This window comes from Nelumbo nucifera, chromosome 8, assembly GCF_055504915.1.
Source record: "Nelumbo nucifera cultivar China Antique chromosome 8, China Antique-T2T, whole genome shotgun sequence".
NCBI classification, from domain to species: Eukaryota; Viridiplantae; Streptophyta; class Magnoliopsida; order Proteales; family Nelumbonaceae; genus Nelumbo; species Nelumbo nucifera.
Genome location: NC_142656.1, coordinates 245,200 through 529,595, shown reverse-complemented (window position 1 = coordinate 529,595; position 284,396 = coordinate 245,200). Strand labels below are relative to the sequence as shown.

Sequence of the window (284,396 nt, the reverse complement as noted above, 5' to 3'; positions counted from 1 at the left end):
CCTTTTCCTTTTATTGCATTTCTCTTCCTCAGAGAAAAGAGAAAATATACTTGATACCCACAACGTTCACAACATATATAGCTCTTCTCTTCTGTGTTTAGTGATCACCATGCTAGCTAGCTGGCGAAGATTCAACACTTCAACACTCAAGTATATGCTATTGTTATGAACAATTTTAATTCCTAATAAGGGCAGCCTGCAGGTATATTGCATATGCTTCTTCATCTACCTAACTTCTGCCACATCTAGGCGACTAGCCATGACGTGGCCAATCTAGCACTGGTCATCAGATGGGGAACGTTCTTGCATGATTGACCGTGTTTGGTTCCTCAGCCCACTTAATTTAGCCCTTTTTATTTCTTTTTTAATTTACTCAAGAAAAGATAAAGTTTCGTTTAATAAGTGACCTATTAGCTAGAAAGGTGGTCCTGAGGAGGAGGTCGTCTCATTTTCTATTAATATGGTGATGATGGGTGCATCCTCATTGTAGCTTGTCCTAATGCCCTTTACTGTTTAGCGCTCTGAATCGTATTTAATTTGTTCAATTCGGATTGGATCGAAATAAAGTAATCGCAATTCTATCCTGTTATAATTGAATTAAATAGGAATCCACACCCCAATATATACCATCTACTATGTGTATGTGTCATTGAATTAAATATTTATGTTATGTACGTCTAAGTTAATTTGCTTTATTTGTTGTATATTTACAAAGAGTCAAGTTTCAAAGATCTTTTTCAAGTCATTTTGATACTACCAAAGCCATATTGAGTTAAATTTATTTACAACCCATAGCCATAATATTTAGAAAATTTTTATTAGTTTAATTTATGAATAGTGTACAAGAATAATTTGAATAAGCTGGATATATAAGATCAGATATGGATATGAATATTATGAATCAAACTTGATTTTAAGTATATCCTTTTTAAAATCGGATCCGTTAATTTGCAGCTCTTTAATTATATATTATTATTATTATTATTATTATTATTCAATTGAAGAGGTCATGTCATGCATAGTTGCCTAGTTGGATTGGGAAATGTTAACCAATTGAAAGATATATAAGCAAAAAAAGTTGTAATCAATGAACTTTTAATTTGTTACACAGTTTTCCCTCGCTACAGCTTGTTTTATTTTATTTGGCCAGTAGAAGAAAATGGAATAATTGGCTGATTAGAATATTGATTTTGATTTCTATTAATTGCTTAAATTATTTAAGAGAGAAGGTGACATGGTTATGTATAGTTGAAGTGAGGTTTTCCTCTTTGACTGAACTTTTATTTATTGGATTAATTGATAAGATGGATGCATTGAGCTTGAGGTGGCCTGTTGTAGGTTTTGTGATCATGTAATCTAATTAAGAGTAGTGAGATAAAAAAGAATCTAAACACGCACAGTGATGATCAGTACTGGACATGTACGGGCCAGGTCTATGTAGGTGCGTGTAAAACTCAATGCAATTTTTATGGTCTTTGAATGAAAGCAAGCTCAGGTGTCAATCTCAGCTCTCAGGAGGGAGGGAGGGGGAGCCCATCAACGTCCATGCCTTAATTGTTTCTTTTTTTTTTTTTTGTTTTAGTAGCTTAATTATTGTCCGGATTAATTACTAACCCAGCATAGACGTGCGTAATTCTTATTATCTCAGTCTTAATATTTAGTCACTTATTTGAATTACTTGGCTTTCCGATGGACGGATGACCCATCACCTCCCTACCAGACGCTACCCGCCTACCCGTCCCATTTGATGCTACATTTTTTTTTTTAATACAAAAAAGCTAGCTTGATCTAATAATAAATTAATTGCCGATGGATCGATGCTGACCTTCATCTCATATCAAATGTAATTTCATAGTCAATCAATACAAATTTGGGTGAGGACGACTGGACTGAAAGTGCTTCAACCATTACAAATGCAACACAGGTGTGGAGGATGGGACCTGAGTCTATCATTCTATATATCTTAGAGCTTCAGCTCACTACCAATGTTATATCACATGAAGCGGAGCTTGTGCATGTATGTTGCTGCTATACATATATATTCCCTAACTTTTATATATTTTGTTGCCAAGTCATTTTATTCTCCATTTCTCCATTTTCCTACGCGACTTCTCTACTTGGTTTGTTGTCAATTCATTTATAAATTCCAATCTTCTGATGACCCCCCTCTTCGTGTTTTTCATAGGCTGCTAGCTACTTCTCTACTTATTTACATTAAGATAGTATTTTTCTTAATTAATTGATTGATTGATTTCTATTAGAGCTAAAGCTAGTATTAATTGTTATTAGGAATATCATCAAATGAGTTTAATTGTAGCGTCCCAGTAGTTTATGGACTTTAAAGCTTATTATATTAATAATTAATAGTGAGTGCAGGGGTAGATGATATGGCTTTGGCAAAGCTAGCCATCCCATACTGCACCGTTTGTCCTATTAATTAACTTTTTTTTTTCCTTCTTTAATTATCCTAATATCGATATATAAACTGTCAGAGTTTTCCTGAATGGAGGAGGTGCAAGGCCCGTTTGAACATATATATATATATACTGTCAGAGTTGAGTTTTCCTGAATGGAGGTCGGCTTCAGTCAGTGCAAGGCCCGTTTCAATAGTCTTGCATCGGGAATATCTCTATACTTTTGTGTTTTATTTTATAAGAAGATATATAGGGGTCGATTTCAGTCAGTGCAAGTCCGTTTGAACAGCCTTACATCGGGAATATCTCTGTACTTTTGTGTTTTATTTTATAAAGAAATACTCCCAATGCAAAGGCTATGACGACGGTTCTAACGGGCTTTACACTGATTGAATCCAGTTTCTACTGGATACTGTGCTCCTGGCTACAAACGGAAAGAGAATGACCACTTCTTTTGCCATGATGATCTATTAAAGGGCTATAACAAAAATTATTATGTAGATTATTTTTTATTTATAATTTAGGGCAATGGATTTCTTTAACCATATATATACATTAATTGTTTTTGATTTCCTACATGGTGTTTGGAAGCATGTGCACTTTTTGGGACTGATTTTCAAGAAAAGACGTCCATACTTCCAAGACCCGTTTTTTACAAAAAAATGCTTCTACTACGTAGGCAGTGAGCAACACTATGCTGTTTGATAAGGTGATTTTCATCACCGTTTTTCGTGTATGTGCTGACAGGTAAGCACCACATAGGATATACATCAATCAACCGTTGGAGGAAACGGTTCAACAATTTGGCATTTCATGCATCGGTGGGGTCATGATTTTCGAGGCATGCCCGATTTTTGAATAATCAGCTGAACCAAACAATGAGATACATGGGCATTTGTTGAAACGCCTATGTGAATCCGACGTGGCACCGTTTTTTTGAAAAACGGCCACGATTCCAAACATCCCCCTAATTAACCTTCTACATGATGTTTAATTAAAAACGTTTTAGCTAGCTTCAGAACATGATTTTTTTTGGTATTTTTCTCACCACAAATCTTTGAGATACAGCTTTAGTAGCAATGGTCAATCATGATGTTTAATTAAAAACGTTTTAGCTAGCTTCAGAATATGATTTTTTTTGGTATTTTTCTCACCACAAATCTTTGAGATACAGCTTTAGTAGCAATGGTCAATCATGGATATGACAATGAGATTGGATCTGCTCCTCACATTGTGCCTCATACCGACCTCACAAGCACATCCCACCATACATTGGAAACATATCTAGGGAAAATGTTCCGATGCACAGTAAGATATGCCTGTCAGGTCGTTGTGAGGCGCCCTGTGTGTGGAGCAGATCCCAACTTTATGGGAATGAAACACCTGCATTATCATACGTGCTACATAAACGGTTTTTTTTCTTTTTTATTATTTTTATTTTGGTTTGAAGATAAAAATTGACTGAAAAATAATTATTGGTGTTACTTCTTCTCAAGTCACAATCACCTCTCACGACGGCTCATAAATTAACGAAGAGGTAGTCATTCTTTGAATTAAAAGCGTTTCTAATTTACTTAAACTACCAAACAAGACCTTTTTTAAACTCTAAAGGAGTTCTTAATTAAAGGGAATCTTTCATTGGATTACCAACAACTAGTCTCCAAATCATTCCTCTTTAGCCTTGATTTTTTCTTTTCCTTTTGCTTTCTAATTAATAACCTCTTAATTTATAATTAGCAAAACCAGCACCCGGCTCCTATTTCCCAACGTAACTTTGGAGTTGCGGTCGTACTTTCAAATACGTTTCATCCAACTCGGGAAGCATATCTTTTTCAAGTGTAAACTTTACCTTTTAGAGATCGACGTTAATGACGAAGACAGTTACAGTTAGCCAGTGATTGCAAATTAACTGATAATAATAATCTTATTAGTTGTAAAAGTGCATGTTGAAACTTGAAAGTGAGTCCGTCCTTGTTGAGAATTAAATCAGATAATAAAAATTTGTCTTAAAGGTTTAAGTGACGTTTGATTACATTTTTCAAATCTTTCAAGAATGAAAATGTTGCTTTTTAGATGCTATTTATATTTGTGGGTTGAATCTTAAAATTTCGATCTGAAATGCATTTTTAGATTTGAACTTGTAAGAGGCAGCCAATGACTTAATGTCTTCAGATGTTTTTTAGATCGCGTTAAAAGACAAAAAATGGCCATCATCGATTTTCCTCACCCTCTCCCTCTCTCCCCTTGTCCTCCGGCCACTACCGCTACAACTCTTAGTAACAATGTTTTCCTCTCCCTTTCTTCAAAATTACTAAATAGTATGTTTTAGGGTAAAATAGTAAAATTAAGAAATTTCAGATGTTAAAATTTTGATTCAATACAAACAAACTTTCTTTGTTCAGTGCCTCTAAAAAGTTGAAAAATATTTGTCTATTTTCAAATTTCAAATGCCATTAATATTATTTTAACTTTTCAGATACTTACGAGATGTAAGCATGCATTAATATTTCTCATACAATTAATTACAAACAACACCCAATGAGAAACTAATTAAGGGGACGACGATGCTACTTTGGAGGTTAGACAAGGTGGAGGGAATGAGGGATGTGAAAGCCAAGCTCGTCATCTTTCTATTTCGAAGGTCTGAAATCATTAATTAATACCAAGCACCAAAATTCTTACTTTGGTCGAAAAGAAAGGAAAAAGAAATAACTGATGAGGCGGATTTAGCCCTCCAGTGATATTGTGATACGTGGCATCTTAGAACAATTGGGTGATACCCATAACCACTTAGGCAATAATTTACCTTAGCCAAGATGATGGCGACCTGGCACAGGCGCCGACCTGGCGACCTCGATCACAATTCAGGTCGGCTAGAAGCACCTCATCCAGGGCCAACCTGCAGCACCTCGTCACTAGTCGAAGTGACCTCGACGCAAGGAGCGACCTCCCTCGAGGGCGTACTAGCCTAACTGAGGTCCAGGTGGCGACCTGCGAGACGTGCTCGTCGACAAATTCGGCATGCATATCCCAACACTCCCATGATCCTTGGAAGTTGGCCCACGTACTGAACGTTCTGGAGGATGGTCAACGTGCATGGCGGTTGCCTCCGGGAATCTCGGACCACTTAGACGACCTCTCGGAAATCTCGGATGCGGTGCGTGAAGCCCACGCTAAACAATGCCTATATAAAGGCACCAACCCCACTGACATAAGGGGGCAAGTAAGCATATTCTAGTTCTCATAGTTTATGCTTTTAGCTCGCACTCTACTATGGGAGTACTGACTTAAGCATCGGAGCGACCTCACAGGGTTAGCCACCCCGGGTCCTTTGACGTTGATTCCTTGCAGGTCTCTAAAGAACTACGAAGCTCAACAATCAATCCAGCTCGGCCCTCTGGTCAGCTCGGCACCTAGTCCACTCCTAGCTCGGCATCCAAGTCCTCACCCAGCAAAATTCTCCACCCCGGCCTCTAAGTCATCAGCCACTTGGAAGCAGACCGAATGACGAGGTACTTAGCCCAAAAATTGATTCATCAATTGGCACCGTCTGTGGGAAACACTACAAAAAGCTAAGTTCTCCTCTTCTTCCAGAAAACTAAGTTCTCACCTTTTAGAAACTAAAGCTCTCACTTTCTAGTTTCCATTTTTTATGAACTCAAAGATTAAGCAGGAAGTTGATGGCCAATAGACTAAGCAACTCTGCCGACTTTATTTCAACTCGGATAAAGCCTCATCAGTCCTCTTCGCGAGGTACCCTCTACAAAATGAGCTCTTCGTGGCTTCCGCAGGAGTTGGCGGCCAACGGACTGCATGGATGCCCTTGCTAGTCGAGCCTTCCAAGGCTCTTGTGCGAGCTGGTGACCTAAAGTTAGTAGTGCTGATCCTGTAGGTCGAGCTCCCAATAGCTTCTTGTAGGAGTGGGTGGCCGGCCTCACTAACGAGGTTGATGCAGCGTAGCCATAGCTCTAAGGTGCCGAGCTGATAAAAGACCTCGGCACCACATAAGATCCAGTCGCCTCTTCGGCATGGGTAAAATCAAGGGTAAGGAGAGTGGACTGCGAGTTACTCCCAGAGCCTAAGGGCTGGTGCCGAGCTGGTAAAAGACCTTGGCACCACATAAGAACCAGTCGCCTCTTCGGCATGGGCAAAATCAAGGGTAAGGAGAGTGGACTGCAAGTCACTCCCAGAGCCTAAGGGCTAAGGTGCCGAGCTGATAAAAGACCTCGGCACCACGTGAGACCAGTCGCTTCTTTTGCATGGGCAAAATATAAAGCAGTTCATATTCAAGCACGAGAAAACAAAGGAAAGACTAGTTCGCTCTCAGCACTATGATGGATGCAAACTTGATTTCTTCACAGCCGACCTCCACCTCGGTTGTAGGCTCCACATCAAACTCACTAGCTAGGGCCAGCTCGAAGGAACGCTGCATCGAAGTCTACCTAGGTGGAGCATCCTGATAAAGCAGTCACACAAAATCCCCTCTTAAGGACGACATGATGAGCTTCATTCTTGAGGTACTTAGTTGGATCACAGAACCTCTTGATGGTCACATCCCTAATAAGGTAGATGTCATCGGGGTATCTGCTCCACCTCTCCTTGAGCAGATGAATTCGTTCTCATGCCCCGAAAATAAAGATGGAGAGGTCCTACACAAGGCTGCAAACACTTGGACTCTTCCAACTTGAGAAGCAAATTGGATCGACGCTTACGAGCTCATCGAATTAGTCATTCCAGGCCAAAATGAGCAATCTACTCCTTTCACTGAGTTACTTTCAGCTCGGGAGTGGGGGGCAATTGATGAGGGCGGATTTGACCCTCCAGTGACATTGTGACACGTGGCATCTCAGAACAATTGGGTGACACCCAGAACCACTTTGGCAACAACTTACCTTAGCAAAAATGATGGCGACTTGGCACAGGCGCCGACCTGGCGACCTGGCACAGGCGCCGACCTGACGACCTGGCATAGGCGCCGAACTGGTGACCTGGCGACCTATTACAGGCGCCGACCTGGCAACCTCGACCACAATTTAGGTCGGCTAGAAGCACCTCGTCCAGGGCCAACCTGCAGCACCTCGTCACTAGCCGAAGTGACCTCGACGCAAGGAGCGACCTCCCTTGAGGGCGTGTTGGCCTGATTGAGGTCCAGGTGGCGACCTGCGAGACGTTCTTGCCGACAACTTCAGCATGCATATCCTAATACTCCCACGATCCTTGGAAGTTGGCCCACGTACTGAACGTTCCAGAGGGTGGTCAACGTGCATGGTAGTTTCCTCTGGGAATTTCGGACCACTTAGACGACCTCTTGGAAATCTCAGATGCGGTGCGTGAAGCCCACGCTAAACAATGCCTATATAAAGGCACCAACCCCAATGACATAAGGGGGCAAGTAAGCATATTCTAGCTTTCATACTTTATGATTTTTAGCTCGTAGTCTACTATGGGAGTACTGACTTAAGCATCGGAGTGACATCGCCGGTTTAACCACCCCGGGTCCTCTGACGTTGATTCCTTGCAGATCTCTAAAGAACTACGAAGCTCAACAATCAATCCAGCTCGCCACCAGTCGGCTTGGCCCCTAATATGCAGCTCGACCCTCTGGTCAGATCGATCCTCTAGTCAGCTCGGCCCTCTGGTCAGCTTGATCCTCTAGTCAGTTTGGCACCTAATATGCAGCTCGGCCCTCTGGTAAGCTCGGCACCTAATTTGCAGCTCGACGCTCGGGTCAGCTCAGCACCTAGTCCACTCCCAGCTCGGCATCCAGTAGACCTGTTCATGGGCCGGGTGGCCCAGCCCGACCCGACCCCCGGATGGGCTTGAACATGCTTATAGGCCCGCGGGCTTAAATTTGGGCCAAAAATCCCGGCCCACAATAAATTTGAGTCGGGCTCGAGTTTTGTCAAAATAGCCCGGCCCGAGTCCGGCCCGACCCGACCTAATATTAAACTTAAAATTAGTTATGTGATTATGTCCATTTGAATAATTTTTTTGATTTAAGAATGTAAAGTTGTGTTTTAAAATATAAAAGAAAGGGATAAATACCATCTTGTAGGCCCATTGTTCATTTAAATAGAAGAAAAAAAATACTATATGAATTTTTAATTCTAATTTGAATAGGGAAAATTGTTTTTTTTTTCAATTAGGTCGGGCTTCGGGCTCGGGCTCGGGTTTCGGGCTTTTTACCAGAGCCGGGCTCGGGCCCAAGTTATAGGGCCGTTGGTCGGGCTGGGCTCGGGCTCGGTCTCGGGCCTAGTATATTTTCATTAGTGACAAGTGAGCCCGGCTCGAGCCCGGCTCGGCCCGGCCCATGAACAGGTCTAGCATCCAGGTCCTCACCCAGTAAAATTCTCCTCTTTGACCTCTGAGTCATCGGCCACTTGGAAGTAGACCGAATGAGGAGCTACTTAGCCCAAAAATTGATTCATCAAAAACTGTAAAGATGGTTAGTTATAGTGTTGATCTCCTTCGTTATCCTTCTTATGTAAAGTTTAGTTAGGTATAGCTGAAGTCTTCTTCATCACTGTTTGTTTGGATAATTGATTTTATTTATGATTTTGCTTTCATTACAATTTGCCCCTTAATTGCCATGAAAACGGAGTGGGGTTTGGTAGGTTTGGTTCCTCAACAGAAAAGCCGCTATTAAGTTGCCGGCCCAACTTGTGGGCCTCGGTTTTACTTTTCAATACCAAGTGGAGATTTTCGAGCTTAAAGATATTCGAATGGTCGGGTCACTTGAAACTATGATATATACACCTTCTTCGTTTTGGTTTTGGTTTTGTCGTCTTTTAACCCAAATTAGTGAACTGAAGAGTTAATCGTCGGCCGACGACGAGGAGCGGTTGTTGGCAAGTTGATTCGGCATTGGAATGAGACAAGATAAGGCCATAAGGGGAGGAAGCGGACTTGGTCGGTAAAGTCTGCTGCTGCCTAAAACATTATTATTGCTTTGCCTTGGATGACTTGAATTTGTGGTTTAGTGGGAGTGGTTGAGAATTTGAGATCCCCACCATTTTCATTAATTTGTCCAACTATGCAATGAAAATCGGATTACCTGAACGCAGAACGCCTTAGCTGTCTCACAGGTTGTATAACCAATATTAATATATAATACCCTGTATAGGCCAGTGACAAAATACATGGGCCCATACTGAGAGGATGAATGGTTGTAAATTATATATATTTATGACTAGTGTAGAATGTTTATAATCAATCAATTTAGCGGAAGCTTGGACCGCATGGGAGGCTCACAACTTGGCAATGAATTTCCCAAATCATCCATTATCATTGAAGGCAATTCTTTGATCATGATTTCTTGTCTGAAACGATTCATCGACCCCCCCTGTAACCTTTGGAATATTATTGAAGAGTGTTAGGATTTGAAGAATCAAGCAAACGAAGACTTGGTTTACAATCATGTCTATTGGGAAGCTAATCAAGCAGCAGACTGGCTCGCCAATCAAGCCTTTTCGTTCCTACAGAGTACAGTAAATCTCAATTTTAATGATTTTCCTTAGAATCTAGCTTGTATTTACAAGTCTGATTTATGGGGACGTGCTACCCCCTATCTTGTGTAACCCCTCTTAGTTTCTATCCAAAAAAAATCCTATTCCCATGCAATTAATGCAAGTGTATGGCACTGTCTATACCTACATCCGCAAAAACTTATTTTTAACATGGCACTATGAGAGATTTTATCCGGATTTGCTGCATGCCATGCTGTGTGTAAAGGGTTATGTATCAATCATGAGTGAATGCATCATTATTTTATAATCTCTATATATTTGAGTGTGGATTCAGTGCGTATGGAATACTGGTGTGTTCATTCAACTTGGCAACGTTTTCAAACCGCTGTTGATCTGAATGATCGGATTGTTTGGCCCAAAAATCATTCAGACAATCGGTTTTGTTTTACCCAAAACCCAGAATCTGGTAAAAAACAGTGGAAAAAGTTAATAAACCGTTGATTCGGGCGGTCGAACTATCGACCTGCCGATCCATTCAATAGTTTTTAATCGTTTTTTTATTTTTTTTTAATTTTGCTGTCAAAACGGGCCATCTGTTTGAACTGGACGGTCAGACCATTGACCCAAAAGCCGGTGGCCAAAACAGTTCTGTTTCCAAATAATTTTTTAAAACATTGCAACTTAGTTACACAATTCTTTATATATAACATGGTGAGCAGAAGATTTGAAATGAATTCATGAGCAACTAGCTGGTGTTTAAAATCAAATTGGATTTCCTGCCCCACTTGATCTACTTTAAATTGCAACCACACATTACCATCTTGTATTGTGAGATGTACAGTAACAGTGCACCCTAGATAATGTGTAGTAGCGAAAGTGAATAGAAAATCTGGGTCATTTAAAATGGCTATATTGTGTTTCTGTTATGTTTACATTTGATGTCTAGCTAGGTACCATATTTTATGTTCTGATTTTACTTTTCATAAATCCTATTTGGTTGAACAAATAAACCAAGTACAGGCGTTGATTTGTATTACCATTTACCTAAAATTATTTGAATAGAATTGTTTGAAAAGTTTTTTAAAAAATTATTTCCCCCAAGAGAAGGCAATTCCCCCTGAGGGTGTCCTATGTGGCGCCTAATGGAAATCAATGGAATTTATGCGTTCAAAACAATAATAAATTAATATGCATAGTGTCATGTACCAAGACACCTCAATCTCCCAAAATCCCATACACAAAATTAAATACAAACATTGGAACTAGAAACATAGTGATGCCGAAGACCCACCAAGATAGGCATGAAGTGATAAAAAATGACCATTAATTGACATGGTCACTCGGCGGCCCTTTAAATGTAAGGCCCGGGATGAAATCCGCAATTCCGCATGACCACAGCCACTGGCTCTCCGTGGCCAATGGATTATGGGCCTTATAGGGCCGTAAATGGTTTGTATTATCTGAATTAGAATTCGGTCCCACTAAGGTTGGTCTGAATTCAATCCATTTATAATCGGTTTAAATATAATCATATTTAATTTGCTCTAAATATATATACTCAAACATATTGGAACTTTATATTGTATCTATAAGTTTGTTTAAATGTCGTGTTCTTATTAACTTGGCGTAAGTTCAAGTTTCAGACAAACAATTTTCAAGTCATTTTGTTCATGAAATGTAATAACAAAGTTACTTTCATTTTATTTTATTAATAATATATAATATTTGAATCATTTTTGTTTTAATTTATTTATACTATTCAATATCCCAATTATAATCTGAATTTGATTTGAATCCAATATAAATCCGATGGATAAGATTCTTTTTATATTCAAATACAAACAATTCAAATTTGAACCTAGTACAGCCCTAGGGCCTCACACCCCTCATCCCCTTGTAATATGTAGTATGTAATATCAAAATAAAATAAAGCACAATAGAAAGAAAGGCAGAGCTCAAGTGGTTTGCTTAGTGTGGAGACCAGTGACTATCTAGCATGAAAGAAACTTTACAGTGAAAGACCTCCTGCTCCTAGTCAAGATTAATGGTGGGTTGTAAATCGCCAAAATTATAGTAACTAGGGAGTGATCATTCTTGGCCTAGCTTGAAAACTCGACCTAGGCCTAGGATTTTGCGTGAAAGGCTCGACCTGGCTCGGGCCAATACCAAGCCTGCAAAATTTCAGGCCGGGCTTGCTACTCATAACACCTTTATATTCAATCATCAGTGGTGAGAAATTTCAGCTCCAAAACCTTCGCTGCTGTATATCTTCTGAAATTTGGTTTCCATAAGAAATGGGTGAATGGACCAACAGATCCTTATAAGTGGGACACCAACAGGAAGTTTTAATCCAACTAGAAGTTTGACAAATAAGTTTATTTGTGTTATGAGCGGAAGCATTGACAAATAAGTTTAATCCACTCTCTCCCCATTTATTTGTGTTATGAGCGGAAGCATTGACAAATAAGTTTGAGAATGAAGCTGTTAAACCCAAAAGTTAAATTGGATGTAGAGCCTTAAAAGGTGGTCCTTGCATACCAATCCTGCATTTTGCTAATGGTTGTTTTATTTTTGCAAAAGCCACTGTTTCAGCCTATTATCAAATGAAAGACATTCTCAACCAATTTGCTTTGGCTTCGGGGCAATGCCCAAATTTTGAAAAATCAGCCCTTAAATCCTTGGAAGGTTACAAAGCATCTTATTCAGATGCATGAGAATTCCCCTTGATATGAAACCGGACTCTTACCTTGGTGTGGCCATGATCTCGGGAAGGGTTACGAAGAGGCCTTTTAATAAATTAAACGAAAAATATCAGCAATAAACTTGCTGGATGGAAAATGGACACTCTCTCTCTCTCTCTCTAAGCGGGAGAATTACTTAACTCCACCATAAGCTCTATGCCCCAATTTGTAATGGATTTCATTTAAAATCCCTTCAGTGAATACTAATGAAATAAATAGATGTCAGAAATCTTTTATGGTCAAATAATAATGGAAGACAGCCTATTCATCTAATGAATTGGATCAATGTTTGCATGCCAAAAATTTGGGGTGGCTTGGTATAAAAAAATTTTGATGGGTTAATGAGGCAACTCTTGCTAAACTCGCATAAAAAATCATTACAAATAGCAACAATCTGTGCGTCAAAGTAGTTAAAAGTAAATACTTAGGTAAAGAGAAAAGAAAGGAATTTTGTGGGTCTGGAGGGAGATCCTTCAAGCCAGAGATCACCTTAAGAGAGATTTGGGATGGACGGTGGGAAATGGATGCTCAATAAATTTCCTAAAGGATGGATGGGCGGATGACCGTACATTAGAAGAAATGGTTAATGCTAACAGTCAAGTAAATGAAGAGCTTAGAGCGGGAGATTTTATCGACCATGATAGGGGGTTTAAAAAGAACTCTAAGTCTGCAATTTAGACCCTCCTCATGTTTGGAGTAAAATTAAAACTATTTTCATCCCATTCGGCTCAAAAGAAGACAATATTATCGAGAGATTAGACCCAAAAGGAAACTTTACCTTAAACTGCCTACAAAGAGGCCTGGATGATGGACAGAGGTCAGGTAGGGTCGGGTCATGTGGCTACCTTAATAAAATCTGGGAACTGAATATTCCCCCCTCCCCCAAAATTAAAACCTTTCTATATTTTCTTCTGACCACATTTTCAAGATCTGGGTTTGGCAGACATTTTGGAAAAAGAGGAACCCATAAAGAACTGGTGGCTAAGGATGGGTCAAACAATCCACTTTGACAGAGAGAAAACCAGTATAATTTTGTGGTTTGTGTAGAAGAATAGAAATAATAAAATTTCTAATAATAAAAGCAACGATCCTTTATGGATTCAACAGAGTTAGGCTCCTCTTGCCCTTCCTTAGTAAGTTGCAATGATAACCCTTAATGATCCTTTGAGGGAATGGTCATTCCCTCCCTTCCACTGGGGAATGAGGGTCGTTATAGCTAATTGTGATTCTAATTCCGATTCTAGTCCAAACTAAACAGATGAGGAGAATGAATCGTTTTGATTCTGATAATTGTGAACCAAATGGACCCTAAATTAATAATTAAGGGGGTTTATAAGTATCGTGTTACTTCAATCATTTTTTTAATAAAGCTCAAAAGCATTTTCATGATTCTAATTCCGATTCTAGTCCAAACTAAACAGATGAGGAGAATGAATCATTCTGATTCTGATGATTGTGAACCAAATGGACCCTAAATTAATAACTAAGGGGGTTTATAAGTATCATGTTACTTCAATCATTTTTTTAATAAAGCTCTTCAGAAACTGCTCACTTATAACCATAAGAAAAGATTTACTAAAGAGTCTTTAAAACAAGAGTGTCGGTAGAAATCAAAAAAAGAAATAACAAGTACAACCCCCACATTTTATCATCAATAGATAAATAAAACTTGAATAAACACAGCAAATGCAGTGAAAGTATGAAACAAAACAAATATACTTTCACCGAAGGCACTGCCACATGCAAATATACGTACACATTTACTAGTATAACAAATGGAGCCAAAATGGTCCATTCCAGACTCCTATTCCATGCCAGTTGCAGAGCATCAAGACCTCTCAAATGGAGCCCAAGTTAGTGTTTTATAGGATTTTTTTTCCCACAGTTTAGATATTGATGTTTCTCTAGTGGTAGAACTCGGCCCTCTCCTTGTTCTGTTTTTAGTGTTTGATTTGATCAATTTACAATAAAAAGATTGATAAGAAAAGATAACCATGTGAGATGAACAACGAGAGGTGGGACCTTTTAATATTCCTTTCAGAGGATGTCTCAATTCTTTATGAAGCGATTGGTGATAAAAGAAAATTAATAAGAAACAATATTTGCAGCCTTCCCAACGAAAAATGACCGGAACTTAATATATTCCATCTAGTTTTTGTTTTCTTTCATTTCCCAAGTCGTTCATTGTTCAAATAGGTTATGGCTTCAGAATTGCTGCATTCTGGGTTGAGGAAGACAACATTGAGCGTTGGTGAGGTCTCTAGCTTGACTTGTTTTGTTAATACGATGGACATGCATATCCAGAGATCAGTTTAAATAAAAGGGGAGATGAGATATTTGTCCTATATATTGTCAGAAACCATTAAGGGTAGTTAAATGAAGCAGTTTTTGCAAATCAATGGGTTCTCTAGTCTAGATAACTTGCTAAGGTCAGTCCCGCATGCAGTGTAAACAGAGTCTATGGGACAATCGATCAATTAAGGGGCAGACCAACAAGATCAATGGGGCCAATGGAAAGCTTTACATGTTGCCATTTCACTCACTCTAGCTCTCTGATGTGGTAAAGGTTAGCCTAGCTATGGCCTATGAGAATGAAACAGGAAGAGAGGACATAAAGCGCTATATGCTCATGCTGTATTACGATAACTGAATGAAGCGTGAAAAGCCCCTCTATCTGTACGACTGTACTGACTATCGAGTGAAATTTTTGTTCAATATTTTTGTTCAATATTGGAATTACCCTTTAAGTTTGAACATGACGGAGAGTGACTACGCTGGTTGTTTTTGAGATACCAAGTCGATCTTGATGATTGCATAGCCAGAGATGGATAGAGCCGTGATCTAATTAATTTACACCACTGCGCACTCTATAATTCATTTCTGTTTAGGGAGAAGAAGAATGCCCCTCTCTTCTGTTGCGCATACACAGAACGTTCATTGAAGAAGGAGAAGAATGCCCCTCTCTTTTATTGACCATAGCCAAAAGTACATCTCTTATAATGTTTCAATTTACATGTCTTAGTCTCTGTCTCCTTGCCTACACTTTGAGCTATATGAGATTGCAAATGTAAATTTTCAATTTATCTAATGACGCAAAAAGAATTTCATCCCCCGTTGTGTTTTGTTAGCTTTAGTTTCTAAAATTTCAAGCAGTCTGGAAGCCGGATTTCCTGTTCACCTCTTTCTCCTCTCCTCTCTACTAACCCACTTAAATTAGGCCACCTGTCCCTATCCATCTCTCAATACATTTAACCTGATTATTCTCAGGTCTGATTCGGGGTCTTTTTTGAAGGGAAGATCGGGTCCTTGTAAAGCTTCATCCCCTTTTTTTGCTGAATGCTCTGCAATTTGTGTATGCTGTATTTTTCTAAATGGTCTAGGCCTGACAAAAGTGATAATTGAAAATGATTCCAAGTTTGTTATTGATACTTTACCAGCTCGGTCTTATAATTGCTCTCCCACAGTATGGCATCTGTTGGATGATGTATAAGTTTCTCTATCTCCTTTCAGTGGGTTAAGAGAGAGGCAAACATGCCAGCTCACCTGTTAGCTTCTCAAGGCCGAACTGGACAAGTTGCAAACTACTGTAGCCTGCAAGAGGTTTTGAGGTTTAATCTTGCAGCAGGAAGTTCTCACCCCCCCCCCCCCCCCCCCGGAAATGTTGGATTAATTTCCTTGGTTGGTTTTCATTTTCTGGACTTAGTTTTGAAAAAATTCGGAAGTCAAAGGTGTCTTTTTCCATTGATACTTTATGATATTTATCCTTGCTCCCCAAAACTTTTTAAAAACAAATTCTTAATCCAAAAGAAAAATAAATGATAAAACAAAAAGACTTCTTAGGTAACATATAGATCCGGGACTCTTGCGAGTCTTATCTCCGTCCAATACTCCCTCTCAAGGTGGTGTATGAGGATTGCAAATGCCCAACTTGGGAAGGAAAGAGTCAAACTGTCTTTGTCCGAGAGCCTTGGTGAAAATGTCGGCAAGTTGTTCACCGGTTCGTACATAGGCAGGTGCAATAGTGCTGGATAGGAGCTCATTGCGAATGAAATGACAATCAACTTCAATATGTTTGGAGGGTTCGCGACAATGTGCAAAGCATCTTGATTGTCACAAAACGAGCGTATAGGTTGAGGATGAGATATACCCAAAGACGATAGCAGACCTTTTAGCAACTTCAACTCATAACTGGTAGTGGCCATTGACCGGTATTCAGCCTCGGCAGAGGAATAGGAGATAGTATGTTGTTTCTTAGTCTTCCAGGAGATGGGGGAATGTCCTAACATGACAAAATACCCAGTAAGAAAGCGACGAGTTAGATGACAACTTGCCCAGTCGGAATCACAATAGGCATACAATTGCAGATCACTATCAGAGTGCAAAAATATTCCTTGACCAGGACGTCCTTTCAGATAACGAACCACACGTAATGCCGCATCCCAATGATCAACACGAGGACACTGCATAAATTGGGCCAGGACATTGGTGCAATAACTGAGCTCCGACCGTGTAATGGTTAAATAAATCAACCAGCCCACAAGACGTCGATATCGTTCAGGGTCATCCAGGAGTGCTCCGTCAGCAAAGGCAAGTTTATGATTCTGAGTAATAGGAAAGGGAGCAGGTTTGGACCCCAATAAGCCAATTTCTGTAATAATATCAAGTGTATATTTTCTTTGGCAAAGAAATATCCTCGATAATCTGCGAGTCACTTCGATGCCCAAAAAATATTTAAGAACACCCAAGTCCTTCATGTGAAAACACCGGTTCATATACTGTTTAAATTTGTGTATGAAGTCTGGGTTATTCCCACCAACGATTAAGTCATCAACATAAACCAGGACGTGCAAGACAAGCCCATTCTTGCGATATGTAAATAAGGAATAATCGGAATAGGACTGTTCAAACCCAAAAGTTTTCAAGGCGGCACCTAACTTAGAAAACCAGTTCTGGGGGACTTGCCGCAAACCATACAAAGATTTTCGGAGTTTGCATACCTTTCCAGTCCCGGTGGCCGAAAAAACTGGAGGAGGTTTCATATAGACCTCCTCATGGAGGTCACCATGCAGAAAAGCATTGTGGACATCCATTTGATGCCATTCCCAATGTTGGGCCACAGCAACTGCTAAGAAGGTTTGAACTGTGACCATTTTAGCCATAGGGGCAAAGGTCTCATTGTAATCAAGACCTTCAACTTGAGTGTTGCCCAGGACTACCAACCGTGCTTTAAATCTTTCAATGAATCTATCAGAGTTGTACTTGATTTTGTAGACCCATTTACAACCGTTTGCCTTTTTTCCAGGTGGGAGGTCTTCCAAGGTCCATGTCCTATTGTCTTCCAAAGCCTATATCTCTTGGCGCATAGCATCGTGCCATCGAGCATCAGTCATTGCCTCAGAGAAACGAGTAGGTTCTCGGCCTGTAGTAACAACTGCCAAGAAATGTCTGTGTTTCATAAAAAAATTATCATATGTCACATAATGAGTTATGGGATCAGGAGTACCTGAGGACTGAGATGATGCGGGAGAAACAGCGGAGGGGTCTAAACGACGAGCAGAGTGTGTGACAAAGTCTTGTAAATACCTGGGGGGCCACTTTTCTCGATGTCTGCAGCCTAATAACTCCGTGGTGGGCTGAGAAGCAGCTGGAGTTTCATTATTTCTGCAAGCTGTATGGCTCCTTGTCTCATCAAGAGGACCTGCCTCCTCTTCATTACCCGTGTTTTGGTGTCCTTCTTCATTGATCGTGTCGCTCCCCCTGACTTCTATATGAGGTGACTCAGATACCATGTTAGGAGGAGTGGCCCAAGGTAACCCAACATTTTCTTTGGCTACGGGAGGACTGGTTAGTAAGGGTTGATGTTCCGGACTGGTAATGGCAAACTCGACCTCACTAAACACCACGTCTCACGAGACGAAGTAATCACCAGACTCAAGATCGTATAATTTCCATCCCTTTTTCCCAAAAGGATACCCAACAAAGACACATTTCCTACTCCTAGTGGCAAATTTGTCACTGTACCGAGTATACGAAAAACACAAGCAACCAAAAACTCTGAGATGTTTATAAGAAAGACTTTGTCCAAACAACATCTCGTAAGGTGTTTTACCACCAAGAAGGGTTGAAGGTGTCCGGTTAATCAAGTACTCTGCGATCAAAACACACTCACCCTAGAAATTGATCGGAAGATGTGCTTGAAACCTGAGTGCTCTGGCCACATTCAAGATATGACGATGCTTTCTCTCCACACGACCATTTTGTTGTGGTGTTCCAACACAGGAAGCCTGAAATAAAATCCCTTGCTCGTCAAAATATGATTCCAATGATTTAAACGCTGTTCCATTATCACTTCTCACCACCTTAACCTTCTTACTGAATTCTCGTTCAATCATTGCACATAAATTTTTGAGTGTTCGATCAACTTCACTTTTTTCAGCCAATAAATAAATCCAAACCGCTCGAGAATAATCATCAACAATTGTCAAAAAATATACAACACCGCAAGATGCAGGTACTCTATAAGCATCCCATAAGTCACAATGAATCAAAGCAAAACAATCGGTCACTTTATTGCCGCTTTGAATAAAAACATCTCTAGTTTGCTTTGCCTTCAAACAAACATCACAGGTTTTGTTCTTACTATTACTGGTATTAAGAAGCAAACTAACCGTTTGATAAGAAGGGTGTCCCAATCTTTGATGCCACAAATCGCATGATCCAATTCCATCTGTCTTGTAAGCACGAACCGGCGCCACAGCCTTGAAGACATAGACCCCATCAAGCTGTTCACCCGCACCAATCAGAGTCCTCGAGATGCGGTCTTGTATCACACACAACTTATTAGTAAACGTCACAATACAATCTGTGTCACGAAGTAACCGACCTACTGACAATAAATTACAATTGAGTTTTGGGACATATAATACGTGCAACAATTTAAAATTATTTCCAATTTCAACAGTGCCTTCTTTCACGGCCTCGGTGGCGCACCGTTGGGTAAGCTAACAGGATAAGGTGCAACATCATAGGTGTCGACGAGCACATTTAAATTTCTTGTCATGTGATGTGACGCCCCAAAGTCAACAATCCATTCAGTGGAGTAATTCTTACCAGAGAGTTTTTCATTAGTCCTGGTTTTGTAAAAATTAAGCATACTTACAAGAGTCTGCCATTGCTCGTCATTAAGCCCGTTCAGTCCGATTTTGTCTTCATTAGCCACAACTGCATTAGCAACCACCTCACGCCTTGCTGATGACTGAGCAGTATGAGCCTTTGCCGTACCTCGGCCACATCCGCCAGAGGGTCCAACAGACTTACTCGAGCTCTCACTGTTCCTGTCATTGTTGGCAGCCATGGTGAAAAAAAAAGACGGCCGTCGCCGTTACCCACTAGAAGCATGGGAGGGGTCTGATCAAGATTAACGGCTGTCCGATCGAGTTGGTGAAGTTGGAGATCCTCCGTTATAAAGTTTTCGAGCCTATTCTTCTGCTCGGTAGGCACTGGTTCTCCGGCGTCGATATGCGAATCCGAGTAAGAGGTGGTGGGCACAACTCGCAGATATATGCAATTCTACAGAGCATCGTCAAGGCATTGGTTGCGTACTACCAGAAGTACATAGACAAACAGTCGAAGAAGGAGATCAAAGACATTCTGGTGAGGTACGACCAAACACTGCTTGTTGCGGATCCTCGGCGTTGCGAGCCCAAGAAGTTCGGTGGGTGGGGTGCTCGTGCGAGGTTCCAGAAATCATACCGTTGAGGAAGCTAAAGTAATGGATCATGTAGTTGAACAGATGACCCCATATAAGAAGACACATCGAGTTGCTTTCATCAATACCATTCCAAAATCTCCTGCCGGGAAGATCTTGAGAAGGGAGTTGATTGATCGTGCTCTCTCCTTTGCATCAGCTATGTTATAATCTTATCTGGCAGTCTGCGGCTCCTCTATGCCACGGCTGCAGCGACGTCACCCGGTGATCGACGTAGTGGTGGAGCAGCAACACTTCCTTCTCCCATTTGACCTTTGTAGTTCCGACAGTTCCAACGGTTTCAACTTCTTGTTTCTTCCAATAGCAGCCAAAATCGCCGTAGGCAACGAAAAGCTTCTCTTCACTCTCGTGTCGTCAACGACAGGAAAAGGGAGACAGAGAGGAAGGAACCGAACAAAGCTCCTTGGTTAGTTCCAGACTACCAAGATAGAGAAAGAGAGAGCCAGGTTCGCTAGCGTCTTGGTTTTGATTGGCTCTGATACCATGAAAAAATTCAGAAGCCAAAGATGTCATTTCCCATTGATATCTTATGATATTTATATACAAAGGATGGATTTCCTTGCTCCCAAAACTTTCTAAAAACAAATTCCTAATCCAAAAGAAAAACACATGACAAAACAAAAAGACTTCTCCGTAACATACATATCCGGGACTTTGCGAGTCTTGTCTCCGTCCAATAAGTTTTCTGTTTCTTGATTCCTCTGTTTGTTTGTTTAGGCTTGTTTATTTGGCTTGCTTCCTGTAATGAAAGTTTCTTAAACAAAACCACTCCCTCTCCAAAGTGGCTTCTACCCGCAAGAAGGGGTGTTACAAAAAATATAGCAGTCCTGACATGTCGCATTGATCTTACCGTTTTCTTCATACTATTTATTTTCTTACTTCAATTTATTTGTAACAAACTACACAAAGGAGGGAATACAATTCCCTTTTTGGTCAAAAGAGAATGCAAATTCACGAAAAGGATATCCACAGACCAAAGCAACATCACGGCTAAATAGATCAGCAAAATATATTGGGATAAATCTGCCAGCTGACATTGTTCCACTGAAATAACTCAAAAGAGAGAAAAGTCAAAGACAAGTGGTTTGTTACGTTACGTATGGGCTTACCAAATGTTGCGGTGGAGAACGTGGTAGGGGCCCCACCTTTGACGTTCAACTCAATCGAGTCTCCGATGCCGGACACACTCTTCCTTCCCGTCACCGTAAACTAATCAAAGTTGTCTACTTCCCCCTTCTCCGTGTTCTCCTTCACTCCTTCATGTATTTACAATTCACAAATCTAGACTCGCTTTTTCTCCGCACTGCGCCCAGCCCCGATCTTCACCGCTTATTTTCCTTTCTTTTTTGGATGCACTGAGGGAACTAGGAATCAACCACCGCAACTGCAACCAAACCAAGTAGCTTCCGGTGAATCGGGGTGTTAAATTTGTCTAGAAGGGTCTGCATCTTAGACACGATGGCCAAGCTGTTACTCGTCAACTCCATCGAAATCCTCATCGCTGCCTTCATTTCTTCCAACACTGCCTTGCTGCTGCTGGAGTTCAACTCCTCCAAGCCGTCCAAACAGGTTTGTTCGTATGTGATGGCGGAGCTGAGCCACGTCCTGAGGTTGGTTATCTTCGAATCCGTCAACAATTTCTCCCTCTGCCCTACCTGCATCGAGGAGATGGACGAGTTGATTTGATCGACGGCTTCTTCGAATTGGATCTGGCAATCCTGCAGCGCCGCCACCAGAGCTGGATCGTTGTTTACCTTGGCGATTAGCTTCTGGGGCAGAGAAGAGAGATTAGAGAGCTCGTTGAAGGCCACTTGCAGAGACAGCTTGAAGATCTCTTCCGGGTCTGTGGTTTTCTGTTCGAGTTTAAGGGAAGAGATGCTGGATATGCAGGATTTGGGGTAAAGAGTGACGTTGCAGACGGTTTTGATGGAGTCTCCCACGGAAATCGTCGAAGGGATAGACATAGACTTGTCGCTATCGTTCTTCTCATCCTTATGTGTCGTTGAGCCGACCACAAAAGCGACGATGATGATAACAAGGATGAAAGCCGAGACGGCAATGATGATCAGACGCTTACGAGTCTCCCTGCGGAATTCACGCTCTTCCGGTTCGTCTATCTTGCCGTAGCCTTTGAAGGATTTTATAGTGTCCATCATATCCTGGTGTTCTTAGGAGGAGCCGCTTGCTTAATTTGAAACTAGCTCAGTAGTTCGTGTCTTGGATCCTTCTTTATTTTTCTTGGCACTGTATAATCGAGAACGAAGTTAAGACAAACGGAAAAAAGGAGAAGTATATGTGCGTAGAGGTGGGGAGTTGTTGTTAAATTGATTGCTTTCCCTCTTCTAATAAATCTGATGACCATCACCACTGCTATTTGTATATGTTTATTCATGAAAACCTATGCAAAGGCTTTCTAGGTCCACAAAGACCCCATAAAAGTAAAGTTGTCTCCCGGATTTTGACGTGGTCAAATAGCAGATTGTTTTGAAATGTCAAAATGCATAGTTGATTGAATAACTCGCAATCGAGTCGCTAGTGGTAATTTCATGATTTCACGCGGTCAATTGGCTGATCAGAACCGTTTATATGGAAGTATGTTGTAGAATCGGGACCCAATTGAAGATTCATGTTTCTTTCTTTAATTCTTAAGATCAATCAAGGTAGGAAGCCAGAAACTATAAAACGTCTATGCAAAGCCTACGGTTTTGAACGAACATTGCTGTGTACACTGGTCATTGATTATATAAATTTTTTGATAGGCAGAAAAAAAGGGGAGCGAAACCACCTTGTCATTGTGCTTTGTGATTCCAGATGACATGGTTTTCAAAATCGGACCGGACCGGACGGTCGGACCGGGAAAACTAGGAATGGATCACTTGATCGGTTTCGTTTTTCTTAAAATCTAGATTTTCCTTCAAAACCGTTAATTTTGGTCAGCAAATTATTGAATGGAGTGATTAATCGTTCAAACAATTTTGACTGTTTTTATTTATTTTTTATTTTTCTATCAAAATGGGCCAAGCGTTTGGTTCGAACAGTCGAATCGTTCGACCCGATAAACTAACCCCTGACCGGTTTAGTCACTGGGTCGGTTTTAAAAACCATGCCAGATCAATCCACCGACTTCGGCTTTCCCAGTTTGCCCCTTAACCGCTCCATTGATATTTACTTCAACAGTTCAACCCAACTAACAGGTTGTAGGTTCCATTTATCTGCAGTGCCAATTTCATTTGCATTGGTGTAAGTGCATAGTAGTGCAAATGGAATAAGCGTACATGCTGATTTACTTTTGCCTCGGATTTGACCTTGTTTTATATGTTTGTAAAAAGTAAAATAGAATGTGAAATGATGTGGTCCCCAATTTATATAAAAGAGAAATGAAACTGGAGGAAAGTTTTTTGGTGCGTCTTTTCATATAGTTTTTTGGTTATTTATAATCGTAGACGGTGCTATGGTCATTTTCCATTTGGTTTGTAATAGATTTAACGTCAAAGTTGGTGTGTTGAAAAGATGCGAGAAGTTTATTTTGGGCTGATTTTGGAAAGTTCCAAAATAAAGTTTTTTGCATTTTTTTCGCTTTATTCTCACATGGAAAGACATGAAAAGATGTACAAAAAAACGTGCATTAGCCAAAATTAGCTTTGAGCTGCTCAGATATTCATACAAAAGTTCAATATGCCTTTTAACTGTTAAAGCTACTAAAGATCTTTCTCAAAAAAACTTATCAAATGACCCTGTCGTAGAATTAATATGTTACTAGTGGATTCATGTGGTGAAGTGACGTTCCCTACTTGACTTAACTAATAAATTTTGGACGGGTATGTAAGTGAGTTGCCATTAGCTAAGTTTATCACATAACTCAAAGGAAGAAGAATGGGTAGGTTGGTGGGTCATAGAAAGTTTCCTGTGCCCTCACATTAAGATTTTACATCTGCGCCCCACAAGTGCCCCACAATACATCACGATTGTGTATTGGGAACAATTCGGAAATATGCTTCCAATACACGGTCGTAATGTGTTGTGGAATACTTGTGGGACGCCCTTTTTGAGATGCAGATGTGAATTCTTATATTAATGATATAAACATTGACCATATAGTGTTGATCTTTTCTAGGGATAGATTGAAGTTGAACTCGATTGTGAGCATTGGTAAGTTTGTGCCTTTTTTCTATCACCAGCTTCTTATAGGGTTAGTCATTGAGTACTCATGCGACACCCAAATATGTTAAGTAAGCTTGTAAAATAAAGCAACAACGTAGTAAAGGCAATATAGATATACATGAATTAAGTACAAGTATACAATTGACATGTCAAGGGGCTAGGTTTAACTTTAATTTATATCTTAATTAGTTCTCTCCTGATTACTTACATCCCCTAAAGAGTATGTTAAGTATTTGGGGATCTGACAAAATAATACATTAAAGTGTTTGAATCATACTCATAATTACAATTATGCCATTAGAATATATAAAAGATAGACAATGCCCCATCGCACCACCTAAGACACATGTGGTGATTAGACCTGTTCATGGGTTGGGCCGGGCTTTGACTTTTTATTAACAGAAAACTGTTAGGCCCGAGTCTGAGCCCGACCCGACCAACGGGCCTATAACTTGGGTCCGATTTCGAGCCCGAGCCCGAAGTCCGACCTAATAAAAGAAATTCAAAATTTTTCCTATTCAAATGGACATTTTTTATTTTAATTTAGATGTTTTTCCCCTATTTAAATGAACAATGAGCCTACAAGTGAATCAATAACCTTTTCAAATCAAAAAATTTATTTAAATAAACATCACATAGGGTTTTTACTTAGGTTTAACTATAGGTCGGGCCGGGCTATTTTGGCAAAGCCCGAACCCGGCTCGAATTTTATGTGGGCCGGGCTTTTTGGCCCGAGATTAAGCCCGCGGGCCAAAAAACTTGTTCAAGCCCGTATGGGGGTTGGGCCAGGCCGGGCCGGCCTGTCGGGCCACCCGGCCCATGAACAGGTCTAGTGGTGACACTTGAAGACACTCTAACGGCGTGGTTGATGAAACTCACTGTGACGGTCTCCCCCACTCATTTTGATATACACGTTTGAAGGTCTAGTTCGCGTGATCCTTTGTCTTGAAGTTGAAAGATAAGGTTTTTGATTGGTTATGTGTCAAGTTAAGGCTAATATACCTAGAAGTTTTAATTTGCTTATGTGTCAAGTTAAGGCTAGATTTCGGACAAAAGGAGATTTTGGCTTGTTGGGGTGTTGATTCCCATAAAATGTTCCGCAAGGTTGTCTCCTCGCAAGGCTACCCAAATTGGTATGGTTGTTATTGGAGATGGCCTAGGGTCTTGCTCGAGTCTCTACAATGCGATAATTGATGTTGGACTCCTATTATCGCTTGAACAACACGGATGGTGATTGCCTCTTCTAGATGGCTGCCCGATCCATATCCATGATGTGATAGTTGATGAGGTTTCTAGAGTGGGGATCTTCTTTGTTATTGACTCCGGGTGTGTCTTATTCCTTGTAAAAGACAAACTAGTCCAGCGGTACAATAGATAAGTCGATCTTCTCCTTCCTCGGCTTAACCTAGAGTTCCACCCCATAGGCCGTGCCTTTTATTGCCTTGAACTAGAGTTGGCAACTTTGAGTCACCCTAATTTCTTAGAGGTGGTCAAGTTAAGTCACCTTACCTGAGCAAGTGAAACGAAGTTATGTGTGACCTTATATATGTCTATTAGGACCTGAGTTGATTTCCTGCCAAGTGTGATATGCACAAACTTCAATCCCTTTTGGGCTTTCTTAGGCCATTTAAGTATGACCTCTTTCTTTAGCATGACGCCTTTAGTCTTTGTGTGGGTTTTAAGTCATCGCTCTTTTTCATCATTACTGAGTTTAGCAATAAGGGCATTGATTTTCTTCCTTGTGGGGTTGTCTTTTGTCTAATGTATTTCATTACAATGAAGCAAGGTGAAGGAGTTGTAGGTCTCTTACTATATATACTTGTAGTATTGGGAGTTATATGCTTCTTGTGGCTTCTTCCTTTCTTGGTGATTGTACTAGTTGGGGTAGGGCTACTTTGCTTGAGTGTAATTTGATTGTCAATCTTCGCCATTCAAATTAGTGGTATGTGAGCTGGTTGGCTTATAATCTTTCTCATCAGGCTTCCTTAGACTAATAAGTTGCTCATCCACGATCATGGCCATTGCAAGATCCTTTACTACTCACCATTATAGTTCAAACTCGACTCAGGGTGAAAACTATCCATAAAGTTGTATAGGAGATTCTTGTTAGACATGTCGGTGATCTCGAGCAGTAAGGATGAGAGTTCTTTGATGTAGTCGTGTAGTAAGTCCCTGTGTTTAAGTCTCTTCATCTTCCTTTGAACAAGATACTCAAAATTCTCAAGGTAAATTTTCATTTAATCTCATGTTTGAAATTAATCCAGATGTTGAAGATGCATGTGCTACACTCATGTCTTCGCAACACCTACCACCATAATATTGCATTATCAGTCAAATACATGGTGGTCTTACATATTTGTGTTTTATCATCATTAACATCAATGGTAGAAACATATTGTTCTAATTGCCACAAGTTGTCAAGCTCCTAGGCATCTCAAGCACTTGAGTACAATGTTGGTTGTTGTATCTTGATGTGTCTAGGCGTTGAAGCTGATGGGGTATAAGTAGAGTTTGCCTATTCCATTTTCACCTTGTCCAATTGAGCTTAAAATTTGTTCACCATGTCTTGAAGGTTGGTTTGGGAAGAGCTAACATCTAAATGTTGTAAGGTGTCATGGATCTTCCTAAGACCTCTATCTAGGTGACCTTCCAGTTCCACCACTACACTCAATAGTCTCTATGTTGAGATGGAGTTCTAGTTGAGTTTCACCAATGATTAGTTAGCTCTCAATATAAGACACACCTGTCCGTGGCAGTCGGTTTATCAACTGATTTATCTTGCTTTCTTTCATTAGTTCTTAGGCCATTCAGGGCTTATTCTTTAATTGTATCATCTTCCAATCCATCATTGGTCTCGTGAGCTTAGGATGAGAGTCCCAATTTTATTTCTTGTGAGATCCCCCTATTGCTTTTCTTTGTGTTACATTGGTTTAGGGACGACCGACAACGTCCAAAATGTGTTGATGAGCTCCTTTGATATCAATTGTCACAGGATTAGTCATTGAGGCCCAATGTGGCATTTGAGTGTATCGAGTAAGCCTATGAAATAAAGCAATAAAGATGCATGCTATATGAATTAATAAAAGACGCTTTGTATTTTTTGATGAATTAAGTGTAGGTACACAGTAAATGGTTGGGGGTTCTTAATTTTTACACGTTGGTTCCCTTTTGACTATCCACGTTGGTTCCAAAACACGTGGTGTCACACTTGATGGCATGGTTGATGAAGTCGACTACCAGTTAATATCTTATGCAAACAGAATTGACACCACTTCCCTCTAAGTGTTTATAGCCTGTACATCAATTTTTATATGAACTATGCAAATTATCGTTTTGAAGCTATGGTTGCAGTGCAATTTTATTTGTATTAGTACGAATGAATGAATGTGCAAATGAAAAAAAAAATACAAATTCTCATTTAATTTTGTTTGGGGGTTTACTTTATTCTGCTCCATATCTTAATTTACTTCATTTATACTGTAATCAAATAAAATAAACTAGAATTTGAAACAAAAAATAGGTCAGAATATACACTCAAATCATTTGCACTGCTATAGTTTTGCAGCAGTGCAAATTTATTTGCATTGCAACCAAATACAGCCTCGTGTAAGCACAAACAAGCCTATACTGCCGAACAAAAGCCCACAAACTACAACATACCTTATTTGATAGCTTAAGCGTTGGGCCAAAGCTGTCCTGCAATCGATCAAATGAGGCAAGCGTATTTAGAGTACGGTTGGCAAGCTGATTAAACAGAATTCCATCAATTGAATTATAGGTTCACTGTTCTTGTTTTTCTGTAATTCTGTAATCGATGGTATGGAAATCAACATAGCATAACATCGTAATTCATCTTTTGTAATACATTCCTCACTCAACTCGAGATTCGGATCGAGTGCCTTCAACCTTCACCCAATCTTTCCTTGACCACCTGTGATATATTGATCCGCGGCCTGAAGTGTATGTGTAGCTTGAGAAAACGAAATTCCTTTTTCCTTTTTTTTCCGCCAACAATTTCCTTTTGCCATCAAATTATCAGACATCACATAAATAACCGGCGACATACACGGATTATTAAGTAGTTAAGTTGAATTTCCATAAAGCCTAGATTCATATATATAACAATTTGGTTTAGCTAGATAAAACAAAACAAAAAGAAAAGTTAAACCCCATCATCGTAAGGAAATGAAGTTGACTCCAGCCACTCGTCTCCGGTAATGAACTCTGACACGGTGAAATTCCGGGCGTCGTTATAATTCATTATGTGGTAGCCTGGCCAGGTAACCCGACCGTCCGCGAGCGAGCCAGGCCCATTATTATCGTACTCTCCATAATACAATGTATCCAACCCCTGATTGCCGGACCACTCTTTCCACCCTCTGGCGTCAATGAGATTGTCAATATAAGATTCCATGTAGACCGTCCTCGAGTATATTCTCCATGGCCTCCCCAAGTAACTCTTGACAGAAGCAATATTGGAGTAGAGGTCGTCGGATGCAAGAACAGAACAGTTCTGTATGGAGATGCCGGTATCCTCTTCCGGGGTGTCTCTAGACTGAGCTGTGATCACATTGAACTGGTCCGGCATAGGCAGCTTTGCTATAATGTTACACTCTTGGAACACAACAGCGGCATTTCCAAAGATAAAATCCACTGTGCCGTATATGTCACATTCTCTGTAGAATTGTCGAAAGGAGTGTACGTACAAGGTGTCTTGGTACCCATCGATCGCACACCGATACACCGCACTCAAGTCGGCGTTCACTCTCAAGGCAACGGCTTGGTGTTTTTCCGGTCCGGCCGTGTTCTCGAATTTTATGTCACGCGCCAGAAACCCATCGCCGGAGACGGCTGAAATGAAGAATAAACAAGGGAAAGATTAAGACAGGATTGTATAAATTTCATTGGTAGTAGTGCATTGAAAAAAACAAAAAAAAAAAAGAGTAGTTGTGCAATACACCCATTAATTAACATGTACTGAGACAGAGCCAGAGAGTACTATTTCTGATTTTCCAGTTCCAAAAACTGGTCCAGTGACAGTGAGGACTTGCGTCATTGCATGGCACTCCCCCGAACCCGTCCAACCATAACTATTAAACCGATGGACCCACTCAGGATATATCACATGATCCATCAGATTTTCAACTTGTAATTCCATCATCACGCCTAGCTATGCCATCTCTCGGATCTCGGCGATAATCAAATAGCACCAAATTATATTACATGCAATGCAATTTATTTATTCTAGCTTTCACGTGTAGTCTCGCAATTGTACTCCACACCCATTTTAAAAAGTATAATTTTTGTGTTTTCATCACAATTATCAACCAAGATATTATTATTTTCATACTAGTCGTCTGAATGCAAATTAAAGGCCATGCAAGGGTCCGCAGGGTGGTGAATGGTGAAAACTGAAAAAGACAGAGTGTACTGACAGACTGATATGACGCTGGAAGACAAGAAACCGGCCAAGCACATGAGCATTGTTCAGAAGAAAGTTATCAAAATTTAGGAAAGTAAAGGCAAAAAAGAGAACCGACAAGAAAGACATGTTAACTCACCAACGGTTGCAGACCTGAAAGTAGTCCAGCCATCACCCACGCTTCTGTTACCGGTGATAATGGTGACGTCTGCTCCATCCCCCAACAACACAATGTTGGTCTTATAGCTTGGGATATCCAAGTTTTCCTGGTAAATCCCTGCCCTAATGTAGATAATCGTTCTATCGTAGCTGGTGTTTGGAGCGAAATTAACGGCGTCCGTGATGGTGGTGAAGTTTCCGCTCCCGTCTTTGGCCACCGTAAGCACGTCATTTGGATTATAGTCACCATCGAAGCTCTGTAATATCCGACGATCTTTCCTGGACACCCACGCCGGAAAACCCATGAGACGACGGTTAGAACCTTCCGTCACTTTTCTGAGCTCCTGCTTCGGCAACATTGAAAGTGAATTACTAATGTGTCTATAGACACTGGTTATGGACTGGACTATAACTGACTTGAGAGGACCCGTCGCAGAATCAAGGCCTTCCAAACAAGTGTTTTTGTTGGTGAGAGACGCACTGAGGAATGCTCTAGCGTCGGATAGTTTCCGGGCGTCACCAGAACGAATTCGGGACAAGGATCTCTGTAGAGAACTCATTGTAATTTGGTGCAATTCCTTGCAATCTTGGATGGCTCCTTTTTGCTTTTCGACGACCCCCAAGCTTCCAATATTCAGGAAGAGATCCAAGAGCTTGTCGGCTTCGAAGATTGCAGTTTGGAGGGATTGAAGAGCGTAACCAATTATGTTCGGTTTGATATTTATTGAAATAGATGGCTTCAGTGAATCGAAGCAGGCATCTGGGTATGGTGTGGATTTGCAAAAGGATCTTATAGAAGCCAAATGAGCATCTAAAGTAGTATCAGTAGCAGAAGAAAAAGAGGATGAATTAACAGCCCATGGTCGAACAATAAAGATTGTAGAGAGGAGTAGAAATGTTCTCAGAAGGGTGGAAGCCATGAAAATGGCTAGGAGCTTGGGAAGTTTTTGAGCGAATGGGGGAAGAAATGGCAAGTTGATGAATGTATTTAAAATGAGAACTTTCTTTGGGAGCATAAAATTGCATGGAATTGGTTAACCAACCAAAATAATAAGAACATAGATTACATGGTTTTCGATGATGGGCTTATTTAATCTTTTTAATTTCTGAGATGAAAACAGGTAAGATCCATGCTTCTGGACCGCTACCATTTCAGATATTTATGATTTTACTTTCAAAAGTTCTCCGCAAGAGCTAGAGAATTAGTGCTTAATTGCCTATTGACGTTAGCTAGGGTGGGTTAAAGCCCACATACACAGCGTTATGTTTGGTGAAAGTGAAACATCCATAGAGCCGAATTGGCTGTCGATAAGCTATTGAAGATCACTTCAGCCTCTTTGATCAGCTTATTTAGAGGGCTAGACTTTTGGTAAAGCTAAAAGCACGACTTCAAAGCCTTCGGTGTGTTGCTGTGGCCCTTGATGAAGTGATGTAGTGCTAGGGATAACAAAGGTCATGATTCACAGCAGATCGTAGCAAAAGTACTGAACGAGTCCAGCCGGATCTATTGAGCACAAGAGGCTGTGCACAGGATCTACCAGCCGCACATAGTGGGACATCTCTTGTCATTCACGGGGAGATGTTTCATTGTGTTTTTTGTCCTGTAGCCGGCATTTTGTGGTCGGCAGAACCGAGCTCAAAGTGAATTACTCCATCAGAGTGCTTGTCAAGATTATCTGATCTCTCTGCTATGCAGTTGTCCATGAAATATTTTATATACAGCTAAAGCTGTATCTTCAATTCACCCTTCCAGAGAGGCCCTTAAATCCTCAACGGAATCTGAGCACAAAGATTTTAATGGACCCTACGGCAAGTGGACAACGGAATGGCTTTTAACTATGCTTAGTCCATTTGGGAGGACTTAAGCAAAAAAAATCAATTTATTAGTTCAATGAAAATGTGCTAAAAAAACAGTTACTCTAGTGTAAGAGCTCTGGCTGAAACCGTGAAAGGGCCCTTGATGTACTGATGTATGTGGTCCACCTTGAATTGGATGAAGTAACATAAAGTGGGGTCAAGGAAAAGCAACGAAGGCTGTGACCCATCTTATAAAGCTAGAAGCGGCTGTGTAAAAGCCCTCCCAACCATTGATTCTGTCAATTCGGGTTCCTACCACAACCCTCTTTCTTCTCAGATATACTGATTTTATGACATGGATTCGAGATATTACAATTTTCTTCATATTATTGCAGCTATGCCATAATCTTGTAACAAATGAAACCAACGTCAGTGCAAATAATTGCTTTCGTAGATCCCCTGAATATATGTTGGGTTTTCAGGACAGGGGTTGTGAATAACCGCAACCAAAAGAATATGAAGACGAACAATAGTGAATATAAACAAAAAAAGAAAAAAAGAAAACTGAGAAATAAAAGAAACCCTAGAAAAGGGATTGTGTACACTCAGCTGCTCCACCGGTGGTTAAGCATTCGTCGGTCAGAGTACAAGTTGAAACCCCAGAAGAAAATGGAGGAAAATATAAGGAAGAACCAAATTGGAACCCTATAAAATCAATCTAGGAAGAGTGAAAGCTCATATTTGTGACAATGAACAAAAAAGCAAAATAAAAGGCATGATTTGAGACCCTGAATATACCCGGTGCAGCAGTTGGGCAGTGTGTCAAGTTACTTGATTCGTTCAAGAGGAAGAACTGAAATAAGATAGATTTAGGTTACGTAATTTTTTTTTTAAATTATTCATGGGTATTTTAAACTTTGGGCCAGATTTGAAAATGCATTTCAAATCATCCGTTTAGATATAAATTCAAATACATCTAACATCTGAAAAGCAAGTTTTTCATACATTAGACATCTGAAAATTACTATCAAACACCAGCTAAATGGTGATTATGCATACAAAGTTTTTTGTTTGGATAAGGTTAATTAAGCTACATTTTATTCATAAAGAAAGATGCAAGAATAGGACAAATTATAAGGCGGTGTGGTTATAATAATATTTTCAAATGCAGCATAATTGTATCCAACATGCCAATAAAAATAACATTACTTTTAACAAAACAAAAAGTAAAATAAAATAAAATGAATTAAAAAGAAACTGAACCCTATTGGAAATGATTTGCATGTTTGAACGTTTTGGGGTCAATTCTCAATTGTCTAACAATCACCTTAAGTAAGCTGCGTTTTAGGGGTAAATTCAATTTTACACCGACGGAAAAATGTGACCTGGTTTAGTGATCAATGGAAAATAGAATCAGGGTGTTTTGAAGATTTCCTCTCATACTGTTTGATTGTTACAATGTAAAAGTGAATGAGTTCAGACTCCTTTATTCTGAAACTCTCTTTACTGTCGAACCCAGTTATGTTGTCCAATCCATTAATGACCCAATTAGATAGAATTAAATGGGTTAAGTTCAACCCAAAGATAAAGAGAAAGGGAATAAGAAAAGATAAAGATGAAGCAGGTTAGTTGGATTACATGTTTTTTTGAAGTCTAGACTGCCGTTAAAGTTTGGAATCGGTTAATTTTCAAATTTGGGAAAAAATACGTGGTTGATTATTATTGGTAGGGACAGTTGATGTGAGCTCAAGTAAAAAAGCCAAAGCCAAATTCTTTTTAAATGTATTAAATATTAACTAGTGGAGACCCGTGCGATGCACGGTATTTATTAAGCGAAAGCTAAATAATATAAAGAGTCATTTACTAAAATATCTCTTATAGTTTCTTGAACTTGCTAAAATCTACCTGATGAGGGCGGATTTGGCCCTCCACTAACATTGTGACACCTAGCACCTCATGCCAACTAAGTGCAGCCTCTTGACAGGTAGACAGCTCAAGCTCACCACAGGTAGTTCACCACTAGGCAGTTTGCCATCATGCAGCCCTCACAGGCAGCTTGCCACTAGGCAGCTCGCCATTATGTAGCCTGACACCTCAGAACAACTAGGCGACACCCAGGACCACTTTGACAACAACTTACCTTTGCTAAGTTGATGGTGTCCCACTAGGCGCGACTTGGTGGCCTGACCCTGGCGCGACCTGACCTTGGCACTGACCTAGCGGCCTGACACAGGCGCCAACCTGAAAACCTTGAGGAACACACCTTTGTACCCCGCATTTTACGGGATTGTGACTTGTAATAGCTATATTATCTCACCCACTCCCTGAGTCAGGTGGAAGTGGGCAACCTTACCAGTTGGTGGCTTTTTCCCCACCTAACACGAAAGCAGGTCCCATCACAGCGGGAATCCAGGAACTGCTCCACCTAACCCACGATGACTCCAGTATATAAAGACCTCACCCCCTAGAGGCAAGGGGTGATAAGAGATGATGGGTAACCTCTGTTCTCTATCTCTCTCATTCTCTAATATCATTCTTAGCTCTCCACTAAGTGCTAACTTAGCCATCGGAGTGGCCTCGCCGGGTAAACGCCCCCGGGTTCTCAGATTTAGTTTTCGCAGGTCCCGTAGCTTACAAAGATGAGCAGATCACCTCCAAGCAGCTCATCAAGGTAGCTCACCACCAGGCAGCTCATCAAGGTAGCTCAACTCCAAGTAGCTCATCAAGGTAGCTCACCACCACGCAGCTCATCAAGGTAGCTCACCCCCAGGCAGCTCGCCACTCGGGAGCTCCACTTCAGCCTCTGAGTCACCGACCACATGGGAGCAGACGAGATGACGAGGTACTTAGCCAGAAAATTGATACATCACGAAAAAATGATATGTGACCGAAACCGGTTACACCACTACCCTATAGTTAGCATTTTACTAAAACACCACTTATAATTTGCAATGGATTTAATCAATCTTCCATTAAATAACAATGGAAAATGATAGTGTTGACTCTTGATCTTAATGTTCATTTAAATAAATTTAATCAAAAGAAAATAAAAATAAAAATACCACTTTTACCCTAGGCAACTACTCTATTGGTTATATTTGGTCAATTTTGTTTTCTGTACAAAAAGTGTTAAAGGTATTTTTGGAATAAAAAATCATGGGCCCAATGGCAAAACAAACACTCCTTAATGAAAGGTTGTTTAAGTAAATAAGTTGTAAAATATATGAGAATAAAAACTATAAGGTAGGTTTAAGTAAATATGTAAAACTATAACGTGTATTCTAGTAAATGACCCTAATAGAAACACATAAGAGTATACAATTGTTTTATATTTTCAACTTTTTAAATAATTAATAATTATTCATATTTTCTATACTACTTTTAATAATTTTTTTATAATACAAAAATAACAATAATTAATTTCAGTTAGGTTTATTCATCAAACTAATGAAATTGACCAACCTAATCAACTCGACCCGAGTTGGTCAGTTTTCTAATATTTTAGGTTGGCTTTGGTTCAAAATTTCCCAATTGGACTAAGTTGGATCAGTTTAACTTTAGCCATTTGTAAAGCAACCAAAATCGAACAACCTAACTATGGATATATATATTAATATTTTATATTTTAAATATAATTCTTAATATGGAAAAGTGCGAAATTTCCCATATATATTTCTTAGTCTAAAATGAGTTATATCATAAATCTAATTTTTAAATTTAAATTTTAATAATTGTACTATAATTTTTAAAATTAAATTAAATTTTTTATTTTAAATCTTTTGAACTGATTAACCAAACCAAACCAATACAACTTGAGTGGATTGGTTATTACAAATGGTCAGTCGGTTTCAATTGACCAACTCCCCAACCTTACCCGGTCATTTGGTTGGCCAAATAGCCTATGACCGAAACGAACCAACTCATGAACACTCATACTTTCAACTAAATTAATAGTCTCATCTTTGATAAATAACAATAATTTAATCTCCAATAATTATTGAAAATTTATAGCAAAAATACACAATTATTGGAATTATATTGATAAGGAAAAAATACACTAATTACAAAAAAAGAATAAATACTAAAAATATATTAACTTAGTCAATAAATAGTATAATCTCAAATAATAGTTTAATCTCTAATAAATATTAATCAATAAGTTATAACAAAAATACAATAAACATGGTTTTCAAAACCGGACAGGACTAGACGGTCGGGCCGGAAAAACCAGGAACCAATCACTTGACTTTAAAATATAATAAATATTTTAAAGTTGTTTTATAATTTTGTTAGAATATTTAAATAATTCTTAAATTTTTTTAATCTAAACTTTCTCTAGATAGATATAGATAAAAACTAGGGGAGAGGATAAATAGAAATTAGAGATAATTTAGGAGAGAAATTCTCTACTAAATTAGAGATAACTTGAACTAGAGATAATTTATAAGATAAACTAGCAGGGACCCGTGATGCACGGGAAAAATCTGAAAGATTTAATAATTTTATTTTCTATTTAATTTTGACGTATAAAAAATAATTATTATTAATTGTATATGAATAAATATTTTTTAATAAATTTAGTTTTATTAATAATTTGTAGTAATTTTAATAATTTTTATTCTTTTTATTATTATTAAAATAAATTTTGATTACTTTTAAAATAAATAAAAATAATTATAAAAGATAACATTTTTATTAATTCCACTAATAATTAATAATTATATAGGAATGACAATGGGGTGGATTCAGGGTAGGGCACCCCATCCCCACCCTATCCCTAGTGTCACGTAGGTTTAGGGCAAGGTAACCACTCCTTATGGTCGAGCGAGTTCAGGGACAAGGCACCCCACTCCTCATCAAGGATGGAGAGTCCTCGAATTTTCCTGCCCCGTCCCCAGTATTGGGCGGGTTCAAGTAGAGGTGTAAATGGGGTTGTGCTGGGTTGGCACAACACGACCCGCATGTGGCCCGCACAAAGTGCGAGTCGTGTCGTGCTGGCCCATGAGGCGTCTTGGGTCGTGCCTCCTTCCTCTAGGATAATTTGGGGGGTCGATTCAGCATGGCCCATGACTCAAGCCCACACGGGCACGTGCCATGTCGTGGGTCGGGCTGGTTGATGGGTCAGTCATTGGGCCAGGCCATGCCGCACACCAAGACAATCTCAAGGCAAGGCACCCACTCCCCGTCCAAGGTTTTTAGAATTGGACCGGATAGGGAACCGTTACGGGGTCAAACGGTCTGCTTGTCAAACGGATGACCCGCTCTAACAAAAAAAAAATTGAAAAACAAAAAAGGGCAAAAAATTGTTGTCCGGGTTGATAGTTCAACCGCTTAGGTCAGTAGTTCGCTAACCAAATAAACGGTTTTTGGACAAAAAGAGATTTTGAGGACAAAAAGAGAAATTGTTGTCCGGGTTGATAGTTCAACCACTTTACACTCTAAAGCATGCAATATATTCGCGCGGCTGCAATATATATATATATATATAGATAGATAGATAGATAAATAGATAGATAGATAGATAGATAGGTAGGAATTAGAGATAATTTTGGAGAAAGAAGGGGATAGTGGGGGAGGTAGATAGTTTAAGAGATATTTTAGGAGAAGAGATTATTTAGGCTATTGGGAAAGTGTATCTCATTGGTTGTCTTGAAAATGACATGGAATAAAAAAATAAAAAAAGGGGAATTTTTCTTGACCACTTTGTTTTAATATATATAGCCGCGCGAATATATTGCATGCTTTAGAGTGTAAAGTGGGTCGTGCCAGCGCAAAGTGTGGGCCGTCAGGCCCATGTCGGCCTGACATGGCCATCATGGGCCCGCGCCGTACGGTGGGCCTGGGCCAAGCCGGGCTGGGCCACAGGGCAGGCCTTGAGCCTGGGCCGAATCGGGCTAGATTGATTGTTTTGACTTTTTTTGTTTTTTTTGTTTTTGAAAATTTTGATTTCTTTTTTCTAAATAAAAGTGTAAAACTAAAATATTTAACTTTCTTGTGAACTTTTGGGAACTATTTGAAAAATTAAGAAATGAGATATGAGGAATCTAACACATAAATGAAAAAAAAAAACTTAACCAAATTAGAATGAAGGAATAACAAATACAATCATTGGATACTTGGATGGATGAAATATGATATTGGAATAAATTAATAAAATATAAAAAATACAATATAATAACAAATTGAAAATACAAAATTACATTGTTAAAAAAAATAGCAAATAAATTAAAACAAAATTTATAATAATTTAAAAAAAAATAAAAATTCAATACAACTAGTCAACTTCATGAATCATGACTTTCATCATCTGCTTCTGGTGAAAGATCCGATGTACTATCATGTCCTCCTTTGTCTTGTAATCTATCTTCTGCATCTAGACAATCCTTAAAGCAGATGCACATCTTTATACTTTCATCGTTCATGCAGCTTCTCTTGTCATTCAACACCCTAGTACCTGCACTAAAACAAGACTCTGATGGAAATGTAGACACTGGAGGGGTTAGTAGATCACATGCCACGACCGCGAGAACTAAATAATTTTTTTGAATGTTCACTCCACCAGGCTAAAATATCAAAATTATTTGATCTCTCGCCTAAACTAGAAAAATTTGCTTGTAAATAAAAATTAAGTCCAGTAAATGAACGTATTGTAGAAATAGCAGATTTCTGCCTTCTACTTGTTGAATAAAAAATTTTTTCTCTTCCACTACTAGGCTCAAGGTCAGAAATAGAAGATGTTGTACAAGTTGTAGGAATATTTCCTACTGCTTCAGATTCACAAAAATTGTACATTTCAAATAATAAATTAATAATTTCTTCCTTTTTATTTCCAATTTCAATTTTCTTATTTTCACAATATGTTTTAAGTAAAATATCTAAACAATCTTTCCTAATCCTAGGATCTAATATTGTAGCCAAACAATAAAGGGACAAATGTTCTCCCAATATTTTTTAAATTTATTTTCCATTATTTCAACAATACATTTAAATTGTGGATTATTTTATATTTTCCAAAACAATCACTAATAACCATTAATTGATAAGGTAAATTACAACTTGTTGGATAATAAAATACTTGATAATTCATTAGTTGCATCATAAAAGTGTTTTAAAAAATCTCTTATACAAACTGTCATTTCCCAATCTTCCTCAAATATAATATCATTAGGCATTTTTGCATTATAAAAATTAGTAAGAATTTTTTTATGAGAAATTCAACTTTCTAACATAGCATAGTTAGAATTCAATCTATGTTTTACATTTAATATAAAATGTTTATATTTTAAACCATAATTAAGTTATAAATATTTAAATTCTTCTTTTCTTGCCCCTAAACTTTTAATATATATAATACAATTTCTAATTTTAGAAATATGGGTAAAAATAATATTCAAAGCATCTTGAATACATAAATTTAAGATGTGACATGCACATCTGATATGAAATAATTTACCATTTAAACATGATTTTAATTGAGATTTTAAAATATTTATTGTAGAATCATTATTGCTGGCATTATCAAAACTAATAAAAAATAATTTATTTTCAATTCCATAAGAATGTAAGGTATTTAAAATGCTTGCAGAAATAGTTGGGCCATTACGTGGCCATTCAAGCCTAGTAAAACTTAAAATTCTTTTATTTAAAAGCCAATTTTCATCAATAAAATGACCAATAACACAAATATAACTTATGTTAAATTTAGATGTCCAAACATCATAAGTAATTGCAACTTCAGAATTAAAATTTGATAATAGATAAATTAAATTTTGTTTATTTGAATAAAAAAATTTAAAGCATTTGGTCTAATAGTATTCATAGAAACTTTTTTATATTGTGGATTTACAGAATTACACAACCATTTTTCAAGCTTAGTATTTTCAGCTAATAAAAATTGTTGTTTTGCATGTACAATGTATTTTGCTAATTCTTGTCTCATTTTTTCTTGTGAATATTTAAATGTACCAAAAACCCCCTCCCAATTTGTGTTTGTGTTGTTTCTCTCCCTTCTTTTTCTTCCTTCTCATGTGTGAGCTAATGTCTGTTCAAGTGGCCAGTACCACCTTGGTACAATAGGTAAAGTCTTTTCTACATTTTGGCAAACTATTATTTTTCCCTTACCCTCAATATCCTCTACTTTAAATATTTTCCAAACCGGGCTACTCAACTTAGAGGCCCTCTTTTTCTTTCCCCTAGTATCAATAGTAGGGGTTAAAGTTTCACTTCCATCAATATCAATAGAATTAGCGCTAACACTATCATGATGCGATTGAATATCATCAAGAGTGAACATGTTGGGGAATTGGTTTTGGGAAGATGGTGATTTTCTTTAAATTCTAAAAAAATAAAAATTAATTTAATTGGACTTACTCGGATTACCGGTTCAGAATCCCGACTTGATTTCAATAGTTAAAGTCTTTCAACGTCTAAGCCTCCCAAATTGCTTACTTGAGATATTTGAGCTAGTTGAGCAAGCCTTCTTGTTGAAACTTCAATAAAGTTGAGAATTGGAGAATGAAACAATTAGCCCATCAGAATTCACTCAGATGGTAGAGAATGTATGAGGGACAGAGAGAGATTGAATTAAGAGAATTGTTGAATTGATGTAATGAGAATGGTGGAGGATAGGGTTATTTATAGGAATTGAAAATAATTCAATTGCCCAAAATACCTTAAAAACTAGTTGTTTTTTAGTTGTTGGGAGGGGTAATTTGGTCATTGTAATATTATTTTATAACTTTACCCAAAAGCCCTCCAAAACTAGTTATATAGTTGTTGGGGGGCATTTGTGTCATTTTTCTCCCCTCTATAAACAAAATACATAAATACCCCCCTATATAGCTGTTAGGGGGTATTTACGTAAAAAAAAACCCCAAAAAGCTGAAACTAGTCGTTAGGGAGTCCCAACGGCTAGTTTCCGAACAGGCCAAGCGTGACCCGCTATGGGCCCTACGGGCCGTGCCGGCCCGTGGACTACGAACTCCCGACCCAACACGACACAGCCCGTAGGTTGTCGTGCCGTGTCGGGCCAGGCCGGTCCAAATTCGTGCCGGGCCGTGCCCCGATTTACACCTCTACCATGTTATTCAAAAAAATAGAATGCACGTATTTTAATAAAAAATAAGTTAAAACTTAGAATATGTTATAAATAATTTTATTTGCTGCACCAAAACCAAGTCAAGCATATGGCTTTATATATAATAGATAGATATTATTTAAATCCGGTGACCCTTGACAATAATGAAGTTTAAATGACCCGCACACTTGTTTTATACTTAGTGTTGGAAGTGCAAAAGAAACATGGAAAAGCCATCAGAGACCGGCGGAGAAGGGAAAGCCAGTGGATCCCAACCAATGATCGCCCAAGATAAAATTCTTAACTGTAAACTGCTGAGCCACCGTAGCACTCGTTATCACCTTGTACCCCTTCCACTTAACCCTCTTTGCTGTTGCTGCGCCAGCTCCCGTGTTCCGGTACTCTCCATAATACAAGGTGTTGAGTGCGAAATTCCCGTTCCAGGCGTGCCATCCTTCTGGATGGATGACATCGGTGATGAATGACTGCATGATGACGGTCCTGGAATATTCTTTCCACGGTCTTCCCAGATATGTGGGGAAACTACGCTTGACGGGTTTTAAATCCGAGGTTGCACCTATCCTGCACTTCTGGATAATGATTCCCGTATTCTGGTTTGGATCGTCCCGTCCCTGGGCCGTCACCATGTTCTTCTGTCCGCGGTTGGGTCGACGGGCATGAATATCACAGTTCTGAAAGATGGCCGCGGCATTGCCAAAGATGAAATCCACGGTGCCTACGATCAAGCTATCCACGTAGAATTGACGAAGAGAATGTACGTATAGTGTATCTTGGTAGGCTATTATGTTGCATCGGTAGAATGCTGATTTGTCAGACCCCACACGGAGTGCCACCGCTTGGTCCTTGGACGGTCCGGCCGTGTTTTGGAACGTTATATCCCGAGCCAAGAACCCTTCTCCCACCGCAGCTGCATTGATTTTGAATTTTTTATGCAACGCAAATTCAATACATCACTACTAATACATGTATCCAAATTACTAATACTGGGTACAGATATTTATTTATTAAAAAAAAGGAAAAGAAAATTATTCCCCTATTCACTTTTCATAAGATAATAATATCATAGCGCATGGTTAAAGCGGCCCTGATTTATTACAGCGGCCCCATCAAGCTGGCACCAAGGCGGGGTTTCAGGTGGTGGTGACCGGTGGAAGTGACAAGTCTGAATTGGACAAGTATTTAATTGGGTAATGCTTCAGACTTGCTTGATGAGTCCGAATCCCAGTATCAAATGAATTGGGCTTGAATCGGGTTCCAAAACCAATTAGACCCTTTGATTCTTAATATGAATTCAGATTTGGTTCCCAGATCCTCTTCACAAGCTTTTACAGCCGTGCATGAGCAACATCTCTCTATTTGTATATATTTTTTTTTATGGGGAGATATCTTCTACAAACAAATGTGAGGGCTGTCTTGTGAGTACCAAATCCGGATTTCACTTATCAAGGAATGTAAGAGAGTGCATCCAAGTAAATCCGAATTAGCTGAACTAGATGCTTGTATTGGAGACTATAACCAATAATAATGCCCAATATCAACCATCAAGTGTATACCCCACAATCACTCCAATCTGCATTCAAGGCCTGGAGCGTTATTATTGGTTAAACAGCTCCTAACACAGTCATCGATTGCAGTTAATTCGTACCTCATATAAGAGAATTGATTAGTTGAATTTGATAGCTATTTTACCTAAGTTGTGGGATCAATCATTTTGCTTCACACTAGTCATAGACCATGGGTCATATGTACGGTATAACTGGTATGGTGAGAAATGATTCATTCAGCCAATAAAACAGTCATCACATTAAACTAATCCTTTCTCATATATACCAAGGAGATATTCATTATCATCCTAGACAGGCAGCACACATATTTAGACTGAAATGGGTATCTGATTGGAGAGGGGATCTATTGCAAACAAAAAGCATGCAAACATAACGGGAATACAGTATTTAGTTATATATTAAGCTCAGTGTAGAAGGAATACAAATATAAATATGTACAACACAAATACATATAAAATAATATAAAATATTGTATTTTAACACATAACATGATGTGCAATTATATTGTGTGTTGTAATTTTAAACATACAAGCAGTATTAGGCACCATAAGACTATTGAAGTGGAGACTCCATGTTAAAAAAAAAAATGTCATATTAAACGTTTAAGCTTTTAGGTTGAACCTTCTTAGATATGCTATCAAAACTCCCATGCACAAGGTATGGGTAGGCTGTTAGGTTGTATGATTTCTTGATACCCCCAAAGCTCCCATGCACACCACTGATGTGTTAAAGTCGTTTGAAATTAAATCAGACCAACAACATGATTTGAATACGTTAAAAGGTGCCTACATGATAATTCAGTAGTGTTATGTCGGGTCTCAAGTAATTGATTCTCACCTCCACTTTAAATTGAACATAAAATATATATAAATAAAAAATGAAACAAAGCCCGTAAAGAATATAAAAGTAGAAAATAAGGATAAAATAAAGTGTTAATATAAGGAAGCAACTAGAAGGAGATGTCATCTGTAAAGCACAATTTTTGCTTGTTTTATGCAACAAAGAAGAAAAGAAGGCAAATAAACAACAAGATAAAATGGGAGTTCAGAGGTCCTTACTAGACTAATTTGTGGGCAGGGCTAGGTTGGGGTTGGGCCGGGCTTGTTTCTATATCAACATAAAACGTTTAGGCCCCAGCCAGAGTCTAGCCTAACATCAGGCCTAGGTCTTGAGCCCGAGTCTAGTGCTCATATAAAGCCCAAAGCCCAGGCATGAGACCAAAGCTTGGCTAAAAATTTGGGAAAAAATATATATTTTTTTCTTTTTTTACTTAATAAAAAACTGATTTATTTATATCAAAGGGCCCCAAAACCAAAAAATAATGAAATATCTCATAATAAATTCAAAAAAATGGAAGATAAACAAAGAAAAAATATATTATATATATTATATAAAATATACTTTTTGTTATATGCTATATTATCAAGTCGGATTCATCGATATATGTATATATATGTATAACAAAAATATAGTATATATATAATTAAGGTAGGATCGGGCTCTAGCCAGACCAAAAAAATGTCGGGCTGGTGTTTTGACTTGATTCCAAGCCTGTGAAACTAAATTCATGTAAAAAGATTTTTTTTTCTTTTTCTACTCAATGGAAAATTGATTATTCTATATTAGACCTTAAAACTCAAACATAATAAAAGATCATACTATAACTCGATAAAGAATAGAGAAATAAATAAATATATATATATATATATATATATATATATTATACAAAATATATTATTGAGTCCGTATCATGAATCATGATAGGGCCAGTATTTTTTGAGAAAGCCCAAACTAGGCATGGTATTCATGCCCAAACTAGGCATGGTGTTCATGCCCAAACCTGACTTAGAATGGACCGATCAAGATATGGGGAGATGTTCCCATTGCACGAACAAGATGTGCTTAGGTTGGGCCGTCCAAGTCGCAGCCCTGATCCCTTGGTTAGACGTGATTAAAGGTCATGGCAGAACGATTGTGAAGATGATATTGAGAAAAGACATGGGTCCCCATCTCTTTTGACAAATCAACCAACACTTTTTCCGTAGGTTCGTCCGTGATCAAAGGTACCAACTAGCTCAGTTGGTAAGATATCAAGCTGGTTTATAGAAAATATTTGAGAAGGAATAATTTCCCACTCCAGTCAGGGTTGGAGAGGTTACCAGTTTGGGGATGAGCTGCCCCATGTTGTGGAAGTGGGATTAGCTGAACGCCATGACTGTTCAGCGGGCTGTGGAATCAAATGATAAAGCCCCGCGTCAGTGCACTGACTGTGATAAAACCAAAAAATGTAACAGAATTAATAAGCATCCTTCTTCCTCTTTGTCTATCAAGTCATCAAGAAGAGGTTTCAGTTTCACCTCTACCTCTTCGTCCTTACTCTCCCGTCAATCACGATACCATTTACGCAGATCACGGATTCCATCAGAAGAGAATGGTGGCAATAAAATTTATTGTTTATAAAAAGAAGATAATTCGACTTTTATCTCAACTTGGTCGACAAAATTAACAACTCTACAGAGTGATGCTTGTGCGTATAAGGGTCAATCCACCTCAATTACCAGAAGCAAGCAACTGGTAATTTCCCCCCTTCCTCACCTCTATAAAAACACCACTATTCCATTATTGTTTAACTAGATCAGTCGTCCCTGTTGTTTACTATCGCTAGGTTTACTAGCTAACTAAATTAAGTAGAACCCTCTGTATGGATTATGGAGATATCTAGTCAGAAAGAAAAACTGAAAAGGAACATGCATGATAAGATTCACTAACCAACACTGGCAGAGCGGAAGGTGGTGCTCCCATCAACAACGCTGCGTCTCCCTGTGATAATTGTGTTTATCCTCCCGTCTCCCACCATCATTATATTCGTCTTCTTCTTTGGTACATTGACATTTTCTCTGTAAACTCCCGCCTTTATCCGTATTATATACCTCTTATGGCTCTTCTCCGGTGCCGCTGCCACCGCTTCCGACACTGTCGTATAATGCCCGCTCCCATCCGCCGCCACCGTCACATCCGGTACCAACATTGATGCTTGCAGAAGCTTTCTATCCCCCCACGACAACCACGCTGGAAACTCTTCGCTGCTCTCCTCCACTCGACGTTTCGCCTTGTACTGCTCCTGCGCCATGTCCGTGTCCGTCATGTTCTTGATCATGGCCAGTGCGTTACTGCACATGCGGTACACGTGTTCCTGACCCGCCAGTAGTTTTTTCCTCACATCCTTATCGGCGTTATCGTGCGAGAATCCGTCTATGCACGATTCCTGGTTCGTCATGGCCGCACTGACAAGAATCTTGAGGTCGTCTGCATGCTGGAATATCGACTTCTTGCTACTGGGGTAGTCTTTCAGGTCGTCGGCGGTCTTGTGGAGCTCATCCAGGGTCTCGTCCACCATTTCCAAACAATCGTGCAGTGCCGTCTTCTCTCGCTTCGTCAGATTCTTGCTACCGATGATCTTCTCTATGGTGAAGTAGTTGTGTTCGACAGCGGTGGTTGTGATGTTCAAGGACATCTCAATTATGTCCTTCTGGGTAGAAAGGTTGTCCATCGCACCGGGAACAGTGGCGATTGCGGAGTAGCATAGGTCTGGATATAGTGTGCTACGGCACGAGGATTTGAGGATGGCGTGAGCCAAGGAACCGTTGTCGCTACTGGAGTTCTTGTGCGTGGTCACCCTGGCGATGACGCCAATAACGGTAACAACTAGTAGGAAGGAAGCAAGCAGGACTAATAGGGGTCTCTTGTTTTTGCAAATGCACTTGTCGGAATCTGACGCTCGGGCGAAGAGATCATTAATGCCGAACATTCTTCCAGTAGATGTTTGTGTGGGGGGAGTGTCAGGAACAGGAAGTGCAAACTTGAAAGCTCGACTCGAGCGAAAGGCGGTCTCAGATTTATGGGTGCTCAATACACGTAGAGGGATATGAATATCACAGTTCTGAAAGATGGCTGCGGCGGCATTGCTATAGATGAAATTGGTAATTGGCTGTGCCTGTGGCTACAAGCAAGCAATCCACGTAGAATTGACGAAGAGAATGTACGTACAGTATATCTTGGTAAGGCCGTGGAGTGCCACCGCTTGGTCCTATGGACCCGTCGGTTCACGGGATACATATACCCTCCAGTTAAAATTCGCCACGTCGTTTAATCCCTCCAGTTTTCAAAAACTAACGGAACTCGTTTCCTTAACGGCGGTTCGCCGGTTCCCTTATTTTTGGCGCCAGTTCCTAAAACGTGTCTCTCGAACTCTCTTCCTTCGAATTGGGATTTGCACCTCACAGTCCTGTCCCACCGTGACGGGATCTGCTCCTCACAAATAAGCGCTTCACATGCACATTCACCGTGTATTGAGAACATCTCCCGTAAATAATAATTAATAAGAACAGAAGATGTTGCCAATGAATGATAGGATGAAGAGCTTGTGAGGCGCCAAGTGTGAAGATCAGATCCGGTCTCTGTCCCACCGTGTATTGGGAATGAAAAACAATACCAAGTGCAGGAGATGTTTTTGATGTGCGGTTGAGCATTTGGTTTGTTCAATTTTAAATCAAACCAATTAAATCCAATTGAAACCGAACTATGATAAAACCGAATAAATCAATTTTTTTAGGGGTTTTTATAGTTCAGTCCACCCCTAGGGTGGAACTAAGATTTCTAGGGGTGGACTGAATCCTGCGGATTGATGTTAAATTCACGGGTGGATGTGATTTATAGGGGGGGCAGATTTCTGAGGTGGATTGTAGTCCATTTATCCTATTTTTTTTCGATTATTTCGGTTGTTTCAATTGAAACCTAAATCAGAACATTGTACAAACATCATCAGACATGAAACAACATTCTTACTCAGATAATCCGATGGGTAAGAAAAAAATACAAATGGTAATCACCATTCACTGTGGAAATCAGTAATCATTGTTCAGTAATCTGGTGAATAAGAAAAAAAATCATGGGAAGAATGGAAGAATAAAAAGGGAAAAAAAGAAAAAACAAAGAAAAAAATTATCTTTGCAATCTGTATACTTGAATTGCAAATTTGCCGCTTGTCAGACTGTCACTTGCCGGTGTCGGACAAGAAAGGCCTTCTAGAACAGTGGAGGTACAACCGTGCAAAGTTTGCAAGTGTGCAACTAGGGGTGGCAATTTTTCACCCAACCCACTCAATTCGCCCATTTACTTGGTGGGTTGTGTGATCAACTCATCACCCAACCCACCCATTTAAATGGGTTGGGTTGTGGATAGCCATTGGGTTAACCGTTACAAACATAAATATTAATTCCTTTGCCTTTTTTTAGTTTTCTTCATGTGAATTAATGATTTATAATTAATGCATTAATTTTCTATAAATTATTGACTAAATTTAGTTTTGTCTTGAATCAACACACTTCACCCAACATAAATCCAAATCAAATTGACCCGAGTTCGGACCAGTTCAATGCGGTCTGACCCGATTTAGCAGATATCAATTTGGGTCAACCCGAATCCGAAATAGGCACCGAGCGGGATGGTTCGGTACCGCTTGCTCTGACCGATTTGGGTCGTCCGGTCCAACCAATATTCACACAGTCCGACCCGACCAGTACAAGTCGATCCAAATCGACCCGAATCCGAAATGGTTTCGAGCGGGATGGTTCATTGTCTACGTGCTTTTCCCGGTCTGGACCATTCGGCCGACTAATATCCACACAACCCAACCCGGACCCGGACCGACCCAATTTAATTACGTTGACCCGCTTCGAGTCAGTCGGTTTAGTCCCAAACTTGTGCACAAACCTAATATGGTCTGGTCCTAGTCAATCCACCATTGACTGAACCGGTTCGGTTCGGTCCGACCGGATTGATCCAGATCTAAACGGTTCAACCACCCTTGATGTGATTAGCTTGAAGATAATCCAATTAGATAGTTTAAGTTGGTCTAACCGGTTTGAACCTAAGTGGTTCAGTCAAACCTGAAATCCAAACATAGTAAAATGGCTTTGCCGCTTGTGTAAAAATAACATGCATGTAATGTAATTTGAACCTTCACCACTTGTACAAATAGTAACTACAATTACCACCAAGCTATGACCAACTTATTTGTTAAGAGAGAGTTAGTTTGTTTTCTTAGTCCATAAATATAAGATTAAAGGGTTTGGGCGGGTTGTATTGGGTTAAAGCGAGTTTGGGTTGAACCTAACCCATTTAGTTTTATATAACTGGGTCATTAATGGGTTAGCGGATTAGATTTCTTGTGTTGAAGTTCAACCCAAACCAAACCCAACCCAACCCGCTCAATTGCCACCACTACTTGCAACTAAGGTCGTTGGAGCAGATGAGCAGTGCTGTTAGTGAAGATTGTGAGGTTCACCGCTACATGTCCACAATTGAGATCGTTGACATCATTGCTTTCCCATCGTCGATGCATGGTGTTGGTGAAATGGATAGATGATTGGATTTTTGTCTTTAATGAATGAAGAATTGAAGAACGAAGAGGAGTAGAATTTTAGAAGTAGGACTCCGGATCTCTTGCTCACGATAACTCGACTCCGGATCTCTTATCCATGTCTACCCACAACATACTATTCTCGTGAATTGAGAACATCTCCCCTGCATAATACTATGTAGGAGGATGGGATGTTCTCTATGTGTGGCTGCAATGTTGTGTGGGTACCTTGCCGCCCTAAGATTTTTCCCTTTTGGATTTACTTTACTATCTTATATATTTAATTATTTATTACTTTACCCCGAATAATTCAGTTTATTCGGTTAACCAAACCTCTAATTGCTGTATCCGAAACCGAAAACCAAAATAAACACCGAAACCACCCCCAAAATAATCAAATAAAAAAACACGAAAACCGAAATTTCAGTTCAATTATTCGATTTCAACTGAACTATGCTCACCCCTAGTGAACAGGGTTATACCCTTCAATCAACTTGTAGCCAAAGTAATTGGCCACCGGCAGCAATCTTTGACCAACTAGTGGCCAGGGTTAGGGTTCCTCCTCTTTTACATCCCTGCAAAATAAGTTTTTTCTTTTTTTAAGATTGTAATCATTCTATAACCGATAAAACAGAGAGAGTATCAACCATTATTGGTGGTGGGATGATAGGATGGGCTCGGATTTGCTATTCTGTTTCTACATTTTTACCTATCAGACATTACAACTATGTATTGTGGATATCTCTCTTAACATTCATGGGGAGATGTTGAGGATGTTTGCAACCTACACTCATCATGTCGTTTATCGTAAACTTATCTTGCGGTACTCCCATTTAATGTGCATACATATTTGACACACGATTATCTCCAGGATGGAAAAACATAAGGCTCAGTTTGAAAGGAATACAAATATTATTTGCATTTGTACTCCTTCCAAACTGAGCCTATGAGTTTATGAGTTTCTTGTAGTTGTGTTTTCAATCAAAACTGTTCGAGGAATATTTAATTTTAGTAGGAATGCCTTGATATTAATTTCGTGGAACAAAGCCTTCTCTTCTGTGAAGTGAAAATTATTTACTTTCTTTTTTCTATCAATTTTGATTTTCTGAAAGTCTTATTTCGGTCCAAAAAGATTGACCCACTTCGCCTAATGAGGAAGATTTGCTTAATCTTGAATTCTTGATACCGACCTTCTCATAGAATCTTAATATTTTTGTGTTTTACTCCTCTAAATGCTCCCAGTCATGCCATCTACTTGATTGTCATTGATGGTATTTGAATAAAGGGTAAATTACAAAGACCCCCTTGTACTATGGGGTGAGTGACAAAGTCTCTGTATTTTTTTTTTTTGTGACAAAGACATCCTTGAATTTTAGTCGTTAGACAAAGATCCCTTGGTCGTTAAGTCAGATGACCAAAAGCGTTAAATTACCAAAATACTCCACTAAATTTTATGTATATTTTTTTTCTTGTCCTTTTTCTCTTAAAACCTATTTAATCTATTGTTTTCCTTCTTTTTGAGATTTACTTCAAGATACAACACGGATTGGACCCTTTCTGCAAATGTTTTATGATTTAATTTTTCGTCTTCGTCGCTTCGCACGTTTCAAACATGCACACATTTTAATAACATGTAGTGTGTAATTATGCTATGTGAACGGTTATGATGAATCAATTTTTTGTGTTAAGTACCTCGTCATTTGGTCTGCTTCCAAGTGGCCGATGAATCAGAGGCCGAAGTGAACTTTTGCTGGATGAGGCCCTAGATGCCGAGCTAACCAGGCCGAGCTAGGGGCAGATTAGGTGCCGAGTTAACTGGGCCGAACTGGGCAGGTTAGGTGCCGAACTGACTGGGCCAAGCTAGGCAGGTTAGGTGACGAGCTGACTGGGCCGAGTTAGGCAGGTTAGGTGACGAGCTGACCAGAGTGTTGAACTACCTATTAGGTGCCGAGCTGACCAGAGGGCCGAGCTACCTATTAGTTGCCGAGCTGCTTGGTGGCGAGCTGGATTGATTGTTGAGCTTCGTAGTTCCTTAGAGACCTACAAGGAATCAATGTCAGAGGACCCAGGGTGGCTAACCCGGCGAGGTCGCTCCGATGCTTAAGTCAGTACTCTCATAGTAGACTGTGAGCTAAAAATCACAAAGTATGAGAGCTAGAATATGCTTACTTGCCCCCCCAATGCCATTGGGGTTGGTGCCTTTATATAGGCATTGCTTGGCGTGGGTTTCACGCACCGCATATGAGATTTCCGCGAGGTCGTCTAAGTGGTCCGAGATTCCCTTAGGTAACCGCCATGCACGTTGACCACCCTCCGGATCGTTCGACACGTAGGCCAACTTCCATGGATCGTGGGAGTGTTAGGATATGTATGCCAAATTCGTCGGCGAGCACGTCTTGTAGGCCGCCAGGTCGGCGCCTGTGCCAGGCTGCCAGTTCGTGCCTGGGCCAGGCCTCCAGCTCGCACTTGGGCCAGGGGACACCATCAACTTGGCTAAGGCAAGTTGTTGCCTAAGTGGTTCCGGGTGTCGCCTAGTTGTTCCTAGGTGCCATGTGTCACAATATCATTGGAGGGCCAAATCCACCCTCATCGTTTTTCCCCCACTCCTGAGCTGAAAGTAACTCGACGAAGGGAGTAGATTGCTCCTTTTGCCCTGAAATGACTAATTCGATGAGCTCGTAAGCGTCGATTCAATTCCTTAGGCTCTGGGAGCAACTCGTAGTCCACTCTCCTTACCCTTGATTTTGCCCATGCCAAAGAGGCGACTGGGTCTTATGTGGAGCCGAAGTCTTTGCCAGTTCGGCACTTTAGCCCTTAGGCTGTGGGAGCGACTCGTAGTCCACTCTCCTTGATCTTTGATTTTGCCCATGCCGAAGAGGCAACTGGGTCTTATGTGGTGTCGAGGTCTTTTATCGGCTCGACACCTTAGAGTTACGGCTGTGCTGCATCAACCTCGTTAGTGACGTCAGTTACCCACTCCTACAAGAAGTTACTAGGAGTTCGACCTACGGGGGCAGCACTACTGACTTTAGGTCACCAGCTCGCACGAGAGCCTTGGAAGGCTCGACCGACAGGGGCGTCCATGCAGTCTGTTGGCTGCCTACCCCCGCGGAAGCCACGAAGAGCTCATCTTTGTAGAGGGTACCTCGCGAAGAGGACTGATGAGGCTTTATCCGAGTTGAAATAAAGTTGGTAAAGTTGCTTAGTCTGTTGGCCATCAACTTCCTGCATAGTCTTTGAGTTCATAAAAAATGAAAACTAGAAAGTGAGAGCTTTTAGTTTCTAAAAGATGAGAACTTAGCTTTTTGGAAGAAGAGGACTTAGCATTTCGGAGGATGAGAACTTAGCTTTTTATAGTGATTTCCACTGACGGTGCCAATTGATGAATCAATTTTTTGATCACATATCAATTTTTTGTGCTAAGTACCTCGTCATTTGGTCTGCTTCCAAGTGGCTGATGAATTAGAGGCCGAAGTGAACTTTTGTTGGATGAGGACCTGGATGCCGAGCTGACCAGGCTGAGCTGGGGGCAGATTAGGTGTCGAGTTAACTGGGCCGAGCTGGGCAGGTTAGGTGCTGAACTGACTGGGTCGAGCTAGGCAGGTTAAGTGACGAGCTGACTGGGCCGAGCTAGGCAAGTTAGGTGACGAGCTGACCAGAGTGTCGAGCTAACCAGAGGGCCGAGCTGCCTATTAGTTGCTGAGCTGACTAGAGGGCCGAGCTGCCTAGTGAAAAGCTAGATTGATTGTTGAGCTTCGTAGTTCTTTAGAGACCTACAAGGAATCAATGTCAGAGGACCCGGGGTGGCTAACCCGACGAGGTCGCTCCGATTCTTAAGTCAGTATTCTCATAGTAGACTGCGAGCTAAAAATCACAAAGTATGAGAGCTAGAATATGCTTACTTGTCCCCCCCCCCAATGCCATTGGGGTTGGTACCTTTATATAGGCATTGTTTGGCGTGGGCTTCACGCACCACATCCGAGATTTCTGCGAGGTCGTCTAAGTGGTCTGTGATTCCCGGAGGTAACCGCCATGCACGTTGACCACCCTCCGGATCGTTCGGCATGTAGGCCAACTTCCAAGGATCGTGAGAGTCTTAGGATATGCATGTCGAATTTGTCGACGAGCACATCTCGCAGGCCGCCAGTTCACGCCTGGGCCAGGCCGCCAGGTGGGACACCATCAACTTGGCTAAGGCAAGTTGTTGCCTAAGTGGTTCCAGGTGTCACCTAGTTGTTTCGAGGTGCCATGTGTCACAATATCATTGGAGAGCCATATCTGCCCTCATCAGGTTCAATGGAGAAGACAATGAGCAGTATAAAAAAGGGAGTTTGGACATTTAAAAAACATTAAACAGTCAGATGAATTTTTTTTTTGAAATTAGTTAACAGAACATTAATGGAATGGGGTTTTTAAGGTCTTTGTCGCAAAAAAAAAAAAGTACAGGGGGGACTTTATGACTAACCCCATAACACAAGGGGGCCTTTATAATTTACCCTTGAATAAAAGATATCATTAGAAATCACTGTTGCATACATCCGATCATCCCATTCCCACCTACAATTAAAATATAAAGAATTTGTTCTGCAGACATTCTATCATCCCACTACATACTCTCCGTTTCATCGGTTATGGAACATTAAAAACCAAAGAATAAAAACTTATTTTTTGTAGGGGATGTAAAGAAAAAGAAGAACCCCCAACCCCTGGCCACTAGTTGGTTGAGAATTGCCATCGGTGGCAGGTTGCTTTGGCTAAAAGTGGTTGAAGGGTATAACTTAATCTTGGGCGAAACACGAGAGGAAAACGAAAAGGAGAGAGAGAGAGAGAAAATTTGTTGAAAAATGAGGTCATTATAACTTTGAAGGAGAAGCTTTGAGGCGCGTCTGAAGACACTGTCTTTAGAATGTTATTTGCCTCCACTCAGTTTCAGTGAGTTTGTTGTTGTGTTACAGGCAAATTCGTTCCTAGGATACAACAGTGCCTTGGGCGAGAATCTACAACCAGCAAAGTTGAAGAATCTCCGGAGAAACCTTCTGTGAGACTGTAGCAGACCGGATTGAGAGAGAGAGAGAAAAAGTGAATTTCGAAAATGTGTGCTTTTGAAGTCTAATTCATGCTCCTTAAATAGTTTATGAAGAGGTATGAACAAAAATATAGGTGCTGGTTTAGAGAAGGCACCTTGAACAGTCACAATTTCAAACATTGTGACTGTTTAAAAAGTAGTTAATAGTTAATGACTGTTAACTTTAAATTGTGCCTCTTGATCACACCGATCGAATTGTGACCGTTGATCTCATCAACGGTGATCAACGGTCAGCATCGCACCAAAACCAAAGCCGCCCTTTGCGAGCCACGTGTGTGCGAGTAAAGTGCGCCTCTAAAGTGTCTCATTGCACCGCACACATGCGCGGGCGTTGCACAGTGTCAAACCCCTATACTCTCCTCTACTATTTCTAAGGAGTGTAAATCTGCTCCTATTAAAATACTGAAAACAAAGCTTATAATTTTTCAATGTGGGACAAGTTTAAAACTGGATTTTGTAAGAGAAAAACTAATTTTTCAATCAATTGTGCAGGTACAATTTCTCATGTAATTGACCAATCAAAACTATTGAATTTAATCTCTTATGAGATTAAAATCCAACAGAATTTGAGAAATAGACGTTTCAACCCCTCTTTTATAAAAAGTTGAAAACATTTCAAAACTTTAGGATTTTAAGGAAGTAGCGCCCTAAAACAAAGTAACTGCCGTTAAGAAAGCGAGTTCCGTTAAGTTTAACAACTGAACAGATTAAAGAACGTGTCGTGATTTATAGGAGGGTACATGTATCCCGTGAAAATCGAGGACCCTTCTCCCACCGCACCAGCAACGCAAATTCAAAATATAGAAGGCACCAATACTACGAGCAAGGTACAACTGAGCGCCATAGCTGTTCCACTGGCTGGAATTAATAATAAAGTTTAACGCCAGTAATAAAATACATGGATCCCGTACTTTTTACATCGGGCCCTTCTTTCCTAAATATTATTGGGATAGAACTTTATCATGGGTTCTACAGCTAGCGGAACAACTATCGTGTTCAGGTGGTAGTAACTGATGGATGTCACAAGTCTGAGCCCAGTATTTAATTGGATAATGCATCAAAATTGTTTGATGGGTCTGAAGCCCAGTATCACAAAACGAATTGGGCTTGGATCGAGTCCCAAAACGAATTTGACCCTTCTTTGTGATCTAATTCAGGTTTAATCCTCACACCCTTCTGTACATGTATTATTTTTTTATGAAGAGATATTTCTAATGCAAAACTGCAAGGGATCGTGAGGATAAAATCCAAATTGCCTTGATATAAGTTATAAATTCACTTACCAAGTTAATGCAACAAAAAGTAAGAAGTCTGGATTATCTGAATTTGATGCATTCGGATTAGTTGACCGCTTTGGCTGTTCAACTCGTGTTGGAGACTGTGTAACCAATAATAACGCCCAATATGAATCATCAATTGTATACCCCATAAGCACACCAATCTATATTCATGGGGCGTTCCTATTGGTTAAATAGCTTTTAACACAGTCATCCAGTGCAGTTAATTTGTATTTGTAATCCGTATAATTGATTTGTTGAATTTGATAACTGTTTTACTAGTTGTGTGATTAATCATCTTGCTTTAACACTAGTCATAAACCATGGGCCATATGTACTCTATAACAGGTATGACACAAAATGATTGGTCCAACCAGTAAAACAGTCACTGTATTGAATTAATCCCCTTTCAGACCAAGGAGATATTTATTATCATCTTCGACAGACAGCACAGATATGAGGAAAAATACAGCATCCAGTTGCACATTAAGCTCAGTTTGGAAATAATATAAATACAAATATCTAAAGTGCAAATATACAAAATACAAGTTTTGCACTCTACATATTTGTTTTTATACTCCTTTCAAACTAAGTCTTTGAGCACATATTTTCTTCAGTAGAGACTGAGACTTGAAACTTCACATCTCCACCATGTCCAGAAAATTAGGAAACATGAGAACATCCAAAATTCCAGATGATCATCTCTAATCCATGTATGACATCCCTATACTCCGACCCCAATTTCCATCTACCTAAGGAAACAAAAAAGACCCTACCATGTTTATCTTTCTAGTCTATAAATACATTAGAGAGATGCAAATGCCAAAAGACAAAATATTATTAATTAACAAAACCAAAAAACAGGAAATTCTATCTTGATCCCAAATCGGGTCAGTCGATAAGATAGATGATTACTAGTATGGTGGTTTGAGTATCAATGTTTGTACCTAATTCTAACATTAGTAAGGGAGAATATGTTGCTTTAGCACATAACATGATGTGCAATTATATTGTTTGTTGTAATCTTAAAGATACAAACATTATTTGGCACCATAAGACAATTGAAGTGGAGACCCCATGCTGGGAAAAAATTGTTATAATTAAAGTTCCCCTCCTATTTAAATACCACAGCAAACAGTCTAAGCTTTTAGGTTGAACCTTGTTAGATATTCTATCAAAGTCTATTTGATCAAGCCATTCTCACTGTCCCTACGTACGATCATTAATTAAGTTTTAGTGCAAGTTACAGGTGGGCGATGGGCCTGTTACGTTGTATGGTTTCTTGATACTCCCAGAACAGTTCGGATCTGATAGGCATAATATTATAAGTACGTTTAATAAGCACTTAAATTTTTTTTTTTTGAAATTTGACCTTCAAAATATCCTCACCCCACCATTTAAAAATATTAAAACCCAATTTTGACATTTGTCAAAATATTTATCAAATACTCATTTAACATGTTTATTTATGTTTTGTCTAATAGATCTGGTCCCCTCCCAGAGCTCCCATGCACTGATGTGGTAAAGTCAGTCTGTAATCAAATCAGACACAACATGATTTGGATCTATCAAAAGGTGCCTATGTGATAATTCCATAGGGTCTTAACTGAAAAGCAATGCTAGGGTTCTAAACGCCACCGAGGTCTAGTTGGTTATACCCTGAGGATTGACTCTGAGTCTATATCTCTTATCAACAAAATAAATTCCAAGATGATGAGATGTACAATGTAAAATCATATTGGAAGGTATTTTATTGTTAGGATATCCCAAGTCCTTTTTCTATGTTGGTTCCCAAGTTATTGATTCCCACCTCTACATTAAACATAACATAAAATATATGTAAATAAAAAATGAAACAAAGCCCGTAAAGAGTACAAAAGTGGAAATGTAAGGAAGCAACTAGGAGATGCTTAGCTGTAAAGCACAACTCTTGCTTGTTTTATGCAGCAAAGAAGAAAGGAAGGCAAAAAGATAACCAGATAAAATGGGATTTTGGAGGGGCTCCCCATATTAAAGAGAGTTTGTTATGGGGCTCCCACTAAATAGTGTTAAAATTAAGAGCGCATTAAGGGGTAAAATGTAGACAAAGTATGAGGGGATGGTGTATTCATCGAGACGGATATTAATGGAAAGACCTAATTGTAGTTATGGAAAATTTATTAGATAAGCTCTTCTAATTGCAATGAGAGAATAGCTCTGTAAAAGGAGTGCATGGGGTGGCCCTAGGGTTTCATGAAAGTCTTCTTTCTACTAAATTAAACCCTAATCACAAATAAAATTCTTAGCATATTCTTAGAGCCACCCCTACTCTGAGTTCACATCTGCACCCTACTAGGGGGCGCCCCACAGCACATCCTGACCTTGTATTGGGAATGTCTCCCAATGATAAGTATGGGAGATGATAAGACATCTTCAGGAGATGTTCCTAGTATAAGGTCGGAATGTGCTGTGGGGCTTGGTGGGGCACCCCCTTGTGGGGCGCAGATGTGAATTCCCTACTCTCCCTTTTCTTCTTTCTGTCTTGGATCAAACTCTAGGAAATCAATCTACATAGATGTATGTATTTTTTATTTACATCAAATGAGGGTTTTGTGCACCACCATGGACGTGATCTTGGTTTTAATCAAGATTCTTGACAATTTTAAAATTTTGCTGCTAAATAATTAAAGAATGTACTAGAATCTTTCAATTTCATCATCTAAAATTCATATATTTAGAACACCTATCATAATAGGAGTATTTTCAGCATCATTTTTGTACAAATGCATGAGAGAACAAATGAAAATAATACAAATTTTGGTTTAATTTTATTTCCTATTTTACTTTATTCTGCTTCATATTTTATTTTACTTCATTTATATTGCAATCGAACAAAATAAGGTATGTGCTGGCAAAAAAAGGGCTGGTGGAATCTGGTGTCTATATTGGGTTTTGTCCTCCTTGGCTTGAGGACCTTGTTAGGTGTGATTCCACCGAGCCCTTATATATCTTGTATCTAGCTGTTTAGTGCTTGCTCTTAATACATCTATCTTTATTTACCAAAAAAAAAAAAACAAAATAAGGTAGAATTTGAAATAGATTTACATTACAATCAAACACAGCCTAAGTCTTTCTACTATATCTTCTTAATTTGAAACTTGTTTTAGCCAAAGATTAAAATATTGGTATTGGATATTGTATCAGACAACTCAAATATGAATATGAATACACTTTGGAAACACTTGGACACAATTGGAAAATGCATACAAATCATATAAATACATTAGTAACGCTAAATCTAAAGCTGAAATAACTATTAATGAAGTATAAACACATGAAAACTACACACTTTAATGAGTTATTATGAAAAAAATTACAATCAACCATACCATGACTTTAGATCATGTATGTATCATACAATAATATTTCAAATAATCCATCAAACAATGACTATAATTTCAATTTAACAAAAAAATATATTATAAAAAACATTAAACATGATGAATTGATGATGATATAAAATAATATTGTACCTCTAAAATACAATATTTGTTGTCGAAGTATGTAGTGCTTATCCATTTAATAGTATATCTGGCACTAATACCACATGAAGTTATGTAAAGGCTAATAATTAGGATCGAAGTAGCAAATAACAATGTTATAGATATTTCTAACATAAGAGCAATGTTGACTCTAACTTATAAATGGAAATTATATTTTTTTAACTCATTCATGAGTTATTGATATCTATATTTAGGGGCATTATATTGTTTTGAATTTTATATGAAGATGCACCACTTCTATCATCATATCCCCTAGAAGGACCAAAACTGAAGAACCGATTATAGATTGATAAGAAGTGTCATGTTCATATAAATCATAATCATAATCATATGATTCATATCCCAAAATTGATGAAAACAAATTCATACTACCAAACACCATAATCATGAGATTGTTTTTCACCACTATGATTTTGTTATCTAGCTTAACAACTAAAATGATCTTGACTTTATATAGCGTGATAAAAAAACTACTCTTCCATAAATACAACCCTATCACCACCACCAGCATTTTGTCTTGCCGATGTATATTGAATATAAATTTCACTACAACCACCACCACCACCACTTTCCTCCTCCTCCTCCTCATCATCAATCGGTTGTATTTCTTCTATATCTCTTTCGTTCCTCGGTCCTATTAATGTCCACACCTAATTGTTCAACAATGAATGTATTGGGCCTAGGTGGATCACCTAGTTCATCTAACAACATTATATCATCATCAGCACTTACATCCATTCCACCAATGGATCATTTTCATCATATATTTCATCAATATTTACGGGATTAAATATCCCTTTCCATGTCTCCTGTCATTGATTAGATTTCTCACCTTCAACCTCATATTATAATGAACATAAACCAACCTTTCTAAATTCTAATTCTGGTATAATAGACAATTCTATTGCTTTGTATGTCTAAGGCCATAAGTACTTCAATTTTATTCACACCACTAGATGATACAATTTGTGGCAATACTTTCACCACAATGGATTATAAATGTGGAATGTTTTCTTTAAATAAGAAAAACTCTTCAGCTAAGATACAAAAAAAAAGAGAAAAAAAAATCATATATTAATATAATACATAACTTATAATCAAAATATTTATCCTAGAATTTACTTTCAATAGAGGGGTGACCACTATTAAATTTGTAAGAAAAAAAAGCCTAGGAGGGGAGACATAAAAGCCTCACCTCATAAAAATGTAATTACACGGAGATCCACCTCCACTATATAGTTACAATTGCAAAAGAAAAGAGAAAAAGTTGGATCTTGAAATAATCATCAAATCTGGAAGAAGGGAATGAATGCTTGAACTAAGGAGATGTTAGATCTCATAGGGCAGATCCTTGAAAGGGTTTATATTACATGTGGACATGAATCACTGGCTTTCTCGGAAAGTCAATCAGCCACCGTGATCCTTAAATAACTATCCAAGAGATTTTTATGGTGTCATAACTTCTATGGAAGGGCATAATTTCCGTGAATGCATGATCTCAGTTAGAATTTGGGAATCCATTTCAACTTTAATCTTCATTCCCATTGATCTTGCAATCTTGCTAACTCAAGGCCGTCCAAAAGAGCATTTGCTTCTGCCATCAGATTTGTGTTAGTTCCATGAAATTTATGAAAGGCTGATACAAATTTTTTTCTGCCATCTCGTATCACTCCTCCCCCTCCCTGGTTGTCCTTGGCTAAACTACGTACATTCATTTGAAAAATCCTGGTGGAACCGGTTGGACACCTACTATTTGGGATAATCTTTTTGTTAGATGATTAACCTAAATAGCCATATGAGATAGCACTTGGAGTTGCCATTGATCTGAATAAGATGTAACCTTGGTAAGCGGGGTAATTTTTTGCAACCATTTTTCTATTTTATAGATGATTTGTTGAGTGCATTTAAAAGAGCCCTCCATTTTTCTTCTACACTATTTCTTCCGATCCATAATTCCCATGAGATAAAACATGCCAAAGCTTGGACACAAAATCGCCCATCGACTTCGACTATTGGAGTTACCGCTTGTGAAACACGTACCCGAATGGGTTCATAGGGGAGGAAAGTTATCCCCAACAAGGAATTAAGGGTCTGTTTGATTCGAGGGAATAGGACCTTGGAATCAGAATTGGAATGGATTATTCCGTTTTCAGACATTTGGTCGACCGGAATGGGAATGAATAGGTGGAATGCCATTCTCCCATATGGCCATTCCCCACCCCCTCCCCCAGAATGTGATTCCCATTCCGTTATTAGTTTCCTTTTTTTCTTTTTGGATGTACAATTTAGAAGGAAGATGTTGTGGGTAGACCAGGGTTTCACCTTGGCAAGAACCTCCCCAAATCTACCACTCGTGCCTTCATCGAGAACCTTATAGTATTAGCACCCAAGGTGCTACCGCTAAGGGAGCTGCTTCGATATGCTATAGTAACACACCTCCTTCCTCGATCCAAGAAGGACAGCGCATCCCCCGGCAAGAAAAGTGGTGTCAAAGCAGGAGTGAATTTCAAGACTGGGATCAATCATTTTTGCCTTCACACCGGTGGAAAGGCGGTTATCAACGGGGTGTGAAAGAGTTTGGGGCTGACGGAATACAACTTGGAGCCAACAAGGAGGCCAAGAAGAGGTGACAGGGTGATGATGATCAACTTCAGGGGAGGTTTCAAGTGCAACAGCTGCCTTCTGGAGGTTGTTAGGGATTTGGAGGGTGATAACATGTGGAAGGATTTTATTGCTAATTACCCTCCAAAAACCCTAGTCAGTCCGTTCATGAGACGGAGGAGACGTTTGAAGAAGTGGTGGATAGCTACAAGCAAAATTTCTGAATTTGCTACAAAATTTTTTATGTATTTTTTTGAATTTGCTATAAAATTATTATAATTTCTGCAATTTTTACATTTTTTTAGTATTTTCATGCATTTTCTGCTTTTTTATTTTTATTAGGGGCAAAATTGATAATCATGGCTGATTCCGATTCCAGCCTCTTGATGAATTAAACAGTATCAATCGGAATCTAATTCCGATTCCTATTTGAACCAAACACATAGGGAGAATAGACCATTCCAATTCCGGTTCCGATTCCAATTCTGATTCCAATCACAAACCAAACGAAATAACAATAAATTTTCTGCACCATACAACTTTCAATAAATAAGTGGTCCAAGGTTTCAATCGAGGGATCCTTATAGCAATTACATGTCGAAGCCAACTGAATCCCTAAGTCATTTAGTTCACTATCAACTCCCACCTTGGATTTCATTAGCTTCCAAATAAAAATGGCTACCTTAGTTGGTATTGCCATATTCCAAACTACTTTATACCAGTCCACACGATGAGCTAAAACTCAATTTTTGTTGAGGAACCACCATGACTGTAGTCCATCCATATTATTTTATCCTTTTCATTTTGTGATTGGATAACAGAATAACCCCCGTACTAAGTACGGATAATTAAATGTATGTATAATTTAGTTTGAAATTTACTGTCTAGTTATAAAAAATTAAATTAGAAAAACTAACAGGTCTTGCGTCTTTGTGACAATTTATTCTGACCTATTTTATTTGAAAATCATTATTAATCTGTCTTTTTAATTTGATTTAAGATATTATTTGTAAGTAGTAACCATTTTATTTGGTATTTATTATTTATCTAATAAATATATTTTGAGTTATTTATTTTTAAAAGTTAAATTGAGTTGCTTCCTAAAAGTTAAATCAAGTTTATAATTAATAAAGTATTATCTTTTTGAAATAAAAAATCATTTAAAAACAAGTATGGGTTTATTGAAATCTTTTAATGGGTCCCACCATTTGTATTTAATAGACCATTTGCATTTAGGAACCCTCCTGATGAGGGCGGATTTGGCCCTCCAGTAAAATTATGACACCTGGCACCTCATGCCAACTAAGTATAGCCTCTTGACAACTAGACAACTCGAGCTAGCTACTGGCCACTCACAAGCAGCTCACCACTTTCAGGCAGCTCACCACTTACAGGCAGCTCGCCACTTACAGGCAGCTCGCCACTTACAGGCATCTCGCCACAGGTAGCTCACCACTTACAGGCAGTTCGCCACAGGCAGCTGGCCACTTACAAGCAGCTTGCCATAGGCAGCCTGGCATCTTACGAACAGCTCACCTCCTAGTAGGCCACCTCGAAGACTTGCCTTGGGTAGAAGCACCTCGGCACATTACCGACAGGTCGGTGAAAAGCAGCTCGGTGCAAGGTAGCTCATTGTAGAGCAGCTCAGCGTATCACAGGAAGATTTCCTACCTGACAACCGTACCTGCCAAATCTGGAGACCTGCGCCCACGTCTCTCTCAAGGCGGCGTCGTGCCTGCCAGCCCTGAGAGGTGTCCCTTGTCTGGCAGGGCCGTACTCTACAACGGTTACCTACGCCCACCAGCTCAGCCCTAGCAAGTAATGGCTGCGGCAGAGAATCAGAGGCGGTTACGCCAGATCTGTCAGGACACCACTATATAAGAGCTCCGACCCCCCCAGAGGGGAGGGGGGATGAAAAATGGAGGTAACCCCTGCTCTCTAGCTCTTTCATTTCTCTAGTATCATCTTCAAGCTCTCCACTATCAGAGTGCTAACTTTGCCATCGGAGTGGCCCCGCCGGGTAAACACCCCCGGGTCCTCTAATTCAGTTCTCGCAGGTTCCTCGGCTCCCGCCGTCTACAAAGAGGAGCAGATCATCTCATGCAAAGGGCAGTCGGGTTGCACTACACCAAGGAGCTTGCCACCAAGGCAGTGCACTCAGCAGCTTATCAAGGTGGCTCACTACCAGGGAGCTCGCCAAGTAGCTCACCACCAAGGAGTTCGCCACCAAGTAGCTCACCACCAAGCAGTTCGCCACTAGGGAGTTCCACCATCCTCTGAGTCGCAAGCCACCTGGGAGCAGATCAAATGACGAGGTACTTGGCAAAAAAATTGATACATCACAAAAAATTTGGTACGTGACCAGAAACGGTTACATCAATTGGCGCCGTCTGTGGGAATACGCTACAAAAAGCTAAGTTCTCATCCTACAAAAAGCTAAGTCCTCTTCTCCCAGAAAGCTAAGTCATCACTTTTTAGAAACTGAAGCTCTCGCTTTACAGTTTCCATTTTTTATGAACTCAAAGACTATGCAGGGAGCCAACAGACTAAGCAGTTCTACTAATTTTACTTTCAATTCAGATAAAATCTCGTCAGTCCTCTTCGTGAGGTCCCCCCTATAAAGATGAGTTCTTTGCGGCTTTCGTGGGAGTTGGCGGCCAACAGACTACATGGGCGCCCTTGCCGGTCGAGGCTTCCAAGGCTCCCGCATGAGCTGGTGACCTAAAGTTAGTAGTGCTGCCCCTGAAGGTCGAGCTCCTAGTAGCTTCTTGTAGGAGTGGGTGACCGGCATTACGAGGTTGATGCAGCGCAATCATAGCTCTAAGGCACCCACCTGGTCAGCCTGACACCTCACAGGTAGCTCAGCACCTGGTCAGCCCGGCACCTCACATCTAGCTCGGCACCCGGTCAACCCGACACCTGGTCAGCCCGGCACCTCACAGGTAGCTCGGCACCCAGTCAGCCTGACACCTCACAGGCAGCTCGGCACCTCACAGGCAGCTCGACACCCGGTCAGCCAGACAACTCATAGGTAGCTTGGCACCAGGGCTGTTCATAAGAATGCCCAACCCGACCAAACCGACCTAACCCAGACCGACCTAACCCGAGTCGGCCGGGTTTTCATCAGTACCGGTCGATTTTGGGTTGGGCAAATATATAAACCGATATATCGGGTCGGTTTCGGTTTTCTTGTGTGAAATCCAAAACCAACTCGACCCGAACCAAACTAGTCTTCTACTAGTTCGGTAGTTCCTAGTTTGAGTAGTTTCCTACTTAACTATAACTAGTCTTCTACTAGAACTAGAAGGCCCATTAGGCAATTACAATTAGAATAGGCAATTTATCCTAGTTTCTAACTTTCTATAATCTTTTACACCAAATAGGCAACCCATTAGGCAATTACAATTAGAAATCAATTAGGTGTCCTTTTGTACAGGAGCAAAATCGAAATCGACCCAAACCGACCCAACCCGACTCAAACCAACCAAGTCGGTTTGGCCTATCAGTGGGTCGGTTTCGGTTTCCACCTCAGGTAACCCGACCAGGTCGGGTCGATTGGGAAAACTCCAATAAACCGACCCAACCCGACCCGTGAACACCCCTAATCGGCACCACATAAGTCCCAGTCGCCTCTTCGGCATGGGCAAAGTCAAGAAGAGTGGACTACGAGTCGCTCCCAAAGCCTACGGGCCACATTACTGCTTAAGACTTAGTCGCCTCTTCGGCATGGGCAAAGTCAAGAAGAGTGGACTACGAGTCACTCCTAAAGCCTACGGGCCACATTACTGCTTAAGACCCAGTCGCCTCTTCGGCATGGGCAAAGTCAAGAAGAGTGGACTACGAGTCGCTCCCAAAGCCTACGGGCCACATTACTGCTTAAGACCCAGTCACCTCTTCGGCATGGGCAAAGTCAAGAAGAGTGGACTACGAGTCGCTCCCAAAGCCTACGGGCCACATTACTGCTTAAGACCTAGTCGCCTCTTCGGCATGGGCAAAGTCAAGAAGAGTGGACTACGAGTCGCTCCCAAATCCTACGGGCCACATTACTGCTTAAAACCCAGTCGCCTCTTCGACATGGGCAAAGTCAAGAAGAGTGGACTACGAGTCGCTCCCAAAGCCTATGGGGCACATTACTGCTTAAGACCCAGTCGCTTCCTCAGCATGGGCAAAATCAGCAAAAGTGGACTATAAGTTGCCCCCAGAGCCTAAGGGCTACAGTACTGAACTGGCAGAGACCTCCTCACCTTACAAGCAGTAGGCAGCTCGCCACTTATAGGCAGCTCGCCACTTATCGGCAATTCACAGAGCCTAAGAAATTGGATCAGCACTTGCTAGCTCGTCGACTTACGGGCCAAAAGGAGAAATCTACTCCCTTCGCCGAGTTACTCTCAGCTCGGGAGTGGGGGACAAATGATGAGGGCGGATTTGGCCCTCTAGTAAAATTATGACACCTGGCACCTCATGCCAAATAAGTGCAGCCTCTTGACAACTAGACAGCTCAAGCTAGCTACAGGCAGCTCGCCACTTATAGGCAGCTCGCCACTCACAGGCAGCTCGCCACCTACAAGCAGCTCGGCATAGGCAGCTCGCCACAGGCAGCCTGGCATCTTACGAATAGCTCACCTCCTAGTAGACCACCTCGAAGACTTGCCTTGGGTAAAAGCACCTCGGCACATTACCGGTAGCTCGGTGAAAGGTAGCTCGTTGTAGAGCAGCTCAGCATATCACAGGAAGATTTCCTACCTAACAACCATACCTGCCAAATCTGGAGACCTGCGCCCACGTCAAAAATGGTAAGCAGAAACAGACTTTGATAGAAGTTTGGGTTTTTCACTTCCTTTATTTTGGGCTCTTGGAGGATAGCAAGCGACGAACAGACTCTTGGGTTTTCATCCGAACTGTTGAGAGTTAGGGATCTGTTTTATTTTCGTGAGAAAGAAGATAATGAACAGTGTTTTATTTTAAGGGTAACTTTGTCATTTTCAAAAATATTAAATCACACACAAGGTTATGTGATATACATAACTGAAAGTAGGTACTAAATTGTCCCATTTTGAAAGATTGGATACTAGATTGTCGCGTTTTAAAGTTCGGATGCTAAATTGGCACTCGGCCTAAAGTACAGGATACCTATCGAGAATTTTCCCTAATAATAATAATAATGAATACCATCCACACTAATCATCAATACAATGCTGGATCTGAATAGGTTTCCACTGAACAAGGATGCACCACACTACTCGATCCAACTCTAGTACTGGATACAATCCAGTCAATAGCACCAACCAAGAAATCATGTACACATTTCCCCCAAGCATAATCATTGATACATTGTAAATCGTCAATGTATCCAGCCCTGAAGGAACTTACCCTCGAGCTGTCTTAGGGAAACAAGACACAACCGAATAAGAACAAAATAATCAACTTCACTACCTCCTCAGCATGCTCTTAACCATCCAAGAGAACAATCTTCTTCAGCCTACGAAACACCACATCCAACTCTATAGAGGCGTAGTGATTTTCGTCCAAGCCAAACAAAGTCATGAACAATCTATTGGGAAGGCCTTCCGATAGGGCAATAGTACTATCCGATAGGCCAAGCCCCATTATCCATGCAACACCGGCTTCAGAGAATTTCACCATCCTTTGACCAACTGTAAGGCGATGGGTATTCAAGTCCCACGATTTCAGTAGATCATTCAGAAGGAACATCTCCACAGGCACATGGGGCAAATCCAAGAAGTGACCAAAGGGAATCTGTTGGAGCCATCTCCCTAAAACGTTTAGTGGAGCACCTTGTCTCAATTTTGGAACCTGACACAATGTAACATTTAAATTTGACATAATCAATGACAAAACTCAACTATCACTCAACAAAATCAACAAAATCAAGAAATCAACTTCCAAAGCTAAACCATTGAATACAATGTGTTCACCAAACAAATGGTTTGTACCATGAAACTATAATGCAACAGTGTTTGAGTTTATATTGAATGTTACTGCCTATTGCTTGAATGCCTAATGCCATAGAGCTATTCAAACTCCACTTCGAGAGACAACACAAAGGGTACTAGCAAATGCAAATTAAAACTCCCACATTAACATTAAATAATTCATTCAGAGATAGATCTTACCACACTCAAAGCAATGGAATAGGGTAATAAGTGGTGGAGCAGAATCCCACTATAATCGACAAAATGTGTAGCAAACATACTTTCAGATCTTTGACGCACCACAAATGCCCGGGATTGGATGCGGAGGGTTGAATGACCAATCACCACGCTCAATGAGAACGTTGTCTATCAATGACCAGTGAACAAAGGGGACCTCTAAGTATCCTTCCGATGCTCAAAGCCAGGGGAAGAAGTAGACGGAAGATATTTCTTCCAACGGTCGCTAATCCGACCTTCGAGCTTCCTTCCAATGGTGCCTCGACGGCCAATGAACATTGAACGCAGGGAGGGGGCTCTAAGAATCCTTCCAACAGTTGAAACATGGGGATGAAGTGAGCAAAGCAATGTCACGGTAAACCGAGCTTCAAGCTTCGAAGGGTGCCTCCAATGGCCTGTGAACATTGAACTTAACGGTCAAAACTTGGGGAGAAGGGAGCGATGAAATATCTTCAGTTTCTTCTTTTTTGTTTTCAGGGATATAATGGGAAAACTCCTAAAATTTTTCGCTGATATGTGAGGCAAGTGGAGTTGCCCGTAAATACTGATTTATTAAGTGGGGGCAACAGAGCTTTTGAATGCCATAGCAGGATATTCAACATTTAGTTGTGAAGTTGCCCATAAAAACCCCTTGTTTTTTACTATTTTTATATCTAAAAACTTAGAAATATATAAAAGAGTATAATTATTATCGATATAAAACTATATTCCAGTTCAATTTTGCATGCATTTGGATGGATTATAGTTTTACGTCAATGATAGATGTAAAATCTCATCACCTTTAAAGTTTTACATCGATAAACTTAAACATCTTTTTACATTGATTTCAAAATACAACGGTCATATGTATTTACGGTTCAGTGTAAAATATCATCGGTGAAAAACATCTTTTTACACCTCTTCCAAACATAGCAAGAACATGGAGTTCAGATCTACACCCCATAAGAGGGTGCCCCACAGTATCCCACAGCACATCCCTACCGTGTATTAGGAACATCTCTCGATGATAACATTATCGAGATCGATACTATCATCGAGAGAATATACAGCGGAGATGTAATATGTGACGTTGTGGGCCGCAGATGTGAACTCCAAGACATGCATCGCAGGGGCCACCACTAGTATAATTAAATTTTGGTGATGAATTATTAGAAGAGGATAACATTAGGTGGTTGGTTGAATGCTAAATAAATCCAATCTGACTCGGATCTAAATGGACGGTGGGGCCTCATTAATTTCTTATATTTGGTGCAGTGGCAGCATAAGAATACAAAAATGTAGAGCAAATAAAATAAAGAGGGGCTTTTTGTAGTGGGTGACAGCACCCAAAATTTAATCACGAAACTCCAATTGTGTGTGTGTATAACCGGAACCCATTTGTTATGATCAATCATTGGTTCATGGTCATATGTGACTGTCGCATCATGTGATTGGGGTGAGAGTTTTGTCGCTGGGACGCTTGCACACTGCCGTGCCGTGGTTTGCTTGGGTGGTGAACTGGTGATCGATCACTTGTTTCGATCTTCTTATTTTTAACTGCCGTGCTCTCCCGGGCCGCCCTTAGCGTGGAGTGATAAATAACTTGAGTCCCATCTGCTTGTCCTTTTCACTACAGCAACTATCTAGTCCCTCCAATAGAAAAGTTTGGGGGAATGACGGTTCAGCCAAGGGCAAGAATTTTAGGCCCAAATTACAATTGGGGTAAATGCTAGTTTCCAAAACGGGCATTGATGTATAGAGTGGGGGTTTTGGACATTTTGAATGTTTATAGGTCTGTAGTAGAATTCAGAAATTTGCATTGGGTCTATCCGGATTTTCTAGAAAAGTTTCACGTTAGCCCAACTCTTTTTAATACAAAATTCGCCATATTTTAAATGTATTATTTAAAAGGAAAAATTCTTGATTAATACCCTATACTTTGGGTTTAGTGTCACTTTAGTCCCCCTGAATTTTGTAAAATGCAATAATTCAATATCTGAACTTTCAAAACATGCTAATTTAATATATATATATATATATATATATATATATGGTTAACCAGTCGTTAATCAACCATTTAAGTGACATTTAAAAAGACATAAATGTCTTTTGAGTGTCATCTAATTTTCTTTATCAGCCTTCCAAATCCTTACCTCTTTTATTGAAGAAATTAATTTATCAACCTTCCAAATCCTTGCCTCACTAAAATATTTATCAACCTTCCAAATCCTTCCAAACCCTTTCAAATTTCTTTGCCACTTCTATTATTGTTTATAGTAGTGCTTAGGAAATTGGACCAGGTTAGTTAATCTAGGTCTTGGTTAGTTTGGTTACACCCCAATATCTGTATTTGCTAAAAATTCAATGAAAATTGATTGATTGAATGGTTTAACTAGAAAATCGATGAATTAGTCCCGATTTCATGAAATCTCTCAAATCACTAAGTATGTGTTTGGTTCTATGGGTGTTTATAGATGGATGTTTCTTAGATAAACATTTTATTGAAAACATCACTTTAAACCTTTATTGTTTTTTGTTGTTTGGTTGGGCGTTTCAAGTAACACCTCATAAAACTATCTTCCACCTCAGCTTACAATGCTTTAGGTCAACATTGCATTTTAACAAACATTGGGTCATTGAAACCAAACGGTGGTTTCATGCACAATAAAGCCTAAGTGGCATTGATGTGACAACGTTTTTCAATAAATTCCCTCATAACCAAACATGCTCTAAATATTTGAAATTTTAAAACGTGTTTGAAAAGACTTTAACCTATTACCTATTATTTTCATATATTGCTTAATTACCATTACTCCACCTCTTTATTTGTGTTAATTAATGATACATACATACATACACACACACACATATATATATATATATATATATATATATATATATACATATATTATTTTATCACATGCACATTTAAAAAAATATAAATTAAGAAATTTGAATATGGCCATTTTCTTTAAAAAATAAGGAATTTATCATCCATTGTAAAATATATTATATAGTATTTATATGACCTATATATATGAATATGCCACATCATCATGATTTAACCTTTGGTTTGACTCCTAGTGAACCTTTAACCACAAACATCTCTCTTATTTGGTTTTATGTCCCATTTTTTAAACATTGATTTATAAAGTTTGTATTGTTTTATGTAAAAACCAGCCTCATTGCTTTAATAATAATTATTATATAGATATTTTAAACATTTGTATGCCTTTTGTTAAAGGATATTTAACATAAAGGATTTAGATGTAAATATCAAAAAGTTAAAGGGAGATAATTGCAATTATCAAATTTAAGAAAGACTAATAAACCATGTACGTGTGACATTATCTCCAAAACAAAATTATTTACAATTTACCCAAAAGTACAAAATTCAAAATATCCAGACTGCCGTTTAGCCTTTTCTATTGGAGGGACCAGATAATTGCTGGACCTAAGATACCACCAGATGCGGATTCAACTAACTCGACCTAAAAGTATAGGAATTGGGAAATTCCACGTGCCGTGCCTAGGATCCGTATTGGAGGCACTACTCGGACAACCGTGATGGAAACAGCAGATTTAACGTAATTCATAAATCGAAACTGCTCCAGTAATGTTTCCTTCCTTCAAGGAGGGAAAAGCTCCAGATGGTGGTTAAAAACATGTATGAGTACAGTTATTGACGAGTTGCTTTATAATTGACGAACATTTAAGCATGAGATAGGTTCGGACCGAGTTGTCATGCTCATTTTCTCGTGTACGAAATTTTGAAATCCATCAGAAAGGTGTGTTTTTCTCTGAAGTCTTAAATCAATTTGTTGCTTAGACTCCGTGTGTGTGTGTTTGCGCGTGTGAATTTCTTCTGCTTCTCGTCCTTTTTGATTGGTTAGCCAAATTTTGCAACAGTTAGGTTCTTTGATCATCCTAGATTGATGAATTTTTATAGGGATTACAGAAGTGCATATTAAGGGTTCTTAGACCAAATTTGATTGAGAGGTCTGTTGTACGAATACTCTTAGGACTAATAAGTTCTTTTGTTTACTTTCTTTGCTAAAAAAAGGCGTTTAGATTTGGTTGATTTCATAAAGTGTTGTGGTTAGAAGATCGTCTTCAAGGTGGAGTACTGGTATTTAATTGAATTCAATTTACAAATAGATTGACGCATACTATTAACTACTGAACGTATTTGTTTTCAGACAAGATTTTCTTATTGTTGCAATTTCGTGTTATTTAAATCAAAATGGACATACAAAGTAAATCCCGTTTAGTATTTTGTAACTTGTAGAAACGTTTCAAAGATTCCAGCTCTGGTTACCTTTTCTTGATATGAAAGGAAAGTGATACAATGTAACAAATATAAAAATACAAAAGAAGGCCCGGAAAAGCTCTGGGATTAACTCAATGATCTCTGTGTAGACTCCCAATCTACTTAACCAATGTTATTATTTTCCGACAGAAAGTTTTGATTACAGTACTGATTCTGTACTTCTATTTTGAATGGTAATTTCTTCAAAAGTTAATATCCGAGTTTCTTTTCTATTTTTTATATGTTTTTAATTTGGATGTTATCCCGTCCCTAGAAGTGAGGCAGGTTTAGGAACCATGCTGGGAAATGGAGTAGTTGGAATCCTGTCTGAGTCTTCGAACATGTGGGAAAGAAGAGCGCCCCTGACCCCATCACACTGTTCTCGCCTTCTGCATGGTGGCAGAGGTAAAACTGGAGTGGCCCGAATAATTGTACAGCCATCCACAAAGCGCATACATCATGATACACTGTATGAGGATGTGGGTTGTGAAATATCAGATGACCTCTCTGAATGTGGCCTCATTGTGGGGATTAAGCAACCAAAGGTGCTGAGATCCTTTGCATGATGTTTTTAATAGCTTCTAACACTGGATGTTTGAGTTTGTTATTTGGCTTTTAATGCAGTTGGAGATGATTCTTCCTAATAGGGCTTATGCTTTCTTCTCCCATACCCACAAGGTTCAGAAAGAAAACATGTCTTTGTTAGATAAGGTCTTTTTTTATTGAACTCTTTATTCTCAAGGAATTGTTTATAGCAATAACTATGCCTCTAACCGTTATCATCATCATCATCATCATAATCCAAGCCTTATCCCAACTATATGGGGTCAACTACATGCATCCTGTTTTGCCAATTCATTTTGTTTAATGCCATATCCATTGTTAAGTTATTGGTGCTTAAATACTTTTTTATTACTTCTACCTTTGTTCATCTTTACAAAATTTAGGTACTGGCTGAAAAGGTGTCTTTATATGACTATGAACTTATCATCGGAGACCATGGGAAAAGATTGCTTGCATTTGGAAAATTTGCTGGTAGAGCCGGACTGATTGACTTGTTATCTGGGTTAGGGAAAAGTATGAGCCTTCAATCCTTATAGATTTAATTGAATTTCTTTTATCAGGTCATTTGTTAAACTTCTTTACTTGTCTATTGTTATATTCTTGAAAATTTACCCTTGTTTCTATTTTATTGGAGGGCAATATGAGGTCTTAAGTGCTCTCTCTCTTTCTCTCTGTTTAAATCTTCTCTATTTTCCCACTTCTGCTGCTTTGTTTGTTATATAGCATCGCATTAATCCTTAACATTACCCCAATCTGTCTACTGTTTTACTTTTATTTTTCACTTACTACATGGGAGACTATGCTGCTCTGCTTTTATAACCTTTAGCCTTTTTCTTTTCTTCTAAATCTATGGGACCCTCAGTTCTTATAATGTTATGTAAATCTAGGAATGGAAATGGGTCCCAATTTTTTTATCCATTCTCAGCAATTTATTTTGAAGTCTGAGGGCTCCATTTATAGGTTATGCAAAGGATTTTGCCCTATGAGACTGCATGAGTACTAAAATGGTACTGTATTGATTCTTTCTTTTCTTTTACTTCAGGATATCTAAATCTTGGATATTCAACACCTTTCCTCTCATTGGGTGCATCTTACATGTATTCCTCGCTGGCTGCTGCCAAGGCAGCAGTTATTTCTGTTGGTGAAGAGATAGCCACATTGGGATTACCATCAGGAATATGTCCACTAGTCTTTGTCTTCACTGGTTCTGGAAATGGTATAAGATTATTCAAGGACTTTGAAATGTTTTATTGGTTTTGCTAGTGACCATATTTCTTTATTTATGTTACATTTATAAGTTATCCTAAGCTATTCTAAGCCACCAATAAAAATAGCTTTTTGAGTTCCTATTATTGTGCTACTAAATATTGTGTGATAGATAACATTAATTAATTAGATTATTTATCAAAAAAAATCATTAATTAATTAGATTACAAAGGAAAAATATTTACAAATAGGGGTGTCAACGGTATTCAAAAGTCTGATTTTGAATTCAAGGTTCGACATAATTGAATTGAATTCAGATAATTCGAATATCATAATTAGTTGAATTTGGATATCCTATTCATACCATTTAAGTAATTGAATCGAATTCGGATATGACCTGATTTGATTCAATAAATATTTGAATTCGACTAGTTGTTTAATTCTTATATTTAATATATAAAATACTTAAATAGTTTATGTAATTTATATATAATAATTAAATTATATAAATAATTTATATATTTATATACTTTATATAAATAAAATATTTATTTTATATATTTATTAATTACTTAAAATAATTAATCGGTCGAATTTGAACCGAATTGAATATTTGAATATTTAATCGAATTTGATTTCAAACATTGATTTTCAATATCCACCGGATATTGAATTTTCTAATCAGATATTCAGATATTGCTTGATTCAATTTGAATTCGATCCATTTACACCCCTACTTACAAAGAGGTTATGCATCACAATGGTTTGTGAAATATATTCTTCTATTTTAAATGTTTTGGAAACTTCATTAATTTATTTTGTTTTTTAGTTTCTCAGGGAGCACAGGAGATATTTAAGCTTCTTCCTCACACTTTTGTTGATGCAAGCAAACTTCCTGAATTATTTGCAATGGTAATATTCAGTTTTATTTTCTGTGTTTAAATTTCATTCTGTTCCTTTAAGAGTATTTTTTTTTTTTACATCTATATACTTCTAGGGCCCAAATATTAATGATCCATATATTAGTACTTTAATTATTTTCACAAAGTTGAGAATTTTCCCTCTTTCCTTTTCAACTGCATTTTTTGTCTTATCCTGGAAAAATATGCAGATCTCTTTTCCTTTGGAATGCTAATTTTTTTATCAATTTTCCTTTTGAATGTTATTAAAGAAGAGAATAGGGTTATATCTGTAACTGAAGGGCAAATGTGATCTTCATTGCTAAGCATGACATATCAGTTTGAGTCTCAGATCATAATGGTGTAAGAGCACATAGGGAATTATCATCTGGGACATTTTGTTGTTTCCATTCAAGAATAACTGCAAATAATTACTCTCTGGATTTTAGCATTTCTTTATTGTCTATAGAACCATAGCTTCACAGACTAAGAATCTGAACTTACCTACTGCTGGCATTATGAATTAGAAACAAAAGGACTTGTATAGTCTTATGAACCATCTACTTTAACAGTTTATATCAAACCAAAATAGTTGCAGATTAGAAATGCAATTTTGTTTAATACTTTAATTCACAAGTGGTTTAAGAATACCAAATATTTTGTGTAGTAGCTTAATCATTATCTGCACTTTTTAAAACTGGAATAACCGGTAAACAGACCAGGTAACGATACTGCAGCCTATGTGGGGCATGTGCTGGATATCTGTAGTTTCTTCTTTCTTTTGTGCGTATGTATTGGGGGGTCTGTTTATTGATGTGTTAGCTTCATTTGATGTGTAGTATTCCTCAAGAACTTATTCTACCACGTATACTAGGCTCCTAGTAATTTCATGTCAAATAGTTACATACAATGTTTATATCAATTATCAAAATGGTTTATCTTCATAGAAGTCCAGGGATCTTGCTCAACATACACCTGCACCAAAGAGAGCCTTCCAAGTATATGGCTGTCTAGTTACTTGTGAAGACATGGTAGAACCCAAGGATCCTACAAGAAGATTTGATAAGGTATGAAAAGTATTCAAGTATATGGCTGTATTGTTCATAACTAGAATCAGACATAGTTGTGAATGATTAGAGTTTCCTAGGCAATACATAAAAAAGTCTAAACAAATGCATGCTTTCATCTTTATTTTCTTGCAGACTGACTACTATGCTCATCCTGAGCACTACAACCCCATTTTCCATGAAAGAATAGCTCCATATGCATCTGTAATAGGTACGTGAGAATTGTTGTTATCATTATAACTCTATTCTAATTTCTACTGATATGCAGTTTTTATTTATCATCATGTTGTTGTAGTTAGTGAAACTTGACTTGGTTGTAGAGGTTTGGTTTTACTTAGGCTATGTTTGGTTTGATAGAAATAAGAGAGATAGAAAGTTGAGGAAAAGTTCTTAATAAATTTTATGAAATTCCTTAAGATCAACCTTCTGTTTCTCTCTTATTTTTTTTATCAAACCAAATACAGCTTTAATGATCATTTTCTGTCTTAATTCTCCTTGGTATATGTAGAGAACACTGATGTGGGCCCCACAGCAGTGGTCCCCACTGTGTTCGTAGGACAGCATGTTAATTATTTGTTTCAGTCATAGTAGTGTCAGTTGGGGTCAGTTTGTTATTTTAGTTGTTATTTATTTCAGTTTTTATTTACTTTATTTGTCATGTAAGTACTAAGGGCAGATCTGTCCTTTTCTCTATGTACTGAACGTAACCTATAAATACTAAGAGAGTGGCGGCGGCAAATGTGTTAGAATCTGTCCCTCCTTTCAAACCCTTGTGTTCTCCTGTTTCTCTTGTCTTCCTTCTCCTTCCTCTCACTTTTCTTCTGCTTTTCTTAACCTAAAATCTATTAGGGTTCAAGACTGATTGCAGTCTTGATCTTCTACTTGGTATCAGAGCCTATCTAGGGCTTCTCATGTGTGTCTAGTCCAGCCGACCACATGAGGACCAGCTAAGGCTGGAAGCTTATGAAGAAGTATTCGTCGACTGATTCTTGGAGATTACCAGGAGAGGTTCGCAACTGTTGAGGACTTGCCACGACTTGCAGAGAGATGGTAATCAGGAAGAAGCAGCGAAGGTTAGGGTTCAGGTAACCTTGGAAGGCAGTGAACAACATTCCATAAGTAAGTTTTATTTAGTTTCCAGAGACTGCTATCGGTCGAGATAGGTTGGACCTATCTAGAAGGAGAGGCCGAACTGCTTTAAAGTTTTTCTCTCTAATCTAGGGTTTGACTATTGGGCCGAACCCCCTTCTCTTAGAGGTGATCAGTTTTAGGGTTTCATATTGACCCTACGACAGGTCTTAATTGTACGGATTGTGATTGCCGATTGATTTCAGATCAGATTTGTATTGGTTTCCTGCATATACTATGATTACAGATTGGTTTCAGATCAGACCTGCATTGATTTCATACTGTTTTCTGGTTGTGACGTCCAAGTGCTATTTTCTGGTGTAGTGGCTCTAACAGTTTGTAGCTACTGATTCTTGACTAAAGATGGAGTTTAAAAATTAGGGAGAAAGTAGTTTTGGGAACAATAGTTATGGTAGTGTATCTGAAACCGGGTTTTAGATTACAACTGTGAGATTTGATGGGTCAAATTACTTGGAATGGGCTCAATCAGCCATGATGACTATTGGAGGAAGGGAAAAACTGGGTTACCTCTTGGGAGATGTGAAAGAACCTTCTAAGGAGGACCCAACATACACCAAGTGGGTTCAAGAGAACTATTTGGTTATGGCATGGCTATGTAATTCTATGCAGCCACATATCAACCGAAATTACTTATGGGCAAAGACAACCAAGGAGATATGGGATGTTGTGAAAGAAACCTATTCCCAACCCCTTAATGTTGCCAGAGCCTATGAACTGAAGTGTGAGGTGAACAACCTTAAACAAGGAGAGAAGTCAGTTTCTGTCTACTTCTCTACCTTGAAATCCTTGTGGCATGAGATTGACCATCTAGAGACCCTTGAGTGGGAGAGTCCCAAAGATGCACAGACTCACAGAAAGCAAGTCGAGACAAATAGGGTGTTTGAGTTTCTGGCTGGCTTGAATTCAGAATATGACATTGTGCGGCAACAGATATTGACCAAAGATAGTGTGACCCTCTCTCAAGCATACTCCCTGGTGCATAGTGAAGAGACTAGGAGAAAAGTCATGATGCAGCCTCAACCCCCTTTCCCAGCCCTGACAGCTGTTAAACCTAAGTCAGGGGGTGATCCAGAAAGGGACCAGAAGAAGGAAGATAAACGGGACCTGGTATGTGAACATTGCAAGAAACCCAAGCACACAAAAGATACTTGTTGGAAGCTACATCTTCACTTGGTTCTAGCAAAACTAAGAAATAAGAAGGGTAATGCTCATGTGGCTGTGAACACTGATTCAACATCCTCATCAGGCACATCCCTAGAGACCTTAGTCGTTGTTTGGGCTTCCCTCATGCAGTTGGAAAAGGAAGTTGGGAGTTCAGCTCAGCCGTCTCAGTCACCATCAGCTCCTGCCACATCTGCGTTTGCACATTCAGGTACTTGAGCCTCAGCTTACCATGCTTCAGCTCCAGGTAATACTGATCACTGCTGGGTAATAGATTCAGGTGCATCCGACCATATCACTAGCTTGCCATCATTGTTCACTTCTTATCACTTGTCCTCTGGCCGAGATAGAGTATCCATTGCTGATGGCTCTCTTGTTCCCATTTCGGGCAAGGGTGACATCAAGCTATCGGATACTATCTCTTTATCTTCTGTCTTGCATGTTCCTAAGCTTGATACTAACCTGCTTTCAGTTAGTAGTATTACCAAACATATGAACTGTTCAGTAATCTTTTTCCCTGACCGGTGTGTTTTTCAGGACTTGGAGACGAGGAAGGTGATTGGGACTGGCTGTGAGACGAATGGGATCTATCTGCTTGGAGAGAGTTCTCGTTGGGAGGAGTCAGTGGATAAGAAGTCTTTTGTTTCTCAGTCTGTGAGTCCGGTTATGCTTTGGTATAATCGATTAGGTTATTTGTCTTTCAGGTCTTTGAAGACTCTGTTTCCTGCTTTATTTGACTCTGTTGAGTTATCAAAGTTGAGTTGTGAGAGTTGTGTGTTTGCTAAACATTGTAGAACTTCTTATTCTTTGAGTAATAAAAGGAGTAATTCTTCTTTTGATATTGTGCATACTGATGTTTGGGGGCCATATCACATCTCTTCTATGGGTGGGTACAGATATTTTCTACTGTTTGTTGATGACCATACCCGCTTTTCTTGGGTCTATCTTATGCGTTCTCGGGATGAGGTTCCTGCTATGACCCAAAACTTCCATCAGATGATTCTCACTCAGTTTGGGGCCAAAATCAAAGTCCTTAGATCTGATAATGCAAAGGAATACTTTGCTAAGCCATTGACCTCCTACCATCTCAGCCATGGAGTTATTCACCAGAGCACTTGCCCTCATACACCACAGCAGAACGGCGTGGCCGAAAGGAAGAATAGGCACATCTTGGAGGTGGCTAGAAGCATTATGTTTACCTCCAATGTACCTATTCGCTTCTGGGGTGATGCTATCCTCACGGTAGTATATCTCATTAATCGGGTTCCTTCCCGGGTTCTTGATATGAAAACCCCTTTTTCCCTTCTATACCCAGACGAGGAGTTGTTTATTGTTCCCCTTAAAACCTTTGGTTGTACCTGTTTCGTTCAGCTTCTCGGGCCTCATCATTCAAAGTTTGAGCCTAAGGCCTCCAAATGCATTTTCCTCGGTTATGCACAAACTCAAAAGGGTTATTGCTGCTATGATCCGGTTTTAGGGAAAAAGTTTGTCTCCATGGATGTCACCTTCTTTGAGGAGACACCCTATTATCCTAGGGTTTCTCCTCAGGGGTAGACCTGTTCATGGGCCGGGCCGGGCCGGGCTCGGGTCGGGCTTTTACTGTGTATTAACAAATTTTTTTAAGGCCCGAGCCTGAGCCCGGCCCGACCATCGGGCCTACAATTTAGGCCCGACCCCGGCCCTCATAAAAAGCCTGAAGCCCGAGCCTGGGCCCAGGCCCGAAATTTAGCCTATATTATTATTATTATTAATGTTGAAGCAGCTGAATAAAGAGAGAGATAGATTGAAATTATAAAGAAAAGAATAAAAAATATATATATTAAATTATAAATATATATTTTAATAAATATTATATTATTTATATATTTTATATAATATATAAAATACATATTATATATTTTATAAAATATATAATACTGAGTCGGGCCGGGCTGGGCTCAGGCCGGGCTTTTTTGACAAATCCCGAGCCCGGCCCGAAACACAGTCGGGCTTACTGTGTTAAGCCCGAGGTCAGGCCCGCGGGCCTAATTATATGACCAAGCCCGGCCGGGGTGTGGGCCGGGCCGGGCCGGGCCGTCGGGCTACCCGGCCCATGAACAGGTCTACTCAGGGGGAGAGCAGTGAGAGTGGGATTTTGTGTCTCTTTTCTCAGGGGTAGCGTAGTGGGAGTGGGGCTGTTCCTTTACCTATTCCACTAGGTGATGAAGGATGTAGTGGTGAGGGTGGTCAGAGGGATCAGGAGTTGAGAGTCTATCACAGGCGATGCAGGCAGGTTGATCCTAGTCATCGGTAGTCCTGGCCAGCTCCAGTTCCTTCTGCGGCTCCAGATCCAGAGCCTACTGAGACACCTTCCACTGTTGCCACTTCCCCTCCTGTGGATGACCTTGATCTCCCTATTGCTGTCCGCAAAGGGAAACAGCATTGCACTACATCTACAGCTCACAGCATCTCACAGTTCTTATCCTATGATCGCCTATCTCCCTTTTATCGGTCCTATCTCACTTCCATTGCCAATGTCCCTATTCCAAGAACAGTGCAAGAAGCCTTATCAGTTCCAGAATTGAAAGATGCAATGCAAGTCGAAATGGATGCCCTGTTGAAGAATAATACTTGGGCACTGGTTGACCTACCAAAAGGAAAGAAACCGGTTGGATGTAGATGGGTATTCACTGTGAAGCATAATGCTGATGGCTCTATTGAAAGGTACAAAGCCCGGCTGGTCGCAAAGGGGTTCACCCAGACTTATGGTATAGACTACTTGGAGACCTTTGCCCCAGTAGCCAAGATGACCACCATCTGAGTTCTGTTATCCCTTGCAGCAAATCATTCTTGGCCCTTGTTCCAGATGGATGTTAAAAATGCCTTTCTGAATGGAGACTTATAGGAAGAGGTCTACATGCAATTGCCTCATGGATTCTATGATACAGAGACAGGTAAGAAGGTTTGCCGACTGAACAAGGCATTGTATGGTTTGAAGCAGTCACCTAGAGCCTAGTTTGATAGGTTCAGATTAGCCCTTGGAAAGTTCGGTTATGTATAGGCCCAGTCAAATCATACACTGTTCATTAAGAGGGTGGAGTCCTCTCTGACACTACTTGTAGTATATGTTGATGATATTGTGGTGACAGGAAATGATAGCCATGAGATTGAGTCCCTCAAACAGCTCCTTCATCAAGAGTTTGAGGTGAAAGATCTTGGTGCACTATGGTATTTTTTTGGGTATTGAGGTTGCTAGATCTAAACAGGGGATTTTTATCTCTCAGAGAAAATATGTTCTAGTTCTGTTGGCGGAAACTGAAAATTTAGGTGTTAAGCCTGCTGATACACCCATTGAACAGAATCACAAGATTAGTGCAGAGGGCGGGGAGCCTCTTGAAGACAAAGTTATGTTCCAACGGTTGGTTGGAAAGCTCCTATATCTCTGTCTCACTCGGCCAGATATCAGTTATGCAGTTAGTGTTGTTAGCCAGTACATGCATTCCCCTAGAACTTCTCATCTCCTTGCGGCAGAGAGAATATTAGCATACTCGAAGAGATGCCCGGGTAGAGGTATACTGCTCAAGAACAATAATCACATGAAGGTGGAGGTCTATACAAATGCCGATTGGGCTGGGAGTGTTGATGACAGAAGGTCTACCTCTGGATATTGTGCCCTTGTGGGAGGTAACCTTGTCTCTTGGAGGAGTAAGAAGCAGAGTGTTGTTTCTCGCTCTAGTGCTGAAGCGGAATACAAGTCAATGGCTAACGGAGTGGCTGAAATCTTATGGCTGAGATCACTACTTGAAGAGTTGGGTATTGACTATGAAAAGCCCTTGATGCTGTATTGTGATAATCAGGCAGCTATTAATATAGCCCACAACCCAGTGCAGCATGACAGAATTAAACATATCGAAGTTGATTGACATTTTGTGCGAGAGAGGGTCACATCACAAGAAGTGTCTCCCGTATATCACATCTAATATGCAGTTCGCGGATATTCTCACCAAGGCTGTACCAAGGAAGAAGTTAGAGGCAGACCTATCCAAGTTGGGAATGATAAATATCTACTCCCAACTTGAGGGGGAGTGTAGAGAACACTGATGTGGGCCCCACAGCAGTGGTCCCCACTGTGTTCGTAGGACAGCATGTGTAATTATTTGTTTCAGTCATAGTAGTGTCAGTTGGGGTCAGTTTGTTATTTCAGTTGTTATTTATTTCAGTTTTTATTTACTTTATTTGTCATGTAAGTACTAAGGGCAGATCTGTCCTTTTCTCTATGTACTGAACATAACCTATAAATACTAAGAGAGTGGCGGCGGCAGATGTGTTAGAATTTGTCCCTCCTTTCAAACCCTTGTGTTCTCCTGTTTCTCTTCTCTTCCTTCTCCTTCCTCTCACTTTTCTTCTGCTTTTCTTAACCTAAAATCTATTAGGGTTCAAGACTGATTGCAGTCTTGATCTTCTACTGTATAGTTGCATGGGCCATCTGGAAGTGGTGTAGTTGGCTCCTGCATTCTGCTGTCCATCTGGAAGGCTTGGGCTGGGTGAATCTTTCTTACTCATAAGCTGTCCAAACCTCTCCAATTCTGTTCTCACTGTTGCTACTGCAATGGATTACCAATCAGTTTGGGAGAGAGGGGCTGAAGAGTCTCCTGTGGTGGCTACATTTGCATTTCCCTTCTTGTTTCTTATCCGAGCAGGCATGAGATTTGGATGAAGCTTCCAACAAGTGTCCCTGGTATGCTTAGGCTTCTTGCAATAATCACACACCAAGTCCTTCTTATCTTCCCTTCTAGTCTCACTACTCCCTCTGTCTCCATTCAGCTTAGGTTTTGTTGTACCAACCATAGCCGACTGGTCAATCCCAGGCTGTCTCAGCATTACATTCCTCCTACTCTCCTCTCCAGAGACAAAAGCATAGGTCTGAGAGAGTGTCACACCCTCCCTAGAAAGAATGTGCTACCTAGCAATGTCAAATTCAGGGTTCAGCCTTGCCAAGAACTCAAAAACCCTATTCCTTTCTACCAGTTCGTGATAAGTTGCTGCATCATTTACACTTTCCCATACCACAGTTTCTAAGTGATCTATTTCCTGCCATAGGGTTTTCAGCATGGAGAAATACATAGCAAGAGGTTTTTCTCCCTGTTTCATACTTATAACCTGATTTCTTAACTGATAGGCTCTGGCTTCATTTTGCTTCTGAGAGTAGGTTTCAGTCACTCCATCCCAAATCTCCTTAGCAGTATTAGCCCATAGGAATTTTTTTGCAATATGAGGTAACATAGAATTACACAGCCAAGACATTACCATGTAATTCTCTTGCACCCATCGGGAAGAGTCTGTATCAGGTTTCTTCTCCTCCCCAGTGAGATACCCTAATTTTCCACGGGCACCAATAGCCATCTTAGCTGATTGTGCCCACTCCAAATAATTTGTGCCTTCAAGTTTTACTGTAGTAATGATCCCAGACCCAAAAATATCACTACTACCTCCAACACCCAGTCCCACAGTACCGGTAGATTTCATCTCGGTATTCCAACTCTCCATTTTACTTCAAACAGTTCAACAGTAAGAAAAAAATAGATTGGAGACCTTCAAAAAATAATTTAATACCACACACACAGAAACCAACCCTTCCGGAAGAAGAAAACCCTAGCTGGAGGGAAATCTCTCTCCTCTCCATGCCTTCCAACAGAGAGAAAAGTGAATCGATCACTCCGGGAGGCCTAGAAAATTTCAAAAACCAAACTGCCCTCTTCAGAAAATCAAAAGAAAACTAACAATACCTGGGGCCCAAGATCAGATAAAAAAAAAGAGTCCAACTTTTTGGGACTCTTCCCCGTACTCCAGTTCTTTACTTCTTCATGCAATCGGCTGATCTAGGGCTGCATGAGAATGCTTCAAGAAACCCTAGCCGATGCTCTGATACCAAGTAGAAATCTGCTGAATTAAAAAATATGAAAGAAAGTAGTTTCTTGAAGAGAGAAGGAAGAGAGAAGGAGAAGAAGAGAAGAAGAGAAGTTGAAAGAAAAGAGAGCAATTAATCTGGCCGCCCCCTTCACTTATTATTTATACTAAAATAATAGAACAGTACAAAGACAACTATGCCCTTATAGGGCGGCAAAACATAAAGCAGCATATATAACACTCAAAAAACATAATAAAATTTGGACTCACATAACTACTTTGGTCCCCACCTCCTATCTAACAACTAACATAAACATCTACTCAGAAAAACATCATAAAACTAATTAATCTTCAACATATACAATAGATTTTAATAAACTTTGTTATAAAATTTTAGGAAAAAGTTGTTCTCTTGATGATAAATCATTAGAAAAAATCTACATTATTTGTTATATAGTCTCAAAAAATGGAATTACTAAAAGATGATACCCAAAAAATAGTGTTCCAAGATGTGGTGCCAATGCTCTGGGATTAAGTTACTATAGGGGTTAGTCTGATTTTTTACCTTTCTAACCCATGTTTGTGAAACTATACTGACATACTTATAAACAATTCTGTTTTTGTTCTGAAACAGTCAATTGCATGTATTGGGAGAAAAGGTTCCCCCGGTTGTTAAGCACCAAGCAACTTCAAGAGTTAATGAGAAATGGATGCCCACTTGTTGGCATTTCGGATATAACTTGTGATATTGGAGGCTCAATAGAGTTCGTTAACCAAAGTACATCAATAGAGAGTCCTTTCTTCAGGTAATATCTTGGTGGTTGCTAACTTAGCACATGGACCTTGAAATACATTATTCTTCATGGGGAAGATGTATTATTCATGGTTTTCCCAGTATTACATGTATACTTCATGCCAGACCACTGGACTGAAGGTGCTACCTAGAATTAAACATTATCTGTATCATTGAGATTGTACTGCTTTTGGGAACTTTGGGTATAACTTTATTTGGAGCATACTATGTTGTTTTTGGTAAATATTATTATATTGTATTCTGTTTTGTACACCTAAATGACAGATTTCCCCTAAATATCAATTGAATGATAATTAAAAATATTCATTTACTTGATTCAAGCTTCTTTTGGATCAAAACTAAATTCAACAAAGTCCTGTTGCAACTAAATTTTATTGGCTACAGGAATCATGTTATGCAGTTCCACTGTTTGAGCCAGATCCTTTTTTGCATTATAAGAAATGAAATCCAGTAAGAATGTTGTTGTGTCTAAACACCTTGACAAATAATTTCATAACCTAATTAAAACATTGCAGCTCTTCAAGAGTATTCCTACTGATGACTTAAGAAATTGGAGAGAAGTGGCAATCTCAGAACCACATAGAGAAAGTGTAAGAATGGAGTGGAAACCACCAGGCTTAAATAAGCTAAAGCTAAACTTTGAAGGCAGTTCCTTTGGAAATCCAGAAAGAGAAGGAATAGGGGGAGTTTTTTGGAATCATCAAGGAGTAGTGATGGCCTTGTGCTCTGGACCAATTGGTTTTGGTGACTCGGTTTAGGCTTAATCTAAAGAACTGCTGCAAGGACTGAAGATTGCTGAACAATAGGGGCAAGAGAATTGGAAATTGAAGGAGACTCCCTTTTGGTCATAACATGGGCAAAGAAAATTGAGTCAGCACCCTGGAAACTTGGATTTATTTTCAGATAGATTGACCAACTTGCAAAGAAATATAGCTCTTAATTTTAGATGGGTTATGTTGAGGATTTTGGGCAGATTTAGTAGTTCTTTTGTTTATAATTTGTTTAGATAGGAAGTGGGGACCACAACACACTTGTTGGGTCCCTTTTGAGTGGTTCTTTAAAGTTATTTATGCAATTTTATGTGTTAACCTCCCAATAAGGGCATATTAATCATTGTAGCCTTCTTTTAATTAAAAGTTTAAACACTAGTGGGGAGGGCAGCCAGAACTGATTTGCTCTGTCTTTCTTTCTCAATCTCTTATCTTCTCTTTCTCTTCTTCCTCAAGAAACATCTCTTTTCTTTACAGATTCTTTGACTCAACAGTTTTATACTTGGTATTAGATCAAGACTAGTTTTTTTTTTGGAGTTTTTCCATGCAGTCCTAGATCAGTTGATTGCATGATGAAATAAAAGGGCTGATCAATCTACTTCAGGCTGCCCACTTCTTGGTTTTTTTGGTGGGTTTCAGTCATCAAGAGGGTGATCTGTGTTTTGGCATCAAAATCAAGAAGAATTGGAGTGAGGGGAAGAGTCCTATTCAAGTTGGACTCTTTATTTTTTATATGATATTGGGCAATTGGACTTTTTTGGACTTCTCTAGGTTTTATATAGGGGGCGGCTTGGTTTCTGGCAGTTTCTGAGCCTTCTGGAGTGATCAATTCACTTTTCTCTTTGGTAGGAGAAGGTGGGAGAAAAGGGATTTTCTCTAGATAGGTTCTTCTTTTGGAAATGTTTGTTACCCTTGTGTGTGAAACTAGTGATTCTTTTGGGTTTGGAATTATTACCATAGTAAAATTGGATGGTACAAATTACTTAGAATGGGCACAATCAGCCAAGATGGCCATTGGTAGTCGTGGGAAACTAGGGAGGAGAAGAAACCTGATACAGATTCTTCCCGGTGGGTATAGGAGAATTACATGGTGATGTCCTAGCTGTGTAATTCTATGTTACCTCACGTTGCTAAAAATTTTTTGTGGGCTAATATTGCAAAGGCAATTTGGGATGGAGTGACTGAAACCTATTCCCATAAACAAAATGTGGCCAGAGCCTATCAGTTAAGGAATCAGGTGATTAATACAAAACAGGAAGATAGACCACTTGCTATGTATTCTCCATGCTGAAAACACTTTTGTAGGAGGTAGATCACTTAGAGATTATGGTCTGGGACAGTACGAAGGATTGAGCAACCTATCAGAAGTTTGTGGAGAAGAATAGGGTCTTTGTGTTCTTGGTTGGATTGAACCCTGAATTTGATATCGCAAGGCAACCCATCCTTTTTTTTAGAAAAAGGTAAAGTATAATTATATTAATGAAAAGGTCCTTTGTACAATGAGAATCTGTACAAAAAGCCAGCAGGACCTCAAAAGAATGTCATTCTCAAAAAATTACAGTCAGAAGTAATCTCTTTAAAGTCAGCAAGAATAGACAACCAATTTCTAACAAAGCCTAACGCCGAATTGATGACTTCTTCTTCCGACGAGGATTTGAGTTCAAAAACCCTGCTATTCCTTTCTGTCCATACCGCCCACAAAATTTCTAGGGGAATAACAGACCAGCACCTCTTTCCAATTTTTGTCATCCCTTGGATCTGCTACCCCTCCAGGCAAGCTTTAACCGAGGCTGGTATACACCAATTTAACCTTAAACTTCTTAAGAAGTGGTTCCAGATTTTTGTAGCAAACTTGCAGTGTAAAAACAGATGGTTTGTTGATTCTGTACACACACCGCAAAGACTACATCTCAGATCAATACAATTAAAGCCTTTCTTCACCAACATCTCTTTAGAGAGACACTTCTCTAAAGCTGCCCCCAAACATCCTTGCTAGGAAAGAAAGCTTCAGGCCCTCCCACTATGGAGTTGTGGAAGGATTTAACTGAAAACTCTCCGCTTCTGTTCCATCTCCATATTAGGGAATCCTCTGATTGCAGATTCAACTCTTGAGACTGAAGCGAAGCTAGGAGATTTCCAACCTTCGGAATCTCCCAGTTATTGAAATCCCTTCTAAAGGTTGGACTCCAGCAAATAGTGCTGTCCCTTAAGACAAAGGTATCAGCTACCAATGCCTCTTTATCTGTAGACAGACTGAACAGGGTGGGAAACATTTCCTTAAGAGTTCTCCTCCCCAGTCCAGGGATCCAACCAGAACCTGGTCCTTTTCCCATCCCCAACTTTGAAGCCAATTCCCCTTCTGAACAGGTTGGAAGCTCTGCATATTCCTTTCCACAAACTGCATTCGTAGGTCGACAAGGGTGGACCACTACCCCAACCACTGTCATCCAGCCCATATTTTTCTGCAATTACTCTCGTCCAGAGGTTGTCAGGCTCAACATTAAACCTCCATAGCCAGCTCCCTAGCAGAGCTAGGTTGAATGGTTATAGACTTCACATCCCCAACTCCCCTTGAGATAGGGGCTTACAAATCTGACTCCATTTTACAAGATGGTATTTGTGTGAATCCTTCCAACCTGCCCACAAAAATTCTCTTATCTTCCTCTCTAAAACTCCCACCACCTCCGAGGGGATAGGAAAGAGAGACATGAAGTAAGATGGTAAACTTGCTAGGGTACTTTTAATAAGAGTTATCTTCCTCCCTTTGAAGAGATACCTTGCTTTCCAAGTGGCTAGTTTCTGATCCATTCTCTCTATTATTGGGTTCCAAATGGTTATAGAAGTACATTTGGCACCTAAAGGCAGCCCCAAATAAACTGAAGGTAGTTGTCCCACCTTTCATCCCAACAGATCTGCCAAGCCTTGAATATTTGGAACCTCTCCCACTGCTATCATCTCACTCTTTGCTAGATTTACTTTCAAACCTGACACTATCTCAAACCAAAAAAGAAGGTGTTTCAGATTCTGAACTTGCTCCTCTAAAGCCTTACAAAAGAAGAGAGTATCATCAGCATATTGTAGAATTGGAATGGCAGTCCCATTGGGCTTCACTCGGAAGCCCTCCACCATCTCCCCCTCCACAGTATCTACCAACTTGCATAGACCTTCCATGACTAACAAAAAGAGAAGAGGAGACAAAGGGTCCCCTTGTCTCAAACCTCTTGAACTGCTGACGTTTCCTTTGGCTACCCCATTTACAAGCACTGAAAATCTTGGAGTGGAAAAGCAAACTTTCATCCAGCTTCTCCACTTAGAACCAAAGTGCATTCTATTCAGCAAATAATCCAAGAAAGACCAATTAAAATGGTCATAAGCTTTCTCTAAGTCAATTTTACAAATTAGTCCGGTTTCTTCACTTCTTAGTCTTGAGTCTATTAGTTCATTTGCTATGAGAACTACATCATGAATATGCTTGTTGTGGACAAAAGCCCCTTGGTACTTAGAGATTAGAGAGTCCAACACCTTTCTTAACCAGTTGGCTAGAAGTTTAGCTAGAATCTTGTAAACACTTCCAATCAAGCTGTTAGAGCTAGCCGAATAAGGGTAGATTAGTCATTTTTTTTCTGTTAAGTTATGTGCTTATGTGGCAGTTTTAATAGAGACTTCCTGTCCCATACTTAAGTGGGGGGCAGTTTAGTCTTTGTACAACTAATTAGAGGTTAATTCATATTAGGGTCAACTGATAGGGTTTATGCTATCAGATTCGACTGTTCCTTTTCTTCTTCTTCTTCTTCTTCCTTTAGTTCGAACTGCTGAAGCCACTGAGATAACATGGTATCAGAGCAGGACATTGCTCTTTAAATCTCTGCTCGTGACTGCTGCTCCTTTCTGTTCGTGACTTCTTTTTCTTCTCTCTGGACTGCAAATGGAGAACACAGACTCGACCTAGGTCTGAGAACACTTCAGCCTCTCTTTCTCTGCTCAGAACTTGATTGCCTTTCAAGAGAACAACTCCAGAAATAAGTGGATGGTCGACTGAAGCTCTCCATCAAGGTTGGTTATCCTTTGTTTTTTGTGTTGTTGGTGTTTCTGGGTTGAAAACCCTAAAAAATCTGCTCGGACTGGTCGGAACTTAAAGAACTAGGTTATTTGTAGCCTTGGTTCTTGGCAAAAGGCCCAAGAACAGGCTGTGTTTACAATGACCGAATGGTGTAAGGGTTACTGTAGTGGTTGTAGTTGATGTCTTTGGACTGGTAGTGACCTTTAAAAAAAAAAAAGGGTCAGACAGACCTGTACCATGTGGGACAGAGATGGTTGTGTGGTGATGCTTTTGATGCTCACCCTTTATTGAGCAGCCTCAAGAGGGCTTGTATGTGGTTAGTAAATTGCTGAATTACTGTAGTGGTGATTTATGGCTCTGTGTAATCAGTAGTGGTGTGAGCAAGAACAAAAGTTGTTTTTTTTTGGGGCTGGAAGGAATGGCTGAATTGCTTACATCAATTTTCTGCCTTGTTGGTGTTGTCTGAATGTTGGTTTACCTTTTGTTCTTGTAGAGAACACTGATGTGGGCCCCATGGCTGTGGTCCCCATTGTGTTCGTATGACAGCATGTGTAACCTTTGTTAGTCATATCAGTGTTAGTTGGTAGTTATCTTAGACAGCTTGTTATTTCAGTTTGTTATTTATTTCAGTCTTTTATTTGTTTTATTTGCCATGTAAGTATTAAGGGCAGTTCTGTCCTTTCCTACATCTAGTGAACATAACCTATAAATATTAAGAGAGTGGCGGCGGTAGACTCATTCAATCTGTCCCTCCTTTCAAAACCCTTGTGCACTTCTGCTTCTTCTCCTTTCTTCTTCCTCTTCCTTATATTTTTTTCTCAATCCGAAATCAGTTGGGATTCAAGACTGATTGTAGTTTTGATTGACTACTTGGTATCAGAGCCTATCTAGGGTTTCTCATGTGAGTCTAGTCCAGCCGACCACATGAGAACTACCTAGGGCTGGAATCTTACAAAGGACTGTTCGTTGGCTGATTCTTGGAGGTTACCAGAAAAGTTTAGCAGCTGTTCGAAGACTTGTCGCGGCTTGCAGAGTGTTTTGGTAATCAGGAAGAATCAGTAGAGGTTAGGGTTCAGGCCACGATTGAAGGTAGCGATCAGAATTCTCTGGGTAAGTCTTTATTTTTCCCTTGAGATTGTTGTCAGTCAAGATAGGTTGGACCTATCTAGGAGGAGCGGCCGAACCCTCCTATTTTCTCTCAGAGGTGATCAGTTTTTTTTAGGATTTGTCATTAACCCTACGGCTAGACTTGACTGTGAATTCTCTTGGAAAGTGCGGCTGAGCACTGTTCATGTTCTCACAAGGGTTTTCCTAACCCTACGATTGAAACCCTAATTCCGCTTCAGCTCTACAGAGTGCTTTCTAAGTGAGTTTCAGACCTGGTTTTGGCTTCCGAGCCGGTTTTGAGAGTGAGAACTGTTATTAGACTGCATATATTCTGATTGCCGATTGGTTTCAGATCAGATATGAACTGATTTTATACAGTTTTCTGATTGTGATCGATTGCTTCAGTGCTGTTTTCTAGTGTGGAAACCCTAATAGTTCTTAACTACTGATTCTTGACCAAGAATGGAGTTCAAAAATCAGGGAGAAGGTGTGTTTGGGAACAGAAGTTCTGGTAGTATGTCTGAGACTGCATTTCAGATTACAACTGTGAGATTTGATGGATCCAATTACTTGGAATGGGCCCAATCAGCCATGATGGCTATTGGGGGTGTTGTTAGTTGTTTATGTATTCAGATTTAGTACCATAAGGGTATTGTTGTAATTTCTCCTCTGTTCATATTGTCCGACTGTACTAGTATAAATAATAAAATCATTCTTTCGCCCCCTAAGTTCTAGAGGGCTTTCAGTCACTCGACTCATCTCTTTTCTCTCTTCTCCTCTCCTCTCTTCACTTGCTCTTTCTCAACATGGTATCAGAGCAAGTCGTCCAGGCCTGAAGGGTGGTGTCAAGCTAACTACTGTTGCATCCAGTGTTGTCTCCAATCGAACTCCTGATCTGGTGAAGTTAGTTCGACCCAGAAGTTACAGAGTCTTTTCGTCTTCCAGCCTAGAAATTGCTCATCTTTTGTTCGGCTGCCTATTGTTTGAGGATTCGTAGAAGGAGCTCTGGTTTACCATAAGGGAGGCTATCATCTGAAACTAAAAGAGGTACTATCATCCTTGTTTGTTCGGATGCCTATTGTTTGCTGAACTGTTTGATGACTGTTCGGCTACCCTACTGTTGTTTGTTCGACTGATGAACTGATGAACTGATGAACTGTTTTGATGCCTATTGTTTGTGGACTATCATCCTTGTCTGTTCGGATACCCATTGTTTGCTGAACTGTTTGATGACTGTTCGGCTACCCTACTGTTGTCTGTTCGACTGATGAACTGTTCGGCTCCCCTACTGTTAAGCGACTGTATTCCTTAACACAGTAACTGTATTCAAACTTTTTTGTTGTTGGTATTGTGGACTGTTGATGGTCTGTTTTAGCCGACTAATTGTCTGCTCAACATCAATCTTATTAAGCCCTACTAAGTAGGTCATTCAAACCTGTTCTTGTACTGCAACAGCAGTGTGCAGACTTGTTTCAGTGAAGCCGTAGGTCAGAAGGACCTGTTTCAGTACTGCAACAGCAGTGTTCAGTTTGTTATTTGTTCTCAGTGAAGCCGTAGGTCAGAAGGACCTGTTCGTGTACTGCAACAGCAGTGTGCAGACTTGTTTCAGTGAAACCGTAGGTCAGAAGGACCTGTTTCAGTACTGCAACAGCAGTGTTCAGTTTGTTATTTGTTCTCAGTGAAGCTGTAGGTCAGAAGGACCTATTCTTGTACTGCAACAGCAGTGTTTCTTTTGTTCTTAGTGAAACCGGTGGTCAGAAGGACCTATCTCTGAAATAGTCTTGTACGGCTGTGCCTTTTTTGGTTGCTGTTTCAACCTTTTATTCAAATATCATGGGCAGTGAAGATTCAGCCACATCTGGTGTTTCCTCAATGCTGAATGGAATGGGTGGGGGTGACCTATCCTTTCCCATGGCTGTTGTCCCTCTTGATGGTTTAAATTACCTGGAGTGGTCAAGAGGGATCAAATTATATATCACTGCAAGGGGGAAGATAGGCTATATTAATGGGAGGATAAAAGAACCATCCTCCGGGAGTGCTGAATATGATAGATGGAATTAGGAGAACAGTATTGTTATGTCCTGGCTCTTGGTGTCCATGCAACCTCAAATTAGGAAGAATTTCATGTGGGCTGAAACAACGAATGAAATCTGGGAACAAGCAAAGTCTACATATTCAGAATTGCGACACTATGCCAAAATTTATCAACTGCAAGCATCATCTTCTACTTGCAGACAGGGGGAGAGGTGTTTATCGGTCTATTACTCTGACTTAATATCTGTCTGGAAGGAGTTGGATCACTACCAGAGTGGATTGGAAGTGTGATGAGGATGCTAAGAAGTACAAACAGCTTGTCTCCCAGCAAAGGGTGTTTGCATTCTTACATGGTTTGAATCCTATGTATGAATCTATCAGGGTTCAGATTCTCAGCTCTAAGGATCTCCCTTTTGTTCAAGAAGTCTATGCTCTTGTACAATCTGAAGAAAGCAGGAGAAATTTGATGAACAACCCTGGTGGGGATGCTGTTGTGTTAGTTGCAAAAGGAGGTGCATCTACTGGTGTGGGATCTTCTTCCCGGAAAGGAGATCTCCAGAAAAAAACAGAAGATAAGGAAAAATTGTGGTGCACTCATTGCCAGAAACCCCGACACACCAAAGATACCTGTTGGGATCTTCATGGGAAACCAAAATGGGCTCAAGATCTGACTAAGAAGCAAGGTTCAGAGGTGAATAAGAAGTACGGACAGCAAAGTACAAAGAAACATCACATGGCCAACATGGCTACTCGGGAGAATCAGCCCCCCATTTCTACTGTGGCTCAGACACATCTCACTGGACCTGACCCGAGGGAGGACATTATGAATTCCTTCCGTGACCATTTAGAGCTCTATGGTAGAGCAATTCGTCAGATGGATACTCCTCCCTCAACCTCATTTGCATCTACTTCAGGTAACCCTGCCACTGCTTTCCATGTTGCTTCTCACACCCCTGACTCTCCATGGATCATTGATTCTGGAGCATCAAAACATATGACTGGTACGTCCTCTTACTTTCAAACCTATCACCCTCTTTCTGGAAGAGACAAGGTGAGACTAGCCGATGGATCATACTCTTCCATAGCTGGTCAAGGAACTCTCTCTCTTCCTCTTGGCCTTACCCTTTCTGATGTTCTTCATGTTCCAAATTTTCCCATTAATTTGTTCTCTGTTAGTAGTGTTACTAATTCCTTGAATTGCTGAGTGACCTTTTTCCCTTCTCATTGTGTGATTCAGGATCTAGCCTCGGGGAGGACGATTGGTAGGGGTCGTATGGCTGATGGACTTTACATGCTGGAGAATATGGCTGGTCTTCATGTTACAGAGTCTATGAGTCAGTCCTGTAAGAAAAAAGTCTATTTATGGCATTGTCGTCTTGGTCATTTGTCTTTTGAGTCTTTGAAAGTTGTATTCCCAGAACTGTTTAAGTCAATGTCTGTTTTCGACTTTTCTTGTCAAACGTGTTAGTTGAGTAAGCATTGTAGAACTCATTTTCTTCAAAGAAATAGTAAATCTGAATCTCCGTTTCACATTGTTCATTCTGATGTGTGGGGCCCTGTTACTTTACCATCTGAGAGTGGCTACAAGTATTTCATTACCCTCATTGATGATTATTCCAGATATACTTGGGTATACCCGATGCGAACCAAAGAAGAAGTACCAAAAATCATTCAAGATTTCTAGCGGATGGTCTTCACTCAATTTCAAACTGAAATCCAATTTTTCCAATCAGACAATGCAAAAGAATTTTTTCATAGTGACCTCACGGAATTTTTTGCTTCGCATGGTTCCCTTCACCGTAGCTCTTGTGCCCGCACACCACAACAAAATGGTTTGGCCAAACGGAAGAACCGACATCTCCTTGAAGTGGCTTGAGGTTTATTACTTCATATGAATGTTCCCAAACGGTTTTGGCTTGAAGTTGTTCTTTGTTCCACTTACCTTATAAACCATATGCCCTCTCGTCGGTTAGAGTACAAAGCCCCACAGCAACTTCTCTTTCCTAAGGCTCCCCTTCTTTCTGTTCCTCCTCGTGTCTTTGGTTGTCGGTGTTTTGTCCAAAATCTGTCTCCCACCCGTGGGAAATTGGATTCTCGTGCTATCCCTTGCGTATTTCTTGGTTACTTCCTCACTCAAAAGGGATACCGTTGTTTTGATCCTGTTTCTCGTAAATTCTATGTCTCCATGGATGTTTCTTTCTTTGAAGATGAGCCTTTCTATCTTGTTTCTCCTCAGGGGGAGTGTAGGCATGAGGAGAAACTGGTTCAGCTTCCCTCTCTCCCTGACCCTCCACCTTTTCGTGTTTTTTCTCGTCGTCACAAAGGCCAACCAAATTCAAGAGCTGTAGAGAATCCGGAAGCTGTACCTCCAGTGCCACCAGACTCCTCGGGGGAGGATCATACTCACTCAGGTATTTTGGCTCCCAATGATGTCCTTAAATCTATTGAAAATGATTCCTCTACTGCTAATGATCTTGACCGTCCTATTGCTCACAGGAAGGGTGTTAGATTGTGCACCACTAAACATCCCATTTCCAACTTTGCCTCCTATGAGAACATTTCATCCTCATTCTGTGCCTTCCTTACCTCTATTGACAGTGTCCCTATCCCTAAGAATGTGGCAGAAGCTCTTTCAGTTCCTGAATGGACAAATGCCATGATGGAAGAAATTAATGCCCTTCACAAAAATGGCACATGGGAACTTGTTGATCTTCCTAAGGGAAAGGTTCCAATTGGATGTAAATGGGTGTTCACAGTCAAGCATAAGGCTGATGGAACAGTGGAAAGGTATAAAGCTCGCTTAGTGGCAAAGGGATTTACTCAAGTGTATGGAGTTGATTATGCAGAAACTTTTGCCCCCGTTGCCAAGATGAATTCCATTATAGTCCTATTCTCTCTTGCAACTAATCTGGATTGGGTTTTACACCAGTTGGACATCAAGAATGCATTCTTGAATGGTGACCTTGAAGAGGAAGTGTACATGATTCAACCTCCTGGTTTTCTAGCCCAAGGCAATGAACAAAAAGTGTGCAAGTTGAAGAAGTCCTTATACGGGCTAAAACAATCACCAAGAGCTTGGTTCAGCAGATTCCATGTGGCAGTTCAACAGAAAGGATACAGGCAATGTCAATCAGATCACACACTGTTTGTGAAAAAAGGAGAAGGTAAAATTGCTGCTCTAATTGTATATGTGGATGACATAATTGTTACTGGTGATTGGGAGGATGAGATTCAGAAATTGAAACTTTTTCTTGCCACTCAGTTTGAAGTGAAGGATCTAGGACCTGCCAGATACTTCCTTGGAATTGAAGTTGCCCGATCAAGAAGGGTATCTTCATTTCTCAAAGGAAATACGTCCTAGATTTACTTCAAGACACTGGAAAGATGGGGGTGAAGCCAGTTGACTCTCCCATTGACCCCAACCATAAATTAGGTGACAACTGTGGTGAATCGCTCAAGGATGTGAAACAGTTTCAAAGACTTGTAGGGAGATTGTTATACCTTTCTATGACTCGCCCAAACATTGCATATGCTGTTGGTGTCCTCAGCCAGTTCATGCATGCTCCTAGGTCTTCTCATCTTGAAGCAGTAGAGAGAATCCTCCGATATCTAAAGAAGTATCCGGGTACTGGTTTGTTGTTTCAAAAGCACGGACATTTGAAAGTTGAAGTTTATACAGATGCAGATTGGGCTGGATCCCAAAGTGACAGAAAGTCTACCAGTGGCTACTGCACCTTTATAGGAGGGAACCTTGTTACATGGAGGAGTAAAAAGCAAAATGTGGTTGCTAGATCCAGTGCTGAAGCTGAATATCGTGCTATGGCCCACGGGGTTGCTGAAGGCATGTGGATAAAGAATTTGTTGGGGGAGTTGGGTTTCCCACTGATCAAACCTATAACTCTATTTTGTGATAACAAAGCAGCTATAGGCATTGCTGCCAATCCAGTGCTACATGATAGAACAAAGCACATCGAAGTTGACAAGCATTTTATCAGAGAGAAAGTTATCACAGGCGAAGTGTGTACCTCCTATGTCACTTCTGAGAACCAGCTTGCAGACATCTTTACAAAGGGTTTAAACCTTTCCAGACATCATGATCTTTGTGATAAGTTGGGCATGATTGATATCTATGCTCCAACTTGAGGGGGAGTGTTGTCAGTTGTGTATGTATTCAGATTTAGTACCATAAGGGTATTGTTGTAATTTCTCCTCTGTTCATATTGTTCGACTGTACTAGTATAAATAATAAAATCATTCTTTCGCCCCCTAAGTTCTAGAGGGCTTTCAGTCACTCGACTCATCTCTTTTCTCTCTTCTCCTCTCCTCTCTTCACTTGCTCTTGCTCAATAGGGGGAAAGGGAAAACTTAGCTATCTATTGGGAGATGTGAAAGAGCCTTCCAAGGAGGACCCAATGTATACCAAGTGGGTTCAGGAGAACTACTTGGTTATGACATGGTTGTGCAACTCAATGCAGCCACATATCAGCCAAAATTACTTGTGGGCAAAGACAGCCAAGGAGATATGGGATGTCATGAAAGAGACCTACTCCCAACCCCTTAATGTTGCTAGGGCCTATGAACTAAAGTGTGAAGTGAATAACCTTAAACAAGGAGAGAAACCAGTCTCTGTGTATTTCTCTACACTGAAATCACTGTGGCATGAAGTTGACCATCTGGAGACTCTTGAGTGGGAAAGTCCAAAAGATGCACAAACTCATAGAAAGCAAGTCGAAACCAATAGGGTGTTTGAATTTCTGGCTGGCCTGAATTCAGATTATGACATTGTGAGACAGCAGATACTGACAAGAGACAGTATGACCCTTTCTTAAGCATACTCCCTGGTGCATAGTGAAGAGACCAGGAGGAAGGTTATGATGCAACATCAGCCCTTTCCTCCAGCCCTAGCAGCAGTTAAACCTAAGTCTGGGGGTGATACAGAAAGAGACATGAAGGAGGACAAACGGGATCTAGTATGTGAACATTGCAAGAAACCCAAGCATACGAAAGATACATGTTGGAAGCTCCACCCTCATTTAGTCCTAGCAAAACTAACGAATAAAAGGGGTAATGCTCATATGACTGTGAATACTGATTTTGCATCCTCGTCAGGCACAAAGGCACACCCTTAGATACCTTAGCTGCTATTCGGGTTGCCCTGATACAGTTGGAAAAGGAGGTTGGGAATTCGGCCCAGTCATCTCAGTCACCATCAGCCTCTGCCACATCTGCATTTGCTCATTCAGGTACCCGGGCCTCAGCCTACCGTGCTTCAGCTCTAGGTAATACTGAATACTGTTGGGTAATAGACTCAGGAGCATCTGACCATATGACTAGCTTGCCGTCATTGTTCACTACTTATCACTTGTCTTCTGGTAGAGATAAAGTATCCATTGCTGATGGCTCTCTTGTTCCCATTTCTGGCAAGGGTGACATCAAGTTATCTGATACCATCTCTTTATTCTCTGTCTTGCATGTTCCTAAACTTGATACTAATTTGCTTTCAGTCAGTAGTATTACCAAACATCGAAACTGTTCAGTAACCTTTTTCCCTGACTGATGTGTTTTTCAAGACTTGGAGACGAGGAAGGTGATTGGGACTGGCCTTGAGACGAATGGGATTTACCTGCTTGGAGAGAGTCCTCATTGGAAAGAGCCAGTGGATAATAAGTCTTTTGTTTCTCAGTGTGTGAGTCCGGTTATTTTTTGGCATAATCGATTAGGTCATTTATCTTTTTGGTCTTTGGAGAGTCTGTTTCCTACTTTATTTGAGTCTGTTGAGATGTCAAATTTGAGATGTGAGAGTTGTGAGCTTGCCAAACATTGTAGAACATTTTATTCATTGAGTAATAAAAGAAGTAATAATTCTTTTGATATTGTGCATACCGATGTTTGGGGGCCATATCACATCCCTTCTATGGGTGGGTACAGGTATTTTCTGTTGTTTGTTGATGACCATACCCGTTTTTCTTGGGTCTACCTTATGCATTCTCGAGATGAGGTTCCCGCTCTGACCCAAAACTTTCATCAAATGATTTGAACCCAGTTTGGGGTCAAAATCAAAGTCCTTAGATCTGATAATGCAAAAGAATACTTTGCTAAGCCACTGGCCTCTTATCTACTTGATCGTGGGGTTATTCACCCGAGCACTTGTCCTCATACACCACAGCAGAATGGGGTTGTCGAGAGGAAGAATAGGCACATTTTGGAGGTGGTTAGAAGCATTATGTTTACCTCCAATGTGCCTATCCGTTTCTGGGGTGATGCTATCCTCACGGCAGTGTATCTCATTAATCGGGTTCCTTCACGGGTTCTTGATATGAAGCCTCCGTTTACCCTTCTATACCCAGACGAGGAGTTGTTTACTGTTCCTCTTAAAACCTTTGGGTGCACCTGTTTTGTTTAGCTTCTTGGACCTCATCATTCCAAATTTGACCCTAAGGCCTCCAAATGCATTTTTTTCGGTTATGCACAAACTCAAAAGGGTTATTGCTGCTATGATCCTGTTTCAGGGAGGAGATTTGTCTCGATGGATGTCACCTTCTTTGAGGAGGCACCCTATTATCCTAGGGTTTCTCCTCAAGGGGAGAGTAGTGAGAATGCGAATTTGGGTCTTTTTCCTTAGGGGGAGTGCAGTGAGAGCGGGGTTAACTCATCTGAGGTTGTTTCTTTACCCATTCCATTGAGTGACGAAGGCTGTACTGGTGAGGGTTGTTAGATGGATCAGGAGTTGAAAGTCTATCACAGGCGATGCAGGCAGGTTGATCTTAGTCATCAGCAGTCCAGGCTAGCCCCAGCTTCTTCTGCAGATCCAGATCCAGGTACTACAGTCCCAGGGCCCATTGAGATACCTTCCACTATTGCTACTTCCCCTCCTTTTTCGGATGACCTTGACCTCCTTATTGCGGTCCGTAAAGGGAAATGGCGCTGCACCACATCCACAACTCACTGCATTTCCCAGTTTCTATCCTATGATCGCTTGCCTCCCTCTTACAGGTCCTATCTCACTTCCATTGCTAATATCCCTATCCCCAGAACAGTGCAAGAAGCCTTATCAGTTCCAGAGTGGAAAGATGCAATGAATGTTGAAATGGATGCCCTTTTGAAAAATAATACTTGGGAGCTAGTTGACCTACCCAAAGGAAAGAAACCAGTTGGATGTAGATGGGTATTCACTGTGAAATATAATGCTGATGGCTCCATTGAAAGGTACAAAGCTCGATTGGTTGCAAAAGGGTTCACTCAGACTTATGGTATAGACTACTTGGAGACCTTTGCCCCAGTAGCCAAGATGACCACTGTTCGAGTTCTATTAGCCCTTGCGGCAAGTTATTCTTGGCCCTTGTTCCAGATGGACATTAAAAATGCTTTTCTGAATGGAGACTTACAAGAAGAGGTCTACATGCAGTTGCCCCCTGGATTCTATGATACAGAGATAGGTAAGAAGTTTTGCCGACTGAATAAGGCATTGTATGGATTAAAGCAGTCCCCTAGAGCTTGGTTTGATAGATTCAGACTAGCCTTTGGAAAATTCGGTTATGTACAGGCCCAGTCAGATCATACACTGTTCATTAAAAGGGTGGATGATATTGTAGCGACAGGGAATAGTAGTAGTGAGATTGAGTCTCTCAAACAGCTCCATCAAGAGTTTGAGGTGAAAGATCTTGGTGCACTGCGATATTTTTTGGGTATTGAGGTTGCTAGATCTAAACAGGGGATCTTTATCTCTCAGAGGAAATATGTTCTAGATTTGTTGGCAGAAACTGGAAAGTTAGGTGTCAAGCCTGTCGATACACCCATTGAATAGAATCACAAGATCAGTGCAGAGGGTGGGGAGCCTCTTGAAGACAAAGTTATGTTCCAACGGTTGGTTGGAAAGCTCCTCTATCTGTACCTCACTCGGCCAAATATCAGTTATGCAGTCAGTGTTGTCAGCCAGTACATGCATTCCCCTAGAACTACTCATCTTCTTGCAGTAGAGAGAATATTAGCATACTTGAAGAGATGCCCAGGTAGAGGTATACTGTTCAAGAAAGTTGAAAAACAGCCCACTTGATGTATGGAACTGTTTGATATTAGATGCAAACCAGAAAATGAACAAACAAGAGAGGAAGAGAAGAGAGAGCTGGCGGCAATGAGTGTTAGAGAGTAAGAGGTTCGAACATAACCTCTCTCTAACACTCTAAACATCTTATTAATAAGTTAATCTTTTACAAATTACAGAGAGGCCCTTGAGTGAGCAGGAAAATACAAAAACAGACTATTACAGAGTATGGGCCCAGAATAAGGCCCACAACAGAGAGAAACATAACATAACATAAAATGACAGTCTATGGGCCATTCGGCCCATCTTCTCTACAAAGAACAATAATCACATGAAGGTGGAGGTCTATACAGATGCTGATTGGGCTGGGAGTGCTGATGACAGGAGGTCTACTTCTGGATATTGTGCCCTTGTGGGAGGTAACCTTGTCTCTTGGAGGAGTAAGAAACAAAGTGTTGTTTCCCGCTCTAGTGTCGAAGCTGAATACAGGTCAATGGCTAACGTAGTGGCTGAAATCTTATGGCTTAAATCACTACTTTAAGAGTTGAGTATTGATTATGAGAAGCCCTTGATGCTGTATTGTGATAATCAGGAGGCTATTAATATAGCTCACAATCCGGTGTAGCATGACAAAACTAAGCATATCGAAGTTGATCGACATTTTGTCAGAGAGAGGGTCTCATCACAGGAAGTGTGTCTCCCGTATATCACCTCCAAGATGCAGGTCGCAGATCTTCTCACCAAGGTTGTACCAAGGAAGAAGTTAGAGGTAGACCTATTCAAGTTGGGAATGACAAATATCTATTCCCAACTTGAGGGGGAGTGTAGAGAACACTGATGTGGGCCCCACGGCTGTGGTCTCCACTGTGTTCGTATGACAGCATGTGTAACCTTTGTTAGTCATGTCAATGTTAGTTGGTAGTTATCTTAGACAGCTTGTTATTCAGTTTGTTATTTATTTCAGTCTTTTAGTTGTTTTATTTGCCATGTAAGTATTAAGGGCAGTTCTGTCCTTTCCTACATCTAGTGAACATAACCTATAAATATTAAGAGAGTGGCGGCGACAGACTCATTCAATCTGTCCCTCCTTTCAAAACCCTTGTGCACTTCTGCTTCTTCTCCTTTCTTCTTCCTCTTCCTTCTATTTTTTTTTCAATCCAAAATCAGTTGGGATTCAAGACTGATTGTAGTCTTGATCGACTACTGTTCTTAATCTGGATGGTAGTTTGTGCATAGTGGTGACTGATTGTGACTTGTTGTGAACCTATCACCTGAGTTTAGAGGCTGCTGTAGTGTTGCCTTGGCTGCTGTAGTATTTGGTTGGTGACTGAGAGTTCAGCATTAGAGATAGCAGTGGGGGAGACATAATGGCAGCAAAGGGAGATGGTTGTAGTGATCAGAAACTGAGTGTGATGATCCCCTCCGATTATTTGGGTATGCAGATGACCTCCATTAAACTTAATAGTGAGAATTATGTGCCATGGGCCAAGTCAGTGGAAGTTTTTCTCAAGGCAAAGAGGAAAGTGAAACACGTGAAGGAAGATAAACCATCAGCTGATTCTCCAGGGTTTGATGATTGGGAACAGGAAGATGCCCAAATCATAACATGGTTATGGAATAGTATGGAACCCAAAATAAGTACCAACTTTATGTTCTTAGATACAACTAAGGACATATGGGAACATGCCAAGAAGCTTTATTCTGGGCAGGATAATACTACAAGGGTATATCAGCTCTATTAGGACTATTTCGATTTGCAACAAGGGAATAAAACCCTAGAAGATTACTATGCCAGTATGAAGAACCTCAGAAATGAACTCAATGTCTATCATCCCCTCACTCCAAATGTTAAGGTTCAGCAACAACAGAGGGAACAACTAGATGTCACTAGGTTCTTGGTGGGGTTGAAATCAGAATATGAACCAGTTAGGGCCCAAATATTGGGAGGCTCTACTCTTCCTACACTTGAGGAAGTTTTTTCACGGCTTCGTTGGATTTCTTTGGGATCTACAGAGAATCCCACATAGTCTGACAGATCAGCATTTGTGATAGCCAGAGGAGGTGGACGTGGTACTAAAGGGGGAGGACATGCCTCCTGAGGAGGTCGTGGTGGTTCTGTATTTGGCCGTTGTGGTGGTCGTGACTCAGGGGGAGGTCGTGGTAAAGGAAAAAGTAACTCTACAAGGAAGTGTACCCATTGTGACAGGGACGAACATTCGGTGAGTTTCTGTTATGATCTCCATGGCCCTCCTTCTACATGGGCTAATCAAGCAGTAGCTGGTGGGGTTGATGTCAGTGATAACTAACAGGCATATCTAACACCTTCTACATCTACATCTGTTTCCGGGAAGGAGATGGTGAGTGTACCGCGCGATGAATATGAGAGGTTCCTCCAGGCTACTTCACAGCATACTACAACCACCCTTGCCCACTCTGATTACATGACCGAGACTCCAGGTGTGTTCTCTTCCCTCTCTAAAACTTCCACATCTCAAACTGTTACCCTTGCCAATGGTTCCTCTTCTCCCATCTGTGGTGTTGGTAATGTTGACACGGCTTCTCTTTCTTTATCATCTGTTCTATATGTCCCTAAGTTTCCATTCAATCTTATGTCTGTTAGTAAAATAACTGTTGAGCAAGAGCAAGTGAAGAGAGGAGAGGAGAAGAGAGAAGAGAGGTGAGTCGAGTGACTGAAAGCCCTCTAGAACTTAGGGGGCAAAAGAATGATTTTATTATTTATACTAGTACAGTCGAACAACATAAACAAAGGAGAAATTACAACAGTACCCTTATGGTACTAAACCTGAATACATAAACAACAGTCAACACTCCCCCTCAAGTTGGAGCATAGATATCAATCATGCCCAACTTGTCACAAAGATCATGATGTTTGGAAAGGTTTAAACCCTTTGTAAAGATGTCTGCAAGCTGGTTCTCAGAAGTGACATAGGGGGTACACACTTCACCTGTGATAACTTTCTCTCTGATAAAATGCTTGTCAACTTCGATGTGCTTTGTTCTATCATGTAGCACCGGATTGGCAGCAATGTTTATAGCTGCTTTGTTATCACAAAATAGAGTTATAGGTTTGGTCAGTGGGAAACCCAACTCCCCCAACAAATTCTTTATCCACATGCCTTCAGCAACCCCGTGGGCCATAGCACGATATTCAGCTTCAGCACTGGATCTAGCAACCACATTTTGCTTTTTACTCCTCCATGTAACAAGGTTCCCTCCTATAAAGGTGCAGTAGCCACTGGTAGACTTTCTGTAACTTTGGGATCTAGCCCAATCTGCATCTGTATAAACTTCAACTTTCAAATGTCCGTGCTTTTGAAATAACAAACCAGTACCCGGATACTTCTTTAGATATCGGAGGATTCTCTCTGCTGCTTCAAGATGAGAAGACCTAGGAGCATGCATGAACTGACTGAGGACACCAACAACATATGCAATGTCTGGGCGAGTCATTGTGAGGTATAACAATCTCCCTACAAGCCTCTGAAACTATTTCACATCCTTGAGCGATTCACCACAGTTGTTACCTAATTTATGGTTGGGGTCAATGGGAGAGTCAACTGGCTTCACCCCCATCTTTCCAGTGTCCTGAAGTAAATCTAGGACATATTTCCTTTGAGAAATGAAGATACCCTTTTTTGATCGGGCAACTTCAATTCCAAGGAAGTATCTGGCAGGTCCTAGATCCTTCACATCAAACTGAGTGGCAAGAAAAAGTTTCAATTTCTGAATTTCATCCTCCCAATCACTAGTAACAATTATGTCATTCACATATACAATTAGAGCAGCAATTTTAACTTCTCCTTTTTTCACAAACAGTGTGTGATCTGATTGACATTGCCTGTATCCTTTCTGCTGAACTGCCACATGGAATCTGCTGAACCAAGCTCTTGGTGATTGTTTTAGCCCGTATAAGGACTTCTTCAACTTGCACACTTTCTGTTCATTGCCTTGGGCTAGAAAACCAGGAGGTTGAATCATGTACACTTCCTTTTCAAGGTCACCATTCAAGAATGCATTCTTGGTGTCCAGCTGGTGTAAAACCCAATCCAGATTAGCCGCAAGAGAGAAAAGGACTCTAATGGAATTCATCTTGGCAATGGGGGCAAAAGTTTCTGCATAATCAACTCCATACACTTGAGTAAATCCCTTTGCCACTAAGCGAGCTTTATACCTTTCCACTGTTCCATCAGCCTTATGCTTGACTGTGAACACCCATTTACATTCAACTGGAACCTTTCCCTTAGGAAGATCAACAAGTTCCCATGTGCCATTTTTGTGAAGGGCATTAATTTCTTCGCTCATGGCATTTGTCCATTCAGGAACTAAAAGAGCTTCTGCCACATTCTTAGGGATAGGGACACTGTCAATAGAGGTAGGAAGGCACGGAATGAGGATGAAGTGTTCTTATAGGAGACAAAGTTGGAAATGGGATGTTTAGTGGTGCACAATCTAACACCCTTCCTGTGAGCAATAGGACGATCAAGATCATTAGCAGTAGAGGAATCCTTTTCAATAGATTCAAGGACATCATTGGGAGCCAAAATACCTGAGTGAGTATGATCCTCCCCCGAGGAGTTTGGTGGCATTGGAGGTACAACTTCTGGATTCTCTACAGCTCTTGAATTTGGTTGACCTTTGCGACGACGAGAAAAAACACGAAAAGGTGGAGGGTCAGGGAGAGAGGGAAGCTGAACCAGTTTCTCCTCATGCCTACACTCCCCCTGAGGAGAAACATGATAGAAAGGCTCATATTCAAAGAAAGAAACATCCATGGAGACATAAAAATTTACGAGAAACAGGATCAAAACAGCGGTATCCCTTTTGAGTGAAGGAGTAACCAAGAAATATGCAAAGGGTAGCACGAGAATCCTATTTCCCATGGGTGAGAAACAGATTTTGGACAAAACACTGGCAACCAAAGACACGAGGAGGAATAGAAAGAAGGGGAGCCTTAGGAAAGAAAAGTTGATGTGGGGCTATGTACTCTAACCGACGAGAGGGCATACGGTTTGTAAGGTAAGTGGAACAAAGAACAACTTCAAGCCAAAACCGTTTGGGAATATTCATATGAAGTAGTAAACCTCGAGCCACTTCAAGGAGATTTTGGTTCTTCCATTCGGCCACACCATTTTGTTTTGGTGTGCGGGCACAAGAGCTACGGTGAAGGGAACCATGCGAAGCAAAAAATTCCGTGAGGTCACTATGAAAAAATTCTTTTGCATTGTCTGATTGAAAATTTGGATTTTAGTTTGAAATTGAGTGAAGACCATCCGCTGGAAATCTTGAATGATTTTTGGTACTTCTTCCCTGGTTCGCATCGGGTATACCTAAGTATATCTAGAATAATCATCAATGAGGGTAATGAAATACTTGTAGCCACTCTCAGATGGTAAAGTAACAGGGCCCCACACATCAGAATGAACAATGAAAGACAAATGACCAAGACGACAATGCCATAAATAGACTTTTTGTTACAGGACTGACTCATAGACTGACTCAGACTCTGTAACATGAAGACTAGCCTTATTCTCCAGCATGTAAAGTCCATCAGCCATACGACCCCTACCAGTTGTCCTCCCCGAGGCCAGATCCTGAATCACACAATGAGAAGGGAAAAAAAGTCACTGAGCAATTCAAGGAATTAGTAACACTATTAACAGAGAACAAATTAATGGGAAAATTTGGAACATGAAGAACATGAAGAACAATAGGTATCTTTGGTGTGTCGGGGTTTCTGGCAATGAGTGCACCACAATATTTCCTTATCTTCTGTTTTTTTCTGGAGATCTCCTTTCCGGGAAGAAGATCCCACACCAGTAGATACACCCCCTTTTGCAACTAACACAACAGCATCCCCACCCGGGCTGTTCATCAAATTTCTCCTGCTTTCTTCAAATTGTACAAGAGCATAGACTTCCTGAACAGAAAGGAGATCCTTAGAGCTGAGAATCTGAACCCTGATAGATTCATACATAGGATTCAGACCATTTAAGAATGCAAACACCCTTTGCTGGGAGACAAGCTGTTTGTACTTCTTAGCATCCTCATCACACTTCCAATCCACACTCTGGTAGTGATCCAACTCCTTCCAGTCAGATGTTAAGTCAGAGTAATAGACCGATAAACACCTCTCCCCCTGTCTACAAGTAGAAGATGCTGCCTACAATTGATAAATTTTGGCATAGTGTCGCAATTCTGAATATGTAGACTTTGCTTGTTCCCAGATTTCATTCGCAGTTTCAGCCCACATGAAATTCTTCCTGATTTGGGGTTGCATGGAAACCAAGAGCCAGGACATAACAATACTGTTCTCCTGATTCCATCTATCATATTCAGCACTCCCGGAGGATGGTTCTTTTATCCTCCCATTAATATAGCCTATCTTCCCCCTTGCAGTGATGTATGATTTGATCCCTCTTGACCACTCCAGGTAATTTAAACCATCAAGAGGGACAACAGCCATGGGAAAGGATAGGTCACCCCCACCCATTCCATTCAGCATTGAGGAAACTCCAGATGTGGCTGAATCTTCACTGCCCATGATATCTGAATAAAAAGTAGAAACAACAACCAAAAAGGTACAACAGTACAAGACTATTTCAGAGATAGGTCCTTCTGACCACCGGTTTCACTGAGAACAAAAGAAAGAGCACTGCTGTTGCAGTACAAGAACAGGTCCTTCTGACCTACAGTTTCACTGAGAACAAACAACAAACTGAACACTACAGTTTCACTGAAACAAGTCTACACACTGCTGTTGCAGTACAAGAACTGGTCTGATTGACCTACTTAGTAGGGCTGATAGCTAACCAGTCAAGGAGATCAATAGGGTAGCCGAACAGTCAATTAATAAGATTAATGTTGAGCAGGCAATTAGTCGGCTAAAACAGACCATCAACAGTCCACAATACCAACAAAAAAGGTTTGAATACAGTTACTGTGTTAAGGAATACAGTCGCTTAACAGTAGGGCAGCTGAACCGTTCATCAGTCGAACAAACAACAGTAGGGTAGCCGAACAATCATCAAACAGTTCAGCAAACAATAGGCATCCGAACAGACAAGGATGATAGTACCTCTTTTAGTTTCTGATGATAGTCTCCCTTATGGTAAACCAGAACTCCTTGACTGTAAACCAGAGCTCCTTCTACAAATCCTCAAACAATAGGCAGCCGAACAGAAGATGAGCAATACTTCTTTTAGTTTCAGATGCTAGCCTTTCTGAAGACAGAACACCCTCTACGAACTGCAAACAATAGTCTCTCTATAGTCGAGCAGACAAGAGGAGCAATTTCTGGGCTGGAAGAAGAAAAGACTTTGTAACTTCTGGGTCGAACTGACTTCACCAGATCAGGAGTTCGATTGGAGACAGCACTGGATGCAACAGTAGTTAGCTTGACACCACCCTTCAGGCCTGGACGACTTGCTCTGATACCATGTTGAGCAAGAGCAAGTGAAGAGAGGAGAGGAGAAGAGAGAAGAGAGGTGAGTCGAGTGATTGAAAGCCCTCCAGAACTTAGGGGGCGAAAGAATGATTTTATTATTTATACTAGTACAGTCGAACAATATAAATAGAGGAGAAATTACAACAGTACCCTTATGGTACTAAACCTGAATACATAAACAACTGTCAACATTAACCAAGACTCTTAATTGCTCTATTACATTTTTCTCTTCCTTTTGTGTTTTTCAGGATCTCAATACGGGAAAGAAGATTGGTGGGGGGCATGAGGCTGGTGGATTGTATTACCTTGACGGTGGTGGATCGTCAGTTGCAGTTCAGACTTCACTCACTCCTCTACTGTGGCATTGTCGACTGGGACATCCATCTCTCAAGGTAGTCAAGATACTGGTTCCGTCTTTGAGTCATTTGTTGTATTTACAGCGTGAGTCATGTTAGTATGGGAAACATCGTTGGGTTCCCTTCAGTCCTAGAGTTGATAGTTGTATGTTGAGTCCTTTTGCTTTGGTTCATTCAGATGTTTGGGTTTCGATTAAAATAGTCTTATAATGGTTACAAGTATTTTGTCACTTTTATTGATGATTGTTCAAGGATGACATGGATTTAATTAATGAAAGAAAGGAGTGAATTATTTTCCATTTGTCAAAAATTCCATGCTGAAATACGTACATAGTTTGGTGTTCCAATCAAAGTTCTTCGTTCAGATAACGGTCGTGAATACTTTCTTATTTCCTTTCAATAGTATTTAGAACAGCAAGGCATCATTCATCAAACTTCATGTGCATCCACTCCTCAACAAAATGAGGTGGCTGAATGAAAGAACCGTCATCTCCTTGAAACTGTTCGGTCTATTCTTCATCATATGAGTGTTCCTAAACGATTTTGGAGTGATGCTATACTTACTGCGTGTTTCCTTATTAATTGGGTGCCCTCCTTCATTCTTAATTGTCGGTCTCCCTTTTCTATTTTGTTCCCCACCTTGTCTCCCTTTCCATTAATACCCCTCATCTTTGGCTGTGTGTGCTTTGTTCCCAATTTGAGTCCTGGGATAGAAAAGTTGGATGCACGCTCTATTAAGTGTCTTTCTTGGCTACTCTCGGACTCAAAAAAGGGTATAAGTGTTACAATCCCATTACTCGGAAGTGCTATGTCTGTCCTGATGTCACCTTTTTTGAGTCTATCCCCTTCTTCTTGGGACCTGAAGCATCGGTGTCTCCACCTTTGTTTCCTCTTCCTCTTCTAGTCCGTGATCCCGTTCCGGTTGTTCCAGTTGGGGTTGACCCTTCACCTCCTCCAGTGCAGATCCCTACTGAACGACCACCGATCCGGCATGTGTATACTCATCGACAGAAACCGACTCCTCCTCCAGCTTCTACCTTGTTTGCGGATCCTGTTGTTGCTCCTGTCCCACAACCTTCAAGACTTGATCTTCCCATTGCTTTACAGAAAGGTAAACGTAGTTGTACCCTCCATCCCATTTCCAATTTTGTTTTAGTTTCTCGCCTTTCCGCTTCACGTTGCCAGTTTGTTTCACTGTTGTCATCTATTTCTATACCTAAGAATGTCCAAGAGGCTCTTAGCTCAGTTGGGTGGCGGCGGGCAATGGAGGAGGAACTCTCTGCCCTTCATCATACTCAAACGTGGGAGCACACTACTCTTCCTCCCGGTAAGCATGTTGTGGGTTGTAAATGGGTGTATACTGTTAAATACTTGCCGGATGGTAGTGTGGAGTGTCTGAAGGCCAGACTTGTTGCTAAAGGTTATTCACAGTTGTATGGGGTGGACTATATGGCGACCTTCTCTCCAGTGGCTAAGATTGGCTTTGTTCGTGTCTTAATTTCCCTGACAGTTATGTATGATTGGCCCTTGTTTCAACTTGACATTAAAAATGCCTTCCTTCATGGTGACCTTATGGAGGAGGTATATATGGAGCAACCACCTGGGTTTGTTGCTTAGGGGGAGGATGATAAGGTGTGTAGATTGAAAAAGGCAATTTATGGGTTGAAACAATCGCCTCGTGCTTGGTTTGGGAAGTTTAGTGAGGTGTTGAAGAGTTTTGGAATGAAACATTGCCAGGTTGACCACTCGGTGTTTAGCTATGATTTAGAAGCCGAAAAGATTTTATTAGTGGTCTATGTGGATGATATTGTCATAACTGGTAGTGACAAATTGGGGATCGATAACCTAAAGGTCTTTCTGCAAAACCATTTTCAAACAAAAGACCTTAGGACATTGAGGTATTTCTTGGGTATAGAAGTTGCTAGATCAAAACAAGGTGTAAACCTGTGCCAAAGAAAATATGTTTTTGATCTACTGGATGAAACATGATTGTTAGGTGCAAAACCGGTTGAAACTCCCATGGAACCAAATGCTAAGTTGAGCAGTGATACAGGGAAAATATTTGATGATCCTAGAAGGTTTAGACGGTTAGTGGGGAAGCTGAACTATTTGACTATCACGAGACCAGACATCTCCTTTGCAGTCAGTGTGGTGAGCCAATTTATGTAGAACCCTCGGATACCTCTTTGAGATGTAGTTCTTAGAATTGTAAGGTACGTGAAGGGAGCTCCAGGCCGTGGGTTATTGTACAAACCAGGAGGAAGACTTGAGGTAATTGGGTATACAGATGCAGATTGGGCAGGTTCTGTGTCTGATAGAAGATCTACTACAGGTTACTGCACATTTCTTGGAGGAAATCTTGTGACATGGAAGAGTAAAAAGTAGACGGTTGTGGCAAGGAGCAGTGCTGAAGCCGAATACAAAGCCATGGCACACACTACATGTGAATTAGTATGGCTGAGGAATCTCCTACAAGAAATCGGGTTCTCCATGGATAGACCTATGAAATTGTACTGTGACAATCAAGCTGCACTCCACATCTCATCTAACCCTATTTTTCATGAGAGAACAAAGCACATAGAGATTGATTGCCACTTTGTGAGGGAGAAGGTCCTTACTGGAGAGATAAGCATAGAACATGTGGGCTCAGGTGATCAATGGGCAGATTTGTTTACAAAAGGCTTAAGCTCAGGGAGAGTGAATTGTATATGTAACAAGCTGGGATTATTTGACATATATTCTCCAGCTTGAGGGGGAGTGTTAGAGCTAGCCGTATAAGGGTAGATTAGTCATTTTATTTCTGTTAAGTTATGTGCTTATGTGGCAGTTTTAATAGAGACTTCCTGTCCCATACTTAAGTGGGGGGCAGTTTAGTCTTTGTACAACTAATTAGAGGCTAATTCATATTAGGGTCGACTGATAGGGTTTATGCTATCAGATTCAACTGTTCCTCTTCTTCTTCTTCTTCTTCTTCTTCCTCTGGTTCGAACTGCTGAAGCCCCTGAGATAACACAAGCTAATCGGTCTGAAATCTTTAAACTCTGTAGCTCCTTTCTTTTTGGGGATGAGGGAGATAAAGTTGCATTTAAACTTCTCTCAAGGGCTGCAGAATCATGAAATTCTTCCAGGACCTTTAATAGATCTGTTTTAATGAGCTCCCAGAACTTCTTATAAAACAGAATTGTGAAACCATCTGGACCCGGCACTTTTTCCCCTTCCAACTCTTCTACAACCTTCTTAACCTCTTCTTCTGAGAATTTTTCCAAATCTAAACTCTGCTATTCAGATTAATACTCAAAAGTCAAACCATCCAGCCTTGGTCTTTTCTTGCAAGGTTCCCTGAAAAGATCTTTATAAAATTCAACAAAAGCATCTGCTATGACTTTCTCATTGTTCTCTGTCCTGCCCTCCAAAACCAGCTTTCTTATGGAGTTAACCCTCTTTCTAGCATTGGCCACCTCATGGAAGAAAGCAGTATTATTGTCATCTGCTTCCAGCCACATTACTCTAGCTCTCTGCCTCCACTTGACTTCAGCTTGGTGCATCAGAGTATCAACGCCTTCTTAGCTGAGAGCCTTCTCCTCCTTTTCTCCTCATCCAATGACCCACTTTCCACCTCTGCATCAATAACTGCTATGATCAGTTTATGTACATTCAGCTTCCTTGCTCTTTGTACTCCCTCCATTACTGCCATTATTTCAGCCTTCAAGAGTCACCAATGCCAATGGGCCTGAAAATAGTGCCACAACATGATATGGTTCATTCCTGGAAATGCCTCCCACACCTGAGGCCTGGATTCCCTATACTACTGCCATCAAAATTAAATTTTATGAACTCATCAACTGGTGCTATCCAGAATCTACTAATCAAAGTTTTCCCTGATGATGTGCTAGCCACTTCCTAATGATATCATCCACTGAGAAAACTCTGAAATTCTCTAGAGATTTTAGCCAGTGAACCGCCCTAATGGTTATACATTCAATCAGCACCTCCTTACTCTGTTTTTATTTGAAAATTCTTGCATTTCCCAAATTGCCCATGTTGCTGTATCTCTCCTTACCTCTTTATAAGCAACCATAAAATTTTGTATAAAATACAGATATGCAAAAGGGCTTCTTGTACAAGATACAAGAAAGTACTGGAATGCCCCTGATTAGTGATGGGACACCCAGTTAACTTAAAACATTAAACAGGCTTAGGCCCATTAACACAGGCCCAGTTACAGGATAACTTAAACTTAAGTATGGGCTAGTAAGAACTCTTATCAGCCGAACACTCATACAAAGAGACATCATTCTAACATTCTAACACTCCCCCTCAAGCTAAGCATGAATATCAATCATGTTTAGCTTGTCAAGTATGTCCCTGAACTTTGTTGTTGCCAGTCCTTTAGTCAATACATCTTCAATTTGCATCTCTGATGGAGTATAAGGCACACAGAGTTCTCCTGAAACAATTCTCTCTCTGACAAAGTGTCGATCAATTTCAATATGTCTTGTCCTGTCATGTTGCACGGGGTTGTTGGCAATGTTGATAGCGGCTTTATTATCACAATACAACTTGAGAGGACTCTCATCCTTAATACCAAGCTCATTAAGAAGAGTTCTGAGCCATAACAGTTCAGCAACCCCGTGTGCCATAGCTTGGTATTCTGCCTCTGCACTTGATCTAGCCACAACATTCTGCTTCTTACTGCGCCATGTGACCAGGTTTCCTCCCAAAAATGTACAATAACCTGAGGTTGATTTTCTGTCTCTGACAGACCCAGCCCAATCAGCATCAATGTAGGCTTCAATTTCAAATCTGCTGTTTTTCCTGAATAGAATTCCTTTCCCTGGGCAAGTCTTCAAGTATCTGAGAATTCTTTCCATTGCTCTCATATGAGGGATCTTTGGTGAGTGCATGAATTGACTGACAACATGCACTGCATTGGCAATGTTTGGCCGAGTAAGGGATAAGTATATCAGTTTTCCTACCAATTTTTGGTACCTCTCTTTATCACAATATTCCTCACCCATTGATTCTTGTAGTCCATGGTTCGGTTCTATTGGAGTGTCTGCTGGCCTGCACCCCATCATTCCTGTTTCCTCTAGGAGATTTAGCACATATTTCCGCTGACATATGTAGATTCCTTCTCTTGATCTAGCAACTTCAATTCCAAGAAAAGATCTCAGATTTCCCAGGTCTTTGATCTCAAATTCTGAAGCTAAGAACTCCTTCAGCCTCTTCATCTCTTCCTCATCATTTCCAGTAATCACCATATCATCCACATAAACAATGAGAGCCGTAAGTTTGTCATCCTGTCTCCTTGTAAACAATGTATGATCTGCACTGCTCTGAGTGTACCCCACTTTCTTCATGGCCATACAAAGTCTCTCAAACCATGCCCAGGGAGACTGCTTCAAACCATATAATGCTTTCCTTAATTTACACACCTTCTTTCCAACTTCATGAAGGTCACCATTTAGGAAGGCATTCTTCACATCCAGCTGATGGAGATCCCAAGAGAAATTTGTTGCTAGTGACAGTAGAACCCTGATTGTGTTGAGCTTTGCTATTGGAGCAAAGGTTTCCTTATAGTCAATTTCTTCCTTTTGTGTAAATCCCTTTGCCACAAGTCTGGCCTTGTACCTCTCGATTGACCCATCTTCCCTGTGCTTTATTGTGAATACCCACTTGCACCCAATAATGCCTTTCCCCTTTGGCAGGTCCACCAATTCCCACGTTCTTGCTTTCATTAGGGCTTTCATCTCTTCATTCATGGCTTCTTTCCACCTTGGATCAGATGCCGCTTCAGAGTACCTAGAAGGGACACATACAGAGGAAAGAGCAGACACAAAGGAGTGATAGGCAGGAGATAAGTGTGAGTAAGAAACATAATCAGCTATGGGATGCCGGGTGGTGCAAGAACGAACAGGCTTACGGAGAGCAATAGGAAGATCCAAATCTGAAGTGAGTGAGTCAGAATTACCTTGGATTGCAGAGACAGATTGATCTGAGTTCAACTGGTTGCAATCATGAGATTGAGGGCCTTTCTTCCTTCTGCTGTATGTAAGTATCTCTTTCTCTTGCCTACTGGAACCTTTATGAGCATTTGCTGTATCAGGAGAAGTAACTGGCACAGTGGGAGCCTGACTAGGTTGACTCGGAATGTCACAGCTAGGAGTAGTGGAAGGTGATGAAAGGGGAACAAAAAAGAAGGGAGAATGAGAATCCTCTTCCAACCCACAAGTCTCCCCCTGAAGAGGATTCTGAGAAGACTGGAAATAGGGTTGAGACTCAAAAAAGACTACATCTCTGGTGACATATTTTTTCTTGGAGACAGGATCATAACACTTATACCCCTTTTGTGTAGGAGAGTACCCCAAAAATATTCCTTTCATAGCCTTGGGATCTAGCTTGGTTTTCTTTGGATCCTTCACATGTATGAAGCATGTACAACCAAAAACCCGTGGAGGAAGAGGAAATTCTGGAAGAGTGGGACACAAAACAGAGAAAGGAGTCTTCATACCCAATACCTTAGATGGCATCCGATTTATCAGGTATGATGCAGTGAGTATAGCTTGAGACCAATATTGCTTGGGCACTTTGTGCTAGAAAAGTAGGGCTCGAGCTGTCTCCAATAGGTGCCTGTTCTTGCGCTCAGCAACCCCATTTTGCTGAGGGGTGTAAGCACACGATGATTGGTGTAACATGCCTGCATCTTCCATGAATGAGTTCAGGGATCTTTCAAAGTATTCAGCTGCATTGTTCGACCGAAATTGCTTAATCTTCTTCTCAAATTGTGTTTCAATCATCTTGCAAAAAATCATGGTTACCCATGGAACTTCATCACGTCCTTTTAACAGATAATTCCAAGTGCACCGAGAATAATGGTCAATAAAGCTGATAAAGTAACGGAAGCCATCAATGGAAACAATGGGTGAAGGTCCCCAAACATCAGAATGAACCAAGTCAAAAGGAGCTCGAATTTCATTACTAGAAATTGGATACATTGTTTTACATTGTTTTGACATTTGACACACATCACAAATTAAACTTTGACTTGGAATTCCCTTACTTAATTATGGAAACAACATTGCTAAAGAAGAGAAAGACACATGACCTAGCCTAGCATGCCACAGGTGCAACCTAGCTATTGACTCCACACTTTCCAGACTAGTAGTAGCAGAAGCTTGTAGGGCTGAGCTGATGTCTGCATCAAAATAGTAGAGGCCCCTATACTCATGACCACCCCAATCGTTCTCCTCGTCAATTTGTCCTGGAAAACACAATGAGAGGGAAAAAAAGTTATACTGCAGTTCAAATTTTTTGTAAGCTTTGAAACCGACAACAGATTTGAGGTAAGATTAGGAACATGTAGGACTCATTTGAGTGAGAGATCCTTGCTTAGGTCAACCACCCCCTTTCCAGAGATGGTGGAGAGAGACCCATCAGCCACTCTCATCTTATCCTGGCCAGACAACAAATAATATGAAGAGAATAAGGAGGACATATGTGTCATATGGTCAGTGGCTCCGGAATCAATCACCCAAGAGGTAGAATTAATGGAACTAGTCGCACTAAATGCAGAGGCTGTACCTGATTTGGCAAGAGAGGTGGAAGCTAAAGGATTGTTCTTCAGACGGGCTGATGCCCGGCTGAGAACCTCTACGTCACTAGCTGTGAAGCCCAAAGTACTTGGTCCAGAGGAGTCGGCAGCCTGCCCTGTGGTGGAAGAGGACACTGACGGAGTACTCTGTGAGTTGTCACCACTGTTGGTGGTGGCAAGATTCCCACTTGTTGTGTGACCCTTATGTTGCCTTTTGTCCTTTCTCAAAGCAGCTGGCTTCAGATGAGGATACAAGACCCAACATTTCTCCTTTGTATGTTTCTCACCACCACAATGGGTACACTTGAGGGACTTTTTGTCTGAATATCTATTTCCCTTAGTGGAGACTAGGGCTGAATGTTCTACAGATAGTCCAGTTGACTGTGTCTGGGAGTCAACTTGCATCTCCCTTCTCCTGACTTCTTCATTCCTCACCAGGTAATACACATGGTGAAGCTCCGGTAATTCATCTCTCCCTAGAATTTGTGACCTTATACCCTCATATACTGGGTCTAGGCCAGCCAAAAACTTGAAAGCTCTGCTCTCTTCAATTTGCTTATCATGTCTCTCCTTGTCGCTGGCATTTTTCCAATCTAATATCAAGTGATGGTCAAGTTCTTCCCAAAGACCTTCCAGAGTTGCAAAGTATGTTGCAACTGTCATATCACCTTGCCTTAGGGCAGCAATGTCTTGATTCAATCTGTAGATTCTAGCATTGTTTTTCTTCTGTCCATAGGTCTTAGACACCTTTTCCCAAATCTTGGCTGCTGTAGGAAAGTGATGAACAGTCCTGGCAACCCGAGGAGTCATAGAGGCAAGCAGCCAGGACATAACTGTGGCATTCTCCTTGCGCCACACAGCATAATCTGCACTGCCAACATCAGGACATAACTGTGAGGTCACGGGAACTAATAAACAACATTGCAGAAACGAACCACTCCCTGAAGTTGTATTCGTCCAGTAGTACACTTGTAATCTGCAGGCTGTGCAGATTAGGGTTTTCCAGATTTGAAGACCTTGCCGCAGGTCTGTTATCCCTAGAAGAAACTTCTCTGGATATTGAAGACATCTTGACTGCAGCCTCTGTGTGGATGGCACTAATTTAAGACTAGCTGAAGTAGTTCTGAAGCAGTTCTGAAAGTTCTGAACCAGTTCTGATGCAGATTCTGATTAGCCGAAGTAATCTCAGCAGGCCCTGACAGCTCGCAACACAGTTTCCAACTTGCCGAGACTGTCACAGTTCTGAAGTAGTTCAGTTACAGCAACAAAAGGTGTTCTGGGCTGGTAACTGACTTGTGCTATGCAGACTCCACTTGAACTTCGAGTACTGCAACTGTAAAGGGAGTTCCCCTCCTTACGGACAACACTAGGACTGCTGAAATCAGTCCTCAACTAGGTCTGTCCTATACAGACCTCTTCTTAGCAGCCGAATAGCTGCTAACTACTAGAAACTAGTAGGACTCCAGCTTCAGGGTCTTACCTCCCTTGCGCCCTATAACCAAGGGAAACCCTAGGTCGAACCTTGTGTTGTTCCCCTGAAACCCTAGGGTTTCACAGCAGCAACCCAGATAAAAAATAAGAAGAAAGGCAGCAAGAAAGAGGAGATGGCGTCGGCTGTAACCAGGAAGGTGCTCAATGCTCTGATACCATGAAAGCTGAACCACTGTAGTCGAAGTAGCAGAAAAGAGGAGAAGAAGAAGAGATGCTGGAATGCGAACTGTACTAGCCAGTCGACCATGCTATTATTTATATTTGAATGTAGTACAAGATACAAGAAAGTACTGGAGTGCCCCTGATTAGTGATGGGACTCCCAGTTAACTTAAAACATTGAACAGGCTTAGGCCCATTAACACAGGCCCAGTTACAGGATAACTTAAACTTAAGTATGGGCTAATAAGAACTCTTATCAGCCGAACACTCATACAAAGAGACATCATTCTAACATTCTAACAGTGAGCCAACTTCCTATATTTGTGTATGACACGACCATATATTTCCTATGCTGTCAGTGTTGTGAGTCAGTACATGCATACACCTCGAGTTCAGTACTGGGAAGCTATTGAGAGAATACTTGCATATCTGAAAAAGCACTCTGGTAGAGGCATTCTTTTCTCAAATCATGAAAATTTGAAACTAGAATCCTATACAAATGCAGACTGGGCAGGGTGCTTAGATGATAGGAGGTCTACATTAGGAGTGTGCACCTTTGTAGGTGGAAACTTGATCTCATGGAAGAGTAAGAAGCAAGCGGTTGTGGCAAGGTCAAGTACAGAGGCTGAGTATAGATCCATGGCTCATGGTGTTTCAGAACTTCTTTGGGTTAGATCTCTTTTGAGTGAGATTGGGGTGAAAGCAGAGGAACCTATGATGTTGTACTGTGACAATCAGGCTGCAATCAATATTGCCCACAACCATTCAGCATGACAGGACAAAACACATTGAAGTTGATAAACACTTCATATGAGAAAGGGTAACAGCTGGAGAAGTCTGCTTGCCTTACGTCTTTTCAGAATTGCAGTTGGATGATGTTCTCACTAAAGGGGATGGAAAGAACAAGCTTGAACATGATCTACACAAGTTGGGAATGTGTGACATTTACTCCCAACTTGAGGGGGAGTGTTGAAGATTAATCAGTTTTGTGTTGTTTTATGAGTAGATGTTTTTTGTTAGTTGTTAGATAGGAGGTGGGGACCACATTAGTTATGCGAGTCCAAATTTTATTATGTTTTTGAGTCTTATATATGCTGTTTTATGTTATGCCGCCTTATAAGGGCATAGTTGTCTTTTTACTGCTCATATATTTTTAGTATAAATAATAAGTGAAGGGGGTGGCCAGATCATTGCTCTCTTTTCTTTTCAAGATCTCTTATTCTCTTCTCCTTCTCTCTTCCTTCTCTCTTCAAGAAACTACTTTTTCTTTTCATATTTTTGAGTCCAGCAGATTTCTACTGTAGAGATTAGACAAGATGAGTTAGGTGATGCAAGTGTCTTCTCAAACTCTAAGACGAACAACCTTCCAAGTCTACACCCCTTCCCCTTCACTGCCCTAGTGTGTTTGTCCTGAATAAGACATCCATCATGAAAAAACGAAACAATTTGTTACCATCCTCAACAAGTTGTCCAATCGAAATTAAATAAGTAGTAAGTTTAGGGACAAGAAGTGTTTTAGGAAGATGAAACTAAGAGAAAGTAGAAGTATGTAAAGACAAATTACTCCATCCAATGATTTCTGATTCTTCACCATTGGCTGTAATGATATGTTTATTAAGGTGTTGGGGTTTAAGATATTGACCAGAATGTGTCCTTGTCATTTGGTTAGAGGCAGCAAAATCAATAATCCAAACATGATTGGGTGAAGAGCAATAACAAGAAGACTCACCAGACAGACCAATGGCTGAAAATTCAGAGGAAATAGTAGTGGATACTAATTGTCACACCTTCTCCTTAGTAAGAATACCAGAAGGCTCACCCTTGGTTGTGGACCCAACTGAAAAGAGGGAATTGTAGCGCCACTAGTTGTATTCTCAACACTAGTCTGAAAAGCCTTTTGCTGCTCCTTTTGTATAGCCAGAAGTACTTCTCTTAGGTGGATGTGTAGGACACATAGATATTATGTGTCCCTTCTACTTGTAGTAGGTACATGTATTTTTATTTTATCAATGAGAAGCTACATGAACATACTCCTTACACTCATAGCATTGCACCTTTGATAAATCCGTTTTAAGTTTGGACCTATTTGCCAAGAAAATTGCTTCTGCCCCCATATCTTGCTTCCCGCTGATAGCTGATTGAGTTACAAGTCTTGTTTCCTCCCTTAAAAGCTTTCCCAAAATCACATCTAGGCAAGAAGTAGTAAGTGCTTTGACACAACAGGTTGTCAAGGATTCACCCATATGAATCAATTCATACTCTGTCCATAGATTCACAAAATCTGCATAATTTTCTTGAATTTTCTTCTCCCCTTGGCTATAGGAGAAGACCTCGGTTTCTATCTGATACTGTTTAGAGAGATCAGATTGTTGATAAACTTTCTCCATGTACTTGAACATCTTCTTTGCTGTCTTCAGGCCCCTCATTGGAATAGCTGTATCAGTCCCAATTGATCCAAAAATCCAGGAAACGATTTTGGCATCATCAATTCTCCATTTTTAACCCCTTTACTATCAGATTCATTAGGTCTAGGTGAAGAGTCATCAATATGACCCCAGAGACCCTGCCCCTCAACATAAAAACTCAAAGTGGAACTTCCATAGTGAGTAATTACTCCCATCAAATCTGATTGCAAGAAGAATATCTCTCCTGTCCATAGCCATTTCAGCAAGAAAAACACCAAGAAAGTACAATCCAAAGCAGGACAATATGGTATTAAAGCAAGTAATAAATAAATGCCTTGCTGTAATCCAACCTAAGTCAGAATTGAGGATGTAAATAACAAAGAGATGTGGGGATTCAGCACCGAAGAGATCAGTTCTCACAAGAAAATAATCCCCAATATACTAGAAAATAGAGCAGCAGTCCTGAGATGGAAATACAGATTAGAACAAGTCGGAAAAATGGATCAAAACTCTCAAAAGCAACTGGTACAGCCTCAAATCTGAGAAAAATAACCACAAATTCAACTGGGCAAAGCGACAAGGGTCAAAATCTTCAAGAAATAACCACAGAAAAATAGTTTTAGAATATAACAGTCCAGAAAAGACAAGTTGCAGGTCTGTTGTGAAGAGATGGGAGATCTATCATATGGATGGCCAAACAATGCAGGGTGGTTGGGCGAAATTTCAAAAATTTCTTTCTTCCATCTGGGAATCCTATTCCCTAATTTAGAAAACTGCATTTTCAAAGTTCGTTCTTGAAACAAAGTGGACCAAATCTGAAACCAAAAGGAAGCAAGTAGGGATGTACCTGATATGGAATAGCAGTAACTCCCAACGTAGGTTTTCACGCCCAAAGAGGTGACTAAAACCCGCCTCCATTGAAAATGATATAGCGTATGATGAGGCAGGATCAACAAAGTGGTTCTTCAGCAAGAACCCTAATTCTTTAAAAAGAATTACGCAAGGGGCTGGTGAGCACGACTTTAGATTGTTTCTTCTAACAAGAAACAATATCAAGAACTATTCTTGATCAGATCCAAGAGTGGAGATCAAACTGGGTAGGGGCGGCAAGAACTGGGGAAGAATTCTGCAGATTATTGAGTGTATAAAACTGGTGAATTCGCCCCCTCTTTATAGCCTTATTTGGATCAGCTTCCTAATCCAATTAGGAAAGAATTTCTTGATCCAAACCTGATATTTGGATCTGGACTCTTAAATGGATAAGACTTATCTTATCCTTTAGGTAATCCTGATCAGATTATAAATCAGAATTTGCCCCCTTTTAATTAACTGACTTAAGCCCAGTTCGAAATGGGCTTTAGGACCATTTAGTCACATAGCTCACTTTTCCTTTAAATGTTGGCTAGTTTGGCTCTCTTTGTATGGTGTGGAACCCTAGCATTGATCTACACATCAGCCACATGGGTTCAACCTAGCCTCTATTACAAGGCCTGGCCGAATTCACTGCAGAACACAGTGAACCCCTGAGTCCATCAGTATGGGTTCTTAATGGGCCCAACATTTACACTAAATGGTCCTTGGGTCCAGCCACCTTATGAAGGCCCAAGGACTATGGGCAGATGCAAGATTAGTCCATCAGGTATTACCCTCAATGGTCTTACACTTAACCTCTCAGCCCATAATGATCAAACACTGCCCGACAAGAGGGGACCTCTCCCTCGGCTGCAAGGTACAGTGTTGCATTCTCTACTCACATGGATCCCGAGAATTATAACCTTTTGCAAACATTTTGTGAAATCATAATATATAAGTATATCTCTATATAAATATATTTTGCAAAACAAATTTCAACAAGTTTGAAATCAACTGCCGGTGGTTTAGGTTTCCATCAGAGAAAGTGCTTTCCCCGATCATTCACTTTGTCCGACAAAGGGGCTGATCCTGTCACTATGATCACCCACTCAGGTGAATTCTCGGATTGCCCCAACATACCCAGGTTTTGACCCCCTCTAAGGATCTTACTGATTGGCATATCAAAGACAGCTCAATCTGACACCTAGTGTAGTATCATAATCGAGTATAGGGGTCAGGTGTAACATTACAGTTTTGCCCATCTGTCTCCAAGGTCCAGGGCAATACTGGAATTTGGTCTGGTTCAGGGTTTCAAGAAAACCCACATTGCATGTACCTCAGGTCTCACCCTGGTAGATGAGACAAGCCACCCCAACCCACTTGGTGGCACATCAGTGTCAGCCTTGGCAGGATAAATCTCCCTAGATCTATGCAATGGTTGTGAAGATTCTAAACTAACACGAGTCTCATAAGTGTCCAGTTTAAGGGTATTACACAAAAATGCACCAAAATAACATGAATCAATTATGCACTTTATTCATTTACAATAAATGACAATAAGTACATCAATCTAATTGGAGCTAAGGGCATACACTGTCTAACATGTTGAAGATAGAAAAGAGATCAAACCCCTTCAAATCGAGTCTGAACTCCTGTCCAAGTGAATGGGTAGGTTCTAGAGCCTTAGGGCGAATTAGAATTGAGGAGCATAGGAAGATTGGATCAAGCATTAGAGAGAAATGATAAGAAATCCAACTGAGAGGCGAAAAATCAGAAAAAAAGGTGCTGTAATCATACTGAGCAGAAGAGCTTTCAAACAGTCCTCAAAGTGGTCTTTGACAGTAGGATTAGGAAGCTTGAATGTCAACCTTCTGAACTTGAACAAAAGCTGATGTAGAAGACCTTCTTTGATACCATGACAACTAGGGTTTGTACAGGTGAAGAGAAACAGTTTGTGGGTTGTCTCAATGTGGAACATGCCCAAACAAGTTATGTTATATACTAATGAAATACAATAGGTGAGAAAGGACCATTGTGCCCTTCTCTTGTTCAAGAAAGAATAGAGAAATATACAGTGATATGGTACATATGATACACAATAAAAGGGTACTCCAAATATAAAAAAACAACAGATCAGCCCTTCTCACAACACCCAGATGGACTCATGTTGGTTGTTGCAGAACTTTTCCAAACTTGGCCTTTAATAACACTCCTTCCTTTGTTGGTTTCCATATTTGGATGGGTCCATGATATTTCTTTCCCATTGATACAGAAACCTAATATATTCTTCTTTGGCATCTTCCTGATTTCCTCATCATCCTAGTTGCTTTTGTTTTGATTGTCTGGCAAGCTACTGTTCAACCATTTTTGTTTTTTTGGTCTTTTAAAGCATATCTTAATGTCAATTTTGTTGTTTAGATATGATCCATTCACCAATTTATACCACTATGACATGGAGGGTAATGGCGTGATATGTTTGGCTGTTGACATTCTTCCAACAGAGTTTGCAAAAGAGGTAAATTACCTTTATGTGGGCAGACTTTTAACTTTTCAGTTAAGTTATATTTATCTTTGTACACAGAGTGCATAGGATGTTGGTGGGGCCATCATATCTATGCTTAGTTTTGAACTTTACATCTGAGTTATTGTTCAATTTTGAGAAGGCTTCGCAACATTTTGGAGATATCCTTTCCCAATTTATTGGTAGCTTGGCTTGTACAAAAGATATCTCAGAATTACCTTCCCACTTAAGAAGAGCTTGCATAGCTCATGGAGGATCACTTACTCACTTGTATGAATACATTCCACGCATGAGAAATTCTGATTCAGAGTAAGCTTCTAATCCATACCATTCATCCTTTGTTTCCTGTAAATCAAAATTATTTATGTTCTTTATAAACTATTTCAACATCTTTTGCTTGCTTGAGGCTATTGCTGAAAACTTAAAGAATACATGATACTTTCATATTATTTTATCAACAAAAAAAAATTAAACCTGTTTTGATTTTTTCCAATTAATTATTGTTCTTATTAATAAACTTTTTTATCACTTATCAAAAAAAAGAAATTATTCTTATTTCCCTTTCTCTGTCAGGCTTGTTTCGTGTATTGATTTTTTTTATCAGTAACAACCATAAATTCTATTGAGTGTGATTCAGACTGATGTGTTCTGATCTGAAGTGGCCCTACTCTCCCCACTGGCCACTACCCTTCTTAAGATCTCCTCTTCCTTTAAGAATTCGTTCTCAAAGACTCTAATATTCTTTTTCTGTCCAACTATGTTACCCTGATACAGAAAAGGACAGGGCTGGATACAATGTTGGATACAAAACTTACACTAAAAATCAAAGTATCTGACATGATACGGTATCCTTGTGCAAGTATTTGGGTACCATAGTTGTGCAAGTTGTTGGATTGAAGTCTTTGTATGTATGAGTATTTGGCTGATAAGAGTTCTTATTAGCCTATACTTAAGTTTAAGTTGTCCTGTACTGGGCCTTTGTTAATGGGTCTAATCCTGTTTAATGTTTTAAGTTGTCTGGGTGTCCCATCACTAATCAGGGGCATTCTAGTAACTTCCTGTATCATTGTACTACATCATAATATAAATAATAGTACTGTCGACTGAGCAGTGCAGTTTGACATTCCAGCATCTCTTCTTCTTCTTCTTCTCTTTTCTGCTACTTCGGCTACAGTAATTTAGCTTTCACAAGTGGTCCAAAGAGTTGCATCTGGATTAGTGGCCCACAAATCCTCCTTTTGATAAACCTTTCAACCACTATGCTTCCAATACCTCTTTAACAAATTTTGGATGACCACCCATCACACAATAAGTGCACTTTCTAATCCCACGACCACTAGTTTGTTCATGTCCACCAAGTCCTGCCTAATTACTCAGGCAAATTTGTCACCACCTTTGTTCCAATGTCCAACTCCTCTGGTACCACCACGGCCTCTCCCACTCACCACATCTAATGCTGATCTGTCATGTCTATCTGGTAACCTGTGTTTGCAAAACGAAAAAACACCCTATGGAACTGATAAAAGGCATCCTGTAATGAGGGAAGTTGAGCACTGCCCAGTATCAGAACACAAACAGTCTCAAACTCCATCCTAAGCCCTGAAATGAAATGAGCTACATATAACCTCCCCAGACCTTGCATTCGGTCAATCTGAGCATTTTCTTGCTCCCAATCATCATACTCACTGCTACTAGCTTATGGTTTTGCATTCAATTACTTTAACTTCCCTTTTGACTTAACAAAGACTTCATTTAATATAGTCCAAGGTATATAATTATCAGCATTCAGCTTTATAGATGTCATCTGTAATGCAAAGATTTCAGATTGAACCAAACTGTTTGGTTTAGTTTCACCAGTGCTGGATGCAGCCATTGTACTTCTCTAACTACCAAGTACCAACCACGAGAACAGTAACAAAGAGATGGATAGAAGCCTACTGTCCACACTGCTATCACCAACATGTCACTACCGACACACTATGCTGTCTACCACACAAAATGTCACATTTATGATGTTTCAGCCACCCACGAGATTCTAAATCACACCACAATCACCACTACAGCATATAGTCCCTCTTGGTAACCATCTATAAGAGGGCTTTTTTTGATCATTAACAGGGAATCATTTCATTTAATATAAACAATAATTTACAATAAGGATCCAAAGGGGTAAAAAATACCCCTAAAATACAGATATTACAAATGAGCCCAATATAACTGCTCCCTATTTACCCCTTGCCTTGCAAAAGAATTTGCCAACCCATTATCATCCCTTGGAACCCACTGAAATGTTACTCTCATTCCCCTTAATAACCATTTGATCTTCTTCACCACTTCTTGATAAGTCCAGACTGCCTTTTTTCATTCTTTCATCAGCTTACCACCACTTGGGAGTCCCCTTCAACAATCAGCCTTTTTAAATTTATCTGTTTTGTTATTTGTGCCCTACAAAGTACAACAGTCAACTCAGCTCTACTGGAACCTCCTAGACCAATAGGAGTCAAGAACATTGCTGTTATAATCCCATATTTATCTGACCCCACCCCCCTTCCTAAGGGGCCTTGGTTACCAAAGCTTCTCCCGTCAAAATTGAGTTTCATAATGTTCTCCAAGAGTGGTTTCTAGGCTTTAAGTATTCTAATCTTTCTTGTAGACGAAGAAGTCACTTCCCTCCAGCTCCTTAAATCATCAAAGGAATAGGGTGAGAACAGGTTCAAAGATTTGACCCAATGAATCACCCTTATTTAAAATGCACTCCAAATTTTCTTATAGATTTTTTTCCTCTTCCTTGAGGAGCCTTGCATTTCTTTCTTCCCAAACTGTCCAAATTATAGCTTCCCTAGTGCATTTCCACATTATTCTTTTTTCCTTGGCCACCTAAAAAGTTCCACACGCAAACAAATTATTCAAGCTTGTAGGTAGAGTCCACCTGCACCCAAAGAGAGAAAAGAACCACTCCCAAATAAAGGTAAAAAAACAATAGGAAATTAGAAGGTGATAAGCAATCTCATCATTTTCCTTATAGAGTGTGCACCCGCTTGGAGACAAAAACATTTTTTTCTTATTTGTTGTAGTAAGTCTAGAGTGTTGATTTTTCCATGATAGACCTCCCAACAAAAGGTCTCTATTTTTAGGTGAACTGCTTTGCACCAAACCTCATACACCGGAAAGGAGGACCCAATAGACACTTGTGTAACTAGGTACTGGAAGAAAGAGGCACAAGAAAAGGAGCCTTTGAAGTCAGGAGTCCAAATTCTCTCATCAGACTTAAGAGGGTCTACAACAACTGAATCAAAAATTTGCAATAACTCAGTGACAAGTGAGCAGTCAGTTTTTCTCAAACCTCTTCCGAAACCCAAGTCCTATGCCGCCCCATCAGAAAGAGAAATAAAAAGGAAGAAATAGGCTCATTTTTAAACAAAGAAATGGCATAAAGAGAAGGGAAAATATCATTTAAAAGGTACAGTCAGGTGTAGCTCGCGAAGGCCTCCCCACACAAAAGTTCATTAGGAGGAATTGAAAAAACAATGCCACGCCAGATGATCTAGTGTTACAGACAGTTGCGGCAGCACTATATATATATATATATATAGTTTGGGTCTGTAATAGGGATTATGGAATTACAAAACCTGATTTCTCTTACCTTCTCTAGTTTTTCCTTTGTTTTCCTCTATCCCCCTCTCCATCTTTCTTTCTTTCAGGAGGTTAAGTCTCCTTCAAAAGACTTCCAAGGTGGCAGTTCCACCATTTTGGTATCAGAGCACCGACCAACATGTTCCAAACATGGTTAACCACTGTGGATGATTGAGTTGATCAGGTAGAGGTTGGCTTGCATCAAGTGGTGTTCGAACTCAAGGAACTCAAAGCAGCAGTCTCCGCTATCGCCTCTCAATAAAAGTCAACAGAATTGAGCAAGCGGGAGGAGACTGAAGGCTCCGTGAACAGTAATCCGAGGATGGGGGGACACCCCTTTGGTAAGGTCACTAAAATCGATTTTCCAAATTACTTTGGTGGCAACCCCATCCCCTGGATCTTCAAAGCAGAACGGTACTTCGAGTACCATGAGATGCTACCACACCAACATGTCTCCATTGCTTCTATCCACTTGGATGGGGATGCCATCCTCTGATTCTAGTGGTATTGCCATTCCCACCCCCAAGTCACATGGTCGGGGTTCATGGAATCCATCTGCATTTGTTTTGGGTCTATAGGGTATGAAGATTATGATGAACACCTATCTAAAGTTAAGCAAACAGGGACGGTGAAGGAATACTGGCTAGAGTTTGAACGGCTGGCTATGAGGGTGTACAAATGGTTGAAGAAGGCACTCATAGGGTGCTTCGTCGGAGGTCTCCATGACGAAATCTAGTTAGAGGTAAAAGCTCTTCAACCTGCAACAGTCATGGTAGCTGTTGGGATGGCTAGACTTCAGGAGGAGTGCATTGAAAGCTTGTGCAGGGTTACCCAACCGTCTGAACCGCTACTTAAGTCTCCAGTTCGATCCGATCCGTCCTTGCCAAATCCATGGGAGAGGTAGCCAAGCCCATATTTCCCAAGCCCACAACACCATTCAAGCACCTCACTTGGGCCAAGATGCAGGCCTGATGTGAGAAAGGTGTAGAAGAGATGGGCCGAATGGCCCATAGGCTGTCATTCTATGTTGTGTTTATGTTTTCCTCTGTAATGGGCCTTATTCTGGGCCCATACTCTTATATACTCTGTTTTTGTAATTTCTTGCTCACCCAAGGGCATCTTTGTAATAATTCAAAGATTAACTTAATAAAAATGTTTTAGAGTGTTAGAGGGAGGTTTAGTTCGAACCTCTCACTCTCTAACTCTCATTGCCGCCAGCTCTCTCTCTCTCTCATCTTCTTAATCTTCTCTTGTTTGTTTTCTGGTTTTGCATCTAATCTCAAGCAGTTCTATACTTCAAGAGGGCTGTTTTCAACTTGGTATCAGAGCAGGCCAGAGCTTGGCGTGACCCTCATGTGGTTCTAGTCCAGCCAACTGCATGAGGATGTTCTAGGGCTGGAAGTTTAAAGTCATTCGCCTGGTTCTTGGAGGTCATTGGAGGGTGCCCAAGTCTCTACCCACTTGGAGAATAGTTCGGTGACCAGGAAGAATCAGAGAGAAAGGTGTTTGACCTGATTTGAAGCTCAAATCAGAGATTCACATACTGTAAGTTACCGCAGTTATTGCTGGGTTATTTTCTTTGCTTGGGAGGGCTGTTAAAGTACTCGAAACCCCTCTCCATTCTGCCCTACTGTTCGGCTGTTGCTGGACTGATTCAACTCAGAGATTTCTGGGTTATTTTGGGGAGCAGTTCGGCTGTTGTTGGGCTGTCAAGTTGCTGGAACTGGTTTGGACTCAGTGGTATTAGTCTCTAATTCAGCCCAGCCTTTTCTTGGACCTATACGAAATACTATTGAAGTGGTTTCTACTAGTTATCAGTAGGGTGTTAACTACTGCACACAGAGTGTTTGTTAAAAGGCCTCGTAAGGACTGTGGACTGTTATTTCTTCTCTTTGGGACAACGGTTGTTGGGGACCTGGAATACTTTGTGTTTGGAGGTCTGCTGGTTGCCCCTTGAAGGCTGAAATAGTATTCCTTCTTCTAGAAAGAGCTGCCACCGAGCTTGGCTGTCACGGTTGTCAAGACTGAACTGATTTTGTGAGCTGTGTGGTGTTGCCGATTCAGCTCAAACCAAGTTCATCAAGAATCCCTGCACTTTGAGAAACTTATTAAAACCCTAATTGGAACATTTTCATGATGGACTTCTCAGACCTTAAAAGCAAGAGTGCTGCTGAATATGGACAGACTTTGGGAACCCCAACCGATTCTATGTTGGCTGTAACTACAGTTAAACTTGATAGGACCAACTACTTGGCATGGTCACAATCAGTGAAAATCCATATTTGTAGCAGAGGAAAATGGGGGTTTGTTTTTAGGAGCAAGAAAGCTCCCCCAGAGGACGATCCATTTATGAGAGATGGATGCAAGAAAACTACATAGTGATTGGGTGGCTTGTGAATTCAATGCAGCCATAGATTAGTCAACACTATCTTTGGATGAACTCAGCTAAGGAAATCTGGGATAGTGTTGCAGAAACCTACTCCCAGAAATTGAATGTTGCCAGAGCCTATAAACTGAGGAGTGATGTGAAGAATCTAAGACAGGGGGAGAAATCCCTTGCGGCATACTTCTCAACCCTGAAATCTTTATGGCAAGAGATTGATCTGATAGAGGTTGTAACATGGGATACCCCCAATGATGCTGAAACATACAAGAAATTAGTTGAAAGGAACAGCGTTTTTGAGTTCCTAACTGGGCTGAATCCTGAATATGATATCACAAAGTAGAACATTTTGTCTAAGGAAAGTGCTTCATTGTCGCAAGCATATGCTTTGGTCAACAGTGAAGAGAGTAGAAGACAAGTACAGGTTCAAGGAGTTGGCATCAATGATCATTTTGCAAATATGGGGGTTAAACCCAAAGGGGTTATAGGGGCTCCCAGTGGCATAGGAAAGAAGGAGGTGGTCTGTGAATATTGCAAGAAGCTGAAAAACACCAAGGACAAGTGCTGGAAATTGCATCCCAGTCTTGTCCCTGTTCGGTTCCAGAAGAAAAATGATAGTAGAAAGACAGGGAGTGCAAATGCAGCCATGGGTACAAATACAGAAGTTGAGTATGCCTGTGCACAGTTGGCAGCCATGAAAACTGAGTATGAGAAGTTTGGAAAGATGATCAACCATCTTGAAGGTGTAACTTCATCATCCAACCCTTATGGAAATTCAGCCACCACCGCATTTGCTCACTCAGGTATAAGAGCTTCTGCTAACCATGCATCCACCTCAAGTAATCCTAAGACCCCTTGGATCATAGACTCAGGTGCTTCTGATCACATGACCAACCTTTCCACTCTGTTTGTTTCGTATGATTTGCTTCCTGGTCGAGACAAAATCACCTTAGTTGATGGTTCTCTTGCCTCTATTTCTGGCAAGGGAACTATCAAGGCTACAGACTCCTTACTCTTATCTTCCACTCTTCATGTACCTAAATTAAATACCAATTTATTATCTGTAAGTAGCTTGACCAAGTCATTGAATTGTTGTGTAACCTTTTTCCCTTATCACTGTGTGTTTCAGGACCTGGAGTCTCGGAAGGTGATTGGGAGTGGCCATGAAGCGAATGGAATATACTTGCTCGACACTCTTGGCCAATGCTTTGATCATCCCAAGAATGCTGCCTTTGGTTCTACTTCTTCAGAGTCTGTCAGTCGAATTATGTTGAGTCATTGTCGGTTGGGTCATTTACCTTTTTCTGCTTTAAGTCATTTACTTCCCGAATTGTTTAAGGGAGTCGGTGTGTCCAGTCTCAATTGTGAGTCATGTCAGTTGTCAAAGCATTGTAGAAACAATTACCCTATGAGCAATAAAAGATCTTCTTTTCCTTTTCATATTGTGCACTCTGATGTGTGGGGGCCTTACCACTTATCTTCTATGGGGGGCTACAGATATTTCATCTTGTTTATTGATGACTTTTCTAGATTCACTTGGATATACCTAATGAAATCCCGTGATGAAGTCCCAAGATTTGTGAGGCAATTTCATGAGCTTGTTTTAACTCAATTTGATACCAGAATTAAGGTTTTCAGATCTGACAATGCAAAAGAGTATTTTGAGAAGAGTTTATCCTTGTATCTCTCTGACATGGGGGTTATTCACCAAAGCTCCTGTGTTAGAACCCCTGAACAAAATGGAGTTGCTGAAAGGAAAAATAGACATATTGTTGAAGTTGCAAGGAGCCTGTTGTTTGCCTCACATGTTCCCAGAAGATTTTGGGGTGATGCTGTTCTTACTGCTACCTATCTCATAAACCGTATGCCATCTAGGGTTTTAGGGTTTAAATCCCCCTTCAATCTTCTTCATCCAGACAAGGATCTCTTCCCGATTCCTCTTCGTGTGTTTGGTTGTACCTGTTATGTTCACATTCCAAGTGCCCAGAGACATAAATTTGAACCAAAAGCCCACAAATGCATCTTCCTTGGTTACTCCCCCACACAAAAGGGTTATTGTTGTTTTGATCCAAAGACTGGCACTCGACATGTCTCTATGGATGTTACCTTTGATGAGCTTTTTCCTTTTTATGGTTCCTCTCAGGAAGGACATTGTCAACAGGGGGAGAGTCTGTCACAAGTATTTGCTCTTCCTCTTCCTGTCCTAGTTGAGTCACTTGACAAGCCTGTATCCTCACCAAATGAATCAAAGGAGGATCAACCACTTCATTCCTCTTTCCCTAGTGCCCCTATTTCTTTACCTCCTCGTCCTACCCATAATCCCAAAGTGTATCAAAGGCAAACATCCAGGAATGAGCAAGTTGTTTCCGTTACAACAGATGAGACTCATACATTCCCAATCACAGATGAGATAACAGGTACTGCTTCAGCCTCTTTGGAACCATCTTTCCCAGATCTTGATGTCCCCATTGCTGTTAGGAAAGGAAAGCGGAAGTGCACTGCACACTGCATTTCCAAACACCTTTCATATGATCTACTTTCTCTTTCATACTTTGCCCACCTCTCTTCAGTTTCTTTTAACCCCATTCCTAGGTCTGTGTCAGAAGCTCTTGGGATTCCAGAATGGAGAGATGCCATGAAGTCTGAAATGGATGCTCTACACAAAAATGATACTTGGGAGGTGGTGGATTTGCCTGAAGGGAAGGATCCAGTTGGGTGCAAGTGGGTCTTTACCATTAAATACAAGGTTGATGGGACTATTGAGAGGTACAAGGTCAGACTTGTTGCAAAAGGCTACACACAGACATATGGGATTGACTACCTGGAGACCTTTGCCCCTGTTGCCAAGATGACATCTGTGAGGGTTCTTCTCTGGTAGCTCACTTTGATTGGCCTCATTATCAGTTGGATGTAAAGAATGCATTTCTGAATGGTGACTTACATGAGGAGGTCTACATGTGTCTCCCTCCAGGAATGTATGGGAAAGATATGCAAGGAAAGGTATGCAAATTGAAGAAATCACTTTATGGCCTCAAACAGTCTCATAGAGCCTGGTTTGAGAAATTTAGAGCTGCACTTGTTAAATTCGGCTATGTTTAGACATAGTCAGATCATACTCTCTTTGTGAAGAAAAGTGGATCTCTAGCAGTGTATCTCATTGTGTATGTTGATGCCATTATAGTGATTGGTGATGATGCCTCAGGCATTCGGGCCCTTAAGTCTTTCCTCCGTACAGAATTTGAGATTAAGGATCTGGGGGAGTTGAGATACTTCCTTGGCATAGAAGTTGCTAGATCCAAGGATGGGATTCTTATTTCCCAGATGAAATATGTCCTTGATTTGCTGTCTAAAACTGGAAAAATGGGTGCTAGACCAGCTGCAACTCCCATTGATATGAGTCACAAACTTTCAGCTTCGGATGGAACATTGTTGGAAGACAAAGGGGTCTTTCAGAGACTTCTTGGGAAGCTCCTGTACCTATGCATGACTCGGCCAGATATTGCGTATGCTGTCAGTTCTATTAGCCAGTTCATGCATGCTCCTAGAGATACTCATATGGCAGCAGTAGAACGAATTTTGTGCTATCTGAAAGGCTCTCTAGGAAAAGGAATTCTATTTACCAAGCATGGTCATCTGAAACTTGAAGCCTATACTGATGCTGATTGGGTTGGAAATATTGATGATAGAAGATCTACTTTAGGGTATTGCAGTCTGGTGGCTGGTAATGTTGTCTCTTGGAGGAGTAAGAAACAATCAGTTGTGGCCCGATCCTCCGCCGAAGCAGAGTATAGAGCCATGGCACATGGAGTCTCTGAATTGTTGTGGCTAAGGTCCTTAATGGAAGAACTTGGGATTGATCATGACAAACCCATGATGTTGTACTGTGATAATTAGGCTGCCATCAACATTTCTCACAACCCAGTACAACATGATAGAACCAAACATATTGAGGTTGATAGACACTTTATTCGAGAAAGAGTCTCTTCTGGTGAAGTGTGTCTTCCATTCATTACTTCTGAAGGACAATTGGCAGATTTCCTCACCAAGGGTATTTCCAAGGCAAGGCCTCAACATGACACTAGCAAGCTGGGCATGATTAACTTCTATGCTCAGCTTGAGGGGGAGTGTAGAGGAGATGGGCCGAATGGCCCATAGGCTGTCATTCTATGTTGTGTTTATGTTTTCCTCTGTAATGGGCCTTATTCTGGGCCCATACTCTTATATACTCTGTTTTTGTAATTTCTTGCCCACCCAAGTGCCTCTCTGTAATAATTCAAAGATTAACTTAATAAAATGTTTTAGAGTGTTAGAGGGAGGTTTAGTTCGAACCTCTCACTCTCTAACTCTCATTGCCGCCAGCTCTCTCTCTCTCTCATCTTCTTAATATTCTCTTGTTTGTTTTCTGGTTTTGCATCTAATCTCAAGCAGTTCTATACTTCAAGAGAGCTGTTTTCAACTAAAGGGTTATGTTATAATTGCGACAACAAGTATGGGCCAGGTCACAAGTGCAAGGCCCATCAGGTGTTCATCATTCAAACCAAGGAAGAAGAGGATGGGGTGGAATTTGCCAACTTGGCAAGGGATAATAAAGATCTGGACGGGCCAAACCAAGGAGATGAAATATCCATACATGCCCTTATGAGCCTCCAGTCTATACAATCTATGCGGGTCAAAGGGAAGTTGATGGGGCGACAGATTTCCATCTTAATAGATAGTGAATCCTCCTTGAACTTCATCACTTGCATTTTGACCAAGCAACTAGGTATGTCTGTCCAGCCTGTGAGCTCATTTTCAATTTGAGTATCAAATGGTAGTCAATGGGCATGTGCTAGTATTTGTGAGAAAGAGATGCTCTACATACAAGGGCACAACTTTATGGTTGACCTACATCCCTGGATTTCTCAAGAGCTGACATCATACTAGGGGTACACTGGTTAAGGGGATTGGGACCTAGTATATGTGATTGGACCCGTATGACCATGGAATTTATTAAGTATGGCCAATCGTGCCACCTACAGGGCCTAAAACCCAAAATCCCCAAACCCGTAACCACTAACACCCTACTTTAGACCTCCAAGGCCACCAGACAATCCATCTTCATGTATTTGGGTTTCTAGCCCTCCTCCCTTATTCTAGATAACAGTAACACCAAGCAACTCACAAGCGGCCAAAAAAAAGTCTACAACTTTTGTTGGCCCAGTTTGATACCGTGTTTAAGGAGGCCCTCACACCTCCCACCCACTAGACCCCAGGACCATCGAATACCATTAATACCCGGAGCTAGTCCCACAAATGTCTGGCCCTACCAGTACCCCTATTACCAGAAGTTGGAGATAGAAAAGGTAGTGAACGGGCTGTTAGGGAAGGGATACATTCAAGCAAGTACTAGCCCATTCTCCTCTCTAGTGCTCTTGGTTTGAAAGGAAGGTACATGGCATTTTTCGTTGATTACGAAGCTTTGAACTAAATCATGGTCAGTTGATTACGGAGCTTTGAACCAAATCATGGTCAAGGATCGCTTTCTCGTTCCCTTAATTGATGAGTTACTAGATGAATTGGGCTCAGCTCAGGTGTTTTTTAAGTTGGACCTGTGTGCAGGTTATCACCAAACCAGGGTTCATCCAGCTGATGTCTCCAAGACAGCCTTCAAAACCCATGACGACCACTATGAGTTTCTGGTTATGCCCTTTGGGCTAAACCAATGTGCTATCCACTTTTTAGGCATTCATGAACGACATATTCCGGCCTTACCTCCGTTGATTCATCCTAGTATTCTTCGACGACATTTTGGTTTATAGTAAGGATTGGGACGCCCACCTCATCCATTTGCAGATCACACTCACCACATTGAGAGACAACCAACTCTATGCCGTGTGGTCCAAATGCTCTTTTGGACAAAACCAGATCCATTACTTAGGGCACATAGTAGCCACTGGAAAGGTCATGGTAGACCCTTACAAGGTGGAACTTATCCAAAACTGGAACAGACCCATCTTTGTTAAAGATCTAATAGGTTTCTTGGGGCTGACTGGTTACTATAGATGATTTATCAAGGGTTATGGACTCATCGCCACTCCCTTAACTCAGCTACTGAAAAAGGATGCATTCAGCTGGACAGAAGAAGGCTAACTAGCCTTTGATAGCCTCAAGTCCATGGTCACTACCCCACCTGTAGAGAAGATGGGCCAAATGGCCCATAGACTGTTTCTTATTTCTTTTTTTTATGTTCTTTGCTGTAATGGGCCTCAACATGGGCCTTTCTTATGTTATGTCTTTTTAAATTATTCGCCCAGTTAAGGGCCTCTTTGTAAATTATTGAAATTAAGTTAATGAAAATGAATTAGGGAGTAAGAGGAGATTAGATTCGAAAATCTTTCTCTGAACCCTTATTTCCGCCATCTTCTTCCTCTTTTCTCTTCTTTGTTTCTGCTGTTCTCTGTCACTTCTTTGCACCCTTTTGAATAGTCCATTTATCTCAAAAGGCTGTTTTTCTTCTTGGTATCAAAGCGGACTCTTCTTTTCTCTCCTTTCTCCTCTGAATCGAATGAATAGTTAAAGAAATTTTTTCCAGCCTAGTTGGCTGTGACCACAGTCAACAATAGAGGCATGGTCACAATCAGTAAAAATTCATGTCTGCAATAGAGGCAAGTGGGGGTATATCTCTAGGAGCAAGAAGGCTCTCTCAGAAGATGGTCCATCCTATGAAAAATGGATGCAAGAAAATTACACTGTAATCGGATGGTTAGTAAATTCAATGCAACCTCATCAGTCAACACTATTTATGGATGAATTCAGCAATGGAAATATGAGACAATGTTGCTGAAACCTATTCTCAGAAACTGAATGTAGCCAGGGCATACAAGCTGAGTGATGTGAAAAATTTAAGACAAGGGGAGAGACCTCTGGCTGTTTATTTCTCAATGTTAAAATCCCTTTGGCAAGAAATTGACTTGATGGAAATTGTTGCCTAGGAAAGTACTAATGATGCTGAAACCTACAAAAAACTAGTTGAGAGAAACAGGGTGTTTGAATTTTTGACGGGGCTGAATCCCGAGTATGACATCACAAAACATAACATCTTATCCAAGGATAGTGTTTCATTGTCTCAAGCCTATGCCTTGGTAAGTAGTGAAGAAAGCAGGAGACTTGTCCTAGTTCAAGGGGTTGGTCTTAATGACCACTTTGCTAACACGGGGCTGAAACCTAAGGGAACTACAGGACGTCCAAGTGGTTCAGGTAGAAGGAAGTTATTTGTGAATATTGTAAGAAACCAAAGCATACAAAAGACAAGTGCTGGAAACTGCACCCAGAGCTTCTTCCCCTTTGGTTCCAAAAGAAGACTGATAATATGAAGACAGGAAGGGCCAATATTGTTGTTGGTCCAGATAATGAGAGATGCCTAACCGAAGAGAGGACCGCTAGTGAATAGCTAGCAGTTATGAAGGCAAAGTATGAGAAGTATGGAAGGATGATCAGTCAACTAGAGGGTGCTGCCTCCTCTTCCAACCCTCCAGGAAATTCAACCTCTTCTGCATTTGCTCATTTAGGTATACAGGCTTCTGCCAATCATGCAACTATCTCAGGTAATCGTAGGATCCCTTGGATTATTGATTTTGGTGCTTCTGACCATATGACCAGCCTCTCCACCTTGTTTATTTCTTATGATTTGCTTCCTGGTCGTGATAAAATCACCCTAGCCGATAGCTCTCTTGCTCCAATCTCTGGCAAGGGAACCATCAAGGCTACAAACTCTTTGTTACTTCCTTCTAGTCTTCATGTACCCAAACTAAATACAAATTTGTTATCTGTAAGCAACCTAACCAAGTCGTTGAATTGCAATGTAACATTTTTTCCTTCCTACTGTATTTTTTAGGATCTGGAGTCTCAGAAAGTGATTGGGAGTGGCCATGAGGCGAATGGAATATATCTACTAGATACTCCTGGATAGAGCCAAGGACAACTTGGGAAAACTACCTTTGGATCTACATCTTCAGGGTCTGTCAGTCGTGTCATGTTATGTCATTTTTGTTTGGTTCATCTTTCTTTTACTGCATTGAGTCATTTATTCCTAGAACTATTTAAGGGAATTAATTTGTCCAGTCTTCATTGTGAGTCTTGTGAGTTGTCAAAACATTGTAGAAGCAGTTATTCTTTGAGTAATAAAAGATATTCTTCTCCATTCCATATTGTGCACTCTAATGTGTGGGGACCTTACCACTTACCCTCTATGGGTGGCTACAAATATTTTATCTTGTTCATTGATGATTTTTCACAATATGCTTGGATATTTTTGATGAAGTCCCATGATAAAGTTCCTAGACTTGTGAGGCAGTTCCATGAATTTGTTCTAACCCAATTTGATACTAGAATCAAAATTTTTAGATCTAACAATGCAAAAGAATATTTTGAGAGAAACCTAACCTGTTATCTCATTGGTTTGGGGGTTATTCACCAAAGTTCCTGTGTTAGGACTCCAGAACAAAATGGAGTTGCTAAAAGAAAAAACCTGCATATTGTTGAAGTTGCAAGAAGTATCCTGTTTGCCTCACATGTCCCTACAAGATTTTGGGGGGATGTTGTCCTCACTGCAACCTACCTAATCAACTGTATGCCATCTAGAGTGTTGGGTTTTAAGTTCCCTTTCAGTCTTCTTCATTTGGGCAAGGACCTTTTTCCTATTCCACTCCATGTCTTTGGTTGCACTTGTTATGTACACATTCCAACTACCTAGAGACATAAATTTGAGCCAAAAGCCCACAAGTGCATTTTCCTTGGTTATGCCTCCACACAAAAGGGTTATTGTTGCTTTGATGAGTCTTCTTCTTTCTATGATCCTTCTCAAGAGAGGCATTGTCCAAAGGGGGAGAATCTGTCATAGTTGTTTGCTCTCCCCCTTCCTGTCCCACTTTACTTTACAGTCAACGAACAAGACAGAATTCTAGGGCAGGTCAAACTTCAACATGGTATCAGAGCCACATTGAACAAATCAGACTTGCTAGAATTCTGTCTTCTGCGTATTCGAACTAGGGTTTCTCTTGGGTTTCTTAGCTGTGAGTTGGAGACTGGGAAAAGGGCTGAAAAGGAGTGATCGCCCTCTTCCCTTGGAGGTTCCTATGCCTCCGATTGTGTCGTTGGTGATTGGTTGTTGTGGTTCCTAAGCCCTAATTAGGGCTGGTACGTGTGGTGCAGTGGTGTCTCAGTCCTTCGTGTGGTTGGCCTTCAGGTGATGAGGTAAAGTTTCTTTTTATGCATATTTTTTGTTATGGAATACATGAGAGGTGTAGTACAGTTCGTATGATGGGTTTTCAGATTGCAGTATGCTAAGGTTTATTCTGGTTTGTGTGTGATTCGAAGGGCAATAGTGTCTACTTAATGGTGAAACTTCCAGTAGCTGTGGATTAGGGTTTGTGGTGTTACAAGTGTGGTTTTCAGCATTTAATATTGCTGAAATTAGTGTGCAGACTTTGGTGAGTAGGGTTTGTGGTGTTGCAGTTCTCAGCATTTATTACTGTTGAAATCAGTGTGTAGATTTCAGTGAAGTGTTTGTGTGTAGTGTGCAGTGTGTAGTGCTCAGAATTCAGTGATAAGGGAGTTCGGCAATGGCAGAAAACAGTGATAGTAAACCTAGTGTCATGATATCTACTAACTACCTGAATGTCCAAATGACCTCCATGTTAGACAGTTTTGTGTGCCCTTAGCTTCAATCAGAATGATGTACTTTATGAGTTTATTGTAAATGAATAAAGATACATATTTGATTCATGTTCCCTTGGTATGTTTCTGTGTAATACCCTTAAACTGGACACTTAATGAGACTCGTGTTAGTTTAGAATGTTCACAGCCAGTGGGTCGGTCTGGGGAGACCTATCCTGACAAGGCTGACACTGTGGTGCCACCAAGTCAGTTGGGGTGGCCTGTCTCAGCTGCCAGGGTGAGACCCTAGGCACATACAGTGTAGGATTAATTGAATCTTTGAACTGGACCAGATTTCCAGTATTGCCCTGGACCTTGGAGATTGATGGGCAAAACTGGAAAGTTACACCCGACCCCTAGACTCGATTATGATACTACACTAGGTGTCGGATTGGGCCGTCTTTGATGTACCAATCAGTGAGATCCTTAGCGGGGGTCAAAACCTGGGTATGTTGGGACAGTCCGAGAATTCATCTGAGTGGGTGATCATAGTGACAGGATCAGCCCCTTTGTCGGACAAAGGTAATGATCGGGGATGCACTCTCACTGATGGAAACCAAGACTGCCGGCAGCCGATTTCAACCGTTGAGATTTGTTTTGCAAAATATATTTTATATAAGATATAAAAGTATATATGTATGGTTTCTAAATTGTTTGCAAGAAGGTTTTAATTCCCGGGATCCATATAAGTGGAGAGTGCAACACTGTTCCTTGCAGCCGAGGGAGAGGTCCTCTCTTGTCGGGCAGTGTATGATCATTATGGGCTGAGAGGTTAAGTGTAAGACCATTGGGGATAACACCTGATGGGCTAATCTTGCATCTGCCCACAGTCCCTGGGTGTTACAAGGTGGCTTGGCCCAGGGACCACTTAGTGTAAGTGTTGGGCCCATAGAGCTCATTTGATGGGTTTCAGGGGGTACACTGTCTTCAGCAGTGCATTCGGCTAGGCCTTGTAACAAAGGCTGGGCTGAACCCATGTGGCTGATGTGTAGATCAATGCTTGGGTCCCACGCCATACAAGGAAGCCCAACTGGGCAGCAATTTGTAAGGTTTTTTGAGTACATAACCTTAATGGGCCTTAAGCCCATTTCGAACTGGGCTGATTTGATCAGTCATTTAAAGGGGGCGAATTCTGAAGTGGGTCAGCTAAAAGGATTGGGCTTAGACCCTATCCACTCAGAGAGTCCAAGATCTAAATAAGATTTAGATCTGGAAACCTCCTAATTAGATTAGGAGACAGCTGATCTGATTTGCAGATAAGATAAGGATTATCCCTTATCACTAAGGGACTTCTAACCCAAATATGATTTGGATTAGCAACTCCTAATCTGATTAGGAACTGATCCCTTTGAGATTATAAAAGGGGAAGGGGGCGGCAACCTTGAAGAACACAACATCATCAACAGCATCCTTCTCTTAAAGAAAGAGAGATTGAGAGATTTCCTGCATACTGCGAATTCTCTCCTGCCGCCACCTTCCTGCCATTGCCATTCCTTCAGTTCGATCTCCAGTTCTTGGGAGCAATGAAGATTTGATCTTGATCTCAATCTTTTGGGAAAAGATTGGTTGGAGCTGTACTCTCAAGCCGTCCAGTTGATTCTTGCGAAGGGTCAAGTTCTTTTGAAGAACATTGCTGATTCTGCTCCTTCCTTCACTGCGCCATTTTCAGTGGGAGCAGATTTTGGATTATTCCTTTGGCGTGAACACCTCCATTGGGAGATAGTATTTCTCCGTATCAGGTATAATCCTCTCCCACTCCTTTTGGTTCAGATCTGGTTCAATTTATGGTTCAAGATTGATCCTTGAAAATATGATTTTCTAAATAGGGAATACGATTCCCAGTTGAAGGGAGAGATAAAATTTTTGAAATTTGCCCCTTATTCCGCAATCTTTGGGCGTCCATAGGATGGATCTCTCATCCCTTCAGTGGTATCAGAGCCCAGGTTCGAATCTTGAACCAGTTTGTTTCAGATCTGAACCGGCGCAATTGGGCAGAAGGTGTTCTACCCAATTTGCGCAGATTTGGGTTTTGGGAAATTTGTTCCCAAAATTAATGGGCGAATAATCTGAAATTAATTTTATAAATCTGATTATTATTTGGAATTGTTCTTTATGATTTTCTTGATTTATGGGCTGTTCGTACAAGAGGAGATCGAAATCTTGGTTTGCGCAGGGAACCTGCAAGATTTGCAGTTTCTTGATTTATTTATCTCATTTGGTCTGTAAATAATTTTTTTTTATTTTCTAGACTCAATGTATAGGTATTCGATCTGTTGTAACTATTAATAGAAATAGGATTTCTATTTATTTTAATTATGGATCGAAGATGGCGGCGCAGAAAGGGAGATTTCGCAGAGAAGAAGATTTCGCAGATGGGAGAATCGCCATCTGCGATTTGCAGTTTGTGAAACTGCATTCTGTGATCTAACCTTTGTTTTGCAGGATGGATTGTGCGAACAGCCCTGATTTACTGATTGTTGCTTTTCTTTTATCAGTAATTAATTTCAGATTATTTTCTTGAATTAAAGATTTAATTAAAAATCAAACCCTAGACCCATTCGAACCAAGATTGGTTCAAACTATTTGGACCAAATCTAGGGTTTAATCAAGGCTGAAAGTCAGCCCTAATTTTCCCACTAATGGGCCTAAGGATTGATATTTAATTGGATGGTTAATTCGGCCCAACCTGTAAAGGCCCAGTTTTAAATAGTTAAAACTGCTAAAAGCCCACTTAACCCTTAAAGCTATATGGGTTGAACCGTTCGGCCCATATACCTAGATAATGTTAATGGTTAATATTATGGATTTAAAATAGGCTTCAAATGGGCTTTACAGATAATTAATTGATTGGATCAATTTATCCCTGCATGTGATGTATGGATGTGTGATGTGCTACGTACATGGGCCATAAGTGCTTGGCCCATGCTCAATCGACAGTGGCTCTTGCGCACTCCATGGCTGAATGCACATCATTGCCATGGTGTCCCTTTTGGTCATTGGATGACCTCCCTCAGTGGTGGGCCCCACACCTCATCATGAGGTCTCGTGCGGAACCCTAGCCGATTTAGGCCCACCAAAATCTGGCTTTATGAAAGTCAATGGGAGCCACTTTGGTTTGACCTAAAGATAGAACTAGGGCGTAATTATCTGTTCCCTCCAGATAATATGAGTGCATGTGATAGGGAGATTCATATGATGAACTCTCTAAAGGCCTTCCATCATTAGCACAAGGATGGGTCCTTCAGTAATGAGGAAACGCACCAGAAAATGGGCTATCCATTTGCTGTTGGGCTTGTCTAAGTGTTTCATAAGATGATAGGGGCGTCATAGACCGATGTAGGAGGGGCTTCACCAGAAAATGGGAACTCTCTCACGGTACCTTGGCATTCACGAATATGATGGGTAAGCACTCACTGGACAGAAAGGTTTACCTGAAAACGGCTCTGAACCTTGTCTGACAGAGGCCAAAGGGAAAACTCATATGATGAGTGGATATGATCCTTCACAGAAAGGTGGTGGGGTTATGCAACTGAAACAGTTGGCTTCATGCACCCTATGTGATTTCCCACATTTCCAGAGACAACCCGTAGTCTCCGTCACTGAGAAAGGAGGGAAATCTCAGAGACGAATAAATGGAAATGGATCGTAGATTAAAATCCATATCTATGAAATGAACATGAATCAAATTAGGTCGTAGACTGATGTTTGCTTTTTATCAGAAAATGGCAAACGGATCATTTGCAAAGCTACTTGATGACAACAAGTTAAAGGGCCCAAACTATGCTGACTGGTATAGGAACCTTATGCTGGTCCTTGCTTCTGAAAAACTTGACAAAATGGCAAAGAATCCTGCCCCGGAGCGTCCGGGAGATAGGGCTTCTGAGGCCCGAAGGAGAGACTATCAAGAATGGGAGGAGAAAAACTCCCTTGCCCGGTGCTACATCATTGCCTCCTTGGACAATCCGATACAGAGGCAGTTCGATCAGATCGAACTTGCCAAAGACATATTGGACAGTCTCAGGACAATGTATGAAGAGCAGAATCGTTCTACTCGACAAAAGGTCTTGAAACAGTTCATGACCACACAAATGTCCAAGGGTCAACAAGTTCACGACCATTGTCTTCGGATGATGGGATACATCAACGAACTGGAGGCTCTTGGATCCGGGCTGGACCTTGCAACCCAGATAGATGCTATCCTTAACTCTTTGCCTCCTTCCTTTAATCCGTTCATCATGAACTATAACATGAACAAGCTGAATGTCAGCTTACAAGAGCTCAGCAATATGTTGCAAAGAGCTGAAGAACTGATTAAAAAGGATGAGCCTGTAGCCATGCTTGTTGAAGCTGGCAAGACAGGCAAGAGAAAGAGGAAGGCAAAGAAGCCTCAGAAGAAAGCCACTAAAAGCAAGAAGCAGAAGAAAGACAAAGCATCGGATGCCTGTCACTTCTGCAAGAAGACCGGCCACTGGAAAAGGAATTGTCCTGCCTACCTGGAATCCAAGAAAGGTAACTTCGAAACTTGTGTTATAGAAACCAATTTATTGGTAGCTTCTGCGTCCTGGTGTATTGACTCCGGGGCTTCAACTCATGCGTGTAACTCACTGCAGGGGTTCAAGGTAAGCAGAAGGCTGAGTGAAGGAGAAGTCACACTCTACTTGGGGACTACTGCAACTGTTGCAGCCGCGGCCATAGGAACCGTGGAATTATATTTTAGAGAAGGAAAAATTGTACTAAAAGATTGTCTTTATGTACAAAATTTAAGAAGAAATTTGATTTCTGTCTCAAAACTGTGTGCAGATGGTTATTCTGTCTTCTTTAGTAATACGATTACTATTAAAAGAAACAACAGATTCATCGCATACGGGGAACTGGAGAACGGTCTCTATGTTCTATATCCTTCTCTAGAAACTAACATAACTGAAACTACGTCGGTTGAAAACCCCAAGAAGAGAGCCCGTGATACAAATAATCCCACGTGTCTGTGGCATTACCGACTTGGCCACATCGGTGTTGACCGAATCACAAGGTTGGTAAAGGATGGTCCTTTGGATTTTCTAGCTGTAGAAGATCTTCCCACCTGTGAGCCTTGCCTACAAGGCAAGATGACGAAACGGCCATTTGACGGTAAGCCTGAAAGATGTACAGGCACACTTGACCTAATACATACTGATGTATGTGGTCCCCTGAGTGTTAGGACACGAAATCAACACGTGTATTTCATCACCTTCACAGATGATTTTTCACGATATGGTTACGTGTACCTAATGAGACACAAATCTGAATCCTTTGAAAAGTTCAAAGAGTTTAGACAAGAGGTCGAGAAACAGTTAGGGAGAGAAATTAAAGCCCTTCGATCCGATCGAGGTGGCGAATATCTCTCTGACGAATTCAGGGACTACTTAAAGGACAATGGGATAGTATCACAATTAGCTCCTCCTGCTACACCACAACTTAACGGTGTTTCAGAGAGGAGGAATAGGACCTTATTAGATATGGTCCGGTCGCTTATCATACACTCAGAGTTACCCACATCCTTTTGGGGTTAAGCATTAGAGACTGCGATTTACGTGCTGAATCGGGTTCCAACCAAATCGGTTCCGAATACTCCATATGAACTTTGGACCGGAAAGAAACCAAGTGTCAGACACTTGAAGATTTGGGGTTGTCTAGCACACGTTAAAAGAACGAGTGCAGACAAGTTGGAATCTAAGACCAGCCGTTGCCTATTTGTAGGCTACCCAAAAGGCTCTGTAGGTTACCTTTTCTATGACCCAAGTGAGCAGAAAGTGTTCTGCAGTCGAAATGTGCAATTCTTGGAAACCGACTATATCCTGGACACCCATCGTCAGGAAGTTGTTCTTGATGAGGAGAGCTCAGGAGCAGTGGGAGATGTCCCACAAGTTCCAGGTAGTGACCAACTTAGAAGATCCACTCGGGCATCCAGGCCACCAGTACGTTATGGTTATGACCAGGATAGTTACCTGGTGGAAACCTTGACTAGTGAGGAGGATCCCGTGACTTACGCGGAAGCTATGTTGGACATAGATTCCCAGAAGTGGGTGGAGGCCACGTGGGCAGAGATGGACTCAATCGAGACCAATGGAGTCTGGACTCCAGTAGATCCGCCCTCCGGGGTAAAAGCAATCGGTTGCAAATGGATTTACAAGAGGAAGAAGGGCCCCGATGGCAGGATTGAGACCTTCAAGGCTCGTCTAGTGGCGAAAGGGTACACTCAGAAAGAAGGCATCGATTATGAGGAAACCTTTTCGCCTGTGGCCATGCTTAAATCCATTAGGATCCTGCTAGCTGTAGCAGCATACCATGATTATGAGATTTGGTAGATGGATGTCAAAACTGCATTCCTGAATGGAGATCTTACTGAAGATATCTATATGCAGCAGCCGCAAGGCTTCATTGCTACAGGTCAGGAAAACATGGTATATAAACTTAATAGATCCATTTATGGGCTTAAGCAAGCTTCTAGAAGTTGGAACATCCGTTTTAACTCTGCTGTCAAATCGTTTGACTTCGAGCAGAATCTGGATGAACCCTGTGTCTACAGGAAATACAGTGGGGATAAGGTTACCTTCTTGGTTCTGTATGTAGATGACATTCTACTCATTGGGAATGATGTGGGAATGTTAACTACGATGAAAGTATGGCTTTCGTAGCAATTCTCCATGAAAGATCTTGGAGAATCCTCCTATATACTGGGTCTTCGACTCTATAGAGATAGATCGAAGCGGATAATAGGATTATCCCAATCTGCTTACATTGACAAAATAGTCAAAAGATACAGCATGGAAAACTCCAAGAAAGGAAATGTTCCTTTCAGGCACGGAGTCACTCTCTCCAAGAATGTCTCCCAAGACTTCTGAGGAGATTGATGGCATGAAAGACGTTCCTTATGCCTCAGCCGTAGGGAGCATCATGTATGCCATGCTGTGCACTCGTCCTAACATAGCTCAGGCAGTGAGTGTAGTAAGCAGATTTCAGGCCAACCCAGGGCAGGAGCATTGGACTGCTGTGAAAAACATACTTAAGTACCTTCGAAGGACAAAAGAGTTTTGTCTGGTGTTCGACGGTACCTCACTACAGATCCAGGGGTTTACAGATGCCGATTTCCAGTCAGACCCAGATGATAGAAAGTCTACATCTGGATATGTTTTCACGATAGGATCGTGTGCTGTTTGCTGGAAAAGCAGCAAACAGGGGTCCACTGCAGACTCCACGACCGAGGCCGAATACATTGCCGCAAGTGAGGCTGCCAAAGAAGCTGTGTGGATGAAGAAGTTCGTTCACGAGTTGGGAGTTGTTCCGTCCAGCACATCACCCATCCCATTGTTGTGTGACAACAATGGAGCCATTGCTCAGGCTAAGGAGCCACGAGCCCACTCGAAGTCGAAGCACATCGAGAGGAAGTACCACGTACTGCGGGAGATTGTTGGTAGAGGGGACGTCCTGATTCAAAAGGTAGCGTCAGCGGAAAATGTAGCAGACCCATTGACAAAGCCACTATCACAGAAAGTGTTTGAGAAACACGTGGAAAGCATGGGACTCCGGCTAGTACCTGATTTGACCTAAGTGCAAGTGGGAGTTGTTAGACAGTTTTGTGTGCCCTTAGCTTCAATCAGAATGATGTACTTTATGAGTTTATTGTAAATGAATAAAGATACATATTTGATTCATGTTCCCTTGGTATGTTTCTGTGTAATACCCTTAAACTGGACACTTAATGAGACTCGTGTTAGTTTAGAATGTTCACAGCCAGTGGGTCGGTCTGGGGAGACCTATCCTGACAAGGCTGACACTGTGGTGCCACCAAGTCGGTTGGGGTGGCCTGTCTCAGCTGCCAGGGTGAGACCCTAGGCACATACAGTGTAGGATTAATTGAATCTTTGAACTGGACTAGATTTCCAGTATTGCCCTGGACCTTGGAGATTGATGGGCAAAACTGGAAAGTTACACCCGACCCCTAGACTCGATTATGATACTACACTAGGTGTCGGATTGGGCTGTCTTTGATGTACCAATCAGTGAGATTCTTAGCGGGGGTCAAAACCTGGGTATGTTGGGACAGTCCGAGAATTCATCTGAGTGGGTGATCATAGTGACAGGATCAGCCCCTTTGTCGGACAAAGGTAATGATCGGGGATGCACTCTCACTGATGGAAACCAATACTGCCGGCAGCCGATTTCAACCGTTGAGATTTGTTTTGCAAAATATATTTTATATAAGATATAAAAGTATATATGTATGGTTTCTAAATTGTTTGCAAGAAGGTTTAATTCCCAGGATCCATATAAGTGGAGAGTGCAACATTGTTCCTTGCAGCCGAGGGAGAGGTCCTCTCTTGTCGGGCAGTGAATGATCATTATGGGCTGAGAGGTTAAGTGTAAGACCATTGGGGATAACACCTGATGGGCTAATCTTGCATCTGCCCACAGTCCCTGGGTGTTACAAGGTGGCTTGGCCCAGGGACCACTTAGTGTAAGTGTTGGGCCCATAGAGCTCATTTGATGGGTTTCAGGGGGTACACTGTCTTCAGCAGTGCATTTGGCTAAGCCTTGTAACAAAGGCTGGGCTGAACCCATGTGGCTGATGTGTAGATCAATGCTTGGGTCCCACGCCATATAAGGAAGCCCAACTGGGCAGCAATTTGGAAGGTTTTTTGAGTACATAACCTTAATGGGCCTTAAGCCCATTTCGAACTGGGCTGATTTGATCAGTCATTTAAAGGGGGCGAATTCTGAAGTGGGTCAGCTAAAAGGATTGGGCTTAGACCCTATCCACTCAGAGAGTCCAAGATCTAAATAAGATTTAGATCTGGAAACCTCCTAATTAGATTAGGAGACAGCTGATCTGATTTGCAGATAAGATAAGGATTATCCCTTATCACTAAGGGACTTCTAACCCAAATATGATTTGGATTAGCAACTCCTAATCTGATTAGGAACTGATCCCTTTGAGATTATAAAAGGGGAAGGGGGCGGCAGCCTTGAAGAACACAACATCATCAACAGCATTCTTCTCTTAAAGAAAGAGAGATTGAGAGATTTCCTGCATACTGCGAATTCTCTCCTGCCGCCACCTTCCTGCCATTGCCATTCCTTCAGTTCGATCTCCAGTTCTTGGGAGCAATGAAGATTTGATCTTGATCTCAATCTTTTGGGAAAAGATTGGTTGGAGCTGTACTCTCAAGCCGTCCAGTTGATTCTTGCGAAGGGTCAAGTTCTTTTGAAGAACATTGCTGATTCTGCTCCTTCCTTCACTGCGCCATTTTCAGTGGGAGCAGATTTTGGATCATTCCTTGGGCGTGAACACCTCCATTGGGAGATAGTATTTCTCCGTATCAGGTATAATTCTCTCCCACTCCTTTTGGTTCAGATCTGGTTCAATTTATGGTTCAAGATTGATCCTTGAAAATATGATTTTCTAAATAGGGAATACGATTCCCAGTTGAAGGGAGAGATAAAATTTTTGAAATTCGCCCCTTATTCCGCAATCTTTGGGCGTCCATAAGATGGATCTCTCATCCCTTCACTCCATTAAACTGAATGGAGAGAACTATGTCCCTTGGGCCAAGTCTGTAGAGGTTTTTCTGAAGGCGAAGAAGAAAGTGATGCACATAAGAGAGGAGAAACCCCCCGCTAATTCTCAGGAGTGTGAAGACTGGGAATAGGAAGATGCACAGATCATCACATGGTTGTGGAACAATATGGAACCCAGAATCAGTGTGAACTTCATGTTTCTTGACACAGCCAAAGAGGTGTGGGATCATGCTAAGAAACTGTATTCAGGTCAGGATAATACCACTAGGGTATATCAACTGTATCAGGAATACTTCAATCTGCAACAGGGAAATCAGAACCTTGAGGAGTACTATGCCAGTGTGAGAAATATCCGTAATGAGTTAAACGTCTATCATCCTCTCACTTCTGATGTCAAAGTTCAACAGCAACAGCGAGAGCAGCTTGGTGTGACACGGTTTTTGGTGGGGCTGAAGTCTGAGTATGAACCAGTACGAGCCCAGATACTAGGGGTATCTGCTCTTCTATCTTTAGAGGAGGTGTTTGCTCGTCTTCGGAGGGCTTCCATTGGATCTATGGATTCTAATGTCTCAGATAAATCAGCATTTGCAGTATCGAGAGGTCGAGGTGGCAGAAGTGGGGCTCGAGAAGCCCAGCCTGGCAGGAGCGGTAGTGGTGGACCTACACATATCCATGGTGGTGGTCGTACTGGAGGCAGAGATTCAGGGGGAGCTCGTGGTAGAGGACGTGGCTCGGGTCCACGGAAGTGTACTCATTGTGGTTTGGATGGACATACTATTAACTACTGCTATGACTTACATGGTCCTCCCTCGACATGGGCCAACCATGCCATGACTAGTGACACCAATTTCAGCTCTAGACAGGAGAACCGGGCAGCTGATCCGATGCCTTCTACTCCCTCAGATGGTCCAGGCAAGGAGATGGTGAGTGTTCCTTAGGATGAGTATGAAAGGTTTGTTCAATCCAAGTCGTAGCAGAACACAACTACCTTTGCACACTCAGGTATGGCTTGTTTGGCATCCACACCCAACCCCTGGATTATTGGCTCTAGAGCCTCAGATCACATGACGGGAACTTCCGGTGTGTTTTCATCTCTCACCCATTGCTCAACATCACAATCTGTTATCCTTGCTACTAGCTCCACATCATCTATCTGTGGTGTTGGTAATGTTGACCTAGACCCTGTATCCCTATCCCCTGTTTTATTTATACCTAAGCTTCCATTTAATCTTATGTCTGTTAGTAAGCTGACCAAATCCCTTAAGTGCTCCATCACATTTTACCCCTCTATGTGTGTTTTTCAGGATCTCAAGACGGGGATGAAGATTGGTGGAGGGCATGAAGCCGGTGGACTGTATTATCTTGATGGTGGTGGAAGAACGTCAACGGCCCTTTAGTCATCCATTTCTCCTCTCCAGTGGCATTGTAGATTTGGTCATCCTTCGCTGAAAGTGTTGCAGTCATTAGTCCCTTCATTGAGTCAACTTTCTATTTTAGATTGTGAGTCATGTCAATTTGGGAAACACCATCGTGTTCCCTTTCATTCTAGGGTCGATAACCGTGTGTTGAGTCTTTTTTCTTTAATTCATTCAAATGTTTGGGGTCCTTATAAAGTGATGTCATATAATGGATACAGATATTTTGTTATTTTTGTTGATGACTGTTCAAGAATGACGTGGCTCTATTTAATGAAATAAAGAAGTGAATTATTTGCCATCTTCTAGAAATTTTATGCTGAGATCCACAATCAATTTGGCATTCACATCAAAATTTTCCGTTCTGATAATGGTCGTGAATACTTGTCGTCATCTTTTCAAGAATACTTGGACCAACATGGCATTATACACCAAACTTCCTTTGCCTACACTCCGCAACAAAATGGGGTTGCTGAGAGAAAGAACCGACATCTTGTAGAAACGGCACACTCCCTCATGCACCACATGAATGTTCCCAAAACCTTTTGGAGCGATGCAATGCTCACCTCTTGATGGTCGTTCTCCTTTTAGTGTCTTATTCCCCAACATGTCTCCGTTTCCGCTTCCTCCTCGGGTATTTGGATGTGTCTGCTTCGTTCATAATCTGGGTCCCGGGACTGACAAGTTAGATGCACGTTCGCTGAAGTGTATCTTCCTTGGCTATTCCCGAACTCAGAAAGGGTCAAGTGTTATCATCCCAGTTCTCATCGTTCCTTGGTATGTGTTGATGTTACATTCTTCGAGTCTACCCCGTTCTTCGTGGGGTCCGGTGATGCTGCTTCCTCCACATCACCACCTCCTCTTCCTCTTCCTGTGGCTAATCCACCTCCTCTGGTTCCAGTCATGCCTACGTCCTTGCCTCTGGTGCCACCGTCTGTTGACCGTCCACCCATCCGTCACGTGTATACACATCGCCCGCGTGTACCGGCTGCAGCTCCTCCGACTTCATCACCGTCGACAGATCCAGCTCCAGCTCCGACACCAGCTTCCGACCTAGATCTTCCTATTGCCTTCCGGAAAAGTAAACGTACCTGCACCCTTCACCCTATTTCCAATTTTGTTTCACTTACTCACCTCTCCGCCTCCCATCGCCAGTTCATCTCTTTGTTATCCTCCGTGGTTGTTCCTAAGGATGTCCAGGAAGCCCTTACCTCTCCAGAGTGGTGCCGTGCTATGGAAGAAGAGCTCTCTGCTCTACATCATAATCACACGTGGGACCTCACCACTCTTCCTCCTGGGAAGCAGGTTGTCGGTTATAAGTGGGTGTATAGTGTTAAGTACTTGCCAGATGGTCGTGTTGAGCGCCTGAAGGCGCGACTGGTTGCCAAAGGATACTCCCAAACCTATGGCATTGACTACACAGAGACATTCTCCCCGGTTGCTAAGATAGGGTCAGTTCGTGTCGTCATCTCCCTTGCAGCTATGTATGATTGGCCTCTACATCAGCTAGATATCAAAAATGTCTTTTTGCATGGTGATTTGCTCGAGGAGGTCTACATGGAGCAACCACCAGGGTTTGTTGCTCAGGGGGAGGATGGTAAGGTATGCAGACTTAAGAAGGTTATATATGGACTTAAACAGTCCCCTCGAGCATGGTTTGGTAGGTTCAGTGAGGTGGTCAAGAAGTTTGGTATGAAACAGTGCCAAGTTGATCATTCTGTCTTCAGTCTTGACTCTTCGGCAGGCAAAATAATATTGGTGGTGTATGTGGATGATATCGTTGTGACTGGGAATGATAAAATGGGCATTGACAGATTGAAGGCATTCCTACAGGAACACTTTCAGACAAAGGACCTTGGCAAGTTGAAATACTTTTTGGGCATAGAGGTAGCAAGATCTAAGCATGGCATTAATTTGTGTCAGAGGAAATATGTGCTTGATTTACTGGAAGAAACAGGGTTGCTGGGTACTAAACCGACTGAGACACCTATGGAAACAAATACGAGGCTGAGTAGTGATATAGGTGAAGTATTTGAAGACCTTGGCAAATACCGACGACTTGTAGGCAAGCTAAACTATCTAACCATTACTCGGCCAGATATTTCATTTGAGGTTAGTGTGGTGAGTCAGTTCATGCAGAAACCTTTGGTCCCACATTGGAATGCAGTGCTAAGGATTGTGAGGTATTTGAAAGGAGCTCCTGGTCGTGGTTTGCTGTACAGGAGTGGTGGAAAACTGGTAGTAGAAGGGTACACTGATGCTGATTGGGCAGGTTCTATGTCTGATAGACGATCTACCACAGGCTATTGCACCTTTCTGGGGGGTAACCTGGTAACGTGGAAAAGTAAGAAGCAAACAGTTGTGGCAAGAAGCAGTGCAGAAGCAGAATATAGGGCCATGGCACATACTGCTTGTGAATTAGTGTGGCTAAGGAACCTTCTACAGGAGATAGGATATGACATCAGTACTCCAATGAAGCTCTATTGTGACAATTAGGCAGCGGTTCATATCTCTTCCAATCCGGTGTTTCATGAAAGAACCAAGCACATCGAAGTTGACTGTCATTTTGTGAGAGAGAAGGTGCTGAATGGAGTGATAGAAACTGCATATGTTAGTACGGGAAACCAGTGGGCAGACTTGTTTACAAAAGGTTTGAGTCGGGGGAGAGTGGACTACATATGTAACAAGCTGGGATTATATATATACTCACCAACTTGAGGGGGAGTGTTAGTGGTGTTAGTGAAGGGTATTTTGGTCTTTGCACTTGTTGAGAATGTTGATGTGTACTGTTATGTTAGTTCGAGTGCCTCTTACTTAAATAAGGGCACTTAAGTCTTTTCCAATAAGTTAATAATATAATAACAGGTCTGGCCGAATCTAGGAAAAAACTTTTTTTCCTCTAATTCGAACCAGACCTTCTCTCTTCTTCTTTCCTCTCCTACTTCTACTTCTTGCTGTTCACTTTACTTTACAGTCAACGAACAAGACAGAATTCTAGGGCAGGTCGAACTTCAACAGGTCTACACTACTATAATTCCTTAATTATCTACCCTAATCAAAGCTTAACTTGTGACCAATTTGGGAACATACAATTTTTTTATGAAAAGAGCACATCCAAGAAGTCCTTAGAGAATGTTGAATAGTCTTCTTTGATCAGAATTTTATGGTTGTTGATGGTTGTAATGGCTTTTTGAAGGAATAACAGAGAAAATAGGGAGAGGAAGAAGAGAGAAAAATACTTGGAATCACTCACACAAGGTGCCTAGAATCACTCTAGGGCACGAGAATCACTCACCATAGTTAGCATAAGCTGAAGAAAACTTAATATATTTCATTGCTCTTTGTGTAAAACGTCCATACATATTTAAAGACTCTAAACTCATAATAATCCTAGGAGTCAAACTATTAGACTTGTTGAGTGGCCCGGTTTGTCTTTAGTTTGTTTTTATTTAATTAGGAAGTTGTTGGGCCTTCGGCCCATTAGTTTTTTATTTTTTAAAGTTGTGACTATTCAGTTTTAGTAGCTGCCCTACTAAGGGCATCCTTGTAATATCTCATCTTTAAGTTAAATATAAATATAATGATGAGCTGGCGGCTAGGGTTAACTTTCTCATAACTCTAGTTGACCTCCTACTCTTTTCTTCTTCTCCTTCCTTCTCTACTGCTGAAATCTTCACCTTCCCCCTCTTTCTCTCACAAGAAGCTTGACTGAATCAGCAAATAGTGATTTCTACTTGGTATCAGAGCGGGTTGAAGGTTCTTGAAGTTGTTCTCTCATGCAGCCCTAGATCGGCCGACTGCATGATGATTTAAGAGGCTGATCAAAGCTTTCAGGTAAGCCCAGTTTTTGGATTTTCTTGATGGATCTGTGTGCCCTGTAGCTGGTCTAGGGTTTCTCATCAGAATCAGGAAAAACTGGAGAAAGGGGAAGAGTCATGTTTTTCTGGACTCTTCAATTTTGACCTAGGAAGTGGTGCCCTAGTTTTTTAGGGTTCCTTGGAGTTTTTTGTAAGGGCTGATTCAAGTTCCACGAGGTTTGGAGGCTTCTAGAGAGGGCAGTTGTCTTTTCTCTCTCTTCTCCCATCCAATAGAAAAGGAATCTTTTGTGGGAAGAAAACCCAGGACACCAAGAAAGTGTTGTTGGTTCGAAAAGGTGTCTTGTTTGATATTGCTGCATTTTTTAGTTATTTTCTTTACCTTTGTTGAGAAGCATGGAGGGCCATAGAGTTGAAAATAAGCCCGGGAGTGAAATGGGACCAGTGGGTGGGGGTGTTGGAGACCCCTTCGGGGCTGGAACCATTACTACAGTTGGGTTGGATGGTGCAAACTACTTGGAATGGTCACAATCTGCAAAGATGGCCAATGGGGCTTGTGGGAAATTAGGGTATATCACTGGTGAAGAGGTGAAACCCGAAACTAGTAACTCCCGGTGGGTGCAGGAAAATTATATGGTGATGACTTGGTTGTGTAATTCCATGTTGCCACATATAAGTAAAAATTTCTTATGGGCAAACACTGCTAAGGAAATATGGTTGTGTAATTCCATGTTGCCATTTGATGTGTACTGTTATGTTAGTTCGAATGCCTCTTACTTAAATAAGGGCACATAAGTCTTTTCCAATAAGTTAATAATATAATAACAGGTCTGGCCGAATCTAGGGATAACTTTTTCTCTAATTCGAACCAGACCTTCTCTCTTTTCTCTCTTCTTCTTTCCTCTCCTACTTCTACTTCTTGTTGTTCACTTTACTTTACAGTCAACGAACAAGACAGAATTCTAGGGCAGGTCGAACTTCAACAACTATCTAGAGACCTTTGCTCCTATTGCAAAGATGACCTCTGTGAGGGTTCTGCTATCTATGGATGCACATTCAGATTGACCACTTTACCAGGTGGATGTGAAAAATGCATTCCTAAATGGAGAGTTACATGAGGAGGTCTATATGTCTCTTGCTCCGGGGATGTATGGCATAGATACGGAAGGAAAAGTATGCAAGCTGAAGAAATCTCTTTATGGACTTAAACAGTTACCTAGGGCATGGTTTGAAAGGTTTAGGGCTGCCCTTGTTAACTTTGGCTACATACAGACTCAGTCTAATCATACCCTCTTTGTGACGAGGAGAGTCTCTTGGGCAGTATATCTTATTGTCTATGTTGATCATATAGTTGTGATTGGTAATGATATAACAGGGATTAATGATCTTAAATCTTTCCTTCATATAGAGTTTGAGATCAAAGATCTGGGGGAATTGAGATATTTTGTTGTCATTGAAGTTGCTCGATCTAAGGATGGGATCCTTATCTCTCAACGAAAGTATGCGCTTGACTTGCTCATTGAAACAGGGAAGATGGGTGCTAGACCAGTTGCTACTCCTATTGATATGAGTCATAAACTTTCTGCCTCAAATGGGGTATTGCTGAAAGATAAGGGAGTCTTCCAGAGGTTATTTGGGAAACTACTCTATCTATGCATGACTTGGCCAGACATTGCATATGCTGTCAGTTGCATTAGTGAGTTCATGCATACTCCCAGGGACACATGGCACCAGCAGAACGAATTCTGTGTTATTTAAAGGGTTCTCCTGGAAAGGGAATTCTATTTGCAAAGCATGGTCATATGAAACTGGAGGCTTACATAGATGCTGATTGGGCGGGAAACATTGGTGATAGAAGATAAACTTTTGGGTACTATAGCCTGGTGGTAGGTAATATTGTTTCTTGGAGAAGCAAGAAACAATCAGTTGTTGCTAGATCTTCAGCCAAAGTTGAATACAGAGCCATGGCTCATGGAGTTTTTGAGCTATTGTGGCTTCGATCCTTGATGGAGGAACTGGGTATTGAGTATAATAAGCCATTAATGTTATATTTTGATAATCAAGCTTCCATCAACATTGCTCACAATCCAGTGCAACATGACAGAACCAAACATATTGAAGTTGATAGACATTTTATTCGAGAAAGAGTGGCTTCTGGAGAAGTTTGTCTACCATTTATCCCTTCTGAAGGACAGTTAGTTGATTTCCTTACCAAGGGCATCTCCAAGGCTAAACTTTAGCATGATACTAGCAAGCTTGGCATGATTGACATCTATGCTCAACTTGAGGGGGAGTGTAGAGAAGATGGGCCGAATGGCCCATAGACTGTTTCTTATTTCTTTTCTTTATGTTCTTTGTTGTAATGGGCCTCAACATGGGCCTTTCTTATGTTACGTCTTTTTAAATTATTCGCCCAATTAAGGGCCTCTCTGTAAATTACTGAAATTAAGTTAATGAAAAGGAATTAGGGAGTAAGAGGAGATTAGATTCGAAAATCTCTCTCTGAACCCTTATTGCTGCCACCTTCTTCTTCCTCTTCTCTCTTCTCTCTTCTTTGTTTCTGCTGTTCTCTCACTTTTCTGCACCCTTTTGAATAGTCCATTTATCTCAGAAGGCTGTTTTTCTTCACCGATGTTAGTCCTTCTAGATTTCTCTCAGCCATTTGAGCTAAGAGGTGATGCCAATAGAGTTTGTTAGAGTTCACAGAACAAAGGTATTTTGGTCATTTGGGTGTATCTGTGTGAGAGTGAAAGGTCTGTTTTATTCAGGTCCAAGTTGTGTGTCCCATCACTTATGAGGGGCAATATAGTCTTTCTTGTAACCAAACTTATTTTGAGATAAATACAAGTGGGTCGACTAGAGAGGACTGATTTTCCTCATCTGGCTGAACCCTTCTTCTCCTCCTTCTCTACTTTAACCTAGAATCCAATAGGGATTTTACATGGTATCAGAGCAATAAAACCTAGTTCTCTTTTCCTCTTTTTTCTTTTTTTCTCACTGTTTTTCTTCTTTCTGTGTTCGCCGCCAACCAGTCCAGCCCTCTTCAATTTTCTTCTAGCCTGAGTTGCAGCTCATCAAGAGGCCAAAAAAGGAGTGGTCGTTTTGTGGTTTTGGAGGTGAGTATGCCTCCAGTTACTGTGGTGGTGGTCGTTGAGGTGGTGTACTAGAAGCCCTCTATTCTGTGATACGAAGAGGGCTGTTTGTGGACAGGTATGAACAGTTTTGTTTTTCGCCAAGTAGTGGACTGTAGATGCTGTGCTTTGGTTCATTTTTTTTTTTTTTTTTTTTTTTGTGGAGGTATGAAGTGACTAGTATGCTGTGGTGTGGTGTTCTCCTGTGTTTATACCTCGTATGTGTGTTGAAAGTAGTTGTTTTTGGCTGCTGAAGTTCACGACAGCAGTGGTGTGGTGGTGGTGTACTGTGTTGAATGGTGTGTAGATGTTTCTGAATAGTTGAAAGTAAACTCTTGTGCTGTGTAGTGGTGTTCATACTTTCTTGTGAGGAGAGCAGATTTAGTTAAAAATGTCATCAACCGGAGATGGTAGTGACAACAAAACTGGAGTTATGATCTCTCCAGATTATCTGAATGTTCAAATGACATCCATTAAGCTGAATGGTGAGAACTATGTGCCTTGGGCCAAGTCGATGGAGGTGTTCTTGAAGGCCAAGAAGAAAGTGAAGCATGTGAGAGAGGAAAAGCCTTCCTCTGACTCTCTAGGGTTTAGTGACTGGGAGTAGGAGGATGCTCAAATTATGACATGGTTGTGGAATAGCATGGAACCAAAAATCAATATGAACTTTATGTTCCTAGATACAGTTAAAGAGATCTGGGATCATGCTAAGAAACTGTATTCCGGGCAAGACAATACAGCTAGGGAGTATCAGTTGTACCAAGAGTACTTCAATCTGAAGCAAGGCAGCCAGAGCTTGGAAGAATACTATGCAAGTTTGAGGAACATCAGAAATGAGCTTAATGTGTATCATCCCCTGACACCGGATGTTCAGGTTCAGCAACAACAACGTGAGCAACTTGATGTGACTAGATTTCTGGTAGGTTTGAAGGCTGAATATGAACCTGTCCGTGCACAAATACTGGGAGGGTCTGCTCTTCCCTCACTTGAAGAAATGTTTGCCTGTCTTAGGAGGACATCTATTGAGTCTACAGATCATTCTTCTCTCTCAGACAGATCTGGTTTGGTGGTAGCTAGAAGTGGAGGTCGTGGAAATAGAGGTGGTGGTAGTGGTGGCCGTGGACTTCCAGGAAACCGAGGTGGTCCCATGTTTAATCATGCTGGTGGCCAGAGTGGAGGTCGAGACTCAGGGGGAGGTCGTCGTAAAGGAAGAAGTAATGCTCCTAGGAAGTGTACTTACTGTGGATTAGAGGGGCACACTGTTAATTTCTGCTATGATTTACATGGTCCACCTAACACTTGGGCTAACCATGCTATGACTAGGGGCAGTGGTACGGTTAGTGAAAATCCGCAAACGGATAAGATTCCCTCCACATCTACTGGTGCTTCTGGGAAGGAGATGGTGAGTGTACCTCATGCAGTATATGAACAGTTCCTTCAAACATGTTCTCAGCAGAACACAACTACCCTTGCCCATTCAGGTATGGCTTGCTTAGCTTCCAAGCCTTCACATTGGATCATTGACTCTGGAGCCTCAGACCATATGTTTGGGACTCCAAATGTATTCTCTTCTCTTTCTCAATCCTCCACATCTCAAACAGTTACTCTTGCTAATGGTTCTACATCTCCCATTTGTGGTGTTGGTGATGTTGATCTCTCCTCCTTATCCTTATCATCTGTTTTATATGTACCTAAGTTCCCTTTTAACCTTATGTCTGTTAGTAGATTAACCAAGTCACTTAATTGTTCCATAACCTTTTATCCCTCTTCTTGTGTGTTTCAGGATCTCAAGACGGGGATGAAGATTGGTGGAGGGCATGAGGCAAGTGGATTGTATTACCTTGATGGTGGTAGCCCTCCAGTAGCCTTTCAGTCGTCTCTTACTCCTCTTCAATGGCATTGCAGACTTAGTCATCCTTCTCTCAAAACTTTGAAGTTGCTAGTTCCTTCTTTGAGTCATCTTTCATTGTTGGATTGTGAATCGTGTCAGCTTGGGAAACATCATAAAGTCTCTTTCAGTCCAAGAGTTGATAGTCGTGTTTTGAGTCATTTTTCTTTAGTTCATTCTGATGTTTGGGGTCCAATCAAAGTGATGTCATACAATCGCTATAAGTATTTTGTAGTTTTTGTTGATGACTTTTCAAGAATGACATGGATTTATCTTATGAAAGATCGCAGTGAATTGTTCTCCATTTTTTCAAAAATTTTATGCTGAAATATGTACACAGTTTGGTGTTCATATTAAAATTCTTCGCTCCGATAATGAAAAGGACTACATCTCAACACCATTTCAGCAATACTTAGAGCACCATGGGATAATTCATCAAACCTCGTGTTCCTACACCCCACAACAGAACGGTGTAGCTGAACGCAAAAATCGACATCTCCTTGAAACTGCTTGGTCTATGATGCTTAATATGAATGTCCCAAAGCGTTTTTGGAGTGATGTTGTCCTCACATCATATTTTCTCATCAATCGGATGCCCATGTCCATCCTTGGAAGTCAGTCCCCCTTCTCCATGTTGTTTCCCACCTTGTTCCCGTTTCCTCTTACCCCGAGAGTCTTTGGGTGTGTTTGCTTTGTTCAAAATTTGGGTCCTGGTTTAGACAAGTTAGATGCATGAGCTACTAAGTTTATCTTTCTTGGATACTCCAGGACTCAGAAAGGGTATAAGTGCTATAACCCTAACTCCCATAAGTCATTTGTGTGCTCTGATTTCACCTTCTTTGAATCGGTTCCTTTTTTCTCGGACACTATGGTTCCTTCTCCTCCCCCTATAGTTCCTCTTCCTGTCCCTGTTGAGGATCCTCTTCTCGTGGTTCCCATTCCAGTTCAGTTCCCCCTGTAGTTCCTCCTCCCGTGCCAGTTACTACTGAGAGGCTACCAATTAGACAAGTGTATACTCATAGAAGCACATCGGCCCCTCCTCCAATCCAGCCCTCGTCGACAGATCCTGTGGTTGCTTCTTCTCCCTCGGACCTTGATCTTCCTATTGCCCTGCGGAAAGGTAAACCTACTTGTACTTCTCATCCTATTTCCCACTATGTTTTCGTTGCTCACCTTTCTGCTTCTTATCGCAACTTTATATCATTGCTATCATCTATTTCCATTCCCAAGACTGTCCAAGAAGCCCTTACCTCCCCAGGGTGGCGACTAGCAATGGAAGATGAACTATTTGCTCTACAACACAACCACACGTGGGAATTCACTGCTCTTCCTCCTAGTAAGCATGTTGTTGGGTGTAAGTGGGTCTACACAATGAAGTATCTCCCAGATGGCAGTGTGGAACGATTGGAGGCCAGGTTAGTGGCCAAGGGCTATTCTTAGTTGTATGGTGTGGACTATATGGAGACATTTTCTCCTGTAGCTAAAATTGGTTCAGTTCGGGTGCTGATTTCCTTAGCTGCTATGTATGACTGGCCTCTTTTGCAACTAGACATTCAAAATGCCTTCTTGCATGGTGATCTCATTGAGGAGGTGTATATGGAGTAACCGCTAGGGTTTGTTGCTCAGGGGGAGGATGGTAAGGTTTGTAGACTCAAAAAGGCAAATTATGGACTGAAACAATCTCCACGAGCATGATTTGGGTAAGCTGGAGTACTTCCTAGGAATAGAAGTTGCAAGGTTAAGACATGGAATTAACTTATGTCAAAATAAATATGTTCTTGACCTACTTGAACAAACAGGATTGTTAGGTGCTAAACCAGCAGAGACTCCTATGGAACTGAATGTCAAGTTGAGTGTTGATGCAGGTGAAGAGTTTGATGATCCTGGAAGATACAGGAGGTTGGTGGGAAAGTTGAATTATCTGACCATTACCCGACCAGATATATCATTTGCTATGAGTATGGTGAGTTAGTTTATGCAACATCCTCGGATTCCTCATTGTGAAGCAGTTCTAAGGATTGTTAGGTACCTGAAGGGTGCTCCAGGCCATGGTTTGCTATATAAAAGTGGAGGGCCCCTTGAGATTGTTGGGTATACAAATGCTTATTGGGCTGGTTTTGTATCAGATAGGAGATCAACTACATGGTATTGTACCTTCCTTGGTGGCAATCTTGTAACTTGGAAGAGCAAGAAACAAACAATGGTGGCAAGAAGTAGTGCAAAAGCTGAGTATAGAGCTATGGCTCATACCACATATGAACTGGTATGGTTGAGGAACTTACTACAAGAGATGGGGTTCTCAATTGACAAACCCATGAGACTATACCGTGATAACCAAGAAGTTGTTCACATCTCTTCCAATACAGCCTTCCATGAGAGAACCAAGCATATCGAGGATGATTGTCACTTTGTAAGAGAGAAAGTGATTGGTGGAGTGATAACCACAACTCATGTGAGCTTGGTAAATCAGTGGGCAGATCTCTTTACAAAGGGATTGTCTTGAGGCAGAGTAGATTATATTTGTGACAAGCTGGGACTATATGACATATACTCTCCAGGTTGAGGGGGGAGTGTTAGAGTTCACAAAACAAGGGTATTTTGGTCATTTGGGTGTATCTGTGTGAGAGTGAAAGGTCTGTTTTATTCAGGTCTAGGTTGTGTGTCCCATCACTTATGAGGGGCAATATAGTCTTTCTTGTAACCAAACTTATTTTGAGATAAATACAAGTGGGTCGACTAGAGAGGACTGATTTTCCTCATCTGGCCGAACCCTTCTTCTCCTCCTTCTTCTTCTTCTTCTTCTTCTTCTTCTTCTTCTCTTCTTCTTCCTTCTCTTCTTCTCTACTTTAACCTAGAATCTAATAGGGATTTTACAGAGTTGTTGATGCGTTGTCTCGGGTTGAAAGCCTAGCCCAACTTACATGTTCAGATACCATTTCCCCTCTCTTTGAGGCCTTACACCAGGAAGCCTAACAAGACCCACAATACAACAAGATCCAACCCAGACTCCGAGGTATGCCATGAATGGGCTTGATCTCTTCTTCAAGGGAAAGTTTGTGGTGGCCCAGAACTTGGCCCACAAGAGGAAACTATTGAAGCTCTTCTATGATTTCACCTTAGGGGGTACTTGGGGATCCTGTGTACTCTCAAGTGCTTGGGTAGCCACTATTACCAGGTCGGGATGTGTCGTGAGGTCTAGCAATATGTACAGGAGTGCACTATCTGTCAGCAAAATAAATACCTTGCTCAAGCTCCAGTAGGATTGCTTCGACCCCTCAAGATTCTTGAGCAGGTTTGGGAGGATGTATCAATGGACTTCATTTTTGGGCTCCTTCCACTAGCAAGTCAGTTATCATGGTCGCCCTACCTCACCCCTACTCAACAACAATGGTCGTAGAGGTATTTATCGAGGATATCACCAAACTACATGGGATTCCTAAGTCCATTGTATCAGATCGGGACCCCACCTTCCTCGTCAATTTTTGGAAGGAATTCTTCAAACTACTGGCAACTCAACTGTACCAGTCCACCAGCTACCACTCGCAAACAAACAGGCAGACCGAAGTGCTTAACCGATGTTTGGGACCTACCTTAGGTGCTTTTCAGGAAACAAGCCAAGGCAATGGATATAACACAACCTTCTAGTCGGAAATGGGTATGACACCTTTCAAGGCCCTAAGGTTATGTGTGGTTTGAAGGAAAAAGGTAGGGAAAGGAAGGGAAAGACAGGAGAACCTATACAAGGTTTGTAAACGTTTCCCTACCTTTCTCTTCCTTTCCCTCCATTTTCCTTCAAACCAAACATAGCCTAAATGATCGTGATCCCCCATCTACCCTTCCCTATGAATATGGCATTACCAAGGTAGCCGAGGTAGAAACCCAATTAATGGATAGGGATGAAGTAATTCAGCTTTTAAAGAACAATCTGGCAAGGGCCCAACACAAGATGAAGACCCAATATGACGCCCGCCATTGCCCGCTAGAATACCAAGTGGTGATTTTGCCTACTTGAAGTTACACCCTTACAAGATCTCAGTGGTCAGACGAGTTTGGTACAAGCTCGCACCTAGGTACTATGGGCCATTCTAAATTCTGGAAAGGATTGGGCCTATGACCTATCATTTGGAGCTGCCAGCGGCCTCTAAAATCCACCTAGTGTTCCACATTACCCTCCTCGAGAAGGCCATTGGGTAGCATAGTAGTGTAACAACCACATTTCCACGTTTCTCAAAAGAAGGTGACTTGGAGACATAGCCCACCAAGATTGTTGATTTTCGTTTGGTTGGAACAAGGACACCAAATCATTCCTGAAGCCAAGGTGGAATGGATCGGGCTACCACCTGAAGATGCTACGTGGGAGCATGGTTTAAAATGTCCCTAATTTCCCTAATATTTCCACGGCATATTTCCATTTCCATGGGTAGCGACAAGAAATTTTACTAGAATTGACATTTCCCCAATGAAGACTACCAACACTATGTGGAGTACAAGGGAGAGTTTCCATGACATATTTCCATTTCCACTTCCATGGGTAGCAACATGAAATTCTACTAGAATGGACATATTCCCCAATGAACACTACCGGTACTATGTGGAGTACAAGAGATAGTATTATAACATAAGTTGGTAACAAATATTGTAGGTATGTAAAGTAACAAGTTATTGTCCACCAAACTTACATGATTACCACTTTGAACTAGCTCAATATTCATTTCAAACATGAAGTCAAATATTTGTTTTGTTTGTGTAATAGATTATTTGGTTGATCTATTACAACCATTTGCATTTTTTATGAGTTTAAATTTTGCTTTAAGCCTTTAACTCATTCTATCTTGAAGTCTAATAAGATTTACAGGGCAACTTCATAACATATTCTTTTGTCTATAACCTTAGTTTCTTAGCTTTGTTTAATGATTTGGAACAAGATAATAATTTAAAAAGGTGTGTCTATGCTTCTTCTATCATTTCATAAAATATCATTCTATATTCTGCATATTTTACAATGTTTCCACCATGTCTATATTTTTTACAATATTTCCATACGATATTTCTGCCATTTCCGACATGTTTCTTATATTTGGATGACTGACATTTCCACCGACATCGACATTTTAAACCTTGCATGGTAGCCCTACTTACATCTTGATAACAAATTTCCTAACATGGACCTTGAGGGCAAGGTCCTCTCAAGAGGGGAGGAACTGTTGGGGCCAGCCTAGCCGAGTCCAAGAACGACCCAGGTGTAGCTTGCGAAGGCCTCCCCACACAGAAGTTCATTAGCAGGAATAAAAACAAGGCCATGTCAGGCGATCTGGTGTCAGAGACGGTTGTGACAACACATGATTGAGATCATTTGGCATGATTACATCTTTATGGTTTATATATATAGTTTTGGTCTGTAATAGAGATTATGGAATTACAGAACCTGATTTCTCTTACCTTCTCTGGTTTTTCCTTCATTTTCCTCTATCCCCCTCTCTATATTTCTCTATTTCAGGAGGTTAAGTCTCCCTCGGAGAGACTTCCAAGGTGGCGGTTCCACCAGCATCATTTAAGGTAGAGTCACCCACCCAAAGATCCTCCTAAAACAGGATTTTAGTCCTTGAGTAAGAAGCATACCTGATTGGATTAAGGAAAAGAGGGGGTACCACATGAGTAGATGTCTAGGGAGAGGCCAAGGTAGCTCTGTTTGACACACCAGCATCCCAGCCTTTTTTTTTGGTGAATAACATCCCAGCCATTTTGCATCAACCCATGTATACTTGCTATCACCTTATGCCAAAGCTTCTCACTCTCTAGAGGTAATCTCCGCAACCATTTCCTTAAAATGCTTGATTCTTCCAAGTCACATTCCCTACCCCTAAACCTCCTTGTTTCTTACTTGTACACACTAAGTCACACTTCTCCAGGTGGTCCTTTCCTTGGGCACATAAACACTGAGAGCTAGTACACTGGGAAGTTCGCCAAGGTAGATTTGATTAACATTATTCTATCACCTTAGAGGGATTTAAGCCACTACACACACCTCAACCTGTCACTCATGGTGACTACAATAAGAAAAAGAAAAACGAAGAGAGATTTCAGCCCTACTAACCTGTTGTCCTCCCTAAAAACAAATCCAAGAGAGTAGAACCAAGCCTAGAGAAGAGATCACAGCCTTGTAGAAGTGCTCTAAAACCATGTCAATTGTGTAAAGTTGCAAACAGGTATAGAGGATAAAACAATACAAACAGAAAAGAAAGGAGAAAAAAGGAGATTACACTCTCCCCAGGCAGTGTGACTTGTATATTTATCATTAGTGTACAAAGACATTACTGCCCCTAATTAAGTGTGGGGATAATCATAGTTGTCAAGGCAACGCCTAGGCAGGGTGCCCTTGGGGGCTTGCCTCACCTAGTCGCCTAGCAGTTTTGTACAGTGTGTTATAAAAACTTTTATATTCTTAATTTTTTGAGGTTATAATTATAAAAATAGACATTATTAAACTAAAATATTCAGTTTGTGTGTTTATATATACCGACTTCTTTTTATTTTATTTTCTTATTTGTTAGGGTTTAATCAACACAAACATTTTGCCTAGGCGTCGCCTAGGAACCCACCTAGGTGACTAGGTGACAAGGTAACCCCCCCCCCCCCCATTGCCTAGCCTCGCCTTGGTGCTTGAACCTGGACAAATCTGGAAACTAATAACTATACAAAATAAGGTGAAGGGTCCATACTTCCCCTAGTAAGTCGACCATTCGTAACAAGCATAAAACTAACTAAATTGCCCTCACTGCAATACTTTAACAAAGTGGCTACTCATATTAGCATTCTAATGATCCAAATCATAATGTGCTTTGTAAAATCTTTGACAAAAATAACTATGATAAGTAAAGACTTGAACCAACATCTTCAACTTTCCTTTTTTTTTCTTCACATGGCTTGAATGGGATTCTTTCTTTTTCTTTTATGTTTGATTCATCTGGATACGTCATGCAACTGATGTTAAACTTCTCATATGAGAATCCGAGGAAAATATGAGTTGAATTTGTCACTTCATAAATTGTTTCAATTGTTAAGAAGCACAATGCGCTGAAAATGTAATGTAAATATCCTTGTATGATTTTTTAATTGTAAACCATTTTCCCCATTATGTAGTGATATGGAAATTAGTCCTGCAAGTGGCCACTTGAAGAAAAAGAAATACACTACATTGGTAAGTTTTATTTTCTCATCCCTCTTTTCCTGTGTTAATTATTATTCAATTTTGTGAGGGCTGTCTCAATTTATTATAGACTCTCATAAGGCTACTGCCTTTTGCCTTTGTCTTCCTGTTATGTGGATATCATTGATGGTTGACCTTTTTTTTTCTATTTGTTAATATTTGTTACACTATAACTTATTGGATGATTCTAATTTTCTTTACATATGACAGGTCTCTTTAAGTGGACATTTATTTGATCAATTTCTAATAAACGAGGCTTTGGATATTATCGAAGCTGCAGGAGGGTCTTTTCACCTTGTTAGGTGTGAAGTGGGCCAAAGTGCAAATGCCATGTCATATTCGGAGCTTGAAGTAAGCTAGCCTCCTCTTTCTAAGAAATTATTTTGTTGACATATGTTATAATTCGGCCTGCCTTTGAGTTCTGTTAGTCTGATAACAACCAAGAAGAAAGAGGAAGAAAGAGGGAAGAAAGAGAGAGAGAAAGGAGGAGAAAAGGAGAGAAGAAAAGTCTGGTTCGAATTAGGGAAAAAGTCACTCTCCCATTCGGCTAGACATGTTTTTATATTATTAATATAATGGAAAAGACACATGTGCCCTTATTAAGTGAGGGACACTAGTTCTAATATAATATTACAGATCATCAATCTCAACATAAGTATAAAGACAGAAATACCCCTACACTAACACTCCCCTCAAGCTGGTGAGTATATATCATATAATCCCAGCTTGTTACATATGTAGTCCACTCTTCCCCGACTCAACCCTTTTGTAAATAAGTCTGCCCATTGGTTTCCTGTATTAACGTATGCAGTGTCTATCACTCCATTCAGCACCTTCTCTCTCACAAAGTGACAGTCAACCTCTTTGTGCTTGGTTCTTTCATGAAACACCGGATTAGAAGAAATATGAACTGCAACCTGATTGTCACAATAAAGCTTCATTGGAGTATTAATGTTGTATCCTATCTCCTGTAGAAGGTTCCTTGGCCACACTAATTCACAAGCAGTATGTGCCATAGCTCTATATTCTCCTCTGCACTGCTTCTTGCCACGACTGTCTGCTTCTTACTTTTCCATGTCACTAGATTACCCTCAGAAAAGTGCAATAACCTGTGGTAGACCGCCTATCAGACATAGAACCAACCCATTCAGCATCAGTATACCCTTCTATTTCAAGTGTTCCTCCACTTTTGTATATCAAACCATGACCAGGGCCCCTTTTAAATACCTCACAATTCTTAGTGAAGGGATGACAGACCCATCATATGGATAGCCGAACCCTGCAGGTAGTAGGGCGAAATTTCAAAAAATTCTCTCTCCCATATGGGAATCACATTCCCTATTTTAGAAAACTGCATTTTCAAGGATCAATCTTGAACCCTAAACCGAACTAGATCTGAAACCAAAAGGTAGGAGAGGGATATACCTGATACAGAGTAGTAGTAACTCCCAATGAAGGTGTTCACGCCCAAGGACAACGCCAAAGACTGCTCCCACTGAAGATGACACAGCGTAGGGTGGAGCAGAATCAGTAGGTGATTCTTCCCAATAACCGAACTCTTCAGCAAGAATTCGATGGAGGGTGAGTGAGCACGACTTTAGATCAGTTTTTCACCAAAAAACTGATATTAAGAACACTTCTTGATCACTCCTACTGGTGGAGAACGAACTGGCAATGGCGGCAGCAATAGAGGGAGGCAAGAGCAGAAAAAGGTGTCAGTCTCATTGGAGCTGTCTTCTCTCTTGGATCTGAGATCTTGTTGGGTGAAGTAGGGTTCGCCCTCCTCCTCTATTTATAGCCTTAAAGAGAGAAGCTCATAATCTCATTAGGAGTTTCCTAATCCAAATTTGTATTTGGATCTGGACTCTCTTTAAGAGATAAGGATAAGTCCTTATCTTATGTGCAGATTAAGATCAGTCCTCATAATCTAATTAGGAGTTTCCTAATCCAAATCATTATTTGGATCTGGACTCTCTGAGTGGATAGGGATAACTCCCTATTCTATCTGTTGATCCAAATCCAAGAATCGTCCCTCTTTAATTAATCAAATCCAAATCCAAGAATCTGATGGGTAAACCCTATCAGTCGACCCCTTAACAGTAATTAGTCTCTAATAATTTCTACAAAGACTAAACTGCCCTTACTTAAGTGTGGGGCAGAGTGTCTCTAATAAAACTGCCACATAAGCATACAACTTAACAAAGATATGATGACTAAACTACCCTTATTCGGCTCACTTTAACACTCCCCCTCAAGCTGGAGAATATATGTCATATAATCCCAGTTTGTTACATAGATAGTTCACTTTCCCTGAGCTTAGAGCTTTTGTAAACAAATCTGCCCACTGATCATTCGAGCCCACATGTTTTGTGCTTATCTCTCCAGCAAGAACCTTCTCCCTCACAAAGTGGCAATCAACCTCTATGTGCTTCATTCTCTCATGAAAAACAGGGTTGGATGAGATATGGAGTGCAACTTGATTGTCACAGTACAATTTCATAGGTTTATCCATGTGGAACCCAATTTCTTGTTGGAGATTTCTCAACCACACTAATTCACAGGTAGTGTGTGCCATGGCCCTATACTCGGCTTCAGCACTACTTCTAGCCACAACCGTCTGCTTTTTACTCTTCCACGTCACAAGATTTCCTCCAAGAAATGTGCAATAGCTTGTAGTAGATCTTCTGTCATTCACTGAGCCTGCCCAGTCTGCATCTGTGTACCCAACTACTTCAAGTTTTCCTCCTGGTTTATACAATAGTCACTGGCCTGGAGCTCCCTTAAGATCTCGCAATTCTAAAGACTGCATCCCAGTGAGGTATACGAGGGTTCTGCATGAATTGGCTCACCACACTGACTGCAAAGGAGATGTCGGGTCTTGTGATAGTCAGATAGTTCAGCTTCCCCACTAGTCGTCTATACCTTCCAGGATCTTCAAATACTTCCCCTGTATCACTGCTCAACTTAACATTTGGTTCCATAGGGGTCTCAGCCGGTTTTGCACCTAACAGTCCTGTTTCTTCTAGTAGATCAAGAACATATTTTCTTTGGCACAGATTTACACCTTGTTTTGACCTGGCAACTTCTATGCCCAAGAAATACTTCAATGTCCCAAGGTCTTTTGTTTGAAAATGATTTTGCAAAAATACCTTCAGTTTGTCAATCCCCAATTTGCCACTGCCAGTAATAACAATATCATCCACATAGACCACTAATAAAATCTTTCCAGCTTCTGAGTCATAGTTGAACACTGAGTGATCAACCTGGCATTGCTTCATTCCAAAACTCTTCGCCACTTCACTAAACTTCCCGAACCAAGCACGCGGCGATTGTTTCAACCCATAAATTGCCTTCTTCAGTCTGCACACCTTACCATCCTCCCCCTGAGCAACAAACCCAGGTGGTTGCTCCATATATACCTCCTCCACAAGGTCACCATGAAGAAAGGCATTTTTTATGTCAAGCTGAAACAGAGGCCAATCATACATAACTTCCAGGGAGATTAGCACACGAATAGTGCCAATCTTAGCCACCGGAGAGAATGTCTCCATGTAGTCCACTCCATAAAACTGTGAGTAATCTTTAGCAACGAGTCTGGCCTTCAGACGCTCCACACTACCATTTGGCAAGTATTTAACAGTATACACCCATTTACAGCCCACAACATGCTTACCAGGTGGGAGAGTAGTGAGCTCCCACATTTGAGTATGTTGAAGAGTAGAGAGTTCCTCCATTGCCTGCCGCCACCCAGGTGAACTAAGAGCTTCTTGGACATTGTTAGGTATGGAAATAGATGACAAAAGTGAAACTAACTGACGATGTGAGGTGGAAAGGCGAGATAATGAAACAAAATTGGAAATGGGATGGAGAGTAGAACTGCGTTTACCTTTCCGTAAGGCAATGGGTAGGTCAAGTTCTGAGGGTTCAGCAACAGGAGCCATGACAGGATCCACAGATAAGGTAGAAGCTGGAGGAGGGGCCGGTGTCGTTCGACGCGTATACACTTTCCGGATCGGTGGTCATTCAGTGGTGATGAGTCTACTCCAACAGCAGCATCCGGAACTTGATCACTGACAGGAAGAGGAAGAGGAAGTAAGGGTGGAGACGAAGGTGCTTCAGGTCCTGAGAAGAAGGGGACAGACTCAAAAAAGTGACATCAGGACAGACATAGCACTTTCGAGTAATGGGATTATAACACTTATATCCCTTTTGAGTCCGAGAGTAGCCAAGAAAGACACATTTAATGGAGCGTGCATCTAGCTTGTCTATTCCAGGACTCAGATTGTGGACAAAGCACACACAGCCAAAGACACGAGGAGTTAATGGAAATGGAGATAAAGTGGGGAACAAGATAGAGAAGGGGGACCGGCCATGAAGAATGAAGGAGGGCATCCGATTAATGAGGAAACATGCAGTGAGTACAACATCACTCCAAAACCGTTTAGGAACATTCATATGATGAAGAATAGATCGAGCAGTTTCAAGGAGCTGACGGTTCTTTCGTTCAGCCACCCCATTTTGTTGAGGAGTGGATGCACATGAGGTTTGATGAATAATGCCATGCTGTTCTAAATATTGTTGGAATGAAGTAAGAAAGTATTCACGACCATTATCTGAACGAAGGACTTTGATTGGAACACCAAATTGTGTACGTATTTCAGCATGAAATTTTTGAAAAATGGAAAATAATTCACTTCTTCTTTCATTAAGTAAATCCATGCCATCCTTGAACAATCATCAATAAAAGAGACAAAATACTTGTACCCATTATAAGACTATTTTGATCGGGCCCCAAACATTTGAATGAACCAAAGAAAAATGACTCAACATACGACTTTCAACTCTAGGACTGAAAGAAACACGACAATGTTTCCCAAACTGACATGACTCACACTGTAAAATTGACAAATGACTCAAAGACGGAACTAATATCTTGAGTGCCTTGAGAGAAGGATGTCCCAGTTGGCAATGCCACTGTAGAGGAGTAAGTGAAGTCTGAAGAGCAATTGAGGATCCACCACCATCAAGATAATACAATCCACCAGCTTCATGCCCCCCACCAATCTTCTTCCCCGTCTTGAGATCCTGAAAAACACAAGAGGAAGGAAGGAAGGTAACAGAACAGTTAAGAGTCTTGGTTAATTTACTAACAGACATAAGATTGAATAGAAACTTAGGTACATATAGAACAAATGATAAAGAAAGAGAAGCCATGTCAACATTACCAACACCACAGATGGGAGATGAAGAGCCATTGGCAAGTGTAACAGTTTGTGATCATGTGATCAGAGGCTCCAGAGTCAATAATCCAGGGAGAGGTTTTAGATGACATGCAAGCAATACCTGAGTGGGCAAGAGTAACAGTGGTATGCTATGAAGTGGTTTGAAGGAATCGTTCATACTCATCACGCGATACACTCACCATCTCCCTCCCAGAAGCAGATGTAGATGTGGAAGGAGTTAGGTCTGCCTATTTATTGTCACTGATATCAACATCACCAGCTACAGCATGATTAGCTCATTTAGAGGGAGGGCCATGTAGATCATAACAAAAATTCACCATGTGTCCTTCCCTGCCACAATGAGAACACTTCCTTGCAGAGTTACTATTTCCTTTGCCACGGCCTCCCCCTGAGTCACGACCACCACCCCGGCCAAACATGGAACTGCCACGGCCTCCTCGGGAGGCATGTCCTCCCCCTCTTGTACCATGTCCACTTCCTCTAGCTGTCACAAGTGCTGATCTATCAGATTGTGTGGGATTCTCTGTCTATCCCAAAGAAATCCTACAGAGTCGTGCAAATACTTCCTCAAGAGTAGGAAGGGTAGAGCTCCCTAATATTTGGGCTCTAACTGGTTCATACTCCAATTTCAACCCCACTAAGAATCTTGTAACATCTAGTTGTTCCCTCTGCTGTTGCTGAACTTTAACATCTGAAGTGAGGGGATGATAGACATTGAGTTCATTCCTTATATTCTTCATGCAGGCATAGTACTCTTCTAGGGTTTTGTTTCCTTGTTGCAAATCAAAGTATTCCTGATAAAGTTGATATACCCTTGTAGTATTATCTTGTCCAGATTACAACTTCTTAGCATGTTCCCATATATCCTTAGTCATATCTAGGAACATGAAGTTGGCACTAATTTTGGGTTTCATACTATTCCATAGCCAGGTCATGATTTGAGCATCCTCTTGTTCCCAATCATCAAACCTGGAGAGTCAGCCGGTGGTTTATCTTCTTTTACATGCTTCACTTTCCTCTTTGCCTTGAGGAAAACTTCCACTGATTTGGCCCATGGAACATAGTTCTCCCCATTCAATTTAATTGAGGTCATCTGTACACCAAGGTAGTCAGAGGGAACCACCACACTAGGTTTCTGATCATTATACCCATCTCCCATTGCTGCCATGGTACTCTTTCACCGTTGCCTCTAACCTGAATTCTCAGCTACAAACTGAGTGTTGTTATTAGGAGTTTGATGTCCTTGTTCTTGTTCACACTACTACTGATTTCACAACACCACGAACCACATAAACATCAATTCAACACTTACTAATCACATGCAAGCCCTCTTACAACCACTCAATAAAAATTGTGCATCACAAGCACCACCACATAGTCATATCTGTTACACCTAGTACAGACCTGTTTAACACCTTTAAGAGGGCACTACACGACCACAAGGAACTCGGCTAGGTCACTGCATTACACTTTACACCACTCGGCCACTTACAGCAGCCCTTACACCACTCGGCAACTTACAGCAGCCCCTATACCATTCGGCTACTGTACACACAGCCCGTTCTTGGGATTTTCTCCAAGAACTAGGGCAACAATAAACCTAGTTCTCTAGGTTCTGATAATTACTAGCAGGTTCTTGAAGATTTTCTACCCAGAAATACCAGCAGCATAAGGAGAAGAAATAACCGACCTTCTTTTGAGAGTCTCAATCAACCATTCACTGTTGAGGTCGTTTTTCTTAATGAAGAAGATTATGTGCAGCAGAGAGAGACGATCTGAGATGTTTCAGACCTAGGGCGAACCAGTTTTCTCCATTGACAGCCCAGAAACGAAGAAAGAGAGGTCACGAACACTGCTGAGATGTTTCACTAACTGAAGTAGGTCAGGAACATGGCTCTGATACCATGTTTCGACTGCTGCTACAGTAACCCGAACCAGAAAGAGGAAGAAGAAGAAGAGGAAGAAGAGAAAGAAGGGACTGTCGAATCTGATGGGTAAACCCTATCAGTCGACCCCTTAATAGTAATTAGTCTCTAATAATTTCTACAAAGACTAAACTGCCCTTACTTAAGTGTGGGGCAGAGTGTCTAATGAAACTGCCACATAAGCATACAACTTAACAAAGATAAGATGACTAAACTACCCTTATTCGGCTCACTTTAACAATATATATGTATATCTCTATATAAATATATTTTGCAAAACAAATTTCAACGATTGGAATCAACTGCCGACAGTTTTTGGTTTCCATCAGAGAGAGTGCATCCCCGATCATCACCTTTGTCCGACAAAGGGGCTGATCCTGTCACTATGATCACACATTCAGATGAATTCTCGGACTGTCCCAACATACCCAGGTTTTGACCCCCTCTAAGGATCTCACTGATTGGCATATCAAAGGCAGCCCAATCTGACACCTAGTGCAGTATCATAATCGAGTCTAGGGGTCAGGTGTAACATTCCAATTTTGCCCATCAATCTCTAAGGTCCAGGGCAATACTGGAATTCTGGTCCGGTTCAGGGTTTCAAGAAAACCCACACTGCATGTACCTTAGGTCTCACCCTGGCAACTAAGACAAGCCACCCCAACCAACTTGGCAGCACATCAGTGTCAGCCTTGGCAGGATAAATCTCCCCAGATCTATCCAACGGCTATGAAGATTCTAAACTAACACGAGTCTCATATTTGTCCAGTTTAAGGGTATTACACAGAAACACACCATAATAACATGAATCAAATATGTACTTTATTCATTTACAATAAATGTCATAATGTACATCATTCTGATTGGAGCTAAGGGCATACACTGTCTAACACTTGGAACCGCATTCCAATGAGGAACTAGGGGTTTCTGCATGAACTGACTTACCACACTAACCGCAAATGAAATATCTGGCTGAGTAATGGTTAGGTAGTTCAGTTTACCTACAAGTCGTCGGTATCTACCAGTGTCTTCAAACACTTCATCCATATCACTGCTCAACTTAGTATTTGTTTCCATAGGTGTTTCAGCTAGTTTAGCACCTAACAAACCTGTTTCCTCCAGCAAATCAAGCACATATTTCCTCTAACACAAATTAATACTGTGCTTAGACCTTTCTACTTCTATCCCCAAGAAATATTTTAATTTACCAAGGTCCTTTGTTTGAAAATGTTCTTGTAGAAAAGTCTTCAACCTGTCAATGCCCATTTTATCATTCCCGGTAATAACAATATCATCTACATACACCACCAATAGTATTTTTCCTGCTGGAGAGTCATGACTGAAGAACGAATGATCAACTTGGCACTGTTTCATACCAAACTTCTTTACCACCTCACTGAACCTACCAAACCATGCTCGAGCACCTGAAGGCTCGATTGGTTGCAAAAGGGTACTCCCAAGCTTGGTCAGCTTAAGTGACTTGGTCAGCTTACTAATAGACATAAGGTTAAATGGAAATTTAGGGACATACAAAACTGAGGATAGGGATACAAGGTCCAGGTCAACATTGCCAACACCATAAATGGAGGATGTGGAACCATTAGCAAGGGTAACAACTTGTGATGTTGAGCAATGAGAGAGGGAAGAAAACACACCTGGAATTCCAGTCATGTGATCGGAGGCTCCAGAGTCAAAAATCCAGGGATAGGGTGTGGATGCCAAACAAGCCACACCTGAGTGTGCAAAAGTAGTCGTGTTCTGCTGAGATGTAGATTGGACAAACCTCTCATACTCATCACGGGGAACACTCACCATCTCCTTCCCGGAACCATCTGTGGATGTAGGAGGCATCTGATCAGCTGAACGATTCTCCTGTTTGAAACTGGAACTGGTGTCACTAGTCATGGCATGATTGGCCCAGGTTGAGGGTGGACCATGCAAGTCATAGCAATAATTAATGGTATGTCCATCCATACCACAATGAGCACACCTCCTCGGACCCGAGCCACGTCCTCTACCACGGGCTCCCCTAAATCTCTACCTCCAGTACGACCACCACCACGGTTATATGTAGGTCCACCACCACCACTCCGGCCATATACCAGACCACTGCTACCACCAGAGCCAGACTGAGCTCCTCGAGCTCCACCTCTAACACCACGGCCCCTTGACACTGCAAAGGCTGATCTATCTGAGACATTAGAGTTCTCAGTAGATCCAATAGAAGTCCTCTAAAGTTGAGCAAACACCTCTTCTAAAGAAGGGAGAGCTGACCCTCCTAGTATCTGAGCCCGTACTGGTTCATACTCAGATTTCAGCCCCACCAAAAATCGAGTCACATCAAGTTGTTCTCTCTGTTGTTGCTGAATTTTGACATCAGAAGTGAGGGGGTGATAAACATTCAACTCATTACGGATGTTTCTCATACTAGCATAGTACTCCTCAAGACTCTGATTGCCCTGTTGCAGATTAAAATATTCCTGATAGAGCTGATATACTCTGGTTGTATTGTCTTGACCAGAATACAACTTCTTAGCATGGTCCCACACATCTTTGGCAGTGTCAAGAAACATGAAATTTACACTAATCTTGGGTTCCATGCTATTCCATAACCACGTGATTATCTATGCATCCTCTTGTTCCCAGTGTTCATACTCATGAGAATCAATGGAGGGTTTCTCCTCCCTTATGTGTTTCACCTTCTTCTTTGCCTTCAAAAAAACTTCTACAGATTTAGCCCAAGGTACATAATTCTCTCCATTCAGTTTAATGGAGGTCATTTGAACATTCAGGTAGACAACAGGTATCATCACATTAGATTTGCTATCACTGTTATCTCCCATTGCTGAATTCTGTTATCACTGAATTTGGCACACTGAACACTATTTGATCACACTGATCACATTGGTTTCAGCACTTGTTATTGGTGAAGATTGCACTCTTTACACCACAAATCGTACCCTATGACTACCTGAAATCTCACCACTATATGAGCACCACTCCTCCTTCGAATCACACAAAAAAAACAGCATAAACCCTAGCACACTACAGTCTGAAATCCCATCATACGATCTGAAACATAATTCCTATTTGATTCATAACAGAAAAATATGCATAGAAATCTCTTACCTCATCACTTGAAAGACAAACCACACGAGAAGAAAATCAGTCCACACAAGACACCCACTGCACCACACGAATCAGCCCTCTTCTCTTCATCGATTAGGGGAGGGCTTCTTAGAAACCACAGCAACCGACCACACAAGACACAACTGGAGGCATAGAAACCTCCAAGGGAAGAGGGCGACCACTCCTTTTCAGCCCTTTCCCTTATCTCCAATCTATGGCAGAGAAATCAAGGGAAAACCCTAGATTGAGTGTGCAGAGAACAGAAATCTGGACAGATCCGAGTTGCTTAGTTGTGCTCTGATACCATGTTATAATTCAGCCTGCCTTTGAGTTCTGTTAGTCTGATAACAGCCAAGAAGAAAGAGGAAGAAAGAGGGAAGAAAGAGAGAGAGAAAGGAGGAGAAAAGGAGAGAAGAAAAGTCTGGTTCGAATTAGGGAAAAAGTCACTCTCCCATTCGGCCAGACATGTTTTTATATTATTAATATAATGGAAAAGACACATGTGCCCTTATTTAAGTGAGGGACACTAGTTCTAATATAATATTACAGATCAGCAACCTCAACGTAAGTATAAAGACAGAAATACCCCTACATTAACAACATTCATTTTAATGGACACATTTTGATTAACATGATTCTCCATCCATTTTAAATTTAATTGCAAGTTCTTCAATTTTACAAGCAGTACCATAACTACTATTGTTTATATTGTAAGAAGACAAATTTTGTTTACGGGAAACATCTTATTCATTGTTCTCTAATTCAAAGTGTTACTCATATAAAGCATTAATTTGAATTGTGTTTACTATATTACATACTATTGACAGAGCTCTTTTCTGATCAATATGTTGTCTACTGACTTGAATTAATATTTCCAAAATGGTGTTTCTCTTGTTGTATCAAAATTAATTCATGGATAAGTCTTTATCTACAGCTTTTTTTATGTCAACCTCTAGGATAGCTTTTTGATCATTTTATTAGGACCAAAAATGGGTTAATAGTCATAGTGTCCATACAAGAAAGTTACATACGTTTACATGGCAAAAATACAGGTAAAGAATGATACTATCCCTACTTGGTGACTATACATATAGACAAAGAATAAAATGAGAACAAGAAAATTAGCAATAAATTGTTATTTAATGTGTCTCCACTCATATGTTCACTGTTAGAACCATATAATAAGAAAGCAAATACAAGATTGCTACTTCACTGCATTCTGACATTTATCCACAAATTATTTTGTATTGCAGCCTGACAGCTATCAAATCTAGCTTGTTTGAAATACCCAAATTTTGAAGAACCTAAAATTAGTTCTATGATTAGGATCTTTCAATTTTTTATTGAAATTTTAGTTCATATGTTGGTTCTTTCCTTTTATCATTTTTGAACTATATAAAAAGGTGACTGATTGGTAAAAGGAAGAAAAAAGAGGGAATAAATTGTTGTCCTGTAAGCATATATTAAGTACATTATGATGCACTTAATGGTACTTTTCCTGTAAGTACTAGGATATGATATTTGAAATTGCTCAATAGGAAATAGATTTCTGTAATTTGTGTATTATGGTCTGTTTAATCATCATCAGATGACCACTGCTTTCCTTTTACAGGTTGGTGCAGATGATAGTTCAGTCCTCGATCAAATAATTGATTCACTAACTTCTATTGCAAATCCAAGTGAAAAATCTGGAGTTTCTGACAAAGAAAAGAATAAGTTTTCTCTGAGGATTGGTAAGGTCCATGACTGTGGGCCTGAGAAGGGAGATGACTCAAAGAATGGGCCAGCTGTCCTAATTTTGGGTGCAGGCCGAGTATGCCGACCGGCTGCTGAACTATTAGCATCAACTGGAAGCAGTTTGTCTTGGCAATGTTTTGAAACATGTGTAGGCACTTATATCGAGGAAACTGAAGATGTTCAAGTTATTGTCGCCTCTCTCTATCTAAAGGATGCGGAAGAGGTATGCTTGTGGAATAAATAGAACAACATTCAATCTGTTTTATTGATGAAAATGCACTGTAGAGTTTTCAGCAATTCTGCCATTAATTACAGGAAACGAATTCAGTGCACATTTTCATGGGTATTATATATACGACTTCACCCATACGTTTAGCCATGCATGTATATGCAGTATGTATACATGTTCTGCACATTGGAGTAACAAGTAGTTTGTTCTACATTTCCATCAACTGCAATGCATATAGCCTAGCTTGTGAGATACATTATCAATCAGAAATAGCTCATAAGATACATCATTGTGATAGAACAAGAATTAGAAGAAATTGATATCTTTCTATTGAGAAAGTAGTACATATATATACAACCTTGTAGATACTAAAAAAGAAGAAAATCATACAGCCTTGCAGATACAAAAAAGGAAGAAAATCATACAGCCTTGCAGATACAAAAAAGGAAGAAAATCATACAGCCTTGTAGATACTAAATAGGAAGAAAATCAAAGAAAGAATAATTCCTATAATCAAGCTATTCCTAATTGGGCTAATACTACATATTTACAGCCTATAATTTCGTAACACTCCCCCTCAAGATGGAGCATAGATGTCAATCATGCCCAGCTTGTTACAAATATAAGAAATCCGAGCTCCATTAAGAGCATTTGCAAAGATATCTCCTAACTGCTCTCCAGTCTTTACATATGAAGTAGATATCAAGTTTTGTTGAATTTTCTCATGAACGAAATGACAGTCTATCTCGATATGTTTAGTTCGTTCATGAAAAACTGGATTCGAAGCAATATGAATCGCAGCTTGATTATCGCACCATAGCTTCGCTGGAACTAAGACTTTAAGACCGACCTCAGTTAAGAGTTGAGAAACCCACATAACCTCACACGAAGCTTGTGCCATTGCTCTATACTCAGATTCTGTACTAGATCGCGACACCACATTTTGCTTCTTACTCTTCCACGAAACCAGATTACCACCAACGAAAACACAATAGCCAGTAGTGGACCTTCGATCAATCTTGGAACTTGCCCAGTCTGCATCAGAAAAACACTCAATGTTACTGTGACCATGATTCCGATACAGCATCCCCCGTCCAGGAGCTCCTTTCAAGTAACACAAGATTTGTTCTAAGGTTGCCCAATGATGCACTGTAGGAGAGGACATAAATTGACTTACAATACTAACTGAGTAAGCAATGTCTGGACGAGTCACTGTGAGATAGTTCAACTTTCCAACTAATCTTCTATATCGTTCAGGATCATCAAAAGCATCTCCATCCTTTGTGAGTTGCTGGTTAGGAAGCATTGGAGTACTGCATGGTTTAACTCCCAGTTTCCCAGTTTCTGTTAACAGGTCCAAAACATACTTCCTCTGAGACAGGAAAATGCCTCTCTTACTCCTTGCCACCTCAATCCCCAAGAAGTATTTTAGGTGCCCCAAATCTTTAGTATTGAACTGCCTCTGCAAGAAGGATTTCAAGGATGAGATTCCCTTCGTGTCACTCCCAGTGATAACAATATCGTCTACATATACAACAAGTAGAATGATGCCAAATGTGGACTGCTTATAGAAAGCAGTATGGTCAGATTTGCACTTCCTCATCCCAAACCTCTCTACTGCCTGACTGAATTTTCCAAACCAAGCTCGAGGACTCTGTTTTAGTCCATACAGTGATTTTTGAAGACGACAAACTTTCCCAGACTCCCCCTGAGCAACAAACCCAGGTGGTTGCTCCATATAAACCTCCTCCTAAAGAACTCCATGCAGGAAAGCATTTTTAATATCAAGTTGGTAAAGTGGCCAATCATATGTAGCTGCCAGAGAAATAAATAATCGAACTGAAGTCAATTTTGCCACAGGGGAGAAAGTATCAGAATAGTCCAACTCCATATGTCTGCGCATAGCCTTTGGCCACCAGGCGAGCCTTTAGGCGAGCCACTGATCCATCAGAATTAAATTTGACTGCAAAGACCCACTTGCATCCAACCGCTTTCTTACCAGCAGGTAAATCGACCAGATCCCAAGTACCATTCTCAGTCAAGGCATTCATTTCCTCAAGCATGGCATCACGCCACCCAGGATGGGATAAAGCCTGGTGAACAGTTTTGGGAATCCCTACAGAATCAAGAGAGGCAACAAACGAACAAGAAGTAGAGGACAAACGATCATAGGTAACATAAGAGGAAATTGGATAAGTACATTGACATTTACCTTTCCGAAGAGCAATAGGTAGATCAATATCACTAGGCATTGGATCTGATGACGAAGAAGAGACCGGTGCTGGACTTGTCACAGGAGGATTAGGTCGTAGAGAATAGACTTGAGTAATAGGTAGTTTTGGTTGAGAAGGTGGTGGTGGGGGTATTGGAACAACACTAGCGTCTAGACTGGTGACATGATACACTAGTAGATCATCATCCTCTTGTGGACACACAGGTGTAGATGGAGTAGTAAAGAAAGGAAGATGTTCATGGAATGTAACATCAGCTGACACAAGGTACCTGTTCAAGAGAGTAGAAAAACACATGTACCCTTTTTGGAGACGAGAGTATCCCAGGAAGACACATTTTAATGACTTGGGGTCCAATTTGGAAACCTGCGGACGAACATCACGAACAAAACAAGAACATCCAAAGATATGAGGTTCAACAGGAAACACAGATTTATTAGGAAACATAATCTTATAAGGGATCTGATCATTTAGAACAGTGGAAGGCATGCGATTAATCAAAAAACACGCTGTAGAAACAGCATCAGCCCAAAACTGTTTAGGAACATGTGTTTAAAATAAAAGAGCCCTGGCAGTTTCAAGAAGATGTCTATTTTTTCTCTCAGCCACTCCATTTTGAGATGGAGTATCAACACAAGATGATTGATGGAAAATTCCATTCTGAGTCATGTAAGTCTGGAAGGAATCAGAGAAATATTCTTTGGCATTATCACTTCGCAATGTTTGTACAGACACATCAAACTGGGTTTTTATTTCAGCACAAAAGGTTTTAAAATGTGAAAGCAACTCAAAACGAGATTTCATTAAATAAAGCCAAGTCATACGAGAAAAATCATCCACAAAGGTAACAAAATATCGAAATCCAGTCTTAGACATAATAGGACAAGGTCCCCAAACATCTGAATGTACCAACTCAAAAGCATGACTAGCCCTTTTATTAACTCGAGAAACAGACGATAGACGATGATGTTTTGCAAACTGACAAGACTCACAGTCTAAAGAAGATACATCATGAAACTGAGGAGATAACTTCTTTAACAAAGGTAAAGATGGATGCCCCAACCGACAATGAGCTTCAAAAGGAGATAAAGTACTGGAACAGGCAATGGTCTGAGGTTCCTGGGTATCTAAAATGTACAGACCTCCTGATTCTCGTCCTTTACCAATAATCCTCTTCGTCATAAGATCCTGAAACAGACAATGATCAGGAAAGAATGAGATACAACAGTTAAGAGTACGAGTGAGTTTGCTAACAAATACCAAATTAAAAGAAAATTTTGGTAAACTCAATACAGATGACAAAGAAAGTGTTGGTGTGGGATTGATAGTGCCAGAACCAAGGACAGAAGAAATAGAACCATCTGCTAAGGTGACTGAAGAAGGAAAAGTGTGTGATTGGAAAGTGGAAAAGAGACTAGGATTACCTGTCATATGATCTGTTGCACCAGAATCAATGACCCACTGAGAGGAAGAAGAAAGAAGACATGTATTGGTTTTACCTGACTCAGCAAGGGCAGTGATGGACTGAGAGGAGTTCTTTAATGCCTCTTGATACTAGATAAATTTCACATACTCATCTGTAGAAATTGTAATGGTCTGATTTGACGATGGATGAGGAGCATCACTCGTAGTTACAACATGAGCTGACTGAGACCCAGAAGACTTCTGGTTTTTCTTTAGCAATTTCTGGCAAGTCCTTTTAGTGTGTCCTGGTTCATGACAATAGTAGAAAACTACTCCCCCTGTGACCTGAGTTCCAGCATTCCAACCACTATTACTGCCACCTCTGCTACCATTCTTCGAACGAGACCGGCCAGTTGATCCACTATTCTGACTGACAAGTGCACTAGGTTGTTGTACAGGTGAGGTATGGGAACCAGTATCTGTACGAAGGACCCTAGTAAAGACCTCTTTTAAAGAGGTAATCTCAGGATTAGACAAAATCTGTGACTTAGCACCATCAAATTGAGGATTAAGGCCAGCCAGAAAACTCATAATAGCCATTTGTTCACATTGAGTCTGCTGAACTTTGATATCAGTACTGAAGGGTAACAAGGCGTTCAATTCTTCATAAGTGTGCTTGAAATTCATGAAATAGGTCTGAAGAGACTGATCCTATTGTTCAGCCCGATAAAATGTCTTGCAAACATAAAAAATACGGGAAATATTTTCTTCACCAGAGAACAGAAAAGCCAAATATTCCATTAGTTCCTTTACAAACTCACAGTGAGAGACATGACCGACGTACTCATTCTCAATAGAATTGCAGATTTGCAAAAACAATTGAGCGTCAATCCTTAGCCATTCAGTGTGGGTCTCATCAGTAGGAGGGTCCTTAGTCAGATGGTTGTCCTTAGAGATACTCCGTAAATACAAACGAACAGTCTTACTCCAGTCTAAATAATTAGTTCCGTTTAGTTTTTGTTCAGTGATCTTAGACAGAATGGGGATAACACTAGGCATAGCCAAGTTCTTTTGTTCAACCGCCATCATAAACACAGGAAAATAAACTTTTAACAACCAACAAAGCCAATAAAATAGAATCGGCAGCAGATGCAACACCCAAACAGCAAGAAACCACAACTGGCGGCACCGAAATATCAACTGTATAAAAAGAATAGAGAAGAAAGACTTTCCTGATGGGCAAACAAACACCACAGGAGTAACACCGAGGCTGCTGTTGAAGGGATGAGAGATCCATCCTATGGACGCCCAAAGATTGCGGAATAAGGGGCGAATTTCAAAAATTCTCTCCCTTCAACTGGGAATCGCATTCCCTATTTAGAAAATCATATTTTCAATGATCAATCTTGAACCATAAACTGAACCAGATCTGAACCAAAAGGAGTGGGAGAGGATTATACCTGATATGGAGAAATACTATCTCCCAATGGAGGTGTTCACGCCCAAGGAAGGATCCAAAATCTGCTCCCACTGAAGATGGCGCAGTGAAGGATGGAGCAGAATCAACAATGTTCTTCAAAAGAACTTGACCCTTCGCAAGAATCAACTGGACGGCTTGTGAGTACAGCTCCAATCAATCTTTTCCCAAAAGATTGAAATCAAGATCCAATCTTGATTGCTCCCAAGAACTGGAGATCGAACTGAAGGAATGGCAATGGCAGGAAGGTGGCGGCAGAAGAGAATTCGCAGTTTGCAGGAAATCTCTTAATCTCTCTTTCTTAAAGAGAAGAATGCTATTGATGTTATTGTGTTTTTCAAGGCTGCCGCCCCCTTCCCCTTTTATAATCTTAAAGGGATCAGCTCCTAATCAGATTAGGAGTTGCTAATCCAAATCATATTTGGGTTAGAAGTCCCTTAGTGATAAGGGATAATCCTTATCTTATCTGCAGATCAGATCAGCTGTCTCCTAATCTAATTAGGAGGTTTCCAGATCTAAATCTTATTTAGATCTTGGACTCTCTGAGTGGATAGGGTCTAAGCCCAATCCTTTTAGTTGACCCACTTCAGAATTCGCCCCCTTTAAATGACTGATCAAATCAGCCTAGTTCGAAATGGGCTTAAGGCCCATTTAAGGTTATGTACTCAAAAACCTTCCAAATTGCTGCCCAGTTGGGCTTCCTTGTATGGCGTGGGACTCAAGCATTGATCTACACATCAGCCACATGGGTTCAGCCCAGCCTTTGTTACAAGGCCTGGCCGAATGCACTGCTGAAGACAGTGTACCCCCTGAAACCCATCAAATGGGCTCTACGGGCCCAACACTTACCCTAAGAGGTCCCTGGGCCAAGCCACCTTGTAACACCCAGGGACTGTGGGCAGATGCAAGATTAGCCCATCAGGTGTTATCCTCAATGGTCTTACACTTAACCTCTCTGCCCATAATGATCATACACTGCCCGACAAGAGAGGACCTCTCCCTCGGCTGCAAGGAACAGTGTTGCACTCTCCACTCATATGGATCCCGGGAATTAAAACCTTCTTGCAAACATTTTAGAAACCATATATATACTTTTATATCTTATATAAAATATATTTTGCAAAACAAATCTCAACGGTTGAAATCGGCTGCCGGCAGTCTTGGTTTCCATCAGTGAGAGTGCATCCCCGATCATTACCTTTGTCCGACAAAGGGGCTGATCTTGTCACTATGATCACCCACTCAGATGAATTCTCGGACTGTCCCAACATACCCAGGTTTTGACCCCCGCTAAGGATCTCACTGATTGGTACATCAAAGATAGCCCAATCCGACACCTAGTGTAGTATCATAATCGAGTCTAGGGGTCGGGTGTAACTTTTCAGTTTTGCCCATCAATCTCCAAGGTCCAGGGCAATACTGGAAATCTGGTCCAGTTCAAAGATTCAATTAATCCTACACTGTATGTGCCTAGGGTCTCACCCTGGCAGCTGAGACAAGCCACCCCAACCGACTTGGTGGCACCACAGTGTCAGCCTTGTCAGGATAGGTCTCCCCAGACCGACCCACTGGCTGTGAACATTCTAAACTAACACGAGTCTCATTAAGTGTCCAGTTTAAGGGTGTTACACAGAAACATACCAAGGGAACATGAATCAAATATGTATCTTTATTCATTTACAATAAACTCATAAAGTACATCATTCTGATTGAAGCTAAGGGCATACAAAACTGTCTAATAGCTCCCACTTGCACTTAGGTCCAATCAGGTACTAGCCGGAGTCCCATGCTTTCCACGTGTTTCTCAAACACTTTCTGTGATAGTGGCTTTGTCAATGGGTCTGCTACATTTTCCGCTGATGCTACCTTCTGAATCAGGACGTCCCCTCTACCAACAATCTCCTGCAATACGTGGTACTTCCTCTCGATGTGCTTCGACTTCGAGTGGGCTCGTGGCTCCTTAGCCTGAGCAATGGCTCCATTGTTGTCACACAACAATGGGATGGGTGATGTGCTGGACGGAACAACTCCCAACTCGTGAACGAACTTCATCCACACAGCTTCTTTGGCAGCCTCACTTGCGGCAATGTATTCGGCCTCGGTCGTGGAGACTGCAGTGGACCCCTGTTTGCTGCCTTTCCAGCAAACAGCACACGATCCTATCGTGAAAACATATCCAGATGTAGACTTTCTATCATCTGGGTCTGACTGGAAATCGGCATCTGTAAACCCCTGGATCTGTAGTGAGCTACCGTCGAACACCAGACAAAACTCTTTTGTCCTTCGAAGGTACTTAAGTATGTTTTTCACAGCAGTCCAATGCTCCTGCCCTGGGTTGGCCTGAAATCTGCTTACTATACTCACTGCCTGAGCAATGTCAGGACGAGTGCACAGCATGGCATACATGATGCTTCCTACGGCAGAGGCATAGGGAACGTCTTTCATGCCATCAATCTCCTCAGAAGTCTTGGGAGACATCTTCTTGGAGAGAGTGACTCCGTGCCTGAAAGGAACATTTCCTTTCTTGGAGTTTTCCATGCTGTATCTTTTGACTATTTTGTCAATATAAGCAGATTGGGATAATCCAATTATCCGCTTCGATCTATCTCTATAGAGTCGAAGACCCAGTATATAGGAGGCTTCTCCAAGATCTTTCATGGAGAATTGCTGCGAAAGCCATACTTTCACTGTAGTTAACATTCCTACATCATTCCCAATTAGTAGAATGTCATCTACATATAGAACCAAGAAGGTAACCTTATCTCCACTGAACTTCCTGTAGACACAGGGTTCATCCGGATTCTGCTCGAAGTCGAACGATTTGACAGCAGGGTCAAAATGGATGTTCCAACTTCTAGAAGCTTGTTTAACTCCATAAATGGATCTATTAAGTTTACATACCATGTTTTCCTGACCCGCAGCAATGAAGCCTTGCGGCTGCTGCATATAGATATCTTCAGTAAGATCTCCATTCAGGAATGCAGTTTTGACATCCATCTGCCAAATCTCATAATCATGGTATGCTGCTACAGCTAGCAGGATCCTAATGGACTTAAGCATGGCCACAGGCGAAAAGGTTTCCTCATAATCGATGCCTTCTTTCTGAGTGTACCCTTTCGCCACTAGACGAGCCTTGAAGGTCTCAATCCTACCATCGGGGCCCTTCTTCCTCTTGTAAATCCATTTGCAACCGATTGCTTTTACCCTGGAGGGTGGATCTACTAGAGTCCAAACTCCATTGGCCTCCATTGAGTCCATCTCTGCTCTCATGGCCTCCACCCACTTCTGGGAATCTATGTCCAACATAGCTTCCGCGTAAGTCACGGGATCCTCCTTACTAGTCAAGGTTTCCACCAGGTAACTATCCTGATCATAACCATAACGGACTGGTGGCCTGGATGCCCGAGTGGATCTTCTAAGTTGGTCACTACCTGGAACTTGTGGGACATCTCCCACTGCTCCTGAGCTCTCCTCATCAAGAACAACTTCCTGACGATGGGTGTCCAGGATATAGTCGGTTTCCAAGAATTACGCATTTCGACTATAGAACACTTTCTGCTCACTTGGGTCATAGAAAAGGTAACCTACAGAGCCTTTTGGGTAGCCTACAAATAGGCAACGGCTGGTCTTAGATTCCAACTTGTCTGCACTCGTTCTTTTAACGTGTGCTGGACAACCCCAAATCTTCAAGTGTCTGACACTTGGTTTCTTTCCGGTCCAAAGTTCATATGGAGTATTCGGAACCGATTTGGTTGGAACCCGATTCAGCACGTAAATCGCAGTCTCTAATGCGTAACCCCAAAAGGATGTGGGTAAGTCTGAGTGTATGAGAAGTGACCGGACCATATCTAATAAGGTCCTATTCCTCCTCTCTGAAACACCGTTAAGTTGTGGTGTAGCAGGAGGAGCTAATTGTGACACTATCCCATTGTCCTTTAAGTAGTCCCTGAATTCGTCAGAGAGATATTCGCCACCTCGATCTGATCGAAGGGCTTTAATTTCTCTCCCTAACTGTTTCTCGACCTCTTGTCTAAACTCTTTGAACTTTTCAAAGGATTCAGACTTGTGTCTCATTAGGTACACGTAACCATATCGTGAAAAATCATCTGTGAAGGTGATGAAATACACGTGTTGATTTTGTGTCCTAACACTCAGGGGACCACATACATCAGTATGTATTAGGTCAAGTGTGCCTGTACATCTTTCAGGCTTACCGTTAAATGGCCGTTTCGTCATCTTGCCTTGTAAGCAAGGCTCACAGGTGGGAAGATCTTCTACAGCTAGAAAATCCAAAGGACCATCCTTTACCAACCTTGTGATTCGGTCAACACCGATGTGGCCAAGTCGATAATGCCACAGACACGTGGGATTAACTGTATCACGGGCTCTCTTCTTGGGGGTTTCAGTCGATGTAGTTTCGGTTATGTTAGTTTCTAGAGAAGGATGTAGAACATAGAGACCGTTCTCCAGTTCCCCGTATGCGATGAATCTGTTATTTCTTTTAATAGTAATCGTATTACTAAAGAAGACAGAATAACCATCTGCACACAGTTTTGAGACAGAAATCAAATTTCTTCTTAAATTTTGTACATAAAGACAATCTTTCAGTACAATTATTCCTTCTCTAAAATATAATTCCACGGTTCCTATGGCCGCGGCTGCAACAGTTGCAGTAGTCCCCAAGTAGAGTGTGACTTCTCCTTTACTCAGCCTTCTGGTTACCTTGAACCCCTGCAGTGAGTTACACGCATGAGTTGAAGCCCCGGAGTCAATACACCAGGACGCAGAAGCTACCAACAAATTGGTTTCTATAACACAAGTTTCGAAATTACCTTTCATGGATTCCAGGTAGGCAGGACAATTCCTTTTCCAGTGGCCGGTCTTCTTGCAAAAATGACAGGCATCTGATGCCTTGTCATTCCTCTGTTTCTTGGGTTTGGCAGCCTTTTTCTGGGGCTTTCTCTTCGCCTTCCTTTTCTTGCCCGATTTGCCAGTTTCAACAAGCATGGCAATGGGCTCATCTTTTTTAATCAATTCTTCGGCCCTTTGCAACATATTGCTGAGTTCCTGCAAGCTGACGTTCAGCTTGTTCATGTTGTAGTTCATGATGAGTGGATTAAAGGATTGAGGCAGAGAGTTGAGAATAGCATCGATCTGAGTTACCAGATCCAGCCCGGATCCAAGAGCCTCTAGTTCGTTGATATAGCCCATCATCCGAAGACAATGGTCGTGAACTTGTTGGCCCTTGGACATCTGCGCGGTCATGAACTGTTTCAAGACCTTCTACCGAGTAGAACGATTTTGCTCTTCGTACATTGTCCTAAGACTGTCCAATACGTCTTTAGCAAGTTCGATCTGATCGAACTGCCTCTGAATTGGATTGTCCAAGGAGGCAATGATATAGCAGCGGGCAAGGGAGTTTTTCTCCTCCCATTCTTGGTATTCTCTTCTTCGGGCCTCAGAAGCCCTATCTCCCGGACGATCCGGGGCAGGATTCTTTGCTACCTTGTCCAATTTCTCAGAGGTTAAGACCAACATAAGGTTCCTATACCAGTCAGCATAGTTTGGGCCCTTCAACTTGTTGTCATCAAGTAGCTTTGCAAATGATCCGTTTGCCATTTTCTGATAAAAAAGCAAACATCAGTCCACGACCTAATTCGATTCATGTTCATTTCATAGATACGGATTTTAATCTACGATCCATTTCCATTTATTCATCTCTGAGATTTCCCTCCTTTCTCAGTGACGGAGACTACGGGTTGTCTCTAGAAATGTGGGAAATCACATATGGTGCATGAAGCCAACTGTTTCAGGTGCATAACCCCACCACCTTTCTGTGAAGGATCATATCCACTCATCATATGAGTTTTCCCTTTGGCCTCTGTCAGACAAGGTTCAGAGCCGTTTTCAGGTAAACCTTTCTGTCCAGTGAGTGCTTACCCATCATATTCGTGAACGCCAAGGTACCGTGAGAGAGTTCCCATTTTCTGGTGAAGCCCCTCCCACATCGGTCTATAACGCCCCTATCATCTTATGAAACACTTAGACAAGCCCAACAGCAAATGGATAGCCCATTTTCTGGTGCGTTTCCTCATTACTGAAGGACCCATCCTCGTGCTAATGATGGAAGGCCTTTAGAGAGTTCATCATATGAATCTCCCTATCACATGCACTCATATTATCTGGAGGGAACAGATAATTACGCCCAAGTTCTATCTTTAGGTCAAACCAAAGTGGCTCCCACTGGCTTTCATAAAGCTAGATTTTGGTGGGCCTAAATCGGCTAGGGTTCCGCACGAGACCTCATGATGAGGTGTGGGGCCCACCACTGAGGGAGGTCATCCAATGACCAAAAGGGACACCATGGCAATGATGTGCATTCAGCCATGGTGTGCGAAAGAGCCACTGTCGATTGAGCATGGGCCAAGTACTTATGGCCCATGTACGTAGCACATCACACATCCATACATCACATGCAGGGATAAATTGATCCAATCAATTAATTATCTGTAAAGCCCATTTGAAGCCCATTTTAAATCCATAATATTAACCATTAATATTATCTAGGTATATGGGCCGAATGGTTCAACCCATATAGCTTTTAAGGGTTAGGTGGGCTTTTAGCAGTTTTAACTGTTTAAAACTGGGCCTTTACAGGTTGGGCCGAATTAACCATTTAATTAAATATCAATCCTTAGGCCCATTAGTGGGAAATTAGGGCTGACTTTCAGCCTTGATTAAACCCTAGATTCGGTCCAAACAGTTTGAACCAATCTTGGTTCGAATGGGTCTAGGGTTTGATCTTTAATTAAATCTTTAATTCAAGAAAATAATCTGAAATTAATTACTGATAAAAGAAAAACAACAATCAGTAAATCAGGGCTGTTCGCACAATCCATCCTGCAAAACAGAGGTTAGATCATAGAATGCAGTTTCACAAACTGCAAATCGCAGATGGCGATTCTCCCATCTGGGAAATCTTCTTCTCTGCGAAATCTCCCTTTCTGCGCCGCCATCTTCGATCCAATATTAAAATAAATAGAAATCCTATTTCTATTAATAATTACATCAGATCGAATACCTATACATTGAGTCTAGAAAAATAAAAAAAAAAAAATTATTTACAGACCAAATGTAATAAATAAATCAAGAAACTGCAAATCTTGCAGGTTCCCTACGCAAACCAAGATTTCGATCTCCTCTAGTACGAACAGCCCATAAATCAAGAAAATCATAAAGAACAATTCTAAATAATAATCAGATTTATGTAAAATTAATTTCAGATTATTCGCCCATTAATTTTGGGAACAAATTTCCCAAAACCCATATCCACGCAAATTGGGTAGAACACCTTCTGCCCAATTGCGCAGGTTCAGATCTGAAACAAACTGGTTCAAGATTTGAACCATGGCTCTGATACCACTGAAGGGATGAGAGATCCATCCTATGGACGCCCAAAGATTGCAAAATAAGGGGCGAATTTCAAAAATTTTCTCTCCCTTCAACTGGGAATCGCATTCCCTATTTAGAAAATTATATTTTCAATGATCAATCTTGAACCATAAACTGAACCAGATCTGAACCAAAAGGAGTGGGAGAGGATTATACCTGATCGGAGAAATACTATCTCCCAATGGAGGTGTTCACGCCCAAGGAAGGATCCAAAATCTGCTCCCACTGAAAATGGCACAGTGAAGGATGGAGCAGAATCAGCAATGTTCTTCAAAAGAACTTGACCCTTCGCAAGAATCAACTGGACGGCTTGTGAGTACAGCTCCAATCAATCTTTTCCCAAAAGATTGAAATCAAGATCCAATCTTGATTGCTCCCAAGAACTGGAGATCGAACTGAAGGAATGGCAATGGCAGGAAGGTGGCGGCAGAAGAGAATTCGCAGTTTGCAGGAAATCTCTTAATCTCTCTTTCTTAAAGAGAAGAATGCTATTGATGTTATTGTGTTTTTCAAGGCTGCCGCCCCTTCCCCTTTTATAATCTTAAAGGGATCAGCTCCTAATCAGATTAGGAGTTGCTAATCCAAATCATATTTGGGTTAGAAGTCCCTTAATGATAAGGGATAATCCTTATCTTATCTGCAGATCAGATCAGCTGTCTCCTAATCTAATTAGGAGGTTTCCAGATCTAAATCTTATTTAGATCTTGGACTCTCTGAGTGGATAGGGTCTAAGCCCAATGCTTTTAGCTGACCCACTTCAAAATTCGCCCCCTTTAAATGACTGATCAAATCAGCCCAGTTCGAAATGGGCTTAAGGCCCATTTAAGGTTATGTACTCAAAAACCTTCCGAATTGCTGCCCAGTTGGGCTTCCTTGTATGGTGTGGGACCCAAGCATTGATCTACACATCAGCCACATGGGTTCAGCCCAGCCTTTGTTACAAGGCCTAGCCGAATGCACTGCTGAAGACAGTGTACCCCCTGAAACCCATCAAATGGGCTCTACGGGCCCAACACTTACCCTAAGAGGTCCCTGGGCCAAGCCACCTTGTAACACCCAGGGACTATGGGCAGATGCAAGATTAGCCCATCAGGTGTTATCCTCAATGGTCTTACACTTAACCTCTCAGCCCATAATGATCATACACTGCCCGACAAGAGAGGACCTCTCCCTCGGCTGCAAGGAACAGTGTTGCACTCTCCACTCATATGGATCCCGGGAATTAAAACCTTCTTGCAAACATTTTAGAAACCATATATATACTTTTATATCTTATATAAAATATATTTTGCAAAACAAATCTCAACGGTTGAAATCGGCTGCCGGCAGTCTTGGTTTCCATCAGTGAGAGTGCATCCCCGATCATTACCTTTGTCCGACAAAGGGGCTGATCCTGTCATTATGATCACCCACTCAGATGAATTCTCGGACTGTCCCAACATACCTAGGTTTTGACCCCCGCTAAGGATCTCACTGATTGGTACATCAAAAATAGCCCAATCCGACACCTAGTGTAGTATCATAATCGAGTCTAGGGGTCGGGTGTAACTTTCCAGTTTTGCCCATCAATCTCCAAGGTCCAGGGCAATACTGGAAATCTGGTCCAGTTCAAAGATTCAATTAATCCTACACTGTATGTGCCTAGGGTCTCACCCTAGCAGCTGAGACAGGCCACCCCAACCGACTTGGTGGCACCACAGTGTCAGCCTTGTCAGGATAGGTCTCCCCAGACCGACCCACTGGCTGTGAACATTCTAAACTAACACGAGTCTCATTAAGTGTCCAGTTTAAGGGTGTTACACAGAAACATACCAAGGGAACATGAATCAAATATGTATCTTTATTCATTTACAATAAACTCATAAAGTACATCATTCTGATTGAAGCTAAGGGCATACAAAACTGTCTAACAGCTGTGCTACTCTCCGACCTGTTGCAGACTTGAAAGCCCTCTCCCGATCGAAGTGAAGAAGAGATGGGTGAAGGTGGGTAGGCCGATCTGGGATTCCGCTTCCACTGGTAGGGGCGGTGAGATGCAGATGTCACTCGGAATGGGTGACCTAGAGATCGCAGCTGCTGCTCACTTGGGCAACGTAAAGAATTCAAAGCTGCTCACTTGGGCAGCAGAGGGAAGAAAACCAGAAATTAGTTTCAGACTGGAATTGGTGTCTCCAGCTCTGATACCATGTGATAGAACAAGAATTAGAAGAAATTGATATCTTTCTATTGAGAAAGTAGTACATATATATACAACCTTGTAGATACTAAAAAGGAAGAAAATCATACAGCCTTGCAGATACAAAAAAGGAAGAAAATCATACAGCCTTGCAGATACAAAAAAGGAAGAAAATCATACAGCCTTGCAGATACAAAAAAGGAAGAAAATCATACAGCCTTGTAGATACTAAATAGGAAGAAAATCAAAGAAAGAATAATTCCTATAATCAAGCTATTCCTAATTGGGCTAATACTACATATTTACAGCCTATAATTTTGTAACAATCATCAATAAGAACATATATCATGAATAAGGAGTAGGAGGTTGTAGATTCTTCTAAAAATATATGGGTTACAATGAGCTTCTATAGAACCTATTGGGATTTTCCATGTGAAACAGTATTCACAGTAGGGTATAAGAGTCATTTTGTTTCTCCTTTTGTTTGGTTATTTAAGTAGAGATAGTTCTGCCATTGTACACATTAATATAACATTAATAAAAGAGGGATGGAAGTTAGAGAGAGTGAGTTTTCTCTTCCTCTCTGCTGCAACCCTATTTTTTTTTCGCTCCTCTTCTCTTATCTTCTTCTTCCTATTCAGCATTATGGCTTCATCAAATAGTGAGGTTATATTTGCTTTTGTGTTACAACAAGATTGTATGGTTGTTCAAATGACCCTTGTCAAGTTTAGTGGCCTTAATTATGTACCATGGTCAAAGTTAGTTGAGGTGTTTTTTATTGCAAAAGGTAAATTGAAATATAATAGGGAGGATAAGCCAAAACATGACCGACTGCTTCAAACCATAAATCACTTTCCTTAACTTGCACATCTTTGCTACCTCCCCTTGAGTAGCATACCCAGGTGGTTTCTCCATATAAACTTATTCTTGAAGCTTACCGTGAAGAAAAGCATTATTGCTGTCAAGAAGAAATAGAGACCGATTAAAGTGAGCAAACAAGGAAAACGTTATCCGTAGAGAACTCATTTTGGCAACCAGAGAGAAAATCTCAGTATAGTCAATCCCATACTTTTGAGTGCATCACTTTGCTACTAATCATGCTTTGTATCAATCAACATTACCATCAGGGTGATATTTATTAGTATAAACCCATCTAGACCCTATTGCTTGTTTGCCATGAGGCAAGGTGGTGAGATCCTAGGTGTGGTTAGACTTGAGAGCATAAAATTCTTCATCCATTGCCTTCTTGTTAGGTGATGCAAGAGCTTCCTGTACAAAAAGAGGAACAAATATAGAAGAAAAAAGAGACACAAATCACTGGTAGGATGGAGACAAATGAGCTAAAGACACATAATGACAAATAGGATGATTGGTAGTTTGGTACAAGGGTGCTTACTTTTCCAAAGGGCAATAGAGAAGTCTATGTCATTTGGATCTATCGATGGTAAAACTGATGATCGTTTGGAAAAAGTTGGAGTTAGAGAAAATATTTCTTGTGGTCCCTTAGTGTACACTCTGTGAATAGTGCTCACGTAGTAGCCTGAATGGTGGGATCTGGTGGGTCTACCAATGGCAAGGAAACCTCTGCAGTAGGAAGAGGAAGAGGAGAAGATGAGGGAGACTAGACTACAGAGAAAAATGGTAAATTCTCAAAAAAGGAAACATCAAGAAGAACAAAGGACCGAAGAAGGAAAAATGGTAACATTTATAATTTTTCTGGGTCTGAGAATATCCCAGAAACACATTAAGAGCAAAAGGTTCAAGATTATCCAACCAAGGACTAAGTCCATGAACAAAACAAACGCAACAAAAAATGAGGATGAAGAGAAAACAAGGCATAGAGATAAAAAGAATGAAATTCACCAACAAGAATAGATGAAGGCATACGATTTATGAGGATTCAAGACGTAAGAACAACATAATTCCAATAAACTTTAGGGATGGACATTTGAATTAAGAATGCCTGAGCCATATCAAGTAAGTGTCTATTCTTCCATTCAGCCACATCCTTTTGTTGGGGTGTTTGCGGGCAAGAAGATTGATGGATAATTACATGAGAATAAAAAATGACTAGAAGAGTCCTTGTAAGTATTTCTTTATATTATCAGAACGAAACCTTTAATGGAAACATGTGCAAGCTAAGGAAGGTGATTTATGGTCTAAAACAGTTGCGACATGCTTGCTTTGGTAGGTTAAGTAGTGTAGTGCAGGAGTTTAGATTACATTAGTTCAACATTGATCATCTAGTTTTCAGCAGAGATACTTTCATCTAACAAAATTGTTCTTGTGGTTAAAGGTGGCCACGAGCTGAGTTGTTCACAAGCTGTTCGAGCCGAACTTGAGCCTAATATATGGGCTCATTTGCTAATCGAGCCGAGCTTGAGCTTAATACAGCTCAGCTCGTGAGGCTCGCGAGCCTAGTCGAGTATATGTACATAAGGTGTCACCTTGACTCGGCTACTAAAGGAGACCTCGGCTCGACATCTCGGTTCGGCACCTCAACAATTGAAGGAGACCTCAGCTCGACACCTTAACAACTGAGGGAGACCTCGGCTCAGCACCTCATCAGCAGATGGAGACCTCGGCTTGGCACCTTGACAACTGAGGGAGACCTCGGCTGCTAGGGAGACCTGCAATCAGAGTCAGCCGAGCCAAGCTCGAACTTCCAAGCTTTTGACTCGAGACGAGCTTGAGCTCAAGTCTCTAGTTCGAATCAAGCTCGAGCTTGAGCCTAATAAGTTATGACCGAGCTGATCTCGAATAGCTAGATATTCGGCTTGGCTCGAATCCACCCTACTTGTGGTATATGTTTACATCATTATTATAGGAAGTGATACTTGAGATATTGATGAATTGAAACAATTTCGACAACACAAAATCCAAAGCAATGACTTGGGACAGTTAAAGTACTTCTTGGGGATTGAGGTGGCAAGATCTAAATGGGGAATCTCCCTCTCACAGTGAAAGCATGTACTTGATTTGTTTGAGGAAGCAAGGTTACTATGGGTTAAGCTAGTTGAAACTTGTATTTATCCGAACACTAAGGTAACTAATAGTGAGGGGAGCTGTTGAATCTAGGAGGTATAAGCTCTAGATGTAGCTTCCAGCAGGTATCCTTCGTGTGCTTGGGTTTCTTGCAATATTCATATACTACATCTTCCTTCTAAGTGGTAGCCCTTGGCTTCACCCCAACATTGGCAAAGTGATCAGTTGAGACTTGTGCAACCTACACCTGTCGCCTACTCTTCTCACCACTAACTATGGCATAAGTTTGAGATACGGTACACCCCCACACAACAATACCCAACGAGTCAATCTCTTGCCAAAAAGATTTTAGCATAGAGAAGTAAACAGCAAAAGGCTTCTCCCCATTGTATGTGTTCCAACTTTAATAAAGTGAGGAAAAAGTGAAGAAAAGGATAGATGAAAGAAAGAGAAGAAGATAGGAAGAGAAAGGGAAGGGAAAGAGAAGAATAGGAGAAGAAAAGAGGGAAGACAAGAAAGGAGAAGTCTGTTCTATTCTCCTTACTGTTGACCCAGGTTGTATTAACATTCTATTAAGGCTGAAATGACTACAATACCCTTAGGAAAATTACAGCAGATATAAGAGAGAAAGAATAACATGAAAATGATAATACTGCCCTTGTTAACTACTTCTAACAATTCTGACACTCCCCCTCAAGCTGGAGCATATATATCATAAAGTTCCAGCTTGTTACAAATATAGTCCATCCTTGAGCGACCCATACTTTTAGTAAAAATATCAACTACTTGGTCTTCAGATTTAACATAGGGTGTAACAACCTCTCCACTTGTCACTTTCTCTCTCATGAAATGGCAATCAACTTCAATGCGTTTAGTCCTTTCATGAAACACTGGACTAGAGGCAATATGTGTTGCAGCTTGGTTGTCACAAAACAATTTAATTGATTGACAAATTGTGATATTCATCTCCTGAAGAAGATGCTTCAACCAGACTAGCTCACAGGTAGCATGGGCCATTGCCCTGTATTCAGCTTTAGCGCTACTCCTAGCAACTACGTTATGCTTCTTTCTCTTCCAAGTAATGAGATTTCCGCACAAGAAAGTACAATAACCTGTAGTAGACTTCCTGTCCATTGGAGGCCTTGCCCAATCTGCATTTGAGTACCCTACATATCTCCCCCTTTCTTATACAAAAGCCCTCGATTAGGAGCACCCTTTAGATACTTCAGCACCCTCATAACACCATCCCAATGTTGGACTCTGCATGATTTGACTGAGGACTCCAACACTAAAGGAGATGTCAGGCCTAATGATGGTAAGATAGATCAACTTGCCCACTAGTCTTCGATACTTTGTAGGGTCTTCTAATGGCTCCCCCTGACTACTAGTCATCTTCACATTAGGATCCATGGGTGTTTCAACTGGCTTGGATCCTAACAACCTAGTTTCATCCAACATATCTAAAACATACTTTCTTTGTGATAGAGAGATTCCCCACTTCGATCGAGCTACCTTAATTCCAAGAAAGTACTTCAAGGTTCCTAGATCTTTAGTTTGAAAGTGTTGCTGTAGGAATTGTTTCAACTCATCAATTCCATGTGTATCATTACCAGTGAGAACAATATCATCAACATACACTGCTAGAATGATCTTCCCAGATGACGAGTCTCTACTAAACATAGAGTGATCAACAATGCATTGTTTCAAGCCAAGCCAAAATCTTGCACCACACTACTAAAACGACCAAACTATGACCGTGGTGATTGCTTCAGCCCATAGATAGCCTTCTTCAATCGACACACCTTTCCTGACTCTCCCTGAGCAACATACCCAGGAGGTTGCTCCATATATACCTCCTCTTGAAGATCACCATGGAGAAACGCATTTTTGACATCAAGCTGAAATAGGGGCCAAGCAAAGTGGTCAGCTAAAGCAATGAGCACTCATACAAAACCTATTTTAGCCACAGGAGAGAAGGTTTCTGAGTAGTCCACACCATAGGTCTAAGTATACCCCTTTGCAACAAGTCGAGCTTTAAACCACTTAATACTGCCATCTTGACGGTGTTTAACTGTATATACCCATCGACAACCAATGGCTTACTTCCCAGGTGGTAAGGAAGTGAGATCCCAAGTATTATTGGATTGAAGAGCATGAAATTCTTCATCCATCGCCTTCTTCCAATTAAGAGATGTAAGGGCTTCCTATAGAGAACACGGTAGAGAAACAGAGGATAAAAGGGAAATGAAACGTTGATGTGAGGGAGACAAGTGAGCAAAGGAGACATACCGAGAAAGGGGGTGATCTGTGCAAGTACGCTTACCTTTACGAAGGCAATAGGAAGATCAAGATCTGAGGATGGTGGATCTATCAATGGCAAAGACTCTAGTGGCATGTCAGAAGCTAGAACTGGATCAACTACTGGCAACAATTCTGGTTGTCTATCACGTCTAAAGTACACTTTGTGAATAGATGGTCGAATAGGCTCCTCCATAGTAGGCAAGGGAATAAAGACATCACTAGATTCAGAGGGAAGAGGAATAGAAGGACAAGGTTCACGTCCAGAGAAATAGGGTAAACTCTCAAAGAAGGTAACATCCGAAGCAACAAAAGCTTTCCATAAAATAGGGTCATAGCATTTGTAACCTTTTCGAGTATGAGAGTACCTAAGAAAAACACATCTAATAGCTCTGGAGTCAAGTTTATCATGGCATGGACCCAATTTGTGAACAAAACACACACAACCAAACACATGAGGAGGAAGAGAGAAAGGTGAGGTGGAAGGAAACAAGATAGAGAAAGGTGACTCGCCGTCTAGGACTGAAGAAAGCATACGGTTTATGAGAAAACAAGAGGTGAGAATTGCATCACTCCAATGGATTTTAGGAACTGACATTTGAATCAACAAGGCTCGAGCAGTTTCAATCACATGGCGATTTTTTCTCTCAGCCACACCAATTTGCTGAGGAGTGTGTGAAAAGTATTCCTTAGCATTATCTGAACGAAACACTTTAATGCATAAACCAAACCGATTCCTTATCTCAGCATGAAAAGATAGAAAAATAGAGAAGAATTCTTAACAATCTTTCATTAAGTAAATCCATGTCATTCTTGAATAGTCATCAATAAATGTTACAAAATATCTGAATCCATTATAAGATGACACACGACTAGGACCCCAAACATCTGAATGGACTAAAGCAAAAGGACTCAGGACCTTCTTATCATCCCTAGGAACAAAAGACACTCTATGATGTTTGCTCAACTAACCTGACTCAATCTAGCTGAGTTACAGACTCCAAGGTTGGGACTTGCTTTTTCAAAACATATAGAGAAGGATGACCAAGATGACAATGCCATTGATGTGGTGTAAGAGAGGGATGAAGAGGCTTCTAAGGACCATGGTCATCCAAGTAGTACAATCCTCCAACTTCACGACCACCACCAATCGTCTTCCCCATCTTGAGATCCTGAAAGACACAATATGAAGGATAAAATGTTAATGAACAATGAAGGGTTTGAGTAAGCTTACTTACAGACGAGAGACTAAAGGGAAACTTAGGAACACAAAAAACCAAGCATAAACTAAGGTCAGAACCAAGAGACACATTACTGGTACTAGTAATAGCAAAAGAGAACCATTAGCTAAGGTAATGGTTTGAGAGGTAGAAGGTGGTGAAAAGGATACAAACATATTTGACGAGCCAATCATGTGGCCTGAAGCTCCAGAATCAATTACCCAAGGTGAAGGTGAAGAACTGGAAGCAAGACAAGCAATACCTGACTTCACAAGCGTAGCAGTGGCAGAACTAGAAGAGGTAGACTGGTGAAGCTTTTCATACTCTTCACGTGAGATAGAAATTGTGTCTTTATCCTTACCAACATTGGAAGTAAGAGCAATTTCAATCACACTAAGACTCCCTGTGAATAAACCCTAGTTGTTTCCAGGTCAAAGTAGAGAAGAAGAAAGAAGAAAGAAAAGAGAAAGAAGAAGAAGGAGAAAAGTGTTCGGCCAGACTAGAAGAGAGGATGTACAAAAGTACCTCTCCTAGCCGACCTACTTGACTTTTATTCATGAAAACTTGAGTTACAAGAAAGACAATTTTGTCCCTCATAGAAGATGGGACACATAACTTAAACTCAGATACAATAGACATTTCACTTTCAATAAGATACACCAGAATGACCAAAATACCCCTGACTCGAGCATTCTAACACTCCCCCTCAAGCTAGAGAGTATATATCATATAGTCCCAGCTTGTTACAAATGTAATCTATTCTTCCCTGAGACAATCCTTTTGTGAAGATATCTGCCCACTGATTTCCTGAGCTCACATGAGATGTAGTTATTACCCCACTTATCACTTTTTCTCTCACAAAGTGACAATCCACCTCAATATGTTTAGTTCTTTCATGGAAGACCGGATTGGATGAGATGTGAACAGCAGCTTGGTTATCACAGTATAGTTTCATGGGTTTGTCAATGAGAAACCCATCTCCTGTAGTAGGTTCTTCAGCCATACTAGTTCACATGTGGTATGGGCCATAGCCCTGTACTCTGCTTCCGCACTACTTCTTGCCACCACTGTTTGCTTCTTGCTCTTCCAAGTAACAAGATTGCCACCCAGGAAGGTACAATACCCTGTGGTTGACCTCCTGTCTGATATAGAGCCAGCCCAATCAGCATTTGTGTACCCTACTATCTCAAGAGGTCCTCCTTTTTGGTATAACAGACCACGACCTGGAGCACCCTTTAGGTACCTAACAATTCTCAGAACAGCTTCCCAGTGAGGAACCCGGGGATGTTGCATAAACTGACTCACCACACTCACAGCAAATGATATATCTGGTCGGGTAATGGTCAGGTAGTTCAACTTTCCCACCAACCTTTTGTATCTTCCAGGATCATCAAACTCATCACCTGCATCCACACTTAACTTGGCATTGAGTTCCATAGGAGTCTCTGTTGGTTTAGCACCTAATAACCCTGTTTCTTCAAGTAGATCAAGAACATATTTCCTCTAGCATAGGTTGATCCCCTGTTTTGACCTCGCAACTTCTATTCCTAAGAAATACTTTAGCTTCCCCAGATCTTTCGTATTGAAGTGATCCTGTAAGAATTTTTTCAGCCTGTCAATTCCATTGCTGTCACTTCCAGTTATGACAATATCATCCACATACACGACTAGCAAGATTTTTCCATCTTTCGAGTTATAGCTAAACACGGAATGATCAACCTGACACTGTTTCATCCCAAAGGCCTTCACCACTTCACTGAACCTGTCGAACCATGCACGTGGAGATTGTTTCAGTCCATAGATTGCCTTTTTGAGCCTGCACACCTTACCAGCCTCCCCCTGAGCAACAAACCCTGGTGGTTGCTCCATATACACCTCCTCAACAAGATCACCATGTAGGAAGGCATTTTTGATGTCAAGTTGTAGGAGAGGCCAATCATACATAGTAGCCAATGAGATCAACACCCGAACTGAACCAATTTTAGCCATAGGAGAGAATGTCTCCATATAGTCCACACCATATAACTGAGAATAGCCCTTGGCCACTAACCGTGCCTTCAATCGTTCCACACTGCCATCAGGAAGATGCTTCACTGTATAGACCCATTTACACCCAACAGTGTGCTTACTAGGAGGAAGGATGGTGAGTTCCCACGTATGATTATGTTGTAGAGCAGAGAGTTCTTCTTCCATGGCTTGCCGCCACCCTGGAGAGGCAAGGGCTTCCTGTACAGTCTTGGGAATGGGAACTGAAGAGAGTAATGATATAAACTTGCAATGGGAAGTAGAAAGGTGAGTAGTGGAAACATAGTCTGAAATGGGATGAGAAGTACAAGTACGTTTACCTTTCCGCAAAGCAATAGGGAGATGAAGATCTGAGGGAGGAGCAGTAGCAGGATCTGTCGACGGGTGCTGAAGTGGAGGAGGAGCCAAAGCACTTCTGCGAGTATACACTTGAGTAATTGGCGGCCTCTCTGTAGTAACCGGCATATGATGTGCATCTGCAGTAGGAGTGGGAGCTACGGGAAGGGGGTCCACAACCGGAACAGGAAGAGGAACCACAGAGGGAGAAGAAGAGACCCCGGCATTGGAGAAAAAAAGGAACTGATTCAAAGAAGGTGACATCTGGGCACACAAACGATTTATGAAACTTAGGGTTATAACACTTGTATCCTTTCTGAATCCTTGAGTAGCCAAGAAAAATACACTTCGTAGCCCGAGCATCTAGCTTGTCTACTCCAGGCCCCAAGTGTTGAACAAAACAAACACAACCAAAGACTCTTGGGGTGAGAGGAAAGGGAGACAAAGTGGGGAACAACACGGAGAAAGGGGATTGACTTCCAATGATTGACATGGGCATCCGATTTATCAAAAAACAGGATGTAAGAACAGCATCACTCCAAAAGTGCTTTGGGACGTGCATATTGATCATCAAGGACCGAGCAGTTTCAAGAAGATGTCTATTTTTCCGTTCAGCTACACCGTTTTGTTGTGGGGTGTAGGCACAAGAAGTTTGATGAATTATTCCATGATGTTCTAGGTATTCCTGAAATGATGAGGAGATGTATTCTTTGGCATTATCAGAGCGAAGTATTTTCATATTAACACCAAACTGAGTGCGTATTTCAGCATGAAATTTCTAAAAAATAGAGAACAATTCACTACGGTCTTTCATAAGATAGATCCATGTCATCCTTGAAAAGTCATCAACAAAGATTACAAAATACTTAAACCCATTGTATGACACCACTTTAACTGGACCCCATACATCAGAATGAACTAAAGCAAAAGGACTTGAGACACGACTATCAATTCTTGGACTAAATGAGACTCGATGATGTTTTCCCAACTGACATGACTCACAATCTAATGATGAAAGATGACTCAATGAAGGAACTAGCAGCTTCAAAGCCTTGAAAGAGGGATGACCAAGTCTGCAGTGCCATTGGAGAGGAGTAAGAGACGACTGAAAAGCCACTGGAGGGCCATCACCATCAAGGTAATACAAACCACTGGCTTCATGCCCTCCACCAATCTTCGTCCCCATCTTGAGATCCTGAAACACACAAAAAGAAGGATAGAAGGTTACAGAACAATTAAGGGACTTGGTTAATCTACTAACAGACATAAGGTTAAAAGGGAACTTAGGAACATATAAAACAGATGCTAAAGACAATGAGGAGAGATCAACATCACCAACACCACAAATAGGAGATGTAGAACCATTAGCAAGTGTAACTGTCTGAGATGTGGAGGTGCGAGAAAGGGACGAAAATACATCAGGAGTCCCAGACATATGGTCCGAGGCGCCAGAATCAATGATCCAGGGTGAGGCTTTGGAAGCTAAACAAGTCATACCTGAATGGGCAAGTGTAGCTGTGTTCTGCTGAGATGTTTGAAGGAACTGCTCATATATTGCCCGACCATTTCCTGCCCGAAAGCACAAGTGGGTGTGGAGGGGGTTGGTGCAGTTTGCTGGCTTTCAGTAATTGTGCTACTACTTTTAGATGTAACATGGTTAGCCCAAGTGTTAGGTGAACCACGCAAATCATAGCAGAAATTAACTGTGTGCCCCTCTAAGCCACAATGTGTACATTTTCTCTGAGCATTACCCCTTCCTTTTCCACGGCCTACCCCTGACTCACGGCCTCCAGTCCGGTCACTGGCCCGGTTAAACATGTGTCCACCACGGTTGCTTGGAGGGCCACTGCTGCCACCACCACTTCTACTTCCACGACTACTCCCTTTATTCACTACCAAACCAGATCTATCAGAGAAGGAAGAATGTTCCACTGGCTCAATGGATGTCCTCTTAAGACGAGCAAAAACTTCTTCAAGTGAGGGGAGAGCTGATCCCCCCAATATCTGTGCTCTGACAGGCTCATACTCAGCCTTCAAGCCCACAAGAAACCTAGTCACATCAAGTTGTTCACGTTGCTGCTATTGAATCTGGACATCTGATGTGAGAGGGTGATACACATTTAGCTCATTGCGGATGTTTCTCAAACTTGCATAATACTCTTCTAAGCTTTGACTTTCTTGCTTCAAATTGAAGTACTCTTGGTATAACTGATATACCCTAGTTGTGTTGTCTTGTCCAGAGTACAACTTTTTAGCATGATCCCAGATCTCTTTGGCTGTATCTAGGAACATGAAGTTCACACTAATCTTTGGTTCCATGTTGTTCCAAAGCCATGTCATTATCTGTGCATCATCTTGTTCCCAATCACTGAACCCAGGAGAATCAGAGGAAGGTTTCTCTTCCCTCACATGTTTTACTTTCCTCTTGGCCTTCAAGAACACCTCCACAGATTTTGCCCATGGTATATAGTTCTCACCATTCAACTTGATGGATGTCATTTGAACACATAGATAATCAGAAGAGAGCATGATGCCTGTTTTGTTGTCATTCCCAACTACAGTTGAAGCCATCTCAATTATGTCTCCTCTGAATATACACCACAATCTCACACTTGTCACAAGACTTATCTCACTTACAATACCACCAACCCACTTTCTTCAACTGCACATTACACACTACACTCTAAAGCTGAAATCATTCAGTCAACACATCAAACACTTGGACTGCACACTGCAGGACCATTTACCACCAACACACAACTACTGAAATTACTCAGTCATTTCATCGAACACTTGTTCTGCAAACTGCAGAACTGATTACACACAAGGTCTAGGGGTTCACTTTTAAGCATTTAAAAAAAAAACATAGATATGCCAGCCACCACAACACAATCAACACCACACCACCACTGCTGTCGTGGACGTCAGCAGTCTACCACTCTTCTTTCAGCACACATGTGAGCAAGAAAACACAAAAAAAACATGACTGATATGTGTATCAGTTTCACCCAGCACCACAACAACTAACTTTCGATGCACACAAAAAAAAATCAGCATTCACAGTCCATTTCTGAACACACGACAGCAGTGTCCATACCTGTATACGACTAGCCCTCTTCGTACACTGAATAGAGGGTCTAAGTATACCACTTCAACGACCACCACAGCACCGGCCAGAGGCATTCTCACCTCCAGGCCCTCAAAACGACAACTCCTTTTCAGCCCTTTATCGAGTCTTCAATCAGATCAGCTGTAGGATGAAGAAACCTTCTGTGAAGCTGGCGGCGAACCCAGGAAGAAGACAGCAGCAAGAAAAAAAACGACCAGACCTTAATGCTCTGATACCATGTGAATAAACCCTAGTTGTTTCTAGGTCAAAGTAGAGAAGAAGAAAGAAGAAAGAAAAGAGAAAGAAGAAGAAGAAGGAGAAAAGTGTTCGGCCAGACTAGAAGAGAGGATGTACAAAAGTACCTCTCCTAGCCGACCCACTTGGCTTTTATTCATGAAAACTTGAGTTACAAGAAAGACAATTTTGTCCCTCATAGAAGATGGGACACATAACTTAAACTCAGATACAATAGACATTTCACTTTCAATAAGATACACCAGAATGACCAAAATACCCCTGACTTGAGCATTCTAACACTCCCAAAATCACCTTCCACCATTGCTTGGTTAGCCCTAGAGGATGGAGGGCCATGAAGATCATAGCAAAAGTTGACTACGTGACCTTCCCGTCCACAATGTGAGCACTCACGGGCTGAACCACGGCCATTACCACTACGACCACCACCACCCCTTGCACCACGAAACTCTCTACCACCTCCTCGTGCACCTCTGGGCCCATGGCCAAAACCCCTCACATTTCCTCCACCTCCACCATGCATATGTCTACCAGGAAAACCTCCTCTGGAAACCACCATGGCTGATCTCTCTAAAGGTGGGGGATGATCACTATGTAGATTTGAGGCTCTCCTTAGAAAACCTTAGACAAGGATGAAAGATCACTGCTCCCTAAGATTTGGGCCTGCACTGGTTCAAATTCAGACCTCAACCCAGATAAAAATCTTGCTACATCTAGATGTTCTCGTTGTTCTTGTTGAGTCTTCAAATCAGTGGATAGGGGTTGATAAACATTGAGCTCATTCCTTAAGGTACAACTGGTAAATTCTTGTGACATTGTCTTGTCCAAAGTACAATTGCTTGGCATTGTCCCAAATCACCTTGGTCGTGTCTAGAAACATAAGGTTTACACTAATGTGATTCTCCATACTATTCCAAAGTGATGTCATAATTTGGGAATTCTCTTGTATCCATTCATTGTACCCTTCGGATTCACTTTCAATGAACCCTCCTGATGTACTTCAACTTGCCTCTTGCAATGAGAGATACCTCAACCGACTTGGCCCATGGGACCTAATTAGTACCGTAATCATTCATGGAGAGAGAGAGAGAGAGAGAAGAGAAGAGAGAAGAGAGGAGAAGAGGAAGATACGATTGAGAGTCTCAAACTATAGCTGGCGGTAGCCAATTTGTTTATTTACATTAACTTAATATAAAGGAATGAGAAATTACAAGTATGCCCGCGGTGGCACTCCCTAGTAACAAGCTAATAAGAAAGAAAGAAACTAATTGGCTGACATCACACTAACAACAACTGTAAAATAACAATTAAATAATCCTCACAACACTCCCCCTCAAGTTGGGTTGAATATGTCTATCATGCCCAGCATGTCACATAACTCATTGTGTCACGAGTATGGAAGTCCTTTTGTGAGGACATCAGCAAGTTGTTCCTTGGAGTTGACATAAGGGATGCAAATTTCCCTTTTTTCCAATTTTTCCCTTATGAAGTGTTTGTCCACTTCAATGTGCTTGGTCCTCTCATGTAGGACAGGGTTGCTGGCAATGTTTATGGCTGCCTCGTTGTCATAGTAAAGAGACATAGGATTATGAACAACAACTCCAAGCTCCCCTAGAAGGTTTTTTAGCCAAAGGACTTCAGCCACCCCATGTGCCATAGCTCTACATTCAGCTTCAGCACTTGACCTTGCTACCACACTTTGTTTCTTGGTTTTCCAGGTCACTAGGTTTCCTCCCACAAATGTGCAATACCCACTTGTGGACTTTCATCATCCATAGCACCTGTCCAATCAACATTTGTAAAGACTTCCACCTTTAGGTGATTATGTTTATTGAATAGTAGACCTATTCCTGGATACTTTTTTAAGTATCTAAGAACTCTCTCTGTTGCCTCCATGTGTGGTTTCTTAGGAGAGTGCATTAATTGGCTCAGGACCACAAGTGAATAGGCAATGTTTGGACGGGTCATGGACAAATAAATCAACTTTTCCACTAACCTTTGGAACTGTTTCACATCTTTCAGAGGTTCACCATCACAGTCACCCAATTTGTGATCAACATCCATGGGAGTATTTGCTGGCCTTGCGCCTAACTTGCCTGTGTCTTGTAACAGATCAAGGGTGTACTTCCTTTGAGAAATGAAGATACCCCTTTTTGAGCGTGCGACTTCAATTCCAAGAAAATACTTCAGGGGACCTAAATATTTCACTTCAAATTTAGATGCAAGGAATTGTTTCAATTTTTGTATTTCTGAACTCCAATTTCCTATAATGATGACATAGTTTTCAAGGCGTCTAGGCGATTCTAGGCAACATTGGGGTGCCTAGCCTAGGCGATAAAAATTTTATAATATAAAAATCTGACTTTTGGCTTGATTCCTAGTTTTATATACCATTCAGCATGTATGTTAATTGAAAAAATAGCAATTCTCTTTATTAAGAACATTAAATTTCCTCTAAAAATGTGGCAAATCATCACATCTAAAAGATAAAAATCTTTTACATATATTAATTTCATTATTTTCAAAAATAATACTACTATAATAAATATTTAATAGAGAAAATCCATATTGATTAGTAGCTAAAGATGGTTATCAACCTTATATGATAAATATTCAAGATAGAAAGTAAAATAGAAAAAAAACAAGGATGGAGTTTCTGTTTTATTTAATTAGAGAGAGAGAATAGAAAAAATAGCTTTATTATTCTATTCTTTCTTTCTTTCTTTCTTTTTCTCTTCTCAAAACCCTTTGATCTTTTAAATTTCAATAGTAAAACATTAAAACAAAGTATAATTGATATATATAGCATATAATAAAATGTATTAACACATACACTAATAAGATACAACAATATAAATGATATTATAAAAGGCACCCGCCTTGTCAATTTTGTCGCCTAGGCGGGCGCTCAGTTGCCTAGGTGGGCGCCTAGTCGCCTAGAAGGGCGCTTAGTTGCTAAAAGTCAAGGCGTTTGGGCGAGGCACCCAGCCAAGGGTGCCTAGTCGCCTAGGCAACGCCTTGACAACTATGAGTGATGATATCATCCACATACACTATCAATACAGCAACCTGTTCCTAACATCTCTTCACAAAGAGTGTGTGATCAGACTGACATTGCTTGAACCCTACCTGCTGAGCTGCCATGTGAAACTTACTGAACCAAGCCTTGGGAGATTGTTTTAAACCATAAAGAGACTTTCTCATCTTGCACACCTTATTTTCACTTCCCTTGGCACAGAATCCAGGGGGTTAACCATGTACACCTCCTCCTCTAGGTCACTATTTAAAAAGGCATTCTTTATGTCTAGTTGATGCAATTCCCAGTCAAGGTTAGCAGCTAATGACAGGAAGACCCTAATTGAGTTCATCTTAGCTACTAGAGCAAAAGTCTCATCATAGTCGACCCCGTACACTTGAGTGTACCCCTTGGCTACTAATCCTTTGTACCTTTCAACTGTCTCGTCTACTGTGTTTAACTGTAAACACCCACTTACACCCCACTAGGTCTTTCCCCCTTGAAAGATCCACCAATTCCCAAGTTTGATTTTTATGGAGGGCATTAATCTCCTCTTTCATAGCATCTGTCCATTCAGGGCATTTTAAGGCTTCTACAACATTTTTAAGTACAGGGATGCAATCAACTACAGATAGGAAGGCTCGGTATGAGGGGGAAATGTGATCATAGGAGACATACTAGGTAATGGGGTGTTGGTAGTGCATGACCTAACTCCCTTTCTTTGAGTAATAGGAATGTCAAGGTCATCCACAGTAGGAGCAGGAGTATCAATAGGTGCAATAGGGTTTGGACTTACCTCCTGGGAGTCTAACGGTGTCGGTTGCTCAATGTTTGTCTGCTCCACATCTCTATCACATTGCTGATCTCTACGGCATGTACGTTGAAAGACACGAAAGGGAGCAAGGTCCGAAATAGAAGGAAGAGAGACTTGGCGGACCTGAACCTGCTTCTCCTCTTCCATACTACTCTCCCCTAGAGAAGTAGGGAAGAACGGTTTAGACTCAAAGAAGGGCACATCCATAGACACAAAAAACTTATAACTAACGGGATCAAAGCACCGATACCCTTTTTGAGAGAAAGGATACCCTAGAAAGATACAAGGAATGGACCGAGGGTCTAACTTACCCCGAAGACGGAGACAAATCATTGACAAAGGCACGACAACCAAAAACTCTCATGGGAGTCGAAAATAAAGGGGACTGGGGGAACAACAACTGATGAGGGGCCATGTAGTTCAGCACTCTGGAGGGCATGCGATTGATGACATAAGCAGCTGCAAGTATAGCATCCATCCAAAACCTTTTTGGAACATTCATGTGTATCATCATCCCTCAAGCTACCTCAAGGAGGTGTCTGCTTTTTCTTTCTGCAACACCATTTTGTTGTGGTGTTCTTGCGCATGAGCTCCTATGAATAGATCCATGGGAGGCAAAGAACTCATTGAGCTCACCATGGAAATATTCCTTTGAATTGTCTGATTGAAAGATCTGTATTTCAACATGGAATTGCATAAACACCATCCTCTGAAAGTCTTTCACAATCTTTGGAACTTCCTCTCTGCTACGCATAGGGAATACCCATGTATAGCAAGAGAAATCATCGATCAATGTGATAAAGTACTTATACCTGCCTTCAGAGATTATAGTAGTAGGCCCCCATACATCAGAATACACAACATGAAAAGAAAAACTTGATCTTTTATTATTTGAGTGAAAAGTTGTTCTACATTGTTTGCTCAACTGACATGTTTGACACTGGAACTCTGACACTGAACATGACTTAAATAAAACGGAAACAAAGACTTTACTATTTCAAAAGAAACATGACCTAACTGACTATGCCACAAAAAAAAATTGACTCTTATTTGATTGACTATATGACTCTAAGGACGACACCGAGAGACCAGCTTTGTTGTCAAGAATGTAGAGATCATCCACTAGGCTCCCTCTACCAATCGTCCTCCCAGAAGTTAGATCCTGAAAAACATATGAACCAGGAAAAAAGATTACACTACAGTTTAAAGAGTTTGTGATACTACTGATTGAAGGCAAATTTATAGGAAGTTTGAGGGACATGCAATACACAATTCAGGTTAAGGCCATGCGGAAGAGATATTGATCCTTAGCCTGCAATGGAGGAGAATGATCCATCTGCAAGCCTCACTTTATCCCTTCCTGACAAAAGGCTATAAGTCTGAAACAAGTTTGGCTTACCGGTCATGTGGTTAGAGGCTCTTGAGTCAATGATCCAAGGGGAGTCAGTGGTAGTGGTGGCATGGAATGCAGAAGCCGCATTACCTGATGTAGACGCAAATGAAGTAGAAGGAGTACTAGTAACTGAACCATCCATCTATTGCAAAGCCCTACCATATGACTCTAAATGACCTCTGAAGGAATTCATGATATTTTCCTTGGGGTCAGAACCAGTAAAGTGGTCCCGAGTAATACCAACAGACTGAGTATCTTGGGTTGCCACATGTGCTGCATTATGTGTTGTATTCAGCTTATTCTGACCTAGTACTCTACCCTGTTCTTGGTTCTTCACTACCCACTTGGACTTCCTGTGAATCTCCCAACATGTGTCACATGTATGTCTCGAGCACCGACAGTGGGTACAAAACAACTTGTCTTTATCATCAGCCTTCTTGGAGTCACTTTTCTTTCCCATATTGTTACTACCTCTTGACAGTATGGCCGGCCAGAAATAAGAGAAAGAGAAGAGAAGAGAGAAGAGAGAAGGGTTTTGCAATGTAACAGTGCTGGCGGCACCAGCCTTTATTTTAATATATATAGGGCGGCAGAAATAACAAGGGAAAAGACCCTTGTGCCCCTGAGTACAATAACAGCCATAACAGAAAGGAAAAAACGAAATAAAAGAAACACTTTAACTAGCCAAACAGACCCTAACATCAACAACTAAATTATTTTAACACTCCCCCTCAAGTTGGAGCATAGATGTCAATCATGCCCAACTTGTCACACAAGTCTTTGTGTCGCACATGATGAAGACCTTTGGTGAAGATATCTGCAAGTTGTTCTTCTGAGCTGACATATGGTGTACACACTTCTCCACTTTCAAGTTTCTCTCTAATAAAATGCTTGTCCACTTCGATGTGTTTCGTCCTATCATGCAGGACTGGATTAGCAGCAATATTGATGGCAACTTTATTGTCACAGTAGAGTGACATAGGATTGCTCACTGCGAAACCCAGTTCACCTAACGGATTTCTTATCTACATGATTTCCGCAACCCCATGAGCCATCGCTCTATACTCTGCTTCAGCATTGGATCTAGCCACCACACTTTGTTTTTTACTTCTCCATGTGGCCAGGTTTCCTCCTACAAAGGCACAATACCCACTGGTAGACTTTCGATCATTGACTGCTCCTGCCCAATCTGCATCAGTATATACTTCCACCTTTAAGTGACTGTGTTTCTGGAACAACAAACCAGCTCCAGGAAACTTCTTGAGATATCTCAAGATCCTCTCTGCAGCCTCAAAGTGAGTTGTCCTAGGGCTGTGCACGAATTGACTAAGGACACCAACTGCATAGGCAATATCAGGCCTGGCCATAGACAAATACAAAAATCTCCCCACGAGTCTCTGGAACTTCTTTACATCTTTCAAAAATTCTCTGTCTCCCAGATGATGATTAGGTTCAATTGGTGAATCAAATGGTTTTACCCCCAACTTTCATGTATCTTCTAGTAGATCTAGTACATATTTCTGTTGGAAAATAAAGATGCCCTTGTGAGAGTGGGCAACTTCAATTCCAAGGAAGTAACGTAAGGGGCCTAGATCCTTCACCTTTAATTGAGTGGCTAAGAATTTTTTTAGTCTCCGGATTTCAGCCTCCCAATCTCCTGTGATCACTATATCATCCACATACACAATAAGAGTTGCAATTTTACCTTCACCTCTTTTCACAAATAGAGTATGATCTGACTGGCATTGTTTGAATCCCATCTATTGAACTGCTAAATGGAACTTACTGAACCAAGCCCGAGGTGATTGTTTCAACCCATATAGAGATTTTTTTAACTTGCACACCTTTTGTTCACTGCCTTTGGCACAGAACCCTGGGGGTTGGGTCATGTACACTTCCTCTTCCAAGTCACCATTCAAGAAAGCATTTTTGATGTCCAATTGGTGAAGTTCCCAATCAAGATTTGCTGCCAAGGAAAGAAGAATCCTGATAGAGTTCATCTTGGCTACTGGAGCAAAAGTCTCTACATAGTCCACTCCATATACCTGTGTAAAGCCTCTTGCTACCAGTCTAGCCTTGTACCTTTCAACAGTTCCATCAACCTTGTGTTTCACTGTGAACACCCTCACTTGCACCCCACTGGTTCCTTCCCTTCAGGAAGGTCTACCAACTCCCAAGTGCCATTTTTGTGTAAAACATCAATTTCTTCCTGCATTTCATCTGTCCATTCAAGTTTAGACAAAGCTTCTGCCACAATCTTAGGAACGGGGACACTATCCACAGAAGAGAGGAAGGCACGGTATGAAGGCAAAACATGCTCTTAGGACACAAAATTAGAGATTGGATGATTAGTGGTACAAGACCTAACACCCTTTCTCTTAGCAATAGGAATATTAAGATCATTGGTGACAGGTGAATCAACATTTAGAGGAACAAACATATCAATAGGAGCAAGTGTACCTGGCTGATGAGACGGATCTGCCTCGGGTGAATCTGATGATGTTGGTTGCATAGTGTCAGGTTCCACGGCTCTTGAACTCTGCTGGCTCTTATGGCGACGATGAAAAACCCAGAATGGAGGAGGATCGGGTAAAGGAGGTAGTTGAATTTGAGTTGTCACCTGTTTCTCCTCAACCCTACTCTCCCCCTAAGGAGAAACCGAGAAAAAATGTTGATTCTCAAAGAATGAGACATCAATGGAAACATAGTACTTGCGAGCAATGGGATCATAGCAGTGATACCCCTTTTGAGATAAAGGGTAACCAAGAAAAACACATGGAATAGCCCGAGGATCAAGCTTACCACGAGTAGGGGACAGGTTATGGACAAAGCAACGACACCCAAAAACACGCATCGGAATGGTGGACAACGGGGCTGTAGGGAACAAAAGCTGATGTGGGGCCTTATACTCTAATAGCCGAGAGGGCATGCAATTGATGATATACATAGCACACAAGACTGCATCCATCCAAAACCGTTTTGCCACATTCATATGAATCAATAAGCCACGAGCGACTTCGAGAAGGTGGCGGTTCTTCCGTTCAGCCACACCATTTTGTTGGGGTGTCCTGGCACAAGAGCTTCGCTGAAGTGACCCACTCGAAGCAAAAAACTCCGTGAGATCACTATGGAAATATTCCTTCGCATTGTCCGACTGGAAGATATGGATTTCCGTTTGGAATTGAGTGAACACCATGCATTGAAAATCTTTCACAATTTGTGGCACTTCATCTCGAGATCGCATAGGGTAAACCCAAGTGTATCTAGAATAATCATCAATCAAGGTAATGAATTACTTATAACCAGCCTCAGTAGGTAGAGTAATAGGGCCCCAAACATCAGAATAAACAATATGAAATGAAAATTTAGATCTTTTATTTCGCAAAGGTAAAGAACTTCTACAATGCTTACTCAGTTGACAAGTTTGACACTTTAACTGACTCACTGACAAGGACTCAAACAACTTTGGAAACATAACTTTTAACGACTCAAAAGAAAGATGACCTAGACGATTATGCCATAAATAGGCTTGACTCTCACTTGACGAACTCATGGACTTTGTCGCCACAAGACCAGCATTATTCTCCAACACGTAGAGACCATCCACCATGCTTCCTCTACCAATCGTCTTCCCTGAGGCCAAATCCTGAAACACACATGAAGACGGAAAAAAAGTGACTGAGCAATTCAAGGAGTGAGTTAGACTACTAATGGACAGCAAATTAATAGGTAATTTCGGAACATGCAGTACATTAGGAAGGGTAAGGCCAAGTGGGAGAGGTATGGTACCTCGGCCAGCTATGGTAGAAAAAGAACCATCAGCTAGTCTTACCCTATCTCTCCCAGAGAGAAGGTTATATGTTTGAAACAAATTTGACTTACCGGTCATGTGGTTTGAAGCTCCGGAGTCAATAATCCAAGGAGAATCAGTAGTATGAGATGACACATGGAAGGCTATGGCATTACCTGATGTAGATGCAAACGAGGTAGAGGGAGTAGGACCAGAATCCATCTGGCGGAGAGTCCTACCATACAATTCCAAATGTTCACGAAAGGAGTTGATAATATCTTCCTTAGGGTCAGAACTGGGATGCCTCTTATCATCTGTTTTTTTCTGAGTGTCACCCTTTTTAAAACCACCTCCCACATTTGTATCTGAATTTCCTCGGGCAGTTAGGGCAACTGACTCCCCTTCTACACCATTCATCACACTTCTTCTTTCTTCTGACTGCACCAAGGCATACACCTCCTAAACTGATGGCAAATCTTTACTACCCAAGATCTGCACCCTGATGGACTCATACGAAGGATTCAGCCCTAGGAGGAAGGCAAAAACTCGTTGCTGAGATACAAGTGATTTATAGGCCTTTGCATCTTCATCACACTTCCAATTCACATTCTGATAGTGATCAAGTTCTTTCCATATTGATGTCAAATCAGAATAGTGCATCGAGAGACTCCTCTCCCCCTGCTTGCAAGTAGAGGATTCAGCTTGCAGTTGATATATCTTGGCATAGTGTCTCTGCTCTGAATAGGTGGACTTCGCTTGTTCCCATATCTCACAAGCAATTTCAGCCCACATAAAAGTCTTCCTTGTGGCAGCATTGAAACCAAGAGCCAAGACATTACCATACTATTCTCTTGGTTCCACCTATCATACTCAGCACTCCATACTTCGGTTCCTTCACTCTCCCATTGATGTATCCCATTTTCCCCCTAGCAGTGATGTAGAGTTTTATTCCCCTAGACCACTCAAGGTAGTTCAGACCATCAAAGGGAATAACAGCCATGGGAAAGCTCATATCCATTCCCCCACTCACTCCATTGTAGCTCCCTGAAATCTCTGAAGTAGCAGAATTCTCAGATGACATGGTCAAACAGATAATCAGTCCCAAACACCGGACTTAGGACCCCTCCTTACTCCACAAAACAATGCTCCACTCAGTCCACACCCACACACTTGGGCTTAAAAAACCAGGTTGAGCACAAACAGTACCAAATCCAGGACAAAACAGAGGTAGTATTCGGCAGATTTCAGACCTGTACAGTTTTAACAGTCCCAACCTACTAGAATTCCAGAATGTCTAACAGCCATTAATCGGAAGGAGAGATCCTTATCACTTATAATACAATCGAATCATTGAGATGATAGGCCATCCTTGACCTACAGTTGTCTTAACATATGAACAGGATCACACGATCCAAGAAAAACAGGGGTATACAAATTCGACAGCATTCAGCCACCCAGATTCATATGGTTTTCACTTGGTACATGACCAAGGAGGGTAAAGAAAAGAAAACGGGAGAACTGTACCAGTTGTAGAGCTGTTTTTTCAGTCCAGGTTCAGATTTCTGCTCCGCCCAGGTTCAGCAAGTCTGTTCGATCTGTTCTCTCAGTAAAGGTTGTTCGATCTGCTCTCTTTAATCAGTATTCCCGCTCTGATACTATCTTGACAGTATGGCTGGCCAGAAATAAGAGAAAGAGAAGAGAAGAGAAGAGGAGAAGAGAAGAGGAGAAGAGAAGAGAGAAGGGTTTTGCAATGTAACAGTGCTGGCGGCGCCAGCCTTTATTTTAATATATATAGGGTGGCAGAAATAACAAGGGAAAAGACCCTTGTGCCCTTGAGTACAATAACAGCCATAACAGAAAGGAAAAAACGAAATAAAAGAAACACGTTAACTAGCCAAACAGACCCTAACATCAACAACTAAATTATTTTAACACTACCTATTGCAGCCAATGCTACCTGTTGCTCCCCCTCAGTTGTAATCATCACACTCTGCCTACTTTCCTCAGATTGAACGAGGGCATACACCTCTTGAACCGAAGGCAACTCTTTACTTCCTAAGATCTGAACTCTCAAGGGTTCATAAGCAGGGTTTAGACCCAACAAGAATGCAAAAACCCGCTGCTGAGAAACCAGCTTCTTACAGGCCTTAGCATCATCATCATCATGTTTCCATTCTATAGCCTGATAGTGATCCAATTCTTTCCACACTGAAGTAAAGGCTGAATAATAGGCAGACAAACTACGATTCCCCTATTTACAAGTTGAGGATTCAGCTTGCAACTGGTAAATCTTGGCATAATGCCTTTGCTCAAAATAGGTGGTTTTGGCCTGCTCCCAAATCTCACTAGTGGTGTCTGCCCACATAAAGTTCTTCTTCACATCAAGTTCCATGGCTGCAAGGAGCCAAGAAATCACCATACTATTTTCTTGGTCACACCTATCATGTTCAGCTATCTCACTCTTGGGTTCTTTCACTCTTCCATTTATGTAACCAACTTTTCCCTTTGTTGTTACATAAAGTTTTACACTTTTAGCCCACTCCAAAGTAGTTTAGACCATTTAAAGGAGTAATGGGCATGGGAAACATCATGTTTTCACCTCCCATACCAGCTGTGCTACGGATTGGTGTAACCCCGATGAAACTGAACCATAGTTTGCCATTGAGGGAGAGAGTCTACACTACAAGAACCAGAATCACAAGTGTACTAGACCAAATACCACACAACTACACAACAGCCACAATCAGAATACTTAAACCCCCAAGAAATTTACTTCTGGAATGAGAAAAAAAAACTGCTAAAATCAACCTAGTAATGGTTCAGCCATTAAAACCACCCAGTAATCAGTCCAGCAACCAGTCGTTAGAATAGTATACTAGCAGTTCGACTACAGAACATGCTTACTAACAGTCCAGCATCTAAACAAAGGTGTAAAACCAAAAAATAAGGCCTTCACACCATTGGCCACAGAAAAAACACAAGAACACATACCCTGTCCAGCACCCGTATGAAGGTGCAAACCCAGAAGTTAATTTTCACAGCATCAAACAAAGAGAAGGGAGTCTTTACTGCATCACCCTTCTTCTGCTAGGGTTTCCTTGGTGTTATAACCAAGGAAGAACCCAAAGGAAGCAGCCGCAAGTGGCTGACCAGTCCAGTTAGGTTTCTCTGTCTTCCATGTCCAACAAATCAGAGAAAAAAAAGGAACTGAGAATAGCCCAGAATGAGGCTTGGTTCAGATGAGAGAAACAGCTTTTTTTATAGCCCAGAATGATGCTCTGATACCATGTAATCATTCATGGAGAGAGAGAGAGAAGAGAAGGGAGAAGAGAGGAGAAGAGGAAGATACGATTGAGAGTTTCAAACTATAGCTGGCGGCAGCCAGTTTGTTTATTTACATTAACTTAATATAAAGGAATGAGAAATTACAAGTATGCCCCTGGTGGCACTCCCTAGTAACAAGCTAATAAGAAAGAAAGAAACTAACTGGTTGACAGCATCTTAAGTTGACAGCACACTAACAGCTACTGTAAAATAACAATTAAATAATCCTCACAAGTACCATTGAGTTTCGGCGTAGTTAATTGAAAAGTCATGAAATCTGATTGCACAACTACTGTAGGTTTAGTGCTACCATTTGATGAAGCCATGAGTGAGAGGAGATCACTGATTTGTCACTTAGGCAAACTGTCAAACAGCTAGTATGCAACTACTACAACTACTTTTTCTTTAGGAAAAACACCAAGAATCATCAGCCCTCTACTTTAGACACCCTTGGGAAAGATTGCATACTTACCAAAAGGTTACCAAAAGGTGTCACCACAACACAAACCACTACAAAATCACCACACATTGAGGAGAACCTACCTCACAACTCAAAACATCACAAAGCTGCCCTCTTCGAACTTCTGAATAGAGGACTTTTAGAAAAACACCACCAACTCACACAACATTGCAACTTGAGGAATTAAAGCCTCTTTTCCAAGTGGGCGATCAGTCCTCTTAAGTCCCTTTCCTTTCCAACAAAGAATAGAGAATATTCTCTATTCTTAGGGCACAAAAAGTTGGAACGTGAACTGTGCCGCGAACAGTACATTCGACCTCAAGGCTCTGATACCATGTTCCAACTTTAATAAAGTGAGGAAGAAGTGAAGAAAATGATAGAAGAAAGAAAGAGAAGAAGATAGGAAGAGAAAGGGAAGGGAAAGAGAAGAATAGGAGAAGAAAAGAGGGAAGACAAGAAAGGAGAAATCTGTTCTATTCTCCTTACTGTCAACCCAGGTTGTATTAACATTCTATTAAGGCTAAAATGACTACAATACCCTTAGAAAAATTACAGCAGATATAAAAGAGAAAGAATAACATGAAAGTGACAATATTACCCCTGTTAACTACTTCTAACAATTCTGACAGTATGCTCTCTTTCAGGTTTCTTAATAAAATTTACCTTGCCTTTTTTAAAAAAAAAAAAAAAAACAGCTTGTTAGTTTGAAGGTTTTTCATGTATTGATGGTTCGGCTGATAAAGAGTTCTTATTAGCCTGTATTTGAGTTTAAGTTGTTATGTACTGGGCCTGTGTTAATGGGCCTAAGTTTGTTTAGTGTTTTAAGTTGTCTGGGTGTCCCATCACTAATCAGGGGCATTCCAGTCATTTCCTGTAACATTGTACTGTACTCTAATATAAATAATAGTACTGTCGACTGGGTCATTCAGTTTGACATTCTCAGCATCTCTTGGTCTTCTCCTCTCTTCTACTGCTTCGGCTACAGCACTTCAGCTTTCATGGTATCAGAGCATTAAGCACCTTCCTGGTTACAGCCGACGCCATCTCTTCTCTCTTGCTGTCTTTCTTTTCTTTTTTTTTCTGGGTTGCTTCCGTGAAACCCTAGGGTTGTAGGAGAACAACACAAAGTTCGAACCTAGGGTTTCCCTTGGTTGTAGGGCGCAAGGGAAGTAAGACCCAGAAGCTGATGTCCTACTAGACTGTTTCTAGTAGTTAGTAGCTATTTGGCTACTAAGAGAGGTCTGTATAGGACAGACCTAGTTGAGGACTGATTTCAGCAGTCCTAGTATTGGCCGTAAGGGGGAGAACTCTCTTTACAGTTGCAGTACTCGAAGCTCAAGTGAAGTCTGCATAGCACAGTGGTGGAGAGCCCTCAGTTTCAGGTCGGTTACCAGCCCAGAACACCTCATTTGCTGCTGTAACTGAACTGCTTCAGAACTGTGACAGTCTCGGCAAGTCTGAAACAGTGTTGCGAGCTGTCAGAACCTTCTTCAATCCTGCAACTAGTCTCTTTTTCAGCACTGTGATCACTTCGGCTAGTCTTAAACAGTGTCATCTACATAGAGGCTGCAGTCAAGATGTCTTCAATATCCGGAGAGGTTTCTTCTAGGGATAACAGACCTGCTGCAAGGTCTTCAAATCTGGAAAGCCCTAATCTGCACAGCTTGCAGATTACAAGTGTGCTGCTGGGTGAATACAACTTCAGGGAGTGGTCCGTTTCTGCAATGTTTTTTATTACTTCCCGTGATCTCACAGGCTACTTAGATGGGAACAAGAAGGAACCTGAGGTTGATAGTGCAGAGTATGCTGTGTGGCGCAAGGAGAATGCCACAGTTATGTCCTGGTTGCTTGCCTCTATGACTCCTCGCGTTGCCAGGACTGTTCATCACTTTCCTACAGCAGCCAAGATTTGGGAAAAGGTGTCTAAAACCTATGGACAGAAGAAAAACAATGCTAGAATCTACAGATTGAATCAAGACATTGCTGCCTTAAGGCAAGGGGATATGACAGTTAAGGCAAGGGGATATGACAGTTGCAACATACTTTGCAACTCTGGAAGGTCTTTGTGAAGAACTTGACCATCACTTGATATTGGATTAGGAAAATGCCAGGAACTTGACCAACTCTGGAAGGTCTCTTTAACTTGGATCGATATCAAAGATATTTAGAAAGCTTCTATTCTAGCCCCAAGTGCCACTTCAAACTCCCTTTATACCCCTTAATCTAAAAACTCTCCAGTTAGCTGGTTTTCGGGAAACTCTCCAAGAACCTATGTATAGGATTAAAGAGAAAAAAAGGAAGAAGGTAGGAACTCCACTCTATACAAAGATAAAAATCCCACCTGCAATAATCTGAAATAAAATAGAAAAGGGAAGAGAGACAATGGAGAAAGAAGATGGAAGCAAATGGAAGGAAGGAAGAGAGTAATTGAACCTCTCTCAAGCTCCCACAATTGTGTTTTATTATTTGATTGTAAAATGGACATAATTACATTAATACCCTCTAGTAGGGTGGCCAGCACTAGAAACAATAATAAAAGAAATAAAACAGGCCCATAACTAAGGCCTGCTAATTACAGAAATAAATAAACAATATTGAACTATGGCCCATCCGACCCATTATCCCTACAAATTCATTGAACTTTCATTAAATGTTTCTCTCATTATTTGCCATTTTGGTGAATCTTGGTAGGAGGTGTCTCTTTTGTATAGGCTTTCCTTTTTTAAGTTATGTCAACAACATTAAACGTGCAATTCCATTGATGTTAGTATCCGTGTATAACATATACAAATATATATATATATAATATATAATTAATAAAAAAATATATACAAATATATATAGACTGTTGAATATTGAAAAATCTAAAATTGGTTTTTTTATAGACTGTTGAAGGTATTTCTAATGCAACAGCAATTCAGCTTGATGTAACAGATCATGGAAGCCTTTGCAAATATATTTCTAAGGTAGAGTATTTCCCATTTTCCATTAACATGTTTGAGTTCATTAAATCCTTTCAAATTATCCATATTAGTTTTCTGAATTAGGAGAAAACTATGCTGATGGAAAGACATGACACTAGAAGGGATTTGACCAATCAAAACCTCCTGAGTTTTAATAAATACCACCTGATTGGTTACCACTTTTATGATACCAGTTCATTGGTTACAAGTTTTTTCGGTATCACGTCTTTTTGGTATCATAGTCAAATCCTTGAATTATCATCATGTTGATATAATTTTCAAAATTATATTTCAAAAAAAGTTTCAAAACACAATATCTTACCTCCCTTTTGCACTAATTTGGAGACAAATTATGTCTTCGAGTATAATAACCTCAGTTTGATTCCAAATTCTATATTTTTATGACATGAGTTCAAATATCATAGATCACTTTATTAGTTTAAAAGTGGTAAACCTTTAGGTATATTTGCATTTTCTTTTTTCTTTTCATGATAATTTTCTTATATTAGACATGTTTATGAGCTTTCTAAACCATGATTGTAGTCATATGATGGCTCTCTGTATTATCTGCCTTATGCAGGTTGACATTGTTATAAGTTTATTGCCTCCTAGCTTCCATGTTATAATAGCAGATGCTTGCCTTGAGGTAACTTTCACTAGTTATGTTGGTGTTTGATTACATAATGGATTCTCATCCCCAACTTCTTTAATTTTCTTTCAATCAATAAGTTGTTGTTAATAGGTTGATTTTTTTTAACAAAATTCACCTTCCATCTCTCCTTAATGATTTTCCTGTGTCAAAAAATACTGAAAAACAAGGTGAATATCAATAAAGTAGATATTCACTTGTGAACGCCCTTCCTTATTTCAGTCGAGGATATTAATGATATTGTGTCTCATTGCAGTTCAAAAAACATCTTGTCACTGCTAGCTACATTAATGATGCTATGTCAAGATTGGATGATAAAGCCAAAAGTGCCGGTATTACAATTCTTGGGGAAATGGGTTTGGACCCTGGCATAGGTGAGATTCTCAAACATCTCTAGTTGTATGTTCAACAAATATAGTGGGCCTATACTTGTTGAACATTAATCTATGATCTATGATGTATTTATTTTACTAAAACTTTTACCCCAAAATGGATGGGATCTGTGATTTTCCAACATGTTCAAGAGAAAATACTTTTGAGGGTGCGCCTTGGCACAACAGTTGGGTTGCTCTATTGTGACCTGGGTGACCAGGGTTCAAATATTAGAAACAGCCTCTCTGTATGTGCAGCAGGGGTTAGGCTGCATACATCTGCCCCTCCCACACCCCACATTGGTGGGAACCTCATGCGCTGGGTTGCCCTTTTCAAGAGAATATACTTTTGGGGAATCTGTTTGTTGATGTCTCTATCCTATAGCTTTGTAGTTACTCTTCATTTTTGTGTATCTTGGAGCAAGATCTAATTATCATGACCTTCTATTTTGTTTCTTTATTTGGGGATTAACACAGATCTTTAGGTGGGTGGTCTATCACCTATGGAGTTTAATTCATATTACATTGATAGACAGTCTGTAGGATCTATTTTACATGTTCCTTGGATATCCTTTTGTCGGTCCTTTTGGTAATTTGTATCATAACATCACTGAAGAGCACAGCAAAGACTGCTTTTCTGTAGGTGTTCATAATTGATGAAAGGAATTTCCCAGTGTAATTTAATTATAATTATTACATTAGCAATCTCATTATAAACAGATAAATATAGGACATTGACTTTTCTTAACCAAGAGGTCATTGCAGTTTCTTATTTGGGCATATTGAACACTTATTGAAACTTCTCTTTCGACAAAACTTATTATGTATTCCATATCTTCAGCCGTTATTTTATATAATTAGCCTTGTACATTATCTTATTTATTTTATATAGAGTTACATGAACTAACTTTTGTTGAAATAAATCTTGAAGTATTACAATCTCTCCCTAGTTATGTCAGACACCTATCACTGCTATCTCCAATATTCATATCATTGTTCCTGCTATTTAATATATTTTGATAGCTTTATACTTCATATTGTAATGTCATCTATGTTAGTCTCTTTCATTCTTAAACATTATTGAGTATTTGAGTGAGAAAGGTTACTTTCTGCATAATCTGTATATCATTTTTCTGGGGTCAAATCTATGTAGATCCAATCACACTGCAGAGTCCAAGTCAACATTTTTTTATCTTGAAAAAAGAAAAAAAAAAAAGATGTGCCAACCCCATATAGTTGGGATAAGGCTTGAATTATGATAAAAAAAGATGCCAATTACTGTTATTTTATTGAATTTAGTGTATGGACCATTTGGCATGTTAAGCTTTCATATGGTCAGTTCTCAAGCATTATTTATTTCATTCCTTTGCCAAAACACATCACATACAAAATTCTTGGTAATTGTAAAAATTTTCATCTTTCGAGATAATTGTAAGAGCATTAATTCCTCATAAGAGAAATGGACAAGTAATTGATTCCTTGTTATTTTCTAACTATTATCCATAGAACAAAGTAAAAATTATGTTGTTGGGTTAGGCAGTGGGCTGTTTTATTTCTCTTTGTTTATTCTAGTATGGGCCAGACCTTTCTTTTTTTTTAGTGTAAATTGCAGATAGGTACCCTGTAATTTAGGGTAGTCTGACTTTAGGGCCTGAACTTTCAACTTTGTCACTTTAGAACCTGAACTTTCAGAAATATACATTTAAGTCAAACTCCGCTAAACTAATGTTATAGTGATGGTTAAAATTACAAAAATGCCCTAATTATGATTCTCTTTTTTCACTATTCAACTTATAACTTTGGACTTTGGACAAAAACCAGTGGTAGCAAGCTCACCCTGTTCTGTTCAATGGGGATAAGTCCCACTTTCGAACACTTACTTTGCTGCCGCTGGTTTGTGTCTGAAGTCCAAAGGTAGAAAAAAAGATTGACGGTGAAAAAGAGTCACAAGATGGGCATTTTCATAATTTTACCCCTCACCGTAACATTAGTTTAACAGAGTTGGACTTTAAAATATATATTTCTGGAAGTTCAAGTACTAAAGTGGCACATTTGAAAGCTCAGGCCCTAAATTGAGACTACCCCCATTGTACAAGGTACCTATCTGCAATTTACCCTATTTTTAATTCATTACTTCATGTTATAACTACTGCTGCCTTATGTACTTCAGGTTATATAGGGGGAAGTTACAAGTCTGCCCCTCATAAGACAGCAGCAGTTATAACATGATGTAATGAATAAAAAACAGGTGCAGCCCATACTAGAAGATCCATAACTAAAGAATAAAGAAAGAAAGAAAATAAACATCCCACTACCAAATCCAACAACATAAATTTTTACTCTTTTCTACATTATCTCATAAAATAACAAAAGAATTTTCCCCAAGAAGTTATTATTGGCATTTATCAAGTGTGCTAATTTGGCACAAGCCATTTTCTACATATGCATATGTTATTCTAACAAAATCTCTATTTCCTTTATTCATATGAATGTGCTATCTTCTGTGTTTTTTTTTTATTTTATTCTCTTGATGACATCCCACAAAAGATTAATGAAAAACAGATAAGAAAATTATCTAGAGGCCTTCACTCTTGAAAATGATTTCCTGTACAAGATTTTTAATCATGAATACCATATTGGCTTCTACAGATCATATGATGGCAATGAAGATGATCAACCAAGCCCATATAAAAGGTGGGAGAATAAGGTCTTTCACTTCTTATTGTGGGGGACTTCCATCTCCAGCAGCTGCAAATAACCCATTGGCATATAAGTTCAGGTATTTCTTAAATTCTTCATAGTGAGCAAAATTATTTACCTTCACTCTGTTGTGCAAATTTCAGTGAGATTTGTCATAGTCTATTAGGAAAGATGCCATAAATAAATTATCTGCATGTGACAAACCTAACTTCTACAGTGGCATCAATGAGCATTGATGCTTAGCTTGGATTTATGAATATGGATAACAATGAAGTTTTTTTTTTTTTTTTGATAATTGAAATGATTTTATAAAACAGCAATAGACAATAGTACAAAGTCCTCAAGGAAAGGTACAAGTTGCAACCTCTCCGGGCTAGTTAAGTACAGATTTCCAAATTAATAACAACTTACATAGAAGCACAAAAAAGATCTTCCCTAGAAACCCCCTGTTTGGCTAAAGCATAAGCCAAAGAATTAGTAGACCTACTAACCCATTTTACCTCAACTCTCATATTACTGGTTAACCACTTTACTTTTTTGATGGGATCTTTGTAGCCCCAAATGGTCTATCCAAGTTTAGGAACCACCTGGTTACCACTTGAGAGTCCCCTTCAACTAGGAGATGCTCCACCCCAAGCTGGTTGGTGATCTGAATTCCTTGTACTGCAGCAAGGATTTCTGCCCTTGTGGAATCCCCCACTCCCACCGGTCCTGGGAATAGGGAAATTATGTTGCTGTCCTTATTTCTCAGGATACCCCCTATACCTGAAGGCCTGGGGTTGCCTTGGCTACTTCCATCAAAGTTCAGCTTGATGACACCTTCCAAAGGCGGAATCCATTCTGACAGAATTCTATCCTTCTTTGTTGAAGTGTTAGCTATTGTTGAGCAAGAGAAGAGAGGATAGGCGAGAGGACTGAATGCCTCAAAGAATACTTCAGGCAAGTGAAGCTGTTGTTATTTATACTATACTGGTCATACAACATAAAGTATGGAAAAATTACAGAAATACCCCTACGGTACTAAACCTGTGTACAACAACATCTGTCAACACTCCCCCTCAAGTTGGGGCATAGATATCAATCATGCCCAACTTATCATAGAGATCATGATGTTTGGAATAGTTTAGTCCTTTTGTGAAGATGTCTGCCAGTTGGTTTTCAGAGCGGACATAGAGAGTACATACTTCGCCTGTGATGACTTTCTCTCTGATAAAATGCTTGTCAACTTCGATGTGCTTTGTTCTGTCATGTAGTACCGGGTTAGCAGCAATACTTATAACTGCTTTGTTATCACAGAATAGAGTTATGGGTTTGTCCACTGGGAAACCCAACTCACTCAACAGATTCTTTATCCACATACCTTCAACTACTCCGTGGGCCATTGCACGGTATTCAGCTTCAGCATTGGATCTAGCCACCACAGTTTGCTTTTTACTCCTCCAAGTAACAAGGTTCCCTCCTACAAAGGTGCAGTAACCACTAGTAGACTTTCTGTCACTTTGAGATCCAGCCCAATCCGCATCTATATAAACTTCAACTCTCAAATGCCCGTGCCTTTGAAATAACAAGCCAGCACCAGGAAACTTCTTAAGATATCGTAGTATCTTCTCTGCTGCTTCAAGATGTGTAGACCTAGGTGCATGCATGAACTGACTGAGGACACCAACAGCATATGCGATGTCTGGACGGGTCATAGAGAGATATAACAATCTCCCTACAAGCCTCTGAAATTGTTTCACAACTTTAAGAGGTTCACCCTGGCTGTCACTTAATTTATGGTTGGGGTCAATGGGAGAGTCAGCTGGCTTAACCCCCATCTTTCCAATGTCCTGAAGCAAGTCTAGGACATATTTCCTTTGGGAGATAAAGATACCTTTTTTTGATCAAGCAACTTCAATTCCAAGGAAGTATTTGGCAGGTCCTAGATCCTTCACTTCAAACTGAGTGGCAAGGAAACCCTTCAACCTTTGAATTTCATCCTTCCAATCACCAGTAACAATTATGTCATCCACATATACTATTAAGGCAGCCATTTTACCTTCTCCCCTTTTCACAAACAGTGTGTGATCTGATTGACATTGCTTGTATCCCTTTTGCTGAACCGCAGCATGGAATCTGCTGAATTAAGCTCTTGGTGATTGCTTCAGCCCATATAAAGACTTCTTTAACTTGCACACTTTCTGTTCATTGCCTTGAGCCAGAAAACCGGGGGGTTGAACCATATAAACTTCCTCTTCAAGGTCACCATTCAAGAAAGCATTCTTGATGTCAAGCTGATGTAGATCCCAATTCAGATTAGTAGCAAGAGAGAAAAGAACTCTAATAGAGTTCATCTTGGCAACAGGAGCAAAAGTTTCTGCATAATCAAGTCCATATACTTGAGTAAACCCCTTTGCCACTAAACGAGCTTTATACCTCTCCACGGTTCCATCAGCCCCATGCTTGACCGTGAACACCCATTTACATCCAACTAGATCCTTTCCCTTAGGAAGATCAACAAGTTCCCACGTGCCATTTTTATGAAGGGCATTAATTTCTTCCTTCATGGCATTTGTCCATTCTGGTACTAAAAGAGCTTCTGCCACATTCTTGGGATTAGGGACACTGTCAATGGAGGTAAGGAAGGCACGAAATGAGGGTGAAATGTTCTCATAGGAAACAAAGCTGGAAATGGGATGTTTAGTGGTGCACAACCTAACACCTTTCCTATGGGCAATAGGAAGGTCAAGATTATTAGCAACAGAGGAGTCAGGAACATCATTGGGAGTCAAGTTACTTGAGTGGGTATGATCTTCCCCCGAGGAGTTTGATGGCACTTGAGGTACAGCTTCTGGATTCTCCATAGCTCTTGAATTTGGTTGGCCTTTGCGACGACGAGAAAAGACATGGAAAGGTGGAGGATCGGGAAGAGAAGGAGGCTGAACCAATGGCGAAAGATCAGGAAGAGAACGAAACTGAACCAGTTTCTCCTCATGCCTACACTCCCCCTGAGGAGAAACCAGAAAAAAAAGGCTCATTTTCAAAGAAAGTAACATCCATGGAGACATAGAATTTCCGAGAAACAGGATCAAAGCAACGATACCCCTTTTGAGTGAAAGAGTAACCAAGAAATATGCATGGGATAGCACGAGAATCCAATTTCCCACGGGTGGGAGATAGATTTTGGACAAAGCACCGACAACCAAATACACGAGGAGGGATAGAAAGAAGAGGGGCCTTAGGGAAGAGAAGCTGATGCGGGGCTTTGTTCTCTAACCAATGAGAGGGCATTCAGTTAATGAGGTATGTAGAACAAAGGACAGCCTCAAACCAAAAACGTTTGGGGACATTCATATGAAGAAGTAAACCCCGAGCCACTTCAAGGAGGTGTCGGTTCTTCCGTTCAGCCACACCATTTTGTTGTGGTGTGCGGGCACAAGAGCTATGATGAAGTGAACCATGTGAAGCAAAGAACTCCATGAGATCACTATGAAAAAACTCTTTTGCATTGTCTGAGTGGAAAATTTGTATCTCAGTCTAGAATTGGGTGAAGACCATCCGCTGAAAGTCTTGGATAATTTTTGGTACTTCCTCTTGGGTTCGCATTGGATATACCCAAGTATATCTAGAATAATCATCAATGAAGGTAATGAAGTACTTATAGCCACTCTCAGAAGGTAAAGTAACAGGGCCCCATACATCAGAATGAACAATGTGAAAAGGAAACTCAAATTTACTATTTTTCTGAAGAAAATGAGTTCTACAATGCTTGCTTAACTGACACGTTTGACAAGAGAAATCAGAAACAGACATTGACTTACATAGTTCTGGGAATACAACTTTAAAGGACTCAAAAGACAAATGACCAAGACGACAATGCCATAAATACACTTTACTCTTTCTGAACTGACTCATAGACTCTGTAACATGAAGACCAGCTGTATTCTCCAGCATGTAGAGTCCATCAACCATACGTCCCCTACCAATTGTCCTCCCCGAGGCCAGATCCTGAATCACACAATAAGAAGGGAAAAAGGTTACTGAACAGTTTAAGGAATTAGTAACACTACTAACTGAGAACAAATTCATGGGAAATTTTGGAACATGAAGAACATCAAGAAGTGTAAGACCAAGAGGAAGAGAGAGAGTTCCTTGACCAGCTATGGAAGTGTATGATCCATCAGCTAGTCTCACCTTGTCTCTTCCAGAAAGAGGGTGGTAGGTTTGAAAGTAAGAGGACATACCAGTCATGTGTTTTGACGCTCCAGAATCAATGATCCATGGAGAGTCAAGGTTGTAAGAAGCAACATGGAAAGCTGTGGCAGGGTTACCTGATGTTGATGCAAATGAGGTTGTGGGAGGACCATCCGTCTGGCGAATTGCTCTACCATAGAGCTCTAGATGGTCACGGAAGGAGTTTACAATACCTTCCCTTGGGTCAGATCCAGAGAGATGTGTTTGAGTCACAGTAGGAATGGGGGGCTGATTCTCCCGAGTAACCATGTTGGCCATGTGGTGTTTCTTTGTACCTTGCTGCCCGGACCTTTTATTCACATCTGAGCCTTGCTTCTTAGTTAGATCTTGAGCCCATTTTGGTTTCCCATGGAGATCCCAACAGGTATCTTTGGTGTGTCGGGGTTTCTGACAATTAGTGCACCACAATTTTTCCTTATCTTCTGTTTTTTTCTAGAGATCCCCTCTCCTGGAAGAAAATCCCACACTAGTAGAGACACCCCCTTTTGCTGCCAACACAATTGCATCCCCACCAGTGCTTTTCATCAAGTTCCTTCTACTCTCTTCAGATTGAACAAGAGCATAGACTTCCTGAATTGATGGAAGATCCTTAGAACTGAGAATTTGTACTATGATGGACTCATACATAGGATTTAGACCATGCAAGAAGGCAAACACTCTTTGCTGTGAGACAAGCTTCTTGTACAGTTTGGCATCCTCATCACACTTCCAATCAACATTCTGGTAATGGTCCAATTCCTTCCAGACAGAGGTAAAGTCAGAGTAATATACTGATAAACTTCTCTCCCTCTGTCGACAAGTAGATGATGCTGCCTGTAGTTGATAGATTTTGGCATAGTGTCGTAGTTCTGAATATGTGGATTTTGCTTGTTCCCAGATCTCATTTGCAGTTTCAGCCCACATGAAGTTCTTTCTTATTTGTGGTTGCATGGAGACCAAGAGCCAAGACATTACCATACTGTTCTCCTGATCCCATCTATCATATTCAGCATTCCCAGAGGGTGGTTCTTTGATTCTTCCATTAATATAGCCTATTTTCCCCCTTGCAGTGATGTATAACTTGATCCCTCTTGACCATTCTAGGTAATTTAATCAATCAAGAGGAACAACAGCCATAGGGAAGGATAGGTCACCACCCCCACTCATTCCATTCAGCATTGTGGAGATTTCAGATGTGGCTGAATCTTCGCTATTCATGATTTCAGGTTAAGAACACAACACCCAAGGCACACTGCATCACAGAGCTGCTACAAAAAAGGGATCTTATGTCCTTCAGTCCACAAAAGAAGAAGCACTTGCTATTTCAGCATACAACTAGGTACTTCTGACCTACGGCTTCACAGAGAGCCAAGAACAAACACTGTTGCTGCAGCACTTGGACTAGTCTGTATGACCTACAATTTTTTGTAAGAATCCAAAAAACAAACATACAAACACTGCAATGCAGTACATAACCAGGTCTGTATGACCTACGGTTTTACAGTTTTCATACAACTCCTTAGTAGAAAGAAAGACACAAGGTGATAGTTCACCACACACCTAATCGGCTGACACCAACTTCAGGGTAGCCGAACAGTCACTGAGATCAACAATGTAGCCGAACAGCAAGAACAGTCAAGGAAAAAAAAAAAACTTCAGTCCATACACCACATTCGGATTTTTAGGGCATCAACAGTCCATCGAAGGGTGCAAGAAGAAAAAACAACAAAAAACAGCTTCAGTTGAATACCAGGGCACCCGAACAGCAGATGGACAGTACCTTCTTGAACGCCAGCCTCTCTGCAAACCAGAACCTCCTCTTCGTACATCAGGTGACAGCCTCTCTACAGCCGAGCAATCAAGGAAAACAGCATCTGGGCTGGAATATGAAAAGACTCTGTACCAGAACTCTTTTCTGCGCTAGGAAGCTGAACAGTCAGGCCGGCACCTTCTTCCTTCTTGAAGTCGAGCATCAGGGATACAGCTTCTAGGAGATGAAGAGGCAACCTACTCGGCATTGGAGAATGACCTCAACTAATTTGTTTTCAGGCCTGGACGAACTTGCTCTGATACCATGTTGAGCAAGAGAAGAGAGGAGGAAGAGAGGAAGAGAGAAGAGAAGAGAGGATAGGTGAGAGGACTGAATGCCTCAAAGAATACTTCAGGCGAGTGAAGCAGTTGTTATTTATACTATACTGGTCGTACAACATAAAGTATGGAAAATTACAGAAATACCCCTGCGGTACTAAACCTGTGTAGAACAACATCTGTCAACAACTATTACTAGCCAATTTCTCCACAAATCATCAAAGGAGAAGTCATCAAAGATATCCACAGTTTTCAGCCAATGGATTGCTCTTGTTAGGATACAATCCTTCATTTCATCTAACCCTCTTTCCTTCTCTATGAAAATTCTTGCATTCCTTTCCTCCCAAAGAGTCCACAGAGTGGATGCCCTGACACATTTCCACATGACCTTACCTCTTCTAGTGTGCCAAACAAAGACAGATGGGTTGAATAACAAGCTTAAATCAGAAGGCAAAGACCACCTACCTCCAAATAAACAAAGGCTCCACCTCCATATAGCTGTAGCAAAGGAACAGGAGATCAGCAAATGGACACAGTCCTCATTCTCGGCCTTACACAAGGAACACCAATTTGGGGAAAGACAAAGCGAGGGTCTCTTTTTCTGTAAGTTTTCCAAAGTATTGATCTTCCCATAGAAGACTTCCCAGCAGAATACAACAATTTTTGGGGGAATAGGTCGCGCCCAGACTTCTTTGACAGGGAATCCTTGGGAAAAGGGTTTAGAACTGAGGGATTTTTGAAAAGAAGAGCAAGTAAAAGTACCTTTTGGAAGAGGAGTCCAAACCCTTTGATCAGAAGAAGTGGGGTCCAAGCAAACGGATTCTAGTAAATGAATTAGCTCAATAACACAATTTGACTCACCATCCCTTAACCCTCTATGAAATCCAAAGTCCCAGTTTAAAGATAAGGGGTTTAACGGGCTCGGGAGAAAAGTTGCAATTGGCTCATGTTTGTGAAGGAAAATGGAATAGAGCGAGGGGGAACAATCTTTGAGGGGTTGAGTACCCACCCAAATATCCTCCCAGAACAGAATAGCATTACCAGAACAAGCATCATACCTGATGAATCTGAGGAAGCGAGGAAGAATACCATGTATAGCCTTCCAAGGTGTAGTAAGGGTAGCTCGGCGAGATATCCCGGAATCCCAACCATTTCCTGCACAACCATGAATGCTTGCCACCACCTCATGCCATAATCTCTCTCTCTCTCTCGGGGCCATCTCCATAGCCACTTCCCAAGAAGGGCTACATTCTTCAGCACTATGTTCCCTATCCCTAAACCCCCTTCTTCCTTTGGTTTGTTAACTATCTCCTATCTGATCAAGTGATCCTTTTTCACCTCTCCTGGTTCCCATAGAAAGTTCCTCATTCTCTTCTCCAATTTCTTAGCCTCCCTTGGAGGAATCCTGAACACAGAAAGGAAGTAGGTTGGAAGGTTGGCAAGTGTAGCCTTAATTAAAGTCAGTCTACCCCCTATTGAAATGTAATTCTTTTTCCAAGCCGCCAAGCACTTATCAAATTTCTCCACAATAGGGGCCCAGAAACTACTTTCTTTAGGGTTGGCTCCTAAGGGTAGTCCTAAGTATGTCAAAGGCCAAGAAGAAATATTGCAACCTAAGCATTTTGCAATGGATTCAATCTCCCTATTCTCCAAGTTTACTCCAGCCACACAACTTTTATCAAAATTTACCTTCAAGTTGGAGACCCTCTCAAAAGTACTTATTAAAATCTTAAGGTTCTCCACTTTGCTCAACTCAATCCCTTCACAGAAAATAACAATATCATCAGCAAACTGAAGGTGAGTTACTGGAATGCCTCTGCTCCCTATTCTCCATCCCTTTATTTGGCCCTCCTCATCTGCTTTGGAGATCATCCTACTAAAGACATCAGCAACAAGTGTAAAGAGGAAAGGGGAGAGTGGATCCCCTTGTCTTAAGCCTCTATTGGCTGGAAAAAAAGTCCTTAACCACCCCATTCACCAACATTGAATAACGACAAGAGTTTAAGCATCCTCTTATCCAATTACACCATTTATCCCCAAATCCACGTCTTCTCGACATCTCCAGCAAGAAATTCCAATCCACTAAGTCATAGGCTTTCTCCAAGTCCAGTTTGCAAACAAATCCTTTCCTGCCCAATCTCCTTATCTCTTCCACACTCTCGTTTGCAATAAGGATCTAATCTATAATTTGTCTATCCTATATAAATGCTCCTTGTGCTTGGCTAACGAGAGAGGGGAGAACTACTTTGATCCTCCTAGAGAGCACTTTTGCCAGAATCTTATAGATGCTTGTCACTAGGCTAATTGGCCGAAAATCTTTGGGGTGTCTGGCATCATTCTTTTTAGGAATTAAGGCTATAAAGGTGGCATTGATTCCAGGACTCACAAAATTTTTATCCTCAAATTCTCTAAATACTCCAATTAAGTCTTCTTTGACTATGTCCCAACAGTCCTGATAAAATGCCATTGTAAATCCGTCAGGACCCGGTGCCTTAGCCCTATCCATAGAAAAAACAGCTTGTTTAATTTCCTCTTCCTCAATCATTCTTTCCAGCCATCCCTTATCTGTTTGGTTCAAAGTTGGCCAATTCTCCTCCCCTACTATTAACCGATTCTCTAAGGGTCTTTGAAAGATGGATTTGAAGTGATCCACAATCCTACTGGCAATCTCCTCTTGAGAGGTTATCTCCACACCATCAACCTCAAGCTTTAGTATCAAATTTTTCCTCCTCCCATTAGCCAAATTTTTCCCATCCCCTTCCTTGATCCACTTATGTCTGGATTTTTGTCTCCAAGAGATCTCCTCCCTCAACAAAGTCTCCTCTAACTCCTTTTTCAGTTTCCTCCTCATTTCTCTGTCTTGCTCATCCATCATCCCTTGGGATTCTTTTGCATCTAACTCCTTAATCTGAACCAATAATCTAGCTTTTACCTCCTCCACTCTTCCAAATTGAACCTTATTCCATTCTTTTATTTTGCCTCTCAACCTTTTTAATTTTTTGTGGAATCTAACCCCATCCCATTTCACTTCTCTCAACTCTTCACTCCACCATTCCTTAACCTTAGGCAAGAAGTCCGGGTGTGTCAGCCACATATTTTCAAACCTGAATGGTCTAGGTCCATTACCAAGAGGTTCTTGTCCTACTTCTATAGGGTAGTGATCAGAGGTTATCCTAGGAAGAGCCTTAGCCACCAAACCTCTCCAGTGACTCTCCCAATCCAAATTAAATAGGAATCTGTCAAGCTTTGAGCAGATTGGGTTTTCTTGGAAGTTGGACCAAGTGTAGGTAGCCTGTAGTAGAGGAAGCTCCCGTAACTCGCAGGAATTTATGAAGTCATTGAACTTCCTCATACTAGTTGTAATGGCCTGCCTAGGATTATTTGACTCATTTGTGAATCTTATTCCATTAAAATCACCCCCCAAACACCAAGGACCTTCCCACAAACCTTGTATCCCATGAAGCTCCTCCCAAAACTCATTCCTCTCTCTATGATTATTTGGACCATACACATTTGTTAGCACCCAAGTAAATCCATCTTCCACCATTCTGAATTTTAGGGATACAGTGAAGTTTCCTATTAGCTCCTCTACTGGTTCTCTGAAGTCCTCCCTCCACAATGAAGTTATTTTTAATGCTTCTTAGAACTGTATTGATTTGGAATATTCATTCGAACTTGCAGAAGAAACATGATCACCAGATATTGTGCCAAGATGAAAAAGGTTTCCCCTTTCATAATGTTAATATACCCTCTTGTCCCCTTAATTGTTTTCATGAATGCGACCAAGATAAACAAGTGAGATAAATTATGCAATAAAATGGATTCACAGATTATTCAGCATATAAAAGACCACTTAATTTTTAGAGCAAATCTGAACTGTGAGATTTACGGATTCTATATAAACTTCAAGCAGTATATGCTGTGCGCTAAGAAATCTCCTTTACCAAATTGTCTGTCATGTTATCTTAGCATCAAATAATTGGCAGTATTGTTTTGATCAATGTTGCATGAACATGGGTACAGGAATCATAACCCAATATGCTTAGAGGAGTTTAACTCAGCAAGAAGAAAAAACAAGGACTGACATTGGAAGTTGTTTTGATCAGTGTTGCACAGACATGGAATTCATTGTATAGATCAGCTATTCATTTATGTCAAATAAGTATAAAGGAAAATGTTATGTTGAAGTGTCTCTGAATCTAAAGATGCCCACATGGACACTTCATCCACTTAGGAGACTCCATGCAACACTCGTTCTAATCCAGAAGTAAAACCAATATATTTATGCTAACGTATTATGCCCTAGGAGGGGCTAATTAATTCCCCCCTCCCTGCTTCAGGTGCACATGCATCTGTATCATAGAAATCCACGATGCTGATTGGAAATATGGACAACTTTAACAAGGCATTTCTCTCTTGTTTCTTTGTATATCTGTGTATAAGTTTTGTTTTCTTTTGTTTGACTTTCCTCCTGGCAATTATAATTGTGATTTTTAGATGTTAGTTTGATGGAAATTATTTACTGTGTTATCACAAATTCTGTTCTTAGTTGGAACCCTGCAGGAGCTATCCGGGCAGGACGCAACCCAGCAACTTATAAATCTCTTGGAGAAATTGTACATATTGATGGTATGTCATCAACTTATAGAAGTTGGAATTTGAAACAATGAATATTAAAGTTAGATTCAATATTACAAGAATTCTCTTAATTGATAAGTTAAGAACAGCATTTATCAAAAAAAGTTTAAGAAAAGCATATAGCTCGAGGTTAATAAGGAAGTAAACAACTTGATCTAGTAACTGGTAGAAGAGGGACACCAGGCAAACAATAAAAAGATGCATACATATAACAAATCCTTTCTATACCCACATGCTGAAAGTGCTCTTACTTTCTCCTTGTAATGGAGTTATGCACGTAAGTAGAATTCTCAGTTTACAAGCATTGTCACCCTTGAGATGATAGAATTTTAAATGATTAAGAGTAAGTGTATTACATTAGCTATTCAGAATAATAAGAAATATACATAACTTATTCTATCTCAACTTTTACGGCAGGTTCTTTTTCACTGGTTCATGTAATAAACTAATAATATGAAATTGCAGGGAACAAACTATATGATTCAGCAGCAAGGCTCCAAATACCTGATCTTCCTGCATTTGCCTTGGAATGTCTTCCAAATCGGAATTCTTTGGTCTATGGGGACTTGTATGGCATTGGACAGGAAGCATCAACCATCTTCCGAGGAACCCTGCGTTATGAAGGCATGATCTGTGTTTATGAGTTGTTTAGATGCCAAGCTTGAAATCTCTGTTGATTAAACACACCCAGTTGGTTCAATTCACTCTGAGACAATACTCTGACCAAAGGGCAATGCATTCTTTACAAAATATGAGAACCCAAGAAAGTACTGAAAAAAGAAGTCTCAGAGACTTCATTTCTTTTAGTTGACTTGGATAGTAGGTGAAAATAAAGATGGAATCAAGTTTTAAATTTACAAAATGCAGAATATCAAGTTTTTTCTGGATCTTAGTTAAAAACTTCGACTTTGTAGGTTTTCTTGATCTTAGTTAAAAACTTCATTTTGTAGGATTTAGTGACATCATGGGGACCCTAGCAAAAATTGGTTTCTTCAACATGGAAGCTCATCCCATGCTGAAAGAAGGGAAGAAGCCAACTTATGGAAGCTTCCTCAATGAACTTCTCAAAACTGATAGAAGTGAAAATTTGGATGAAGTTATGTTTGATGCAAAGGAAATGGTAGAAAGGCTGATGACTCTCGGGCTTTGCAGAGAAAAAGCAACCGCAATGAAGACAGTTAAAACTATCAAGTAAGAGCTGACTTTTGCCTGAACTTTTCAATCAGGGAATTTAGTACATGAGACACTAAACTATTTTATCCATGATGATTCTAGTTAATCCCATCCGAAGGATGAATGCTAATTAAGTTTCTGGTTCAACGCATTGGTTTTTAGTGTATATTATATGGCTGGTAGGACCAATTGAGGATAACTAATTTAGGCTGAACTTGTTCTCTTTTCTTTATATTATTTGTTATTCCAGCAATAAACTACAAGCTTATAGAATGGTAACTCTTAAAATTTTCCATGACCAAAGCTGTAATATGTTATTTGATATTTTATTAGATTTTTGGGACTTCATGAGAACAAAGAAATTCCTGGGACCTGCCAAAGTGCATTTGATATTACTTGCTTGTGCATGGAAGAGAGATTAGCTTACTCAAAAATAGAGCAGGTATTTATGCTTTTTATGTATTTCTTTCTGGTAACCTGCAGCTTCAACTCTTAGCTTGTATTAGTGTATTCGGCTAATCTCTCTATTACTACAGAATTCACATGTTTAAGCACTTATCCTCCAACAGTAGAGATCTTATTCCTCCATTGCTTTTGACTGTGAATCTATGATGAGGCAGTATAACATGCTGCTATGGGACTATTTGACCTGTCACTTTGTAGGGAAATTGGGTCTAGGATATGCAGGGTTTGGCACTTCTTTCATAATACTTATTAAATATTTCATATCTAAATTATTGTTATATACATTTACATGGGGGCTCTAGGTGCGTCTTTTATATGTTTGAAACTAAATTTTATGCTTATTTTCACACACATATGCATGAACTTTACATGTCTATGAATATGAATAGCTATAGTTTTTAGTTTTTAAGACTTTTCAAAGCTTGTGCAACCTGACCAAGTTGCTTTCGGCCCAGCAGGTCAACCCAATTGGCCCACTCCCCAAAGGAAAATCAGGTCAACAACTGAGTTAGATATCCTAACGTTGCTATTTCTGATAATGCCTTGTGTCTCTAATTAATGAATTAATATCACAACTTTGTTTGGAAATATTATTCAGTGATCAAGGATATTCTTCATTTCCTTAATAGAAGAAATTATCTATTTAATGTTAGAGAATAAAAAACCTATTCAGGGACCTCTCCTAACAGCTTAAGCTTTTAGGTTGAACAGTCCTTGACATGGCATCAAACACACCCCTCATGTGAACGCGCATTGGGATTGAAGTGTGGACAAGCACAAGCTGATAGGGTACTGCCCACTTCAAGGGAGTCACAACCTCCTCAGAAGTAGAAAGAAAGAAGAAGAAGATATTAGGGAAAATGTTCTCTGCTCATTATTTTAGCTATGGCCTTATATAAAGCCTTTTCAGAGGAACTCAAGAGCAGCTGTGGCACTCGTAACAAACTTTGACAGTTAGTTAGCTGATGTGGGTTTGTGCCTTCTAGAATATACTCAAACCACAGTTAGGCGAACAGGGACCTTTGGGGTGGTGGAGTCCTTCTGGGATGATGGAATAGAGACTGGACCCTAACAGCTCTCTCCTCCTTAGGCTGATCCTTGTCCTCAAGGTCAAGAGATGGAAATTTCTGTTTGAGTCTGGAACAGGATTCCCAAGTGGCACCTTCCAGAGGTAACCCAGCCGAAGAAATCAATGCTCCCTAGATGATCTGCTTACCATCTTTGATCCAGTGATAACCCAAGACTTGTAGGGGGGTCAACTGTAACTCCCCTTCATCAGAGAGAGGGGGAAGTGAGGGAGAAGCAACACTTGTGGGACCTAAGTATTTTTTGAGCAGAGACACATGAAAGACTGGATGTACAGGCAACTTCCATCAATAAGCCACACCTCCAATCTTCTCCAGGATGGGAAAAGGACCATAGAATCTTGGAGAGAGCCTATTGCAGATTCTTTTAGCAATGGATGATTGGCAGTATGGTTGCAATTTCAGGTATACTACTTCTCCCACCTGGTATTCAACTGCTTAGTGATGCTTGTCATAACTAGTTTTCATCAATTGTTGTGCTCGCAGGAGATGGTTCTGGAAGGTCTTGAGGAGTTCATCTCTGGAGGTCAGATACTCATCGATGGAAGCTACAGAGAAAGAGACTCATTCATAAGGCAGAATGGAAAGGGGATCCTTGCCATATAGGGCCTTGTATGGAGACATCTTTGCTAAAGAATGAAAAGATGTGTTGTACCATAGATCAGCCTCCAAGAAAGCCACCTGACCTACTGCTTTGGGCAGTCACTTATGAAGCTTCTTAGATGGGTCTCAATGCAGCAATTTACAACCTCAGAATGCCTGTCAGATTGAGGATGATAGCTCGTTGAGTGTAGGCGTTTGGATCCCTATAACTTGAAACATTCCTTCCAAAAATGGCTGAGAAAGACTGGGTCCCTGTTTGAAATTATTGCCCTTGGTGTACCATGTAATTTGGTTGTCTCGAATGAAAACCTCTACAACAATAGCAGCACCGTAGGGATGGGGCAAGGATGAGAAGTGAGCGTTCTTGGTTAGTCAGTCAATGACAACCATTATCACAAATTTTCCTGCTGAAGTAGGAAGGCCGATAATGAAATCCATAGTTACCTCTTCCCAAACCTGTTCCAGAACCAACAATGGCTGTAATAGACAGTAGCAACACTGTGGTGACTGCACCTCATGCCCACCCAATAATAGTGGGACAAGTTGGACATTGAATCACAAATTCCCAAAATCTTGTCTTCATTCCCACCCAGTAATAGTGGGAAACTAATCTAGGTTTGCAAAATCTCGTCTTCCAGTGAGCTGTGGAAGAGCCTTGGAACTTCTGGTATGTATTGAAGTTAGGAGAGATAAACAAACCAACCTTCCTTTATAAAAAAGATGAAAATCATAACCAGGCATCAAAGCTGGGCTTTGTTCCCATTTGGTTCTAAAATATTGTAAACTCAGATCTGCTTGGGCCTTGGTCTTCAGGAGATCCAGGACTGGGTAACTAGGCTGCACTACTCCCATTTGGGCCAGCTCATGGGCCCTAGACAAAGCATCCACCACTCGGTTTGCTACGGTCGGGTTTTTATTATATGGGAAATTGTCCAAAGCCCACCATCACTTTTTATGAATTCTCTTAAACTCACCATAACTTTTCAAAACGTCCAAAACTCACCATGTCAGTGAGATTTTATTTTCTAAAAGTCACCATCCATTAGAATACCGTTAAAGTTCAATGACCCAAGTTGTCCACGTCAACCTAAATGCATGTTTCATGACTAAACTGCCCCAAAATGGTGAGCGAGACACCCGAACCCTCGTCTCTCCAAATGACCCAAAGTTCAATGACCCAAGTTCAATAACCCAAGTTTTATTTTTTGAAACTCACCACCCGTTAGAACCCCCGTCTCTCTCGTCGTCGTTGAGCAGAAGACTTAGAAGTCATGGCAACATGAGAGGTGGGCAAGCGTCGCCCATGTACCCAACAGGAAAAAAGAAGAGAGGCTCCACATTTGACACTGCCGAACCCTCGTCCCCGAAAGTCACCTGCATTGGCCAAGTTCGCGTCAAGACGAAGAAACATGGGAAGAATAAGAACAGAGTTACAGAAGAGCAAATCCAGAGCAGAGAAAATCCAGAACAGAACAAATCCACGTTCGAAGCGATGTAGGAATAGGAGTTTCAGAAGAACAAAGCAAATCCAGGACGGTGTTCATCCGCAGCAACATCAGGAGTACTTACTGCACAGAAATCAGAGATGGGTTCATATCCCTTTGTCACTTTGCGAGGCTCTAAGAGTTTTCGGGGCCGAGTTCAACTGTTTCCTTCCTTGCCGATCTTCGTGTAAATCGACTAATGAAAGGGAAAAGGCAGAAAAGGCAAGGACTCCCCCAACTTCGACTCCTATGGGACTGTCTTTGCGCAATGCAAGGTTGCTGGCCTTACAAGAGGGTGAGGAGGAGAAGAGGAGAGAGATGGAATTGATAGTTATGGCATTCGAGATTGCAACTGCTGTGCAGACGCTTTTCCCACTCCCAGACATGTCCTCTCCCAACAAGAGCTTAGAAAACCTTTCCTTCATTATTTCGATTTCTGGAAGCAAAATTCAATTCCCACTAGTTAAAACAAAAAAAAAATACTGTTTTCAGAGTTCATGAGTAAGGATTTTTTCACAAAATGAATGCAGATAAGTTAAACCCAGCTCATCGGAGTCTGAAGCCTCATGAGCGTTTGAAATGTTTCTGGTCTGAAGAGGAAGCCCGTACACACCATTTGAGTACATCTTCCCACAGCACTCCCCCTCCGACGTCAACGTAAGCCGAGTCGCCAAACCTCACCACCTCAATCTGAGTTTCCATGGACCCCCTGTCGATCACCAGCCCTCTGTCCGTCATAGCCTAGCCATTGATGGAGTGGCCATTACCCCTTGCAATGACCGTGAGATGGGCGGACATGGAAGCCGCTTTGATTGCTCTGTTCGTCATAGCCTAGCCATTGATGGAGTGGCCGTTACCCCTTGCAGCGACCGTGAGATGGGCAGACCTGGAAGCCGCTCTAATTACTCTAACTACGTCATCTCGAGAGGCTGGCCTGATGACTGCTAGCGGCTTTGCTTCAACGATACCGCCGAAATCCTTAGCAACAACAACGGTGTGGAGGAATCACTCTTAATAGGCTTGCATCGTCGTCGTTTCCTGGGCTTGTTTCAGTTTCATTTTCATGAATGAATCGCTCCAGGAATGCTATCATCATCGCCGTTGGCAGCAGAGTGAAGGGAGAAACCATCGAAGATGAAGAAAGAAAGCAGGAGATAATGAAGGTTAAAATAGTAAATTAACGATGCCCGTTAGTCAAGTTACTGTTATCTCATTGACATGGTGAGTTTTGGACGTTTTAAAAAGTTATGGTGAGTTAAGTAATCAAACCCCATCAACTTACACATCCATTGTTACTACTTGAGTGTGAAATTTCTGGTCTAGAAGGTGATTAAGGCCTAGTGGCCAGTTTGGATGACAAACCGGCAGCCTAAGAGACAAGACCACTGACAATGAGTACACCATAGTTTATCTTTCTCATCCACCCTTTTCTAAGAATCGTCCTTCTTAAAGGAACTTCCACTACTTGTGTTTGCACCTCTCCTGAATGCTAATGGGAGATCTTTACTTCCCAATACCTGAACCCTAATAAATTCATACACAGGATTCAGCCCCAAAAGAAAGGTAAAAACTTGCTGTTGAGAAACCAGACTTGTAGGCCTCAGCATCCACATTACATTTCCAATCCATATTTTGATAGTGATCCAATTCCTTCCAGATGGAAGTCAAATCCACATTACATTTCCAATCCATATTTTGTAGGCCTCATGTTTCCTTATGTTGCTCCACTTGTATTTCTCATCCTAACAGCTATGGTTTCTCCCCCAACCATAGCTCTGTATCTACTATTTTGTCCTCTATAGACATTCTAAAGTCTTATCACCAAGTCATGGTTGTGAAGGATTGGAAAGAATGCTATGGAGGCATAAATTTAAGCCTTAATGGAAAATGACACTTGGGACCATGTCTCTCCTCTTCTAGATGTATCTATCATTGGTAGTAGATGGGTTTATTCAGTGAAACTCAAATCTGATGGCACCTTAGATAGATAAAGCTTGTCTAGTTGCACAAGGGTACAAACAAGAGTATGGCACTGACTATGATGAAACTTTTGCTCCTATGGCCAAAGATAATTATAGTTCATCTTCTTTTGGCCATCATTTCTATTATATAGTGGATTGTGCATAAAATGGATGTTAAAAATGCTTTTCTTCATGGACTCTTAAAGGAGACTAATATATGAAGCCTCCCCTGGGTATTGTGATGATTCCTGTTTGGTATGTGAACTAAAGAAATCTATTTATGGGCTCAAATAAGCTCCCCGGGCTTGGTTGAACATTTCTGCTCAATTGTTTTGGAATCCAGTTTTCAACAGAGTTCTTCTAATTATTCTATTTTCACCCTCAAGAGGGCCCAAGGATTGACTCTTCTTTTGGTATATGTGGATGATATCCTAATCATTGTGGATGATGTGGGTGGGATTCATAAATTGAAGGTCCTTCTCAGTAACAGCTTCAAAATGAAAGATCTTGGGCTAGTCACTTATTTTTTGGGTCTAGAAATTAAAAGCTCCTCTCAAGGGTATTTTGTCAACCAACAAAAGTACGTTTCCGATCTTGTGCAGATGATCCGTCTTACAGACTCTAAGCAGGTTGACACTCCTTTGGAACTCAACTTGAAGTTAAGCAAGGATGTTGGTGAGTTGCTCCTTGATGCCACTCTATATCGGCAGCTTGTGGGCAGCCTCATCTACCTAACTATGACTAGAGTGGATATCTCTCTTATGTTGTTCAACCAGTAAGTCAGTTTGTTTCTGCTCCTCGACATTCTCACTTTTCCGTCATGGTTTGTTTTTTCATCCTCATCTAATTCTCTGCTTACACACGCCACTCTACTACCGAGTGGTGTATTTTCCTTGGTGATTCTCTAATCTCCTGGAAATGCAAGAAACAAAAAAAAAAACTATGTCCAAGTCGTCCACAGAAGCAAAGTATCACACAATGTCCCCTGTATGCAATGAAATTGTGTGGTTCAAAGCTCTCCTCCATGATATAGGCATTGGTCATTCATCCTCCATTTCTCTTTTTGTTGACAACATGAGTGCCATCAAGATTGCATCCAATTCTGTCTTCCATGAATGTATTAAACATATTGAAGTGGGTTGCCATTTTATTAGAGATCTCCTGATTGGTAGCCATATTTCTCTTCCCCATGTTTCTTCTCGCCTGCAACTCGTAGATCTATTCACCAAATCTATGTTTCGGGCCAAGCATATGTTTCTTATTGACAAATGATGCTTGTTCCCATAAAAGAGGAAAATGTGGAGATGCTCACGAGCAGCATTGTTATGGACAGTATGGAAAGAAAGGAATGCCAGAATCTTCCAAGAAAAAAGAAGAAGCAGTCAAACCTTAAAGGACTGCATTTTGTCCAGGTCTTTACATTGGTTAAAGACTCTAGAATTATTTAACCATTTTATTTTTGCTGATTGTTGGAAGGATTGGAAGTTGGTAGCAAACTGCTCCTCCTACAAGGGAAGGGCAGTGACTAGCTGGGTCCCCCCTCCTCTTGGTTCTTTGAAGCTGAATTTTGATGGGAGTAGCCAGGGTAACCCGGGTCCCTCTGGGATGGGAGGTGTACTGAGGAATGAGGCTGGAGAGGTTGTCTTAATCTACTCTGGCCCTTTAGGAGTTGGGAACTCTATCCGGGCAGAACTGCTAGCTGCAATACAAGGAATACTTCTTGCAAAAGAAGAGGTCGTGGAGCAGCTTCTGATTGAAGGAGACTCTAAGACAGTGGTGGACTGGTTAAATAATCCGGAGGATGTCACTTGGGGCTACAAAAATGAGTTAAAGAAATTCAAATGGCTGACAAGAAATATGTCTATAACAGTACAATGGGTTGGGAGATCAGCTAATGCTTTTGCTGATGTCTTGGCAAAACAAGGGATAAATAGGGAAACATTGTTCTGGGCACAATTGTAACTATTGTTTTAATTTCAACATTCATGTTTTCTCTGTTGTAGTTTGTGTATTTGCTGTTTGGAGAGGCTGCTCCTCGCGCCTCTAAGGGGATCTTCTTGTATCTATTCATTATTTTAATAGAATTGATGCTATTTATCCAAAAAAAAAACATGATGCTTGTTCCCCAGAATCAATTTGAGGGGAAGAGTAGAGAAGGGGTAATTTTGTCTTTGTACTATATTGTATAATATTAGTGTAGTATGTAAACTAGACATCTTTGTATCTTATTGTATGTTACTTTCTTGTGTAAGGGCAGTCTTGTACTTTTACTTCGTTTAATATGAAGTTATGTTTTCTGGTTGGGTCGACTGTTGAGACCAACCGAACAGACTTGGAATTCTCTGTATTTTCTCTCGTCTCTCTCACTTTCTAGGTTAACAACTTAACATTCCCTGGCAGACTTCTTTGTATCTCCTGTCACATCCTAATTTTCCCCTTCCTCCAGTGGTTATCATGGCAATTGAGCTGATTCCAAGTAATTAGTTCCATCAAACTTAACAATGGTGATCTGAAAGGAATGGTTTGACGCACTTCCATCCACCATAACTCCTTCCCCATGTAATTTAGATTCATTACTAGCCATATCCATAATGAGCACAAGGCTGAAAAAGTCTATACAGCAACCTAAGACCATTAACAGTCCTCTAAAACTCCTAGAGATCCCAATGAAAAACAGAATAATGGGCTTAATACCAAGAACTGATCTGTTTCCAGAGAAAACCCCTAAAACCAGCCCTAGAGATTTTACCAACCACTCCCTCCAAAAGTGTCTAGAAAACTTCTGCTAGCTGTCAATCTCGAGAAGGATGTAAAATCTACCCAGAAAAAACAAAGCAACACCTCCTATAATTAGGTGGGACCATGTCTCGTGTTACACTTTTCTATATGAGAGAAAAGTTTTTGAAATCCCAACATTGCAGGGGAACTAAACTTCCAACCCCATGTGAGACTACATAAGCATGTCTGTCCACCTATTTGAAGGCAGATCATTTTTATGATACTTTTATTGTTGTTTTATATTGATAAAAATAAGATATGGTAGTAGTTCAGTTTTTATCAGGTCACACCTGATACACCCAACTAATAGGTGTGGGTTCTGGAGCCACTAGTCGTAAGTCATATTGAGCCTGGGTCAACACCAGGTCTTTGCAACCTTTTATCAGTTTGGAATTGAATCTGCATTTTAGACCTGACCTATTGATGGCTTACCAATTACATCGAAATTGATCTTAAAATGAACTTAAAAATAAATTATAAGCGAACCACCATGCACAATAAGAAATTTAATTGAAACAATGATAAATAATGCTTCTAACTGTACTGACTACTCAATGTTGCATGACCAGGACATGGTGCTTTTGCACCATGAAGTGGAAATTGATTTCCCAGATGGACGACCTACAGAGAATCACCGGGCCACTCTCTTGGAATTTGGAAGGATAAATAATGGGAGAATGGCCACTGCCATGGCTCTCACTGTTGGGATCCCAGCAGCCATAGGAGCTCTGGTATTTTACACATTAATTATTATAATATTTTTCCATAACATGACCTGAACCAATCATTTGGATCACCATTTTGTTATTTTGAATGTTTCAGCTCTTACTTGAAAACAAGATCATGACAAGAGGTGTTATAAGGCCTTTGGAACCAGAAGTCTATGTGCCAGGTAAGGGTGACTTGCTTAGTTTTAGTATTAAAGTTTTAATGTTTTTTTCTAACAAGGATCATATTTTTATTTCAATTGTTAACCGTATCGAAATTGTATTGATTATGAAGAAAATTCTGTACACAGTACATTATATTGCCCTTCCCTGAGATAGATTTGTTCAACTAGCCTCTTGTTTTGCCATGTAATCTGCAAAATTGTTTGCAGATCTTTGATCCGAAGAAAAGGTTTTCTCCATTTGCCTGGATCAATGCTGAATTTCCTTCATCTCATTTGTATAAGCCATGCTGATTGCCTGTGGCCACATAGCCAGCTCATTATTGTCCTTGAGTTACCTTCTATAATTAGGTTCCTGTAACCAGCTGCTTGCTTAGCTTAACAACTTGTAGTACTGCAAGCAATTCTACTTTAATAGTCACCCACTGCAAGTATTACACCATTTTTTGGTAATAAATAAAGAAGAAATTCATTAATAATGGAAAAAGGTACATGAAGAGAGGTGATGGCTGATGAGAGATCACCCAACAGAAAAAATAAGAAAAGGAAAAAAGATATAAAGAAGACAGAAAATTTTGTGAATATTACACCATTGCTGTCGCTGAATTCTCCCCCAGTCCCCCTATACCCAAGATACCTAGGTTTCACAAACTGCATTGATCAAAATTTAATTTTATTCTTTTGAAGGGTGGAGGTGTCCATTAATGAACAAGATAAAATATTTGTAGCCACCCATAGAAGGTAAGTGATATGGCCCCCACACATCAGAGTGCACAATATGAAAAGGAGAAGATCTTTTATTACTCAAAGGATAACTACTTCTACAATGTTTTGACAATTCACACGACTCACAATGAAGACTGGACAGACTAATTCCCTTAAACAATTTTGGAAATAAATGACTTAATGTAGAAAAAGAAAGATGACCCAAATGAAAATGACATAACATGACTCGACTGATGGACTCTGTAGATGTAGACCCAAAAGTAGTTTTTCCAGGTTGTTCATGGCTCTGTCCAGGAATGTCCAGCAGATATATTCATTCGCCTCATGGCCACTCCCAATCACTTTTTGAGACTCCAGATCTTGAAAAATACAGTAAGAAGGAAAGAAGGTTGCACAGCAGTTCAATGACTTAGTTAGGCTACTTACAGATAACAAATTTGTATTTAGCTTGGGTACATGAAGAGCAGAAGGAAGTACCAAGGAATCTGTAGCCTTGATGGTTCCCTTGCCAGAGATAGGGGCAAGAGAGCCAACGGCTAGGGTGATTTTGTCACGGCCAAGAAGTAAATCATAAGAAACAAACAAAGGGGAAAGGTTGGTCATATGATCAGAAGCACCAAAATCAATAATCCAAGGGATCCTATGATTACCTAAAATAGTTGCATGATTGGCAGAAGCCCGTATACCTGAATGAGCAAATGCAGAAGAGGTTGAATTTCTTGGAGGGTTGGAAGAAGAGGCCACACCCTCTAGGTGATTGATCATCCTCCCAAATTTCTCATATTCTGCCTTCATAGCTACTAACTGCTCACTAGTAGTCATCTCTTCAGTTTGGTATCTGTCACTATCTGGACCAGCAGCAATATTGGCACTCCCTGCCTTCATATTATCAGACTTCTTTTGAAACCGAAGAGGAAGAAGCTCGGGATGCAATTTCCAACACTCGTCTTTAGTGTGTTTTGGCTTCTTACAGTACTCACAAATAATTTCTTTCTTCCCTGAGCTACTTGGAATCCCTACAACTCCCTTGGGTTTCACTCCCATATTAGCAAAGTGATCATTTAGACCAGCCCCTTGGACTTGGACAAGTCTCCTGCTTTCTTCACTACTTTCCAAGGCATAGGCTTTAGACAGTGAAACACTATCTTTGGATAAAATATTTTGCTTTGTGATGTCATACTCTGGATGCAGCCCTGTCAAAAACTCAAACACCCTGTTTCTCTCAACAAGTTTCCTGCAAGGTTTAAAATGTTGATGTTGATGGAAATGTCGCTTACCAAAATATAGGACATATGTCGGAAATGTCGGAAATGTCGAGAGGAAATATTGTAAAAATTAGAGACATTGTGGAAATATTATGAAATATGTGGAAATATGCAATGATACTTTGCAAAATGATAAAAGAAGCATTAATACATATTTCTAGATTATTATCTTATTCTCAACCATTATATAAAGCTAAGAAACTAAGACCAATAACAAATTAGTAAATGACGATTTACTGATTTATTATGCATTTTGATTTTTTTACAAGGTTATCTGATATTTTCTTTTCTTATTTTTAATTCCTAGGCTTTTTTGATGGTTCACTCTGCTTCGGGCTAGCTTTCGAGTTGAAACTCCACTCCTCGGCTTAAGAGATAAGGATAATCCCTTATCTTATCTGCAGGCAAAGATCTGCCTTCCTAATCAAATTAGGAGTTTCCTGATCCAAATCTTTATTTGGATCTGGACTCTTTGAGTGGATAGGGATAATCCCTTATCCTATCAGTTGATCCAAATCGCAGAACCGCCCCTTATTTAATTAATCTTATTAAGCCAGTTCGAATGGGCTTTAGGCCCATTAAGTCTATGTGCTCACTAGCCCTCTTAACCTGCTGCCCAGTTGGCTATCCTTGTATGGCATGGGACCCAAACATTGATCTACACATCAGCCACATGGGTTCAGCCCAGCCTTTGTTACAAGGCCTGGCCAAATTCACTGTAGGAGATAGTGAACCCCTGAGTCCATCACCATGGGCTCTTAATGGGCCCAACATTTACACTAAATGGTCCTTGGGTCCAGCCACCTTATGAAAACCCAAGGACTGTGGGCAGATGCAAGATTAGCCCATCAGGTATTACCCTCAATGGTCTTACACTTAACCTCTCAGCCCATAATGATCAAACACTACCCGACAAGGGAGGACCTCTCCCTTGGCTGCAAGGTACAGTGCTGCACTCTCTACTCACATGGATCCCGGGAATTAAAACCTTTTGCAAACATTTTGAAACCATAATATATATATATATGTATATCTCTATATAAATATATTTTGCAAAACAAATTTCAACGATTCAAAACGACTGCCGGCAGTTTTGGTTTCCATCAAAGAGAGTGCATCCCCGATCATTCACTTTGTCCGACAAAGGGGTTGATCCTATCACTATGATCACCCACTTAGATGAATTCTCGGACTGTCCCAACATACCTAGGTTTTGACCCCCTCTAAGCATCTCACTAATTGGCATATCAAAGACAGCCCAATCCGACACCTAGTGTAGTATCATAATCGAGTCTAAGGTCAGGTGTAACATTCCAGTTTTGCCCATCTATCTCCAAGGTCCAGGGCAATACTGGAATTTTGGTCCGGTTCAGGGTTTCAAGAAAACCCACACTGCATGTACCTCAGGTCTCACCCTGGTAGCTGAGACAAGCCACCCCAACCAACTTGGCTGCACATCAGTGTCAGCCTTGGCAAGATAAATCTCCCCAGATCTATCCAACAACTGTGAAGATTCTAAACTAACACGAGTCTCATATTTGTCCAGTTTAAGGGTATTACATAGAAACACACCATAATAACATGAATCAAATATATACTTTATTCATTTACATTAAATGTCATAATGTACATCATTCTGATACACTGACCAAGGTCGACCTATGTAAGGTGATTCTACCTCCCCAATGAAACGTGGCTCCTCTTACACACAACTAAGTTTTTTTGGAAACCTGTTTGCCACAAGGTTTTAAATCATTGTCATTCTATGGTTGCCTCCTAAGGGAAGATCAAGATACTTCAAAGGGACAGAAAAGTGTGAGATATAGAAAGAAAACCTAGGAGAAGAGAAAGAAAAGAGATTGAAAGAGAAAAGTCTTTGGACATTCAAACTCATGGGCAGTCTGTCCCACACATTGGATATAATAAAATATAGTTAATTACATCATTATCCGTAATAAAATGATGTATATTATGACTATTACTCTTATTATAATAAGGTAAAACACTTATCCCAACACTCCCCACATTATGTGACTTTGGTAAAAGAATTAATGCTGGCTGCCAACCTGAGGCAACCCTCCTTTATCCAAGCAATCTTCTATTTGTACATATGGTAAACTTATTTCTCCAACAGGAACCTTTTCATGAGAAAAGTGTATATTCACCTCAATGTGTTTTATCCTATCATGTTGGACGGGATTATGTGCAATGCTAATGTTAGCTTTATTGTCACAGTACAGCTAGGATCAGTCACTGAAATTCCAACTCATGTAATAATGTCTCCAACCATAACAATTAACAAGCACCAAGAGTCATGGCACTATACTCCGCTTCAGCACTACTGGGATACTAATTGTTTTTTGCTCCTCCATTACAAGATTTCCCTAACAAATGAACAATACCCTGAAGTAGATCTTTTATCAACAATAGATCCTGCACAACCTGCATCAGTATAAACTTCAACTTTTAAATGACCATTTCTGCAGAACAAGTCCTCAATTGGGTATTCCTTTTAAGTAGAACAAGATTCGGTTAACTGTTTCCAAGTGAGAAGTTATTGGAGATGCATCAACTGGCTTACTACTCCTATAGCATAAGCAATATCATAACAAGCGACAGTAGATAAGCTTCCCAACCAACCGTTGAAATATACCCACATTGGCAGTCTTTTCACCACAAATATTGTCAACTTTGGGTTTTGTTCCATTGGAGTATCAGCTGGTTTTGACCCAAGCTTACCAATATTTTGTAGAAGATCAAGCACATATTTTCTCAGGTAAGTAAAAATCCCAGCTTTGGACCTAGCCACCTTGATAGAACACAACTACCATAGCTCAGAAAAACACTTCCAAAATCCAACTACTGATCCAATCTTCATGCTTTCTGTTTCATTTGATTCCAAATTATGACTCAAATCAAATGGAATTGCCCCACTCAACAAATTACTTCCATTAATCATCCACATCCAAAAACAACAAATCCGTATTTTTTTTCTTATTTCACAGAAAAATCCAATAAAAATGTGTACCTCTTCCAAAAATTTATCTTCTCTACCTGATAGTAGTGTCTCCTTTGATCACCCTTATTGCAGTCCATACATCTTCTGACATCACTTGTATGGCATGGTGATATCAGCAGTCTTGCTCGTCCACTTCTGGAGAACCACAATCATCAGGCAGATGGATTAGCCATGGCTATGATACCAAGTAAAAAAGTGCAAAGTATAGAGAGAAGAAAACCTCAGAGAAAAGAGAAAGAAGAGAGATCAAGAGATAAGAGAATTTGGACATTCAACACCATGAGCAATATGTCCCACACATTGTATTATATAATAGAATGTAGTGAATTACTTTATTACCCCTAATAACATGATCTTGTGCATCACACTTATTAGGTAAAACACTTTTTCCAACAAAGGACCAAGAAGAGGTAGAGCACCCTAATATGTCCACAATTATGGCTAATTCATCCCCCGCCATATTGATTCCTGCAACACAACTCTCTGCCCAATTTTTTTCTGACATAAAACTCTCAAAGCAACTTATCAAAAGTTGTAAATTCCTTTTGCTGTGTTCCCCATTCTCCTCACAAAATATTAGTGACCATAGTTTCCCTTCTTCCTACTCTCCATGACTTTATCAACCCCAGATCATCCTCCCTTGAGATTAACCTGCTGAAAACATCAGATTGACTCTAAGTCTCTAAGGCTGTGTTTGGTTTGAAAGAAATGGGAAAGGAAGGGAATAAGTCAATTAAGGAAGAGGTTTCCTTTCCTTTCCCTTTTCTTTCAAACCAAACACAGCCTAAGAGTGTACCACATGAGTGATAATTTTTTTTCAGAATCTATTAGGCCATCTTTGAATCCATAAGCCATTCACTGAATCAGATCAAACTATATATCTTATCAAAATTATAAGAGTGGGTTAATTCTAAGGCTGTCTTGTGCCACCCGAATAATCATTTTTGTCAGTCAACTAAGTCTTCTTTGAACTGGTAAGCCATTGACTGATGCTATGAAAATCATAATCATGTCCAAAATACATCATTGCTTCAACCAGCATGCCCCAACCTTTCCCATGCCTACCCACAGGAAAGAAGAAAGTTTTCTTCTGTGTAAGAAATGCTGCAGGTGGTATCAGGAATCTGTCAGCAGAGACTGAGGATGCCAGAGTTCCAACCAGCCAACCCAGAACACAAGCAATGGAATCTCCATCAAGGAGGATGGAACCCATTCCTGTCTCCTGGATTTTGAGCACAGTAGATGTCAGTCCATGAATTTCCTCACAAATGAAGTATTTAGCTTCCACAGACACCACTAGTACTAATCTCTAAGGGGAGGCTGAAAAAACAATAATAATTCATAGTTGTACCTGGGATTTGATCCACATTAGCTAAGGTTTTGAATCTTACAGAAATGGATGTTAGATAAATGGAGTAAGGAAAGGTTAAGGGTTAAATATACTAAATAATGTTAATAGGAAAAGGAAAATAGAAACAGAATAATTCATGAAAAATACATTGGTGCAGGTGAATAAAAACCACAGTATATCCAACATGTCTCTCTTTGCAACAATGCAAGACCCTTGACTGATAATGTCATCCATTGAAACAAGATGTTCAACCTAGATGGCATACTTTAACCTCCTTGATGGAATGACAATATTTCCATAAAAATTCCAGATTCCACCTCCCAACCAATGATGGTGGTGGTACTCTGAAGTGCACCTCCACATCAGCTCATCCAAAATCATAGAGAAGGCTAGATCAAATTGAACTATGAATCTTGTCATAAATCATAGCATTATTTCTGTTTTTATAAATTTAAGAAAAAATTAAACATATTACCCTATTTTCAATCCTTACCTATCATACTAATTATTACCACCAGGTTTAACCATTTGTGGGTTGCTTAAAAAAGGTTTACCTTTTCTACATGATAAGTAATATGTATTAAATACGCATTTTATTTATTCCATTATCTTGCACATCTACGGTATGGTAATGTTATCTTGGTATATGGACTACTTGGGGTTTAGCTTCTTTCCATTCCATTTTGATTCACTGAATTGTAAATTACTTGTTTATGGTTCTCAGCACTGGATATACTAGAAGCTTATGGTTTCCGGTTGTTGGAGAAGATGGACTGAACTCAATCATGCTGAGTATCTCTATTGGCTTTTATATAGAAGCACGTAAAAGTCTCAGACTCGTGGCATTTGAAAAAAAGTTCCCTGTAGATCTGTTTGCATGGTTATGATTTATATTGTATTTCTAGTGGAAACTGAAAGTAAATCACAAAATCATGGCAAAGGGAGAATTGGTTGTAAAAGGAGATGAGTAAGGGAAAGACAAGCACTGTAGTTGGTGCTTGATAAAGCCTTTATACTTAGATCGCTGGATTGACCGGTCTCATGGTCATGTACAATGTCTACTGGTATTTTTCTTCTTCTTTTTTTTGGTCCAAAATACACAATAATTTGATTAGGAGATGGATTAATCCAGATCATCTGTGTTTGGCCTGGAAGGAATTTTTCCTTCAAATCCAACCAAACACCATCACATCAAAAAATTAGTTAGATGCAACCCACTAGCAACTGATTTTAATTGTAACTCTAAAAAGTCAATATAACATACAAAATCCATGATGTTCTTATGCATCAAACATTCGCATACTGTAAGCTTAAACCAACCTTAGAATTCATAAGTTCGACCATATCCAAAACAAAAGCACCAAAAATCACAAGTTATCCAAAAAGAAAGTGAAGGTAAAAGAAAGGAAGAAAGTTCCACCAAGTCACTAATCAGGAAGCACTTTGGTCATTATGTAGACCTGCCTAACATCAGGTGGTAGGCTAAATAAGTACTCCACCTCTCCCATATTACGAGTTAATTTCCTATCCATCCTCATCCTGTCCTGTAAGCTTAAACCAGGGATTTTTTTCAACCTTTTTGTACACTTTCATCCTCATCTCTTTACCCTTTTTAATTAGATTGAATCATTGAAAGCCTCTTCCACCTGTGCAAGTCTATCCCAAGTTGTAGAAAAGTGCTAACCCACCATAGCTAGCCCATCTGAAAGCACTCTGACCAAGGGCTCATCATCGAAGTTACTCTTGGGCCTCTTATGTGATCTGTGAAGTCAATAGGTTGATGTAGTAGCTAATTGTTGCTGAATAAATGGGGATTGTTTATGTGGTTGTAAGGACATGAATTAATCTTGCATAAACTCAAGCCCATATTGTTGGGTATCTTGATCATCAAATGATTCAGCCTCCATGCCCTGGTTTACTTCCTCTCTACCAACTGCCTCCGCAGCATTTACAAGACCCTCAACTATCTCACCATTAGCTCTATCTCTCCCAAATATAACGGGCATCTCACCATTAGCTCTATCTCTCCCAAATATAACGGGCATCTCACCAAAGTGTAGGATGGGTTTATTCCTCAATCCCTTTGCATATGGATGGCTCTATATTCATTAAGTCAACAAACAAAGAGGAAAAAGAAATGTTAACAAACTGCATGGTTGTGTTGCACTTCTTTACATCATCTCATCCAAATCTGAAGCAACCAGGCCCAAGCATCTCATAGATTACCGCATATTGACTTTTAATGTGTTTTACGCGAGACTCAATGTGAGGGATTGCCTTTAGTTCACACCTTAAGAGTTTGGACTCCATGTATTTCTCTGATGTACAAGATATCCTGGCTTGAAGGGCCCGTTATCAGCTCTCCACATTCCTGTTTGGATTAACATCATTAACCCTTCTATCAACTTTCCTTTTTCTTCTCTTGTCCACAGTTTATCGGTTCTATTTGATTTCTTCTCCTCTGTCTCCCCAGCCATTTCTATTAACATGGAATAAATTAATTTAAACAATGCAAAACCACAAATAAGTCAAGTTCTTGCCCACTAGATCTATTTAAATAAAGTGAAGAATTGCTATAAACAAACTACAAATCATTGAAAAGCATAATAAAAAGGTAATGAATACAATGTCCTCGCAAGAATAAAACGTAAACATATAATAGTACAGTTGTTAAAATCATAAATTATTAATTCATCAATTTGTTTAATGTATAAATCGTTGCCACATTTCATTTGCTAGATTGTCTCGGAATGCATTCCACCCAATACTACTTTTTAGACATGCTATATGTTTATCAGCACCTTCTACTGCACCGTGTAAGTCTTGCTCAGCAACTATGAATTCCTCAAGTTCTAGTCCATCGGGTCAAATGGCATATTTCTCCTTATGTAGTTGTTTAGTAGGCAACAAGCAATGATGATCCTACATTGGGTTTTTGTTGGGTACCAGTTTGAGGTCCTAACTATTGATCACCTTATTTTTAGGAGACCGAATGTCCTCTTAATTATATTCTTGGCTGTGGAATGCCTCATGTTGAATAACTCAGTTGGCATGTTAGGTTGGTGCCCTTGCCCTTTTCATTTAGATAGTATCCTTTCCCCCTATATAGTGCTAGGAATCCATTTCTATTAGGGTATCTAGCATTGCACAAGTAATAATGACCTAGAAATTAAGACAACATATATTAGTTAGGCCCAATTTGGAAAGAGTACAAATACAAATTTGTACAGTGTAAATACATACAAAATAATGCAAAATGCAAGGTTTTGCGCTTGACATCATGAGCCATGATGTTTAGGAAGGTTGTACATGTCCTATCATGTCTTATGGGAGATCTAGATCTCGTAAAATGCTACTTGATGAAGGGGAATTTGGCCCGACCTCGTAACAGGGAGACACGTGGGCGTGACTTAGCATAAGATACAACTCAGCATGATCAGATCGGCATGTGGGTGTGACTCGACACAAGTGACAGCTCAGCATGATCAGTTCGCTATAAAGCGACCTCGGGTACCCTGATACCCCGAACTGAAGATACCTTGAACTGAAGCTATCCCGAACTGAGATCACTTCGGTATCAGGCACGACCAGGGTAAACGAAAAGCAAGTCCGCTACAGGACAAGCCCGGGCAGATGGACCACCTCAGAAAGAATCCACCTCGAGACAAGCCTATCTCAACGCAAGATCATCAGTACTGAAGCACTTTGGCATTCAAAGTAGGTCGAGTCTGAAGGATACGAGCTCAGACAGCTCTCCCCTGGGTAGCTTGCCACCAGGTAGCCCGGCACTTCACAGGCAGCTCGCTACCGAGTCAGACCGACCCCTGCGTGGCAACCCCGAGGAGCTCACCACCGTACTCCGCATTTTACAGGACTATGACTCGTAACGGCTATATTAGCTCACCCACACCCTGGTTCAGACGGGAGCGGGCAACCTTACCGGCTGGTGGCATTTTACCCACCTAACACGCAAACGGATCCCATCACAGCGAAGATCCAGGAACCGCTCCACCAACCCACGGGGACTCCGGTATATAAAGACTTCACCCCCCAGGGGCGAAGGTATGTTTTTAATGTGTGTGTATGCGTAATCTTTACTCTCTAACTCACTGATATAATCTTCAAGCTCTCTACTACTGCTACTGTGTGCTAACTTAGCCATCGGAGTGTCCCGCCGGGTAAGCCACCTCGGGATCTCTGACTCCTCTCTTGCAGGTTACCCAGTCCTCGTCGTTGCTGACAACCAGATCGTCTCCAACAGGGAGGAATTGGATTACGCCACATCACTATTGTTGCTCCTTGTTCTTGACATCATGAGCCATGATGTTTAGGAAGCATGCAACCATATCAATTCTCATATGTCTAGTGCCCCTTAACTTACTTACACTTCGTAAGTCAAAAAGCCTATGTAGCTCCTCCTGTCCATTTGTGTGTGATGTATGTAGACCCAATGTGATTCCATGACCATAGTCTTAAGGTTTGCATGCCTATTTGTAGTCCTATCCATAGGTGTCTCCACTTGGATATCATGATCACCATCATTTAATCATATTCCCATATATGACATCATCATTCTCTTAATTGCAATGACAATATTAATTAATTGAACTAAAGCAATTCTATCATCATGCATGTCATAGTGAAGGGAAACAACAATCGCAGCCATCTGTTTCTTTTTAAGTTTATATTACGGTGGCCAAGCCATGTTTCTGCAAAACATCAATGCATTTATCTAATTTAAGACATGACAGGACATGTACAACATATAATGTCAACCACTTGAATTCAATAAACGACATCGTAATGTTGAAACAATATTAAGAAACAAACATCAATGCATTCGTCTCAGTTACTCAGCCCTAATGTTCATACGATATTAATAAACAACTATCCATCGTATAGATAAAGAAAAATATTAAAAAAAAACATGATAGAAAACCACTCCTTCAAGGCTTCCAAGCAGCTGACTGCCTGCATATCCGCATCCCAAGTCTTCACTCCAACACCATTACAGTTCATGATCTCGATAGGTATCCTCTTCATCCAATCCAAAACTATCTCCCTCCTCATCTCTCTCTCTTCCTTTTCTTCCCTCTCCTTATATTCTCTCTCCTTTTCCTTCTCCCACTCTTAAATTGATCTTTGAATGGCATGTCCAATAGGTAACCCCTGAATTGTCGTATGAAGGCCTTCAAAGGTTGATTCCTTGATTAGTGCCACCCGGATGTGATGGGTCAGTTCCCCCATTTCATGTCTAAGTAGTCTTAGTTCAGTAGTGTTATTATTATTATTGGTATTGCTGGTGTTACTGTTAGCTAGTCTTCAACATATCTGTGCTTGGTAAAAAGAAAGATAGACAGCAGTAGCAGAAGAATAAGAAAAAATGTAAAGAAATAGAAAGGGAAGAAGGAGAAGAAAGAAAGAAAGAAGTAAAAGAAAAGGAGAAGATGTATGAGAGAAGAAAAAAAGAAGAAGAGATTAAGAGATGAGAAAATGGAGGAAAGAAAGAAAGAAAGAGTTAAAGTTAAGAGAAGAATGGTCTTCAAAGAACGGATCGAATTTCACTATATTGAATAACTGTACATAGCTGAATATATATACAAAATAATAAAGAATAAATTAAAAACAATTACAAGAATAGAAACAAGGAGAATAAGGAAAGGAGCTCTAGTAGGAAACTTGCTAAGATGAGAGTTTCCTTTTTGCATTGATTGATTTCTCTTTGGTAAGAGTCATTTCTATAGTAGGTAGTTCTTCTTTGAAAAGAAGACTAGAGCCTTCTTTGGTAGGAGATCTAGGGCTCTCTTTGGTAAGAGTTCTAGAGCTCTTTTTAGCAGGGAGGCTATAGCTCTCTTTGGTAGGAGGGGAAGTCGACCTAGGATTGGTCAACTCCTCAACACGCCCCCTAAAGCAAAAGTGGGCAGGAAGCACTTGAAGTTTGGACGGAAGCCACTCAAATCGTTAAGAAGAGAGAGGCTTAGTGAAAATATCAACAAGTTGATCCTGTATGGGAAGGAACCTCACGATTAGAGACTTCTTAACGATTAGATCGCGAAGAAAATGAAAATCGACCTCAATATGTTTAATACGGGCAAGGAAAATTGGATGAGCTACAAGATACATGGCCCCAACATTATCACAGTAGAGAATCGGTGGAGTCTGAATTTTAAACCCTAGATCATTGAGAAGAGAATTTAGCCACAAGAGTTCGGTGGTGGCATTAGCTAGAGCTCGAAATTCAGCCTTAGTACTAGAACGAGCAATAGCGGGTTGTTTCTTATCACTCCACGAGATCAAATGAGAACCAAGGAAGATGCCATATCCGCCAGTTTAGTGTCTATCGTCAGGACAACCAGTCCAATCAATGTCTCTGATGTGTGAGCCAAGAAAAATAAACCAACATCAATGGAGCCTTTCAAATATCGTAGAATACGTCTAATTGCACTCCAGTGTTTAGTTGTAGGAGCATGCAAAAACTGACAAACTTTATTAATGGCAAAGGCAGCATCTGGCCGAGTAAGAGTGACGTACTAAAGGGCACCCATGATGCTCAAGTACTGAGTGGGATCAGAGAGTAACTCGCCATCAAATCGAGAGAGACGAGAAGAGGTGCCCAATGAACTGGAAACCGGTCTGGTTGCAGCAAGATTAGTCTTTAGCAAGAGATCCAATATGTACTTGCGCTAAGAGAGGAACAACCCTGAGGCATCACGGTGAGATTCAACACCAAGAAAATAATGCAAAGACCCCAAATCTTTCAAAGCAAAAGTTTGAGACAAACTGCTAATAAGCTGAGAAACATGCAGAGAAGAAGAACCAATAATAATAATATCAACGTAAACAAGAATATAGATGATTATTTGATCCTGATTGTAGATAAACAAGGAAGGATCACATTGAGAGCTACGAAAGCCAAGATCATAAAGTTTATTACTTAAACGAGAAAACCAGGCCCGGGAACTTGTTTGAGGCCATATAGGGCTTTATGAAGTTTGTAGACGTGATCAGGATAGTTACTATCCTCAAACCCTTTAGGTTGACACATGTAGATAGTTTCAATAATAAACCCGTTAAGGAAAGCATTATGTATGTCCAACTGGCAAATGTCCCATCCACAGGATGCTGCTAGTGACAAAACAATGCGCATAGTTGTCGGTTTGACCACAGGGTTGAAAGTCTCAGTGAAGTCAACTCCCAAAACTTGAGTGAAAACTTGAGCGACAAGACGGGCCCTGTAACGTTCAATCGAGCCATCAGGGTGCCATTTGATTTTGAAGACCCACTTGGATCCAACTACGTTCATAGAGGAATCATAGGGAACCAATTCCCAAGTGTCGTCATGAAGTAATGCATGAAACTCGACAGCCACAGCAGAATGCTAATGAGGGGATTTAGCAGCTTGTTCATACGAAGATGGCTCCTCTTCATGAGTAGTAAGATCATGAAGTAGAGCAAGAGGAAGAGGATGGCGAGTGGATGCCAAAACTTGAGCCGATCTGGATGCCATTGACCTTGTTGTCATAGTATGTGTGTGAGCAGGGGGGGCCATAACAGGGGTCGTGTCAAGCAATTCCTGAATAGGTCTGGTGCACCGAACTGGTAAGAGATCATCAATAATGGAAGCTTTTTGTTCTGGTTCAAAGGAAGAAGTAGCAGATTCCTCATTAGTAGCAGACATAGAAGGCAAGGAAGCAGGAGATACCTCAGTAGTAGAAGCAGTAGGAGCTGGACACGTTTCAGCATTAACGATACCCAGAGAGGGGAGAGCAACCCCAGTAGGAGTAGCAGGGTTGAGAGATGGCAATGACTGTACCATTCTAGGAAAGGAATGTTCATCAAAAACAACATGGCAAGTAATGATTTCCTTGCCGATAGCAGGAGTGTAGAACCGATACCCTTTGTGAATGCTACTGTAGTCAATAAAGATACAAGGAGCATATCGAAAATCCATCTTGTAAAAATTATAAGGCCGAAGTAGAGGAAAACATTTACAGCCAAATATTTTCAACATAGAATAATCAAGAGGTTTGCCAAATAACTTCTCATAAGGAGAGAGATTACCAAGACCCGCAGTGGGCAGTCGATTGATAAGAAAGACTGCAGTTTCAGCAGCATCGGCCCAGAAGGACTAAGGGAGAGAAAAGGATGCCAGTAGAGATAAGGTGGACTCAATGATGTGCCGGCGTTTGCATTCAGCACTGCCATTCTGTTCATGCGTGTGCGGATAGATGAGACGGTGAGTAATACTAGCATTATCAAGATAACGGGAGAGAGAGAAATTCACCACCCCAATCACTCTGAAACATCTTGATTTTTGTAGAGAAAAGATTCTCAAGATGATTCTTGAATTTAAGAAACATATTAAACACATCCGATTTTCTCTCAAGAGGAAAAATCCATGAAAATTTTGAATATGTATCCATAAATAGAACATAATACCGAAATCCTTTATTGGATAAAGTTGGGGCAAGTCCCCATACATCAGAAAATACTGACTCAAGAGGGGAAGAAAAAATTGTATTTGAAGACGGTAAACTTAAACGGTGGGCTTTGCCCATCTGACAAGCTTCACACACAAAAGCTTCCAAGGAGGTTTTTCACAACTCTTAAGGAGGCATGATCAAGTCGTTGATGCCATTCTGCCAAGGAGGTTTTCTCTCCAACACAAGCTTCCAAGTTTTCTGTCCTCTGTTGAACTGCTCCAGGAAACTGATAGAGTCCATCTCTATTGGGTCCTCTGAGTAAAATTCTCCCCGTATGGTCCTTCAAGACAAAGAAATCCAGATGAAATTCAAAAATCAGATTATTATCCTTGGTAAATTTACTTATAGAGAGCAAATTTTTGGTAAGAGAGGGAACATGAAAAATATTCTTCAAGGCAAGCTGATTATCATTGCAAACTAATGAAGTCGACCCTATATTATTTATAGTCAAACATGTACCATTACCAATCTTGACTTGATCGGAACCTTGGTATTCAGATCGAACTTGTAAGTTGTCAACATCCGGTGTCATATGATGGGTGGCACCAGTGTCTAGATACCAAATTGGATCAAATCCAGATCCAGCCGTAGAGCCATTATGAGGAACACCACTATGAAAGGCTACGGGATCTACTGGATGCAAACTGCTTTCTCCTTGATATGATAAATCAAACCGTTTGTAACACTTCAGTGCACCCCATGGCCTGGTTTGTTACACAGTTGATAGACAATGTTATTTCCTTTGTCATGGCCTTGCCCACGGCCTGAAGGCTGACCTCCATGCCCCCTTCCTCTACCACGATTGTTGCCGCCCCTGTTTTGATTATGGGAATCCTAAGGGGTTTGAAAATTGTTAATAGTATTTTTATTATTCATGGCAACATTCGCATTAGGATTTTCACTAGAAAAATTATGCTGCAAAAGCCAGGATTCATCGCTCAAAAGTAATTCAAGGACATCACTAATATTGAGTTGATCTGCATCAGCTTGATTTATGATGGTAGTAATAAGAGATTCATACTCACTTCCCAAACTAGATAAGATGTATAGAACCATATCTTCTTTTGCTACTGGTTCTGAAACTGCAGAAAGATTATCTACAATGGTTTTGGCCTTCTGGACGTAGTCACTGATGGAGAGATTTCCTTTCTTCAGATTTTGAAGTTGGCGCCTCAATTGTAGCACCCTAGATCGATAATGAGAGGAGAATGATCTTTCCAGAGCACTCCAAACTTCAGCAGTAGTGGAATGACCAACGACTTGCACCAGGACTCCTTCAGTAAGAGAGGCAACGAGCCAGCTAAGGACCAGCTGATCTAACTGCACCCAGGTAGTGAAGTCTGGATTTAAAATCCACCTACTATTACCATTGGGATCTGATATTTCTACTGGATGAGGCTTGGCCGAACCATCAACTAATCCCATGAGTTTGTGAGCTCGAAGTACTGGAAGCCACTGAGCTTTCCAGAGAAGAAACTCCATTAAGTTTGATGGTAAGATAATGAGAGATGTTGGGAATCAAATTGATGCTCATGGGTATAAAAGTAGTTTGGGAGAGGGTTGAGCTCGAGCTCATTGCTTCAGAAGCAACAAAGGTATTGCAGGCCATAGGCTCTGATACCAAGTTAAAGTTAAGAGAAGAATGGTCTTCGAAGAATGGGTCAAATTTTACTATATTGAATAACTGTACATAGCTGAATATATATACAAAATAATAAAGAATAAATTAGAAACAATTACAAGAATAGAAACAAGGAGAATAAGAAAAGGAGTTCCAATAGGAAACTTGCTAAGATGAGAATTTCCTTTTTGCATTGATTGATCTCTCTTTGATAAGAGTCATTTGTATAGTAGTTGGTTCTTCTTTGGCAAGAAGACTAAAGCCTTCTTTGGTAGGAGATCTAGGGCTCTCTTTGGTAAGAGTTCTAGAGCTCTTTTTAGCAAGGAGGCTAGAGCTCTCTTTGGTAGGAGCTGAAGTCAACCTAGGGTTGGTCAACTCCTCAATAGAAAGAAAGAAGAAAGAAGTAAAAGAAAAGGAGAAGATGTAGGAGAAGGAAAAAAGAAGAAGATTAAGAGATGAGAAAATGGAGGAAAGAAAGAAAGAAAGAAGAAGAAAAATGTCTTCTCTTCTATATATACAAACACAGAAAACTTAGCATGGCTTCGTAAAGTTAGCTCAGACAATGGTAGTTCAATTTGGGTAAGATGAACTTGGGTTTTTACTAGCATTTAGGAAACAAGAAAAATGATTTGTAGAAACAGAATTAGCATTATAAGGTTAGCCCTAGAATTTGGGAGAAAAAAAAAAAAAAAAAAAAACTTATTTGTATAGACAGAACTATTTGTTCGAACCCACTAGGTGTTCTTCTTAGGGATGCAACTGGGGATAAGTTGGGTTGAGAATATGTTAAATATTTAATGGGCCTCTCCCATAACCTGGCAGTTGTACTTGGAGTTATTCAAACTAATTTGGACAACCTGTTATAATGGTCTACCACAATGAGACTTGTACAACCTATTTTTTTGTCATTAATGACTAGTTTGTATTTCATAACAAATTGTATAAACATCTAACCATATTTGTAAAAATAAATTGGATGAGCATTTAATTACATTTTTAAAAATAAATTAGATGAGCATCTACTTACAAAGTAACTAGATCTTTTGATCACCTCAATACTTAGAGACAAGTAAATTTTTTCAAACTGAGACTTGGCCTTGGGTTAGTTTAGCAATCTTACAAGGCTTATTTGACGGTTTAGCAATCCTTGCCAATGTAGAAAAAAATCCACCATCAAATAATGACTTCAAATATTCTTTAGTCATGGCTTTACACCAACGGGGTGCTTTGCGCTTCAGCATTCCTAGATGCATGGTTCAATTACATCATAATCGTGTTGCGCAAGTAGAGCACTAGGAAGGGGATATTTCATTGCAAGTTGGGTCTGTGACGGTAGACGGGTAGAGTACCGTCCATGGATCTGCCGTATTATGTTACTATGCTATCGATGACCAAGAGATGGTGGAGGGGTCGGCTGTGTATTATCCAACAACTCTTGGATTAATTGTGTGCCTCGCGGAGACGGCGGTAGCAGTGGACAGTTGGACACCGCAGGAGTTAAATAGGAGGGAGGGTTGAAGTCGTTGGTCGGCCTAGAACAAAAAGAAAGAGATGTGTCGATGTTGTTGTCAGTCATTACAAGTTGAGGCACCGAACCAATTGTGTTGGTGTTAACCCCAGACGAGACAGGTATAGATGAGGTTTGTACAAACACATCTTTGTCAACAAAAGAATTAGCTGAAGTAAAGTAACATCTGAAGACTGAAGCGGATGGAATTCTAAGAAAAATGGTCTCATCGAATACCACACATGTCCACAAACATATTTTCCCGGAGGATGGCAGTAATAGCTGTACTGTTTATGTTGGTTGCTATACCCCAAGATATACCTCATTGGGCGATAACTGAATTTATTGTTATTATATGTTCTGAGAAATGGATGATAAACACAGCCAAAAGCATTCAAGAACCTATAATTTGGGCATCTTCAAACAATCTCATAAGGCGATAAACTACCCAAAACTGGGTTAGAAAGTAGTGTTTAATCGAAAACACCACAGTGAGGGCTGCATCTACCTTAAAAAACTTCTATGATGTATGGCTTGCCCTCTTAAGTGTGAGGCCATGAGGGCAAGCAAGTCTGAGTGATACCATGGTAATCAAGAATTTTGGAGGTTTCTGCACTCCCACCCCATTGTAACTAAAACCTTTTTATTTTAGTATTGAACAAAACTTCCACATACCTTTTAAATTTGACAAAAATATGAAAAACTTCTAGCTTTTTACACATAAGAAATAACTAAGAAAACTTGTTAAAATTGTCAACAAAAAGAACATAATATCAAAAACCATTTATTGATACTACAAGTGTCGGACCCCAAATGTCTAAAGACACTAAATCCAAGGGACTTTTTTTACTCAAAATTTGATAGTGGGAAGGGTAACTAATAGGATCAATGTGTTTCCCACTTCGAGCGTGAGGTGAGCTCCAGAAAAATTGAGAGAGAGAAGAGAGATTGGGTGAATTTCTTCTTGTTTCCATCCTTCCCCTGCACCTTCTACTTATATTCGGTTATAATTAACAAAAAGTACAAAAGATAACAAACTCCTAACAGACTAACAAACTTATAACAGATGATTAAGAGATTATTCTTTGAATCGTGCAGGTTTGATGATTGCTCTCTTGGGTCGTTGCAATATTGACTGACCAGCCCCTGAATTCTTATCACTGTCATCTCCTACCAATTGGACCTTGTCCTCAAGGTCAAAACCTGGAAACTAGCCCACTTGATCAAGACTTGGGGCTGCCAGTGATGATTGACCCTGATGCGTTGAAAATCCAAGACTTCTTTGGGAGCATAAAGGCGATAAGCATCATTCAACAATGGTAGAAGAGGCATGGAGGTAGCAATAGCAGGATCAGGGCACCATTTAAGCACAAAGATACGAAATACTAGATGAATCCTTGCTGAAACAGGTAATTGCAATCAATATGCCATAGGGCCAACTTTCTCTATTATCAGGAAGGGACCAAAATAACATTTGGAGAGTTTATGAGAAGCTCAAGTAGCCACAGAAGACTGCCTATAAGGCTGGAGTTTGACATAGACGCATGTTCCTATAGGAAACTCCTTGTCACACCTATGCTTATCAAGCTGATTTTTCATGCGAAGCCTTGCTCACTGCAATTGTTCCTTCAACTATAGGAGTATAGTGTTGTGTTGTTCTAATTGCTCATCCAGTGCTGCTACAGAAGTTCTCTCAGATACAAAATCAAGCAAGGATGGTGGTGTCCTGCCGTATAGAGCTTGAAAGGGTGTCATGCCAATGGAGGAGTGAAATGATGTGTTGTACTAGTACTCCGCCCAAGGAAGAATTTTAAGTCATAATTTTGGTTGTTCACTCACAATTGATCTAGGGAACCTATGAAGTCTAGCAACCTCTTGCACAAATAGTTCAGCTAGTTGTGGCGCGGAAATAGAGGGAGGAAGGGCACAAAAATGTATATATTTTGTGAGGTGATCTACCATCACCCAGGTTGCAGTCTTACCTTGAGAAGGATGCAACCCTTGAATAAAATCCATGGCTATGTCTTCCCAAACCTGAGATGGAATGGGAAGAGGTGAATGGTAGCAAGCAATCATAGAGTTCGAGGTGAATCACTTCTATAAAGTGCATGAAAAGAAATCTTTGGTGAGGGAACTAAAGATTCACCCATCAGGGTACCATCTAATGGTCCATAATTAGGAGGGCCATCATCATCGTCAGTCAACAACAGGAGTAATTGGGGGTTTTTGCACCGGTGGCCTGGACGGAACTTTTTATTAGAGTTAAAGCACAATCCCTGGGCATGTCATACCTGTTGTTCTATTGGAGTTAAATGGCGGATGTTAGGTGGTAATTTCGGTGATGGGGGAGGGAGGGAGAGCAGAGTGGTTTAGGGCTAGAAGGTGGTAAGAGGGTGATCCAAGGAGGTGGAGGGTAAGGAACGGTGGCGGTGGGGTCGATGGTTTGAGGTCTGAAAGAAGAGGGAGTGCGGAAAGTGGCAAGTTTATCCTCCACAAGCTTGGCTTGGCTGATGGCAGAGGAAATGGTAGATGGTTTCATGATGGCTAATTCGTGTTGGATGTCAGGTTTGAGGCCCGAAATGAAATTGTTGAGGATGGTTTCAGGGGTGCGGTCGTCAACACGATTGCATATCATTTCGAATTGCGATTGATAATCGATGATGGAAGAGGTTTGTTGCAATTTGAACAGGGTGGCTTGGTGGTTAACGAAGGAGGAGGGTCCAAACCTTTCTTCGATGGCGGAGGTGAGGTGTGTGCCCAAGCAGACAATTGTTGGTTCCAATGCATCCACTAGAACCAGCTCAATGCTTGTCCAGTCATGTAGAAGGAGGCTATATCCAGTTGTTGCTCATCAGGTGTGCGGTGAAAATTGAAATACCGCTCAGCCTGGAATATCCAATCATGTGGATTTGTGCCGTCAAAATGAGAGATCTCACAGCAAAGGGGACGAACAATGATGGTCAGAGATGAAGACGAAGCGACTGGTGAGGACGGAAGTGGTGAAGCGACACCAATGGGTGTCTTATCTATGCGGAGGAGGGTCATATGATGGACTAGCTCACTGAGGGTGGATTGCATCACAGGAAGTGCGCAGATCATCAATGGCTTCCTCTAGTCTGGTTTGGTGGTGGGTGTGAACACCGGTGGTGGTGTAGTCGGCCATGGGGAGGAATGAGAAAGCAATGAAAGCACCAAAATGATAGGATCAACGTGTTCCCCACTTCGAGCATTAGGTGAGCTCCAGAAAAATTGAGAGAGAAAAGAGAGATTGGATGAATTATTCTCTAAATCATGCAGGTTTGATGATTGCTCTCTTGGGTCGTAGCAATATTGACTGACCAGCCCCTGAATTCTTATTAGTAACCTGTGACTATTCCCCAATTGACAGGGTTCACACACTGATTGACTCCTAAATTGGCCTACATAAGGTAAACCAAACATAGATAACCACACAAAGAGTTGGATGTCCACGTGGTCAGTGCCGATTTTCAATTGTGACTCAGTCACCAAACATTGTTGTAGGATGTTTATTCATAGTGGTTATTCTACCCAAAAAGTAAATATAATCCATCTCCACTAGGTTTTTGTAGAATTATTCTCCCCATGTAATCCTTTGAGAGAAAGAAGCCCTAGTGAAACTCATGCTAATAGATGACAAATTTTTGGTAATATAAGAAACATGAGAAATATCATTTAAATAGAACTCAGAATGAGAGGCAAATAAAGTAGAAGATCCAACATGAATAATTTATAAATATGAATTGTTACTAACCCTCACTTGATCACAACAACTATACTATGAGTGATTGAAGATTTTCCAATTCTAGTCATGTGATGTATTTCTCTAGCGTCTAGATACTAGGTCAGATCAAAGGTGGAAGATATGCTGATATGAAAAGTTGAGGAGGGATCAGTAACTATGGTCAAAGCAGCATCTACATTTTGGGGCATCATGTCCTTCTTTGATACATGGTTAGCACATTGCAGAAGAATAGGCTTAAGCCACGACCCCTTCTTGACCATGACCAAAATTATTAATTAATTGTGGTTCTGCTGATAATCTTTTATTTTTTTAAACTTGCAATATTTGTTGATAGTGGTGTGAAGTCAGGGATGGGACTTTTCTGTTCAAGCCGATATCAGCTTCAGTCAGTGCAACGCCCGCTCCAACAGCTTTTACAGCTTTGCATCGGGAATATCTACATATTAATGAGCTTTTTTTCATAGTGAGATATGAAAGGCTGCATTAGTATGTAGAAATTCCCGATGCAAGACTGCAAGAAAGTGTTTAAACGGTGTGAGCATACACTTGCATTGACTGAAGCCAAATTTGTTCAAGCCAAGCTTCATGATTTAAAGAGAATGCCAAGGACCGTCATCTGTGTCCAATTGATCAAGGTCAGAGCGGTTTGTGATAGTGGTCACAGCTGATTCATATTCAAGTCCTAGACCACAGAAAATATACATACCTATATCTTCATGTGAGATGGGTTCAGCAACAATACATAAATTATCTGCAATTGATTTAGCTTTGTGAACATATTCACTAATTGTCATCATACCTTTTCTCAAGACACTAACAAAAAGGTTGCGATTTTACTCATTTTCGATCTATTACTGATCTTCACACTTTTAGAGTCTCTAAGCTGATGAGGACATCAAACCATTCAATTGAATAAAATCCAAGAAATTGAATTAGAGGGCCTTCATGTCAAGCAATCCCATGTTTACTTCATTTACATTCACCCATGAATGGAAAAAGCATTCAAAGACAAGTTAATATCGTTTCATGGGTTAGCTTAGCAATTAACCGGTGCACCTTGCATCTGAAAGTGCAACTCAGATGAAATATTGGAACAACCCATGTTTGTATTCCGAAGAGCGTGAAGTTAAAATCCAACAATTTCAAGAACCCAAACCATAATCTGCTAACACCCAAGTCAATGAAGTTCTTTCAAAGGTTTTATTTTCTTTTCAAGTTAATCTATGTGCTAGGTATAATTATGAGATTGGGAAATGGGGATTTTCATATTGATATTGGTGTAGATTTTTTATTCAAATAGAACTAAGAATTTGGCAAACAAGGAATCTCATGTTAATGGGTAATTTGATCTAAAACCTGATTGTTTCTTTAAATTCATTTCTCATATTGAGTTATTCCTTCCTCAGTCTTCATTCCCTATATAACTTATATTTTAAATAGAATCAAGAGATGGGCAAATGAAGAAAGAGTTGGCCCTCTCGGTGACGGTCGACAAGACTACTACTTAAAATAGAGTTCGAAGATGCAGTAGTGGCTGCCTTCTTCTCCTTAGGTGACGTTTGAAGATGTAGAGGTGGTTGTCTTCTTCTCCTCAAGCGATTTAATTTCCATTTCTCTGATGGTGATTGTCTTCTTCTCCTCAGGTAACGTTCAAAGATGCAGTGATGTTCGTCTTCTATTACGGAGTGCTGAACGATAAAATAAGCTATATGAATGATGAAAGTATAGGGATGCGCATCTACCTTAAAATTGGTTGGATGTTGAGGATATATATTACAAGACAAAGGAGGGCATGACATTACACCTCATATTTCACCTAAAGTAGATGATGAAAATCAAGAATATGATTAGATGAAGATGTAGGTGAAGGTGGAACTTGAAGAAAAATGATGAAGTCAATATTTTTATATTTTTTGTGTACTCAATATTTCAATTATTGTATTTTTTCAATTTTATTTAAATTAGTTGTTATTTTTTCAACAGTGTAATTTTTATTTTCAATTTATAATTGTATTATATTTTTATATTTTATTCAATTTTCTATATTCCATTCATCCATTGACCATTGTATTGTTCAAATTCAAGAAATAAAATTTCTATTTTTTTAAAATTTGTTGTCCATTTTGTATTTTGTTAAGTATTTAAATTTTTTTTCATTTCTTTGTTAGATTTTTTATTTTTCAATTTGTTCCCAAAGATCAAAGGAATTAAGGAAAGTGAAGTATTTTAGTTTTAGAGTTTACTTAGCAAAAAAAAAATTAAAAAAAAAAAACAGTTTGGCTCACTTCAGCCTAGGCCCAAGGCCCGGCCCGTAGCCTAGCTTGACATGGGCTAGGCCCACGGCATGGCTTATAGCCCGCCTGGACTAGGCCCATAGCACGGACCCGCATGGGCTCGGGCCGTGGGTCGTGCTGGGCCAACCCCCCGAAGTATTCCAAGGGAGGGAAGCACGACTGACCCCTTTAAGTATTCTAGGGGAGGGAAGCACAACCGACCCCCCAAAGTATCCCTATTTTCCATAAAAATAGGGCCATGATTTATTAAGATTTGGTTATCCAAATCAAACAATATTTATATCTATAGATGTGATTTCAAGCAAAGAGAGGGGAATTATGGGAATTCGATGTTTCCTATATATTCATGGTATTTTCCATTATTGTTAAATAATTTATTCTTAAATAATATATTGTTAAATAATCCATTAGTTATGAAAATTATTAAAAATTTCTGGAAAATATTATACAAAAACTTAGGAAATAATTATTTCAGAAATAATCCATTATTTAACAAATATTAAATAATTCAATAATCTACCAAAAATTAATTAAAAATCTATTATTTAATATTTTTTTGTTATTAATAAATGTTCAAAATTTTAATGTTTAGCGTAATTTACATTAATCATTGCAATTTAATAAAATTTCATCAAATTTTTACAATAATAATTTATTGATAAAAGATATTACTAATTAGAGTAATTTACTAATTTCTATAAAATCAATAATTATAGCTAATAATTATCAAATAATTTAAGGAAACTCTTTAACTAATACACCATAATTATTTTTTTAATTAAATAATTAAAAATTAAGAAATTTATCTATGAAAAAATATTCTCCAAATCTATTAAATAATAACCCATTATTATTATTATTATTATTATTATTATTATTATTATTATTATTATTATTATTATTATTATTATTATTATTATTATTATTATTATTATTATTATTATATTATTATTATTATTATTATTATATTATTATTATTATTATTATTCAACTAAATAATTATTAAAATATTTAGGAAAATTAAATTAGGAAACAAATCTATCAGAAATTGTTTCATAATTATTTAATAACAATCCATTATTATTATTTTAATAAATAATTATTAAATAATTTAGAAAAAATATTAAGTCTATCCACACCAATCTAGACCACTTGGTTGGCTTCGATCATACTTGGTTTTACATTAATTAATAACAAATGGTTTACTTTTAATTAAAAACAATGTAATTTACCATAATTACATTAATTTACTTTGATTAATAATAAATAATTTGGGATTAAAAAGTAAATAATTTACATTAATTTATTGTTATTGTAAATAATTAATTTACTATACATTACTACTAATCAATAGAAATTGTAATATTTTTTAGAAATTATTATAAAATATTGTAATTTATTGTTATTTAATTTACTATTTGTTAATAAGTTATAAAAATTTATTAGAATTATAGGGATGGCAATTTTCCCTCTAAAACTGGAGCCCTACCCTGCCTCATCTTGAACAAGACAAGTTTTCTCAAATCTTAAATGGGATGGGGTAGAGACGGAGTGGAGACGGGAAAAATATTTTTGCCCCAAATTAGGGATGGGGTTTGCATATAATTCATTGAACCCAATGGTAAACTAGTAAAGTATTTGTAGATTTAATATTGATTTTTAAAATATATCTAAGTTTTCCTCATATTCTTATAATCCTAGGATCCCATAATTTCATTTATAAAATACCCCCAAATTCCCATAATCCTATTTGTAAAATATCCATAAATTAGATTTTTTTAGGTGGTTGCCTCAAGGTAAGGAAAATTTGGGGATTTCCCATCCTCGATGGGGAATGGGTACCTCGCCCTGAACCCGCTTCACCACTAGGGTTGGGACGGGGATGGAGTATAGTGTCTTGACTTATGGGGGCAAGGGACAATAAGGGGTGTCCCATCCAATGCATCGCACGCCCCCCGCTAGTAAACTAATAAAGTCGACAAAAAAAATGTTCTTGACCATTCAAAAATCAGAAAAATAATCTAACTGCCAAAGGATTCATGGACAGTCCTCTTCTAGTAGTGGCAACAAGATTTTCTTAGTATAAAATAATTGTGGAAAGGGATTAAGTATCTATATCAATACTATGTATAAATGTGTGGATGCAAGTGAATTTTTTGGACTAAAATTATCCTTTATTTATTTGTCTAAGAAAGGGTATAAAAGGCATCTTATTATAATTTTAATGGCTACTAAAATGCTCATATTTGTGTATTTAGTCCATCTCTAATTATAAGGGTTTAAAATGTAACTTCAATTATTATTTTTAACCTCGTTTAATCCCCTCTCATTAACTCTTATACTTAAGGCATTAACTCCCATTTTGTATTATTAAATCCTATATTTACATTATTTTTACTAATAAATGCTACTAATTAGATCTATGTCAATATTTTTAACAATATAAACCTATATATTGTGAAACTAACTCAAAAACAATACAATTTTTTATCCAAGTGGTGGTTAAGAAATTCAATCGTCCAGATCAAATTGATTAGCCTACGAAGTCATAGTTAGGTAATAAAATTTTTAAAATAGAAATAGATTTAAAATTTTTTAAAAATTAGACACATTAATGATATTTTTATTAATCAAATTAAAAAAAATAAGTATAACAAACAAGAATTATCTTTATTAATGATGAATATGATATACATAATTTAAAAATGACCAAAAATGAAATTATTTTACTATTTCACAAAGATCAATAGTTCAACTTTTGGATTAATGTATTAACCATGAATGTCATAAATAAATAATAAAAATTAATAAAACATAAAATACATAAAGTTTTCAAAAAAACATTAAGGCACATGTATAATATCGCATATTTATCATATTAAGCAAAAAGTGTGGCATATCAAAATTATTTTTACATACAAAAATACAAAAGAATTATAAAAAAAATTGAACACATCTATAATTCCATATTTACACTACTACCAAGGTTTAAAATTTCGTTACATATCGTATCTTTGAGGTTCCAGCACGGGGAACGGTACCAAATCTTTAGTACCATTCCTTTTCGCTGTTTCGGAAACCTATCGTGTCCGTATTGGTAACGTTTCAGTGAGTATTGGCCTATTTCGGTACTGTATCGGCTGATACGCAACTAATACGGTAGCGTATCGGCCGAGACAGTGCAATTTTACTGTTGCGGAAAACCAAAAAAAAACTTCATTCGAAAGAGGGCTTCTAAACCCATTTTAAAAGCCCTCTTTCTTCCCAAAACCCTTTAGAAACCTTCATAACATTCTTGGAGATTGAAACCCAGCCAAAACCCACCAAAGCATCCATAAATTTCCAAGATCCAACAAGTTTTCAAAATTGTTAAAAAATGAGCGAAAATATGTGTGTTTTTTCAATTTTTTTACAATCTTAGCCAATGTTTTTGTGTTTTTTTAGTTTGGATGCTTAGAAACATCTTTGTGTATGTTGATATGTTATTCTTGTGCAAAAAATCCCATTTATTTTGCTCCCATATGTATATCTTTGTGAATATTTGAAAATTTTCTAGATTATTAAAAATATGAAAGAAATGAAAATTTTTGGTTTTTTTTTGTGATCTACCTCTAAATATTGATTATGTTGTAGATTTATGGATGATCTATCATGTCCATAGATCAATTTAAATTTCTTCTAAATAATTGATTTTTTATTTTTTTATTTTTAGAATAATATATAATATATAGATAATTTCTTCAGTTTTTTTGTGATCTAACCCTATAGGTTGAGTATGTTGTAGAGCTAAGAATGACATCAATATATTGAAATGTCATATGAAAAATTTAATTTGTTTTCTATTTTTATTTTTAGATTATAAATATTTATTTATTTCTCTAATTTTTTGCTATGATAAAATTATAATAATAAATATTTACAATAAATATATGGATGATCTATTATGTTCATAAACCCATTCAATTTTTCTGTTACATATTTACTTTTTAAATTTTAGTTTAATTTTTAGAATAAAACATGCAAAATAACTATTTCAATAAAAATAAATAATTATTTAGTTTTTAGAATGAAATATGCAAAATAAGTATTTCATCTATTATGTCCATAAATTCATTCAAAATTTCTGTTACATATTTACTTTTTTAATTTTAATTTAATTTTTAGAATAAAAACAAAAATAATAATTATTTGAATAAAAATAAATAATTATTTAGTTTTTAGAATAAAACATGCAAAATAATTATTAATTTTAGAATAAAAATAATAGATGTCCATTAAGCCATTCAAAAAAAATATTTGTTTAATTTTTAGAATAAAATATGCAAAATAATTATTTAAAAATACAGAAAAATGTTTTATTCAATAATTAAAAATTTTACATAATTATTTGATTCAATGATTGTTAATTGCTTAAATGGATTAGATAACACTTGGAAAAATGTTTAAAACCATTAAAAAGATTTTTTAGTATTTAAAAAATACAAAATAAAAGGCATTGATATACTTCACATGATAATCTATAATTTGAATGTGAATATAATTGTGGCCTCAAAAATATGAAAACAGTTATTATTTGTTTAATTGAATATTTGTATTAGATAATAATTGAAAAAATATTTAAAAAATAAAACTTTTCATAATAACAGTTGAAAATTAATTTACTAACACATTAACACTTAAAATTGGATAATTTATATAATAATTGAACTTTTATGTGATTCATGACTTCATGTAAAGTTTTAACTTTTAAACATCATAATGGGATTCAAATGTTGAATTTGTAAATTATAATAGATTTAAAATTTGAAGTTAGAACTTGGAAGATTGGAACTGAATTATGTATTTTATTAAATAGTATGCTTTTGTTCCTGTTTGTTGATTACAATATGTTTTTTTTTATAAAAACCCATTAAACACATGATTTTTATGTATAAATAGCTCATTTAAGTCTTATATTTAGTGATATTAATGTTTATTTATGATTTATTAGAGTATTTATAGTATTTACATGTATTTTCATGTGCATCTTATGTTTTCGTCCGTATCCATGTGTATCCAAGGCGTATCCCGATACGTCTCTTAAATTTGCCCTTCCAATACGCATAGCGTTTCCGATACTTTGAACCTTGACTACTACTAAAAATATGAATAAGATTTTGAAACTTTCTTTTGACTAAAATACTCTTTTTTATTTAATCTAATCCTTATTTAATTGTGAGGTTTAAATTGTAAATTGACATACTACTTTTCACCTCATTCAATTCCCTTTTAAATACATTTTTTTATAAATGAATAAAAAAATATCACCAAAATGACAAAACATTACAAAAAAAGAGTTTAGCCAAGCAAGTAAGCTTGGCAATGATACTTGAAACTTCAAAACTTGATCGATTGTCACATATTTGGATTAGGTATTTATGTAATGAGATTTGAATTTAGCAATATGCATTTGATTAATAATTAAAAACAAAAAAAAAATACATAAAGTTTATAGAAAACTTTGGATACATTATTTGTATCATTATCATCATATAAAATTGTCACATGCAAAGCATGTACATACTTACTAGTTGCTATAAATGGCTTGAAGGTTGGGGAGGAACTTTCATAAAACATCTAAATCTACGCTTAATAAGGTGTGTAGCACCTTTGACCTCATTGTCATTTCATGCATGTTTCTAGAAAAGCAAATTAGGAAGTAGATTGGTTTGTAAATTGAAGACACTCGAATATGCTTTTTTTTTTTTTGAAAAATTCTTGAATAGTACCCTAAACTTGGAGAGTTGTGTCAAGTCAGTCCCCGAACATCAAAACGTGCCTCTATAATACCCTGAACTTTCAAATTGTATCTAATAGGTCCCTACCGTTAGTTGACCATCAGTGAACACTGTCACGTGACATCGCCTTAAATAATTTCAAAATGGCAAAATTATCCTTTATGATATTTTTTCTGACCATTTTACCCATTTTGTCTGTGTTAAAAGAAAGAAAGGGGAATAAGGGTTATGAAACTGAATAGGTGATCGTTGAATGGGGGAGCAGGAGCTTCAATAGTTGATCAGTGTTTGATTTCATAACCCTTCATCCACTTTCCTTCTTCTAACGCTCTGACAAAATGGGTCAAATGGTTAAAAAAATATCATAAAAGGTAATTTTGCTGTTTTGAAATTATTTAATGCACACCTGATGTCACGTGACAGTATTGACTATAGGTAGGGACCTATTAGACACAATCTGAAAGTTCAAGATACTACAAAAACATGTTTTGAAATTTGGGGACTGATTTAACACAACCCCCAAAATTTAGGATACTGTTCAAAAATTTTCCCTTTTTTTATTCTTGAAACGAAAGCTGAAATTCAAGAGGAACCATCGAATTTTGTTTTGCTGTTGGCTCGTTTTTTCACAATGCAGATTTTGTTTACGTTTATGTAATTTTCCTTCAGCTCTATTTAAAAATGGAAAAGGAAAACAATGAACAATCTACCTTTGTCTCATATAATATTGGATAAATTAGTGCAGCCCTCCAGTACTATAGGGTTAGTGTTAAATATATTCCTCAACCCTAACTTTGCAACAAAAAAACCTGTTACTTTAAAAAAGCATACGTTCAATTATTTAAAAAAATTCTAAATCCCCAAATTTTTCTTTTCTTATTTGGATCTATTGTGCAAAGACTGATAGTAGTTCGTTCTTTCTTTTCTGGCGAAGGCAAAGAAACATATGCAAAAGGAGATTTTTCTCACCGGAGATCTTTCCTTCTCCATCAATAATTTAACAAAGCTTCTTGTTTCTCACAAGAAGCAATGGAGGCGGTAACAAACTTTGGTTTGTTTTTGGGAGAATGACTGTTCAGCCCATCTCAGAATTCTTAATTCCACCGTATAGGTGGTATGAATCCTGATCGTGGATTAATGCTAAATGAATGCCGGTTTATAGGGTGGAGGCTACTAATAGACTATGGGGGACTGTAATTTCAGAATTCTATATTGAACTGCAGTATACTTCTCCATTTGTTTTTCTTTAGTGGTAGCAGTGAAAAGATGCTTTGGTTTATTCTTTCTTGTCCAGCAATAGCGGAAAAAAAAAAAAAAAAAAAAGCAATTTACTTTCTCACCCAGAGAGAGTATTTTGGTAATTTAATGCCTTTATCAGAGTATTTGTCATAAAATAAAAATTTAGAAGGGCTTTTATGGCAAATTTAGAGTATTTGTCACCATGATCTAACTTGTAATTCTGTAAATAATTTATGGCTAGCGTGCATGTCATTATCACCTCCACGGCCCATTCACCATGATCTAACTTGTAATTCTGTAAATAGACGTCCGGTATTTCCTTTTAAACGATTTTTATTTGTTTTTTTCTTTTCTTTCTTTCTCCTATACAAGTGAATGCATTCGTTAGAAACAAAAGAAACTACAGATAGACGACCCAGGTAGAGAAACACTCCAAACGACAAATGATGAAAGCCGGATGTTGGACGCAAGAGATGAAGAAAGATGGATATCCATGTTGGTGTGTTGCTAAAGGTGGGTATTCTGAAATCATGTATTTTGTGCTTCTTCTGGGTTCTTGGGAGGAATGAGTAGAATTTTAGAGGGAAATAAGGTTTTAGATAAGTCCTTTTTTTGTTATCCCTTGGAGAAAAGTGTAATTGCCCTTGTTGTACTACATTCGGTAGAAGACATCAAAGATATCAAATTAAACTGTTGTCCTCCTTCCTTTCGTAGATGGGTGGTTAGTCATTAACCTGTTGCCCCCATAGAGCACGCCCCACATGCACAACTTAACCGTTCATTATAAATATGTCCCAATGATAATGGGAGATGTTTTTTAGGGGTGAGAAAAAAACCAAAAAATTGAACCGATCGAAAAAACCAACTGAAATCAAATTGAAAAATCAGTTAATCAAACCATTTGATTCGGTTTTGATTTGGTATTTTTAAAAAATTGAAGGTATTAGTTTGGTTTCAATTAATCAATATAGAAAATCGACGGTTAATTGAATCGATTGATATATATTTCTATATATTTATGTATATTATATATATTATATATATTTTTTATATATTATAAATTAATAAATATGAATTATATATAGCGGTGGCAATTGGGTGGGTTGGATTGGGTTTGGTTTGGGTTGGGCTTCAACCCAATCCATCTAACCCGCCAACCCATTAATGACCCAGTTATATAAAATCAAATGGATTAGGTTCAACCAAACCCGCTTTAACCCAATCCAACCCACCCAAACCCATTAATCTTATATTTATGGACTTAAAAAACAAATTAACTCTCTCTTAACAAATAAGTTAGGCATAGCTTGGTGGTAATTGTAGCTACTATTTACACAAGTGGTGAAGGTTTAAATCACATTATATGCATGTTATTTTTACACAAGCGGCGAAGCCATTTGACTATGTTCGGATTTCGGGTTTGACCAAACCACTTAGGTTCAAACCGGTCATACCAACTTGAACTATCTAATTGGATTATCTTTGAGCTAATCTCATCAATGGTGGTTGAACCATTTAGATATAGATCAGTCCGATCGGACCAAATCGGACCGGTTCAGTCAATGGTGGATTAACTTGGATTGGACCATATCAGGTTTGTGCACGGATTTGGGACCGAACCAACTGACCCAAAGTGGCCTAACTAAGTAAATTAAGTCAGTTTGTGTGGATATTGGTCGGACGGACGGTCCAGACCGGGCAAACACATGCTGTCACTGAATCATCATGCCCAAAACAGGGTAGAGTAAGCAATATCAAACCATCCCAACTGGGATCTATTTCAGATTTGGATCACCTCGGATCAATATATGCTGGATCGAGTCGGGTCAGGCTATGTGAAAACTAGTTGGATCGAACGACCAAACTAGGTAGAGTTAGCAGTATCAAACCATCCCACCTGGGGTCTATTTCGGATTTGGATCGCCTCGGATCAATATATGCTGGATCGGGTCAGACTGCATTGAACTGGTCCAGACCCGGGTCAAATTGATTTGGATTTATGTTGTGTGAAGTGTGTTGATTCAATACAAAACTAAATTTAGTCAATAATTAATAGAAAATTAATGCATTAATTATAAATTATTTAATTCAAATGAAGAAAATAAAAAAAAATGGCTAAGAAATTAATACTTATGTCTGTAATGGTTAACCCAATGGCTATCCACAACCCAACCCAATCCAACCCATTTAAATGGGCAGGTTAGGTGATGGGTTGATTACACAACCCGCCAAGTAAATAGGCGGATTGGGTGGGTTAAATACTAGGTTGGTTGGGTGGTAGGGCTGTTCACGGGTCGGGTTGGGTCGGTTTACTTGCACTTTTCCAACCGACCCGACCTAGTCGATTTACCTAGAAATGAAACCGAAACCGACCCAATACAAAGTAAAACCGACTTGGTCGGTTTGAATCGGTTTGGGTCGGTTTTGTGAATGATTCTCTTGGTGTGAACGGTAAAGGATTCAAGTCTAACAAAGCAAAGGCTGGATGCTTAGAAATTAAAAATGATTTTATGGATTAAAACTGATATTTTATATATCAGAAATTTTATATATAATATGTATATTTCTGAAATAAAGCTGAAATATATATATTTCCACAAATATATGTCTGAAATATATATTAAAACTGAAATATATCATATATATATATATATATATAATATCTAAGTCGGTTCGGGTCGGTTCGATTTCGGTTTTCATACCGAACCATCGGTTTATATTTTTTTGTAACCCGAAACCGACCAGTGCTGAAGAAAAACCGGCCAACTCAGGTTGGATCAGACCGGGTTGATCGGTTTAGTCAGTTTGGGTCTCGTTATGAACAGCCCTATTGGGTGGGTTCAGCAAATTGGATAAAAAATTGCCACCCCTAATTATATATAAATATATGATATATTATTTATTATTTAAAATATAATATTTTATATATTTATAATTTTATTATTCCCAATGCACGTTGAGATATACTCTGAGGCATTTGTGGGATGCGCTTTATAGGTGCGCATATATGAATTCTATTGTCTCATTATTATTTATAAGAAAAATTATTTAAAACTCATCATAACTAATTTTCTCTTAAACTTATTATTAAATTACCATTTTACCCCATGATTAATTAATTTTTACAACTTTGCACTATTTCAGAAATGCGCCTGTCATGCATATTTGACCCAACACCATACTCGTTTTAAACCTTGTCAAAGCAAAGCAGCACAATTGTCATCGCTGCATCTTAAAACATAGCACATGACCTAAAGAGAGGAAGACGACCACCGCCAGAGAAATGGAAATTAAATCGCTTGAGGAGAAGAAGACAACCACCGTCGGAGAAATGGAAATCAAATCGCTTGAGGAGAAGAAGACAACCACCTCTACATCTTCAAACGTCACCTAAGGAGAAAAAGACAATCATTATTGCACGTGGTTTTAAAACTGGTCAGGAGATCGAACCGATCAGGGGTTCGATTACCGGGTTAAACGGCCCGACCGCTTCAAGACTCATAAATCCAAGGTGCTATTAGATGCAAGGTGCACCGGTTACTTGCTAAGCTAACCCATAAAACGATATTAACTTGTCTTTGAATGCTTTTAACATTCTTGGGTGAATGCAAATGAAGTAAACATGGGATTGCTTGACATGAAGGCCCACCAATTCAATTTTTTGTATTTTATTCAATTGAATGGTTTGACGTCCTCATCAGCTTCAAGGACTCTAAAAGTGTGAAGATCAGTAATAGAACGAAAATGAATAAAATCCCTTACTGGTATCCTTACTGTTTATCACAATTGATTAGTTCTACTTTTACCGTTAACATCCTTAGTATTTCGTCAAAATTACACACATGATGTATATTTTTTAAACCCAATTTTGCTCTTATCCTCTTTTTCCTTTCAACAACGGCAAACCGAGCTCCTTAACCAGCGGAGATAGCCCCCCTCCACCTTCTCTCTCTCCTTCTTCCCCTTCGTTGTCTCTCCTTGTCTGCCATGTTTCTTCACTACCGCTGCAACGGCGGACCCCTCTCTCCCATGTTTCTCCATTGATGTCGGCATCCTCACCCGAAGACTTCCCCGCACCCGACCAATATCGGTACCCCTTCGTTTTCCGAGGATGACGACGATGCCAACGATAATGACGAGTGATTGGACGGCAGTTCATCAGAACAAGCATCGGTTTTCAATTCCGTATCACCATCATCGGTTTTCAACCCAATTTTGCCCTTACCCAATCGTGTCTTCTTAGCAACACCAACCCTGGCGTCATCTTTCAAATTTGATACGTCGGCGGAGTTACCATCGCCGAGCGACGCAAGGTCCTCTCTCAACGGCGGAGTTACCATGGCCGTTGAAAGGGGACGAAGATGAGGCCGGAGCGACGCCGAAGAACCCAGAAAGTTGCATTCAATTCTGTGGAGGATGCGTTCAGTTCTCTCAACAACAGAATCGACGACTTCGTCCAACATCTTCCACAGAAAGCACTCCATTTCCGCCGGTTGTATCGTCGAGCCCCAGAACAACCCAGTTAGCAAAAAAATCCAAAGCATCGCTCGGGAGGTTGGAAAATTCAAGTTTGGTGGGCAGCCCTTATAGAGACTACCCACTATATCTCGTCCTGAATTGATGAGAAAACCAATGAGAAAACCGATCAAATCAACAAGTGGCAGAGGCTCGAGCCAGAGGAGATAATGAAACATCCAGCTGTTTCGGATGCTCGGGCCATGTATGAACGTCTTGAACCGCAATTAAAACTCTGCTTCCTTTGCTTGTCCATATTCCCCGAGAATGAGATCATGAGGAAGAGATCTTTGGTCTATTGGTGGACAGGAGAAGGCTTCGTGGTGGCTTCAAGTGGGGAAGAGGTTGAGGAGATTGGAGAGGAATATTTCAAGAAACTCTGCGAGAGCGGTCTGCTCAAACCCATCTACGATGGCTACATTAGATCCTCTCACAGCTGCAGGCTGGATCCATGGATTCGGTGGGTGGCAATTGACATTGCCAAGGAAACCATGTTCTTTGACTTCGACTTTGATGGAAAACTGAGTTCGGGCTCTCCTTGCCAATGCCCCTGACGTGCTTGTCTAGCGACGACCGGAGAAGGTTGATCTCCGTCAGGAGGGAAGCAAACTGCGATCTCTATTCAACATAGACGTACGTTTCCCGGAATGTATGAACAATTTAACGAAACAACAACTGGGTTGGTAGAAATACAAGCCCAAATATCATCTTTATTTCATGGAGAAACAGACATTTCAACCTTTCCATTCATATTTTAACGATAATGGTAAATTTTTGAAACCGTAGGCATTAGACAATAGTAAAACAATAAGGGTATAATTAGTCAATTTTATAAATAGTAGGGATAATTTAAGTAAATTGTCTAAATATTTATTGCTAAATCATTATTACTAGCATTATTAAAATTAATAGAAAAAAAATTATTTTAAATTTCATATTTATATAAAGTATTTAAAATACTTACGATAATAATTGCGCTAGTATGTGGCCATTCAAGCCTATTAAAATTTAAAATTCTTTTATTTAAAAACTATTTTTTATCAATAAAATGATCGGTAACATAAATATAACTTATATTAAATCTAGATGTCCAAATATCAGATGTAATTGCAATTTTAGAAATAAGATTTGATAATATAGAAATTAAAATTTGTTTATATGAATAAAAAAATTAAAGAATTTATTCTAATAGTATTTCTACAAACTTTTTTAAATTGTGGATTTATAGATGTACATAAAAAATTTTCAAATTTAGTATCTTCAGTTAATAAAAATGGATGTTCAACATGCACAATATATTTTGTTAATTCTTGCCTCATTTTTTATTGAAAATATTGAAAAGTACAAAAAATCTCACTTCCTATTTGTGCTTGTGATGTTTCTTTCCCTTCTTCTTATTCTTTTATCATATGACGTTTTAAATGTCTGCCTAAGTGGCTAGTACCACCACTACTACTGTAGCAAAGGTCACTCCTACATTTTTATAAGCAGTTCTCTTTCGCTTCCCCTTAACCTCATCTATTTTAAATATTGTCCAAACTGGGCTAATCAACATAATGTTTTCCTTTTTCTTTCCCCTACCTCTAGTAGTAGTACTAGAGGTGGGAATGTGATATCAACAGCATCCATATTGGTGATAAAACTATCATATTGCAATTGAACCTTGACATTGACACGTTGGGGAATTAGTGTCGAGAGTGAGAGAAGAGTCGACCATTTTTTAATTATAAAAAAATAAATATTAATTTAATTGCACTTATCCGGATTACCAATTCGAAATCTCAACTTGATTTCAATGGTTGAAGCCTCTAAGTCTCCCAAATTGCTAACTTGAGATACCCAAGCAAGCCTTTTACTTGTTGAAACTTGAATTAAGTTGAAAATTGGGGAGTAGAGAGAGTATGAGAGTATATGTGAGAGTATGATGTATGAGAGATTGAGATTTAAGAGAACATAAAAGAGTATGAGAATTTTGGTGATGAAAATGGTGGAGGATAAGGCTATTTATACGAATTAAAAATAATTTAATTCCCCAAATACCCTAAAAACTAACCATTTTTAGTTGTTGGGAGAGGTATTTTGGTCATTATAAAGTCATTTATCATTTTACCTAAATACCCCAATAAATTAACTATTAATAGTCGGTAGGGGCATTATTGTCATTTTATCTCTCCCAAAGCCAAAATACACAAATACCCCCATATAGCTGTTTATAATTATTGGGGGTATTTCTGTAAAAAAAAAGCCAAAAAGTTGAAACTAGACGTTGAGGGGTCTCTAATGGCTAGTTCTTCGAGTGGGCCACACTTGGGCTACTACGGGCTTGCGGGCCAAAACGTGCTAGCCTGTGGGCCATGAGCGACACGACATGACAGTGCGGGCTATGCTGACCCGACACGACCCATACAATCGTGTTGGAGCCACAACACGGCCTATGAACTATCAGGCTAGGCTG

At 40.2% G+C, this 284,396-nt stretch overlaps 4 protein-coding genes and 1 pseudogene across 34 annotated transcripts; 2 read left to right on the top strand and 3 right to left on the bottom strand.

Annotated features, from left to right (window-relative positions):
- Positions 1-16,906: 16,906 nt before the first annotated feature.
- On the bottom strand, positions 16,907-22,851 carry LOC104600448 (pectinesterase 3 pseudogene; annotated as a pseudogene). Of its 5 annotated transcripts, none has more exons than XR_016079587.1 (4): positions 21,499-21,755; positions 19,781-20,864; positions 18,125-19,441; positions 16,907-18,052 (listed from the first exon to the last, which is right to left on the bottom strand). The product of XR_016079587.1 is annotated as a pectinesterase 3 pseudogene, transcript variant X5 (transcript). The 5 variants fall into 5 exon arrangements; XR_016079586.1 differs by having other exon boundaries at positions 16,907-18,040; XR_016079585.1 differs by having other exon boundaries at positions 16,907-18,905; positions 19,290-19,441.
- Positions 22,852-28,624: 5,773 nt separating this feature from the next.
- On the bottom strand, positions 28,625-31,283 carry LOC104600446 (putative pectinesterase/pectinesterase inhibitor 12). Its single transcript, XM_010263367.3, has 2 exons — positions 30,112-31,283; positions 28,625-29,401 (listed from the first exon to the last, which is right to left on the bottom strand). The coding sequence occupies exons 1-2, from the start codon at positions 31,145-31,147 to the stop codon at positions 28,713-28,715; spliced, it is 1,725 nt and encodes a 574-aa protein (XP_010261669.1). The 5' UTR covers positions 31,148-31,283; the 3' UTR covers positions 28,625-28,712.
- Positions 31,284-41,073: 9,790 nt separating this feature from the next.
- LOC104600445 (pectinesterase-like) lies at positions 41,074-46,563 on the bottom strand. The gene is made up of 2 exons (XM_010263366.2): positions 45,360-46,563; positions 41,074-41,932 (listed from the first exon to the last, which is right to left on the bottom strand). Exons 1-2 carry the CDS (start codon positions 46,396-46,398, stop codon positions 41,241-41,243), a joined length of 1,731 nt encoding a protein of 576 aa, XP_010261668.1. The 5' UTR covers positions 46,399-46,563; the 3' UTR covers positions 41,074-41,240.
- A 24,698-nt stretch (positions 46,564-71,261) lies between these two features.
- LOC104590429 (lysine-ketoglutarate reductase/saccharopine dehydrogenase bifunctional enzyme) lies at positions 71,262-253,896 on the top strand. 26 transcript variants are annotated; one of them, XM_088893413.1, is made up of 26 exons: positions 71,266-71,454; positions 72,250-72,520; positions 72,600-72,653; positions 72,923-73,052; positions 73,582-73,755; positions 74,575-74,657; positions 75,592-75,711; positions 75,847-75,922; positions 84,542-84,713; positions 108,447-108,590; positions 123,472-123,568; positions 123,717-123,883; positions 166,228-166,285; positions 166,505-166,645; positions 178,204-178,551; positions 221,208-221,288; positions 221,866-221,931; positions 222,191-222,308; positions 224,955-225,084; positions 235,855-235,934; positions 236,409-236,567; positions 236,894-237,134; positions 237,450-237,558; positions 246,062-246,223; positions 246,315-246,384; positions 253,467-253,896. In XM_088893413.1, the coding sequence occupies exons 2-26, from the start codon at positions 72,272-72,274 to the stop codon at positions 253,517-253,519; spliced, it is 3,282 nt and encodes a 1,093-aa protein (XP_088749539.1). In that variant the 5' UTR covers positions 71,266-71,454; positions 72,250-72,271; the 3' UTR covers positions 253,520-253,896. The 26 variants fall into 26 exon arrangements, 25 of the variants coding, with proteins under 25 accessions (XP_088749539.1, XP_088749549.1, XP_088749547.1 ...); XM_088893411.1 differs by having other exon boundaries at positions 71,267-71,454; positions 72,253-72,520; positions 72,600-72,686; XM_088893412.1 differs by having other exon boundaries at positions 71,267-71,454; positions 72,600-72,686; positions 75,595-75,711.
- On the top strand, positions 75,930-82,452 carry LOC148789553 (uncharacterized). Its single transcript, XM_088893432.1, has 2 exons — positions 75,930-78,232; positions 78,559-82,452. Exons 1-2 carry the CDS (start codon positions 77,332-77,334, stop codon positions 78,594-78,596), a joined length of 939 nt encoding a protein of 312 aa, XP_088749558.1. The 5' UTR covers positions 75,930-77,331; the 3' UTR covers positions 78,597-82,452.
- Positions 253,897-284,396: the final 30,500 nt, after the last annotated feature.

Bases quoted from the DNA above. Each gene is read 5' to 3' on its own strand.
- LOC148789553 (XM_088893432.1), top strand. From the start codon at position 77,332: ATGATGACTATTGGAGGAAGGGAAAAACTGGGTTACCTCTTGGGAGAT. The intron at 78,233-78,558 runs GTACTTGAGCCT...TGTGTTTTTCAG, and splicing joins ATCTGCGTTTGCACATTCAG to GACTTGGAGACGAGGAAGGT.
- LOC104600446 (XM_010263367.3), bottom strand. From the start codon at position 31,147: ATGCTCCCAAAGAAAGTTCTCATTTTAAATACATTCATCAACTTGCCA. The intron at 29,402-30,111 runs GTGAGTTAACAT...TCTTCATTTCAG, and splicing joins TTTCAGGTCTGCAACCGTTG to CCGTCTCCGGCGATGGGTTT.
- LOC104590429 (XM_088893411.1), top strand. From the start codon at position 72,272: ATGCTGGGAAATGGAGTAGTTGGAATCCTGTCTGAGTCTTCGAACATG. The intron at 75,712-75,846 runs GTATGAAAAGTA...ATTTTCTTGCAG, and splicing joins CTACAAGAAGATTTGATAAG to ACTGACTACTATGCTCATCC. The intron at 221,932-222,190 runs GTAACTTTCACT...GTCTCATTGCAG, and splicing joins TAGCAGATGCTTGCCTTGAG to TTCAAAAAACATCTTGTCAC.
- LOC104600445 (XM_010263366.2), bottom strand. From the start codon at position 46,398: ATGTTCGGCATTAATGATCTCTTCGCCCGAGCGTCAGATTCCGACAAG. The intron at 41,933-45,359 runs GTTAGTGAATCT...AAATCAATGCAG, and splicing joins CTTCCGCTCTGCCAGTGTTG to CTGCGGTGGGAGAAGGGTTC.